The following is a 288,358-nucleotide window of genomic DNA, read 5'->3' as shown; positions in this document are numbered from 1 at the left end:
CAAAAACTAGTAAGCAGCATCCCATCTTAAAACCAACCTTTGAAAGTGACTGTCTTCCAAATTTCTCTTTCATCCCATTCATCTTCATTCATGAAAAAAAATCTCTTGAGGAACTCTGAGCACTTCAAAAGCACGCCACAGGCGAAGTTTCTCATCCACAAAGAAGGCATCCTCTCTGCACTTTGCAATCTAACACTACTGCAATATTTATTTGTCTTGTTTTTTATTGTTTGCAAACAAAACTTGTCTTCAAATCACCAGACTGCCAGAGATTCGCTCCGCGGATGTGAGAATAATCTTCCTTGGTGGGAAAATTGGAAGTTCACAGCCTGGCTAGGAAAGCACCACAGTTTTACTCGTGGGATTACAGTATTTTCCCTGTTCCTTTGAAAGGGAAATTGGGAGCTATTTTTGTCAATATGAAATAAGCTTTGTGCTGGAGGACCATCAGTCACAGGGCAGGAAATGTGACCCTGACCTCATTGGCACCCCTTTTACTCCAAACCACAAGAAAACATCCAGACACAGATGACCAAATGTCAAAATGTAACTGCTGCTGAAAACAGCTGTACTGTGGAGCGATGTCCTGAAAAATGAAATTTCATCTCCACTACTTGATTTTGATCTGATCACAGTGCATTTTGGTTATCCACATGTGTTCTCATATAGTGAAACACAAGCATAGGAATCCGAAATAGTTTTTCTTTAAAAAAAAAGCTCTGCATGTTCTGCGATTTTGCAATTTCAATGCTGAAACGATATTACAGGACAATGTTATAAAGCAAATATTTGTATCTATCCCCTAAAACAAGTTTTTTTTTTTCTTAAAACTCAATTATTATGAAAGTTGTTAAATGAAAGTGTTTCGCAATAGTTCAGCAGACCTCCACAAACACAAACACATACATACCACAGCACACAAGGGTCCTTTCAGCAGAATCTGTTCTCCTCTCGTAAACAGCACTGTTAAATGGGATTTTACCCCCAGCTCCTCACATATGGACTCCCCCACCGTCTTCCTCATACAGACAGAGTGTGAAAGAACTACAAGAGAGGGGGCGGTTTAAGAAAAACTTGGCTAGCAGATGCACAGAAAGAAAGGAAGAGCGACACAGAAGACAGAATTATTTAAGACGCCAGCCCAGGACAATAAAAGCGTGAGGCATATCTAAAAGACTGAAGGTTAAAGTTCAACTCAGCTTATTATATCCTGCTGCTGGGGAAAGAAAATATAAGGGTGCTGCACTCTTCCTCAACATCCCTCCTCTTAATATTTTAAATCTCTGTTCTTCATTAAGATTACATGCATTGGGTATGTCTCTACTGATGTATTTAACACCTACAATCCAACAGAAGTTATTTATATTTCCTCAGCTAACAACTTATTTGTTAACAACATCCCACCAAGGCAAAACATAGACTTCACAAAAGTAGAACAAACGTCTTTACATAAGATATGAGAGAGCTGAAATGACCCCATTGGACAGGCAAGCGAAAAACACTTATAAGCAGTCTGTGAATGTGTTTAAATATTCCACCCTAATTGTAAATCACCCCACTTTGTATTGTATGTGGCCTCAAAAAATAAAAACACACATGACTTGAGTCTCACTGAACAGCAAGAGACACACATCCGGAGAGAGGGGATTTCACTGACCATAGCTCAGTTCTGACAGAGGAGATCCCAAACACTCACAGTAGATCTGAGGAGGTGATGAAAACAGATTCCTCAACAGATGTGAAATAAAAAACTGGCTGCCGTCTGACATTTCTTAAGCAAGAGTTTCTTTTATCACATTCAGAGCAATTCAGATGTTACAGCAGGCACACAAGCACCGGCGCGAACAGAAATGGAGTACTTTACAGTGTTAAAATAAATAATACAACATAAAAAAAAATTATATAAAATATACTTTTATAAGTCTTAACATATTAGAGCAATTTTACTTTTTACGTTAATTTATTTCGTTTATTTAGTTTTTTACATGGGGCGAAGTGTTAAGTCGCGGCACTGCCGGTGCTCGCGGCAGAAGTTGATTATTTATTAACCTGTCAAGCGCCAGCACGTGCATCAGTCAATCAGATCATCTTATGCAAATAACCAAGTGCGAGCCAGCCAATTACATTTATGCAAGTCTGGAACATGTGTTGCGGCCACTGTGATTGGCTGTTGGCCACACAGAAGTATATATGAAAACCAACGCCGTTGCGGCTACGCCGTAGGACTTTCGCACAACTATAATGAGCCCTAAAGCCGCATTCACATTAGCCGCGACTAGCATTAGCAGAGCAAGGCGATCTCATTGATTTCAATGAAAGCTTGGCGACTTCTGACGACACTAGCGACTGTTTAACTTTATGCAGAAGTTTTACTTTATACGAAGCAGTGGAGTTCACGTCATGTCTCTTGTCAGTTACTGGAGTGGACGGTACTCATTTGTTTATGACAACCAGATTTAGAAATGTCTTTTTCGAAAGAGACGAGCGACACACAGCGACAAAGTTGCTTATAATGTGAATGTACCTTTAATGACACAGGGCATCAGCGTTAACGCTTGACGGAGGGCGTGTCTGAACCATGGCCCTGACGCGATCATCATAGTGACAACCGCCAATCACAGTGTACCACAACACAAAAAGGCAGCTTTTGTTTTGACAGCTAAAAGACGCCGGTTTGGTTGCGTTAGCGATTGCTGATGTAGCTAATGTTACCCACCGCAATGATTAATCTTTCCTCTTTTTTTATGCTCCTCTGTTATCTGGTCTTGCATAAATGTAACTGGCTAGCATCTGCACTAGGTTATTTGCATAAGGCAATCTGATTGACTGACGCTGGCGTTGGCACTTGAAAGAAATTCCTGCCGCAAGCAATGCCAGTGACGCAATGCCGACAGATCCACAATTCAGTTCGGAAATGCATGACATCACCCATTCAAAGTAAATATAAGATGCATTAACACTGACGCCCCGAGTGAATGTATCTTTAAGGCCCTACTTAAAATACCCAATTTTAGCAATATACAGTACTGTATCTTCCTGCTATCTTTTGAAACGCTAAACATACTTCACAAATTTATTGTGTCTGGCGGCCATAAAGACCAAACCAATAATACATGCCTTGCCTTAACACTAATGGGCTATACACACCAAACGCGAGGTCAACGATTTGCGCAAGTAGATTACACACAAAGTCATTGCAAAGACGTGTTCAATGCGAGGGGCGATGCGAATGACGCGAAATGGGTGGCGCGTTTACCGCAAAAACACGTGCTATTCGCCTCAAATGCGTGACGCCTCAAAAATTCGCATGACACAAAGATAAATCCCGCGAGTAATCTAGTGCGAGCAACGCGATGCCCCACGTTTGGTGTGTACGTAGCATTACTTGTCCGTACGAACAACAAGGTTCTATTCAGGCACTACTTTCACCGCCCAAGAATGAAGGAGCTTTTATGACCAAGATTAGGTGCATTTCGTGTATCTCCGTGATGCAGCTGCCAATTTCGTCTGCCCACCAAATAAGTCAAATGCAAGGCAAGAATGAGTATCATTTACAACCGGCTAGATTACAGAGAATCCTCTGTGACCTCCTCAGGGGAATCCAATACTTTAGATCTAAGAAGCGTCCTCATTACCAGTGATCCATGTCTGAATTAATAATATAAGAGCTAATAAATTAACATAAATGATGGATCATGAGAAACAATCTAATTAATGAGGCATGCTGTAAATATTGAGCTCAGGATCGCAACTCTTTCATGCAACTTTCTAAACTTTTTATAGTCCCTGACCAATGGAAGAGAATCTGACCTGTGAGCCACGACACATCACACACCTGTGCAGTAGTAAGAACCTGTGCTCGGGCTTTGAATGTTTTTGACAAACAAGCCGCAGGGTCTATGGATATTTCAGGGTGAAACAGGTCAAAGAAAGAGTCTGGGAGATGCTCAAAGCCTCAAGGGTGTTGGGTAGATATGATATTAAAGAGAAGAAATATATTTCACAGCTTTTAAAAATCCCAGCAGAACTCCGCATAAACAAGCAATGCAATTACAGCCTGCCAAGCTAATGAAGCCTGCACTCGCTGATATGTAGGCAGCCAATGATGCTTCATCTTGTGAGATCATTAGCATTTGTCAAAACATTCATGTCTAACACATCTCACACTATGAATTACTCACAGAGGTGACACTATTAAGGCTAAACCATGCATTGGTGCAATAACCATGTTTAAATTCAATATGAAGAGTTTCGTTGCAAAACGAGATAACCACCTTTTTTTTTTAAATGTTTAGAAATCGCGTTTTTTGGTTGTGCATTCCAATTAATTTCAATGCAACTGCAGTTGGTTTGTTTTGATTTAAAACCTTCATTACTTAAAAAATACAGCTAAGTAGCACCATAAAACAAAATAATAACATGATAACATAATAATAAAAATGTTTTGACAAAAATTTAAAAAAATGGATTTATCTCGTTTTGCAACGAAACTCTTCATATACAGTACTGTGCAAAAGGCCACCATGTCACCATTAGATTTGTTTATTTTTTGCAATGCTAAAGTGTACAATATTTAAATATTTCTTAGTCTCTTTATTAGAATACAACTAAAAAACTGGAAATTTGTATTCTGTATTTAAAAAACAGAATGAATTATAATATATAATGTCAAGTATTTAGTGTGAGCTCTTCTTACACTTAAACAATAGCAGGAACTGGCAGGCTCTCTTAAAGGATTAGTAAATTTTCTTTAAAAAATCCAGATAATTTACTCACCCCCATGTCATCCAAAATGTTGATGTCTTTCTTTGTTCAGTCGAGAATAAATTATGTTTTTGGAGGAAAACATTCCAGGATTTTTCTCATTTTAATGGACTTTAATAGACCCCAACACTTAACAGTTTTAATGCAGTTTAAAATTGTATTTTCAAATGACTCATAACGATCTCAAACGAGGCATAACGGTCTTAACTAACGAAACGATTGTGATTTTTTTTTGGCAAGAAAAATAAAAAATATGCACTTTTAGACCACAACTTCTCGTCTTCCTCTGGTCGTGTGATGCGCAAGCGGATGACGAATGCGAAACTACGCCCCAAGTGTGGAGAAAGAAGACCGTTCCGACGTTGTTGAATGTCAAATTATACCAATTAATGTTTTTATGTCAGTTTATTGTTTAAAATGGTCCGCAAATGTGCGTTTCATATACACTGAAGGAAATGATTCATTGAATTTGATGCATTTTTTTGAGGTAGGTGGTTGCAATCAGTTTGTTTGAGCTACATTTAAACAAAAGTTTTATATATTTTTTTATTTTACTAATCTTTTTTGTTTAAATGTAGCTTAAATAAATTGATTGCAACCACTTACCTTCAAAAAATTGATTAAATTCAATGAATCATTTTTTCAGTGTATGTAACTCGTGACCTTTCGACGTCATTACGCAAATGCGTGGGGTCGCGTTGGTGCGTCGCAGGACCGGGGGAGGACGGGAAGTTGTGGTTTAAAAGTGCATATTTTTTATTTTTTGCCAAAAATTACAATCGTTTCGCTAGACAAGACCCTTATGCCTCGTTTGGGATCATTTAGAGTCCTTTGAAACTGCAATTATAAACTGCGTTAAAACTGTTAAGTGTTGGGGTCCATTAAAGTCCATTAAAATGAGAAAAATTCTGGAATGTTTTCCTCAAAAAACATAATTTCTTCTAGAATGAACAAAGAAAGACATCAACATTTTGGATGACATGGTGGTGAGTAAATTATCTGGATTTTTTTTTAAGAACATGGAGTCATCCTTTAAACCTAAATGAAATAAGATGTATGGTCATTCAAACTCAAAGCTAGTGTTGGCCTAAGACTTTTGAACAATACTGCAAATGTACAGTATAAAGAAAAACTAACAAACTAGTCAACGTCACTTTTCAACTGGTCAATTGGATGACACATCAACCATTTCTCATGACAATACGCTCACTTTTACAAGAGAAAACAGCACATTGAGGGGTCTGTACCTCATCTTCAGAGACCACTGACAGCAGCGTCCGACTGCTAAAACACAGCACAGGATGTATACATAACTACCTAAATGACACATGACTTCCTCCAGCCAGTCAACAATCCACTGCTCTCCACACATGGCGTACGCTCCACCGCAACGTCTTCTCGGCGGGCTCAGCTGGAATATCATTTACACAGCAGCACCAGACACTAAAAAACCACCGCCTGGCTTTTTATCACCTGCCTACAGCCTCTGTATTTAATTTCACTTAGGATATATATTAAAAGAGCCGTCTTCTGAAAAAGTACTGTAGGTGCTGAACAACGCAAGCGTGCCAGCAAGGCAATAACTAAATGTTGAGATTTTAAAGCCTACACATGAGGGGTTAGAGTTGTACTACTGTCTTCATGGGAGCAACCTAGCAAGATTTCTGCATACATCTTATTCCTGTAACACGAGTGGACGTTTTCGTGTTTGTTTTGGACCTGTAAGCTGCTGACTAACCCTTTCCTAAACACTGAGCAAAACGGGTTCTGCAAAGACTCTTCTGCTCCAAGCTGTGGGTGGCTAGCAACCACATCTCTGTTACCATGGCAATGCTCGGAGAGTCAGTCTCCATGGCGACAAATAACAGCATTAGGAAAACCTTCAGAGAGATGGAAACAAGCCCGCTGGCTGTAGGAACTGCATACAAGGTTTTTCTTTCGGACTCTGGATGTTCATCCAAAGCCTTAATGTGATGCCATCTCCAAGGCTTGGAAGTACATTTACATGTATGCATTTGGAAGATGCTTTTATCCAAAGTGAATTACAGTGCATTAAAGCTATACATTTGACCAGTATTGTGTTCCCTGGGATGGAACCCATGACCTTTGCATTGCTATTGCTAATGCAATGATCTGCCAGGTGCGTCACATGATCGCCGTAGCCAAGCATGTAATGACTGTTCTGCTGTTAGTCAGACACCCATTGCTACTATACAAATCCTGTACAGTAAATCTGATTAAATTTTACATTCCACAGTGTTTTATGGGAACCATGACTGGCTTCGTCTAATGGAAATATTTCAGACAGACAGTTTAGACAAAACATATATGAGAAATTCAAAGGTTTGAGCTGCGTAGCGATATAACGTGTCCGATTTTAACCGCGTATGGGCATCTCTTGGTATTTGCTCTGAAATCCAAAGTATAGCAAAACTTCTCTGTTATTATTGAACAGCACAGTACATGAAAAATGTACAAAAGAGCATTACTGCTACCGCTTTGGTCCTTTGATCTAAAGTAATTTTCATTATGCATTTGGCAGATGCTTTAATCCAAAGTGATTTACAGTGCATTACAAGATATACATTTTTACTAGTACTGTATGTGTTTTCGGGGTTCAAACCTATGACCTTTTGGGTTGCTAATGCAATGATCTACCACTGATCTATACAGTGATTTTTATCAGTGGCGACCGGTGACTTCTTTTTTCGAGGGCGCACGATGCGAAGTTCGTCACAACACGTATGTAGCCCGTCATCTGTGTAGTTCATAATTTCAAAATATGTGTCTTGTCAAAATAAGTGCCTGCTGTAGACCCATCTGAAGGGTTTATGATAAAAGAGATGCTCGCGTTTGTCAGATACTTGCATAATCAGAGTTTACTGTTATGGGAGCATCTTGTGTGTATTTTGTGAAAGTGAGCGTCTCTTTTATAATAAACGGTTTTGACGCGTGTGCAGCAGGCACTTATGTTGTGATGTATGTATGACACGTGATGAACATGGTTCACATGACACAACAAACACATATTTTGAAAACATGAGCAACACACATGAAACTCCAAACACATATTTTGAATTTGCGCCCTTCGGAAAACCAATCACGAGCCGTCACTATTTTTTTATATCTTTGGTCATTAATTACATGTATTTACATTCTCTTAAGTAGATGTTAAATTTTAAACCCATTTCGATGGAGACCTTTTTCAATAGAGACACCACTATGAAGTGTTAAAAAAATCATTAGCATATTAAACATGCATAAATAATAATAGCAAAACAAGTATTCAGATCCACAAACTCAGTGGACCGGAAAAGGAGATTCGGGAGATTGCCCAACACTTCCTTTTGGAAATATGAGCCACATGTGCCCTCAGGTCATAGAGGTCATGGCTCCTGCTGACCCCAGCTCAGTTTAATGTGTGTTGATCCATTTTTTCCATGAGAGAGCCTATCATCGGTCAAACTCCAAACCTCTGGGATGCACGTGTCAATAACCACAGCCAGGAAACCAAGCAGAGCACAGAGCAGTGGTTTCAGCTGAACAATGTGAAATGTCTTTACCTGCACAAAAAAACTAAATGGGCTTGTTTTAAAGATTTTAAACAGGATGTCCAACATCAAGCGTAAGATTGAAAAAAAACTGTTTATATATGCTTGGCTGTTTAAAAAAAAACACAGTTCGGCTGAAAATCGAAATACTACCAATATTCGTTTACATGTTCTAAACTGCATAATAATTTGTTCAACACTACAAAAGTAATACTAGACATAGACAACCCTACATTCAGCAAATGAGTTGTGTTCCTATATCTCAATGGAAAAGCATTGCATTAGCAGTGCAAAAGCCTGCAGGTTCAATCCCAGGTAAAAAAAATATTCAGATTCACAAGGATCCATGCTGAAAAAATACATTGTAATGAACTGTACGTCGCTTTGGATAAAAGCGTCTGCCAAATGCACATATGTAAATGTATATGGGCAGCACCTGGTGGTACCCTTACAACCAAATTGGTTTCACGTTCATCTACCTTTACTATTCCATGCTGGTGGAACGATTATCCAAACTTTTAGCCGCATCATTCACGTTTTTTAAAAAACAGCTTAAAAAGCATAATTCTAAATTCTGTGCAATTAAACCTTAGAAAAATACTTACCAACAGCACTACATTGTATCATTTAAAGCTTGTTAAATTCAAATTCTAAGTTTGAGATTGCTTTATGTCATGAATTTTCTTTGGGGGGATGCCAAGGCATGCAGCCTTCACAAGGGGGGCAACAAAACAGGTTGAATACTCTTTAAAAAAAAAAAGGTAATACTTTACTTAAAGGGGTGTTCATAACACTGACATGACACCTTCACAACCATGACACGACATGTGTCATGAACATGAAGGAGACTTTATGCACGTATTTGACAACTGTCATCAAGTGTCATTCGTTCAGTTATGTCATTTTTAATGCAAAGATGACATTGTTTGAGATGTCTTTGTTATGATCTGTTAAAATTCACCTTAAATTAAATGAAAACAGTACAACGGTATGTAAGCCATGCAACGTTGGGTCGCTGGAAAACTAATTTCATTAAATATTTTGTTACTTTTTCTTATATGGCAGAAAATTTCTGTACCCTCTGTGTCTGTTAGTTGTCAGTTTTTTATTTTTTTGAACATACATAAAATTAAGTATAATCTTTTAACGTGTCTGTTGCATTTTGTTAAGGTATTTAAAATTATTTGACAGAGTATTAACACTTAATGACATTTAAATAACAAGTTCAATTTGTACCACTGTAGTTGAGGTCAAGAAAAATACTCATGATGCTGTTATAAATTTATTTGACGTATAGTATTAACACTTAATGACATTTAAATGACAATTTAATGTTATGTTAACCCATAAAGCTAGGTAGTTTCTTAAGTTTGATAATTATTCTTCTATGTCATGTTTATGACAGATTTATGAAGTTATGATGTATTGGTTTAAAAATGACATATTTGAACAAATGACACTTAATGACAGTTGTCATAAACGTGTTCATGACGTGTCATGTCATGATTATGAACACCCCTTCAAGTTTTACAAAAAAATATTTTCTCTCCCTTTCTTCCAACAGGTAAAGTCTCAAATGTTGAATTTCAGAACTCATAATTGCTCAAATTTAGTAACTTTTGTATAGTGACTGGTGAAATACACAAAAAGAGAAATTGATCAAATAAATATCTCAGTAGTATCTCAATACTGTAGAATGAATGCACTGTGGGTCGCTTTGGATAAAAGCGTCTGTCATAAATAGCGCTTCTTATATTTTTGCTTCCTTGTTTTACTCATTTTTGTAAGTCATAAAAGCATATATTAGATGCCTAAAAGTTAATGCAGACGTTTAAATAAAAATAGAAAGTCATATAGGTTGGGTGAGAAAAAGATAACATTGGTTTCAATACAGTATTAATAAGCATCACATCCCATCCCAGGATATACAAACCCGATTTGAAATGTATGCTTTTTGTGGAAACATGAAAATGGGATGAATTCACTCCATGGGCCATTTAAGCACCACTGAATAAACAAGATGACACCACAGACTTAAATCAAGTTGTACATTCATAAACAGACAGGAATGCAGATAATCTCTGCGGTAAACAAAATTTATCTCGCTCTGCCTTTGCCTCTGCTTGGAGTCACTTTCAGACACACTTGTCTTTTCTAAACAACTTTTTCATTCTTCAGACTTCCAGAAAAAAAAAATTCTGGGAATTTTCAAATTCATATCTCTTCTCTCTCTGGGCTTTAATGGAAGTTGTAGTAGTAATCCATAGAGACATCACCACCACAGCTCTGATTCAGTTACTGCTTTCCACTGAAACCATACAATCCAAATTACTAGTCAAAAGAAACTCTGGGCAGATTAAATAAATATTGAAGGGAAACACACACATACAAACAAGCTCCACCGATTCATTTGATCCTAAATCAACTTTAATTTCAAAGGCTCTCTGCCGTATGGCCTGTCAGCATCAGTTAAATATATGACATTGGACAGCACAAAGATGTTTTTCTCCGGGTTTTCCTTCTTTGGTGTTTGGACTGTCAGATAGAGATGCTTCAAGAAACATGTGCTTTGGGAAGCCACAACAGAGGACTTTTTAAAGCACTTGGCAGCTTCTATTTTCATACAGGAAGTTATGTGAAGCCAAAACTCAAGAGCACGAGTCATCAAGTTGAAAGTTTTATCGTCACATCTCATTAGACGTTTTTCCTCAAGAGGAACTATAACTGAATCATATAAATAAATGATTATAGGTCTAGCTCAGAGAAAGTTTGGACACTTTCTTCTGAACTATAGTTATCGGAATTACAATTAAGATTCTGGTTGGTCTCTTGCTCGAGTTCAAAGCAAGCAATTAAACCATGTGTTAAAGTGTTAGTTTACCCAAAAATTTACTCATCCTCATGCCGCTCCATACCCATAACAACTTTGTTCATCTTCAAAACACAAATAAAGATATTTTTTACGAAATCCGAGGGCTTTCTGAGCCCCCATAGACTGCAATGCAACTCACAACTTTCAATGCCCAGAAAAGGCAGTAAAGACATCGTTAAAATAGTCTATGTGACTACAGTGGTTCAATCTCCTTTTTATGAACTGACAAGAGGACTTTCTGTGCTCATAAAGTCAGTCTCCGAGGCGTATTCACGAAAGCATGCGTTAAACACAGGCGTTGTGCGTCAGCCATAGACATAATATACATAGATGCCTCATTCGACCACTCCATAAATGCGAGTCGTAAATATCGTTACACAAAAAATCACAAAATTATTTAGGACAAGTAAACTACTGTACTTAAGTACTAGAGATGACAGCATAATATTGACAGGTCTGATTATTGATTATCTGAACATTGACTGCGATCCAATATGAATTGTAACAAAACTTATCAAGAGTTTGGTTCCAAAACGCATTACCGGCAAAATCAGTATTGTATCTGGTCAGAATTAAAAAGTAAATTCTTAATTTTACGCAAAATACGATATCTGCCGTGTAATTCTGTCATCTTTTCTCCCTTTTTTCCCAAAACCGATAAACGCCACTCCTCCTTCTCTGCAGAATGCAATAAATCTGCTCAACAAATCACAGCGCAACATTACAACAATGTAAACAATAATGGCGGTGCTTTGAATACACGCAGAATCCTAGTTTTTCTTATCTACTTTGTACTTCGTGATCAACAAACAAACAAAAACAAAATAATACTTTGATGGCATTGATAAACCTGTGGTGGTTTTCTGTGGTGGGGAAGAAACGTAAGCCAGTAAAATCGAATAATTTACGCGAGAGCCACTCAGGAGACGGAAAATGGCCGGCTGTTGCTTGTTCTCACACGACAGCATCAAGCTTTTGTCATGCTAACACATTGACCCCAGAAGATCTTATGAAAAACGTTCCATTATTTTACTCGAAGCCAACGAAAATCGAGCAGAACCAAAACATTTACCAGCTGATCGCTGTCAAAAAAGTTCAGTGATGACATCCCAAGGATGACAGCAGCAATGACAGTGTTATTAAAATGAAATAAGTGTAATTTTTTTAATCAGTGTATACCACTAGTCAACTTAATGAATATAACATGGCAAAGATGAATGCACATTTATATATTGATTGAATAGATTTATAGCTTTTTGGAGAAAAAAAACTGGTCATGGATTTATTGCATTTTGCAGAAAAAATAATCAGTTTTTATAATAAATCTTTGAAAATCAAATAATGGATTTGAATTTTTAATGTTATTATAACCTAAATATGCTATGTGAAAGTTTGTAACAGAAAATAGTGGTTTTCATTTTGTCACTTTCTTAGTAGTAGAAAACACATTTTTACCGATATTAGTCAAAATGGATTTAAGCGTTTTGGAACCAAACTCTTCATATCTTCTTTTGTGTTTAACAGAATAAAGAAACTCATAGAAGAACATGAGGGTGAGTAAACAATGACACAATTTTCATTTTTAGTTGAAATATCTCTTTAACATGCCTAATTAAACCAAGTAGTTCACAATCTGGTCAGCAACCCTTAGCCACAAATAAGCTAAAAATATTTTCCAATACAAGCTCATAAAACTGCTGATTTTTACAGACTACCGTTTGCACTTTTCAGATGTTGTACATCGAAGCTACATAAACAAGTCAGTCACGATTTGCAGAAACACTGAGCCACCTTGAGCTAGTGGCGTGCTTCAGAGCCGTCCACCCCCGACAGATGATGGAGCATTATCTCACGGGCCTGGCTCTTTAACAATACACACTTACAGAGCGGCAGCCCACACAATCTGCCTACACATGGGCGTCACATCTCCCTACTCCCCTGCACAACCCTGACACCCTTCTGGCCACATTGTGCAAAAACAGAGAGGAAAGGATTTCTGGGTAATGGTAAAATGAATCACTGTGGTCACTTATTACCTCTTCGGCTCCTCCTACCTACCTGGACCTATTCACAACCCACATGCAGAAGACACGACGTGCACAACACACATGCAGTGTGTGTAAGATTATTGTGAACACCGCTCTTATCAGCCCACATATACCTGCCTTCACCCACACAGACAATCAACAGCACCTTAAGGATCGTCCTACGCCTGCCATTTCTGCTCCTCGTGGCCTTGTCATCTTTTAGATGTCTGTCACACTACACAGAAAATCATATCTTTGTAGGATGGCCAGATAAAACAACTGTCAAAATCGAAGACTCAGTTATATTTCCAAGTCTGAGAAGTTTTTGTGTTTCCGTACCTTAAAGGGCTCATTATAGCTCTGCGTAGGCTACGAGTCAGTTTTCATACTTCTGTGCTGTGCAATTACACATGCAGAACGCTAGTAGGCAGTATCCACGTGTGTAACCACAGTCGCAATGAAACCGCCAAAGAAGAAGCAACTTGTTGTGTATGATTTGAGAAGACCAGCAGTGATGGAGGTAAATAGACAGCCCATCTTTGTTGTCACCGTCGCAAACGGAAATGCAACGCAGTTTTTTTACCTGACTGGAGGGGTTCTATTTGACCAATCACAGCGCTTGCGGTCCCTGTAGAACGGACACTGTTAAAATTTTGTTGAGGTGCACGTCAGGCTACGCAGAGCTTTGCAGAGCCTATGGATAGCCTACGGCGTAGCTACGGCGTAGACCTTACACATGACTATAACTTGCACTTAACTGGTAGAGCATTGTGTTAAGGTGCGTAATACCAAAGTGTTTAAACATGGCTGAAATGCCAGGCGAACGCCGACTCTAGGGGCTTGCCAGTTTATTTTCAGCTGAGCACTTTGGTTGCTATTATACTTCTGATTTGTTTATCATTCTTTGAACGATGCACTGGTTGGTTGTTGGGGTATTTGCCCCGCTCCTCCTCCACTGTAATTGGACGGCAGAGTAAAAAGTGACATTGATGGGCTCAGCGTTTCACCCAAAGTTGAAAATTTTTCAAAACTCTCGGCACTCAGCGTGGACAAATTCCACCAAGCTGCTGGCATTTTGAAAAGCGTGGCACTTCCATGGGAAACAATTAAAAAACATATGCCGGCATAAATGCTTTGGTGTGCAAGCCCCCTTAAAGAGACATTCCACTTTTTTTTAAATATGCTCATTTTCCAGCTCCCCTAGAGATAAACATTTGATTCTTACCGTTTTGGAATCCATTCAGCTGTTAGCTTTTAGCGTGATGCTAATGGTCTAATCAGATTCAATGGATTGTGCTAAGCTATGCTAAAAGTGTTAGCGCCAGACCACTCCACTCCACTTTTTTTGAAAATATGGAACTATACTCTCATTCCGGCGTAGTAATCAAGGACTTTGCTGCCGTAACTTGGCTGCAGCAGGTGCAATGATATTACGCAGTGCCTGAAAATAGTCCCATTGGTAACTTTCAATAGCAGGGGACTATTTTTTGGCACTGCGTAATATTACTGCTCCTCCTGCAGCCATGTTACGGCAGCAAAGTCCTTGATTATTACGCCAGAATGAGAGTATAGTTCTTGGCCATATCTGATAGAAAATTACAACTTTTAATTTTCTGTCGGCCTTAGTACACGATGTAACTACAGAAGAGTCAAGTTTTAAATAGGAAAAATATTGAAACTCTATGCTAATGGTCTAATCAGATTCAATGGATTATGCTAAGCTATGCTAAAAATGGTACCGCTAGACCCAAAAATTAAATGTTTAACTTTAGGGGAGCTGGAAAATGAGCATATTTTCAAAAAAATTGGAGTGTCCTTTTAAGGCCCATTCCAGAGGACACATTTCGATCGTGGGCTACCATACCTGACAATCACAGCACTTTGTATCTGTCTTAATATTCCGTCTATTTGTATTCCTTACTTGGTTTGTCGTACTTTTTGCTGCGAGACGATGTGGATCAAGTTGTCATGCGCTATTCTTGACGGATATGTAAACGTGATTGACACAACATAAGATCGTATTTATTTTTTCAGACGAGTATTTCAGACCCAATGTGCAAAGATCTTAAGAGACATTTTTGTACAGACCAATTAATATGATTGTATTAAAACACCATCTGGAGATTTCTGCTTTTAAGCTCCAGAAAGTAACTCGAACAAAAGTTTTTTATAAGTCATCATCGACACCAGACCTCACTTCAGAGATTTAATCAGGCAGTTGTTACTCCGAGTCATAGGAAACTGCAATGCGTGTCGAAAGGGAACATAATTACGTCTCATGAAATTGAGTGCTTGTTGCCACATGACGATGTCTAGGCAGCCATGTTAAACCAGCCCTAAAGCCCTTTCTTATACTGCACAATTTCAACTTAATAACAGATCTGTATCTGTACGACATTTGTACAAGTCATGCATCTGTTGCCCCGCAATTTATATTCAGTGTTCATGCAGTGTATAAATTGCTTTTATTGCGTCTTAAATTTTTTTAAAGGCATAATCGTTTTAAAAATGCTTTTTATTTAAAGCTTACAAACATCTAAAGCTTCTTTTTCTATTGGGTGGGCAATGGTTTGACAACCCCCATAAAGTACCAAACTGCTGGAACACCCAAAAATCTGCCAAAAACAACTGGAGGCCACATTTCTTGTGAGTGTGACTATATTTTTGCAGTGAAGGATAACCAGCTACCATTTGTAAACCCTGTTAACTGAGGATTTAAGATTGATTTTAATGTTAACCTGACAGGTTGATGAATGGAAAACACTGCCATTAAATCAGTGTATATTTATTAAGCACAGTGGTCTTTACATTTCACCCTTTGAGGTGGTCATGTACTGTAACTTGATTAAAATCGAATATTAAAATGGATTATAGATGGTTGCTTTCTCTTACTGGGACACGACTGTCAGTTGTACTATCCCTTAACCCTAATTTCACTTAAGTAGCAGGGCTTCCCCATTGCCCTGCGGATACCAGCAGCAGCCACCCTGGCACTTAAACCTAAACTCCAAGCAGATTTTCTACAGGCAGCTAAAAGGGCCACTGTGCCCGACCCTCGTAGCTTACTTCCACATGGACAAACCTTTGTAGAGGCTCCTTTGTGTGCACCGGAGTCTTCATTACTCGGGAGTCACATGGCTACTGTTTCCATGGCGGTGGTTGCCATGGTAATAAAAGAGCTCACATTCAGGCCATTATGGGTTTGCACCATTAACCAACGATTTTAATGTGTATATGCTAAAGGGCTTCATTAAGGGAAGTGAAAGTTTTACGTTTCTTCAAATTCCATTTAAAGTTTGGTGCTTTTCATGCATCACAGCTGTTCAACAAGCCCAAGGCATTTCAGTATGACACTAAAAGACCTGACCAGCAGAAATAACGAATTGTTCTCAGACTGGTTGTTGTAGTATAAACAAAATGAAATGCATGAGGATGGACTACACTATGCAGACCCTCACCCTTGTAATTGGTGAATTATTTGACCAGAAATTATTGTCTGCCATTATAACAAAGCATCACAAATCTTTCATCTGCTTATAACAACATTTTTTAGAGAAAATGCAGAAAATTGTAGTCGGGTTGTTTTAGATGTCAACTGGATGTCTGTTTCTGATCTAACTGGGTGTTTATCTTTTACCATAAAGACATAATATCTAGAGAGTTTTTGTTTGTATTTACTTACCGTTTATAGCTTTTGCCTGCATAATAGTTTCATTAGCAATAACATTCTTGATGTGAACGCTGATGCTCCTAGCTAAGCAAACACAATTTCACGCAACGTTGTGCTTCAATTGTACCCGAGCGCAATTCATTATTCAAAGCAAGTTTGTGCATTCTGAGGCAACGCTGCTGGGGTATCAACATTAACTACCTGCCTCTACGGTCAGTTTTCTCTTTGGGTCATCTACTCTCATGATAGAGCAAAAGTTTGAAAACTTTGTGCTTAGGGTTGCTAATTGTTTTTAATCAGGACATCAACTGACCAATCGCAAAATCCAGTGTACTGGAATGTTCTTTCCCTAAAAATTGCTTTTTAGGCTTTGACTTGGAGACTTTGGTCTAATCTATTTTTTGTTTCTTATTCAATTCTCTTAAAGGCGGAGTGCACAATGTTTGAAAGCCAATGTTGACATTTGAAATCACCTAAACAAACACGCCCCTACCCCAATAATATCTGGACCTTCTTTTGATAGACCCGCCCCACACATACGCAGCCCTGGCAAGGATGTTGGTAAGTAAACACACCACTTACTGCTAATTGGCTACAAGTTTGTTTTGGTAGTCGGCCCGACTCCCTTTTCCAAAGCGTTTTTCAAACATTGTGCACTCCGCCTTTAATTGGTATAATTGATTTGGTGAAGGTGAAAGTTATATATTCCATAACTTATAAACTAAATATGTTTTCTGTCTATCTTAACACTGTACTAGAATGCTGTATTTTTTAATGAAACTGATTGAGTTGTTAATAACATCACATTATATAATTATTTAGTGCCAGAACAGAACTGTATAATGCATACAAATAAAATCATAATTTATAAGACCCGATTTGTATATATTCCTGTTTGTATATCCCTGTCTTGTATTGTTTTGTCAGTTTACAGATCTTTAAGTGTTTTATTATTATTTGTATTATTATTATTAATAAATAGTACTGTTTAAATATTGTACATAAGACTGTGTGCGATTTCTATTATACATTAGCTCATTTAAATGATTACATATAATCAAAGCTTATATTCAACACTTGAAACTAAAAATTTGAGTATCTGAAAAAACTAGCAAAGTGTCATTTAAATATCCTTATCAGTTTTATAAAATGTGAGTTAAATGTCATTTTTACGTCTTGTTCGCTAAGTTTCATTTTCTTTTGTGCTGTTATCATAAGACTGTGACAGTGAATAGTATGGGATCGCTGGTACAGTTACGCAAAAGAGAAGTGTGCGTTGGTGGCTGCGTAAACCGATCGTGACAGCGAAGTATCGCGAGATCCATTTGGAAGCTGTGCTTCGATGTCATAAGTTGTTCAGTCTACGCAGCGCTGCACACACCTAACATAATCAATTACATAAATCTGCGTACAGCCAGAGCTGCATAAGTAACACACAGCTGGAATCCATAAACACCCTTACATAAACAACCAAATAGCTTGCCAAAACTTGAGTAGTAATGTACATTCAGTGAAGCTCACCTTATTCTCATCTTTCCTCTGAGGTCGTCACGTATCTGTCAGTATCAATAGTGGCGGAATTATAATGACTTGATAGAATATTAAATATATATTGATATTAATCATTTTGTTAGCGGTATAAAATCAAGAAGCATAATTAATATCACAACGTATGTCGTGGGGAGAATCGTTCGGTCACGCTGAACATTTAATTCAGAGCGATATAAACAAACATAGCGTTAAACGCAACTCGATTGATCCAACGTTACTTCACGCTAACTCCTCCTCTATATCGCCTTATTTTATCCAATAGTAGTGCGAGGGGGAGGGGCTTACCGCAAAGCTTGCCTCGAGTCCCTCCTCCAAGCACAAGCATCACCATTAACTCATTATTATACTCAAAATATATGAGTGTCCTGTTATAAATGACATTAAATGTAAACATGTTTCAATGAATCTAACCTTATTTAACGATTCTTAAAAGCAGAAACCCCCACGTGGCTGCATGAATAGGCTACACAAAATACATGTAGGCAAATATTGCTGTTTCAATGTTTAGTAAGTGGGAAGTGTTGTGGGTAAATGTCTTTACTACTTTTTAATGATGGACACAAAGGAAGATATTTTGAGGATTGTTTGTAAACAAGCCCCATTCACGTTCATAGTAGTCTTATTCCTAGGGTGAACTATCAATTTAAGCATTAAACATTTTAAACCTCCAAACTTGATATTTTTTACAACTTACAGTGATATTCAACATGGCATAATATTATATCTAGATGACAGCTGATCAGAACCTCCAATCCCAGTACATTCCCTAAAAATCAAGTTCATTTAAATGACGCAAGAAATTTCAATTTAGGAAACCTGCTTGGTTTCATCCTTTAGATATAAACCACTAATTTACCTGCGTCATAGACATATGCATAAACATTGCATATGTGGCCAAATATATGTTCATAATAAAGCTGGCACAGCTTTAAAACCAGTGATGTGCATTGTCAGTCAGATCTGCCAAGCTTACTGATACATCTGCACAACTCAATACATTATTGAACTCTTTGACACATGCACACAGTAAACACTCCGAACAACACATTTATCAAGTAGATGAGCTTACAAAGAACATCTGCCTTTATGACAGTAGCACATTTATCATAACCCAACCCAAACTGATATCCGATTCTGCAAAGAAGTCCATTCTCTTTATCAGGAGTCAAACACATAAAATGATTATAAAGTGGGTGTGAAAGACCTTTATTTCTCACTCTGCCCTTGGAAATTATAAGGATATGGATCAGATGGGTGACGGTTGTCCTGCTGATAACTGGCCACCATATTATTTGCCTGCAGTACTAGTTCAAGCTATAGAGAAAGACGCCGGTCCTTTGTTCTGACACAGGCTTAGTGGGGGAAGGAATATGAGGTAGGAGTCCATGGACTGCTCAGAGTTAAACAGTAGCAGACAGATTAAAGCTCTAGACAGTTTAAGACAATCCTCAATGACAGCATCAATCTTGACAACATGGACATGCTTCCTTACAACACTATGTATATTGTATTATATTATATTAATGATGAACTGATACACTATAAAACAAATGTCATGAATGGTCCAAAGCTGTTACTGGGACAATAACTTTTAAAAATTACTAATATGTACCATTTAGGTACAAATGGGTGTACATTTGGTATCAATGTGTACCTTTGAGGTGATTATATGAACTTTAGGTGTGTACTTTTTGAAAAGCTACCTCCCCCATGACAACCACAGTGTATATTTGTCAGGCATGCCAATATATCATTTAATATCATTTAATATATATTTATATTTTCATATATATTCCTTTGCAACTAAAGGGTTGCAAAGGGGCTGACATTTTCAGGATCTTTCCATGAGAAATTATTCTGGGGCCTTTTGGAAATATCCAAAAATATAAAACTGAATCATATAGACCCCTTCAAGGTTTGTAAACATTGAATGACTATCGGGTGCGCGAGCATGGGGTCAAACTGTTCATACCATCGAGGCTTTATCATTTAATCTAACAGGGCTGAAAAATTATGACTTACCTCAAATGAAGTGAGCACTACAAACACAAGCCTCTTTGATATTTGCATTGTTCCAGTCTGCACGTTAATTGCTTGCCGCCGCAGATGTTGTATTTTTTGTTTTTGAGATTCTGCATGAATCGTGAAAACTTAATGGAAGACCTTGTGCGATTTTTCACAGCCCACGACGTGGCATTTTTAACGATACGAATAATACGCAACTCAATCTGCTGTAATGACTTTTCTGACCCCGACATGCGCAGTGGGAACCGCCTGTGACGTGAACCGTGAAGGGGTCTATACATAAACATTAGGGTGGTCCTTATAATGGGTCAATTGTTTTTTAAAATGTTCAACTCTTACCCCCTAAATGTTTAAGAAAATCAATAAAAACACACTGTGCAAAAAATTTAATTGTTCCTACAATATCTAGAGGTTGCTCAAAGCCTTTGACTATTTCCGAAATCACATTTTGCAAAAACATTTTAAACCCTTTAAAATGGCACAACACATAAATCCTGCTTCTTGGAGGGTAACTTTGTTCCAGTTATTTCAGTCTCTTCTGATCCGAGTAACCATATAGCGGACTTGCTTCGTGTTGCTTCAGCCATTGTCTCAGTGTATATTATCTATTGTGCTTCATTCACTTCAATGTTCTTTTCTTGCTTTAAAAGACATATCACAACTAAAACAGGAGTTTTAAGTGCATGGAGGATGGTCAAAGAAGTCCATTGCTGCCATAAGTATATTATTAAACAATTATACATGCTAGCACAAAGTATCACGTAATACACAAATGTGTTAAACTTCAAAGGTCTTGAGCAACCTCTTAATATTAATTAATATTGATTTTTATTTTATTTATTCAAACATATTGGTGGGGTGAGAGCATGAACTTTTAAAAGTTGAAAAATAAAGACCACCCTAATAAACATGTTGTTTGATCATAAGCAGACTAATAAAAATGTGATTTATTTGTGAAGAATAGTTCCTCAATTGAAATCCCCATAAATGAAACTATAAAGGCATCAGCTGAGCTAGCTAGAACTAAAATGTGAATAAAATGGTTTTAGCTACAGTATCTAGCTTACAATTAGCATACTTGATTTACCGGCTTGCTGGCTACTGTATAAATATTTTAACTGCGTGTTTGCAATTTAAACGTCAATACCATAGATCAACAGTATATTTACACTATATCATCAAAACATACTTCACTGGAATCCGGACTATTCAGATAGCCAACATGAGCATCATCCAGTCTCTGTAGTGAGAAGTCAGGTGCTGTGTGCATGCGCAAACTGAATTTTCATTTCATTAAATGTTTTAACCAAAAATATGATGCAAGATGTTTTTTTACAACCATTGTAACCCAATTTCAACAAAAACTGCAAAATGTAGAAACATTCATTTCAGATTTGTGGGATTTTGTGGAATGTGCATTATCTGGTGTTAGATGGTTAGAGTAACTGGGTCTAGAGGTAACCTGCTTTCAGGGAGTCCACAGGGAGAACAGTAAGATCATTGTTTTGGGGTCCACAAAACTGCAGCTCACTTTCCATGAACAGTTTACCAGTCAGAGACTACCAGTACACTCAAAAAACACTGATCCCAGTTAACACAAACCAAGCAGACTTACTGTTTTCACACACTAATTGTAGGCTACCTGGTAATTAAATCACCAAAGCAAAGCTCAATCAGGTACTAAATTTCAAAATGCTACTATTGAAAATCATTGCATATAGTATGCAAAACACTTTATGAACATACAAAATAGCATTTCCCCATTTCAAATAGTGAATTACGAAATTAACTAATTGAATATATATAAAGTAATCAATCACTTCAATTTCGAATTCAGTCCTCATTTCATTGCTTAGCCAACATTACAAGTAGTGGTTATGTGGTATGAGTTTTTAATGGACAATTCCTACAGATCCCAACCAGTGCAGATAACCAAATATAATGCAAATATGTATGTGACATAGATCAATTAATTCAATCAATTCAGATATACACTTTTTTGTTAAATATAAAAAATCATGTACTGTGCATGTACACATAATGCAAGAATGCAAGACTCAGAGCAATACAGATTCCTTTGAGTATCTCCAGGTCCCATTCAAGTAAAACTCCCTACGGACTTGTCATGTCAAAACCTGAACAGTACAGGGAATGTTTTAGACCCTACAGCATCATTGATACAGTCAGCATAAGGTGCTTAAGAAGGTGGCATGAAATGCCTTAAACCTGCTCAATACATTTCATTAAAATGCATTATGCATGCATGTTCACAGAGTTCATAGTCATTGCTCAATGGAAACAATGCACATCATACTGGGCAAATGTTTTTATGGGCACCTGTATGTGGCTCATGCAACTCTGCAATTTTTTTTGGTGGGAGCTCAAAGAACGACTGTAGGAGTAATGCACCACTATACAAAAGGTTTAGCAAAACAAGGCCACAACAACCACTTCACGCAGACAAGCTGTCATCCAAAGGTGCTCTCTGAGCCAGTATATGCAAAAACAGGACAGCACAAGGACGATACTCTTTAAAATGTAAATGTAATCACGACAATCACTAAAGTGACTGCGAACAAAGGTTATTATAATGCAATTGGATTCTTTTGTTTGCAGCGTGCACAATTAATTTTGCGCTCTGGATGTGGAGTGTATAATTATCTTTATAAAAAAGCAATAAAAGTGTATGATATGTGCTCATTAACTGTGTGTGAAAGTCTATGTGGCGGTGGTCCAACTTTTTGTCCCCTTTTTAACATCTGCTCTATTTGATGGAGAGGGCAGCGTGCTAACAGATGGTCATAGCGTCTGACCGACGGTGCAGCAACACAGTGCCACTCGGATGCCAATGGACTTTGTAAGATATATGCCACATGTTATTAAGAAAAGGGACTGCGCAAATATCAGTCATTCATGATGCATTAAATCTCTCAGCCCCATCTATTCATCTATTCGTGTCTATTCATGCATTCCTGCTTATCAGTGCAGGTATGCATAATCTATATAACACACAGAATAATCACTGACAATGTAGACAAGGTGTACATACTGAATGCAGTCTGTTTTAACATGACTTGTGGCAGGTGCATAAGGCTGAGAAAACTAGCCATCAGGTTATATATCTAAATAGCAGGAGGTAAACTTGAAACAAAAATTATATATATATTCAATAATTTAAAATCAAGAAATTATAAAGAAAAGAGTTACTATTGTAATGCCGGGTAGCTGCAGTTTCAGCACCATGGCTGCTGGACTGCATATCTCTTCTGCGACAAAAGCAAATCATAATGTCTTTTACCAGGTCTCCACCTTTTCATGTCTAGTTTCGTTTATGTTACATTAAAATAAATCCCACTCACAATCAATGGATTTCAGCACAAAGGAACATTTATACAGAGACATAAGAATTTAAGCAATCATTTTGGATTCATCTGAAAGGTGGCACACCCCTTTTAAAGCAAAATATTTTTCCTATTTCAAATAAAAAATTGTATTCCGATATCCAAGCACATTGAGCACACTATATCGTTGCATTCAGAACAATGCGTCCTTTCTCAAGCAACAGGGATTATCTATACCATTAGAGCCATTTTTCAATGCATGGATGAAAGGAAATTCAAAGTTAAGCGTGTCACATCACTTTAGTAGATGCAGATATACATATGCAAATCATGCTGACCGTTTTCCATCGATATTATGGCTTTTCTGCAAATAATGAAATATAGCGGTTTACCTGTTCGGCGTGTTGCGTCCGCTGCAGGCTTTCTCTCGGAGCGCAGTGAGCGCCGGTGGTAAAGGTCCGCCCACTGTAAACCCCGCCCACTGTCGTACATATCACGCCCATATATGAATAATTACCGTAGTTCACAGTATGAACGTGCAATGAGCACTGTTGATGTTAGATGTGATGTAAGATATTAGAAAAAACGCAAACAAGGTGACAGACATCACTATTTTGTTTATATATTGCTAGTTTAGTATTTTAATGATGATAAATTATGTTTAATTTAGAAATAAATGTTAATTAATATCAATGTTTGTTTGAATGAAACTCGACTTTATAATGATACATGCATAATACCTTTATATTGCCTTTACCAATCTGTGAATATTAATAAAACAAACAAGCCATGTGCAAACCCTGTGATCAAGGGGTTTGTAACACACCAATTATTAACTTAATTTTTCAAATGGCAACACAATCTCAAAGGCCTACTTACTTATGGAAATTAGAGATTCATAAATAATAAATGAACCTCAATAGAGGAGTTAAAAACAACTGACATGTTTCCCTGTTAAAGTGGATGCCACGTTGGATTTTCTTTTTCAGCTTAGTAAACAAACACTGCCCTTAAAACCTCAGATGCACAGCACTAGCTTATAAGAAATAGAGATTCTTATAATTTACTTAAATCTACATTTATGCACAATATTCAATATTTTTTACATCCTTGCTAAAGGTAGCCTACAAAAGCATGTATTGAAAAATGTTTTTTTCTTCTGTTTCTTTGCATTTTTTTTTAAATATGTAGGGGTGAGCGGGGCACAAACTAACGCAGGGTTAATAGTAACACGGCTACTTTACATATTTATACAGAACCGAGCAATCTGTGCTTTTGGTCTATTTTCCTACTGTCAGTGTTTATTTGTTCCAGATATGTGTGTGTTGATTGTGTAAAAATTATTAATCTTAAATGTTTTTTGAATGATAGACCAAAAGTCAAAAAGCGTTAGTTTATGCCCCACTCTCTCTACATAAATAAAAGGTAGGCTACACTTTTAGAAAGGATGTGCTAATTTTTTAATCATCTTTCTGCGTTAAGCTTTTTACAAATTATGTGTAATTTTGACACATTATGTGTAATTTTGTGTTAAAAATGTAACGCAAGTTGTGTTAAAAGTAACATAAAATGTGTTGTTTTAATAATAACACAGAGATGGGTGGATTCTGGGACAACGCATTTAGTGTGTTGTCCTAGAATCAAAACTAATGTGTTGTTTTTAACACATTCGTTCTAAGAGAGTACATTTGAGTTGTCATAGAAACAAAAATAAAGTAGATGTAGGGAAACCAATTAAAGGTTAAAGACCAATCCTCACCTCTTCTTTAAATTAGAATAACTAAAGATATAAGATAATAGAGTCAAATAGGACTGAGACCTGGCTGTTTAGCATATCAAGTCTGTCATCCCTGTATGTGGATGTCTCTACCAATAGCCAGGGATATGCTTATAATATAATATATATATATATATATATATATAATTGATATAAAAAAATCTCAAACATAAAATTTGAATAATTTTTTGGAGGTTTAATTACACAGAATTCATATGTATGATAAATGAATGTATTTTATAAAATGTCATATAACTGGGGCACCCCTGGCACCATCTCGTGCCCACCCCCCAGTTTGAGACCCACTGGCCATATTATATTAACCAACATGTACACAGAACCAATTTCAACAGATCAGTACAGAAATAATATTATAGCTCTCAGAAGAATCATTCAGCACTACCACTGCCATGGATACACGCACACACACGCCTATGCATGCATACATACCACCAGGGTCAGAAATGAACCAGCTTGGGGCAAAAATGCCACTGAACATGACAAGATGCCCCAGAGCTAAGATTTGAGTATATGGGGAATAGCATATGGACTCTTTATACTTTTGTTATCTAACATTTGCTACAGTATATATCATATTCTATCTATCTGTACTGGATTTAAATTCTGTACAATGATCATTTGTATTAGTTTACAATACAGCAAAACCCTTACTGTAATTTAAGCATGCAATCCATAAACTTTATTAGAGGAATGACCTTTACTAGTTTAATTTCAGTCCCTTTCTCATCCCATTCTTTTAGATTGAAGTCATATATTTGTTATGCAACCAAATGCGTGCATGTGTGAGGAACTGATTAATGATGTTTCATTACTGAACCCACACCAGCAGACATGCAGCATCATCTCACTGCAGCAAAGCCTCTGCGAAACTCCCCCTGCTGGTGGAAGTAAATCAAAGAGCCTCAGCGGAGTTATAAATAATGATCTCCATTCCCTCAGTGTTCATAACAAAAGGGAATGTGTGAGAAAGAGAGGCTTATTCAGCTCTCTGAACATGGAAAATCAATACTGCGACCATGCATCAAACACCAACTGTATTTCTGTAACATAGTTGTCGCATATATACCTGTACAGTGTTGCAACCTTATTAACCTTATTAGGGAACTAACTAGGCTAGGTTTTGGACCATACAGTTATTAACAGATCGACTAGTACCAGGGTAAAAGATAGGATATCCTGGCTTTCTATGTCACAGACAGAGTAACCTTGACCCCTACTTATAGCCAATAAGCCTTTCCCGGGTTTTGTCATGTGTACGGTCTGCTTGTCAGATGACTAATCAGCTTACTAAAGAGATCAAACACTACACGTCGACCCAGGTGCACACACAAACACACACACACTTGATATAAACGCAATAGGATTTTAAGCTGGCAAAGTCTGGCATAGAGAGTGGAAAAGATTTTGTGTGGTGTATTAGTCCACAGAATCTGAACATACAACTACTATGCACCAAATAAGAGCAATATAAGAGCAACATAAAACACTAATGTGGTTATTATTATTACATTTTTGCACATGAGTTGCAGTATAATTTTTTTATTAAAATCTAAAGCATGGCACAAATGCTGCACAGTAAGTTATTTAATCAAAAATATTCCTTTAAGCAAAGATTCAATTTTATGCACCAAAGAAATAATCATTTGACAAAGTGAAAAACTAAAATTTAGCTAACATCTACTCCGCGGAGGAAAATGTACAAACCTTTTACAAATCCATTTCTTACAGCCTAACATGTGGTCAAAAAAAGATCTATTATTTGTTCATTGTATCATTTAGAAAATGTGAAGCATATACAGTATGTACTTGCATCAAAAATATCATATAAAAATAAATCTCACATAGAGGAGTATATTTGAAGTAGTCAAACATCAGGTTACTGCACAGTGTCAAATCAGCTCAAATAAGAACTTTTTGGGAAGCTCCATGAGAGCTGATATTCTTCATTTCCTGGTCCCCAATTCCAGATGTTGTGCTTTGGTGCTCATGAAGTCTGAAAGCAGCACAGAATAAACAGTTAAGCTACAGACAACCAATGAAACTTCTTGCAAAGTCACAATTACTAACTGCATTTCAACTCAACTGTGATTTGCGTTTTTTTCTATTATTCTCTGTAGTTCATTGAGTCTGTGTATGAAATGTAATTCAGAATTTAGATTAACTGTTGGCGTCACTTTCTGTGCATGTATAAAAGGCTGTTTGTGATAAGAGACTGTGGGATTTGATTTGAAAATTGCAATTCCTGACCTTTCCTGCGGGAGGCGGTATAGTTCTAGTTCACTGCATGCTGTATCATAGTTTAAAGGGGTGGTTCAACGGTATTTCATGCATTCTGACTTATAAACACAGTTTAAGAGTTGGTTTCCTCATGCTAAACAAATGCAAAGTGTCAAAAAAGCAGTTGGATCTGTTACAGAGTATTTTGGTGCCAGATGCACATCGCCAGGGTTCGTACAAGTTTCGGAAAGCTTTTTCGATTACAGGTTTAGCTGACGTTTCAGGGGTACACTATACGTATGACTTGTTTTTATGGGCACTTCCCCAGGAAAACCACGCCCACCATCAATCAGCAGAAGAGCCGAGGATGCTATAAGTTACAGGTATCACTTCCCGCGACAGCTTTGTTTTATATCAAACTCAACAATGGCACGAAAGAAGAAGTGTGTTTTTGGATGTAAGGAGAAGAAAGCAAGCATTATGGAAACAATGGATATACAACCCCAAAACAGAAAAAGTTGGGACATAGTAGAAATTGTGAGTAAAAAAGGAATGGAATAATTTACAAATCTCATAAACTTATATTTTATTCACAGTAGAATATAGATAACATATCAAATGTTGAAAGTAAGATATTTTGAAATGTCATGCCAAATACCGGCACACCCTGGATCTCATGAGAGCCACACACCCCAAAAAAAGCTGGGACAGGCAGCAACAAGAGGCCAGAAAAGTTAAATGTACATATAAAGGAACAGCTGGAGGAGGACCAATGTTTAGGAATGGGAATGTTGCCCTATTCTTGTCTAATACAGACTTCTAGTTGCTCAACGGTCTTCGGTCTTCTTTGTCGCATCTTCCGCTTTATGATGCACCAAATCTTTTCTTTGGGTGAAAGATCTGGACTTCAGGCTGGCCATTTCAGTACCCCGATCTTTCTTCTACGCAGTCTTGACGTTGTAATTGATGCAGTATGTGGTCTGGCATTGTCATGTTGGAAAATGCAAGGTCTTCCCTGAAAGAGACGTCGTCTGAATGGGATCATATGTATCTAGAACTTGGATAAACCTTTCAGCATTGATGGTGCCTTTCCAGATGTGTAAGCTGGCCATGCCACACGTACTCATGCAACCCCAAACCATCAGAGATGCAGGCTTCTGAAAAGAGCGCTAATAACAACTTGGGTTGTCATTGTCCTCTTTAGTCCGGATGAAATGGCATCCCAGTTTTTCAAAAAGAACTTCAAATTTTGAATCGTTGGACCACAGAACAGTTTTCCACTTTGCCAAAGTCCATTTTAAATGAGCCTTGCCCAGTGAAAATGCCTGTGCTTCTGGATCATGTTTAGATAGAGCTTCTTTTTTGACCTATAGAGTTTTAGCCGGCAGTGGCGAATGACACGGTGGATTGTGTTCACTGACAATGTTTTCTGGAAGTATTCCTGAGCCCATGTTATGATTTCCATTACAGTAGCATTCCTGTATGTGATGCAGTGCTGTCTTAGGGCCCGAAGATCACGGGCATCCGGTATGGTTTTCCGGTCTTGACCCTTACGCACAGAGATTGTTCCAGATTCTCTGAATCTTTAGATGATATTATGCACTGTAGATGCTGATAACTTCAATTTCATTGCAATTTTTCTCTGAGAAGCTCAGAAAACTATTTTTCGCTGCAGCATTGGGGGAATTGGTGATTCTCTGCCCATCTTGCCCTCCGAGAGACACTGCCACTCTGAGAGGCTCTTTTTATACCCAATCATGTTGCCAATTGACCTAATAAGTTGCAAATTGGTCTTTCAACTGTTCCTTACATGTACATTTAAATTTTCTGGCCTCTTATTGCTACCTGTCCCAACTTTTTTTGGAATGTGTAGCTCTCATGAAATCCAAAATGAGCCAATATTTGGCATGACATTTCAAAATATCTTACTTTCAACATTTGATATGTTATCTATATACTCACAATTTCTACAGTGTCCCAACTTTTTCTGTTTTGGGGTTGTAGTTTATTATACGGGGTAGCAGCACAGTTTTGCGTGTGTGTTTGATGCGCTGGATTTCATTGAAAAGTCCCAACCGGGTCATGAGTTGCATGCGGTAAGTAAGACTTCTGTCTTATGTTGGAAATAGGCGTGTGCATATTATATAAATGACACAAACATGTAGTGAATCATAAGTTAAAACAGTGTTGTATAGTGTTGCATGACTTGTACTCGCTCCTCCCGCAGTAGTAACTCCTTCTTCATTTTTTCGTACATGATCAAAAAGATTCGGTAAAGCTAATCTTTCTTTTATGAATCTGATTAAACTAAAGACTCTTCAGAGATATAAAGGATGTTTTACTACTCTAGACTGTTAAGCGTCGCCGTCCCAAATACGGGACAGCTAAGTTTGCATTAATATTGTTGATGTAAATTTTAATCTATTACTACAAACTATATATCGTTGGAAAGGTCTAAGCCTCCAGAATAGACCTTTCAACAGTGTTTTATAAAATAAATTATGTAGGGAGAGTAATTGATTCATTTATGAAGAGAGTGTGCCTCAAAACATTTATTTTCTGCTAAATGTCACTGTCCCACCAGCAGGACGCCTACATTTACTTCAATGTTTGCATATGAATTCTTATCTAATCATGACAAACTGTATATTGTTTGAAAGCTCCAAGAGTGTAGATGTAACTCAATAGGGTGGGGTGACGCTTAAAAGGCTAGAGGTACTCCAGATTAACATCAGAAATACAGAAACATTGTGTGTTATATGAGCTTTAACGCTGGATTTCATTGAAAAGTCCCAACCGGGTCATGAGTCGTATGCGGTAAGACTTCTTTTTATGTTGGAAATAGGCACGTAAGTGCATATTATATAAACAACATGAACATGAAGTGAATCATAAGTTATCCAGTGAAGTGTTTACTTGTGACTCGCTCCTCCCGCAGTTCGTAACTCCTCCTTTAAATTTTTTTTCGTACGTTATCAAAAACAATCGGTAAATCTGTCTTTTATAAATCTGATAAAACTCTTCGGAGATATGAAGAATGTAATACTACTCTATAGGTACTCTAGATTAACATCAGATACACAGAAACAGCGTGTGTTATGGATGATTTAAAAATCACTTCAAAGTGTCCTTATGTCTGTGTTCGCCCATGGATTTAAAATCATTTAAGATGTAAAAATCTTCCAGGCATTATCATTATCTTCATCATACCTCAGAACTTCCTCATCTTCATCACTCAGTGGAAACATGCGTCTTTCCCATGGAAGCAGTGACTGCGTAACACAAGAGGGGAAACGAATCAGGAGATACCGAAAGGCGAAATTTTATTTAATATTCAAGATTGTAAAGAAATGTACTTCTCTGTCATCCACACTTGCTTCTGTCTGGTCTTCAGGTGGACTGGAGATCCTGGTGGAGGGGCCCGAAGAATCTACAGGTGGGTGACAGTGAGCAGAGTGGTCTTTCACTGATACAGCAAAGCAGCTTTTTCTGGAGGAAAATGTTAGGGAAAGGTTTAAATACTTTAAGTAAAACAAGCCTTATCGTAAACATCTACACACACAGACCTGATGCTATAACTCCTGCTCTGACTCGATGAGGACCAACGGAGCTTCTCTCTACGTTCATAACGTTTGTGTCTCTGGCTGAAATCCTCATCTGTTATTGGTTCTGACTGAGAAAGATACAGAGATCCATAACACTTCCAGAACATCCAGAAAACACAGGGGGTTTTTTCCAAAAATGCTGAACTTTACAGTAATTTCATGTAACGGTATTGTAAAGGTAATCCTAACCTTTCCTAGATGCTCATCTTTCTTTATGTTTGATAATGGAAAAATATCCACCTTTCGCCAGCTTAAAGGAAGGAGATTAGAAAGATTTTAAATATTCATCATTCAAATTTTCATGTGCCAGCACAATTTTGAAAGTGACTCACTGGCAGTCTGTCAAGCACCATAAGGGTGGAAGCATAACTAAAGTATTATAATAAAGCTGATCTGCACAATAACAGTATAGCAGGGAAGATTTATCTATCTATTTATCTATGTATAAACTGTATAACAACAAAACTTTTACTGTTAAAGAAGAGATAAGTCATAAAAAAATCCAACAAAACAAGATAGCTGATTTAAGACTTTCTATATATTATGTGTTTAATACCTGGGTGTCAAAATGTCCTTATACTGAGGTTTCTCCACTTTAATGGAGGAAACCAGAGACATAGGAATGACAATGTCATCAATAGTAAAAACATTCTCAGCACTTCTGCTACGACAGGAGAACTGTAAAACACAAGTTTTGATTATTTTCCATAAAACATGAATCTCTTAAACATCATATATTTATCAAGACGTTTGGTCCAACACCTGTGAGTTCCCCAGTGGTTTGGGTCTACAGTCAGTAAGATCTCCTGAACATTGCTCTGTAAGGTTTTCATCACTCTGATCAGACCACTGTGTCACATCTGAGACATAATAAATGTTATAAATAAATAAACTATTATATAAATAAATATTAGTCTATGACTAGTTGCTACAGCTTATTTTGTAGACCACTGCATTAGCAGCGCAAAGGTCATGGGTTTCATTCTCATTTGGAGACGTACTGTATACTGATAAAACATACAGTAGTAGAATGCACTGTATGCAAGAAATGTATTTTAAATAACTATAAGATTACAGAATAATTGTGTATGGGTGAATGAAACATATACCCATTGGCCACTGGGAGGAGCACTTCTTCCGCTTTCCCTCCCTATAGGCTTTACGGTGGTGGTTTCGATTACATGGCAATCGTATGGGGGTTCTCTCTCTCCTGTGACTCTTCAAATACCTGCTGTTTTTTGGTCGGTGGTTGCAATCTGTAACCGAGAATTACTGCATTAAAGACATCACTACAGAATATATTAATATAAAATAAACATAAATAACTTAACTAATTCATAAGACAATATCCCCAATATTAATTACTGTTATGTTTGTCTATATGAAAAAGACTGGTCAGTGCGTTTAGCATGTAGAGATGCATTGGCTATGTTTGCAAAGTGCAATCTGTGTTGATCTATGCTAATGGTATGAAAACTGCAGGACTGCTGATAGGGCACCTGAATCATAGAGATAAACAAAAAATACACAACATTATGACTAAATCCTTCTAGCAGTGTAAACACACCTTACAGCATTCCACATGCTGGCCATGACAAGAAGTGATATTAAAGGGAATAGTTAAAAGAAAAATTGTCATTCAAAACATGCAAGATGACTGCAGAATACACATTTTTGTAGCCAAACTGCAATGGCTCCCATTGACTTTTACTGTATGGGCACAAAACCACTGCAACATTTCTCAAAATATCTTCTTTTGTGTTACATAGAATAGAGTCATTTACAGGTTTTGAATAAAATGAGGGTAAATAAATGTTATCAGAATTGTCATTTTTGAGTGAGTTATCCCTTTAAAAGTTAACACACATTCAGCTGTGTGAAGAAAAGTGAAACAAAAATAGTGCCGTTACTTTTTCTTCTTTAGTCACTGACTGTAAGAGGCTAAAGTACTGACAGAAAATGAACTAAACAGCATGATGGGTGCTTTAAAGGTGCCAAAGAATGCACTGAAATAATATGTTAAATGGTTCTCTGATATCTACATAGAAGGTATGTGGATTTAATAAGTGTAAAAATTATCCAAAAATGTTTTGTCCATTTACAACTGTATGATTTGCCTTTACAATTGAATGGTCTATTATTATTACCTTATTCGAAAGGGTCATGAATAACAATGTTGAGCTCTGCCCTGATTGGCTGTTTCACAGAGCAGTTCAGACGAAAGATGAAGAGTTTTGTTGCAAAATGAGATAAATCCATTTTTGTCAAAACATGTTTATTATTATGTTATCATGTTATTATTTTGTTTTATGGTGCTACTTAGCTGTATTTTTTAAGTTATGAAGGTTTTAAATCAAAACAAACCAGCTGCAGTTGCATTGAAATGAATTGGAATGCACAACCAAAAAAACGTGATTTCTGAACAATTAAAAAAACGGTGGTTATCTCGTTTTGCAACGAAACTCTTCAGATACAGATTTTGAGGAATAATCAAATATTTAGAGTTTGGAAATGACGTTTCTGAGTGGTAAGTTTGCAGATTCTTTTAGCATGGACCTGCAAAACATAACTGTAACGGCAATAGTACAATGTCAGCATAAGCGCTAGCATATAGCATCAACTGGCATCTAGCGCAAGCTCAGCAGTCAGAGCACTGTTTTTAGCATTGTAACTACAAACATTTAGAAATCGATCTAAATTAAGTCACAACCTCGAACTCCGAATGAAATAATGGAATTGTCGATGCTGCCACGCCCCCATGTCACATCCGGTCGGCTTGCCAAGAGGGAAAAAAACACGTGTTGAATGCTGCAAGTCAACCTCCTCTAACTTAGCTACCTACAGCCAGTCAAAAGATAGCATGGCAGATGCAAGAGACACCACGCAAGCTGCATCTGCATCAAGAACACAAATCTACTCAACCTCTGAAGTTAGTTCCATTTATTTGTGTTTTCTGAGAAACCTGAAAAAATGACTTATCACTTATCAATGACTTATCATAATGGCGATATAATAAAGCAATAAGCCGCAAGAAGCAGTAGGTTTTATAACAGCTAAGGGGCTAAAACCCCCTTAGCTGTTATTAAATGCACTGTAACCCCACTGCTTCGCGGGACTTATTGCTTTTATAAAACGGTTACTTCATATAGGGGAGAGCGGGGTAAGTTGTCACACGGGTAAGTTGTCACACTGTTAATAACTCCAACACTAGAGGCTCTATCTCAAAAATCAAATAGCCACTTTATGTGACTTCTTCTTCTATAGTGAACTTCCTGTTCACATGTGGTCAAGATCACTGTAATCTGAGGTTAGCACAGTTTTCTTATTTTTCTGCTTAAAAAGTAAAAAAAAATCACTTTACATTTTATGCAATACAACTTTGTTAGGTGTGAATGTTTAAAATGATTATTTTGCACAAAATAGAGGAGACCGTAAAGTGTCTTTTGATACTTTAGCTAAAGTGATATGATGAGCTAAACTTTATATTTAGACAACATTAGCACACAAGTAAGTATGGGGCAAGTTGTCTCAATGACTTTGGGGCAAGTCGTCACATCTGACAACTTGCCCCTGTACAAACAAACACATCGAACATGCTCAGAAAACATGATATAGAAAAGAATAAGCCTCAATCTAGCAAAAAGCTGTTTCAAAAGAAAGGGAAGCAGAAATCTGGACCTATGAAAAACAAGGCAGCTAAAAGAAGAAAAATCATGCAAGAGTCATCATCAGATGATGAAGAGTGCTTCTGCCTCGTCTGTGTAGAGCCATTTTCAAAGAGTCGTCCAAAGGAGACCTGGGTAAAATGTGTAAAATGCAACAATTGGGCCCATGATGCTTGCACCTCAGGCCAGGCAATTTATGTGTGTCAGAATTGTGATTCTGGAGATGAGTCCTATTAGTCATACAGGGCATCTGTTTTGTTCAGAGGTTCAACATGTTAAGTTAAGCAAGTTATCTGCAGCGTTCCATTCAGTTATCTGGTTTTATGTGAAAGCCATAGAACATTTGAACCAAAGTTCAAAGTAAAGTGGTCTTGCCACTTAATTGAAATGTGCATTATTTGGATTGAAATAATTGTTTTTCCAGATTCTCCAGGCACGGATGTTTATATTTCCAGTTTGGTTTGAGTTTAAAAATTAAAATCAATATTCACAATTAAGTAGTTGTGTTCTTATTTTTAGATAATCTAGTGTGACAACTTACCCGCCCTAGTGTGACAACTTACCCTCCGATGGGGCAAATTGTCACAAGTGCACAGTCACTATTCAACAGTCTACAACTCTGTAATGAGATAAGATATAAAGATGTTATGAATACAACATATGTACCCAAGACTTCCTTCTTTCATTTGGTATGAGATTTATACCATTTTGATGTATGGTGCTCAGTAAATGTAAGACAGTGTGAAAAGTGTGACAACATACCCCGCTCTCCCCTACATAACAGGATTTCATAAAATAAAACACAAATAAGTTGTAATTATATTAGTACAAATATTAATCTTCCGCCAAACAAAGTAGTTCCTCAGAATCAAGTGTGGCTGCAACAGTTCCCAACCAACACAGACGCAGCAAAGACACAATGAAAATATGATTTAAGACTGTGGTGTTTATTTTATAAATCAACATTCATCTAACATTAATTTATACATTAACATTTATATTGTGCAACTGTTGAAGTGATGATCAAATATGCTTGGAAGCATGCTGAACTCTTTCCCCGTCAGCGGTTTTTAAGTTGCACCCAGTTTAAGTTTAATGCCTTACAGAAAAATTATCCTCTTTAAATATATAAAGTATTTTATCACGGCTTAGAGCGCGTTTTAACCAATCAGAATGAAGAACCAGAACTGCCCGTTTTATAATATTTCATAAAAGTCTAGTCTAATAATAACATAGCATTTTTTTGTGCTTACAAAAAATTATTGAATATTTTGCGACTGTTACATCACAGTTGGTGTCATGTTAAGATTGTCCTGTTGTCCAGCAGTCTTTTCCATGGTAAATGGACTGCATTTATATAGCGCTTTTAACAGACCTATGGCCATCCAAAACGCTTTACAAGTTGCCTCACATTCACCCATTCACTCACACATTCATACACCAACGGCGGTGTCAGCCATGCAAGGCGCCACCCAGCTCGTCGGGAGCATCTGGGGTTAGGTGTCTTGTTCAAGGATACCTCGACACTTGGTCAGGTGGAACCGGGGATTGAACCACCAACCTTCCGAGTTGTAGACAACCTACATGAACCACTGAACCACTGCCGCACCACCCCCAAGGTTTACATAATAAGGAGGGAACACCCCTAATAAATAGTAAACAGCAAAGCAAAGGAGAATATCAGACCATAATGATGTATGGGTATTTGAGTTTGTGTACGAGAGTCCAGTGCCATAATAACTCACTTCAATTCCAGCAATGCATTAAGACTATGAAGAGCCTACTGACTTTATCATGACCTTCAGCTCTATACTGTGGCTCAGCACTTTCACCAGCTCTTGTCAACCGCTCTTAGCTAGTGTGTTTATTGATACAGTATCTAAGCGATAAAAATGCAGTACTTATATATACTTAAAATATCATTCTTACGAAATAAAGATCTAGAGACTCTGCATCCAGAGCTGCGACAGTGCTGGGGTCTGAGGAGGTCAGTTTTCAAGGAGAGAGATTTCTGGAAAAAGTCCTCTGTGCACAGGGCATTTTGCAGATGGAAGGATAATGGGGTATCTAAAAGACAGAGAGAATGGACACAGTCAAAACTTGCTTAAAAGTCTGTCTCTTAAAGAAAAGAGTCTGTCTCTATCTCTTTCTCTCTACCTGAAGACAGCGAGAGGACAGGATGCATTTTGCCTGCTATTCTCTCTTTTCCACATTGGCATGTAGGATCTATGCATGAAGTTGTAGGATCACAGGATACACTGGGACAGAGAGACGGGAAAGAGTCCAGGACCTGTGGAAAGAAATGAAAGGATAAAGGATGCATTCAAATACATGGGCACGAGAGGTTATGGACACAGTAGATGAGTCTAGCTCAAATCCATGGAAATCATAATCCAACTTTTGCCTCTTGATGGTGCTAAAGACCTAAATGGCCTTCTGTTTGGTAAAACTGAGGACTAGAAAGACAAAAAACTGACCTGAGTGTTCCCGTGGCTCAATAAATAGAGCATTGTGTTAGCAATGCAAAGATTGTGTGTTTAAATTCAGGGAACATACTGATTAAACAATGCAATGTAAACAAAAATGTTCAAATATAAAGAAAAAGTATATTTAACCCGATCAGTAAAGCCAAATCTATGACATGCAGTGATACGGGAAAATGTTATGACATAAGAAATGTGCTGTATAAAGAGAATAACAGGGCATGCAAAATGTGTTTCATAAACAAGGCTAAAGGAAGTGTACCAGGCACCAGCTGGAAAGTGGCATAAATCGTGGTGCAATGTAAAGAGAGCTGGAACAAAAATGACCCAAATAGCTTTATTAAAGGAACAGTACACCTAAAAAAATATATATTACTGTCATTGTTTTTTGTTATTATCATACCATTATTGTTCAGAGACTCAGGCTTGTAACCCAAAGGTCACCGAAATATTGAGTATGGCTTGCTACATACTTGACAATCACGTCACTTTCACTAATGGAAAATGTTGGACCTACAGTGGATATAAAAAGTCTACACACCCCTGTTAAAATTGCAGGTTTTTGTGATTTAAAAGATGAAAAAAAGATGAATCACTCCGGAACCTGCTCCAACCCGACTCCGCACCCCCAGCCCATATACCAAAGTTAACAACAACAAGAAAACTTCTGTTGTGAAAAAATGGCAAGCAAAGCTGTACAACAACCAGGTTGCATAAGTGTGCACACCCTTAAACTAAAACTTAGTTTAAGCACCTTTAGATTTTATCACAGCATTCAATCTTAATGGGAATGTGTCAATCAATTTCACACTTTTTGAATTTGCAATATTTTGCCATTTCTCCTTGCAAAAGCATTTTAAATCTGTCAAATTGGTTGGTTGTCTCCTGTGCACAGCCCTCTTCAGATCACCCCATAGATTTTGGATGGGATTTAGATCCGGACTCTTGCTGGGCCATTCCAAAACCTTGCTCTTGTTTTGGTGAAGTAATTTCTTTGTTGATTAGATGTGTGCTTTCTGTCATTGTCATGCTGTGATGTGAAATGTCTCTTCATTTTAAGTGTTTTGGCAGAAGCCTTTAGGTTTTGGGCCAAAATTGACAGGTATTTGGAGCTATTCATTATTCTATCCACCCTGATTAAAACCCAAGTTCCAGCTGAAGAAAAGCAGCCACAAAGTATGATGCTGTCACCTTCATGCTTTACTCTGGGCATGGTGTTCATTTGGTGATGTGATGTGGGTTTTATTGCACCAAATATATATTTTGGTATAACGGCCCAAGTTCAACTTTGGTCTCAATGGACTATAATACATTATTCCACATGGATTTGGGATATAGAAATATTTGTTTTTACAAACTTTAGATGGACTTGATGATATTTTTGGTTAAATAATGCTAATAGCCCAAACATGAAGAATTCAGGAGATTTTTGTCACATGTAGGGAGCAAAAAGTACTTGCCAGATATTGTTACAATTCTTTTAATGTTGCTGTAGGCCTCTTGGCAGCCTTCCTTACCATTTTTTTCCCTGGTTTTCTCATATATTGTAGGTGTATGCCCTGGTCTTAGTAATGTCAATGTTGTGCCATATTTTCTCCACTTGTGGATTATTGTTTTTACAGTACTCCATGGTATATTCAGTGTCTTGGAAATGTTTTTAGCCCTCTGTTGATTGATATTTTTCAACAATGGGATCATGTACCTGCTGAGTAAGCTCTACACAGACAATGGCTTTTTCAGTGGGATGATACTCAGAAAAAATCCTTTAGGGCCAGGCACACTTCATTAATAGTTAAAAACTTATTTTAATTGATGAGAGGTATGTACTACTTCATATTTAACTTAAGTCTAAATGTGATTGGTTGCTTTTGAACACTGCCACAATCACTATTGTAAAAGGGTGTGCACACTTATGCAACCCGGCCACTGCACAACTTTACTTGCCATCCCCTCACCACAAAATCATTCTTAATGTTAATTACTTTAATATATAGGTTTGAAGTAGGGAATTAAGTTGGAACAGGTTCCAAAATTATTCATCTTGGTTTCATTTTATAAATCACAAAAACATGCAATTTAAACAGGGGTGTGTAGACTTTTTATATCCACTGTATGTCTCACTGTACATGACAATGAAGACATTAACATATTACTTTTTTACTTACACACATTAAACCCATTGTCACAAACACAAACTGTACAGCAATTTATGTGTACCGATCAGTAATTGAGAGCCACCAATAAGAATAAACCATAACCACAGACTAGGCCAACAACATGATGTTAATTCTTTTACAAAACTGAGTCTCACCTGTTCTTTATGAGACGACGGGTCCATGATAAAAAGGCAGGGTTTGTGATAGGTCAGAAGAGGCCGGGTGCGAGCTGACACACAGGTGGCACCCAAATGTGGCCATTGTCTTCGGTGGCACGCTTGCTTTCTCTTTCGTCCCGGTTTGCATTGAGTTCCATTGTGAAAACAGACAGCCTGGTACGCCTGTACCTGTCTGCAAAATTAGACAGAGAATTGCGATATAATTATAACAGAATTACATTTTATTCTTCTCCACTCAACTTATTTTCTCAAAAAAAACTCTATCTTAAGGAATGGTTCCCCCAAAAGTAAAAATAAAAAATGGCCATATTTTATTCACCATCAAGATATCTTACTGTATAGATATACAGTACTGTGCAAAAGCCTTAGGCCACCACCACCAGACTTGTTGTTTTAGAAGTTTTAATGTCCATCCATATTTATTTTTCAATTTATTTTATTACGATACAGACAGAAAATACAGGAAATATTTTCAGGACTAATGTCTTCTTTAGGCATCGTTGGTGTTTAGTGTGACCTCTCTTTGCACCAAACACATCTTGATCGTTTTTGAGCAGAATGAAGTAAAAAGACTAATCTCTTTAAAATGAGAAAATTATGATTTAATTTTATTTAGGTTTAAGAGATCCTGCCGTTTCCTGCTATTGTTAAAGTGTAAGGGGAGTTTACCTTAACTAGATACACATTTCCTCTATTTTCTAGTTGTATTCTAATAATGAGACTGAAAAACAATTATATATGATCACTATACAGTTGCAAAAACAACAAATCTAATGGTTGCATGGTGGCCTTAGACTTTTGCACAGTACCGTACCTTCGACTCTGTTTGGTTGAAAGAAGTGTCATACACACCCAGAATGGACTGAGGGTGAGTAAAATAAGGGCTAATGTTTTATTTGGGGTGAACTACTATTTCCGTCTTGCTCATTCACTTTCATTAACCTAAATTATTTACTCTAACATTTATACACTCACCTAAAGGATTATTAGGAACACCTGTTCAATTTCTCATTTATGCAATGGTATAATGGTGTGGGGGATGTTTTCTTGGCACACTTTAAGTCCCTTAGTGCCATTGGGCATCGTTTACATGCCACGCCCTATCTTAGCATTGTTTTTGACCATGTCCATCCCTTTATGACCACCATGTACGCATCCTCTGTTGGCTACTTCCAGCAGGATAATGCACCATGTCACATAGCTTGAATCATTTCAAATTGGTTTCTTGAACATGACAATGAGTTCACTGTACTAAAATGGCTCCCACAGTCACCAGATCTCAACCCAATAGAGCATCTTTGGGATGTGGTGGAACGGGAGCTTCGTGCCGTGGATCTGCATCCCACAAATTTCCATCAACTGCAAGATGCTATCCTATCAATATGGGCCAAAATTTCTAAAGAATGCTTTCAGCACCTTGTTGAATCAATGCCACGTAGAATTAAGGCAGTTCTGAAGGCGAAAGGGGGTCAAACACAGTATTAGTAAAGTGTTCCTAATAATCCTTTAGGTGAGTGTATAAAATTTACATTAATTAACACAAATATGTACTGACAATATGTCTTTTGACAGTTTCAAGAAAAACAAAGCACTATTTAAACTAAATCATCTCTGAGGTTATAAATATTTCACGAGTTAAACTGTACATATGATCCTTGAATAGTATACAACTAAACATGTTTGGCTTGGGGTATAAGATAGAGGGTTAGAGTTAGTTAAGGTATGTACAGTGACAGTCAGTCCTAAAATCAGTTTTGAAAAGTAAAACTAAGGTAGGTGTGATGTAAACAAAGCTTCAGGCGGTCCTGACCTGCTACAACTGATTTTCTGATGGTTTCTTCGGTGACTGCAGGGTTCTTTTGGCACTGGTGATGAAGAAGGTGAGGGGCACAAAGGTGGCATCAGACTGTTTACAATCTGAGTCAGCTGGGCACTCTGTACGCACATACATACAAACATGCAATGCATAACATTATCGAACAATAATTTATCCATCTATCCATCCATTCACATGAAAAAGGGCAGCTTTTACACAGCGAGTGAGTAGACTTCAGCGTAAACCACCAAGTTCTCACCTGTCTCTCTATGTTCCTCAGAAGACGTGTAGGGCTGCTTGGTTCCATGTCTAGATCAGATGGGAAATCTTGCAGGTTCCCAGCAGAAAACGACAGATCCAAAGTCTCCGTCCACAGTGTGTGCTGGATCTGCTTGTCTGTGAGTGGCTGAGACTTTGCCAAAATCACACGACCCTATAGGATGAGTTTATTTTTATTTAAATCAAAATCTGTTTGTACCTTTAAAACTAATATCTCGAGGGAAGCTGAGTTAGTGTTTTACCCTATTAGCAATTATCTGCTGGTGAAGCTCTCCAAGCTGCTGAATCTGAGAGTTCAGCTCAGTCAATCGCATCTCCAGCCACGTCCAGCGACTTCCCAATTCAGCTCTATCCTGCAACCACCTCCACTCACAGCTGTGACACCTGTCCTCCCATAAAGAAATTCAGTGTCACCCTGCTGCAGCAACTGGGTGATTCTTACGAAACCATTGAAACACCACGGCACTAATGATTTTAGCTTTAAAATGTGTAATATAGTAACATTAAAGAGCATCAGAATTAACAAAATACTGTGTTCTACCTTGCACAATGCGTGATTTCAACATAAGAATTTATAATTGGAAATTTTATCTCATTTTCTGCTGAAATTCTCATTACCGCAATGTGTCCGGCTGTGTTTGAACATGCGTTATGTTGTAATTTAATCAAATTAACACAAAAATATTAAGAAAAAAAATAAATGGATGTTTTGCTAGACTACTTTAGATGACAGAAAAAATATTTACTGAATATTCATGTATAATAATAATGAAGAAAAATTTGGAAAATGATGTGTCCATGCCTGATGTTCTCATCCTCCGCAACACTTTTTGAGAACAGTTTAAGCACACATACAGAATTTTAATAAAGTTTGATTTTGAGTGACCAAGCACATGGACCAGTTACTTCAAGATGGCTACCAGGTAAGATTATTTTTTTTACAGTTAATTTGAAATATTGTTTTGTCAGAATGCTTACACAACATTTTGATTATCATTACAGCAACAGATGCTTATTAAATGTTAATTTAATTAATAGAAGCATAATACTTTGATTTTAAATGCATGTGCAGAATCTCCAAATTATGTTGTTTCAGGTTTGTCATGTAATTTTGAAAATATGTCAGTGTTGATGTTTTCTGACTGCTGCGGTAATGAGATTTTTTAGGACTTATTTTTTAAATTATGTTACAAAAAGTGTTAAATGATAAGTAAAAGTTTTTAAATTAATGTTCCCATTTACTCCAGACTTTGTTTTTCAATGTCTGGTGGGAAAAAAAGTAAATTTAAGCAATTTTTACATTTTCATGCTTGACATTTTTAAAACCAAGTTTTCGTGAGAATCACCCAACTATGGGGACTTCTTGTTTGTCAAAACAATGGAAGACACATTTTACATTGCTTTTAGGGGTTGGGTTTAGAAAGATTCCAGGAATATCTACAGAGCAGTGAACTAACACAAATACAATGGGAAGCATGAGATCTCTTGCCAGGACAACAGCCCCTGCTCTCTGTTTAAACAAACACTTCAACTTCTAGTCAGTCTACCTTCTTTCCGTCTCAACAAACATTTAGAAGACCCTGTCCTGTTTTGATTTTTGGGTGAACTATAGAGGGTATGCATTGATGTCACTTTTCCACCTGACCACGCAACTCGTCCTGTTGAGTGGCAAACGTTCAACAAAATGGCTGGTTTTCATAGTGGCTGCTGCGAAAATGCCAGTAAAACTGACTATTATCAGCTTAAATTGAATTTAGTTGGATTTGATAGCAGAGGTGGACAATACTTAGTTACATTAGTTACATTTTTCAAGCATCTGTGCTTTATAAGGGTGTTTGTATTGGGAAAAATATTACTTCGCTACATTCTAAAGCATAGAATCATACTGTGTATTCTTTAATATTGCATATTAAAATGTATTTAATACCTAATTACATTAAAATTGTGTACTTTTACTTGAGTAAAAGTATGTTAATGTACTTAAAAATTAAATACTTGTATTTATGAAATGTAATAGAGTAAAAATTATGACAATATGCTTTGGAATGTATGTTCCAAAGAAAAACACTGATAAAATACAAATACTTGAAAAAATACTTTTAAATAGAAAGTAAAACCTCTACTTGATAGTGACCATAGCAACTTGTCAACGTCTGTGGACGTTGGCATGAACAATCAATTTATTCCTACTTTCTGTGTTTTGGGCAGTCTGTAAAACGATAGCTCAGAATTCTTGTTAATCTGTTAGTACAGTCTATCGCTCAACAGCTTTTTCCCATTTAGACGCATCTTCCCCGTGTTTTTGCTGACTTCACACTGTACACAAATTCTGCCGCTCTGTCTTTTGCCACTCAGTGGGCGTAACCGCAGTCACTTTCCCTGAAGGTGACATCACGTGCATACCCTCTATACCTTTAAGACCGCCTGAGTTGCTCCATTGGCCCAATTTCCAAAACCCATAAAACGCACATGTTTATTGGACCACCTGTGACTGTGTCCTTACAAAAAACAACACTGCTGCACATTTGAACAGCCCTTTATACCTTTTCTGCTTTCTACATTCCTAGCTAGTCTCTCGGGTAACCATCTTACTCAATGAAGGATGTTGAAGATGTTGGAAAAAATGCTACATTCAATTCATTCCCACATACTTTACCACCTAAAATGCTTCATTTGATATGAGATGTTTTCCCATCTGAGCTTATGCTGTGATCTTGCACCGTACGTGCAAAGTGGGTAAGAAAATTACAGAGAGATGTATGAAAGCTCTCTTTCTGCTTTGCATGTCTGGAAGGGCGGCCCGATCTCTATTTATTCCCCCATACCACGAAACAGGAAAGTGCAGCTGTCCATTTCACCAAGGCACAGGAACAGCCAGCTGCACATGAACACATTGAATAAATATGGTGACAATTTCTCAACAGCTGTGTACAGAACACTGCGCCTCTGTGTATGCGTGTGAGCAAAGCTCCTGAAGGAACATATGGCACAGCCAGTGCTAAACACTTCCTCTCTCCATCTTCTAACAGGGCTGTTTGTTTTTCTGACAATGTCGATCCCCTGCCTCATGCCTGCCAGGACTCATAACCACCCAGGCGTTAAAAGGCATCTCTCTTTTTTTCTCCAGCCTGGTAACTACTGTGTATGGAAGAGGAATCCATTCGAACACTTCAAGTCACCAACTTCAAGATCTCATCCAAAGTTATTGGATGCTGAGACGTTTTTATTTGTGTGTGCATATGTACATAATATCTGATCAGGAAGATAAGGATACAGGATACTCACTGTGATGCTGCTGATGTCCCTTTGGCATCTCCATGGTCCCACTCTTCATCTGAGCTGCTGCTCAATGTGGCATCAGAGTCCAGAGACTCCAGCACCTCATGCAGAACCGCACGACCACAGCGTGCCAAATTCTCCACATCTCGGGATTTTAGAGATCGCCTGTGTGTTTGGTATCTATGGGTTCTTCTAAAATCCTCTTCTCCATCTTGCATCCTCACATCATTAAAAATCACATTCCCTGTATATGTTAAAAGATCATCTGGTACCATGGTGGCCTTGGGGTAAGGGCTGATTTCAAGAAGTTTCTTCTTCAGGCCATCTATTTGCTGGATATAGTGCTGTGAAGCATGTTTACCAAGCATCGCAGACAGCCTCTTCTGTAAGCGACGGGCTTGATCTACCAATGCAGCATTTTGGGAGATGTTCCATAATGACTGAATCCTCAATCCTTCTTCTATACTGCCACCTGTATGGATTTAAAAGCGTGAGCAGGGGTTCTGGGCTTGACAGCAGAAAGGCTTTGTGTCCAGAGCCTTGAAATACAGGTGACAGCAGCATCTCTGGAAGTTGAGGGCAAGCTTTGGTGGACAGGAGATCCAGATGGATCAAGGATGGGTGGTTAAGCCAAACCTTCTGTGCAAAACTATTGTAAACATCCACAACAACACGACTGAAGTCAGTATTTCCACTCACAGCTGGATTAAATTTTGGTCTGATGTTTTAATAAGAGATGAAGTCCAGTGTGATGTTAGCCTATTTCATTAAAAAGTGTGGATTAAGAGAACAGATCTGTCAAAAGAAAATAGTGCGTTTAGTGATTTAAATACGCGATGATTGTTTAAAAGGTGAATAATTGAAAGATCTGTAACTTCATTTTCATCATTTAAAAGGTGATCGAGTGCGATCTGTGTATAAAACAGATAGTATAACACATATAACAATAATAACGGTTAAACAGTTAAAATCTATTTCGATCACGAGCAAACTATGATTAAAATAACGGCAGATTAAAAAAGTATAGGACAAATCTCACCTTCAGCAAAAAGCAAAATGACCAGAAACATTAGATCTCATATAAACGATGATCAGGTGACTGTTACAATCCTAAAACTGAAAATAATACTCATCGATCAGTTTTATGAGCATAAAACGACCGATCACGTCCGGTTACTTTTCTCACCGTTGAACAACTGCCGCCGCCGCTGGAGAATAAAACTCAACGAGGGGAGAGAGAGAGAGAGAGAGAGAGAGAGAGAGAGAGAGAGAGAGAGAGAGAGAGAGAGAGAGGTTTAAAATACTATCTATTGTAAGGATTTTATACTAGTATTATTTTGTATTGGTAACCTATATTTGCTATTTTGAACAGAACACATTTAAGCTGTATTATATAAGGCAAATGTTACCTATTAACAATTTAGTAAAAGAAAATGTCTGCAGGTAAGGGGTGTGTGTACAGTATACAGTGAAATAGGTTAAAAAAAACTTTAAAACTGCTCTGTCAGCAGGATAATGTGAAGGTTTAGCCATAGAAAAATATTAGTTTTGTTATGTTTGATGAAACGTATTGCAGCCTTTTATTCATCGTTAGAAAGACTTCTGATAGCTAAATGGTTTATTATGAGATTATATCGAGGAGCCCAGGCATGTCATGATATGTCTGGTGTATTTCTGGCAAACGTTTTTACATACAGGGGAGATATATTTTACACATATTTCATTTACTTATAAAGTAAATAACCAACAAATAGATTGGAGAGATTATGTTGTGAATCTGTGCTCTGTTTCCCCTAATAAAGTTGACCAAGGGGTTTTCATGTAAGTTGCTCTTGATGTTGGTTCCTGATTTTAGCTCAGTGCATGTACAGACCTGACACACAGCTACATATTTACATACCTAAACTACTACACTAAACATCAATTGTTTGTTATACTCATTTAGACCACAAGGTGGCACTGCAAGCATTTGGATTTTCTACAAATATTACAGTTTTTTACAATTGTTATGACCTTATGACAGATTTTTCAGTACTTTTAACAATCTTACAGTAACACAGTTAGCACTACAAGTAAAGGCATCACACAAGTGAAGGGCAATATATCCAACTTCTATATACTGTAGGGAAAAAATAATGTATTAAGTGTCTGACAAATGCAAATGTAAATATACTCGTACAATCCACATAAATAAAGGCATTGAATATGTTAAACAATTTTTAGCAGTAGGATATTTTGCTATATGCATGATATGAAAGAAATCCCACTAAACACAGTATCACCGCATCATTTAGTAAGAACTACCAGAAACACAAGCAAGCAATTAAGGAAAACATGATTTCTGCTGAATACATCTCCATATGTCAAAGATTTGTTAGAATTATTAAAGCAAACAACAATTCTACTGTAAATGCCAGAATTTAACCATTTTCTGTATTACTGTAACAACAATAACAAGTTTTTTCACGTTTTTTCAAAATCTCTACAGCTCGAACTCGAAATTTTGTCTGTGCAATACCTAGAATAATGGTTGTACCCAAAGAGTAAAAGGCCACAACAGAAAAAACAATGCAATGTGGGTTATCACGAAGTAGATTCATTCCAATAATGCATGCTTCATATACTATTAGGAAAAGTGAGTAGATAAAGAAAAGCACTGTTTGTATGATGCTCAATATAGTCACTCTCTTCTGCTTCTGGTAATAAAGGGCAGAGAAAGAACTGGAGTCCTCCATCCTCCTCACATGTCTCCATAGATAGAGAACAGTAGAAGTGTTTGATGCCACCATAATGACAAAACCAACCAAAGAATAGACAAACATAAGCGTAATCTCTGTAATTAACGCATAACGCTCTTCATGACAGTTTTGATAATGTGTGGAAGTGGACTCATGATAATAACCCTCTTGATAATCTGTGGTGTTGTTCCAGGAAGTGGATAAATTATAGTAAACTACAGAAGAATTACATTGACTTAAGAGAACTTTCCAAAGTAATCCAAATAAAGTGTAAATATTAGCAAAAAACAACATCAAGTACATCAAGAGTTTGATGTGCATCTTCACCCAGATCAAAAAAGGTCGCCGGGCAGGAACAATCTGAAAGTAATAAAATACATTCAGCCCAAGACAATCAGCAAAACTTGCCCTCACAGCATAGAACGCAGCTACTCTTAAAATAATGTATATCCATTCAGGCATAGGAACAGCATCCGCCATAAAAAAAAGGTTAACAATGTTAATAATGAGATTGCAGCCAATAAGCGATCCGAGTAAAACATTAAGAGGTGGCTTTTGCAAGCTTTCTGGTCGTTCTCTTGAAGAAAACATACAGCAGATAAAAAAGATGTTGATCAGGATAGTGACGAACGAAACAATCACGTTTACTATGACAAATGCCAAAAGACCCATTTCAGTAAAGGAAGAACTCATTTTGGCTTTGGCCACTAAGAGCAACACATTTTTATATGGATACGGTGTTAAGGCTCCACCTGTAATTTACATACGGCCTACATTTATAATAGACAAAGACTTTATTAAGACCTTCAGGAAACATGATGATGAAAAAATTATAAATGTAAGAAATATTATAGCTAAAAATTATAAATCATACATGACATATGGAAGAAAATCCAACTCTGGGTCATTTGGCTTTGAATGCTTTATTTTAAAGCTGTATTTACTCTTGTCAAGGCTCGTTGTAAAACGCTCTGAGCCATGATCCTTTTTTTTTACATAATGAAAGCTAAACTGAAGTTCTTTTGCATAAAGAGAGGAAAACAGTTCCTATGTAATGTATTAGCTGAACATGAAACAACACCCATATACACATTAGTATCATACATAAAAAACAAGCTTTTGCAGATGTATGAAAAAATAAAAAATAAATATCATATTTACATTATACATATTCAGACCCTTTGCAACAACATCTGCAAATTAGCTCAGTTGCCTCCAATTTTTTTGATGGTTGCTGAGATGTTTCTACACCTTAAAGGGTCCTGATAAACATGAAGATTATGTCTGTAACCAAACTGACCAGAAGCACCATTAGGAGAAAGAAATACTATGGTAGTGAATGATCTGATCGATTTGGTTACAAATGGTTTGAATACTGAATGCTTAAGTGATATCGACTATATTTTCAACACACACCCCCAAATGAGATGCTTAAAGCAAACATTGACTGGTTGATTTACATGTGGGTCTAACAATCTTTTGTGTAGTCCCTTATCAATGAAAGCTAAGATGGACTTCATAACCTCTGGACTGTCTGTGTGAGACTTCAAACTCACCCAAACCAGCAAGGCATCTTGTTAGCAGACATCCTGACCTGATCAAAAACTTTTGATTAGGAGATGCTCTAATCCTATTTTTACAGTTTTTTTCGATTGCTAAACGACAGTGAGCGCAACTGGAGCTACATGTGCAAAACTCTAACTACAGTCTGCCCTACCAAAAGTCACCTGAGCACAACTCTTAACACATGACTCAAAACAGCTCAGCGCAGCCAAACGCTATGCACAACCCTCACTGAGATAACACACACTGTCACTCACAACACACTGAGAGGAAAAACAATAACATCAAACACCAATACACAAAATACTGTAACTTTTATCTTTACAGTTTCAACAATTTCAGTGACTTCATACACAGTAATATTTTCTTCAAAGAATGATTTATTTATTGATTTATCACATGACTTATTATTTTATTTAGAACATCATAATTCTTTAAGGTAAATAAAAATTAGCAGTTTGCTTCAGTAGTCTGGAGTAATTTACGGAATTACAGTAATGAGAAAAAAGGTAGAAACTAAAAGTACATGAAAGGTAATATTTTATATATATGAAATATATATATGAAATTGGAATTGGAAATTGCAATCAGCAGTGTTTGAAAGGCACAAGACTAAAATCAATTGTGTTTTGAATGTGTGGTTTACAGTTTTGACAGCAGTGTGTTAGCATTTGAACAAAGTGCTGTAAATCCACAGTGTTGTGCAGGTTGTGGTTAAAGTCATGAGATAAGTGTGTAAAGTTTTGAAAATTGTGTTCAAGCAATGAAAAACGAACTAGAGTTTGGTCCACATGAACTGCTGCTGTGCAGACTGTAGTTAGAGTTTTGCACATGTGACTCCAGTTGTGCCCACTGTCGTTTAGCAATCGAAAAAAACTGTAATACGTTTTACAAACTAACCACAGGTGATCTGGCAAAGCAAAGACTTATGAAACTGCATCTTCCAAAATCTCCTCTTCAGGCTCATCTTGACAATCATTGCATTTGATAAAGTTCGGGAAAAGAAAAACATATTTCATTAGTATAGAAACATAAATGTAATGTTTTGGTTGGAAAACAAAAAACTGTGGCCCAAGTACAACTTTAAAAAAAAAGAAGAATGTTTCCATTTTTGTCATGACACTATTACTTCATTACCTTTTAAGGGGGAATGATTTTAGCATCTGAAAAGACACATGACTTCACCTCTGTGTATTTTACTTCTTCAAATTGCATGGTGATCTGTCTACAAAACACATAATAAAATAAAAAACAAGTCATAGCCCCTTTTAAAAAGAAAACATAAATTGTGAAATACAAAACACGGTATCTTTATTAGGATTAGCAGAATGTGATCTGATTACAAAACAAATATTAAATGCATTGTAAGGTTTTAGGGGAGATGCTTCACAAAAAGAAATGATTGATTTTTATTACAACATGCATGGTAGCTTGGTGGTGCATTACAAGGGTGGGTGGTAGCTCATGGACATAGCAATAATTAAAAAAAATATGATTAAAGGCATAATACATAAAGATAGGAAAAAATAAATGCTGTTTTGTACACCACCAAAAAGACCCATTTTTCTGTCAATATGAAGCCTCTTTAAAACTTGCATCAACATCCACTCTGAACTATGAATTACAGTTTTTTCCAATTGCTAACACACTAAAATGACATGAACAGCACAACTATTTAAACTGACACAGAGAGAGCAACACCTCTTCTCAAGTCTCCAAAAGTCTAAACACATTTTCTGCTTTACACATACAGTATTTTGCAATTCACAAGGGCACTTTTTAAATGCACTGAACACAGTTCTCTGCACAAGACACAACAATCTGACATAAAGTCACATGTTTGCCTTTTCAAAACACTACCATTCAAAATGACACTACACGAGCTAAATGGCCAATATATGTGCCACCTGCCCAAACACCTGAATGGTCAATTGTTAACACCTCAATCAGGATGTAAGCACTAGAAAAGACCACAGGAACGTCATTGGCCACAGAGCCATTATAGATCATTATAGACATCACAATGTGTGCTGCCATTTCCAATATGGATGGTGTCCTCCACCGTCATGCAAACCTTGGACCATACAACACAGCCCATATTCTCACATTTCTAGAAAGACTCCACAACATTCTCATACCATCAGAGTGTATGAATGATGCAGACCAAAGAAACCGGTATGTTGTAGTATGGCACAACGTGAGCTTTCATCGGGCAGCTCCATTCCAAAACTGGTTTGCTCACACATGCTGTTGAATTTTTTTAATTTTTCACCAAACAAGTCACAACGCCTCGTCCACATTACAGGCAATATATTCCCTTGCCAGACATCGATGGAAGAAGCACCTTGAGCGCTTTATCCATCCCTAAATCGCACCAACATCAATCTCATCACATGCCTCTTCCATAGCCTGCAAAAGAGGCATGCGCACAAAGGGCTGGTGGCCATATACCTTTCATATAACTCTTCTATGGGGTTAAAAAATGGCAAGTATGGGGGGAGGTATTGCACGATAAATGTTTGGTAGTCAGTGTGTATCTGCAAATATTTTTGTGCATGTGAACAATCTAATACATACAGTATTTTAGTATTATGGCAAAGCATACTAAAGAAACGTGCACTTTTCATTATGCCCATCTGTGTGTAGTTGGTTAGACAAAAATCTGGTAATATGAATGAAGTGTGTTCCAATTTGTGTCAAAGTTTGATTTTGATAATGTTATATGTTGTTTAGGTTGGAGTGCTTCATTTTGCAGGATATATGTGGTATTTTGCTATTTGGGTGTGTGGTTTTGTAAATTGTATTCAGTTTTTTGATAAAACCAGACTAGTTTGCAAAATTGTGTGTTAGCAATTGGAAAAAAATTTAACTTTTGTCTCTGTCTACTGAAAACAAAGGGTTTGAAATATGTAGGCCTACTATACATACTGTAGAAGGAATAGTGGCATACAAAAGAAATTAACAGTTACAGTACATTTATAATGGGCAATGCCTCATTAAAACCTTATGGGGAACATATTACAAAACTATGAGATGCATTTTCCCATCTTCTTTAGATGGTCAATTGGTGCTGTGAGACTTGTAGGCTAGACTTGTAGGCTATTTTCAGCCATTTTGTGTTTTATGATTATTATCGTTGTTTAGGCTATAGGCTTTGTAACTACAACAAAGCATTAAAGGTATAGTTCACCAATTTGAAAAAGTATCACCATACTCACAGTTGTTCCAAACCCTTTATACACACAAAAGGATATGTTTCTTTCATACAGGCTCCAAAAAGCATCATAAAAGTATGATGGAAAGAATTTAATTCTTATAAATTCAAATGATACCTCAATGTGAGGAACATCTCCTCCAAGGAGAATTGAATATCTTATAGTGTTTAACAGAAAAACAATCCGCAAATAAATGACAGAATTTTAAATTTTGAGTGAACTATTTCAGACTGGCAATTCAAATAACTCCTGGCTCACAAACCATTAAAACCAGTAGGATATTTATAAATATAATACATGTATTGCTTTCTGTGTACAGAACACTGAGCCTCTGTGCATGTGGGTGTGAAAAGAGCTCCTAAAGAAACACTTCCTCTCTCCATCTAACAGGGCTGTTTGTTTTCCCATTTTTCCCAGAAAATTTGATTATCATCATTCGTGTCTGCAAGCACCTTAAATATGTAAATATTATCTGATCAGGAAGATAAACATTCATTGAAGAGAGGGTACTCACTGTGATGCTGATGTCACTCCAGCACCTCATGCAGAACTGCACGACCACAGCGTGACAAATTCTCCACATCTCTGGATTTTAGACATCGTTTGTATGTTTGGTATTCATGGAGACTTCTTTTCTTCCTCTTGCATTTTACCATCACTAAAAATCACATTCCCTGTATATTTAAAAATATCACTGTGCACCTTCCTGAAAAAATAAAAGCTGGATTTACTTAAAAATATAGTGAGTGCATCATTTATGCAATTGCTTAAAATTTCAAGTAAACCTTACTTAAATGCAGCATATAATTTTTACAGTGAAAAAAATATTAAAGCTAGCAACCATATTTAATGGCACATACTGTTACTGAAAGAGCAATAAAAATAAAATAATAAAAATACAACTGAATATAAAACCCTGATACTGTAGACAGACAGATAAACAGAAACCCACACAGTAATCTGATAGCTCAAACACACACATATATATGGCAATATGAGTATAGAGAAAGAAGCATGCAATATTTTGTTAAGTGCCTGACAAAGGAAAAAAATGTAAATGTACTCATACAATCCACACAGATGAAAGCTTTGAAATGTTAAACAATTTTTAGCAGTAAAACATTTTTTCAATACACATGATAGTCTGACTAAAGAAATCATAATAATCATAGTAATCACCACATCACCACAGTATAAATTTAATAAGAACTATTAAACACAAGCAAACATTAAAGGAAAACATGATTTCTGTTAAACCCATATATGAAAGATTTGTAAAATGACTGAATCTCTTTGAGGTTTGCAAATGGCAGCAAATAATCTCAAAATACAACAATGTAGTAACATTTCTTAAAGTTCTCAGTTTTTACATCTGACCCTAAATTACATACATTTATTTTTGTTTGATATTCAAATGTGAACATTTAACCATTTGTATTACAAATTAACCACATTCAGGTTACTTTGTGAGATAGTCTGACCAGTTTTCCCCAATCTCTACAACTCGAACTCTGAATTTTGTCTGTCCAACACTTAGAATGATGGTTGTACCACAAGAGTAAAAGCCCACAATAGAAAAAAGTATATGACCACTTAGATCAAAATAATATACATTCAAACGAAAAATGATTTCATATGCCATTAGCCAAGCTGAGGAGATAAAGAAAAGCAGAGTTTGTATGATGCTCAATATAGCCACTCGCTTCTGCTTCTGGTAATGAAGAGCAGAGGAAGAACTTGAGTCCTCCATCCTCTTCACATGTCTCCATAGATAGAGAACAGTGGAGGTGTTTGATGCCACCATGATGCCAAGACAAACCAAAAAATAAACACATCTAAGGCCAAAGTCTGTCAGTATCAGATCATATTGGACTCTTAAGCCTTCACTGGTGTCGTTCAAGGCAACACTGGATGAATTTAAGTCCACTTCAGAAATGAAATTACTTTTTGGGAGAACACGCAAAATAAATCAGAATAAAAATTTCTCAAAATGGCTTACCTGAGGCCTATTTGTAGTGCTAAGGCTCAGCCCAACTGGTGTTTTGTTTTCTGTGCATTTTTTTAGGTGTGTACAGTATATAAGTGCTTACAATTGCCAGATAAGTTTTGCATTTTAAACATTAAGGGCCCTATTTTAACGATCTAAGCGCATTGTCTAAAGCGCACAGCGCAACGTCTAAATGGGCGTGTCCAAATCCACTTTTGCTAATTTAACAACGGGAAAAATGGTTTGTCCCCCGAGCGCATGGTCGAAAAGGGTAGGTCCTATTGTAATGGGAGTATTTTGGGCGTAAGGTGCAGTAAACCAATGAGAGTCACAGCTCTCACCCCCTTTAAAAGCAAGTTGCGCTGGCGCTATGTCTAATCCCTATTTAGATGACGGACTTTGTAAACTCAAAAACTAAGCGGAGGTAGAAGATCCCCAGTTTAAGATTAATGTTAAATAATTGTGTTGTTTTTCACTTGTATTGAAATTGTTATTTTTTTATTAAAACCTTTAAAACCCGTTTTCTTTTAGTCATGGAAGTAAAAAAGCAGGCTTGTAATTGCCTTAAATGTATGGCTATCCAATATCATCAAAACATAATTTACAAGTATATAAGACAAGGTTTTTACTCTAAAAATACTTTATTTGTAACAAACAGGAGATACAGAATTTACAAACGGCTCTCCGCAGGTTTCAGCACTTTGGACAGCAGGTTTTTTTTAGCAAAGAGTTTTTTTTAAGCATTACTTAAAATTGTTTCTCATCTCACCATATCCGCAGGTACAGAGTCATCATATACAATATATCCGTGAGGTAGCATTAAAAAAAAACATTTAAAAACAGATGCATTTGTTTAAAGCAAAGCATTTATTTACTTACCAGGTGAAGCAGCTCTTTGCGCCTTCTAACGTCTCATAATTAGTTCTCATTTATGTCCAAGAGACTCAATAATAATCTCTTAAATTCAATCCTTTAATCTTTCATATTTAAAAGCATTTTTGTGCTGCTGCGCATTCATGTACTTTGTGATAAGCAAACCCGCGTTGTCCTCCCGTTTATAGGCGCATATTATGCGCTCTTTAAATAACATAAAACATATTGCGCCATTGACTTTAGACTTTAGACCAGGTTTTTGTTAGTCAATGGCGTAGTCTATTTTAGTTGCCTCAAAATAGCAACGCGCCAACAATGCGCCTGAACACACCTCGTTTTCGAACCAGAACGCCCATGGGCGCAAAAGGGGGCGCAAATGCATTTGCTATTTAAACAATGCCGCGCTAAACGTGAAAATTAGAGTGGAAACTAGCGAAAGACACTTGCGTCGCGCATTGCGCTGCATTGCGCCGGGTGTAAGATAGAGCCCTAAGTGTTTTCCCAATAAACACAGGTGATTTCATTTTTGAACAAAGTGTCTAATGTAAGAAAACATGTAGTGTTTCGCAATAAGTGTGTTACAGAATTGCCAACAGAGTGCAAAGTTGAAAATGTGTTTAAGCTATGGTCAGTCTGTGTTTAAGGTATGCTACAAGAAATTTAGGTATTGAGACTTTGGTCTTAGCATTTGGTTTTAGCAATGGGCAAAAACTGTAATGTGCTACACAGCACAACTATAAAAAAAACATTATTCCCCCTCAACATCCCATCTTTGTTCTGGCTCAGGCCAGAGGATATCAGGGTATATTGGCCCTAGCCAAACAGCGAGTGGCATTCATCTACTGATATGTCGATCTGTATGCAAGGCAATTTAATGCATTTCTTTATTACAGTAGCATAGTCCAACAGTGTATGCACACTAAAGTTACTGTTCAGAACAGTTTTACTGTGTGTACATCTGTTTCCCCTTCCTGAAAGTTCTGAAGATGGAGGCGACAGTGAAGCGACTCAAATTTGGCTGTACTTGTTGCTCAGCCTCCCTCATATTCATATCATGGACAAGGACATGGTCAACTAGTGGCTCAAATGTCCTCCTCCTCCTCTCCCTCCTGCTTCACCATGTCCTTATCCTCCTCCACGCACACACACACACACACACACACACACACACACACACACACACACACACACACACACACACACACACACACACACTCACACACACACACATATATATATATATATATATATATATATATATATATATATATATATATATATATATATATATTTTGCATACTGAAAACTGAACTGCTGTTTTTTTTTAGGAAACAATTCATAAGAAATGCATTGGGACTGAATGTAAAAATATAATCAAACAAACAACAAAACATAATATTTACAAGTAAAGGGCAATATATCCAATTTCTATATAGGCTACTGTAGGAAAAAAACAATGTTTTAAGTGTCTGACAAATGTGTAAATATAAATGTACTCATACAATCCACAAAGATGAAGGCATTGAATATGTTAAACAATTTGTTGTAGTAGGAATTTTTGCTATATCCATGATATGAAAGAAATCCCACTAAACATAGTATTCACCGCATCATTTAGTAAGAACTACCAGAAAAACAAGCAAACAATTAAGGATAACATAACTTCTGCTAAATACATCCCCATATGTCAAAGATTTGTTAGAATTATTAAAGCAAATGGCAACAACAATTCTGTAAATGCCAGAATTTAACCATTTTCTGTATTACTGTAACAACAATTAAAACGTCCATTCCTGTCATCCACATTTAGGTTACTTCCTGAGATGGCTTGACCAATTGTTTTCAAAATATTTGCAGCTCGAACTCGAAATTTTGTCTCTGCAATACCTAGAATGATGGTTATACCAAAAGAGTAAAAGGCCACAACAGAAAAAACAATGTAAAATGGGTTAATAAAAAGTAGATTCGATGCAATAATGCATGCTTCATATGTTATTAGCCAAGCTGAGTAGATAAAGAAAAGCAGAGTTTGTATGATGCTCAATATAGTCACTCTCCTTTGCTTCTGGTAATAAAGGGCAGAGAAAGAACTTGAGTCCTCCATCCTCCTCACATGTCTCCGTAGATAGAGAACAGTGGAAATGTTTGATGCCACCATAATGCCAAAACCAACCAAAGAATAGACAAACATAAGTGTAATCTCTGTAATCAACGCAGAATCCTCTTCATGACATTTTTGATAATGTGTGGAAGTGGAGATACAAGTAGTTACTTTCCAAAGTAATCCAAATAAAATGTAAATGTTAGCAAAAAACAACATCAAGTAGATAAAGAGTTTGATGTGTGTCTTCACCCAGATCAAACAAGAGCGCCGGGCAGGAACAATCTGAAAGTAATTAAAAACATTCAGCCCAAGACAGTCAGCAAAACTTGCCCTCACAGCATAGAACGCAGCTACTCTTAAAATAATGTATATCCATTCAGGCATATGAACAGCTTCCGCCATAGCAAAAAAAATGTTAGCAATGTTAATAATGAGATTGCACCCAATAAGCGATCCGAGTAAAATGTTCAGAGGCGGCTTTTGCAAGCTTTCTGGTCGTTCCTGTGAAGAAAACATACAGCAGATAAAAAAGATGTTGATCAGGATAGTGACGACCGAAACGATCACATTCACTATGACAAATTCCAAAGGACCCGTTTCATTATAGGAAGAACTCATTTTGGCTTTGGCCACTAAGAGCAACACATTTTTGTATGCACACGATGTTAAGGCTCCACCTGTAATTTACATACGGCCTACATTTATAATAGACAAAGTCTTTGTTAAGACCTACAGGAAACATGATGATGAAAAAATTATAAATTTAAGAAATATTATAGCTATAAATCATACATGACATATAAAAGAAAATACAACTCTGGGTCATTTGGCTTTGAATGCTTTATTTTAAAGCTGTATTCTCTTGTCAAGGCTTATTGTAAAACGCTCAGCCATGATCCTTTTTTACATAATGAAAGCTGAACTAAAGTTCTTTTGCATGAAGAGAGGAAAACAGTAGTCCTATGTACTTTTTTCAAAACACTACACACAATTGTCTACCTAAAACACAAAGATCTATGAGGAAGTGACTTGCTTTCCTTTTCCAAACACAACCAATCAAAATGCTACACTTAGGTCACACAGACACACTCCTCACATGTTCAAACACTAATTGCTTACAGTTTTTTACGATTGCTTACACACAAAATCTTTTCGTGTCACACGATTTTTGAAACCTCTCACTCAAAGTGGAAAACTACATGCAAAATCTTCAAAACCATAAGCTATTTCTCAGCCTTTGACTCAGTTTTCAATTGCATAAAACACTTTTTTCAAAACACTACACACAATTCTCTACCTAAAACACAAAGATCTATTAGGAAGTGACTTCCCCACTGAAAAATCCAGCCAAAACCAGCACAAGCTGGTAGCTGGTTCCAGCTGGTTTAAGGTGGTTTACGCTGGTCCTCCCAGCCTGGTCATGCTGGTGGGCCAGCTGGTATTCCAGCATGACCAGCTAAGTCCAGCTAGACCAGCTTAAAATGTGACCATAACACAGCTAGACCAGCTTGCTACACCAGCAAAACCAGCTTCCTACACCAGAAAAACCAGCTAAAAACAAGCTGGGGACCAGCCAAAACCAGCTCACCAGCCCATGCTGGTTCTAGCTGGATCCCCCAGCAGGGTTGCTTTCCTTTTTTTCAAACACAACCAATCAAAATGCTACACTCATTCACCCGCTCACACAGACACACTCCTCACATGTGCACTAATTGGTTAACTGATCACTAACCAATCACTGCTTTACTTTACAGTAGTATAGATAGGCCTATAAAAAGGTCAAAGGTCACATTACCTGTTTTGGCAGTCAACTGCCAATTCCTGGGCCGGGACCCCACACACAATTTACTGTATTGTACTGTAAATAATATATTTTTTGGTTTACATGTTTATAGTTTTGTTGTATGCTAATGTATACAACAGTAATGTTCGGCCTAATAAATTTGTTTCTACATTGCATTGGCGTTTCTGTGTACTTGTTACCCCTCTCAGCAGATTACTTTCACTGTAGAACATTGTATTGAAATGTAGATATAAGCCCATGAAAGACAAAAGAGTTTTAGATTTAGAACAGCAGTGTTTATATGGTATATCCAAAAATGTATTATTATGTAAGAAGTGTTTGCCATTTGATGCAAATGCTTAATTTTGACATGTGTTTGTGGCATTTTGTGTGTGCAGTTTTGAGAATTGTGTGTAGAGTTTTGAAAAAAGGAGACTTAGTTTTGAAAACATGTGTAAGCAATTGGTAAAAACTGTAAAACTGCAAATATGAATTTTGTTGTTTAGTTGACAGTCTTCTTATGGCCACCACCACCCATCTACTGTGACCCATGCTGTACTCAATATGATGACAGCATCTGAGGGAATAAAACACAAGTTTTCATTTTCAAAAAGTGCTGCATTTTAGCCCATGTACAAAAAAATCTTGTTATTGCACATCAGGGCAAGATACGTTTTCTTTAATGGTCTTTCTTGAAACATTGCATAGCGATCTAATGAAGGAAGAAAGCTGTTGTGTTTACAAAGATGACAATGAGGTTCAATCATGATCATCTTCAGTGCATTCAGAAATTATTCATACCCCTTTCACTTTCAAATTTCATGTTGATCCATGATAATTGTTTAGATATTTTTACAAAGTAAAAACAGAATTTTAGAAACTTTTGCAAATGTATGAAAAAAAACTGAAATATCATATTTACATTACTGTATACATATTCTTAACAGAAAAACAATCTGCAAATAAATGATGACAGAATTTAAAATTTTGAGTGAACTATTTCAGACTGGCAATCCAAATAACTCCTGGCTCACAAACCCTTAAAACCAGTAGGATATTTATAAATATAATACATTTATTGCTTTCTGTGTACAGAACACTGAGCCTCTGTGCATGTGGGTGTGAACAGAGCTCCTAAAGAAACACTTCCTCTCTCCATCTAACAGGGCTGTTTGTTTTCCCATTTTTCAGAGAAAATTTGATTATCATCATTCGTGTCTGCAAGCACCTTAAATATGTAAATATTATCTGATCAGGAAGATAAACATTCATTGAAGAGAGGGTACTCACTGTGATGCTGATGTCACTCCAGCACCTCATGCAGAACTGCACGACCACAGCGTGACAAATTCTCCACATCTCTGGATTTTGGAGATCGTCTGTGTGTTTGGTATTCATGGATCCTTCTTTTCTTCCACTTGCATTTCTACATCACTACATTTTTTTAAAAATACATCAGTCTGTGCACCTTCCTGAAAAAATAAAAGCTTGTTTTACTTAAAAATATAGTGAGTGCATCATTTATGCAATTGCTTAAAATTTCAAGTAAAACTTACTTTAAAAAGTGGATGCAAAAAATGATGAACTATATTTTTAAGTAAATCCAGCATATAATTTTTACAGTGAAAAAATATTAATTAAAACTAGCAACTAGTAACTAGTAACTAGTAACTGAAAGAGCAATAATTAAATAAAATAATAAAAATACAACTGAATATAAAACCCTGATACTGTAGACAGACAGATAAACAGAAACCCACACAGTAATCTGACACACACATATATATATATATGGCAATATTTTTGAGTATAGAAAGAAACATGCAATATTTTGTTAAGTGTCTGGCAACGGAAAAAATGTAAATGTACTCATACAATCCACAGAGATGAAAGCTTTGAATGTTAACCAATTTTTAGCAGTAAAACATTTTTTCAATACACATGATAGTCTTAATAAAGAAATCATACTTATCATAGTAATCACCACATCACCACAGTATACATTTAATAAGAACGACAAAACACAAGCAAACATTAAAGGAAAACATGATTTCTGCTAAATGTGAAACTTGTAACATGACTGAATCGCTTTGACATATTGAGGTTTGCAAATGGCAGCAAATAATCTCAAAATACAACAATGTAGTAACATTTCTAAAAGTTCTTAGTTTTTACATCCCTAAATTACATAAATGTATTTTTAGTTTGATAATCAAATGTGAACATTTAACCATTTGTATTACAAATTAACCACATTCACGTTACTTTGTCCCCACAGCAAAGGAAAACAAAAATATGATTTGGTATATCAATAGTCCGGCTGCATAAATAAAGAATAGCACCGTTTGTATGATGCTCAATATAGCCACTCTCTTTTGCTGGAGAACGGCTAGAAACGGCCCAATTGCTTAAGGGATTTCATGTACAGTAAGTTGCTCTAAAGGTTTGTTCCTGGTTTTAGCTCAGTGGAGGTGTTTAATGTCACCATGATGCCAAGACAAACCAAAAAAATAAAAACATCTCATCAAAGTTTTTTCCAAGTAAGAAAGTTTGTTCTTAAAAGCAGGGTAAAGACGAATGTCCATGAATAACTATTTAGTGTTGATTTGGTATAACTTAAGCTAAATTTGTCTTGGCTTTTCAAATGTATTTCAAAACCTAATGTGGCCATTGAATCAAAAATATTTGCCTACACCTGGTCACATGGAAAGTTTGCATTTTCAGCACTCAACACCACCATTAGATCAAATGGTTTAAAGGTCAATTTAAAAATTGGTTCAGTAAAAAGCACACAAAGTTCTTTTTTCCTTATAAAACTTTAATAGACAATGAAAAAATGGTAAATCTTTAATTTAACTGTTTTGCTGAATTTATTGCATTTAAAATGTGTTACATGATCATATGATTTACATGATTTGTGTTTTTGTATGTAATATTGCATGTAAAATTATATGATCTTGTTTGGGGAGTGCCAATAGGGGTTTCACCAAGGCCGTCAAAATGGCTAGAAACGGCCCTTAAAGGGATTTCATGTACAGTAAGTTGCTCTAAAGGTTTGTTCCTGGTTTAAGCTCAGTGCATGACACACTACTAATAAACTACAATAAACATAAATTGCTTGTTATACTCATTTAGACCACAAGGTGGCACTGTAGCATTTAGATTTTCAACAAATAACAATGGGATTGATTGTAGTCTGTGTGGCTGCCTGCGGCTGTTATACTATGCAAAATTATTAATGTAAAATATTATCAACCATATTGAATGAATAACTTTAAGAAAAATAACTGAAAAATACAGCTAGAAAACAGATAGGCTACTGTAGACAGACAGATAAGCAGATATACACAATCCTATTACAGAAATCTGATTAATGAAATATATTTAAAACACAAGTTTATATAGGACAAAACATCCAATTTCTATACAGAAAGAAAAATGCATGTCTTACTGTTGTTGTACTCATGTACATCATATACTGTAACTCATACACTCTTCAGAGTTGAGGCCTTGAATATGTTAAAGGAAGAAATCCTACTAAAAATAGTATTCACCACATCATGTACATTGAGTAAACACTACCAGAAACACAAGCAAACATTTAAGGAAATCTTTATTTCTTCTAAATACATCTTCATACGTCAAATATTTGTAAACATTTACTGAATCCCTTTGACATATTTTTGTTTGCAAATGGCATCAAATAATCTCAAGAAAATACAGATTACAAGTTCTTCATTTTTTACATGTGACCCTAAATCTGTAAATTTACTTACAGCCATTTGATATTCAAATGTGAGCAATTATTAGCATTTCAACATTTTCTGTATTACTGTAACAAAAACAACAATTACAATATCCATTCCTGTCACTCACATTCAGATTACTTTGTGAGAAGGCTTGACCAATTTTTTTCCAAATCTCTACAGCGCACACTCTGAATTTTGTCTGCCCAACACCAATAATGATGGATGTTCCAAAAGAGTAAAAGGCTAAAACAAAAAAATAAATGTAAGAAATAGGCGTTTCAAAGTAAAACAAAAACTTGAATTCATATATCAGTAGTCCGGCTGAGTAGATAAAGAAAAGCACCGTTTGTATGATGCTCAATATAGCCACTCTTTTCTGATTCTGGTAATGAAGTGCAGAGAAAAAACTTGAGTCCTCCATCCTCCTCACATGTCTCCATAGATAGAGAACAGTGAAAGTGTTTGATGCCACCATAATGCCAAGACCAACTAAGAAATAGATACATCTAAGACAAACATCTGTCATTATCAGATAAAAACAGACTCCATAAACCCACCAACAATATTTGGTGTTCAAGGAAGCACTGGATGAATTCAAGGAAGCAGTGGAAGCACTGAATAAATTCAGGGAAGCACTGGATGAATTTAAGCACACTAAAGAGTAGAAACATTCATTTATAGGGACAAATGTCCAAAGTAATCTAAATATAATGAAGATATTCCCAAAAAACAAAAACAAGTAACTCAAGAGTTTGATGTGTGTCTTCACCCAGATCAAAAAAGGTCGCCGGGCAGGAACAATCTTAAAGTAATAAAATACATTCAGCCCAAGAGATGAAGTAAAACTTGTCATCAGGGCATAGAGCATAGCTACAAATAAAACAAGGTATATCCAATCAGGCACAGCAAAAGCTGGCAGCAAAAATAGAATAATACAAATGCTAAGTATGAGGTTGCACCAAATAAGCGATCCAAGTAAAAAATTAAGGGGTGGCTTTTGTAGGTTTTCTGGTCGTTCCTGTGAAGAAAACATGCAGCAGATAAAAAAGATGTTGATCAGGATAGTGACCACAGAAACAGTCACATTCACTATGTCTAATGCCAACAGACTCGTTGCAATGAAAGGATTCATTTTGACTAAGAGCACTTTAGAGCAACTTGTTTTCTTTATATCCACACGGTGTTGAGGCTCCACCTGGAATTTACATAAAAGTACATTCATAATGAACAAAGGAAATACTTTATTAAGACCTTCAGGAAACATGATGAAGAAAAATGTAAGCATTTAACACAAATTAGAGCTATTACACAGTACATAAGTCACAGTACATGATATCTAAAAACAAATAATGTACAACTATGGGTCATTTGGCTTTGAATGATTAATTTTAAAGCAATATTTCATCTTGTCAAGGCTCATTGTAAAACGCTCTGAGCCATGATCTTAATCTATTTTTATTTGCATATTTAAAATAGTTTTTTTTGAATAGATGTTTTCAACAAGAGGATAACAGTTCCTAAATGTATTAGGACTGAATGTAAAAAGATAATCAAACAAATAACAAGACAGAATATTTACACATTATGTCTTTCATTTTAAAATACCAGATTCAACTGACCATCCATAGAGAAGAGTCTCTGATATATGAAAGATCTTGCATTTCTATTGAAACATTCCATGTATGTAAAAAGATCATCTGTGCACCTGCCTGCAGCTTTTAAACTTTTTTTTTTTTAAATCTATCAGCCATATTCAATTGCACATAACTATATAACTGGAGAATACCACTGAATATAAATCCAAGATACTGTAGACCAGTGGTTATCAAACTGGGGGCCCATGGGGTTTAAGACATTTTTTAAAATACAATAATTTATCATAAATTCTATGTAATTAAACCTCAGAAAAAATAAAGCAACAGCTCTACATCCTCTTACACTCTGAGGCTATTTTGGGGATTTTCGCCTGGATTTGGCCTACCCAATTTCAAAAGCTTCTCATACCCACAAGCAGAGGTGCACATACAAAAGTTTGGTATCATTTTACAGGAAACCCTTTGAAATTACATAAAACGCTGTTAAAAGTGCTCAACATGGTTGTATGTGTTGTCAGTCCTCTAATAAACACAAAAATAAATAGGCGCTTTTTGATGTTTTTTTTCTAAAGTCTGTATTTAAAAGTGTATAACTCTGGCCCTGAGTGGGAACGAAACCTGCAGACAGTTTTGTTTGATTCCAGCAATTGCCAGCTTACAGAGGAAAAAGGAATTTTTTCTCTATCATAATAAATGCAAAAGTTATTTTACTCCAACTGATGGGAGGAATAATACGCTTATGGAGTACAATTTCTGCCAAAAAACATTTGAAGTGCTCCCATAACCACATACAGTGGAATAAATGCAATATCTTTATATCATTTTGCAGAAAACCCTTTGAAGTTACATAAAAAGCTGCTGTTTGTGACAAATAGTGTTATTTATGTGGTTTTTCATATGATAAAACACCAAATTTTCTTTTTTTATGTTGTAAATACTGTCTCTGATAGTGTATAACTCTGGTTCTGGGTGCTCTAGCAGACTGCAGACAGTTCTGGCTGTTAACAGCAGCAGACAGTTAACACCCAAAAAAAGAATGAACTCTTTAGCATGTCGCATTCAAAAGTTATTCTCATTTTACTGAAGTGTGCGAAAATACATTTTTCATATAAATATTAATTTTTTGTTTTGCACATATAATAAATAGCAAGGGATTATTCATGCACACAACCTAAGAAAATGCTGTGAATGGACTCATTTTTTAGAGTAGGACCTAATAGAAAAGATGGTGTATCATTTGTGGCTATCTGTGCTATCTGAGGCAGTCCACACTCAAGTTTCCTATATGTTAACAAAAGACGATTTTTTACATCATTATTCATTCGACGATTGTTGGATATGTGATAAAAATAGGACAAAAATAACACTGCAGCCTTATTCCTGAGAGTGAGAGCTTTCATTTGATATAAGACTTGCCCAAGTTTATCATACTTGAAAAATATGAAATATGTGAATATTAAATTATATTAAAAATTATGAGGGGGTGATAGTGTAAATTAAGTGTAACTAACTTTCTTACAGTGAAACATATCTCAAAGTGATGCATATCTGCAGAAAGTAGAGAGTCTAAGCTTTCAAACAGTATCTCAAATGTGGTACTGGGACCATGACAGACCATTAAAAATTAAAGGAATATTTTAAATTAAGTCAAAATAAGATAATTCTTGACCCGGTACAGGGTCCACAGAGTCAAACAAGATAATTTTATAAGTTTTGTTTTATTCAAATTATAAGTTTTAAAATGTTTTATGTCATAAATATTCTTTGGGGTGGGGCAGCACGAAGGGATGCATTGTACACAGGGAGGCCGCACACAGAAAAAGTTTGAGAGCTACTGCTGTAGACAGTCAGATAAGCAGAAACCCACATAGAAATCTGATCATTTAAATATATTTAAATCACACAAGTAAAGGGCAATATAATTTCTGTAAAATGTAATTTTACAGAAGATGAAGGCTTTAAATATGTTAAACAATTTCTAGCAGTAGGAGTTTTTGAAATATGCACAATATAGTCATGAAAGAAATCCTACTAAACATATTATTCACCACATCAGTTACATTTAGTAAGAAGCAAACATTGAATTTCATGATTTTCAGCAAACATGATTTCTGCTTAATACATGCTCATATGTCAAAGATCAAATTTAAAAAAGGAATTCCTTTCACATATTTAGGTTTGAAATTACAGTAAAAATCTCAAGATACAATGATGTAATACAACTTATACAAGTTCTCAGTTTTTTCACATCTGACCCTAAATTACGTGTAAAATGTATCACAATTTGCAAATAAGAGCTAGCATTTAATCATTTGCTGTAATGCTTTTTAAACAACAGCTTCGTCCTGAGATGGACTGACCAATTATTTCTCAATATCTGAATTTTGTCTGCACAACACCTTAAATTATGGTTGTACCAAAAGACTAAAAGTATTAAACAGAACAAAGTATATAACCACTTGGATCAAAGAAAATATGAAACTGTACTGAAAGTAAATTCAGGTGGTAAAACTCATAGAGCAACTACACATGAAAAACCAAAGAGCAAAAATGTTAAGAACGTGGTTGCACTATAGGGGATTCGAGTAAAACATTAACAGATGGCTTTTATAGGTTTTTGGTCCTTTCTGTGAAGAAATTCTACAGCAGATAAAAACATGTAGTGACGCTGCTACCCAGTCTCACAAAGTTTCGTGATATAGTCACGTATTTTTTTTATTCTTTTTTCGTGCTATTATCACGAAATTTCGTGTTTTTTCGTAGTCGTATAACGAATTCCTGTTTTCGTGTGATTATCACGTATTGGTTACTCGACTGTTTTTTCCTATTTTTAAACCATTGTCGCTTCGGTTTAGGGTTAGATTTGGTGCTTGCATTAGAATGTCACTTAATATATTGATCTATACTATTTTTCCTGATTTATTTTTTTATATGTCGCCTGGCGTTAGGGTTAGAGTTGGGTTTGGTTAGGGATGTCATTTTATGTAAATCTAACCCTAAACCGAAGCGACAATGGTAAGAAAATAGGACAAAACAGTCGAGTAACCAATACGTGATAATCACACGAAAACAGGAATTCGTTATACGACTACGAAAAACACGAAATTTCGTGATAATAGCACGAAAAAAGAATCAAAAAAATACGTGACTGTATAGCGAAATTTCGTGAGACTGGGCTGGACAACAATATAGACCATTTCAAAAGATGTACCCTGCAAGTAAGCCTACGATGGGCCTGTATGGGAATAGCCTAAGGGCCCTGCACAGGTTTGCCCACTGGCGAAACGTTGGCCCCTTAGCGCTGGCCCTGCATGGGCAGACCATTTCAAAAGATGTACCCTGCAAGTAAGCCTACGATGGGCCTGTATGGGAATAGCCTAAGGGCCCTGCACAGGTTTGCCCACTGGCGAAACGTTGGCCCCTTAGCGCTGGCCCTGCATGGGCAGCCCTTACTTAGCCCCCCAGAAGCCCTCACAAAGAAAAATCCCCAGAGTTAAATGAACACTGCTGGATGTTAAATGAACACTGCTGGATGTATATATTGTCCCATCTTACAGAGTGTTAAAAAGTAACACTGAAGCAGAATTAAAAACTGTTATCCTCTCTCTCACCATCTCTGTCTGAAACCTAAAATTGCATTTTACATCTTACTTGTAGAGTAATTTTCTTACTTTAGGTTGAGATTTTGTTTCATTTAAAGTCACCATTATTGTGATCAGTGTTTGATTTAGTTAAACTTGACTCTTGACTCTTGCCTTGTTCAATCGTTTGATTGCTATAACTTTGTGTTTAAGACATGTTTGTTATGGCAGAGTGCGATCCTTTGGTGGTGGTCAGTTCAGTAAATAAAGTCTTAACATCATCATATAAAAACTTATGTATTAATTTAATGTATGCACACTTATCAGAAGGATCTTTCTCTGACAATGTAATACTATAGTATGAGATCCAGCTCTCTTATAAAGCGGTTTGTCTTTCTGAAGAATTTTGAAACACTGACACTTAAAATTAACTGCTCTACAATGTAGACACACAAATATCAAGAATCAGAGTATGAATCACAACAATGGTGACAATAGAATGAAACGTTTTATGCTGCAATGCATGCTGGGTATCAACAAATTACAAATCTCATTCAGGACTCCCAGAATGCACCGCGGCATGAATAAATAATGACCTTTATTTGCCATTTTCTTTGTCACCATTGTTGAGATTCATACTCTGATTCTTGATGTCTGTGCATCTACATTGTGCAGTGGTTAATGTTTATGTGCACACTATCAAAATCCTTCAGAATGATAAACTGCTATGATAGTTATGGACCTTACACAGTAGTATTTCTTTGTTAACAGAAAAGACGCTTCTGATGAGGGGGGGGGGGGGGAACAAAATTAATAAATGTTCATTAAATGATTATGTTTGACAATGTTCATGTATGTATAACATGTTTTAAACACACTTAGATATAGCAGCCAGGAAACACTAACACGCTAACAGTCAAGAGTCAAAGTCCAACTAAAACAACCACTGGTCACAATAATGGTGACTTTAAATGAAACAGCCAACATCTAAACCTAAGTTAAGAAAATGACTCTACAAGTAAGATGTAAAATGCAATTTTAGCTTTCAGACAGAGATGTTGAGAAAGAGGATAACTGAGCTTTTAATTCGGCTTCAGTGTTACTTTTTAACACTCTGTAAGATTGGGACAATATATACATCCAACAGTGTTCATTTAACTCTGGGGATTCATTTAACTCCAGCAGGGCTTCCTGGGGGCTAAGGGCTGCCCGTGCAGAGCCAGCGCTAAAGGGCCAACGTTTTGCCAATGAGCAAACCTGAGCGGGGCCCTTAGACTATAGCCCTAAGTGGGCCCATAAAGGGCCATTGTAGGCTTACTTGCAGGGTAAACACTACTGGTCCAGAAACACTTCCTGTTTCAGTTTGTGACTGTTTTTTATTATTTTACATATATCATTATCTTTAAGATGTTTGTTTTACTTTTTTATTCAGTTCTATATGTTCTGTTGGTTGTATTTTCTCCCAACGTTTATCTAGTGTTAAAAAACTGAAACAGGAAGTGCTTCTGGACCATCTTTTGAAATGGTCTATATTGCAAACAGACTCAAAATATCAAAAGATCTCATTTTTGCTTTGACCAGTAACAGCAAAATATTTTTTTATCCATTGTGTTAAGACTGCACCTGTAATTTACATACTCCTACAGTACATTCATAATGCAAAAAACACTTCATTAAGACCTTCATGAAACATGTTACTAAATATAAATGTGTTTGCTTTTAACCTCAATTATAGCTTTTGACCAATAAATAAATCAAGACTTCTACAAACAAATAATGCAATTATGGGCCATTTGGCTTTAAAGCTGCAATATTTACTCTTGTCACGTCTCATTGTGAAACGCTCTAAGCCATGACCTTAATCTATTTTTATTTGCATATTTAAAACTGAAGTGTAGTTCTTTTGCATAGATATTTTTAACAAGAGGAAAACAGTTCCTATGAAATGTATTTGAATGTAAATACAAACAACAAACAAGACAGAATATTTAAACATTATGTATTTTTTTATTTTAAAATAGCCTACAAGTCTGACTACAGTCCAAATTCAAGTAACCATCCAAGGAAGATGGGAAAATGAGAAATATATTAAAATCTTCTGATATAAAAGATTTAGGGGCGGTTTCATGGACAGGGATTAGCTTAATCCAGGACTAGGCTTTAGTTTAATTAGGAAATATAATTAGTTTTAACAAAACATTACCTGTGTGCATTTTGAGGCAAAACAAAGGGCACTGGTGTATTTTAAGATATGTTAGTTCAAGTTGTTTTCAGTTTGGACAGCTCTTAAAAATGTTTTAGTCTAGGACTAGCCCCTAAATGTTTAGCTCATTTCTTAAACACGTTCAGTAGAATGGTGCTCATCCTCTTACACATTATTATAAACATCTATAAAAAAATTCACCAAGAGTTTATGGGAGGTCCTCAGGTAACAATACTATCTTAATTTTTCAGAAAATGAAATCTTAAATGGAATAAATAGGCAGCATTGTGTTTTTTGATTATTGCCGTCGTTCAGACTTGTGGCAATATGAGTTTTCTTGCTACATTTCTCATAAACAATGTATCCAGTAATATTGTGTATCAAAATCTGACCAGTTTTAACACAGGTTTGATCCTCCAGCATTAGTTCTCCAACTATTACAAAGCATTAAAGAGATCATCCAAAATTAGAAAAGGTATCCGTTTACTCACAATAATTTCACACCCTTTATGAACACAAAATGATATTTTTCTTTCATACATATAAAGAGGATGGTCACCAATGGATGCAAGGCTCCAAAAAGCAACATGAGAGAAGGAATTTAATTCTAATAAAGCTAAATGATAGCTCAATGTGAGGAACATCTCTTTAGTGTTTCACAAAAAAAAACAGCAAATAAATGACAGAATTTTCACTTTTGGTTGAACTATTCCAGACCAACAATCCAAATAACTCCTCACTCACAAAACCTTAAAACCAGTAGGATATTACCATATAGATATAATACATGTATTGCTTTATCAGCTGTGTACAGAAAACTGCCTCCTTTGTATGCGTGTGTGAACAAAGCTCCTAAAGAAACATATGACACAGTGGGTGCCAAACACTTCCTCTCAACATCTTCTAACAGGGCTGTTTGTTTTTCCGAGTAAATGTGACTATTATTATTTGTGTCTGCTAGCTCCAGTACCTTCCATATGTAAATATTATGTGATCAGGAAGATAAGCATTCATTGAACACAGGATACTCACTGTGATGGTGCTGATGTCCCTTCAGCATCTCCATGGTCACACTTTTCAGAGCTGCTGCTCAATGTGGCATCAGAGTCCAGAGACTCCAGCACCTCATACAGAACTGAACGACCACAGCGTTACAAATTCTCCAAATCTTTTGATTTTGGAGATCACCTGTGTGTTTTGTATCTATGAGCCCTTCTTAGAGCCTTTTCTCCCTCATGCCTCTCTACATCACTAAAAATCATATTCCCTGTGTATGTTAAAAGATCATCTGTAGTCTGTGCACCTGCCTGCAGCTTTAATACCATGAAAAATATTCATTGATATATCAACCATATTTAATGACATGAACTGTGTCAAGAACAATAACTAAAAATTCAACTGAATATAAAACCCAGCTTTAGACAGAAAGATAAGCAGAAATCCACACAGTAATCTGATTTAAATATAAATTAAATCAGTTCAAATATATTTAAAACAAACACGTATATATTATATGGCAAATTTGGCAATATTTTGAGTATAGAAAGAAAAATGCAAAATTTTGTTGTGTCTGACAACTGAAAAAATCTAAATGTACTCATACAATCCACAGAGATGAAAGCTTTGAATGTTAAACAATTTTTAGCAGTAAGATTTTTTGCAATACACAAGATATAGTCTTAATAAAGAAATTATACCAACCATAGTACGCATCACAGTATACTTAACGACCAAACACAAGCAAACATTAAAGGAAAACTTGATTTTTGCTAAATGTTCCCATATGTCAAAGATTTGTAAAAAACGACTTAAGCCCTTTGACATTATGTTTTCAGCAGGAGGATACCTGTTAGCTGTAGAGACACATCAGCAGTCTCATATAAAACACAACAGATTAAAAATGTTAAGAACAAGGTTGCATCTAAGAGATCAGAGTAAAAACGTTAATGGGTGGCTTTTGTAGGTTTTTGGTGCTTCTTGTGAAAAAACATACAACAAAAATACTGTATGTTGATCTCTAAACATAGTGGAAACAAAAACTGCCACATTCATTATTGCAAAATAATGGCAACAGCTCTTTATATCAAAAACTCGTTCATTAACATTTTTATATCCACACAGTGTTAAGTCTCCACATGTAAATGTAAATGGACAAAGGCAATACTGCATTAAGACCTCCAGGAAACATTTTACTAAATGATAAAATTTTTTACTTTTAACCCCAATTAGAGCATTTTACCAATACATGATTTCTATAAACAAATAATGTACAACTATGGGTAATTTGGCTTTGACCGCTTCATTTTAAAGCTGCAATATTTACTCTTGTCGAGGCTCACTGTGAAACTATGTTGAAATTAAAATTCTATTTTTAATAGACAATGAAACTTTAACTGCTTTGTTAAAATCTGAGTGTTACATGATCACATGATTTTTACATGATTTGTGCTGTTTGTATTACATGTAAAATTTATGATTTTGTTCAGAGGGTGCCAATAGGGGTTTTGTCAATTTGGGCTAGAAACGGCTCTGCCAAAGGGATTTCATGTACGGCAAGTTGCTTAAAAGTTTGTTTTTGTTTTAGCTTAGTGCGTATACAAACCTTACACAAAACTGCTTTACATACTTTACATACTTTACATGCTTTACTACTTAAGTACACTAAACATAAATAGTTTGTTATACTCATTTAGACCACAGGGTGGCACTGCAGCATTTTGGATTTTCTCCAAATATCAATGGGATAAATATCTCATAGCCTTATTTTAGGACAGAAAGAATTACCTAAAAAATATTTTAACTTGATTTTAGTCTGTGTGGCTGCCTGCGGCTTTTATTCTATGCAAAAGTATTAATTTAAAATATTATCAACCATATTCAATGACATATATAACTTTAAGAACAATAACTGAAAAATAAAATTACTGTAAAAAAAACAGATAGGCTAGCCAATTGTACACAGACAGATAAGCAGATATACACAAACCCTCAAAGAAATCTGATGAATGAAAAATATTTAAAACACTGAAAGAAAAATCTGGATGTAAATGTTATGTCATTTTACACTGTAATATTAAAAGAGCACCTTCTGTCTGATTCACGTTTTTACATTTCCTTTGAAGTGCAAGTGTGTATCTATGTTAACGGTATGCATAAGGTACATACTCCAAAGTAAAGGATTATGCAAGTTATCGTCTTCAACATAAATCTATTTTCTTGGACTACAACAAACACAGTTTACTTCCTGGGATTGGTGATGTAGACAAGACAGACATTATCATAATTCCTCCCGCTTGGACTCGCAGCCTGTAAGTAAGCATTGTTACCGAATCTTTCAAACATGGTAAGAAGCGTCACATTTCTGGCTGACATCAGTTATTCAGGCCAATCACAACATCAAGATTAGCTGCATGGCCAATCAGGGAAACGGAGCTTTTCAAATCTGTGCGTTTCAGGAAGAGAGTGAAATCTGGAGCTAAAAATGTACGGTGTGTGGAAAATAATGTGTTTTTTATAAACCACACAAACACATTATACCAAATACACAAAATAACATTGTTTTTAGCAATGAAATAGGTGCTCTTTAACAATAAAATGCTGTGTTTGCATCTTCACATGAATATCTACACTGTAAAAAACAACCTATAGAATTTACTCAAAAAAATTGTTGTAACAATTTGCACTCACTTTGTTTGAGTAAATTATATCCTATATATTTGATTAAAGAGTACCTAAATTTAATTACTATGATAAAGTAAAAAAAATTAGGTAAGGTCTACCTATTTTTTTCATAACTAATTACTTACAAAAAAATGAATAACATTAACCCTATTGGTATTAAGGCACAGATCTATTAAATTATTATTAATAATGATAAGCCATTAAGAAACATTACATATTACTTATTCAGAGAGGGTTGAATAAGAAAATAGTCATACACAAGATTGCATAATTGCTTGCTTTATTGACCAAATAACATTCTGTAAATTAAAACTAATTATTGGAAGTACAAAATAACCCCAATACATTTCAAGTGAAATACAACATATCATAGTTTTACATAAAGCTTCTTGAACATATTATTTCATAAAAAAAATAAACCAAAGTCTTCATCATGAGATGTTAAAAAACCATTAAAAGCAAGATTCCTAAATACTGTTCTTCACGTTATTATTAGAAAATTAAAGAAGGCAATAATACAAAAGGAAAAACTGATCTCATTTACCTCAGTAGACTAGCATGCTATATCGATACAAACAAACATTTCAACTTCATTTAAAACTTATTAAGTCCAAAAATACAACTTCATACTGTATTATGCTATAACTCACAGTTCACGTGCATAAAACATTGAACACTAACAAGAAGTACTTACATTCAATTTTAAGTGATTCAACTTCGTATACAAGTCACATATATAACATATGAACTCCGAAATACTTTTTTGAACAGACATTAAAAAGCGAAAGGCAACGTTAAGTATATCCGTAAATGATAATAATAATAATAATAATAATAATAATAATAATAAAATGGCTTCATAAATGGATCCCTTCTAAAACAAAACTCAATATATTAACAGATAAATGCAAGAAAACGTTTACAGTAATTATCTAGCATCGACAGCTTTACCGTTGTTTGTTTGTCTGCTCGACGCCCTCCCGTCTGTATCATACATCAACCGTCCGCTGCTCTCTCTCGTCACGTGGCTTGCTCAAGTTCAACCGCTGTTCACGAGATTCAGACATGTAAATAATAATAATGGAAGTTAATATTTTAATCATAAATATGGATTTTTATTCGCAGGTGCAAGAACTGGGCGATGTTTTCAAAGCTAACCTGACTGACATATTCTAACCTATCAATCTGTCAACAACAGAGACAGAGAAGCACGCAAATGACTAAACTTCTGGTAGATTTTACAGTTAACCAACTTAACATTTCCATTCATGATGATATCAACAAGTTAAATAAAAACTTACCTGTCAACAAACCGCAGTTCTCCCGCCGATATGATATGAAAAATGGTGACTCGAGTCCCGACTGGATATTGATTCATGCGCACTTTGCGGTGCTAAGGCCAATATTTTGGGGTATATGTTACTTATTTTTTTAGTATTGCAGTTATTACTGTTAAAAATTGGATAGTGAAGGTAGAATATACCCATTATTTTTTATTTTACTTGCTAGCTTATATATTTAATTAAATTATAACTAATTTTCATGGGTTAAATTTAACACCCTCCAGAGTAATTTTTTACAGTGTAGTTGTAATCTAATCAACATTTGTTCAAAACACAAGACAAAGTGAATTTTATTCTTGAAAAAATGTATCCAAGTAATTACAGCCAATCTTTCTAGGTACACACACAATTCCAATTCACTTAACCGAAACATGTAAATACATCATGACCCACTTAAATTTGTAAAAATGTACATTTTGTGTTGGTACTACGTGAATGATTTTTGTAGATATTACGAAATGGGCAGTGGATCTGTATTTCCCAGCATACTTTATATGCAATTGCATATGGAGAGTATTTTTTTAATTAATATATTTTTATTTGCATATTGAAAACTGAACTGCTGTTCTTTTGCATAAATGTTTTCAACAAGAGGAAAACGGTTTCTATGAAGTGCAATGCATAAGCACTGAATGTAAAACGGTAATCAAACAAACAACAAAATATTTAAAAAATACAAGTCTGACTACAGCACCAGAATCAAGTCACCATTCACAGAGGAGAGAAAATATTAAAGTCTCTGACATTAAACATCTTGCATCTCTTAAATGATCATCCATTACCGTCAGCCATGAAATATATTTAAAACACATATCCAATTTCTGTATAAAAATGCAATTTTTGTTGTGTCTGACAATTGCAAAAATGTCAATGTACTCATACAATGCACAAAAGGAAGGCCTCTAGCAGAATTTTTGCAATGCATGACATAGTCATAAAAGAAACCCACAGTAATCACCACATAATGTACATTTAGTAAGAACTACCTGAAACACAAGCAAATGTTCAAGTAAAACATAATTTCTGCTAAATAAATGCTGATGTGTCAAAGATTTGTAAAAAAACAAATTACGTCATTCCTTTGACATATTTTGATTTGCAAAAAAATCTCAAGATACAATAATGTAGTAAAATTTCTACAAGATCCTCAGGGCTTTTTTACATCTCACCCTGAATTACAAAAATGTATTTACTACAATTTGATATTCAGATGTGAGCAATTGTTAGCATTTCACCATTTTCTGTATTACTGTAACAAAAGCTTAAACAACAATTAAAATGTCCATTCCTGTCATCCACATCCAGTCTGAATTTTGTCTGTCCAACACCTACAGTAGAATAATTGTTGTACCAAAAGACCAAACTAGAAAAAAAGAATGTAAATGTCAAAGTAAACACTGAATTCGTATGTTAATAACCAGGCTGAGTGGATAAAGAAAAGCACTGTTTGTATGATGCTCATTATAGTCACTTTCTTCTGCTTCTGGTAATAAAGGGTAAAGGAAGAACTTAAGTTCTCCATCCTCTTCACATGTCTCCATAAACAGAGAACAGTGGAAGTGTTTGATGCCACCATAATGCCGAGACAAACCAAAAAATAAACACATATAAGGCCAAAGTCTGTCAGTATCAGATCATATGGGATTCTTAAGCCTCCACGGGTGACGTTCAAGGGAACACTGGATGAATTCAAGTCCACTTTACAAATGAAAAATGGGAGAGAACATAAAAGGTTAGAAATGTTAAGAATGAAGTTGCATGCAATAAGTGATCCGAGTAAAACATTAAGGGGTGGCTTATGTAGGTTTTCTGGTCCTTGCTTGTGAAGAAAACATACAGCAGATAAAAAAGATGTTGATCAGGATGGCGACAGAAATGGGCACAATCATATGCTGTAACTCATAATAACTCATATACTCTTCATAGCTGAATGCTTTGCATGTAGGCTATGTTCAACAATTTCTAGCAGAAGGAATTTCTGCAATATGCACAATATAGTCATGAAAGAAATTCTACTGAACAAGTATTCACCACATCAAGTGCATTCAGTGAGAACTAAGTGAAACAAAATCAAACAATTAAGGAAAACATGACTCGAAAATATGCACTTATGTACAGGCAGCAATTTGATACTTATTCAAATGTGAGCAAATGTTAGCATTTAACAATTTTCTGTAGTAACAAAAGTTAAAACAACAATGTAAAGTTAAAATGTCCATTCATGTCATCCATTCAGGTTACATCCTGAAATGGCTCGACCAAGTTTTTTCCAAATATCTGCAGCACGATGTCTGAATTTTGCTTGTCCAACACCTAGAATGATGGTTGTACCAAAAGAGTAAAATGCCAAACCAGAACAAAGAATGTGACCACTTGGATCAAAGTGAGATATAGGTGTATATTTATAAAAACGAAGTTCGAATTCATATGTTATTAGCCCAGCTGAGAAGAAAAAGAAAAGCACAGTTTGTGCGATGCTCAATATAGCCACTCTCTTCTGTGTCTGATATTGAAGGGCAGAGAAAGAACTTGAATCCTGCATCCTCTTCACATGTCTCCATAGATAGAGAACAGTGGAAGTATTTGATACCACCATAATGCCAAGACAAGCCAAAAAATAGAAACATCTAAGGCCAAAGTCTGTCCTTATCAGATAATATGGGACTTCATGCGGATAATATCCGGTGATGTTCACTGTAGGAATGACAACTCTTTCAGGAAAAAAAATCAAAATGAATCCAAATAAAAAGAAGATTCTGTCAAAAAACATCATCAAGTAGATGAAGAGTTTGATGTATTTCTTCACCCAGATCAAAAAAGGTTGCCGGGTAGGAACAATCTGAAAGTAATAAAATACATTCAGCCCAAGACAGTCAGCAAAACTGGCCTTTAAGGCATAGAGCATAACTAAAAATAAAACGATGTATATCAATACAGGCACATTAACAATGTCATTAAAAAACAAAAAAAGGGTGAAAATGCTAAGAACGAGGTTGCACCCAATAAGCGATCCGAGTAAAACATTAAGAGGTGGCTTTTGTAGGTTTTCTGGTCCTTCTTGTGAAGAAAACATACAGCAAATAAAAAAGATGTTGATCAGGATAGTGGTGACAGAAATGAGCACATTCACTATGGCATATGCCAATGGATTTATTTCAATATCGAAAGAACTCATTTTGACTTTGGCCACTAAGAGCAACACGTTTTCTTATATACACGCTGTGTTAAAGCTCCACCTGTAATTTACATAAAGTACATTCATAATAGACAAAGTCAACGCTTCATTGAGACCTTTAGTACATATATTACTACACAATAAAAAAAATTTACATTTTGAACAGTAAATAAATCATAAATGATTTCTATAAACAAATAATGTACAACTATGGGTCAATAGGCTTAATAAAGCTTCATTTTAAAGATGCAATATTTACTCTTCATTGTGAATCGCTCTGAGCCATGATCTTAATCTATTTTTATTTGCATATTGAAATCTGAACTGCTGTTCTTTTGCATAGATGTTTCCAACAAGATGAAAACAGTTCCTATTAAAATGCATAAGGACTGAATGTAAAACAGTAATCAAACAAACAACAAAATATTTAAAAAATACAAGTCTGACTACAGCACCAGAATAAAGTCACCATTCACAGAGGAGAGAAAATATTAAAGTCTCTGACATTATCTTGCATCTCTAAAAAGATCATCCATGTCACAGTCAGCCATGTGAAATATTATTTAAAACACAATTTCTGTATAAGAAAAAGCCATTTTTGTTGTGTCTGACAATTGCAAAAATGTCAAATACAATCCACAAAAGGAAGGCTTCTACACTGTAAAAAAAGTCTGTAGAAATTGCAGTCTGCAGCTGGTTGCTAGTAACTTACTGTATTTTACATTTATGTAATTTACCGGCAACAATTTGTTCAAAGTTAAATGAACATGAAACATTTTCAGTCTTTATCTTCTACAGTAAGTTAATTACAGCTTTTTTTACAGTGTACCAGTAGGATGTTTTGCAATATGCATGACATAGTCATAAAAGAAAGCCCACTAAACACAGTAATCACCACATAATGTAAATTAAACTCAATTGACTCTCACACTCTCTTCAAGACCTTCTCTATACTTCTTTGTCCCCCTGCTCCCCCCACCTTCATACGACTTAACAGCTGATGATTTTGGTTCCTTCTTTGTGAAGAAAACGAAAACTATCAGCAGACAGTTCTCCGAGCCGCCACTTCTTGCGCATGGTCAAACCTCTGAGACATGCTCCCTGCCCTCCTTCTCTCTCCTATCTGAAGTGGATGTTTCCAAGGTCTTTGCTTCTAACCATCCGACTACCTGCCCGCTAGATCCCATACCTAACCATCTCCTTCAGGCCATCTCCCTGTCAGTTATCCCTGCTCTCACCTACATTATCAATTCATCCCTTTCCACTGGCACCTTCCCCTTAGCTTGTAGCCTCTTATGGAACGGCTGAAATTCCACAAGGGGGCAAATTTGTTCCTCAGACGTTGCACAATAAACATGACATCCTAATATATTCATTATAAATCGTGAATGAAAAGTGAGATTCGAACGAATGTCCGGTAGTGAACTAATTGTATACAGTATTTATATCGTAATTCGGTTAGAAACATCAAGATTGTGAGTTGAACAAATCGTTTTGGATTAAAAGTCTTGTATATTCCATTTCCTTGGACTTTTGGGGATTTATGAATCAATCTATTTTGGACAATTTAACCGAAGTGGATAAAGGGAAGATTTTGAAGGTAAGTAAATACCCCAAATCGGCGCCGCCTGGTTTACGTAACTAACAACTAGATTACAGTTTTATGACTGCTATAAATCAAATGATGCTTTGTGTGTGCGCTTAATGGAATCCTGAAAGTCTAAGCTTTCAAACAATGTGCCGCATGACCGTATGTTTTGAAGATTTAATGCTTCAAAGTTTCAATGATGTTTATGCAGCCTCATGTGCAAGGGGGGGGGGTGTACCATGTTAGACACAGTGTTCCTCATCAGGTTAAAGAAGCTTGGATAAACCCACTGCTGAAGAAACCCACACTCAACTCCACTTGTCATTCCACCCTAATGATCCCACGGTTTCTGCCCGTGTCTCGGCATGCCTGAGGGACATCTCACTCTGGATAAAGGATCACCATCTCCAGCTTAACCTTGCGAAGAACATATTATCTGAACTAAAGATTCAGCACAACCTTTCCATTCAGCTAGGTTCCTCAACCATCACGCCTTCCAGGACGGCCAAAACCTGAGAGTGGTCATTGATGATCAGCTTAGCTTCATGGAGCGTGTTGCCATCAACACTCACTCTTGTAGATTCATCTCTACAATATTAGGAGAATTAGACCTTTCCTAAATGAGCACACTACGCAGGTCCTAGTCCAAGCTCTTGTCCTGTCCAGGCTGGACTATACTGCAATGCGCTATTGGCTGGAAGCCTGCACGACCAAACCCCTACAGATGATTCAGAACGCAGCGGCAAGAGTTAGGGTCTAACCCTAACCTAAACCTAACCCTCTGGATCCCTGCGCTCTGCCACCGAGCGACGGCTTGTGGTGCAATCTCAAAAAGGGAAATAAACATTAGCGCGTACCTTCCAAGAGCTGTTCCACAATTGTGGAATGATCTGCCGGTCGTGACACGATCTGCAGACTCTGTAGCTGTCTTTAAGACTCGGCTAAAAACCTATCTCTTCCATCATTACCTCACTTCTTAATATTTACTAACTTACTATCTTTCTCTATTGCTGTTCTTGTGTTGCTATAATTGCTTCTACACTGTAAAAAAATTCCGTAGAAATTGCAGCTGGGTTGCCGGTAACTTACCGTAGATTTAAATTTATGTTTTTTAATGGCAACATTTTGTTCAAAGTTAAATGAACGTTAAACATTTACAAGTCTTTGTCTTTACAGAGTAAAACTATAAAAACTGCATCAAGCAAAACATTCTGGGAAACAAAATCTGTAGCAAAAAAACAGAAAAAGGTTGATGATGATTTCTGGTTCCCAGAATGCTTTGCATGAGGCTGTTATTGTATAGTTTTATTCTATAAAGATAAAGACTTAATATTTAAAGTTTATTTAACTTTGAACAAACTCTTGCCAGTAAATAACATAAATGTAAATCTACGGTAAATTACCGGCAACCCAGCTGCAATAACATTCTAATTTCTATGGAATTTTTTTTACAGTGTATTGTTTACCTCATTTGTAAGTCACTTTGGACAAAAGCATCTGCTAAATGACTAAATGTAAATTTGACTATACCTGAAACACACGCAAATGCTTAAGTAAAACATAATTTCTTCTAAATAAATGCTGATGTGTCAAAGATATGTAAAAAACAAATTACGGAATTCCTTTGACATATTTTGATTTGCAAATAGCAGCAAAAAATCTCAAGATACAATAATGTAGTAAAATTTCTACAAGGTTCTCATGGCTTTTTTACATCTCACCCTAAATTACAAAAATGTATTTACTACAATTTGATATTCAAATGTGAGCAATTGTTAGCATTTCACCATTTTCTGTATTACTGTAACAAAAGCTTAAACAACAATTAAAAATGTCCATTCTTGTCATCCACAGTCAGATGACTTTGTGAGACAGCTTGACCTAATTTTTCCAAATCTCTACAGCGTGCAGTCTGAATTTTGTCTGTCCAACACCTACAGTAGAATAATTGCTGTACCAAAAGAGTAAAAGACCAAACCAGAAAAAAAGAATGTAAATAATTTGAAAATGTATTAGAATTTAATCAATTATGTCTTTCCACACCCTTTGAATACAAAAGGATGTTTCTTCCACACAAGTAAAGAGGGGATGTTAAGCTCCAAAAAGCATCTTTAGAGTATAAAGAACAGGTCCAAACAGCACATGCAAGAATTTATGCAAACAAATGTGTGCGAACAAAGCTCCTAAAGAAACATATGACACGGCCGGTGCCAAACACTTTCTCAGGGCTTTTTTTTATGTGATTATCATCATTCGTGTCTGCAATGTAGCTCCAGCACCTTACATATGTAAATATTTATCTGATCAGGGACATAAGCATTCATTGAACACAGGATACTCAATGTGATGCTACTGATGCCTCTTTGGCATCTATATGGTTGCAAACTTCATCTGTGCTGCCATGGAAAAATGAGCAAAAAATTTTGTGACTATCCCACAGAAATTCGTAAGATCAGGCTGAAAAATACAGTCATTTTTAATGGGCAATGTCTCATTAAAACCTTCATGAAACATATTACTAAATGATGCTTTTTTATTACATTTAACCCCAGTTAGGGCTATTAAGCAGTAAATAAATCATACACTATTTCTATAAACAAAAAATGTGCAACTATGGCTCATTTATCTTTAAACACTTCATTTTATAGATGCAATACTTCATTTTATAGATGCAATACTTCATTTTAAAGATGCAATATTTACTCTTGTCAAGGCTTATTGTGAAATGCCATGAACCATATTCTTAATCTATTTTTATTTGCATTTTGACCGCAACACAATGCCACAGATGTCTCAAGTTTTAAAGGAAGCGTGCAATTGGCATGCATACTGTGGGAATGTCCATCAGAGCTGTTGCCTGTGAATTTAATGTTCAGAGAATTTTCAGAGAATTTGGCAGTACATCCAACAGCAGACCACATCTAACCATACCAGGACCTCCACATTCACCATCTTCACCTCCAAGATCGTCAGAGATCATTCATCCATGACCGACCATCACCTCATGTTGCAGCATGGTAATGCACGGCCCCATGTTGTAAGGATTTGAACACAATTCCTGGAAGCTGAAAATATCCCAGTTCTTGCATGGCCAACTTCATCACCGGACCTGTTACCAATTGAGCATTGGGATGCTCTGGATCGGCGTATAAGACAGTGTGTTCCAGCTCCTGCCAATATTTAGCAACTGCGCACAGCCATTGAAGAGGAGTGGACCCACATTCCACAGCCCACAATCAACAACTTGATAAATTGCGTAAGGCAAATGGTGGTCACACCAGATACTGATTGCTTTTCGGACCTCTCCCCTGGACCCCCGAGTACAGTAAAACTGTACTGATTTAAAGGGGCCTTTTATTGAGGCCAGCCTAAGGCACACCTGTGCAGTAATCATACTGTCGAATCAGCATCTTGATATGCCACAACTGTAAGGTGGATAGATTATCCCAGCAAAAGAAAATTGCTCACTTACAAAAAAAATTTGTCAGATTTATGAAAAATATTTTAGAGAAATAGACCTTTTGTGTATATAGAAAAAGTTTTAGATCTTTGAGTTTAGCTCATGAGAAATGGGGGCAAAAACAAAAATGTTGCGTTAATAATTCTGTTCAGTGTATATTACTTTGAACTGTAAATATGGTATGTACAAAAGCAGTGGTAAAGTTTTTTCCTAATATAAAATTGTGTCCTTAAAAGCAGGGTAAAGACGAATGTCCACGTATAACTATATTTTGGGTTGATTTGGTATAACTAAAGCTAAATTTGTCTTGGCTTTTCAAATGTATTTTAAAACCTATGTGGCCATTGAATCAAAAAATTTGCCTACACCTGGTCCAATGGATAGCACAACCTGAGCCCACCCACCCTAAATGTGATTGCGGCCCCCACAGTTCCCCTAGCACCTCTGGAGTACTGTCAATCTGATGCCTATATGCCATTGGATCACAGTAACTGCCTGATCATTAATAATTACATGGAAAGTTTGCATTTTCAGCACTCAACACCACCATTAGATCAAAGGGTTTAAAGTTCAATTTAAAAATTGGTTCAGTAAAAAGCTCACAAAGTTCTTTATAAAACATTAATAGACAATAAAAAATGGTAAATCTTTAATTTAACTGCTTTGTTGAATTTATTGCATTTAAATGTGTTACATTATCATATGATTTTTACATGATTTTGTGTTTTTGTAATACTGCATGTAAAATTGTATGATCTTGTTTGGGGAGTGCCAATAGGGGTTTCACCAAGGACGTCAAAATGACTAGAAACGCCCCTTGCTAAAGGGATTTCATGTACAGTAAGGTGCTCTAAAGGTGTGTTTCTGGTTTAAGCTCAGTGCATGTAAAAACCTGACACACAACTACTTCACATACATAAACTACAATAAACAAAAATTGCTTGTTATACTCATTTACACCACAAGGTGGCCTTTTAGCATTTGGGTTTTCTACAAATAACAATGGGATTCATATCTCAGCTTTATTTTAGGACAGAAAAAATTACCTACAATTTTTTAAACTTGATTGTAGTCTGTGTGGCTGCCTGTGGCTTTTATACTATGCAATATTATTAATGTAAAGTATTATCAACCATATTCAATGACATATAACTTTAAGAAAAATAACTGAAAATAGAAATAAAAAACAGATAGGCTACTGTAGACAGACAGATAAGCAAATATACACAATTACAGAAATCTGATTAATAAAAATGATTTACAACAAAAAAGTTTATATAGGACAAAATATCCAATTTCTATACAGAAAGAAAAATGCATGTCTTACTGTTGTTATACTCATGTACATCATATACTGTAACTCATACACTCTTTAGAGTTGAAGGCCTTGAATATGTTAATAGAAGAAATCCTACTAAAAATAGTATTCACCACATCATGTACATTGAGTAAACACTACCAGAAACACAAGCAAACATTTAAGGAAAACATGATTTCTTCTAAATACATGTCCATAAGTCAGATATTTGTAAACATTTACTGAATCCCTCTGACATATTTGCAAATGGCAGCAAATAATCTCAAGACAATACAACTACAAATCTACAAGAAAATACAAATTACAAGTTTTTACATGTGACCCTAAATGTGTAAATTTACTTACAGCCATTTGATATTCAAATGTGAGCAATTGTTAGCATTTCAACATTTTCTGTATTACTGTAACAAAAACAACAATTACAATATCCATTCCTGTCACTCACATTCAGATTACTTTGTGAGACAGCTTGACACATTTTTTCCAAATCTCTACCGCGCACAGTCTGAATTTTGTCTGCCCAACACCAATAATGATGGATGTAAAAAAGCAGTAAAAGGATAAAACAGAAAAATACATGTGAAAATCGTGACCAGAGAAAAACAAAAACTTGAATTCATATATCAATAGTCCGACTAAGTAGACAAATAAAAGCAAAGTTTGTATGATGCTTAATGTAACCACTCTCTTATGCTTCTGGTAATGAGGAGCAGAGAAAAAACTGGAGTCCTCCATCCTTCTCACATGTCTCCATAGATAGAGAACAGTGGAAGTGTTTGATGCCACCATAATGCCAAGACCAACCAAAAAATAGATACATCTAAGACAAAAGTCTGCCATTAGATAATAATAGACATCATCATCCAACCAATATTCAAATGTGGTGTTCAAGAAAGCACTGGATGAATTCAAGGAAGCACTGGATGAATTCAAGGAAGCACTGGATGAATTCCAGTACACTTCAAAAATGAAACATTCATTTATACGGACAAATGTCCAAATTAATCCAGATATAATGAAGATATTCCCAAAAAACAAAAACAAGTAAATCAAGAGTTTGATGTGTGTCTTCACCCAGATCAAAAAAGGTTGCCGGGCAGGAACAATCTGAAAGTAGTAAAATACATTCAGCCCAAGAGAGGTAGTAAAACTTGACCTCAGGGCATAGAACACAGCTAAAAATAAAACAATGTATATCAAATCAGGCACAGCAAAAGCTGGCAGCAAAAATAGAATAATACAAATGCTAAGAAAGATGTTGCACCCAATAAGCAATCCAAGTAAAATGTTAAGGGGTGGCTTTTGTTGGTTTCCTGGTCCTTCCTGTGAAGAAAACATACAGCAGATAAAAAAGATGTTGATCAGGATAGTGACGACAGAAACAGCCACAATCACTATGTCTAATGCCAACAAACTCGTTGCAATGAAAGGATTCATTTTGACTAAGAGCACTTTAGAGCAACTTGTTTTCTTTATATCCACACGGTGTTGAGGCTCCACCTGGAATTTACATAAAAGTACATTCATAATGAACAAAGGCAATACTTCATTAAGACCTTCAGGAAACATGATGATGAAAAATGTAAGCATTTAACACAAATTAGAGCTATTACACAGTACATAAGTCACAGTACATGATATCTAAAAACAAATAATGTACAACTATGGGTCATTTGGCTTTGAATGATTCATTTTAAAGCAATATTTCATCTTGTCAAGGCTCATTGTAAAACGCTCTGAGCCATGATCTTAATCTATTTTTATTTGCATATTTAAAACAGTTCTTTTGAATAGATGTTTTCAACAAGAGGATAACAGTTTCTAAATGTATTAGGACTGAATGTAAAAAGATAATCAAACATACAAGACAACAGAATATTTACACATTATGTCTTTCATTTTAAAATACAAGTCTGACTGCAACGCCAGATTCAACTGACCATCCATAGAGAAGAGTCTCTGATATATGAACGATCTTGCATTTCTATTGAAACATTCCATGTATGTAAAAAGATCATCTGTAGTCTGTGCACCTGCCTGCAGCTTTTAAACTTTTTTTTTGTTTTTTAAATCTATCAGCCATATTCAATTGCACATAACTATATAACTGGAGAATACCACTGAATATAAATCCAAGATACTGTAGACCAGTGGTTATCAAACTGGGGGCCCCATGGGGTTTAAGACAGCTCTACATTGTATAATTTTATAAGTTTTGTTTTATTCAAATTATAAGTTTTAAAATGTTTTATGTCATAAATATTCTTTGGGGTGGGGCAGCACGAAGGGATGCATTGTGGCCGCACACAGAAAAAGTTTGAGAGCTACTGCTGTAGACAGTCAGATAAGCAGAAACCCACATAGAAATCTGATAACTTAAATATATTTAAATCACACAAGTTAAGGGCAATATAATTTATGTAAAATGTAATTTTACAGAAGATGAAGGCTTTAAATATGTTAAACAATTTCTAGCAGTAGGAGTTTTTGAAATATGCACAATATAGTCATGAAAGAAATCCTACTAAACATATTATTCACCACATCAGTTACATTTAGTAAGAACTGAAACAGGAGCAAACATTGAATTTCATGATTTCTGCTTAATACATGCTCATATGTCAAAGATCAAATTTAAAAAAGGAATTCCTTTCACATATTTAGGTTTGAAATGACAGTAAAAATCTCAAGATACAATGATGTAATACAACTTATACAAGTTCTCAGTTTTTTCACATCTGACCCTAAATTACGTGTAAAATGTATCACAATTTGCAAATAAGAGCTAGCATTTAATCATTTGCTGTAATGCTTTTTAAACAACAGCTTCGTCCTGAGATGGACTGACCAATTATTTCTCAATATCTGAATTTTGTCTGCACAACACCTTAAATTATAGTTGTACCAAAAGACTAAAAGTATTAAACAGAACAAAGTATATAACCACTTGGATCAAAGAAAAATATGAAACTGTACTGAAAGTAAATTCAGGTGGTAAAACTCATAGAGCATAACTACACATGAAAAACCAAAGAGCAAAAATGTTAAGAACATGGTTGCACTATAGGGGATTCGAGTAAAACATTAACAGATGGCTTTTATAGGTTTTTGGTCCTTTCTGTGAAGAAATCCTACAGCAGATAAAAACATGTAGTGACAACAGAAACATTCACAATGGCAATATAGACCATTTCAAAAGATGTACCCTGCAAGTAAGCCTACGATGGGCCTGTATGGGAATAGCCTAAGGGCCCCGCACAGGTTTGCTTACTGGCGAAACGTTGGCCCCTTAGCACTGGCCCTGCATGGGCAGCCCTTACTTAGCCCCCCAGAAGCCCTCACAAAGAAAAATCCCCAGAGTTAAATGAACACTGCTGGATGTATATATTGTCCCATCTTACAGAGTGTTAAAAAGTAACACTGAAGCAGAATTAAAAACTGTTATCCTCTCTCTCACCATCTCTGTCTGAAACCTAAAATTGCATTTTACATCTTACTTGTAGAGTAATTTTCTTACTTTAGGTTGAGATTTTGTTTCATTTAAAGTCACCATTATTGTGATCAGTGTTTGATTTAGTTGAACTTGACTCTTGACTCTTGCCTTGTTCAATCGTTTGCTTGCTATAACTTTGTGTTTAAGACATGTTTGTTATGGCAGAGTGCGATCCTTTGGTGGTGGTCGGTTCAGTAAATAAAGTCTAAACATCATCATATAAAAACATATGTATTAATTTAATGTTTGCACACTTATCAGAAGGATCTTTCTCTGACAATGTGATACTATAGTATGAGATCCAGCTCTCTTATAAAGCGGTTTGTCTTTCTGAAGAATTTTGAGTTTTATGCTGCAATGCATGCTGGGTATCAACAAATTACAAATCTCATTCAGGACTCCCAGAATGCACCGCGGCATGAATAAAAAATGACCTTTATTTACCATTTTCTTTGTCACCATTGTTGAGATTCATACTCTGATTCTTGATGTCTGTGCATCTACATTGTGCAGTGGTTAATGTTTATGTGCACACTATCAAAATCCTTCAGAATGATAAACTGCTATGAGAGTTATGGACCTTACACAGTAGTATTTCTTTGTTAACAGAAAAGACGCTTCTGATGAGGGGGGGGGACAAAATTAATAAATGTTCATTAAATGATTATGTTTGACAATGTTCATGTATGTATAACATGTTTTAAACACACTTAGATATAGCAGCCAGGAAACACTAACACGCTAACAGTCAAGAGTCAAAGTCCAACTAAAACAACCACTGGTCACAATAATGGTGACTTTAAATGAAACAGCCAACATCTAAACCTAAGTTAAGAAAATGACTCTACAAGTAAGATGTAAAATGCAATTTTATAAAACGGCCAGTTCTGGTTCTTCATTCTGATTGGTTGAAACGCGTTCTCAGCTGTGATAAAACTCACCGGTAAACCCACGGCTCAAACCGTATTACATAGCTTGTATCACTGCGCCACTGTTGTTGTGTACTGTAGAAAATAACTGTCAAAATGTCGGATTTTGTTGTCAATTTTGATTTATTGGGTGGGCTAATTATATTATATTGTATTAATTATAATCCTCAACAATTGAACAATTAATGGTGATATCCAGATAAGTGTCAATAAATATTGTTGAGTTTCCTTGTTAATGCTTCCGTGAGGAGTAGTTGTACCGTATATTATCCACTGGGTGGCGATCACTGATCAGTGGTGGCGATCTTACACAACATAAACACTGATGCTTTCACTCAACACTTTAAAACTCAAGTGTATTTTTTGATCAGCGATCTGAATCGGATCTCTAACAAAAGTCATTCACAGAAATGGAATTATCCCAACATTTTGCTCAAAATTTGAGAGGATAAAAGAACAATTGAAGGTAGGGTGAAACGTTTTTATTTTGTTGTTTGAAAGCAGAGGGTCTGTTCTTTCATTTGATATATTGTATGTTTATATATCTAAAGAAGAACATTTTTCTGGAAGGCATTAATGTTTAACTAAAGCTGGGTGGCAACTCTTTTAAAAAACGCTGGCAGGGAAAGTGTTAAGCATGCTTCCAAGCATATTTGATCCACACGTCAACAGTTGCCCGGTATAAATGTTAATGTATAAATTAGATGAATGTTGATTTATGAAAATAAACACCACAGTCTTAATGAATCATATTTTCATTGTGTCTTTGCTCCGTCTGTTTTGCTTGGGAACCGCTCTGTTGCAGACACACTTGAGTCTGAGGAACTACTTTGTTTGGCGGAAGACTAATATCTGTACTAATATAATTACAACTTATTTGCTGTGTTTTATTATATGAAATCCTGCTATACATAATTTGAAGCAACCGTTTTATAAACGCAATAAGCCCCGCGAAGCAGTGGGTTACCAGTGCATTTTATAACGGCTAAGGGGGTTTTAGGCACTCCGCTTCGCGTCGTGCCTAACAACGCCCCTTAGCCGTTATAAAATGCACTGGTAACCCACTGCTTCTTGGGGCTTATTGCTTTATTAGGTTTCAGACAGAGATGTTGAGAAAGAGGATAACTGAGCTTTTAATTCTGCTTCAGTGTTACTTTTTAACACTCTGTAAGATTGGGACAATATATACATCCAACAGTGTTCATTTAACTCTGGGGATTCATTTAACTCCAGCAGGGCTTCCTGGGGGCTGAGGGCTGCCCGTGCAGGGCCAGCGCTAAAGGGCCAACGTTTTGCCAATGAGCAAACCTGAGCGGGGAACTTAGACTAGCCCTAAGTGGGCCCATAAAGGGCCATTGTAGGCTTACTTGCAGGGTAAACACTACTGGTCCAGAAACACTTCCTGTTTCAGTTTGTGACTGTTTTTTTTATTATTTTACATATATCATTATCTTTAAGATGTTTGTTTTACTTTTTTATTCAGTTCTATATGTTCTGTTGGTTGTATTTTCTCCCAACGTTTATCTAGTGTTAAAAAACAGAAACAGGAAGTGCTTCTGGACCAGTGTTGTTTACATATTTTGAAATGGTCTATAATGCAAACAGACTCAAAATATCAAAAGATCTCATTTTTGCTTTGGCCAGTACACTAAATATGGCCAGTACACTAAGTACTAAATATGAATGTGTTTGCTTTTAACCTCAATTATAGCTTTTGACCAATAAATAAATCAAGGCTTCTACAAACAAATAATGCCATTATGGGCCATTTGGCTTTAAAGCTGCAATATTTACTCTTGTCACGTCTCATTGTGAAACGCTCTAAGCCATGACCTTAATCTATTTTTATTTGCATATTTAAAACTGAAGTGTAGTTCTTTTGCATAGATATTTTTAACAAGAGGAAAACAGTTCCTATGAAATGTATTTGAATGTAAATACAAACAACAAACAAGCGAGAATATTTAAACATTATGTATTTTTTTATTTTAAAATAGCCTACAAGTCTGACTACAATCCAAGATTCAAGTAACCATCCAAGGAAGATGGGAAAATGAGAAATATATTAAAATCTTCTGATATAAAAGATTTAGGGGCGGTTTCCTGGACAGGGATTAGCTTAATCCAGGACTAGGCTTTAGTTTAATTAGGAAATATAATTAATTTTAACAAACATGCCTTACTAAAAACATTACCTGTGTGCATTTTGAGGCAAAAAAAAAAAGGGCACTGGTGTATTTAAAGATATGTCAGTTCAAGTTGTTTTCAGTTTGGACAGCTCTTAAAAATTTTTTTGTCTAGGAGTAGTCTAATCCCTGTCCGGGAAACCGCCCCTAAATGTTTAGCTCATTTCTTAAACACATTCAGTAGAATGGTGCTCATCCTCTAAAACATTATTATAAACATCTATAAAAAAATTCACCAAGAGTTTATGGGAGGTTCTCAGGTAACAATACTATCTTAATTTTTCAGAAAATGAAATCTTAAATGGAATAAATAGGCAGCATTGTGTTTTTTTGATTATTGCCGTCGTTCAGACTTGTGGCAATATGAGTTTTCTTGCTACATTTCTCATAAACAATGCATCCAGTAATATTGTGTATCAAAATCTGACCAGTTTTAACACAGGTTTGATCCTCCAGCATTAGTTCTCCAACTATTACAAAGCATTAAAGAGATCATCCAAAATTAGAAAAGGTATCCGTTTACTCACAACAATTTCACACCCTTTATGAACACAAAATTATATTTTTCTTTCATACATATAAAGAGGATGGTCACCAGTGGATGCAAGGCTCCAAAAAGCAACATGAGAGAAGGAATTTAATTCTAATAAAGACAAATGATAGCTCAATGTGAGGAACATCTCTTTAGTGTTTCACAAAAAAAAAAACAGCAAATAAATGACAGAATTTTCACTTTTGGTTGAACTATTCCAGACCAACAATCCAAATAACTCCTCACTCACAAAACCTTAAAACCAGTAGGATATTACCATATAGATATGATACATGTATTGCTTTATCAGCTGTGTACAGAAAACTGCCTCTTTGTATGCGTGTGTGAACAAAGCTCCTAAAGAAACATATGACACAGCGGGTGCCAAACACTTCCTCTCAACATCTTCTAACAGGGCTGTTTGTTTTTCCGAGTAAATGTGACTATTATTATTCGTGTCTGCTAGCTCCAGTACCTTCCATATGTAAATATTATGTGATCAGGAAGATAAGCATTCATTGAACACAGCATACTCACTGTGATGGTGCTGATGTCCCTTCAGCATCTCCATGGTCACACTTTTCAGAGCTGCTGCTCAATGTGGCATCAGAGTCCAGAGACTCCAGCACCTCATACAGAACTGAACGACCACAGCGTTACAAATTCTCCAAATCTTTTGATTTTGGAGATCACCTGTGTGTTTTGTATCTACGAGCCCTTCTTAGAGCCTTTTCTCCCTCATGCCTCTCTACATCACTAAAAATCATATTCCCTGTGTATGTTAAAAGATCATCTGTAGTCTGTGCACCTGCCTGCAGCTTTAATACCATGAGAAATATTCATTGATATATCAACCATATTTAATGACACAAACTGTAACTGCAAGAACAATTCAATTCAGTTCAATTCAATTTTATTTATATAGCGCTTTTCACAAGTGTTAATTGTTGCAAAGCAGCTTTACATGAGTAGATGTAAAGGAGAACACAGAAAATCAATAGATAATATAAGCAGTAGATATAGTGGCTAAGGTTAAACTGAAGCAAGCGTTTTAATAATGTAACGCATACAGTAAAGTGCTAAGTTAAGCCAAAACTGAAAAATACAACTGAATATAAAACCCAGACACTTTAGACAGAAAGATAAGCAGAAACCCACATAATAACCTTATTTAAATATAATTTAAATCAGTTTAAATTTAAAACACATACACACACACACATATATATATATATATATATATATATGGCAATATTTTTGAGTATAGAAAGTGTCTGACAACTGAAAAGATCTACTCATACAATCCACAAAGATGAAAGCTTTGAATGTTAAACAATTTTTAGCAGTAGAATTTTTTGTAATACACAAGATATAGTCTTAATAAAGAAATTATACTAACCATAGTAATCACCACATCACAGTATACTTAACGACCAAACACTAGCAAACATTAAAGGAAAACATGATTTTTGCTAAATATACCCATATTTCAAAAATTTGTAAAAATGACTGAATCTCTTGACATATTGAGGTTTGCAAATGGCAGCAAATAATCTCAAAATACAACAATGTAGTAAAATTTCTAAAAGTTCTCGGTTTTTTATATCTGACAATAAATTACATACATTTATTTATAGCAGTTTGATATTCAAATGTTAGCATTTAACAATTTTCTGTTTTACCCATTCCTGTCACCCACATTCAGGGGACTCTGTGAGATAGTCTGACCAGTTTTTCCCCAATCTCTACAGCTCGAACTCTGAATTTTGTTTGTCCGACACCTAGAATGATGGTTATACCAAAACAATAAAAGCCCACAACAGAAACAACCATATGACCACTTAGATCAAAATAATATACAGTCAACTTATATATGACTTCATCTGCCATTAGCCAAGCTGAGGAGAAAAAGAAAAGCAGAGTTTGTATGATGCTCAATATAGCCACTCGCTTCTGCTTCTGGTATTGAAGAGCAGAGAAAGAACTTGAGTCCTCCATCCTCTTCACATGTCTCCATAGATAGAGAACAGTGGAAATGTTTGATGCCACCATGATGCCGAGACAAACCAAAAAATAAACACATCTAAGGCCAAAGTCTGTCAGTATCAGATCATATTGGACTCCACTGGTGAAGTTCAAGGCAACGCTGGATGATTTCAAGCCGTCTTCAGAATTGAAAACACTTTTTGGGATAACATGAATAATGAATTCGAGTAAAAAGAAGATTCTGTCAAAAAACAACGTCAAGTACACAAAGAGTTTGATGTGCGTCTTCACCCAGATCAAAAAAGGTTGGTGGGCAGGAACAATCTGAAAGTAATAAAATACATTCAGCCCAAGAGAGGCAGTAAAACTTGTCCTCATGGCATAAAATATAGATGCAGCTGAAATAATATATAGCCATAGAGGCACATCAACAGTGTCGTACATAACAATCAAAAGGTTTAAAATGTTAAGAATGACGTTGCACGCAATAAGCCATCCAAGTAAAACATTAAGGGGTGGCTTAAGTAGGTTATCCGGTCCTTCCTGTGAAGAAAACATACAGCAGATAAAAAACACGTTGATCAGGATATTGGCGACAGAAACCGGCACAATCACTATGGCAAATGCCAAAGGATCCATTTCAATATCGAAAGAACTCATTTTGGCTTTGGCCACTAAGAGCAGCACATTTTCTTTATATCCACACGGTGTTAAGGCTCCACCTGTAATTTACATACATTTATAATAGACAAAGTCAATGCATTAGGACTGGGAAACATGATGAAAAATGTATAGATTCAAAACATATTAGACTTATTAACCACTAAATAAATCATACATGTATCTAAAAACAAAATAAGACTACGGGTCTTTTGGCTTTGAATTATTTATTTTAAAGTTGCAATTTACTCATGTCGAGGTTCACTGAAAAACGCTCTGAGCGTTGATATTTTTTATTTGCATGTTGAGAGCTATACTGCTGTTTTTTGCATATATGTTTTCAGCAGGAGGATAACTGTATATTAGCTGTACAGGAAACAAAGTATACCCATAGAGACACATCAGCAGTCTCATATAAAACACAACAGATTCAAAATGTTAAGAACGAGGTTGCATCTAATAAGAGATCAGAGTAAAAACGTTAAGGGGTGGCTTTTGTAGATTTTTGGTGCTTCTTGTGAAGAAAACATACAACAAAAATATGTTGATCTCTAAACATAGTGGAAACAAAAACTGCCACATTCACTATTGCAAAATAATGGCAACAGCTCTTTATATCAAAAAACTCATTTTGGCCCTCGCTATTAACATTTTCATATCCACACGGTGTTAAGTCTCCACATGTAAATGTAAACAGTAAATTTATAATGGACAAAGGCAATACTGCATTAAGACTTCCAGGAAACATATTACTAAATGATAAAAATGTTTACTTTTAACCTCAATTAGAGCATTTGACCAATAAATACATGATTTCTATAAACAAATAATGTTCAACTATGGGTAATATGGCTTTGACTGCTTCATTTTAAAGCTGCAATATTTATTCTTTTCGAGGCTCGCTGTGAAACTGTGAGCCTTGATGTCATTCTATTTTTATTTGCATATTGAAAACTGAACTGCAGTTTTTTTGCATAGATGTTTTCAACATAAGGAAAATAGTTCCTATGAAATAGGGCCTAGGACTGAATGTAAAATAATCAAACAATCAACAAGATAAACATTTTAAACATTATTTCTTTTATTTTAAAATACAAGTCTAACTGCAACGTCAGATCCAAGTGAATTTGAGTTTATTATTTAAGGATATAGTGTCACGGTAGGAAATCCTCTGTTTCCTCCGTGTCATGTGTGTGTGTATGTTTGTTTGTTCACTCACCTCTGCCATGTGCTTGTTTGATTAAGTGTTGTCACCTGTGTTTGATTGCCTCGCTCCAGCTGATCCTCATCACCCATCAGCTACAAATACTCACCCTGTTCTCTCCCTGTTGTCAGATCCTCATTTCATGTTGCTGCATTACTTGGATTATCGTCTCTCATTGTCGTGTTGGATTTGTGTTCGTGTTGTCGTCTCCGTGTGAGTGTTTGGTTTGTTCCTGGTTCTATCCACTGGCCATCATCACACTCATCACCGACTTCACCATTCTACACTCTTCACACCACCGTAGACCTTCGTTCACCATTGCCAACATCCTGGAGTCAGTCATTCACTCTGTTGTTTCATTATATTTACCATCATTATTAATAAAACTGTGTTGATCGTCTGCGCTTGCCTCCTCCACTTTATTGTATCATTACATAAAGCCCCATGAGATGCACAATCTCTTTTTCAAAGGGGTCTTAAAGTGTCCAACCACAGAAGAGGGGAAATCACTTAGTTAAAAGTCTCTGATATAAAAGATTAAAAATTTAGTGCATCTCTGAATTTTTACAGTGAAAAAAATATTAAAACTATCAACCATATTTAATGGCACATACTGTAACTGAAAGATAAAACAAATGTAGTAACATTTCTATAAGTTCTCAGTTTTTTATAACTGACTCTAAATTACATAAATGTATTTTTAGTTTGATATTCAAATGTTTGCATTTAACCATTTGTATTACAAAGTAACCAAATTCAGGTTACTTTGTGAGATAGTCTGACAAATTTTTTTCCCAATCTCTACAACTCGAACTCTGAATTTTGTCTGTCCAACACCTAATGATGGTTGTACCAAAAGAGTAAAAGCCCAAAACAGAAAACTGATTTAATGTACAGTAAGTTCCTCTAAAGGTTTCCTTTCTGTTTTTAGCCCAGTGCATTCACACACCTGACACACAACTACTTTACATAGCTAAACTTCATTAAAAATAAATTATTTGTTTTACTCATTTAGACCACAAGGTGGCACTGCAGCATTTTAATTTTCTACAAAAATCATTGGGATTATTAATTAAAGTTTTTTACGATTGCTATGACAGATTTTTCAATACTTTTAACAAGTTTTCAAAACTCTTAACACAGTTAGCACTACATCCACCTATGTAAGCTATACTATTAACACATTTCTTGTTGGTTTAACACAAAATGCATACAATTAACACAAATTTAAAATGCTTTAACTTCTTTTACAGACAAGCTCAAACAAGACCAAAACAATAGATTTTTAATGTCAAATTTACAAATGCTTTCACACAGCATGTCAAAACAGATAAAATTATGTCCTAAACTTGACTAGTCAAAGTAAACAGCTGTTTATATGATGAATTGAAACATAAATATATCCCCTGTATTTTATTCCATTGGGATTGAAAAACAACTTATTGTACCAATGCAAATATATAAATCACAGCTGATTCCCACCTAGGAAACACACTCAGGTTCTTTCAATTACATGACTATATGGTATACAATAGAGTAAAGGAGTGCCTCTATAGGTTGATCTTGTGTGGAAAAGGAACAATATGAGCAACACAAAAAAATAAGATATATGTCTGCACAAGTCAACGGAAGACCACCAGGACAAGGGGGAGGTTTTCCTTCAGTCCCACCTGGATGTAATAGATGGTGCATTCGCAGACACCACACCTGAACACTGTCAGAGGTGGATAAGACATGGCAAAAGGTTCTTCACAAGATGCCTTGCCAGAGAAAAATCAGGTGTAATGTGAATGAGAACATGTGGCCAAATAGAAACGCAATAGATTAGATGATGAAATTTTATTTTTTGCTTTATTCTTTTTCTGTTTGTATTTGTTTATTTTTTACTTTTTTAATGTAAATGGAAGTAATATTGAATATGATTGTTATCTTGCAGTAATGTCCTGTTGTAAATACTGTAAAGTCTTTACTGCAACAATTCTACTTTTTTCATAAACTGTACTCTAAGATGAATGATTCATTTTTGTCTTGAATTGCTGCAGTAAAACAAACATGCATTTACTAAACCCAACTAAACAAAAATATAACAAAGTTTTCAAAAGAAACTGCAGTGCAAAACTCAGTCTATAATCATACAAACAACTGTTTGTTGTATAAGGACAGACTTACACATAAACTTATGCAGTTTTTGTTTTTCCATCTTATGTTTGTGTTTTTCATGACATTGTGTTATGATTGACTAAATGTTTCTGTTGGAAGAGAACATGTGTTGGTGATCTGGTATAACTAGTTGTTCCTGAGACATGTTTACAGTGTTTTTGTAAACAGTGTGAGAGTTTAGTTTACAATGTGTGATTTTGAGGATAAAATTAACTGTTTTGCCAGTTGTGTGTTTTATGTGTGCTGGTGCGTTAAGAGTTTAGAAAATTTGTTAAAAGTATTGAAAAAAGTGTCATAGCAATCGTAAAAAACTGTAATGGATCTCATAGCCTTATTTTTGAACAGAAAGAATTACCTAAAAATATTTAAACTTGATTGTAGTCTGTGTGGCTGTCCGTGGCTTTTATACTATGCAAAAGTATTAAAGGTAGGGTAAAAGATTTGATCCTGAAACATTTTTTGTTATGCTGGTTAAAAGTCTCCTCACATCCTGATAGCAATCACTGTGTTAAGTTGTTTAAATGTATTTGTAGAAATTTATGTCATCTGTGAAAGGCGTAGGACCTAAAAATGTTCAACAAATCATAGATTTCGGTCCGAACGGAAGTTTCCATTTTTGTCCCTCATACGTAAGCATAATTTGAATGCCCACCGCGCAGCGAGTCCACGCAGACACCATACGTCATCGGCGCGTTCACGTGCGCTCACCTCCTGCCTGTAAACAGTGAGAACAGCAAACTTTTCTGTTAAATTGACAACCTACACAGGAGGCACAAAACTAAAGGCATCTTTTATAACAACAGCAAAAACTGCCTGGATCAGCAAGAGCAAAAACCCAAATGAACATCGGTAACTTTAATGCTTTACCACGAGATGCAAACAGCTGCAGGACGCAAAGGGTCTGAAAGAGTCGTTGCACTGTTTATTTTGGTAAGGTAGGTACGCGATATGTTTGTATTGAGATGGATTCAGATATTCTACTTTGATGAAACATTGTGTTGCTTATGAAATTTGTGTTCGTTTACGGATTAGCGTAACGATATAGTTACTACGTCTACACAACCGAACGTGTGCTTAAACTAATTCTGATGTAAACCAGTTGTTTGGTTATTTTGGCAGTGTTATTCGACTTTGTACTGCAAAGTTGTCTCACTGCTGAATGAGACATGAGATGTGACCGTCTGATCTGTGCGTGTTCATGTGTTTTGGAAGAGGCGTGACTTTGGATGGCGGTTTGACTTGAGGGTGGGATCGGGATTTCATTGCTAGGCGGCTACCGTTAGCATTTTTCAAAATGTGTTACCCTACCTTTAATATAAACTATTATCAACCATATTCAATGACATACAAGAAAAACAACTGAAAAATACAACTAAAAACCGCTATAGACAGACAGATATCACAGAAATCTGAATAATGAAAAATATTTAAAACACACCATATAGGAGAAGTTCATATAGGACAACATATCCAATTTCTATACAAGAAAAAAAAATCATTTTTGTAAATTGTCATACACTCTTCAGAGTTGAATTTCTTGAATATGGTAATGAAAGAAATCCTACTAAAATTAGTATTCACCACACCATTTACAAGTTCTAAATTTTTTAACACTTGAGCCTAAATTAAGTACATTTATTTACAGCCATTTGATATTCAAATATGAGCAACTGATAGCATTTCAGTATTTTCTGTATTACGGTAACAAAAGTTTAAACAACAATTAAAATGTCCATTCCTGTCATCCACATTCAGGTTACTTTGTGAGAAGGCTTGACCAAGGTTTTTCCAAACATCTAAAGCGTGAAGTCTGAATTTTGTCTGTCCAACACCTAGAATGATGGATGTACCAAAGCAGTAAAAGGCCAAAAGAGATAAATAAATGGAAGATTGGTTACCAAAATATAGATGTAAAAATTTTTGAAATTCATATGTTATTATCCCGGCTGAGTAGAAAAAGAAAAGCAGAGTTTGTATGATGCTCATTATAGTCACTCTCTTCTGCATCTGGTAATGAAGAGCAGAGGAAGAACTTGAGTCCTCCATCCTCCTCACATGTCTCCATAGATAGAGAACAGTGGAAGTGTTTGATGCCACCATAATGCCAAAACCAACTAAAAAATAGATACATCTAAGACAAAAGTCTGTTTTTATCAGATAATAACAGATTCCATCAGTAATCATAACATATGCGCTGATGTTCAAGAAACCACTGGATGAATTCAAGTACACTGTTGAAGAAAGTAAACATCCTCCTGGGAGAACGTTCAAAATGAATCCAATTAAAATTAAGATTCTCTCAAAAAACAACATCAAGTAAATGAAGAGTTTGATGTGCGCCTTCACCCAGATCAAAAAGGGTTGCCGTGCAGGAACAATCTTAAAGTAATAAAATACATTCAGCCCAAGACAATCAGCAAAACTTGACCTCAGGGCATACAGCCCAGCTACAGCTAAAACAATGTATATCCAATCAGGAAATATTGGCATATCAGCAGCTTCCTGAATAACAGAGAAAGGGCAAACAATGCCAAGAACGAGGTTGCACCCAATAAGTGATCCGAGTAAAACATTAAGGGGTGGCTTTAGTAAGTTTTCTGGTCCTTCTTGTGAAGAAAACATACAGCAAATAAAAAACACGTTGATCAGAATAATGGTGACAAAAACGGGCACACTCACTATGAATGCCAACAGACCCACTGCATCGAAAGAACTCATTTTGGCACTAAGAGCATCTTGTTTTTTATATCCACGCTGGCTCCACCTGTAATTTACATACAGTACATTAATAATGGACAAAGTCAACACTTCATTAAGACCTTCAGGAAACATGATGATGAAAATGTATACATTTAACATACAGAGTTATTACAGTATTTTACGATGGCTATGACAGATTTTTCAATACTTTTAACAAGTTTTCAAAACTCTTAACACAGTTAGCACTACATCCACCTGTGTAAGCTATACTATTAACACATTTCTTGTTGGTTTAACGCAAAAGGCATATAATTAACACAAATTTAAAATGCTTGAACTTCTTTTACAAGCTCAAACAAGACCAAAACAATAGATTTTTAAAGTCAAATTTACAAATGCTTTCACACAGCATGTCAAAACAGATAACATCATGTGCTAAACCTCACTTATAGTCAAAGTAAACAGCTGTTTATATGATGAATTGAAACATAAATATATCCCCTGTATTTTATTCCATTGGGATTGAAAAACAACTTATTGTACCAATGCAAATATATAAATCACAGCTGATTCCCACCTAGGAAACACACTCAGGTTCTTTCAATTGCATGACTATATGGTATACAATAGTGTAAAGGAGGGCGTCTTTAGGTCGATCTTGTGTGGAAAAGGAACAATATGAGCAACACAAAAAATAAGATATATGGCTGCACAAGTCAACTGAAGACCACCAGGACAAGGGAGAGGTTTTCCTCCAGTCCCACCTGGATGCAATAGATGGTGCATTCCCATACATCACAACTGAACACTGTCAGAGGTGGATAAGACATGGCAAAATGTTCTTCACAAGATGCCTTGCCAGAGAAAAATCAGGTGTAATGTGAATGAGAACATGTGGCCAAATAAACGCAATAGATTAGATGATGAGATTCTCTTTTTTGCTTTATTCTTCAGTGGCTTTTTCTGTTTGTATTTGTTTATTTTTACTTTTTCACTGTAAATGGAAGTAATATTGAATTTCTTTCAGTAATGTCCTGTTAATACTGTAAGTTCTTTACTGCAGCAATTATGTCTACTTTTTTTATAAAACGTACTCTAAGATGGATGATTCATTTTTGTCTTGAATTGCTGCAGCAAAACAATCATAATACATGCATTTACTAAACCCAACTAAACAAAAATATAAAAAAGTTTTCAAAAAAACTCTATAGTCTATAATCTATAGTCTATAATCTACTACAGTCTATAAGGACAGACTTACACATAAACTTATGCAGTTTTTGTTTTTCCACCTTATGTTTGTGTTTTTCATGACATTGTGTTATGATTGACTAAATGTTTCTGTTGGAAGAGAACATGTGTTGGTGATCTGGTATAACTAGTTGATTCTGAAACATGTTTACAGTGTTTTTGTAAACAGTGTGAGAGTTTAGTTTACAATGTGATTTTGAGGATAAAATTAAGTTTGTTGTGTGTTTTAGGTGTGTTGGTGCGTTAAGAGTTTAGAAAATTTGTTAAAAGTATTGAAAAAAGTGTCATAGCAATTGTAAAAAACTGTATCCAGTAAATAAGTCATATATGATATCTAAAAACAACTAATATACAAATACAGGCCATTTGGCTTTGAATGCCTTATTTTAAAGCTGCAATATTTACTCTTGCTGAGGTTCATTGTAAACCGCTCTGAGCCATGATCTTAATATATATTTATTTGCATGTTGAAAACTGAACTGCAGTTCTTTTGCATAGATATTTTCAACAAGAGGAAAACAGTTCCTATGAAAAAAGATAGATATTCTAAAGACAGAATATCTAAAAATTATTGCTTTTATTTTGACTCTTGACTACAACGCCTGATTTAAGTGACCATCCACAGAGGAGCAAGCACAACAAACAAACGAGAACGGACACAGACTATGGGAACAGCAGGGTATATAAAAACAATGGAGTGATGAGGGTGATGACTGTCAGGTGGTGATGATTACAAACACAAATCAGGTGAGGGAGAGTGAGGGATTATGGGAAACAGAGTCTAAAGGGAGATGACTGGAAAACAAAGGGAAACATGCAGGCACAACAAACAGAACTGTAACAGTAGGCGTACTTCACCCTCCCGGGAAGTGCGTCTTCGAGCCTAAAATAGCAACAGAGTACTACTTGGGAGGGGGGTGGGTACCCTGAAGGCTGGAAGGATGGACAGGACAAGGTAGCCTCCAGGACGATGCACATGGCACCAGGAATCAAGGCAGTTCAGGTGGCTACGAAGGTGCAGCCTGCACCGTTACCCAGGGAGGTGCAAGCAGTTCAGGTGGCCATGGAAATCTGGGCATTTCAGGTGGCCACAGAGGTGCCGGTAGAGCAGGGGACCACTGCTGGCAGGGCAGGAGGTCTTGGAGGTGTCAGCAGGGTAGGAGACCACAGGGGTGCCGGCAAGGCAGGAGACCACGGAGGCACCGTCTTGGCGGCAATCCTGATGACCACAGTGATCCAGGAGACAATGGTGGAGAAGGAGCTCATGGCCACTGTGGCCATGGGGATATACCCCCCCAACCCCCCGGAGGGCAAGTGGCCACGGAGGTGCAGGCAGTTCAGGTGGCTGTGGAGGCGCTGGCAGGGCAGGAGACCACGGAGGCATCGGCTTGGCGGAAATCTTGACAACCACAGTGACCAAGGAGACAGTGGTGTAGAAGGAGCTCATGGCCACTGTGGCCATGGCCCTGAAAAAAGTTATTGGGAAAGCCTCGCGTGGTGTAAGTGGGCAATGTGGGTGAGGGATTATGGGAAATGGAGTCCAAAGGAAGAGATAACAATACAAGTACAAGTACAAGAACAATTACTAGAAAATACTGAATATAAAACCCAAAATAGTGAACATAAAACCCAGATACTATAGTAGTCAAGCGGTTCTCAAACTGGGGACCATGGCCCCCTGGGGTTTTATGACATTTTTATTAAATACAATAATTTATCATAAATTCTGTGTTATTAAACCTCAGACAAATACGGCTACTAACCAACACCACTACAATGTAGAATTTAATATGTTTTGTTTAATTCAAATTTTAAAATGTTACATGTCATATTTATGTCAATTTTACTTTATAGAAGTCATGAAGGGATGCATCGTACACAAGTATGTTGCTCATGCCAAAAACGTTTGAGAACCACTGCTGTAGAAAGACAGATAAGCAAAAACCTACAGATAAGTCTAATAAATAAAATATATTTAAAACATAGAAGGGCAATATATCCAATTTCTGTATATAAAGAAGTTAAGGTTAGGGCTAACGCTAAACGCTCTAAGCCATGATCTTAATATATTTTCATTTGCATATTTAAAACTGAACTGCAGTTCTTTTGCATAGATGTTTTTAACAAGAGAAAGCAGTTCCTATGAAATGTATTTAAATAAAAATAAACAAACAAAAAAACATGAATATTTAAACATTATTTATTTATTTTATTTTAAAATAGCCTAAAAGTCTGACTACAATCCAAGATTCAAGTGACCATCCAAGAGGGAAAATGCTTATGGGAAATATAATATTAAAATCTTCTGAAAAAAGATTAAATATAGCTCATCTAAACACGTTAAGTACACTGAAAAAAATGATTCATTGAATTTAATCAATTTTTTTAAGGTAAGTGGTTGCAATCAATTTATTTAAGCTACATTTAAACAAAAAGATTAGTAAAGTAAAATAAAATATAAAACTTTTGTTTAAATGTAGCTTAAATAAATTGATTGCAACCACTTACCTTAAAAAAATTATTAAATTCAATGAATCATTTTTTTCAGTGTAGAATGGACACCTGAAACCCGATGATGCTCATCCTCTTATGTATTATTATAAACATCTATAAAAAATCATCAAGGATAGGTCCTCGGGTAATATAATACAGTATCTTATCAGAAAAGGAAATCTTAATAGAATAAATTGGAAAAAACAAGGCAGCTTTGTGTTTTATGATTATTACAGTCAATTCAGACTTGTGGCAATATGAGTTGTCTTGCTACATTTTGATAAACAATGCATCCAATAATATTTTGTATCAAAATCTGACCAGTTTTAACACAGGTTTGATCCTCCAGCGTTACTACTCAAATACAACTGGTCCAAAGCTTAACTGCACCTTTTTCATTGCTAAAAAGCAATGTTATTTTGTACATTGTGATTGGCCTGAATACCTCTGATGTCAGCCAGAAATGTGACGCATTTGAAAGATTCGCTCATAATGCAATGCTGACAAGAGTTAACTTACAGGCTTTGAGTACAAGCGGGAGGAATTATGATAATGTCGGTCTTGTCTACATCAACAGGCCCAGGAAATAAACTGTTGCCTACAATCCGTGTTTTTGTTGTAGTCCAAGAAAAGAGATTTATGTTGGAAACAATAACTCGCATTATCATTTACATTGGAATTTGTACCTTTTGCATATTGTAAACATGTACTAATAATACACACTTACACACCAAAGGAAATCATAGTTGCCCTTTAAACAATTTCTAGCAGTAGGATATTTTTCAATAAGCATGATATAGTTATGAAAGAAATCCTACTAAACAAAGTCACCACATCATGTACATTTAGTAAGAACTACCTGAAACATGAGCAAACGTTAAAGGAAAACATGATTTCTGCTAAATACATGCTCATATGTCAAAGATTAAAAAAAACTGAATCCCTTTGACATATTTAGGTTTGCAAATAGCAATAAAATCTTAAGATATAATGATGTAATACAATTTATACAATCTGGGTTATTTTTGAACCATGATGGGTAAATATTGGGCAGAAAACATGCTGGGTTAAAAAAAAGTTTAATCAACAACTTACTATGTCCTGAGATGGTTTGACCAATTTGTTCCTAATATCTATAGTCTGAATTTTGTCTGTCCAACACTTAAAATTATGGTTGTACCAAAGAAGTGAAAATATCAAGCAGAACAAAGTATATAACTACTTGGATCAAGAAAAATATATAAAAATAAAACTGAAATCAAAGTAATAAAATAAATTAAGCCCAATACAGGCAGTAAAACTCATAGAGCATAGCTACACGTGAAACAACATATAGCTTACTTATAGAGACACATCAACAGTGTCACACATAAAAACCAAAGGGGAAAAATATTAACAACGAGGTTGCACCCAATAGGGGATCCAAGTAAAACAATGAGAGATGGCTTTTGTAGGTTTTTTGTTCATCCTGTGAAGAAATCATACAGCAGATAAAAACATGTTTATCTCTTAGGGTGAGAACAGAAACAGGCATATTCACTATGGCAGTATAATGCAAACAGACTCATAATATCAAATTATCTAATTTTTGCTTTCGCCAACAGCAAAACTCTTTTTATATCCACACTGTGTTAAGGCTGCACCTGTAATTTACATACAGTACATTCATAATGCACAAAAGCAACACTTTATTAAGACCCTTATATGTTACTAAATATGAATATGTTTGTTTTTAACACAATTATAGCTATTGACCAAGAAATAAATCAAGACTTCTACAAACAAATAATGCAACTATGGGCCCTTTGGCTCTGAATGCTTAATTTTAATGCTGCAATATTTACTGTTGTCATGTCTCATTGTGAAACGCTCTGAGCCATGATCTTAATATATTTTTATTTGCATATCTTGAACTGCAGTTCTTTTGCATAGATGTTTTCAACGATAGGAAAACAGTTCCTATGAAATTATTTGAATATAGATAATCCAACAAACAACAAGACAGAATATTTAAACATTATGTATTTATTTTATTTTAAAATAGCCTTCAAGTATTATGCAAGATTCAAGTGACCATCCAAGAGAGATGGGAAAATGTTAATGAAAAACATAATATTAAAAACCTCTGATATAAAAGATTAAATATATAACTCAAATCATAAACGCGTTCAAGAATGGAGACCTGAAACCTGATGACGCTCATCCTCTTTCGCATTATTATAAACATCTATAAAAAAATTCACCAAGGGTTTATAGGAGGTCCTAGGGTAACACTATAGTATCTTTATCAGAAAAGAAAATCTTGAATAGACCAGTTCAAAAGATGTAAACAACACTGGTCCAGAAGCACTTCCTGTTTCTGTTTTTTAACACTAGATAAACGTTGGGATAAAATAAACCAACAGAACATATAAACCTGAATTAACTGAAGTTAAACAAACATCTTAAAGATAATAATATATGTAAAATAAAAAAATAACTGTCACAAACTGTAACAGAAAGTGTTTCTGGACCAGTGTTGTTTACATCATTTGAACTGGTCTATAGAATAAATTAGAAAAAACAAGGCAGCATTGTGTTTTATGATTACATTTAGACTCGTGGCAATATGAGTTGTCTTGCTATGAACAATGCTTCCAATAATATTGTGTATTAAAATCTTACCAGTTTTAACACAGGATTGAAGTAATCCTCCAGCATTACTACTCCCACTACTACAAAGCATTAAAGGGATAGTTCACCCAAAATGTGAAAAAAACACATTTACCCACAGTCAAACCCTTTACGAACACAAAAGGATATTTGTCTTTTTTATATATAAAGAGGATGGTCACCAGTAGATGCCAGGCTCCAAAAAGCAACATGTATGACAGAAGGAATTTAAAGGGCGTTTTGCAGGTAAGATTTTTCAACGAATTTGTGCAATTTGCTTGTTGATAATAAACATTTAAACTGTTATCCATTGTATTTTATGTTGTTGGGTATCACAAAACCCGAAAAAGTATGAAAAAGTACAGCGGTTTGCAATGATTCTCCTTTCCCCCACAACGCACTGTATGACGTCACGCTGGGGAGAGAATTTACCAAAGCCGCCTTGAGAGCATTGAGAATGACTATAGAAAGACGAGTAAAGTACAGTTCTGATAGCGCAGATTATTTACATAGATAGATAGATAGATAGATAGATAGATAGATAGATAGATAGATAGATAGATAGATAGATAGATAGATAGATAGATAGACAGATAGACAGATAGACAGATGGATAGGCTAGTATAGAGAGATAGGCAGACAGCCAGATAGCATAACGTTAGCATATCTTCGTGTAGAAAGTAAACAAACAATTAACAAACTCGTGCATGCTGGCTTGAGGGGGTCCATGATCCTGCCTGAAATGGGTGTGACTTTATGCGATCTTCAGCACAAACGGTTTTGGCAGCATGTCTCTAATCCTTGAAGGTGAGTGAAGCACGTCACGTCTGTTCGCGGGTACCAGCGACCCAAACGCACTCACTTTCTTACAGCCAGTAGCGGAATGGCAATCGGGAGAGACGGGACTTTCCCGGTGGGCCGATCTGATAATAGTTAATTTCGAGTTATATTAGCAACATTAAATTAAAAAAATTAAATTAAAAATTAAATTAGTCTGGCGGCGTGATGTGCGGCCGGTGTTGTGTCGAACTCAGTTCCCCCTATGTTTCCCTTTAGTGTAGTGCTTTTATAGCGTTTTCATCACGTTACATTTAGAAAGATTAAAGATTTGAATTGGTTATACTAAAAAGACATAATATCATGTATTTTATAATACAATTTATTAAATATTTCATACATTTGACAGTTTTCTATTAGGGTATTTCTTTAAAATATAGCCTGTCTTTTTCTTTTTTTTCCCTTAACTGGTTGTTTTAAAAATGTAATGTTTGCATACATAATTAAATATGCAGACTCACCTCCGACTAGACACCAGTGGCTGGACACCAGTGGATAGACAGCGTACCTCACTTCCGTTTCGCCGCTAATTTCCTTTTTCGCCGCTGAATGAACAGCAATTTTATTTCATATTTTCATATCTGGATAGACAGCATATTTATTTTCGGTTTTTACCTCTGGATAGACAGCATATTTATTTTATATTTTCACCTATGGATAGACAGCATATTTATTTTCGGTTTTCACCTCTGGATAGACATTTTTTGCAGGCTTAATTGCACACGTCTTTTCCGTATTGTCATTTTACTTTAATGACTTAAAATATATAATATAAAATCTGTGTGCAAATTGAAATATGATCTTTATCATATCTCTTTACATAAAACAATTCTCAGTAATATGCTTAATATTATAACATCATAATTCATGCAAACTGCATTCACAAGAACCACCTTGAAAATATATATTGTTAAGATCATTACACTAACGTTATTTTTTTGTGACTTACATTCAGCCTAGATCAATGAACTATAACGTTTTGTCAATACAACAGACTTGTAACTTTACATGTTAATTGACCACAGGTTTTTTAATGTAACCACTTTAAAATATACGTAGATTCACATCATCAGAGAATTTACCAAACAATGCAAATCAAATTAACACTTCGTAGTTTTGCAATATTTATTGGAAATTACACACATCTTAGTTAAATTAGACAAATCTGATCATCAGAATGAAGATGCAACAGTCAGGCCCGTAAGGGTATCGTTGTGGGGGAAGTCCCGATTTCAAGAGAAAATAAAACATGAAAAGTTCCAAATAAACTATTGCACACTGTGCACACCACACACCATTCCTGCCCCCTAAAACTGTCTAGCTAGTTTGTGCATTTGAATTCTGACATGACCGATAAATCATCGACAGTTTATTATTTTTTCTTACCGCTGACATGATGTGCATGGCGCGTCAAATTTGAAAAGTGAATGACGATACGGAGGTGGCGTCGGCTGTCCGTCCGCTGGTGTCCAGCCACTGGTGTCCGGCGGGGGGTGGGTCTGCGGGGCTGCAGCTGGATGCCTCTCAAGTTCGTTGCAATAACAGGTAACTTTAGATTCATTACATTAACGTTACTTCAGTTGTCGATCCGCTGAATTAGTAATTTGGTAGTTTGTTTTTGTAATGATTTGCTCTCGTTCTTTTAAACGTGAAAACAAATTAACAACAATAAAAATCCACACTTAGAATTACAAAGCTTAATCCAATTAATGTACCCGATCACATCCCTACTGAAAAATCCAGCTAAGACCAGCATAAACTGATAGCTGGTTTTAGCTGGTTTAATGGGGCAGTAGCTGGTTTAAGCTGGTCCTGCCTGGCAAAACTGCTCAATCTGGAGGGTCAGCTGGTCTTCCAGCTAGACCAGCGTAAAAGTGAGCAAAACACAGCTTGCTACACCAGCAAATCCAGCTAAACCAAGCTGGGAGAACAGATAAAACCAGCTCACCAGCTTTTGCTGGTCTTAGCTGGATTTTTCAGTAGGGATGTAATTTAAATAACACCAAATTTGCTGTTGTTGGCACAGTTTGTAGATTCAACATTGCAACTGGATTCAAATATCCACCAAGCCAGCTGGTAAGTTGTATAATAGAATATTTAGCAGTTTGTCAAACTTTAATTCTTGTTATTAAGTATATTTATCTTAACCTCCTAAGACCCGGTGTCTCCACATACATGGACATCACATTTTTATGTTGTTTGCAGCATAATACTTAATTCTGTGTAACTGGAACCTGTTGTACACAAACGTGAAAAATTACACTGCTTCATGTTGAAAGAAAAATATTTGGTTATTATATTTATTGGTTCTTCCTTACCCTAAATAGCTGGAAGAAATCTAAAATGCAAGCCAAACCAAAGCTCTGGTATTAGGAGGTTAATAACATTTTAATCACTTATGCTAGTCATCTATAACACACTATAAACACGTTTTATTAAAAACATATTAGTAGTAGCACCCCCCTCTCTACATAATGTTAGCCTTTTTTTTTGGTTTGGGCCAATGTCCCTCAAACTGTCTGCGAACGGCCCTCAGTAAAGCTTGAAAGGGTGCCAAAAATGCATTAAAATAATTTAATAATTTTATGTTTTCTTTTCTCTTTAGAGTGTTAAAAGCTGTTTGTGAATATAGAAGGCCTGTACATTTGCAAATATTAAGTTTCAAACCCAAAAAGATATTTTAAAAAGTGAAGACGTTTGACGTCATACTGCAAGAAACATTTGCATAACACCGCCATAATGTATACACAAATAAAGAAGGTGTAGTATTGTTGCTGCTGCCCTGTCGTGGGGACGCTGTGGTTTTCCTTGCAAAGGGCAAACTACTTTGTTTGGCTTTTCAATAAAGGAAACAATAAGAAATCGGTTAAGTTTTATTTAAAAACACTGTTCCAAAACACACATTTTACTAGGACTGTTTCCTGAACATGGGAGAGTACTGGATGACTGGATGTGCACAAAGGCTTTGTATAAAAAGTGGAGCAATTCCAACTTTGCGAGTAAACTCTGGCTCTTCTGATTTACAGTCTGTAAGTACCCTATGTTTTCATATTTTAAAAAATTCCTACTGACATTTCAAACAAGAGTTTTGGGCAGTGTAGAGTAGCACTTGTTGGTTGTCGTTTCTACGATCACAAATGCAGACATGGCTTTATGTTTTAATATCCTTACCTTACGGATCTGTTACGTTCTGCTCTAGTCGCTCTGGTTAATCGATCAGCTTTGTCATCTGCATTTTCTGAATCAGATTCGTGCTTGTATTGATAAGGTAGTAAAGACAATATTATCTCCTTTCACCAGCGTTGCCATGTCTCGTTGCCAGGTCACTTCCAAACATGGTAAGGCGCATCACATTTCCGTTTGCACACTTGAGGTATTCGGCCAATCATAACGCACCGGATAGCTGACTAATCTGGTCACACATCGCTTTCTCAGAACGATGAGCTTTGAACAAATCATCGATTTTCAAAAAGGAGGGGCATAGAGAAATAACAATAATGTTACGGTATGTGGAAATAATGTGTGTTTGAACCATAAACCACACAAACACATTGCATTACATCAAATACACAAATAATGTGCTTTTTAGCAATGAAATATTGGCTCTTTAAATTGTTCTCTGATATCTACATAGAAGGTATATGACTTATCCAGAGACGATTATACATGTATATTTGCTACCCTAGGTTTTGCTTAGAATGAAATGTTATATGAAATAATGTTAAGCTCTGCTCTGATTGGCTTTTTTTAGAACACTTCAGTTTTAGTAGCTCTGTGTGTGTAAACAGACCTCATGTTTGAGCATGTATCAGAAAAAAATAAAGATTTTTAGGAATTTAAAATTTTTTGGAGATTGGAAATGGATGTTCCTGAGTGTTAAGTTGTATTTTTTTAGTACGGACCTGCAAAACGTAACTGTAACATCAATATTAGAACTTCAACCTAAACGCTAACTAAGCAGTCTTAACTTTCTTTTTAGCATTGTAACAGCATTGTAATTAATTACATTTTAAAACACATTTTAGACAGACTTGACAAAGGCGTGTTCACACGTTTGTCACTGACTTGACGGAGTCGTGCCAACGTGTTTGGCACTTGACTCGACGGAGTCGTGCCGACGCGTTTGGTACTTGACTCGACAGAGTCTCATCGGCAGCGTGACGTTGGAACGGACACGACGGAATCGTGCTGCCGCATTTGGCACTTGATTCAACGGAGTCGTGCCGAAGCTTTTGGCACTTGACTCAACGGAGTCTCGTTGGCAACGTGACGTTGGGACGGACTCGACGGAGTCGTGCCGACGCGTTTGGCACTTGACTTGACAGAGTCGTGCCGACGCGTTTGGCACTTGACTCGACAGAGTCTCGTCGGCAACGTGACGTTGGGACGGACTCGACGGAGTCGTGCCGATGCGCTTGGCACTTGATTCGACGGAGTCTCGTCGGCAACGTGACGTTGGGACGAACTCAACGGAGTCGTGCCGACGCGCTTGGCACTTGACTCGACGGAGTCTCGTCGACAACGTCACGTTGGGGCGGACTCGACGAAGTCGTGCCGACGCGCTTGGCACTTGACTTGACAGAGTCTCGTCGGCAATGTGACATTGGGACGGACTCGACGGAGTCGTGCCGACGCGTTTGGCACTTGACTCAACGGAGTCGTGCCGACGCGTTTGGCACTTGACTCGACGAAGTCTCGTCAGCAACGTGACGTTGGGACGGACTCAACGGAGTCGTGCCGACGCGCTTGGCACTTGACTCGACGGAGTCTCGTCGGCAACGTGACGTTGGGACGGATTCGACGGAGTTGTGCCGACGCGCTTGGCACTTGACTCGACGGACTCTCGTCGGCAACGTGACGTTGGGACGGACTCGACGGAGTCGTGCCGACGCGCTTGGCACTTGACTCGACGGAGTCTCTTCGGCAACGTGACGTTGGGACGGACTCGACGGAGTCGTGCCGACGCGTTTGGCACTTGACTCAACGGAGTCGTGCCGACGCGTTTGGCACTTGACTCGACAGAGTCTCGTCGGCAACGTGACGTTGGGACGGACTCAACGGAGTCGTGCCGACGCGCTTGGCACTTGACTCGACGGAGTCTTGTCGGCAATGTGACGTTGGGACGGACTCGACGGAGTCGTGCCGACGCGCTTGGCACTTGACTCGACGGAGTCGTGCCGACGCGTTTGGTACTTGACTCGACAGAGTCTCATCGGCAGCGTGACGTTGGAACGGACACGACGGAATCGTGCTGCCGCATTTGGCACTTGATTCAACGGAGTCGTGCCGAAGCTTTTGGCACTTGACTCAACGGAGTCTCGTTGGCAACGTGACGTTGGGACGGACTCGACGGAGTCATGCCGACGCGTTTGGCACTTGACTTGACAGAGTCGTGCCGACGCGTTTGGCACTTGACTCGACAGAGTCTCGTCGGCAACGTGACGTTGGGACGGACTCGACGGAGTCGTGCCGATGCGCTTGGCACTTGATTCGACGGAGTCTCGTCGGCAACGTGACGTTGGGACGAACTCAACGGAGTCGTGCCGACGCGCTTGGCACTTGACTCGACGGAGTCTCGTCGACAACGTCACGTTGGGGCGGACTCGACGAAGTCGTGCCGACGCGCTTGGCACTTGACTTGACATAGTCTCGTCGGCAATGTGACATTGGGACGGACTCGACGGAGTCGTGCCGACGCGTTTGGCACTTGACTCAACGGAGTCTCGTCGGCAACGTGACGTTGGGACGGACTCAACGGAGTCATGCCGACGCGCTTGGCACTTGACTCAACGGAGTCTCGTCGGCAACGTGACGTTGGGACGGACTCGACGGAGTCGTGCCGACGCGCTTGGCACTTGACTCGGAGTTTCGTCGGCAACGTGACGTTGGGACGGACTCGACGGAGTCGTGCCGACGCGCTTGGCACTTGACTCAATGGAGTCGTGCCGACACGATTGGCACTTGACTCGACGGAGTCTCGTCGGCAACGTGACGTTGGGACGGACTCGACGGAGTCGTGCCGACGCGTTTGGCACTTGACTCAACGGAGTCGTGCCGACACGATTGGCACTTGACTCGACGGAGTCTCGTCGGCAACGTGACGTTGGGACGGACTCGACGGAGTCGTGCCGACGCGCTTGGCACTTGACTCGACGGAGTCTCGTCGGCAACGTGACATTGGGACGGACTCGACGGAGTCGTGCCGACGCGTTTGGCACTTGACTCAACGGAGTCATGCCGCCGCGTTTGGCATTTGACTCGACAGAGTCTCGTCGGCAACGTGACGTTGGGACGGACTCGACGGAGTCGTGCCGACGCGCTTGGCACTTGACTCGACGGAGTCTCGTCGGCAACGTGACGTTAGGACGGACTCGACGGAGTCGTGCCGACGCGCTTGGCACTTGACTCAACGGAGTCGTGCCGACACGATTGGCACTTGACTTGACGGAGTCTCGGCGGCAACGTGACGTTGGGACGGACTCGACGGAGTCGTGTCGACGCGTTTGGCACTTGACTCAACGGAGTCGTGCCGACACGATTGGCACTTGACTCGACGGAGTCTCGTCGGCAACGTGACGTTGGGACGGACTCGACGGAGTCGTGCCGACGCGCTTGGCACTTGACTCGACGGAGTCTCGTCGGCAACGTGACATTGCGACGGACTCGAGGGAGTCGTGCCGACGCATTTGGCACTTGACTCAACGGAGTCGTGCCGACGCGTTTGGCACTTGACTCGACAGAGTCTCGTCGGCAACGTGACATTGGGACGGACTCGACAGAGTCGTGCCGACGCGATTGGCGCTTGACTCGACGGAGTCTCGCCGGCAACGTGACGTTGAGACAGACTCAACGGAGTCGTGCCGACGCGCTTGGCACTTGACTCGACGGAGTCTCGTCGACAACGTCACGTTGGGGCGGACTCGACGAAGTCGTGCCGACGCGCTTGGCACTTGACTTGACAGAGTCTCGTCGGCAACGTGACGTTGGGACGGACTCGACGGAGTCGTGCCGATGCGCTTGGCACTTGATTCGACGGAGTCTCGTCGGCAACGTGACGTTGGGACGAACTCAACGGAGTCGTGCCGACGCGCTTGGCACTTGACTCGACGGAGTCTCGTCGACAACGTCACGTTGGGGCGGACTCGACGAAGTCGTGCCGACGCGCTTGGCACTTGACTTGACAGAGTCTCGTCGGCAATGTGACATTGCGACGGACTCGACGGAGTCGTGCCGACGCGTTTGGCACTTGACTCAACGGAGTCTCGTCGGCAACGTGACGTTGGGACGGACTCAACGGAGTCATGCCGACGCGCTTGGCACTTGACTCAACGGAGTCTCGTCGGCAACGTGACGTTGGGACGGACTCGACGGAGTCGTGCCGACGCGCTTGGCACTTGACTCGGAGTTTCGTCGGCAACGTGACGTTGGGACGGACTCGACGGAGTCGTGCCGACGCGCTTGGCACTTGACTCAATGGAGTCGTGCCGACACGATTGGCACTTGACTCGACGGAGTCTTGTCGGCAACGTGACGTTGGGACGGACTCGACGGAGTCGTGCCGACGCGTTTGGCACTTGACTCAACGGAGTCGTGCCGACACGATTGGCACTTGACTCGACGGAGTCTCGTCGGCAACGTGACGTTGGGACGGACTCGACGGAGTCGTGCCGACGCGCTTGGCACTTGACTCGACGGAGTCTCGTCGGCAACGTGACATTGGGACGGACTCGACGGAGTCGTGCCGACGCGTTTGGCACTTGACTCAACGGAGTCATGCCGCCGCGTTTGGCATTTGACTCGACAGAGTCTTGTCGGCAACGTGACGTTGGGACGGACTCGACGGAGTCGTGCCGACGCGCTTGGCACTTGACTCGACGGAGTCTCGTCGGCAACGTGACGTTAGGACGGACTCGACGGAGTCGTGCCGACGCGCTTGGCACTTGACTCGACGCAGTCTCGTCGGCAACGTGACGTTGGGACAGACTCGACGGAGTCGTGCGACGCGCTTGGCACTTGACTCAACGGAGTCGTGCCGACACGATTGGCACTTGACTCGACGGAGTCTCGTCGGCAACGTGACGTTGGGACGGACTTGACTGAGTCGTGCCGACGCGCTTGGCACTTGACTCGACGGAGTCGTGCCGACACGATTGGCACTTGACTCGATGGAGTCTCGTCGGCAACGTGACGTTGGGACGGACTCGACAGAGTCGTGCCGACGCGATTGGCGCTTGACTCGACGGAGTCTCGCCGGCAACGTGACGTTGAGACAGACTCAACGGAGTCGTGCCGACGCGCTTGGCACTTGACTCGACGGAGTCTCGTTGGCAACGTGACGTTGAGACGGACTCGACGGAGTCGTGCCGACGCGCTTGGCACTTGACTCGAGGGAGTCTCGTCGGCAACGTGACGTTGGGACGGACTCGACGATGTCGTGCCGACGCGCTTGGCACTTGACTCGACGCAGTCTCGTCGGCAACATGACGTTGGGACAGACTCGACGGAGTCGTGCGACGCGCTTGGCACTTGACTCAACGGAGTCGTGCCGACACGATTGGCACTTGACTCGACGGAGTCTCGTCGGCAACGTGACGTTGGGACGGACTTGACGGAGTCGTGCCAACGCGCTTGGCACTTGACTCGACGGAGTCTCGTCGGCAACGTGACATTGGGATGGACTCGACGGAGTCGTGCCGACGCGTTTGGCACTTGACTCAATGGAGTCGTGCCGACGCGTTTGGCACTTGACTCGACGGAGTCTCGTCGGCAACGTGACGTTGGGACGGACTCGACGGAGTCGTGCCGACGCGCTTGGCACTTGACTCAACGGAGTCGTGCCGACACGATTGGCACTTGACTCGACGGAGTCTCGTCGGCAACGTGACGTTGGGACAGACTCGACGGAGTCGTGCCGACGCGTTTGGCACTTGACTCAACGGAGTCGTGCCGACGCGCTTGGCACTTGACTCGACGGAGTCTCGTCGGCAACGTGACGTTGGGACGGACTCGACGGAGTCGTGCCGACGCGCTTGGCACTTGACTCGACGGAGTCTCGTCGGCAACGTGACGTTGGGACGGACTCGACGGAGTCGTGCCGACGCGTTTGGCACTTGACTCAACGGAGTCGTGCCGACGCGTTTGGCACTTGACTCGACGGAGTCTCGTCGGCAACGTGACGTTGGGACGGACTCGACGGAGTCATGCCGACGCGCTTGGCACTTGACTCAACGGAGTCTCGCCGGCAACGTGACGTTGGGACGGACTCGACGGAGTCGTGCCGACGCGTTTGGCACTTGACTCGGAGTCTCGTCGGCAACGTGACGTTGGGACGGACTCGACGGAGTCGTGCCGACGCGCTTGGCACTTGACTCAATGGAGTCGTGCCGACACGATTGGCACTTGACTCGACGGAGTCTCGTCGGCAACGTGACGTTGGGACGGACTCGACGGAGTCGTGCCGACGCGTTTGGCACTTGACTCAACGGAGTCGTGCCGACACGATTGGCACTTGACTCGACGGAGTCTCGTCGGCAACGTGACGTTGGGACGGACTCGACGGAGTCGTGCCGACGCGCTTGGCACTTGACTCGACGGAGTCTCGTCGGCAACGTGACATTGGGACGGACTCGACGGAGTCGTGCCGACGCGCTTGGCACTTGACTCGACGGAGTCTCGTCGGCAACGTGACGTTGAGACGGACTCGACGGAGTCGTGCCGACGCGCTTGGCACTTGACTCGAGGGAGTCTCGTCGGCAACGTGACGTTGGGACGGACTCGACGATGTCGTGCCGACGCGCTTGGCACTTGACTCGACGCAGTCTCGTCGGCAACGTGACGTTGGGACAGACTCGACGGAGTCGTGCGACGCGCTTGGCACTTGACTCAACGGAGTCGTGCCGACACGATTGGCACTTGACTCGACGGAGTCTCGTCGGCAACGTGACGTTGGGACGGACTTGACGGAGTCGTGCCGACGCGCTTGGCACTTGACTCGACGGAGTCTCGTCGGCAACGTGACATTGGGATGGACTCGACGGAGTCGTGCCGACGCGTTTGGCACTTGACTCAACGGAGTCGTGCCGACGCGTTTGGCACTTGACTCGACAGAGTCTCGTCGGCAACGTGCGTTGGGACGGACTCGACGGAGTCGTGCCGACGCGCTTGGCACTTGACTCGACGGAGTCTCGTCGGCAACGTGACGTTGGGACGGACTCGACGGAGTCGTGCCGACGCGCTTGGCACTTGACTCAACGGAGTCGTGCCGACACGATTGGCACTTGACTTGACGGAGTCTCGTCGGCAACGTGACGTTGGGACAGACTCGACGGAGTCGTGCTGACGCGTTTGGCACTTGACTCAACGGAGTCGTGCCGACGCGCTTGGCACTTGACTCGACGGAGTCTCGTCGGCAACGTGACGTTGGGACGGACTCGACGGAGTCGTGCCGACACGCTTGGCACTTGACTCGACGGAGTCTCGTCGGCAACGTGACGTTGGGACGGACTCGACGGAGTCGTGCCGACGCGTTTGGCACTTGACTCAACGGAGTCGTGCCGACGCGTTTGGCACTTGACTCGACGGAGTCTCGTCGGCAACGTGACGTTGGGACGGACTCGACGGAGTCATGCCGACGCGCTTGGCACTTGACTCAACGGAGTCTCGCCGGCAACGTGACGTTGGGACGGACTCGACGGAGTCGTGCCGACGCGTTTGGCACTTGACTCGGAGTCTCGTCGGCAACGTGACGTTGGGACGGACTCGACAGAGTCGTGCCGACGCGCTTGGCACTTGACTCAATGGAGTCGTGCCGACACGATTGGCACTTGACTCGACGGAGTCTCGTCGGCAACGTGACGTTGGGACGGACTCGACGGAGTCGTGCCGACGCGTTTGGCACTTGACTCAACGGAGTCGTGCCGACACGATTGGCACTTGACTCGACGGAGTCTCGTCGGCAACGTGACGTTGGGACGGACTCGACGGAGTCGTGCCGACGCGCTTGGCACTTGACTCGACGGAGTCTCGTCGGCAACGTGACGTTGGGACGGACTCGACGGAGTCGTGCCGACGCGCTTGGCACTTGACTCGACGGAGTCTCGTCGGCAACGTGACGTTGGGACGGACTCGACGGAGTCGTGCCGACGCGCTTGGCACTTGACTCGACGGAGTCTCGTCGGCAACGTGACATTGGGACGGACTCGACGGAGTCGTGCCGACGCGTTTGGCACTTGACTCAACGGAGTCATGCCGCCGCGTTTGGCATTTGACTCGACAGAGTCTCGTCGGCAACGTGACGTTGGGACGGACTCGACGGAGTCGTGCCGACGCGCTTGGCACTTGACTCGACGGAGTCTCGTCGGCAACGTGACGTTAGGACGGACTCGACGGAGTCGTGCCGACGCGCTTGGCACTTGACTCAACGGAGTCGTGCTGACACGATTGGCACTTGACTTGACGGAGTCTCGGCGGCAACGTGACGTTGGGACGGACTCGACAGAGTCGTGCCGACGCGTTTGGCACTTGACTCAACGGAGTCGTGCCGACACGATTGGCACTTGACTCGACGGAGTCTCGTCGGCAACATGACGTTGGGACGGACTCGACGGAGTCGTGCCGACGCGCTTGGCACTTGACTCGACGGAGTCTCGTCGGCAACGTGACATTGCGACGGACTTGAGGGAGTCGTGCCGACGCATTTGGCACTTGACTCAACGGAGTCGTGCCGACGCGTTTGGCACTTGACTCGACAGAGTCTTGTCGGCAACGTGACGTTGGGACGGACTCGACAGAGTCGTGCCGACGCGATTGGCGCTTGACTCGACGGAGTCTCGCCGGCAACGTGACGTTGAGACAGACTCAACGGAGTCGTGCCGACGCACTTGGCACTTGACTCGACGGAGTCTCGTCGGCAACGTGACGTTGAGACGGACTCGACGGAGTCGTGCCGACGCGCTTGGCACTTGACTCGAGGGAGTCTCGTCGGCAACGTGACGTTGGGACGGACTCGACGATGTCGTGCCGACGCGCTTGGCACTTGACTCGACGGAGTCTCGTCGGCAACGTGACGTTGGGACGGACTCGACGGAGTCGTGCGACGCGCTTGGCACTTGACTCAACGGAGTCGTGCCGACACGATTGGCACTTGACTCGACGGAGTCTCGTCGGCAACGTGACGTTGGGACGGACTTGACGGAGTCGTGCCGACGCGCTTGGCACTTGACTCGACGGAGTCTCGTCGGCAACGTGACATTGGGATGGACTCTACGGAGTCGTGCCGACGCGTTTGGCACTTGACTCAACGGAGTCATGCCGACGCGTTTGGCACTTGACTCGACAGAGTCTCGTCGGCAACGTGACGTTGGGACGAACTCGACGGAGTCGTGCCGACGCGCTTGGCACTTGACTCGACGGAGTCTCGTCGGCAACGTGACGTTGAGACGGACTCGACGGAGTCGTGCCGACACGCTTGGCGCTTGACTCGACGGAGTCTCGTCGGCAACGTGACGTTGGGACGGACTCGACGGAGTCGTGCCGACGCGCTTGGCGCTTGACTCGACGGAGTCTCGTCAGCAACGTGACGTTGGGACGGACTCGACGGAGTCGTGCCGACGCGCTTGGCGCTTGACTCGACGGAGTCTCGTCGGCAACGTGACGTTGGGACGGACTCGACGGTGTCTTGCCGAAGCGATTGGCGCTTGACTCGACGGAGTCTCGTCGGCAACGTGACGCTGGTACGGACTCGACGGAGTCGTGCCAACGCGCTTGGCACTTGACTCGACGGAGTCTCGTCGGCAACGTGACGTTGGGACGGACTCGACGGAGTCGTGCCGACGCGCTTGGCACTTGACTCAACGGAGTCGTGCCGACACGATTGGCACTTGACTCGACGGAGTCTCGTCGGCAACGTGACGTTGGGACGGACTCGACGGAGTCGTGCCAACGCGTTTGGCACTTGACTCAACGGAGTCGTGCCGAAACGATTGGCACTTGACTCGACGGAGTCTCGTCGGCAACGTGATGTTGGGACGGACTCGACGGAGTCGTGCCGACGCGCTTGGCACTTGACTCAACGGAGTCGTGCCGACACGATTGGCACTTGACTCAACGGAGTCGTGCCGACACGATTGGCACTTGACTCGACGGAGTCTCGTCGGCAACGTGACGTTGGGGCGGACTCGACGGAGTCGTGCCGACGCGCTTGGCACTTGACTCGACGGAGTCTCGTCGGCAACGTGACGTTGGGACGGACTCGACGGAGTCGTGCCGACGCGCTTGGCACTTGACTCGACGGAGTCTCGTCGGCAACGTGACGTTGGGACGGACTCGACAGAGTCGTGCCGACGCGCTTGGCACTTGACTCGACAGAGTCTCGTCGGCAACGTGACGTTGGTACGGACTCGACGGAGTCGTGCCGACGCGCTTGGCACTTGACTCGACGGAGTCTCGTCGGCAACGCGGCGTTGGGACGGACTCGACGGAGTCGTGCCGACGCGTTTGGCACTTGACTTGACAGAGTCGTGCCGACAGAGTCTCGTCGGCAACGTGACGTTGGGGCGGACTCGACAAAGTCGTGCCGACGCGCTTGGCACTTGACTTGACAGAGTCTCGTCGGCAACGTGACATTGGGACGGACTCGACGGAGTCGTGCCGACGCGTTTGGCACTTGACTCAACGGAGTCGTGCCGACGCGCTTGGCACTGGACTCGACGGAGTCTCGTCGGGAACATGACGTTGGGACGGACTCGACGGAGTCGTGCCGACGCGCTTGGCACTTGACTCGACGGAGTCTCGTCGGCAACTTGACGTTGGTACGGATTCGACGGAGCCGTGCCGACGCGCTTGGCACTTGATTCGACGAAGTCTCGTTGGCAACGTGACATTGGGACTTGACTCGACGGAGTCGTGCCGACGCGCTTGGCACTTGACTCAACGGAGTCTCGTCGACAACGTCACTTTGGGACGGACTCGACGGAGTCTCGTCGGCAACGTGACGTTGGGTCGGACTCGACGGAGTCGTGCCGACGCGGTTGGCGCTTGACTCGACGGAGTCTCGTCGGCAACTTGACGTTGGTACGGATTCGACGGAGCCGTGCCGACGCGCTTGGCACTTGATTCGACGAAGTCTCGTTGGCAACGTGACATTGGGACTTGACTCGACGGAGTCGTGCCGACGCGCTTGGCACTTGACTCAACGGAGTCTCGTCGACAACGTCACTTTGGGACGGACTCGACGGAGTCTCGTCGGCAACGTGACGTTGGGACGGACTCGACGGAGTCGTGCCGACGCGATTGGCGCTTGACTCGACGGAGTCTCGCCGGCAACGTGACGTTGGGACAGACTCGACGGAGTCGTGCCGACACGATTGGCACTTGACTCGACGGAGTCTCGTCGGCAACGTGACGTTGGGACGGACTCGACGGAGTCGTGCCGACGCGCTTGGCACTTGACTCGACGGAGTCTCGTCGGCAACGTGACGTTGGGACGGACTCGGCGGAGTCGTGCCGACGCGCTTGGCACTTGACTCGACGGAGTCTCGTCGGCAACGCGCCGTTGGGACGGACTCGACGGAGTCGTGCCGACGCGTTTGGCACTTGACTTGACAGAGTCGTGCCGACGCGTTTGGCACTTAACTCGACAGAGTCTCGTCGGCAACGTGACATTGGGACGGACTCGACGGAGTCGTGCCGACGCGTTTGGCACTTGACTCAACGGAGTCGTGCCGACGCGTTTAGCACTTGACTCGACGGAGTCTCGTCGGCAACGTGACGTTGGGACGGACTCAACGGAGTCGTGCCGACGCGCTTGGCACTTGACTTGACGGAGTCTCGTCGGCAACGTGACGTTGGGACGGACTCGACGGAGTCGTGCCGATGCGCTTGGCACTTGACTCGACGGAGTCTCGTCGGCAACGTGACGTTGGGACGGACTCGACGGAGTCGTGCCGACGCGCTTGGCACTTGACTCGACGGAGTCTCGTCGGCAACGTGACGTTGGGACGGACTCGACGGAGTCGTGCCGACGCGCTTGGCACTTGACTCGACGGAGTCTCGTCGGCAACGCGCCGTTGGGACGGACTCGACGGAGTCGTGCCGACGCGTTTGGCACTTGACTTGACAGAGTCGTGCCGACGCGTTTGGCACTTAACTCGACAGAGTCTCGTCGGCAACGTGACATTGGGACGGACTCGACGGAGTCGTGCCGACGCGTTTGGCACTTGACTCAACGGAGTCGTGCCGACGCGTTTAGCACTTGACTCGACGGAGTCTCGTCGGCAACGTGACGTTGGGACGGACTCAACGGAGTCGTGCCGACGCGCTTGGCACTTGACTCGACGGAGTCTCGTCGGCAACGTGACGTTGGGACGGACTCGACGGAGTCGTGCCGACGCGCTTGGCACTTGACTCGACGGAGTCTCGTCGGCAACGTGACGTTGCTACGGATTCGACGGAGTCGTGCCGACGCGCTTGGCACTTGATTCGACGAAGTCTCGTTGGCAACGTGACATTGGGACGGACTCGTGCCGACGCGCTTGGCACTTGACTCAACGGAGTCGTGCCAACACGATTGGCACTTGACTCGACGGAGTCTCGTCGGCAACGTGACGTTGTGACGGACTCGACGGAGTCGTGCCGACGCGTTTGGCACTTGACTCAACGGAGTCGTGCCGACACGATTGGCACTTGACTCGACGGAGTCTCGTCGGCAACGTGACGTTGGGACAGACTCGACAGAGTCGTGCCGACGCGCTTGGCACTTGACTCGACGGAGTCTCGTCGGCAACGTGACGTTGGGACGGACTCGACGGAGTCGTGCCGACGCGATTGGCGCTTGACTCGACGGAGTCTCGTCGGCAACGTGACGTTGGTACGGACTCGACGGAGTCGTGCCAACGCGCTTGGCACTTGACTCGACGGAGTCTCGTCGGCAACGTGATGTTGGGACGGACTCGACGGAGTCGTGCCGACGCGCTTGACACTTGACTCAACGGAGTCGTGCCGACACGATTGGCACTTGACTCGACGGAGTCTCGTCGGCAACGTGACGTTGGGACGGACTCGACGGAGTCGTCCCGACGCATTTGGCACTTGACTCAACGGAGTCGTGCCGACACGATTGGCACTTGACTCGACGGAGTCTCGTCGGCAACGTGATGTTGGGACGGACTCGACGGAGTCGTGCCGACGCGCTTGGCACTTGACTCAACGGAGTCGTGCCGACACGATTGGCACTTGACTCGACGGAGTCTCGTCGGCAACGTGACGTTGGGACGGACTCGACGGAGTCGTGCCGACGCGATTGGCGCTTGACTCGACGGAGTCTCGCCGGCAACGTGACGTTGGGACAGACTCGACGGAGTCGTGCCGACACGATTGGCACTTGACTCGACGGAGTCTCGTCGGCAACGTGACGTTGGGACGGACTCGACGGAGTCGTGCCGACGCGCTTGGCACTTGACTCGACGGAGTCTCGTCGGCAACGTGACGTTGGGACGGACTCGACGGAGTCGTGCCGACGCGCTTGGCACTTGACTCGACGGAGTCTCGTCGGCAACGCGCCGTTGGGACGGACTCGACGGAGTCGTGCCGACGCGTTTGGCACTTGACTCGACGGAGTCTCGTCGGCAACGTGATGTTGGGACGGACTCGACGGAGTCGTGCCGACGCGCTTGACACTTGACTCAACGGAGTCGTGCCGACACGATTGGCACTTGACTCGACGGAGTCTCGTCGTCCTCGTTGGGACGGACTCTACGGAGTCGTGCCGACGCGTTTGGCACTTGACTCAACGGAGTCGTGCCGACACGATTGGCACTTGACTCGACGGAGTCTCGTCGGCAACGTGACGTTGGGACAGACTCGACGGAGTCGATACGACGCGCTTGGTACTTGACTCGACGGAGTCTCGTCGGCAACGTGACGTTGGGACGGACTCGACGGAGTCATGCCGACGCGCTTGGCACTTGACTCAACGGAGTCTCGCCGGCAACGTGACGTTGGGACGGACTCGACGGAGTCGTGCCGACGCGCTTGGCACTTGACTCGACGGAGTCTCGTCGGCAACGTGACGTTGGGACGGACTCGACGGAGTCGTGCCGACGCGCTTGGCACTTGACTCGACGGAGTCTCGTCGGCAACGTGACGTTGGGACGGACTCGACGGAGTCGTGCCGAAGCGATTGGCGCTTGACTCGACGGAGTCTCGTCGGCAACGTGACGTTGGTACGGACTCGACGGAGTCGTGCCAACGCGCTTGTGCCGACACGATTGGCACTTGACTCAACGGAGTCTCGTCGGCAACGTGACGTTGGGACGGACTCGACGGAGTCGTGCCGACGCGTTTGGCACTTGACTCAACGGAGTCGTGCCGAAACGATTGGCACTTGACTCGACGGAGTCTCGTCGGCAACGTGATGTTGGGACGGACTCGACGGAGTCGTGCCGACGCGCTTGGCACTTGACTCAACGGAGTCGTGCCGACACGATTGGCACTTGACTCAACGGAGTCGTGCCGACACGATTGGCACTTGACTCGACGGAGTCTCGTCGGCAACGTGACGTTGGGACGGACTCAACGGAGTCGTGCCGACGCGTTTGGCACTTGACTCAACGGAGTCGTGCCGGCACGATTGGCACTTGACTCGACGGAGTCTCGTCGGCAACGTGACGTTGGGACGGACTCGACGGAGTCGTGCCGACGCGCTTGGCACTTGACTCGACGGAGTCTCGTCGGCAACGCGGCGTTGGGACGGACTCGACGGAGTCGTGCCGACGCGTTTGGCACTTGACTTGACAGAGTCGTGCCGACAGAGTCTCGTCGGCAACGTGACGTTGGGGCGGACTCGACGAAGTCGTGCCGACGCGCTTGGCACTTGACTTGACAGAGTCTCGTCGGCAACGTGACATTGGGACGGACTCGACGGAGTCGTGCCGACGCGTTTGTCACTTGACTCAACGGAGTCGTGCCGACGCGCTTGGCACTTGACTCGACGGAGTCTCGTCGGGAACATGACGTTGGGACGGACTCGACGGAGTCGTGCCGACGCGTTTGGCACTTGACTTGACAGAGTCGTGCCGACGCGTTTGGCACTTAACTCGACAGAGTCTCGTCGGCAACGTGACATTGGGACGGACTCGACGGAGTCGTGCCGACGCGTTTGGCACTTGACTCGACGGAGTCTCGTCGGCAACGTGACGTTGGGACGGACTCGACGGAGTCGTGCCGACGCGCTTGGCACTTGACTCGACGGAGTCTCGTTGGCAACGTGACGTTGGTACGGATTCGACGGAGTCGTGCCGACGCGCTTGGCACTTGATTCGACGAAGTCTCGTTGGCAACGTGACATTGGGACGGACTCGACGGAGTCGTGCCGACGCGCTTGGCACTTGACTCAACGGAGTCGTGCCGACACGATTGGCACTTGACTCGACGGAGTCTCGTCGGCAACGTGACGTTGGGACGGACTCGACGGAGTCGTGCCGACGCGTTTGGCACTTGACTCAACGGAGTCGTGCCGACACGATTGGCACTTGACTCGACGGAGTCTCGTCGGCAATGTGACGTTGGGACAGACTCGACAGAGTCGTGCCGACGCGCTTGGCACTTGACTCGACGGAGTCTCGTCGGCAACGTGACGTTGAGACGGACTCGACGGAGTCGTGCCGACGCGATTGGCGCTTGACTCGACGGAGTCTCGTCGGCAACGTGACGTTGGTACGGACTCGACGGAGTCGTGCCAACGCGCTTGGCACTTGACTCGACGGAGTCTCGTCGGCAACGTGATGTTGGGACGGACTCGACGGAGTCGTGCCGACGCGCTTGACACTTGACTCAACGGAGTCGTGCCGACACGATTGGCACTTGACTCGACGGAGTCTCGTCGGCAACGTGACGTTGGGACGGACTCGACGGAGTCGTGCCGACGCGTTTGGCACTTGACTCAACGGAGTCGTGCCGACACGATTGGCACTTGACTCGACGGAGTCTCGTCGGCAACGTGATGTTGGGACGGACTCGACGGAGTTGTGCCGACGCGCTTGGCACTTGACTCAACGGAGTCGTGCCGACACGATTGGCACTTGACTCGACGGAGTCTCGTCGGCAACGTGACGTTGGGACGGACTCGACGGAGTCGTGCCGACGCGTTTGGCACTTGACTCAACGGAGTCGTGCCGACACGATTGGCACTTGACTTGACGGAGTCTCGTCGGCAACGTGACGTTGGGACAGACTCGACGGAGTCGATCCGACGCGCTTGGTACTTGACTCGACGGAGTCTCGTCGGCAACGTGACGTTGAGACGGACTCGACGGAGTCGTGCCGACGCGTTTGGCACTTGACTCGACGGAGTCTCGTCGGCAACGTGACGTTGGGACGGACTCGACGGAGTTGTGCCGACGCGCTTGGCACTTGACTCGACGGAGTCTCGTCGGCAACGTGACGTTGGGACGGACTCGACGGAGTCGTGCCGACGCGATTGGCACTTGACTCAACGGAGTTGTGCCGACACGATTGGCACTTGACTCGAAGGAGTCTCGTCGGCAACGTGACGTTGGGACGGACTCGACGGAGTCGTGCCGACGCGTTTGGCACTTGACTCAACGGAGTCGTGCCGACGCGCTTGGCACTTGACTCGACGGAGTCTCGTCGGCAACGTGACGTTGAGACGGACTCGACGGAGTTTTGCCGACGCGCTTGGCGCTTGACTCGACGGAGTCTCGTCGGCAACGTGACGTTGGGACGGACTCGACGGAGTCGTGCCGACGCGCTTGGCGCTTGACTCGACGGAGTCTCGTCGGCAACGTGACGTTGGGACGGACTCGACGGAGTCGTGCCGACGCGCTTGGCGCTTGACTCGACGGAGTCTCGTCGGCAACGTGACGTTGGGACGGACTCGACGGAGTCGTGCCAACGCGATTGGCGCTTGACTCGACGGAGTCTCGTCGGCAACGTGACATTAGTACGGACTCGACGGAGTCGTGCCAACGCGCTTGGCACTTGACTCGACGGAGTTGTGCCGACACGATTGGCACTTGACTCAACGGAGTCGTGCCGACACGATTGGCACTTGACTCGACGGAGTCTCGTCGGCAACGTGACGTTGGGACGGACTCGACGGAGTCGTGCCGACGCGTTTGGCACTTGACTCAACGGAGTCGTGCCGACACGATTGGCACTTGACTCGACAGAGTCTCGTCGGCAACGTGATGTTGGGACGGACTCGACGGAGTCGTGCCGACGCGCTTGGCACTTGACTCAACGGAGTCGTGCCGACACGATTGGCACTTGACTCGACGGAGTCTCGTCGGCAACCTGACGTTGGGACGGACTCAACGGAGTCGTGCCGACGCGTTTGGCACTTGACTCAACGGAGTCGTGCCGACACGATTGGCACTTGACTCGACGTAGTCTCGTCGGCAACGTGACGTTGGGACGGACTCGACGGAGTCGTGCCGACGCGCTTGGCACTTGAGTCGACGGAGTCTCGTCGGCAACGTGACGTTGGGACGGACTCGACGGAGTCGTGCCGACGCGCTTGGCGCTTGACTCGACGGAGTCTCGTCGGCAATGTGACGTTGGGACGGACTCGACGGAGTCGTGCCGACGCGCTTGGCACTTGACTCGACGGAGTCTCGTCGGCAACGTGACATTGGTACGGACTCGACGGAGTCGTGCCGACGCGCTCGGCACTTGACTCCACGGAGTCTCGTCGGCAACGCGGCGTTGGGACGGACTCGACGGAGTCGTGCCAACGCGTTTGGCACTTGACTCGACGGAGTCTCGTCGGCAACGTGACGTTGGGGCGGACTCGACGAAGTCGTGCCGACGCGCTTGGCACTTGACTTGACAGAGTCTCATCGGCAACGTGACATTGGGACGGATTCGACGGAGTTGTGCCGACGCGCTTGGCTCTTGACTCGACGGAGTCTCGTCGGCAACGTGACGTTGGTACGGACTCAACGGAGTCGTGCCGACGCGCTTGGCACTTGACTCGACGGAGTCTCGTCGGCAACGTGACGTTGGTAGGGACTCGACGGAGTCGTGCCGACGCGCTTGGCACTTGATTCGACGGAGTCTCGTCGGCAACGTGACATTGGGACGGACTCGACGGAGTCGTGCCGACGCGCTTGGCACTTGACTCAACGGAGTCTCGTCAACAACGTCACCTTGGGACGGACTCGACGGAGTCATGCAGACGCGTTTGGCACTTGACTCGACAGAGTCTCGTCGGCAACGTGACATTGGGACGGACTCGACGGAGTCGTGCCGACACGTTTGGCACTTGACTCAACGGAGTCGTGCAAACGCGTTTGGCACTTGACTCGACAGAGTCTCGTCGGCAACGTAACGTTGGGACGGACTCGACGGAGGCGTGCTGACGCGCTTGGCACTTGACTCGACGGAGTCTCGTCGGCAACGTGACGTTGGGACGGAGTCGTCGGAGTCGTGCCGACACGCTTGGCACTTGACTCGAGGGAGTCTCGTCAGCAACGTGACGTTGGGACGGACTCGACGGAGTCGTGCCGACGCGCTTGGCACTTGACTTGACAGAGTCTCATCGGCAACGTTGGGACGGATTCGACACTAGAAAATAACATGTTTACAGCCCTGTACAAAAAGTCATGTATGCGATATGGCCCAAATTGTCAGGGAACTACGGCTCTGTGCAGTTAATGTCGCGCCATCTGAAAACAGCTGATGGCGATTTAATACTAATCAAGGAACCGGCATTACTGACGTGATGCGCGTGGTATCGCATGCGATTTATCCTGCAGCCCTATTGTACAGCCACTGCTGTCACTAAAGTCGAGCTAGGGAGTGTGGTTTCAGCAACCAGACCCCTCAGCTTCACCCACATCCCGCCTCTTTACCCATTTTTGGATATCCGCAAGTGATGCGTGGTGACACACGGCCAAGATTGCGACGGCAGGAACCGCCTACTTTAGTGGGATAGTTCACTTTAAAATGAAAATTCTGTCATCATTTACTCATCCTCATGTTGTTCTAAACCTGTATGAATTTATTTTTTTTTATGTACACAAAAAAAGATATTTTGAGAAATGATGGTAAACACACAGCAGGTATTGACCATTGACTTCCATAGTAGGAATAAAAAAATATAATGGAATCATGGGTACGGTCAACTGTGTGCTTACCATCATTTATTAAAATATTTTCTTCATCATTTATCACAATACTTCCAAAATATTTTTTCCTACTATGGAAGTGAATGGTCACTCTTTGCTGTGTGTTTACCACCATTTCTCAAATTATCTTCTTTTGTGTTTATCAGAATAAAGAAATTCATACAGGTTTACAACAACATGAGGATGAGTAAATGATGACAGAATTTTAATTTTAAAGTGAACTATCCCTTTAAGCTTCAAAAACAATCTTCAGATACCTATGGGTGACATCACAGACACTACGTCTATTAATCTGTGGTTTAAACAAACCGCGCATCATGCAAATGAGCGGTAAAAACAAGATTATGCATTTCGTATTTTCACGGTGATTAAGAACAATAACAGAAAAATACAACTGAATATAAACCCAGATACTGTAGACAGACAGCTAAGCAGAAACCCACACAGAAATCTGATAGTTGAAATATATTTAAAACACACACACATGACAACTGAAAAAATGTAAATGTACTCATACAATCTACAAAGATCAAGGCTTTAAATGTTAAACAATTTCTATCAGTAGGATTTTTTTCAATACACAAGATATAGTCTTAATAAAGAAATCATACTAATTATAGTAATCACCACATCACAGTGTACATTTAGTAAGAACGACCAAACACAAGCAAACATTAAAGAAAAAACATGATTTCTGCTAAATATACCCATATGTGAAAGATTTGTAAAAATGACTGAAGCCCTTTGACATATTGGGGCTTGCAAATGGCAGCAAATAATCTCAAAATACAACAATGTAGTAACATTTCTATAAGTTCTCAGTTTTTACATCTTACCCTAAATGACATACATTTATTTTCACCAGTTAAAAATTCAAATGTTAGCATTTCACTATTTTCTGTTTTACTGTAACAGAAGTTGAAACAACTATTAAAATGTCCATTCCTGTCACCTACATTCAGGTTACTTTGTGAGATAGTCTGACCAATTTTTCCCCAATCTCTACAGCTCGAACTCTGAATTTTGTTTGTCCCACCCCTAGAATGATGGTTGTACCAAAAGAGTAAAAGCCCACAACAGAATACAGTATGTTACCACTTGGATCAAAATAAAATACATTAAAACGAAACATGATTTCATCTGACATTAGCCAAGCTGAGTAGAAAAAGAAAAGCAGAGTTTGTATGATGCTCATTATAGTCACTCTCTTCTGCATCTGGTAATGAAGAGCAGAGGAAGAACTTGAGTCCTCCATCCTCCTCACATGTCTCCATAGATAGAGAACAGTGGAAGTGTTTGATGCCACCATAATGCCAATACCCACAAAAGAATAGATACATCTAAGCCCAATGTCTGTCATTATCAGATAATGTCGGACTCTTAAGCCTTCACTGGTGACATTCAAGGCAACGCTGGATGAATTAAAGTCCACTTGAGGAATGAAAACTCTTCTTGGAAGAACACGCAAAATGAATCCGAATAAAAAGAAGATATTCTCAAAAAACAACATCAAGTACATCAAGAGTTTGATGTGCATCTTCACCCAGATCAAAAAAGGTCGCCGGGTAGGAACAATCTGAAAGTAATAAAATACATTCAGCCCAAGAGAGGCAGTAAAACTTGTCCTCATGGTATAAAGTGTAGCTGCAGATGAAACAACAAATACCCATAGAGACACATCAACAGTGTCATACATAACATACAAAAGGTTAACAATGTTAATAATGAGATTGCAGCCAATAAGCGATCCGAGTAAAACATTAAGAGGTGGCTTTTGTTGGTTTTCTGGTCGTTCCTGTGACGTAAACATGCAGCAGATAAAAAAAATGTTGATCAGGATAGTGGTGACAGAAATGAGCACATTCACTATGGCATATGCCAACGGACCCATTTCAATATCGTAAGAACTCATTTTGGCTTTGGCCACTAAGAGCAACACGTTTTCTTATATACACACCGTGTTAAAGCTCCACCTGTAATTTACATATAGTACATTTATAATGGGCAACGCCTCATTAAAACCTTCAGGAAACATATTACAAAACTATGAAAAATGTTTACATTTAACCCCAGTTAGAGCTATTAATCACTAAACAAATCATAAATGATTTCTATAAACAAATAATGTGCAACTATGGCTCATTTAGCTTTGAACGCTTCATTTTAAAACTGCAATATTTCCTCACGTCAAGGCATCTATTTTTATTTGCATTTTGAAAATGTTTTTAACAAAAGGAGAATGATTCATATAAAATGTATTACAGTCTTAAATGTCTGGGTTATTTTTACCCATAATGGGTAAATATTGGACATTCTGGGTTGTTTTAACTCAACTGCTGGGTTATTATACACCATGGCTGCATGACAACAACCCAACATTGGGTCATTTTTAACCCAGCATGTGTTCTGTCCAATATTTACCCATTATGAGTCAAAAATAACTCAGCCATTTTTAGAGTGTAGGATTGAATTCAAAAATATAATTAAAAACAACACAATACAAATTTTAAACATTATTTACTTTATTTAAAATACAAGTCTGACTACAACGCCAGATTCAAATGACCATCCACAGAGGAGGGGAAATACTAATGAGTTAAAATTCTCTTATATAAAAGTTAAAAATAAAGCGCATCTCATAAACACGTTAGGTAGAATGGACACCTGCCACCAGGTTATGCTTATCCTCTTATGAATCTATAAAAACATATTTTGAAAAAGGGTTTAATGGGGGGATCATTAGGTAACACTACCATATTTTTATCTGAAAAGGAAATCTTAAATAGAATAAATTAGAAAAAACAATGCAGCATTTTGTGTTTTATGATTATTACCGTCGTTCAGACTTGTGGGAATGGGAGTTGTCTTGCTACATTTCTCATGAACAATGCATCCAGAAATATTGTGTATCAAAATCGGACCAGTTTTACCACAGGATTGATCCTCCAGCGTTACTACATCAACTACTCGAAAGCATTAAAGGGACAGTTCACCCAAAATTAGAAAAAGTATCACAGTTTACTCACAGGTGTTTTATAATGCCATAGAAGAACCATTTTGGCTAAATTGTTAACATCTAAAGAACATTTACTATCAAATAATCACCTTTAGTGTTTCACAGAAAGAAATCTGCAAATAAATGACAGAATTTTCATTTTTGGGTGAACTATTCCAGACCAGATCTAATTAACTCACTCGCAAAACCATACCACCTTAAAAACCAGTAGGATAATTAACATATAAATATAATACATTTATGGCATACTCCATTTACATGTGTGAGGAGTTCATAGTGCAAACTTTTATCTTCATAAAAGTTAAAACTGTATCTCAGGCACTTTGTGTTGTTCTCCACCAATCGAGGCTCAATTCACAGACTTTCATTGAAGAAGAAATGCTTGATGGCGGTGAATGAGAACAAAACAATACTCATCAGCTCCACACCAGAAACTACATTGTGGTTCTGTATGGGCAATTGCTAAACTGACCTCGGAAGAGCTCTGTGGCTCTCATCCAGTCTCACACAGTTAATAGTTCTTTCCTGCCAGCTCATTTCACATTCAAAGGCCTTAAGTGGTCATTCTTCAAATCTGTGACGGGTCAAACCACGCTGACAGTTTATGCAGCATCAGCCCAGGTGAGGCCATTAAAAGTAATCTCTTCGTCGTGAATCATCACTTATGAAGGAAGGGTTCCACGAAGCCGGATAGATGCAGGAATGCCGTGAGCCAGGGAGACCGGAGAAAGGATACAGACCATTTCGCTCCAGGTCAGAGTTCCTTAATGCGGCCTGTGAGAGAAAGTAGCAATCACATATCAGCTTTTTATCTACAACAACTTTTGTGTTTATTCTGTCCTAATCTGAGAAAACAAACTGGAACTCTGTTGTCATTGTGACCCAATTTAAAATAAATCACACATCATGAGTTCTGATGCGTTTTTCTGCCCCTTTTGATTGCCAGGATATAATCTGCCCAGATCATTGGCTGTGTTTAAAGAATCAGCCAATGTCTGATAGTGGGGAAAAAATGCTTTTATCTGCCGATACCGATTATAGGTCGATATATTCATGCATCCCTATGTAATAGGTGTAAGATTAGATGTGGATTAGGATTAAAGGATTAGCCCATTTTCTTAAAATAAAATCCAGATAATTTACTCACCACCATGACATCCAAAATGCCGATGTCCCCCCCTGCCCAGCCGAGAAGAAATAATGTTTCTCGAGGAAAACATTCCAGGATTTCTCTCATTTTAAAGGACTCTAAACGATCCCAAACAAGGCACAAGGGTCCCATCCAGCGAAACGACCGTCACTCTTGGCAAGAAAAATCAAAAATTATGCACTTTTAAACCACAACTTCTCGTCTTCCTCCGGGTCTGTGACGCACTAGCTCGACCTCACGTAATTTGTCATCATGTCAAGAGGTCACGGAGGACGTATGCGAAACTACGCCTCAGTGTTTACAAGTGTGGAGAAAGAGGACCGTTCCGACGTTGTTGTATGTGGAATGATACTAATTAATTTCTTTGTGTCAGTTTATTGTTTAAAATGGTCCACACATTTCATATATGTAATACGTAACCTTTCAACGTCATTACGCAATTAAGTGAGGTCGCGCTGGCTCGTCATACAGCTGGAGGAAGAAGAGAAGTTGTTGTTGGAAAGTGCATATTTTTTATTTTTCTTGCCAAAATTGACAATCGTTTCGCCAGACAAGACCCCCATGCCTCGCCTGAGATCGCCCAGAGTCCTTTGAAACTGCAATTTTAAACTGCATTAAAACTTAAAGTGTTGGGGTCCATTAAAGTCCATTAAAATGAGAAAAATCCTGGAATGCTTTCCTCAAAAAACAATTTCTTCCCGACTGAACAAAGAAAGACATCAACACCCTGTATGACATAGTGGTGAGTAAACCATCCGGACCCTTTCCAAGAAAATGGACTAATCCTTTAACTTTGACTACATGTTCACGTGTAATGATGTACCGAATAATAGATGTCCGTCATTTGCAGGAGATTTTTGGTGCTGCCGTTCTCCTGCATCTCTATGGTTTCTCTTCCCCACTCCATGGACACACGGTTACTCTTAGGAAACTCTGCGTAGGGTGACATCTGAAGCTCGCCACTTTTAAAGATGATCTTATTGATGTCATTTTTGTCCTTTCTGTAAAGACAGTGAAGAAAAAGGATTTTAATTGTAATCATTTGTATCAAAAAAATGAAATGGAAGCATGTGTGCTTGATAACTTACTTGCAGCAGGTGACTATAAGAGCGATAATAACAATTAACAGCAGAGCTCCACTGGCAGGACAGACGACCACAGCTATCAGCTTATAGACTGCACATGAACAACATTACATCAACAATCATTTAACATGTGTTTTTACAAGCTTAATATATTAAAGCACACGAGAAAGGGTCCTATTATGTCCATTGACAAGGTCTTAATTTTCTTTTTGTGATGTACTAGAGTAGATTTTCAAGCTTTATTGTTGATTTTACATTATTGCAGCACGTCTCTCTCCAGTCTGTGTGATGCTGTTAACACTCCAGTTAGTTCCAGTCTCTATATTATACACTGTCAGAAAAAAAATGGGCCAAAATATGTACCCCAGCTCAGCTGTTACTGGGGCATTACCCTTTGCACCTAAAGAGTTCATATTAGTATCTCAAAGGTACATATTAGCAGGCACGTGCAGAGGGGGGTGGTGGGTGCCCAAGCACCTGCCCCTTTACCCCTGGATGACCAAAGTGCCCTTTTTGTCAAGGCATTTTTTTTTGCAATTAAATGCCCTTTTGTGAAGGCCTGCCCAATTTAACTATTAGTAAAATTAATAAAAAAATAATTTAGCCGCAAATAAAATTTGTCACATGATGACGTATTGACCTTTTATTGGACAATCTCTTTAGGGAAAGCTCACAGCGCAGCAGCGCCCACACGTGCACGACACGGTGTGCAGTACAGGGAGGATCCCCTTCGAGCCGGCATTGAACCGAAGCGGTATGCTCGTTATATTATTATTATTTTACAAGAACAACGTGAGGAGAGCATGCACAGCTTTTGTTTATTGCTGTCTGTGTGTATTAACATCTTTAGAATGTTAGATGCAAACAGGGCTCTCAAGTCTCACGCATTCGGCGGGAGACACGCATTTCAGGTAGTTCACACGACACACCTTGTATTTCTCACGCTGAAAATAAAACATTCTTCCCATATAAAAACAATGGATGAAGCAAAGGCAGGGACGTTCTCTGCCGGGAGTTCATACAGGTAGCTGTCTCGAGTTTTTAGGTGTGCTCAACTTCACGCAGCAATGCAAGAACAAAACGCACATGACATCAAAGTACCGCGAGAAATATTCGGGAAATCATACGGAGGAGTTTGATTTCAAATCGCTCTCGCGCTGTTCTAATGTCATCCACTTGTCACGCAGAGTTTGTTGGAAGAGCAAGATCCGATGAATACGGTAAAAAAACTCTTACTTTTTGTATCATATTGAATTTACGATTCCTGGACTCGCCTTTGATAAAAGACAATGGGAGCTGATGTTGGTTAATATAGCCATACTCGTGCTAAATTATTAACTCAATCAAAAACTCTCCAGCTTTGCAACCAGTTTTAGTTTACCTGAAAATAAATAAAGTAGTAGAGGCTTCATGAAATGAATGAAAGGAGAGATGAATGTCATTATTTTATTGCCCTGTCATCAAGGCATCAAAGTGTGCAAAAACACAACACAAACACGATTCAAAACTAAAATATGTAGGCTACTCTCTTTGTAAACAATTTTCGAACAGGATTAGAATAGAATAGAATTATATTTTAAATATGACAACAAAAACACAAGCCTGTAAACGTAATAATATCTTAATGTCACAATGCAATATATAATATCATATAATTTCAAAACTGCATATACTGTGTTGACACACACAAACACTAAATGAAATGCACTTTAAGTCGTTTTGGATAAAAGCTGCTGCCAAATGCATAAATATATAGATATAAAACTCAGTCTATATAGATTTTTCTGTCTCACTCTATTTGCAAGGAAAATAAAGAAAAACGTTAGACTTATCATCTTTCTATTCTGTATTACTTTATTATTTGTTTCAGTTGTGTGCTTGCGTGTCAGCGAGCAAAGTGCCCTTTTTATTCTTTGAGCACCTGTCCCTCCAATGGTCTCTGCACGCCCCTGCATATTAGTACCAAATGTATAGGACGTTTCACAATGGTGGGTTTTTATTATGTAATTGTCTGATTAATAATACTACAGAAATTCATTTCAGATGCAATGTGAAACACTTGTCAATCAACCAAATAGCTCTTACAGTGAATGATGAAGTCATTAAAGGGATTGCTACAGAATGAAACACTCAGCTATCTTTTCATATAACAGGTGCAGCCGAATCTTTATCACGTTTATCTTTATTTTAGAACTACGAGCAGTAAACATTAGCCTGTAAAAGTAAAAAATGTGAGCCTGCAGATAAAAAGTACATCAACATTTGCAAGTCTTTCGAAAACAGAACAAAGAAGGATTCGAATATTTGCCTTTGGGGCAAATTTTGTAACTTTGCAAGCCTTTTCACACACTAACTTTAGGTGCAAAATTTAAAAAAGCATAATAGGACCCCTTTAAATGTTTTATTCTTGGTGAAATTTTTATATAAATAAATAAAATTAAAATCTTACAATTACTGCAGTTGAAACCTCCAAATCCAAACATGCACCTGCAGGAATAAAAAAAAATGTTTCTTCAAAAACACATGATGCATAGACAAATACTTATTACATTACCAATCAAACATTTGACCACACTTAAGAAGGTTCACTGTGTAGATTTTAGCAACATCTAGCGGTGAGATTGTGCATTGAGTATTGTGTATAAGATTTTGTTTCTCTCTCCCTGTCTCGTCCTTGATCCCGAGGACAATGAGACAAACAGACCCAGTTTCGGAAAATGTGAAAGCCGGCACACCTGTGATCTACTGGCTGTTCTTCAACGTGATGCCCAGCTGATGCCTGACCAACGACCACCGGCAGAACGCGCTTAATCTCTGCTTAATCTCCTTATCCGTTTCAATGCATATATATATATATCTCCCAAGGGTTTTTCCCTCCTAGGACTTTTTTTACTTCCCCGGCTAAAAAGTCCGGGGGTTTATGATTCATAGCTGCAGCAAATTTTGCTGCCTGTGCTATCGTGTATTATGTTGTGCTATCTGTCGATTTTCTGTGCTTTTCACTGCTTCTATTAATGTAAAGCTGCTTTGATACAATAACCAAATTGTGAAAAGCGCTATATAAATAAAATTGAATTGAATATTGCAACCAATGGCTCCCTCAACAGTAGTGTCGCTTGATATGCCCCATAGTGAGATTGTCCTATTGTCAGCCTGTGAAAATGTATTGGGGGGGCCAATAGTTTACTCAATTATCTGTTCACTTTCTACTCATTTACTGAGTTCATGTCCGAGCACGAGTCCAAGACGCATGCATTACAGAGTTCAGGTGCGAGATGGAATCCGTGCGTGCATGTAAAGTCCAATTTATAGTTGTGCGTAAGGTCTACACCATAGGTTATCTGTAGCCGCTGCGTAGCATGACATGGGCCTCGTCAATTTTTTAACAGGGCGTCAGTTCTACGCGGATTTCAAGTGCTGTGATTGGTCCACTAGAACACCTCCCGTCAGGTAAAAAAAACTGCATAGGTATTTCTGTTTGCGATGGTGAGAACAAAAATGGACCAAGTTGAGGAGTCATTTAACTCAAACTGCAACATTAGTCGCCGTTTATTTACTTCCATCACTGCTGGTCATCTCAAAACATACACAACAAGCTGCTGTTTCTTCTTCGCTTGACCGTCTTTATTGACGGTCACGCTGCTTCTGTGGTTACATGTGTGGATACTGCCTACCAGTGGTCTGCATGTGTGTTTGCACGTCGACACGGACAATGATGCAAAAGTATAAATGAAAACCGCAGCTACGCACAACTATATTGAACCCTTTACAAGCTCTCTCATGCAAAGTGAAGCCCACAAACCATCTCAAGCGGGGAAAAGCATGCAATGCGCATGTTAATTTGAAACTATGATAATAATAAAAATCATAAAGTCGTCATAAAGGCCGGCTATCGGCCATATGTAGATAGTATAGTCTTAACGGCACAACCCTAGTCCATAACTCACTTTCAAAATGCATAGAGAAGCTACAGTAGCTGCCACAGGACAAACATGTCATTGTCTGAGACAACGTAGTGACAAAATGCTCTCTATAGGACAGTTTGTCCATTAAGGGCTACTGTAGAAACATAACGGCACAAAAAAGCGAACTTTAATGTAAGGGGACCCGCGATGTATATAGATAAAACGGCTAATTTTAAGGTAATAAAACAATACAGTTCATTACCCTACTGAAAAATCCAGCTACGACCAGCATAAGCTGGTGAGCTGCTTTTAGCTGGTCTCCAGCTTGGTTTTAGCTGGTTTTGCTGGTGTAGGAAGCTGGTTTTGCTGGTGTAGCAAGCTGGTCTAGCTGTGTTTTGATCACTTTTTAAGCTGGTCTAGCTGGATTTAGCTGGTCAGGCTGGAAGACCAGCTGGCCCACCAGCATGACCAGCTTTTTCATGCTGGGAGGACCAGCTTAGACCAGCTACTGCCACCTTATACCAGCTAAAACCAGCTACCAGCTTATGCTGGTCTTAGCTGGATTTTTCAGTAGGGTATGTAGGTTCTTTGTACACCACTAATAATATAGTATATTATATTGCATTTCTGTCAAGAGATCCTTCTAAAAGTTACACAATGCACCTTTAATTAAATTCATATTCACATTAATAGTTTTTTTAAATACATTTACAAATCAAATACTTACTCAACACAGTTTCCATTAACAAGCTGAAGTCCATCTCCACAGTCTAAAAAAACATCAGGAGAAATAATAAAATTGGCAATCTTTGCCACTGTTGAAGATATTAATGTGTACAGTAATTCGACACATATCCAGCCATGTAGAAGTAGTCAACTAGAAAAGTACAAATGAAAAAGGTGCATGCTGTACCTCTGCAGGTCATGTCTCCTGGGTTCTTTTTGAAGTACCCTGGATGGCACTGGCAGTACGGGATCCCGTTCACATCCGTGCACTCAGAGTGTTGGAGTTCACACTCGGTTTTTTGAGCCAAGCACAAACTCTCCGCTAAACACAGAGAAATTAATTGGACCAAATGGTTTCTCAGTGATAAGAATCAAGGTTTCCAAAATATTATTGAAGAAAAAACATGCCCTTCAAAGACAATGTTATCATGTCTCTGAAGTGCTGGACTAGACTCAAAGGAAGAAAGCAGGGTTTGGAGATAAGACAATGTGGGCGCTGACTGAGTGGTACCGTGATAGGACAGCTGGTGCTGAAGTTTTATGGTGCAGTGCGAGTACGTCCGGCTGCAGTTGTTCAAATACATCTGGATGCTGTTGTAGATGTCAGAGCTGGTCACATTGGTGGAGAGTAAAAACATGTTCACTGCTGACATCTGCACACCTTCACCATCTCTGCACAGGAAGGACACAATCATAAACATGAGGTGACAAAGAACAGATCCTCGATTCACATCCTAAAGTAGGATTCGTACTCACTTTTTACTCAAAGTCGTACGTCTGTAACCGTGGAAGATGGAGAGAGATGCGTTGAGCTGGAACAAAACCCACAAATGTCAAACAGTCTGTGGCAGATGAATACATCACTTTATCACGTTCAACCAATCGTATCTCCATTTCCCTAATGACTACTGCGAAGCACTCTGCATAAAGGGATTTGGCTATGTGTTTTAAAGATGGATAGGACAGGTGTCTACAGTAAGATTGAGCATACCAGCTGTAGGATCTCTCTTTGAAGGTCATGCGGATTTGAATTTTTAAGCTGCATCGAGTTGTTCACGGTGAAGGTGCCCAGGAAGGTCTTCACTGGAGGGTGAAGGCAAAACATAATCAGTAAGGACAGCTATAGAGCATTGGCATAATATCTTTATGTGCTGTCCACCTACCTTGTGTACAGCTTCGGCCATCCTCCAGATCAAAGCCAAGGGCACATTCACAGCTAAAAGACCCATTTGTGTTAATACACATTGAACCCTGAGGGCACGGACTGCTCACACACTCATCCACATCTGTAGAAAAACACACAATCCAATCAATCCATGAATCCATGTTTGCTTTACAATCTTGCTTTATGCTTTTAAACAGCTTGAATGTAACACTACACCTTTGCCTTATTTAATATGCAAAGATCTATGCATATGCATATTAGTCCCCACCTCTACTCAATTGCACAGCTCGAATCATATTCCCATAGACCCCCATGTTAAAATGCCCAAGTGTACAGTAGAAAACAATATACAGCCTGCTACAAAAAAATATTTTGAGTCTTTATAGCTAATGTTGCCCTTCATGACAACTGTGAAGAGGGTGAATTTTTTTGTTGTAACTCATCCGTTATATTAAATTATATTAAGCCTTAAAGTTCTGCATAATTAAGGACGTGGCCACTTGATTGAGGGGTGAACTGCCACTGCTGTCACTAGAGTCGAGCTAGGGGGGCATGGTTTCAGCAACCAGCCACCTCAGCTTCACCCACGTCCCGCCTCTTTACTCGTTTTCGGATATCTGCGACTGCGAGTAATGCGCGGTGACACACGGCCAAGATGGCAACGGCAGGCATTGCCTAGACGCCTACTTTAAAGGCGGAGTCCATGATGTTTGAAAGCCAATGTTGATATTTGAAATCATCACCTAAACAAACACGCCCCTACCCCAATAGAATCTGGACCTTCTGTTGATAGACCCACCCCACACATACGCAACCCGGCAGGGATGTCGGTTAGTAGACACGCTCCTTACTGCTGATTGGCTATAAGTGTGTTTTGGTAGTCAGCCCGTCTCCTTTTCCAAAGCGTTTTTCAAACATTGTGGACTCCGTCTTTAAGCTTCAAAAACGATCTTCAGAAACCTATGTTTCGGGTGACGTCACGGGCAGTACGTCCATCTTTTTTATAGTTTCAGACACATAACTGCTAATCCCCGTTTCACAATGCAAACATAAACTGCTGAATGTCACTTCAGTGCCACCGAGTCTATGCAATTTCCCATACATAATATCTATGGCTCGAACTACCGATCCAGTCATTCAGCTGTGATGAAGTGATTGGTTACATGTTTGTGATGTAGGAAATCAAGGCGATTTCAAACCGCGGTTTTGAGACTGTCTTTGGTAATCTCCAACTTTATAGAGAATATACTCAGCTATGGTATGCATGGTGGATGAATTTGCACATGGTTGGTCTTCACAACAACTTTAATTAAGAGTTACAGCACCCAAATTTGCTTACCCTTAGTACAGGAAGGTCCAGTCCATGCAGGCAGACACTGGCAGTGATTTCCCTCAGCCGTTTGAACACACTGGCCTCCATTAGCACAAGTTTCAGGGCTACAGACATTACCTTAAAATGCAAGAAAATGTTAATATTATTTAAAAATCTCAAATCTCAGACATAAAAACAGACTGACTAATAGCATATTTCTTTCCAATACGGTGCATAATTTGAGATATTATTCATGTTCATTGAATAAAAGGTGGGGGGAAGTAACGAATGGACCATTTACATTTAAGCACTTTGGCAGATACTTTTATCCAAAGCGACCTTTAATGTATTCAAGCTATACATTTTTATCTGTATGTGTTCCCTGGAATCGAACCCACAACTTTTTGCATTGCTAACACAATTCTCCACCAATTGAGCTACAGGAACACTTTGGCGTGGTTTCCTGGACAGGGTTTAGATTAATCCTGGACTAGGCCTTGGTTATATTAGGACATTGAAGTTTTTACAAACAAACCTTACAACAACAAAAAAACAATACTGGTGTACGTATGTACAGTTCAAGGTGTTTTTAAATGAAGGCAGCTCAAACATGCATTTTAGTCTGGGACTAGGATAAACCCTGTCCGGAAAACCTCCTTTTTAAGTTTAACATTTGTGACCCTGGCCCAAAAAAGCAGCCTTAAGCAGCACAGCTATATTTGTAGCAATAGCCAAACATACATTGTATGAGTTATCAAATTATTTTATGCCAAAAATCATTAGGATATTTAGTAAAGATCATGAAGATATTTTTTTTTAAATCCATTTAAGATAAATTTACTGTAGAAAATAAAGCAAAACTTTTATTTTTGTTGGTGGATGCAGTGCTAAGGGCTTTATTTGGACAACTTTAAAGGCGATTTTCTCAATAGTTAAAATTTTTGCACGCTTAGATTCCAGATTTTTTAAATAGTTGCATCTTGGCCAAATATCCTAACTAACCAAACATCATTGGAACGCTTATTTATTTAGCTTTTAGATGATGTATGAATCTCAATTTCAAAAATGTAACCTTATGAGTGGTTTTGTGGTCCAGGGTCACGTTTATTCATTTATCAGATAGCTTTATCAAAAATGAAGAATAACTGGAATAGAGAAGTCCTGAAATAAAAAATTCCATGATTCAGAAGTTTAAAACAGCACAGACTAGAAAGATGATGATAAGAGTACATTGTAAAACATACTGGGGTGTTTCATCCCCTTATTGGGTCAAACATGGACTTTTCTAGGGTGAATTAAGGAATTTGATTTTACAGTATCTCACGAAATTGAGTACACCCCTCACATTTTTATAGTATTGTCCCTTAAAAAAAATACTAAAATGGTTGCAGAAATGTGAGGGACTTACTCACTTTTGTGACATCCAGTATTTTACCCAACCACAACCCAGTATTTTGTGCCGTGTTAGATATCCTTAAAGGATTAGTCCATTTTCTTAAAAAGAAATGCAGATAATTTACTCACCACCATGTCATCAAAATGTTGATGTCTTTCTTTGTTTAGTCGAGAAGAAATTAAGTTTTTTGAGGAAAACATTCCAGGATTTTTCTTATTTTAATAGACTTTAATGGACCCCAACACTTAACACTTAACTTAACAGTTTTTTCAACTGAGTTTTAAAGGACTCTAAACGATCCCAAACGAGGCATAAGGGTCTTTTCTAGAGGAACGATTGTCATTTTTGGCAAGAAAAATAAAAAATATGCACTTTCCAACCACAACTTCTCGTCTATCTCCGGTCCTGTGACGCGCCAGCACAACTTCACGTAATACGTCATCACGCCAAGAGGTCACGGATGATGTATGCGAAACAACGCCCCAGTGTTTACAAGTGTGGAGAAAGAGGACCGTTCCGACGTTGTTGTATGTCGAATGATACTAATTAATGTCTTTGTGTCTGTTTATTGTTTAAAATGGTCCGCAAATGTACGTTTCATATATGTAACACGTGACCTTTCCACGTCATTACGCAATTACGTGAGGTCGCGCTGGCTCGTCACACAGCCGGAGGAAGACGAGAAGTTGTTGTTTAAAATAGCATATTTTTAATTTTTAAGTGTTGAGTTATGGGTTAGGTGTTGGGGTCCATTAAAATGAGAAAAATGCTGGAATGTTTTCCTCAAAAAACATAATTTCTTCTTGACTGAACAAAGAAAGACATCAACATTTTGATAACATGGAGGTAGTAAATTATTTGGATTTTTTTTAAGAACATTGACTAATCCTTTAATCTATAATGTTAAGTGTAGGGTCATCCGTAACCCTAAATACGTAAAAAAAAAATTGTGCACTTGACTTCGCGAACACAAACAGTCCCAATAAGAATGCAACACTGACTACTGGTGTTGCAAGCTGATATATATATATATATAGATATATATATATATATATATATATATATATATATATATATATATATATATATATATATATATATATATATATATATATATATATATATATATATATATATATATATATATATATATATATATATATAACAATATAAATATGTGACACTGTCTGTGTGCTAGTAAGTTTGATTTCTATCACATATTTCACATTTGACATAATCTTACTCATGCAATACTAAAGATATCAAGGTTATATGGTTCTTTACATTATGTAGGATGATTTTATAAAAAAAATAACTTCAGCTGGGTTATTATCACAGACTGGGTGACATAAAACAAATATAAATACCAAAAGACAAACACACCTGGTGAAGAAGGGGTTGTCCTTGAAGGCATCTGTGTGGTTGTCATTCCCATCTCTGTGGTACCTTTGTCTGTGTGACTCCTGGTAGTAAATACCACGGTACCCTTGATTGGAGTGTTCTTGCTGTAAGGTGTCGTGGCACGGCTGTCCTGCCCAGTGGTGTTCCCTGGTGTGGCCGTGCTTGTTTCTAAGTGCAAGGTGGTGGCATCAGCAGAATCAGATGTACTGGGTGCATGTGGTCTACTGGTAGGGGAAGTAGGCAGATGCTGGGTTGTGTAGGATGTCGTCTGCAACACCTGAACAGTGGTAGCGGGCGTAGTGTGCTTTGTTTCAGCTGGCGTGGGGGTGCTAGGCTGGAGCTGACGGGTGGTGACTGGAGCAGTCACGGTGATGGTGGCACTGTTCACAGTAGATGCTTCATAAGTGGTTTCTTCTGTAAGTTGTGGCTTTTGAGTTGTAGGGGCAGCAGATGTCGACAGGACCTCCGTGCTGGTCGGATCATCAGTTTTGGAAAAGAAAGGTGGTCGCTGAGTAAGGAACTTGGTAAACGAGTCATCAGTTGTGGTGGGTGCATCATTAAATGTTGGTGTCGCAGTGGTCAAGCCTTGAATTGTTGTGTCATCCATTGTATGGTCAGCATCGTCAGGCTGCTTTTGACTACTGGAGCTGACAGATCCAGTAGAGAACTCTGTAGAAGATTCAGTGTCCATAGTATCAGTCACTGTGGTTTCACGGTTATCCTGAGATGTACTGGAGACATTGTGTGTATAAGGGGGCATGGAAGACACAGACCCACTGGTTTCGGTATAAGATGTCTCACTACTCGTTGATATGACACCAGTCTCTGTTTTACCACCGTCGATTAATGTGAAAGGTAGTGTGGAATTTGGGCTGTCATCCTGCTCTGTGACAAAAGGTTGTCTTGTATGTGACTCGGTGCCTTGAGACACCTGTGGCTCCCCTGTCTCTAAAAACTGCCCATAAGTTGCATTGGTGGTATTATGACCTCCAGATGCTGTAAATTCACCTTGTACAGTTCTCGCCTGCCCATGAGTGGACCCCAATGTCCTCTCCTCCCAGCTGGACGTTAGAGACACATCCTCAGATGTACTGGAGTCATTTGTGTAAGAATATGTGCTGTTAGAAGTCACAGAGAGCAGTGTGCGTTCTCCAATGCGACTGGTGGTGGAGATGTAGGTGCTATCGGTGTGAGATACAGAATCAGTGCTGTCTGTGTCCACGTAATGCTTTCTTAGGTCCGTTACTGGAATGTCTCGCACAGTCCGTGTCTCCGTCACTAAATGACGTTCCTCTGTGAGCGATGGAAAAGAACTGCTGCCATAGGATGCTTCAGATGTACCTTCCCAACGTGTAGTGGCATTATGGGTGACCTCTTTTTTGGATAGTAAAGGTTTAGTGGATCCATCTTTAGTGGAGGTCATCTGAGTTGTCCAGTATGCTGTGGCATTATGGGTGACCTCTTTGTTGGATAGTAAAGTTTTAGTGGATCCATCTTTAGTGGAGGTCATCTGAGTTGTCCAGTCTGCTGTGGCATTATGGGTGACCTCTTTGTTGGATAGTAAAGGTTTAGTGGATCCATCTTTAGTGGAGGTCATCTGAGTTGTCCAGTCTGCTGTGGCATTATGGGTGACCTCTTTGTTGGATAGTAAAGGTTTAGTGGATCCATCTTTGGTGGAGGTCAGCTGAGTTGTCCAGTCTGCTGTGGCATTATGTGTGACCTCTTTGTTGGATAGTAAAGGTTTAGTCGATTCATCTTTAGTGGAGGTCATCCGAGTTGTCCAGTCTGCTGTGGCATTATGGGTGACCTCTTTGTTGGATAGTAGAGGTTTAGTGGATCCATCTTTAGTGGAGGTCAGCTGAGTTGTCCAGTCTGCTGTGGCATTATGGGTGACCTCTTTGTTGGATAGTAAAGGTTTAGTGGATCCATCTTTAGTGGAGGTCATCTGAGTTGTCCAATCTGCTGTATTTGTGGAAATGTGGGATGTTTTTTCTGTATATCCTAAAAATAAAACAAAAATTGTGTATTAGACACGATGTATTGCAAAAAATTATGATTATGATGAACTTATTGTAAATACAATGAGTCGCACCACCACTAGGGTGCGCTTCACATGGTATGAGCCTTGGGAAAGCTCAGGAACTGTGTGAGATGTTTTCAGAAGTGACTGCGGATGTAATGAGTTTGGGTGGAGAACAATTGGCAGCCATGCTCGTCTAACCTAACAAAAGCTTGGGCCCTAAAAATGGAGGGGGTTTGACCCATCGGGACCTGCTGTTTCCTTCCTTCAGCTGACCTAGCAAAGTCCATATTACAGCAATGCCACTGACTGCATGGAGTTCATACACAGGCAAAATTAAATGAAGTGGATCTCAGACTGCATAGGGAAATTTATTTTAAGAGGGTAGTACAAAAAAACCCTAATGGACAGAAATAACAGTATGGGGAACATAATAGCCCCCTTTAGAAATGATACGGTACGTTTAAAATTATGTAAATGATAAAACAAGAGTTTACCCCTTTACATATTTTGCAGCTTTGATCTAGTATTTTTACTTTCCAGATTTGGTTTCTTCGAAAAGTCCATTAGTTATGTACTGTAATGATTTGAGTAAGTCACACCCTCCTAGTCATTTTGTAATAGTGAAAACTACAAAATGGCAAAAAAGGTCATACATCTGTTTGTAGCTATCGCCCCAAACAAGTTTCCACAATTTTAAATCTGCTGATAATAAAAACTTATTCAAACTCAAAGTTGATTTATACTGTGGAAAGCTGTGATATGTTTTGGGATCATGTCAGAAATAAAATCATAAAAATAATGTAGCTTGCATTCCATGGTTCTTACAATGTTTCAAGTCACCCACACTGATGGTGTTAGAGAAAAAACTTTGCTTGTTTTTTGTCCAACACAATACAAGAATGCACCCACTCACATCTGCTTAAGTCTGAATATAATATTTGTATATTTGTATACAATTTATTTTCTATGATAAAAATCTAACAATTTACAATAAGGTGTCTTAGTGAACATTAGCAAATGCATTAACTAACATAAACAAACAATGAACAATATAGTTTTTAAACATGCATTAATTCTTGTTAATGTTAATACAGTTATTCATGTTAGTTCATAGTGCATTAATTAATGTTAACAATAACAATGCTTGATTGTATGAAATGTATTAGTAAATGCCGAAAAATAACATAAACTAGAAATAATGAATGCTTTGAAAGTATTGTTCATTGTTAGTAGGGCTGCTTGATTATGGGCAAAATCAGAATCACGGTTATTTTGGTAAAATGATTTTCAAGATTACTCAGTGACAGAACATGCATTTATTTATTTAACCTTTTTATTAAAGGGATAGTTAACCCAAAAAAAGAAAATTCTGTCACCATTTACCAAACCGTTCATGGACCCCATTTACTTCAATAGTATTCTTTTTCCTACTATGGAAGTGAATGGGGTCCACGAACGATTTGGTTAGAAACATTCCTCGAAATACCTTAATTCGAGTTCATCAGAACAAAGAAATGTATAAGTGTTTGCAACAACATGAGAGTGAGTAAATGATGACAGAATTTTCATTTTTGGGTGAACTAAGTGTTGCAATATAGGCTACACGTGTCAAAGCAGCGGTGCCTTCGAGGTGCCTTACAAATACATCAGTCCAGCAGCATGCAATTTATATTTTAATTGCACAATAACTGTTTTACCTCGATTATCCTGTTTTTGTTATAGTTTGATTCAAAAATTGAAATTGAAAATCAAAAACGAGTAATTGCACAACCCTAACTGTTAGTTCATGTTAGCTAATGCATTAACTAATTGTTAAAGGAATAGTCTACTCATTTTCAATATTAAAATATGTTATTACCTTAACTAAGAATTGTTGATACATCCCTCTATCATCTGTGTGCGTGCACGTAAGCGCTGGAGCGCGCTGCGACGCTTCGATAGCATTTAGCTTAGCCCCATTCATTCAATGGTACCATTTAGAGATAAAGTTAGAAGTGACCAAACACATCAACGTTTTTCCTATTTAAGACGAGTAGTTATACGAGCAAGTTTGGTGGTACAAAATAAAACGTAGCGCTTTTCTAAGCGGAACTATATTTTATGGCGTAATAGCACTTTTGGGAGTACTTCGACTCGGCGCAGTAACACCCTCCCTCTCCCATTATGAGAATGAGAAGGGGAGCGGACTTTTCAGGCGAGTCGAAGTACAACCTTCAAATACAACCTTATTTCAATGTGTTACCAACAAGATCCATATTTCTCAGATCACATTAATACCTATACTGTATGTGTTTTAAAAGGCTTTTTATCAAAGAACATCATGATATCCAAATCTAAGCTTGATCCTATGATACATACAGACTGGATAAAGACCAAAACCATCTCAAAATAAAGACAATTTAGAAGTAAAACTGTTACATTTGTAGTTTAAATTCATGTTTTAATCCATGTTATGACCTGGTTCAAATATTGGTCTCTCCGAAACATTAATGTGTGTTTTACTTCTAACCAAACATACATCCAAATTGCACCATAATAAAACATGAAAGCACATATTAGATGTGTAATCAGGTGCACTGCCAGTGGAGTACTTTATGGCCAGTTCCCAACATCTAAATTTCATCATTAAACCATACACTTAATGTCAAAATTTAATTAAATGGAGCTTGACTGAGCAAGGTAAGGTTTAAGACTGCCCCAAGATTTATAATGTGCTATGTTGTAGTTGCATAATTTATTCAAAGCCCAAAACAGTGACTAGAAAGACTGGAGAAAACTTGTTGGTTTAAAAAAGTCCAGGATTACACCCATGCTTGTGTTATTACAGCCTGGTACCCAATTCATGTGTCACCATTCGACGGTATAGTTATACTTATATCATCTTATTTTGTGATGGAGATAATGCAATAATGCTCCATTCATTAACAACAATAGATTAGCTAACATTAACTTATATTTATAAGTTATAGAGTAAACATATTTTTAAGCCAACTGTTCATTGTTGGTTATGTTAATTAATTGAGCATTAACTAATACTAACATATGGTAGGCTAATTATGTATTAGCAAATGTCTATTTAACTTTAAGATTAATGCTCGCAAGTAACTAATGTTGCTGTTACCAACATACAACACTGAAGTATACTGTCTTTAATATTATTATATTAAACTGTAGTATACTGTACTGTAACAGGATTTAATACACATTGATAATGTAGCTATACTTTAGTATAATTTTTGTTTACTATGGTGAGGTTTTAAAACTCAATAGTATCTAAACATTTTACCACAGTATTTCAAAAAGTAACCCATACAACATTACTGTAAATCTTATCTATACATTGAGTTCACCATCATGCAAATGCTTCAAGACAACACGTCTAAAAAACTGCAACGTGTTTATTTTAACACAACGTGAACTTCGCGGATGAAACTGCCGTAAACTTTAGTAACTTATTTGCTATAGTAAACTGTAGTAAAAGTCATAGATACTAGTGTTTTTAACCTTACCATAGCAAATATCAAAGTAACGTTATACTATAGTGTTTACTGCAGTATTCTAGTTAATACTACAGAATATTGCAGCGTACTTAAAATAACATACTGCATATGTACTACAGTACACTGTACTAAAGTAAACTACTGTATTTTCCCATAAAGATTTAAATGAACTGTGTCGCTGCACTGAGGGTGTGTTTCTAACCTCAAGTTGCCTACAGTATGTAAACAGCAGATTAGGGCATCACAGGAGCGTGCACCTCATGTCTTACCAGTTCGTGCTCCAGTTGTCGACACACTGGCGGGAATGTCCGTCATCTCCTCAGCGGTCGTCACTAACGTTACTGCATCTCCGTCCGGCCGAGAGGTCGTTTGTTTTAAGCTAACGTTAGCTGTATTAGAAAACGTTTCGGTACTCAACGGGATATCGGTGTCCGTTTCTGTTGTAAAACTTTTAACAGCTGCAGTACGGAGGACGAGCAAAAAGAGCGTGAACGCCACATGATGAGCGCGTCTCCGGGCACACGTTTCCATCGTAAATGCGACCGGGCGTGCTTCCTATGAAATGAAAGGCCGTCCGGGTCACCATCGGTAGTGATGGTCGCTTTCGAAGCACTGCTTTCATGAGGCTTCGAAACATTTACGAATCTTTTGTTTCGAATCAGTGGTTCGGAGCTTGTTTCAAACTGGCCCAAGTCACGTGATTTTAGCAAACGAGGCTTCATTACGTCATAACTGTTTCGAAACGTTTCGAAAATCCGATGGTTCACCACTAGGGGGAGTTGATCACATGACCAGTGTCTAATAAGTTTAGGTGAACTCGGGTCAGTTTTATTATGAAAGTTCATTAAACATTTATCCTTCTGACTAATAACACTGCCATGTTGTCTACTTTTGGTTTATAGACAGATTTAATGACAAAAATGTGCATAATTAAAAGGGTAGTTAGTTTTATTCAGTTGTTTGCCCTAAATTAAACTAAAAACACATAATAGACTTTTAACTATGTCTTAATTAAGTTAAATACTTTTTTTAACATATTTTAATAAAAATCTTGCTATTATTTTGTAAAAAAAAGTGTAAAATGTTTCGCCACATCTGCTTTTACACTATTTTGACCAGCAGGGGTCGCCAGCGTGTGTGGGTTTCGAACGGCTTCGAAAAACTGAATCAATTTTCGAAGCAATTGGTTCAATTGATTCGAAGCTTCGAAAAGCTTCGTTTCTCCCATCACTAACCATCGGAAAGTCGCTTTAACGGTTTGCCATTTAAAAAAGTGTCTTACGAGGGTTTAAAAGTTGGAGTTGACGGGGTGTAGCGGTTTTATTTCGGACATTGAGAGTGAGAAACAGGAGCAACTGGTGACTCCTCCCCTCGGGCAGACGATAGCGGTTTCCACCCCATTCCTCAGGAGGAGACAACTCACTTCACTCTTATCGCTGTCAGATCAGATGTTGCCACAACAGGTGGAAATCTAACTTGAAGTCTGAATCAAAACCAAATACTTGCAATAAATATGTACACTCTTTAAAAAAAAAAAGGGTATTTAAAAAATCCATAAACTTTATCCAACACAAGTAACTTTTTGTGCAATAAAATGGTTCTGTGGATGTTAAAGGTTCTTTATGGAACCATACAGCTGGACTTTGAAAAGTTTTGGGGTATTATTTTAAAGCATGGATCTACTATTTTCTGCTATTTATTAATTGTACAAATCTACACATATCTTTTTCATATTTAATTGCACTTGCCAATTTGCACAGTCCTACCATATACACTTCTGGTAAATGCTAAACGAAATTTTGTTGCTGTATAACTGTACTATGCAATGACAATAAAGTTAGATCTATCTATACAAAATTTGTTTTGGGAGAGGCTGCATAGTAAAATGTGGGGTGTGTAAAAAAATCCTTAAGTTACTGTTCATAGGTGTCACTCAATTTAGAGATCAAGCAAAAATAAAAGACAACATTTACTTCTTTGATACAATCTGATATACAAATATTAGCCTTCATACAAGCACTGTTTGTGAATATCCTTAAACATTAGAGGCTTTAACATCCAGTAGGAGACCACGACACATTGCATGACTCTGATTGCACATTCCCTGGTTTAGATAAACAGTAGTACTCTTCAAAATGTTCTGTCCCATGCTTCTACTACAACCTCAGAAATGTCTCAAAAGTGCTGCACATCAACTATTCAGGCATAACTTTATCAACAACATGTCCTTGAACGTCAAGCCGGACACCATTGTAAGATGCTCAGTTTGACTGAGGATGGACCATGGTGTCCGTAGTGGTGATAAAAGAGGAGTGATGGTAACGATCACGAAGTGCAAAATCTGCATTTTCCTCTGTCAGCTGCTTGGTCTCCATGCCAACAGCTGACAAAGACGGTGTCACCACAATCTGATCCTGAAGGGCCCCTTCTTGCCTAAAAATAGAGAGCGATCTTTGGTAAGGTTTTTTTTGTATCTACATGCAGTAATTAGAATCACATTATGTACACTGCACTTTGATAACATGTTAAAGGGGTCATATTATGAGATTTTTTTAAGATGTAAAATAAGTCTTTGGTGTCCCAAGAGTGCTTATGTGAAGTTTTAGCTTAAAATACCCCACAGATAATTTATTATAACATGTTAAAATTCCCATTTTGCCAGAGCAAAAATGGGTAGTTTTTGGGTGTGTACTTTAAAATGCAGATGAAATGCAAACACTTATCGCAATGATCGTGGTTTGTTGCAATTGAAACACAATTGTGCTGTCAATTCTTTTTGCTCTCTTTCTCTCTGCACTAAATGGCAGTGCCGTGGTTGGATAGTACAGATTAAGGGTGCACTCGCATTATCCAAACCAAACCATGCCCCAGCGCGATTGTCACCCCTCCCTACTCCCCCAGGTGCACGCACTCACACTGTACTTTTTATCGATCCGAGTCCGGGCGCGCTTTTGTCATTAAGATGCGATTGTTTTGAAAAAAAGCAGTAAGTAAAGCTCTCTCTTAACACTGGAACCCACCGTAATGGTAAGTCTGTGTTTTTTTATTCGGAGTCGCTTGGTGCGCAATTACTGACAGCCCTCTCACATGTCATCGTATTGCTTAGTTGATCTGTCACGTGCGCAGCTCGGACATTCACGTAACCCCGCTGCTCGCATCAAAAGGTTTTTACGGCAGCAGATGAACGTGAGTGGTCGCGCAACTGATGTCTTCACCTTTTGAATCGCGCTCAGGCGCGATTGCGCCCACACAACAGCCTTCCGCGCCTGAGCCTAAGTGAACCACGCTCCGGCCCACCTCTGCAACCCGGCCGCGACGCGATTAACCAATCCGCGCCCGGGCGCGTAACAGAGCGATCACACTTGTCAAACAAACCAGGTCAAACGCGCCTGAGCGTGGTTTGGTTTGGATAGTGTGAGTGCGCCCTAAGGGGCGGTATTATTGTAACTGGCTTGCTACCTACCTAACAAAACAGGTGAAATCTGAACGACCTAATTTTTCACACGTTTGCAAAAAACAAAGTTACTGGGTTCTTCTTTTTCACGTTTTCTAGGTTGATAGAAGCACTGGGAACCCAATTATAGCACTTAAACATAGAAAAAGTCAGATGTTCATGCTATGACCTCTTTATTTGTTAATTTCTAAAATGCAATCAGGTTGAAAGTGCTTTACTTTGCCAAATTTGCAAGAGGACATCTCCTAACAAGCCGTACCTGCACAAATTTCTCAGAGAGGTCTTGAACCACCTGAAGAAGCTGAAGCGAGCTGCTGTACCTGTGGTGAAGTAAATGAACTTGACTTTGTTCAAATCAATTGAACTTGTTAAAAATGAGGCAATAAAATAGCGATATTAAATCTTCCTGACTTTACTTATGAGATAGCTAGCCGTGTAATAAGCAGATAATGTACAGGCAGTCGGTCGTTATCACAAAATAAGCCCCTTCAGTGCGATACCCGCCGAGACTCATTTCTGCGATAACACCTGGCTGCCTATACATTATCTCTTACTTATAAGCCACATATAGAGTTATAAATATGCTGAATCAGGTAACACAAACAAACATACTGTAATGCGGATGTTAATTTCATTAAGGGTTACAATGATCACCCAAATTTCAGCAATGGAGTCAAAAAAGAAAAAATCAGTGGCGGGCGGCCGGTGACTTCTTTTTTCGAGATGCCTGATGTGAAGTTCGTCACAACATGTATGTAGCCCGTCATGCGTGTGGTTCCTTTTTTCAAAATATGCGTTATGCACGTTGAGAGATCCTGTGTGTATGATGTGTCTTGTCAAAATAAGTGCCTGCTGCAGATGCGTCTAAAGGGTTTATAATAAAAGAGACGCTCGCGTTTGTCAGATACTCGCATAATCTCATGCGTAATAAGAGTTTACTGTTAAGGGAGTGTCTTGCGTGTATTTTGTGAACGTGAGCATCTCTTTTTTCATAAAGGGTTTTGACGCATGTGCAGCAGGTACTTATTTTGACAAAACACATGATGCACACAGGATCTCTCGACACACAGAAGACATATTTTTTTAAAAAGGAACCACACACACGACACTCCAACCACTTATTTTGAATTAGCACCCCTCGGATGAGCAGTCACTGGTTAAAATGCTCAGGGCTGAAATTGGCTGTGCTATTTACTGTACCTTTACCTAAGAAAGGTACTCCAAAAGGTACAATAGTTCCAGTTTAGGACAATAACTGGTGTAGGCACATAGGTGGGCTATAACTTTACACTTTTCCATATGTGGAAAATAAAAAAAATATTCAATCAAGTTCGATTTGTTACAGTTACCTGGTGGCAAACCTGGGCTTGTTGTTCCAATGTAGATAAAGAGGATCAGGGCTGCTGTAATGTTAATCAAAGCGTACATCCACTGGATAACAAACATTATCATAAAAGAGCACACTGCCTGAAGTAAGAAAGAAATATAATGCATTTAATCTTTATACAGTAAATGTAATGAACTGATTAGATATAGATGTTGTTCCAATCTTACTCCAATTAACGAAACCCAGTGGTTACAAAATCTTGCATAGACTGAACCTTGGATTGATCTGATTTCTGATCCTTCAAGGCTTGGTCCTGACCCTGTGAATTAAGCTGTTTTAAAACACAAATTTAAATCGCTATATTGAGAAATTGGATCATGTTACAAATACTTACAATTTCTGTCTATATGCTCTCTTGGGAGCTGTTCAAGTTTAGCTGAGACAAAATTAGGCAAAACCTGTTTCCTCTTGACTTCACTTGTAAGGTCAGACACCATAAGTTCTCTTTGGCTGCTGGTATCATCATCAAATCCAATAGTTTGTTCTGGCTCCCTATCATCTTTTCCTTTATCTGATTGTGCATCGGTGTTTAAGTCCAACCCAAAACTGTTCATCAGTGTTTCTTTAGCTGGAATCTTTGACTTCCTGCCTCTGGCTTTGGAGACAGGATTAGATGCTCTCTTTTCTTCAACACTGTCTGTGCTGGGCAATGGAAATATCTGGTTCATGTCTTTGGTAAACTCCAGTAGTGAGCCGTTCATGGGGTCACTGATGCCTCCCTTGCTACCATAAGAGGGATGAGAGCTGGATACAAGCGTTTTCCTGGAGCTTGACCTCTTGATCGGCGTTCTTCTTTGTTGGACCTGAAGATCATAGCTCTTCACCACACAGAAGTAGCAATAGTCAATTATGCTGTAGGTAAGCATGAAGTTGATGGTGACGATGGGAGCCAGAACATTGACCTGGCCGACAAAGATGAAGGCCATGGAGATCAAGCTGGTCAGACAGATGGCAGCCACAGGGGTCTTATTGGCCCCATGCTGTTAATCAAAAAAGGAATGGGATGATGAGATCTATGGCTCTCAGTGTTGCCTTTTTGTCTACTGCCTACATAAAGCAATTATCGTACCTCGTAATGTAAGTGACTAATTGGGTGTGTGCTAAATGCATGACACACATACTGTAATGACTCTTTCTGTAAAGCACACACTTTCAAAAGAGCATGACGATAAATTCAGTTCTGCCTAAGAATTTGGCCTAGCTATTTTTTGTAGGGAACATGCTTCTTATGCTTCAAAATGTTGCCCGTGAAGTTAGCTTGCACAGGGTTCCCACACCTTAGTTAACTTTAAATTCAAGGACCTTTCAAGGACTTTCCTGGTCCAATAACCTCAAATTTAAGGACTAAATGTGGGGACACATTTCAAGTGAGAGCAAGATTACATTATGTTACTTTTAAAGATACATTGTTACAGTTTCCTTTCGAGGGAACTCGCGCTGCGTCACTGCGGTGACACTTTGGGGACGCCTTCAAGGGTAAGTGCGTTTGAATGTGTATATCAAATTCAACACATGGTGAAACTTAACGACAAAGACAGGGTGACGCGGGAGCCAGGAAGTATATCGCTATCTGAAATATTGCCAAAGACGGCATTACAGGGACGCAGGAAGTATGGCAAGGGAGACCCAGCGCTTCGTTCCCTTCTTAGGGAACAACAGTTACATACGTAACCCGAGACGTTTTCACGTGTCAAACTCAACTATGCAAAAAAGCATTTTGGTATGAATCAACTGTCGCACACAGAAGATATAAGCATTTAAAGTGAACAATTAAGCATACGTGCTTAAAACGTCTAGATTTTTATCCTACACTACACAGGAAATAATATGGATTTTTTTCCAGAAAACTTCTTGCATATAATAGATTCAAGCACTTTCAATGATCTGTATCTATGTATGTATATTTTCAAAAACTTCCCAGGGCCTTGAATTTTCCCCCCCGGATTCACAAACTTTTAAGGATTTCAAGGACCCATGGGAACTCTGCTAACAAGTTAGTTCACATAATTAAAAAGATTAATTATGGGCGCATTAGTTTGGTTACTTCAAGTTATGTAATAGTTATGAAATAAGTATAAACTTTCAGTTAATGCATTCTAAAAACAACATCATTTAAGTGCTCTCTTTCACCCAAGCATTATTCTCCAAGCTCGAGGCTGAGCTGGAGTGCCCGCACTACTGCTACTGGCTGGCATAGCTCCAAACCCACCTGGGTTGGTCTTTTCTGTGCTTCCTGCATTTGTTCTCAAACTTTGATTCAATGTGAGATGTCTCGGGCGAGTTTGTAGCCCGTAGCGAGAGGTCAGACAGAGCTCAGGCGAGGGAAAGGGTGTGCTGTGCTTACTGAAAGCCACAATTGTTACAGTTCATGTGTTTTGGAGTGCATTTGGGTGTACTATAATTAGGAACTAATCCTGTCCTTTGTGGAACATTGAGCTTCTTTGAGATTAATAAGTAAACTATTCATTTAATGGCATGAAAAAGAATGTTTACTTTTATCCATCAGAAAAACGCATTGTTTCGCGTGTGATCATCTATCATTATCCAAGTACCCATTATAAGAATGTTCATGCTATACAGTTAGTTTACATTTACAGAACATTGGCATTATGAATAAAGCCATTGTGTGGCACAATACCACCAGGGCTGAATAATATTAAAAGAGATATAAATGGTATTTTGTGCAACACATTTCATAAGAAAATTTATACTTTATAGCACCATTCGGACAGGATTCGTTTTCCAAACAACATTTGAGTTTCAACGTGTCCCCCACGACATCTGTGATTTTATGTTCCGATTCGGACGGGATTAAAATTCTCAAGCGATTCCAGAGATGGGAGTGTCTGTTTCATGCGTTTGGGCGTTGCACAAGATCACATGCTCTGGATACGCGTGTTTGAAATGTTTGAAATTTTGCTTTAAAATGTAAAATTATGTCATTTATTAATTTAATTTTAACAAATCAAAATAACTTATACAAATCCTACTAAAGTAGCCTACGTATTTTATATAACTGGCTGCTTATAATGAACCAAAACAAAGAAATAATGATTAATAACAATTTATTATCTTTATTAATTAACATTACCATTCCAGAGTTGAATAAAATAAGATTGAGTTCCTTACCATATACTGATATTACAGTGGCCAGTCTTAACAGTGTTTGATATTCAGCTCATTTAATTATTTTATTTCGCCGAATGGAAAAACATCCATATCTGAATCAATGGGACTCAGGAACTACAATATACGCGCATTAGTAAGACCTTGCGGCAGAACAAGTCGGCCAAAACACGAAAAGAGGCGCATTTTCAGACATGGCTGATTCGGATGGGATTAAAAACACAGAGGACCTCTGAGAAGCACGATTTTCTCAGACGTCCCCCTGTAAAACTAATCCCGTCCGAATAGGGCTTATGATTAATTATTATGATGAAAAAAAAAATTTAGCAGAAATTATCTATGCTAAAAATTCGTAAGGCTTTTACTAGAAATTACAAATGAAATAAGCTATGAATTTATACACCAACGCTTGCTGGAAAATAATGGCATATGGCCTCCTTATTGTTGAGCACATATATTACTAGTGTTTGAAAACAAACGCACAAATATACCAACCCCTTTCTCAAGAAACCAGAGAGCTGGGATGACTCTCTCCTGGGCGATACATTGAAGGATCCTGGGTGCTCCGTACAGGCCGCCCATACAGGAGGCCAGGGAGGAGATGTAAAGGCCCAGCAAAAACAGGAAGCCAACCAAGGAGACCTGGGGACAAAACAAACACAGAAGGGAAAAGAGTATAGAGGACTCCACCCAGCTCTGTTCCGCTTGGTCAGACGAAAATCTTAATATGTGTTGAATGTTAATCAAACGTAAAACATAGAAACGTAACCTGAGCCACGATCAAACACTGCGTGAGAGTGGGGAATTACAAATAATTACATAAATGATGGTTACATGTACAAAACACCAATTTTTGGACTGTTGCAAAATGCAAAATTGATAACATATCTGGTAACTCTCACGGCCAACATTTAGGAGTAAAGGCTACACATGCATAAGATGTCCAGCACAGTGTTCACTTCTCGCCATTGCAATATAGCCTACACTAAAAAACCAAGCTGTTTCAAACCCAACAATTGTGTTAAATAACCTAGAAAATGTCCATATTTTACCCAACCATGGGTTAAAATCTGTGCTTAGGCTATCTGTAGCATTGACAATGACTTCAAAAGGCCCTTTGAGATTTGTGCAGACACGAAATTACATTACCATGACAATACATGCTAATGTAACATTTTATGTGTAGATAACTGATATTGTCTCAAATCAAAGAAAGCCTTGTGAATTTTAATACGGGGAAAACCCATGTATCCTTTGAAGGCTGGAATAACATCAGATTACCTTTTCGGCTATTAAGAAATCATAGCGTAGTGCTTCTCTGGTGCAAATGGCTCCTAGCAAGAACACAAAGATGAGATACAGGAACCACCTGTGGATTCCCATGCAAGAATCAGGGTTTAATTTATTTTATTTATAGAAAATAATGCAACGAGAACTGTTTGACGACATAACATTAAATCTGAGATCAAATAAAGTAACTGTTTTATTTACTCAGGCAGATTTTAATTTCCTTCTATTTTAATTTTGGAGCCAACCATAAAGTATGTGTAGAGTCAACACAATAGAGGTTGAAGTTACACATAAAAAATAATGTTTATTTTAGGTCTGGACTGACAGATACATACGAGATACAAACCGCAGCAAGAGTTCCCACTGGGATGTTGTGTTCAGGTCTCTGGAGATCTGAGCTCATGTTGAATCCTGCCATCACACCTACACACAAAGAAAGGGTTACTGTGCAAACATAGCTTGAAACAAGGGTCCATTTAAAACCCGAAAAGCAGATTTATAATAACATCTCAGAGCTAAAAGGGATCTTAAAGGGATAGTTCACCCAAAAATAAAACTATCCCTTTCAAGTTGTTTCAAAACTGTATACTATCTTTGTTCTGCTAAACACAAAAGGTATTTTGAGGAATGTTTGTAATCATTGTTTTGTAGCACCATATAGACTTCCATAGTAAGACAAAAATACAATGGAAGTCAATAGTGCTCCAAAACTGTTTGGTTACAAACATTGCTCAAAATATCTTCCTTTGTGTTCAGCAGAAAAAATAAATTTATAAAGATTACAAACAGCTTGAAAGCCATAATTTCATTTTTGGGTGAACTATCCCTTACTGTGCGTTCACATAAGACGCGGTAGAGCCGGCAAAAACGTGCTATTCGCGCATAGTTGGACGCTTGAACATTTTGAGTTTACTCGCTTTATTCTAGTCATTAGATACATTAACACAGAAATTCGCGTCATGGGAGGAGCTTTTGCGACTCTGCTCGCTTCCTGTAATCATGTCACTACTAGAGCAAGCTCCTGATTGGTTAACGTGGCGCGATTATTCGCCAAAGTTTAAATTTTTCAACTTGAGCTTTCCCGTGACAACGCTCAATTCTCACATCCCGGCGCGGCAGGATGCCTACACAGCAAAATCTGGAACCTCACAATAACTCTATAAGAGTTAATTTCAACACTTTAAAAGTGTCTCATGGGGTCCACTCCCAATAGAGTTATTTTAACACTTTTGAAAGTGTTGGCACATTGACTCTTTTAAAGTGTTAGCAATTGACACTATACAGAGTTAAAAATCTAACTATAAATTGACACTAATCAGTGTTAAATATTTTTATTTGTTAAAAATGAACTCCCTCGGTGTAATTTGTTAACTCCAATGTAGTGTTATTTTTTATACTATGGTGTTAATATGGTAAATGTAAAGACAGAAACATATTACGGTACTTTTGGGACAAAAAACTTTATTTTTAAACAGTTTTTTTTAATGTAACAATACAGCAGTATAATCGATCATTATCATTATAAAACTGTTAAGGATTTTTTTAAATGTCATCTGATCAACATTTATTTATGACAGAAAAATTGTCCTCAATGTATCATGCATTTAAGTGTTCATTAAATTAACATATTAATATCCGAGACAACTAAAAGCACAATGTATAACAATAGTACAGATATTTATAAATACAGTTTATGGGATACTTCAGTTCATACAAACAAGTTTGACTTCATTTTAATCCAAAATCCATGTTGGTCTTCACATAATAACAGCAGAATATGATGAACCAGTAGCTGTAAGGAGGTGATATGATCCTCAGTCAGACCTTCAGACTGGATATTGAACGTTTCTGTTAATAAAACAAAATTTAAAGGGGAAAATGTATTATTAAAAAACAATATTTAAGTATAACATTGCAGAAACTAATATTTACAGAATGCATTACAGAATTTACATACAGAACACATTACAAAATACTTTGAAAATAGTTATACATTTATGTTTTGCACAAAATACTCACTTTGTTATAAAATTGCTCTTCATCTTAAGAAATTTTCATGTAGGCCAATTTCTGTGCTCCTCCAAAGTCCCCAAAGTGAATCTCCTGCACACATTAATGGATTTAAAATTTTTTTTTAAACTAAAACAGCATATAAAGCAAAAAACAACAAAAAACTCCCCAAAACATTATGAGTATGAATTGCTCCATCTGAGACTAAGACCTAAACTCAACTGCAGCATTCATATAATGACAATAACACATCACTCTTAATGTTAAACTTCATACTAACAGCAATATAAAACATAACACCTAAAAACTCTCAAATGTTATTGATCAAAATTGTATTTATTGAACATTTACTTACCATTTACAGTGAAAGAGATGACCTTCTGCCTGAACTGCATCATCCAAAAACACGGTTCAGTGTGTGCTGTAAAAAGTGGGAGGTCTTCTGTATTTAACACCCTAGGAGTTAACAAACTCCACTAACAAAACACTGTAGGAGTTGATTATTTTAAAAAGTGGTAACACTCTGTTTTGACACCAACTCTTAATTTTTATAGAGTTAAATAAAATAGTTTTAACTCAATCCAGTGTTAAATTAACTCTGAACTCTTTATATTTCCATTAACACCGTAATTTTAACTCTGCTAAATTTGCTGTGTATTCCCGTCTTTAATATTACTTTTAACATAATTTCATTTTTGGTTGAACTATCCCTTACTGTGCATTCACACCAGATGCGGAGGAGGCGGCAAAAACGCACTATTCGCACGTAGTTTGACATTGAACATTTTGAGTTTACTTGCTTCATTCGCGTCACACGTGAAATTCTAGTCATTCGATACATTCACGAGGAAATTCGCATCATGGGAGGGGCTTCTGCGACTCTGCTAGCTTCCTGTAATCACATCACTACTAGAGCAAGCTCCTGATTGGTTAAAGTGGTGCGATTATCCGCCAAAAGTTCACATTTTTTAACTTGCACATTTCCAGCGACAACGCTCAATTTGCACGTCCGCCCGGCAGGATGCCTATTCGCGTCTTTACATTGACTTAACATGCACTTGCCCCTTGCCGCCTCTTCCGCGTCTTTTGTGAACACACAGTTATTCTTTTTAGTAGAATTGGGCATGACTGAATTTATAAGAGTCATCTATCTGTTTAAAGTTAATTTATCCACACTATTCCTACGCCCCATGACGCTTTGCGCGAATTATGGGTGCGACTTCCGGCGCGTACTGTCACTGAACCAGAGCCGGCGATTTCCATGATGATTACGGTCATAGTTTCATGTATGAACCAGTGTGAGGATGAAATTAAGAAGTGTCCTGATACATCAAGATATATTCAATCGTTTCATGTTGTTCCTCGGGGGTGAAGGGTCTTCAATGGGCAAATATAAAAGCACAGAGACATACCGTATCAGTGGGACAGTCAGTCGACTCGAGTGTTTAATACATGGAATATATAGAGACTTATTGTTTCTAACCTTTTCAGTTGATGGTTTAAAATGTCACAACTGTCCCTGGTGTGAGTTTTTTTAAACGGCAATTTTTAATCGACTTATCGAGTTTTTATGGCTACACATCAAGCTTCACGCGATCCGACAGCAGCAGTAACTTGCTTCTCATTCAACACAATGTATGTTATTCAAACAAACCATAAGAAGCATATTAAACTACTATTACATGTTTTCAGTATTGTTTTCATTTTATGAAAATATTATACAGTAAATAAGACATGAGCTTATAAAATTATTTGCTTAAAAAATAAAACATAACAAAAGTAACAGTATGCGTAAACACATCACGAATAAACATTAACTAATAAGCAGTTAATGTCGTAGGCTATATATTATGTACTGTAATCTCATTTTGTAATAATATATAGTAGCAGAATACATAAATCAGCATATTTTTATCAGCATAATATGTTGTTTTTGAATAATTATTGTATTTATTGTTCACTGTCAGTTTCTATGAAAAAGTTTTACTGGATGGATGTGTGGATAATAGATGCACGTGCACCACATAAACATTCAGTTCTTGTGCGTGTATTATAGTTAAAACAACTGTTTTGCGTTTGTATCATCTATTATGGCAACCCCTAACTGCCGGTTTTCCTGGATTTCATAATAAGCATTAAAATGCCAGTCAAAATGGCAGACTCGTATCCCTCGCAATAGGACTACTATTAGCTGTAGTGGCTCACCGGAAGTCTTACCCATCTGAGCTCAAGATGGCGTCGCCCGCATTTACGTCAGGAATAGTGTGGATAAAAATTTTCTTATTTTCCAAAAAAACATATTTTTAAGTTTTGGACCCGCTGGTAGGTCTGCAGAGTTTAAGGAGTTAAATGAACACTCCAAATACAAGGCTCTAATCAATGTTTCAATCTTTTCCATTAAGCAAAGCCTGGTAATAAGCCTGGTTTTGTAAGTGGACAGGAGAATGAAATATTATTATTATACAACAGAAATGTGTGAGCGATGACGTGTGTTTTTCTAACAGGGGAAAGATTTCTGGGAGGCTGCATCCAAGACAAACCACAGCTTCTAAAGTAGAACTAAAACTATTTGAGGCTGCTTAAATAGTCAAGTAACATCATGAGCTTTCACTTTTCACTAATGGCAACAAATGTATTCTTGTATTAGTATTGTTTGTTATCCAAGGTTTTGTGTGCAGGCTGACCTGTTGCTGCAGGAAAGAAAACCCCAAACACAGTAAAGAAAGTCTCGCCAGTCGTGTAGTCTGGCAGCGTGTTCTTACGCAGCAGTTCCTCCGAATAGCCAACAAATCCATGCTCTGCAATAAACAGAATCAGTCCAAAACAATGTTAGGAAAGATATTTGTTTATTACAATGTCAGCAAGCTTGAACCATTACCGAGTGCTTTATGTGGAAAACCTGCACTGAGAATCTGATAACAATCAGACTGAATGTGTCATAGTCTTAAAGTATATGTAAAACAGACATTACGTACAATGTCTAACTTGTCTTTAAATTAAACCCGGCCTCGTTCTTAAAAAAATAAGCAGAAATCAGACAGATCTGTCTAAACATTTCATGTGTTGCAGATATTCGCAAGGAAACATTTCTTTGCCCGTGATCGCATACAGTAATGCTTTCCCTGACATGCAATATTGATCCCTCACACAATCATACAATAACCCCCTCCCACCCAAATCAAAGTGGGATCTCTAGGGTACTGAATGTCAGAGGTAATACTTCAATCTCTGGCGTGAAATACTACAGACTTGGTTTGGACTCAATAGTCATGCATTGACCGATCGCCACCGCCCCTTATGTAACAACCCGGGGGTACAGACGCCCCGCCAAGATGCGTGCGAACCCAGGACCGGCCTATTTCTTGGGAATACATGCCAAGTTCAATATTTCTATGGTGTGGACATGTGAAGGGAATGCAGGCTTAAGCTCTGGGTGTGTTCACAGGCAAACAAAACAAGCCAAGAACAGGCGCCGCAGAATATTTACACAAACAGATATCACAATTTTACCATACTTTCGGCAGAGAGTGGTATTTTTACTCTGGGTGGCAATTTGTTAACATTTGGATAACACTGATGGTATATTTAGGTGGATTTATTTCTCATATTTATTTTGTATCATGCAGTATAATGTTTGTAATTCTGCTTTTTTCTGTGATTTATGGTTTTCTACGTAAAATCACCATACATAATGTAAAGAACACTATATCAAAATTAATAAGTATTAGTAAGAACACGTCCAAATTGAAATCAATTTGAAATCAAACTTGAAGCTCCTAATCTTAGACGATAGCTTATATGATACTATTGTGGTGCGGTTTTCTTTTTTGGAGCTTGGCAGCAATTCCATTGCAGGAAAACCATGACTTTAACAGGCAGTGTTAGACAGGAGCATAACACAACATAAAGTGCACTAGTCTGAGTGCCTGATAACAATTACATTGTTTAAAAGGAATTTGGGATAGGGCATATGGTTTAGTTGCAGTAGTTAAAAATTTCCTTGATCCCCAGAGATAGCATGCAGAAGTTTACAATAAAGCATGCCAAAAAGAAAATGTGGATGGGCTGGGAAGGATCTCACCTATTCAAAGACAAGGCACTCATCCAGAGAGAGATCTACAGGACCTATGGGGTCAGAATTGTTTCGTATTTCTGAATAAATATACTATGATCCACAAATAAATATAGAGAGTTTCATAAATATTTTTTAAATCCACAAATGCACAATAAGCGAACCATAAATATATGTTAGACATTTCATAAAAAGGAAGGAAATTCACAAATAAATAAAATGGGATTTGCAAATGAATTTTTTTTATAAATATATATTTGTATTTTATTTGTATGTGAATGGCTTCCTGCGCATTTGTGGATTGCTTTCTGTGCATTTGTGAATCGCTGCACACATTTGTGGATCGCTTTCTGTGCATTTGTGAATTGCTGCACTCATTTGTGGATCGCGTTCTGTGCATTTGTGGATTTGAAACATTTCTAACGTCAAGACGTGCACAAGAATCCACAAATAGGTGGACTCCGCCCACCGTCTACTCCAGCCAATCAGACAACAAGCACACTGTGCTGACCAATCGTGGCACGATCTCCCTTCAACCAATCATAGAGTCTTTTCTAGAAACATTGTGCAAAAGACCCAGACGGAGGAGGACTTTTATTATGACAGCGAGTATCGCTCACTCAAAGCAATGGCGGAAAAGCGCTAGTTTTGTACAAGTGTCTCGCTGTGTGAGGCATGAATCGTGTTGTTGTGGAGACAATAGCACAAGATTGTTACGCGGTGTGTTCATGTGCGTCATTAGAGTAAGTACAGTTAGATTTGCATGTTTTTTTGTTGTTAAAATTTCCGTTATTAATAGCGCTAACATGTTATTAGCTAAACTGTGAATCTACTAGGCTGTAACGTTATATAAATCACTTTCTTTTGCTGTTCATCAATCTGTTTATCCTGTAATAATGTCAGTTATATTACATACGTTGTGTAAACACTGCTAATGGTGTAAAATTTGTCATTTGAGACACGTCTGTGTATTTTATTTTGATAACGTATGAGGGGAGAAGCTGTAGCTAATTTGTCAATGTAACGTTATGTTTATTAGCATTAGTGTTACTTTGGGAATCCTGTTGTAATCTGTTGCAGGAAACCACATCTCCACCTGCCTATGATCTGGCTAAGCTCTCAAATATAGCCAGGCACTCATGCATCTCCCTTCACATGCCATGCAACCAAGCTCATAAATACAGCTCTGGCCTATCTCTCTTAAAGGAGCATACCCTCATCCTGTGCAGAGCTTCATTAAAGGACTACTACCAATATTCACCATTACCTTCATCAACGACTGCTCTGCTATCCAAGTTGTGCCTCTCATTCAGAGTTCTGTGCGGTGTGTGCTACCTCATAAATACTGAATGCTGGCTCTCTCCTATCTGATGTATGTTCTCTTGTGTGCCTAATAAACAGCTCAAGTTGGTTCAACGCTCTATATTGTGTTCTGACAGACACCCTGGTACACTGCTATATTCATTCGTAACTAGCCCCCTACACTTCAGAGTAGTCTTCGCTACCATCATAGTTATGTAGTGACATTTGCTTACAGATAGTTTGTATCTAACGTGGTACATTTAATTATGACATGACAAAACAATGTGTTTTACCTCGTCTCCTACTACAGAACTGATCATTTAATTACACATTATGCATTATGGTATCTTAAATGAACAAGAAATTCCTGTGGTGTCTACATCTTAATGTTAAGAAGGTTTAATATGTCAAAGCTGTTAGATAGTCTTACAGTGTTGTTTTTATTTTCCCTTTTATGCTCTGAACAAGCTTATGCTCTTACTGTCATTAACAGTAAAATTCATAGACGTAAGATGGATTTTTACACAAGTATGCAATCAAACAACTGGTATGTTATTTGTTTTTTATTGTGTGTTTTTTAGGAGTGGGGGTGCATTCAGCTGATGTAGATGTTTGCCTAAAAGGGATATGACAGACGCTACATATCATTTCATGTGATTTTTATATGTTTTACGACTTGCATCTTTACTTGACCAGGTGTTACAGATGATCAACAAAATGCCCTCTGGAAGGTCCTGAGCGGGGAATTCTCTGAAGTAAAGGATGCATTTGTGTTCATATTTCAAGTTCAAGAGGATATTGAATTTTTTTGTCATACTGTGTTAATGAACAAGGCCTGAAGGTCAATGCCATGTTTCTCAATCAGCAATTGCAGTAGACAGGAGTGAATGAATGAAATGTGTAATGAACTCATTTATTTATGAATCAATAATTTGAAGGAATAAATAAGCTCATTCTTTGTGTAAGCTTAGATGCAGACATTTGTTAGAGTGTGCTGAAATAAGTAGTACATATTTATATAGAACACAATATATTAAGTAAATTAAATATTAAATGTAAACAAACACACACACACACATATGTAATTTCTAAATGGGGTGTACATTTAATTTTAAGTTAAGCCAAGCCAGATTTATTTATATAGTGTTTTTTTTACAAAGTTGCATTGCTTCAAAAACCAGGGAAATTACTAAATTAATAGTAAATATAATGGGTTATATAGTATTATTCCGAACTATAGATTATAATCTAATAAAACAGTATTTTGTTCTTCAACTATTGATAATTTAGTCAAATAATATAAATAATCAGGAACAGACCAAACTATACAAGCCTTTCCAATTTCCACCTCACATTAAAATGGAACCTTAAAAGGATTAAAATTACCTGAGAACAGGAGTTTGATATTACATAAGGGATTAGCAAAATTGAAACCAAGACGTCTTTAAGATTGTAGCCGAATTATTTCAAGAAAGGCTATATGCTATATTAACAGAATTTACAAAATGCTAAACTTAGTTACTATTAGCCAGGAAACAAACCAACACGGCAACAGAAGGAACCAAAATGCCACGTGTGAAGTAAACTACTGCTAAAAACCGGTTTTAATCAAATTAATTTGACAAATATTAACCTTGACATACCTTACCACAAAGTGTATTAAGAGAATCCCTAGTAAAGAATTATTGACAACTGTCAACAGTGCCCGTTCCTCAATCGGAAGGCTGCAGCCTCCGGAGGTTGCATATGCAGGCTGCATAAGTCATCACGTCTGGTTAATTTAAGTTAACTGAGCATTACATCCGCAAATCATAAGCATTTTACAACAATTAACGACTAACTAAGAATAATAGTCAACTTTATAATAGTTAATTTTCTAAAATGATGATGTATGCAGCATACAAAAGATTGCCTGATGAAATTCAACTGTGTTCCCGACCTAACAGTAAAACAAAATGTGATTGGTTGGAGGGAAATCCTGCCAGGACTGGCCAGCACAGTGTGCTTGTTGTCTGATTGGCTGTAGTAGACGGTGGGCGGAGTCCCCCTATTTGTGGATTCTTGTGCACGTCTTGACGTGAGAAATGTTTCAAATCCACAAATGCACAGAACGCGATCCACAAATGAGTGCAGCAATTCACAAATGCACAGAACGCGATCCACAAATGTGCGCAGCGACCCACAAACGCACAGAAAGCGATCCACAAATGCGCAGGAAGCCACTCACATACAAACAAAATAAAAATATATATTTATAAAAAAAAATCATTTGCAAATCCCATTTTATTTATTTGTGAATTTCCTTCCTTTTTATGAAATGTCTAACATATATTTATGGTTCACTTATTGTGCATTTGTGGATTTAAAAAATATTTATGAAACTCTCTATATTTATTTGTGGATCATAGTATATTTATTCAGAAATACGAAACAATTCTGACCCCATACAGGACCTGGCTATGCATAAGCATGATCCATTTCCCTCTTGGTTATCTTGTGATGGGAAAGAATGTGTTCTCTTGGATTAATGACATGTTTATCCGAAAGGAAGTCACCACCCTTTCAGAAGCCCTGCCTGTTCCTACACTTCCAAGTCACAGTTCTTAGCTAAAAAGGGAGAGTTAGAAAAAGAACAAGAAAGAGATCAGAAGGAAAGTTCAAGTAGACGTTCATTCAGGCAAAACAGAAGACAATGTATCGCAATATGGCATATATCTGCACATTGACAGGCTGTATTAAGACAGCAAATCGCAGCAAATGCGAATCTGCGGCCCACCCAGCCATCTTTTCAAGCATTTTGACTGCAGTTGGATATTTATAGTGGAAGTTCTTCTGATCTGACTATTTGCAAGAGGAAGTGATGATGTGGACATTGCTAGTAAGGAGTTCGAATCTGCTTCCTGCCTGCTCTTTTGTCTCAGGCCAAAAATGTGGGTGAGTCCGGTCAACACCCTTAACCCAAATCTATGAGCGCATGTCAGTTTCCTGTCCAATCCAATGGGTTTAAATAGAGTGGCTTTCGTATTTACTGTAAGTTGAGAGCTGAGGAACACAGCATACTATCAACCCAAAAGATAAAAGGCAACCTACACTGTAAAAAAATGCTGGGTTATTTTTAACCCAGCGTTGGGTCAAAAAAGAACGAGCCAGCCCCTTGGGTTGTAATTTAACTTATGTTGGGTTGTTTCAACCCAAAATGTTGGGGTGGTTTTAACCCATTGTTGGTCAAATAGAAAACTCTTCTAGGTTAATTTAACCCAACAGGTGGGCTCTTCTCTTTTTGACCGAATGCTGGGTTGAAAATAACACAGGATTTTTTTAGAGCGTACAAAAGTGTGTACATCACACCTTCATAAATTGGATTTTGAGTCAAAAACAAGTACACTGAGAAGGATAGAAAGTCAAATAATTCAGTTCTAGGTTGCAGACATTTACATTTCTCATCTATTTTTATCTATCTATCTATCTATCTATCTATCTATCTATCTATCTATCTATCCATCTATCCATCCATCTATCCATCCATCTATCCATCCATCCATCCATCCATCCATCCATCCATCTATATCCGTCTATCTATCATCTATCGGTCTGTCCATCCATCCATCTATCTATCTATCTATTTATGTCTGTCTATCTATCTATGTTTATCTATATCTATTCATCTATCCATCCATCCATCCATCTAGCTATCTATATCTATCTATCTATTTTGTCTGTCTATCTATTTTGTCTGTCTGTCTGTCTTGTCTGTCTATCTGTCTTGTCTGTCTATTTGTCTTGTCTGTCTATTTGTCTTGTCTGTCTGTCTGTCTTGTCTGTCTGTCTGTCTGTCTGTCTGTCTGTCTGTCTGTCTGTCTGTCTGTCTGTCTGTCTATCTATCTATCTATCTATCTATCTATCTATCCGTCTATCTGTATCTATGCCTATCTATATCTATGCCTATCTATATCTATCTATCTATCCATCTATCTATCTATCTATCTATCTATCTATCTATCTATCTATCTATCCATCTATCTATCCGTCTATCTGTATCTATGCCTATCTATATCTATGCCTATCTATATCTATGCCTATCTATATCTATGCCTATCTATATCTATGCCTATCTATATCTATCTATCTAATTATCTATCTATCTATATCTATCCATCTATCTATCCGTCTATCTGTATCTATGTTTATCTATATCTATGCCTATCTATATCTATGCCTATCTATATCTATGCCTATCTATATCTATGCCTATCTATCTATCTATCTATCTATCTATCTATCTATCTATCTATCTATCTATCTATCTATTTTTGTCTATCTTTATCTATCTTTCTATCTATCTATTTTTGTCTATCTATATCTATCTTTCTATCTATCTATCTGTCTATCCATCTATCTATCCATCAATCTGTCTATCTATCCATCAATCCGTCTGTCTATCCATCTTTCTATCTGTCTATCTATCTATTTATGTCTATCTATCTATGTCTATCTATATCTATCCATCTATCTATCCGTCTATCTATCCGTCCATCCATCCATCCGTCTATCTGTCCGTCCGTTCGTCCATCCATCTGTCTATCTGTCTGTCCGTCCGTCCGTCCATCCATCCATTTATCTATGTCTATCTATATCTATCCATCTATCCGTCTATCCATCTATCCATCCATCTATCCATCCATCTATCCGTCCGTCCATCCATCCATCTATCTATCTATCTGTCTGTCTGTATCTATGCCTATCTATAGCTATCTATCAATAGGTGTTTCTCAATGTCAAGGAAGGATCTTCGGAAGCCAGAATTTCGAGGATGCTACGTCATCGACTGTTCCAATGTCGAGGATCCTCGGAATTTCAACCAAGGACTGAGTCCTTCGTTTGAAAAATATCCCATATACAGGAAAGGAATGCATATGTGTATCCTTGCGCTCTTCGCTCTCTCAAATCACCCACAATCCTATGTGTGCAGCGCCGACTCAGAGAGCAAACCTTTTTACTGACCCAAATGCTAAAGAGAAGCTTCGCCTAGCCTCTGAAGGAAGTGACTTGGAAAGACCTGTCCTGCCAAGGAAGTATCCTTGACATTGAGAAACACCTTATATCTATCTATATCCACCCATCTATGTCTACCTATATCTACACCTATTTATATCTATCTATCTATCTATCTATCTATCTATCTATCTATCTATCTATCTATCTATCTATCTATTTATCTATCTATATATATCCATCCATCCATCTATCTTTGATATAGAGCCGATCAACACAATTTCAACTTGCAAGCTGAAAAGCAGAACATTCTTAAATCCTAAACTTGCACAACCATACACAGAATTTGAAACAAAAACAGAAAATTAAAAGTCTAAAGCAGTATTTAACCTCGCAGAAAGCTCAGAGCTCCTCTTTTGTGTGGTAACAGGCACGGGAAAGGGACCAAAAACTAGGAGGTGCTCTCAATTTTTAATCTAGCACTTGCAAAAGTATGAACACACTAGAGGGTTGTGCTTAAAGCATTTCCAGCAATAACATTTCCAAATGATTTAGCAAAGAACTAAAGTAGGTACCCGTATTATAAGTTCGTCACTCCACTCCTATTTTAGCCTCCTCTGGTTAGGAGCCAACAAGTGCCCTATGGTACAGTTTACATAACATGTAAAGCCTCAAGCATATCCTCTTTTGAAAATGATTTTACAACCAAGATATGACCTTTTCAGCATTTATAATGTCATGAGTTGATCTGAGTGGATGTGTTGAGATCAACCCATAGAAAGTGTGCAGTCACAGTTATGACAGTTTCCTTGCGGTGACCACCTTCCCTAGACTACGTGATTAACAGCGTTATCAAAGTGTAAACACATCTGCACAACAGCTCCTTTTCCTGCCACTGGCAGGTAACCCACCCATGTGGCGCCCGGCCTAAACTGCGAGTCCCTGGAGGCATGACAAAAGTGAGATCATACCACAACAACAAGGTTTAATTGGAACAACCTGGAGGAACCAGAACCGCCTTTTCTCCTGCCAGAACACACTGCTGCCTGGGTCCACTTCCTAAACCTGATAATCAGAGGAAGATGATAGCAGCAGTAGCAATTTAGGGGTAGCCTAAAGTCCTATATTCAATTCATAACATCTGACCTGTCTAGCTTTCTTTGCAAAAAGAGAGGACGGCATCTTGTCTCTTCTTTGTACAGGAAGCCAGTAATCAGGAGAACAGGAAGAGTTGGGATGGATTTCCTGTAAACCCAGTGTGAAAGTACAAACTGACCTCGTCTGAAGTGGGCAGCCACAAAGAAAACCCAAAAAACAAAATAAGAGTGCCGGCATGCTTGCTTTCTTTGATCCCATTGCAAATGAGCCTTCTTATTCTCATAAAAAAAAAACTCTTGTAATATTATTGGTTGCTTTGCTATACTTACATATGTACCCCTAAACCTTATACCTCTTTTACGATATTTTAATCTGCAATATGTATGGGATCACAGCTTGTTATGAATTCATAAAGGGAAAACAAATGCTCTCAGGGACAGTAACTGCAACAACAAATGCTTTGACCTTTCTGCTTCTTCAATTTCTATATGCACTTGTTTTGCTATTGTAATTTTTATTAGCAAGTGACCCTGGAAGGAGACATGGCGCCACGAGGGGGCACTGCCCTCTCATGTGATTTGTGCCCCCTCAGTTTATTTTTGGTATTTATAGCATTTCTATTTAATTTATATGCAACAGGGCTATGCGTCTCCGACTGGCAAGTATAGATGAATAATCGCACTAAAACCTTGCCCGTTGGCACTGTTAACTGTGGCGTGCAGGTCTGTTAACAACATATACTTTTAATAAGGTAGTCAAATAGTTTTACTTTACTTTTTTACTTTAAAGGGTAGATTTAAATAAAGAAAAACAAAATGTTTTGGGTAGTTTTTGACTCGTGACAAACTTCTCCGCCTTCTCTTTTCTCTTTGAGGCCCCACTTTTATGTTTATATTTGTCCATCCTTAATGTTCATGTAGATAGCTGCTATAGTAACCTCTCACAATGTGTTTTTTTTTCTTCTTTTTTTGCGCGGCGATGCGTCATGTACAAAAAATTATGATGTAGTAGTCTACGCAAACAAGAAATGACGGAGAAATTAGACGTTACTGAGAAATAAGACATCACTACACATGATATGCATACAAAATATACATGATACTACACATGATATGGATACAAAATATATTTATTGCTGCCACAAATAAAAATTAAATTGAAAAAAAAATTAATTAAAAGCTGGGGCGGGCCCAGGGCTGGGCCCCTTATTGCCCCGGGCCCATTTGCACATGCTGCATGCCCAGATGCTACGCCACTGATTTAACATAATTGTATGGCATTTAAAAATTAGAGATGGGTTCTGTTTTAATGTACCTAGTGTACCTAAAATAAAAGAGTTTAATACACAGGTTTGTGGCTATTATTTATTTGTATTAATTACCCACTTGTAAACTTATGTTTACTGTTCTTTTTTATAAATATAGTATTTGTATTAAATCTAAATTCATTGAGTTGAATCGAGAATCGAGTATAAAAATTGATCCGAGAATCGGAATCGAATCGATCTGGAACATCTTAATCGATACCCAGCCCTAGTATGGACGGGGTTTTATCCAGCATTTATCCATGCCATTATCTGCGCTATGACTTATGATATGCTTATGCTATTAGTTTAGCAAGTTTAGCGTGTTCAGAAATTCAATGCCAAATCAAAAAGATTACAGCTCTTCTAAAAAAAAGGTAAGATATTATTACAACTATGATTTTTTCCAAATTAAAATGCAAATGTATTAGCTTTGTCTGTTTGGTTAGCTGTGCAATATTCTTGTGCAAATATTGTGTTTAAGGGAACACTGCGTTCAAATATCTGCCAAAACAAAGTAATCTCTGTGTTTTTTTTTTTTTAAAGTTAAGCCCCCATAAAAACTTCACCTGCCCCCTGTCATTTCATTATGTACCCGGGCCTGCCTGAATGATGGGACCTATTAAAGGTCTTACTAACTTTCTTCCAGCTTATCTTCTGACCTGAAACTGGTATACAAAACTTTTTGTTTAATTTTTTGAGTCTAGTGTTTTTATGGAAACTAAAATGTAATAAATGCGAATTACCATAAGCACAAAATAAATGGCGTAATCAATTAGGTTTTTCAACACAATTTATGGCACTAATTGGAATGTCTCCCCGATTTGTGTTACCCTGACACCTACTGGACACTTGTTGTAAGTGTGTGTAAACTTGCTGCACTGATATAAAAAAAAGAAACCTCTGTATGATTTTACTTTGAACAACAAAGTACAGAGTTTAAATGAGTAAAAACTAACAGATGAAAACACAATAAGCAATATGTACCATCAGTATTTGAATAGCATTATATATATATAGTCACAATCAAGTTACTTGAACCACAAACAAAAATTACGTCATTTAATCAGAAAAGAGAACTATTCAAAGAAATGTCGATTGTTTGAAGAAACCCTTTAGCACATACAAATTGAATTAAAGATAAATTGACTTAGACTTGAATATCCTCGTTCAGCAGGTTTGCCAGGAAACGTGTTAAGAAAGAAATGTCAATATAAGGCAGACAAGCACTGTTTAGCAAGAACTGTGACTCCAGGGCATGATTCTCTGAAGTACTTCCTCAAAAAGTAACTTGTGGCTTGTGGTACAGTCACACGTCTGTTTTAAATATCCAATTTTAATGAATTTTTACAAATCCATGTGTTGGCAAACAGATTATCTCACACATTAATAATTTATTTTCTTATTCCCTATAAGGAATCATCTGGGGCCTGTAGTATTGGTTTAGCCAAAGACTTTGGCTACATCCGAAACCGCCTACTTCCATACTATATAGTAGGCAAAAAGCAGTAGGCAAGTAGTATGTTCGAATTCATAGTATTAGAAAAACTGTAGGCGAAAAGTACCAAGATGATCTACTGCTTCCGCCAAAATCCCGAAGTGTTCATTCGATGGACACTCTGCTATCCCGTGAGCCCTCAGATGAGGAGTTATCCAATGAAGAAGAAGATGGAGGGGTGTTGTTTTATTCAAATAAAAATCCTTATATTAAACAGCTGTCCCTTGTGTTTAAATTGCGCTTGTTTAATATCAATCCAGTTAATGACTAACTTGTTGTCTTGATGACGTATGCCATGTGATGTATCAACATGGCAAATGTAGTATTTCCAAATTCATTCATACTATCCCTATCCATTCTATATAGTACCTACTGTTTAAATGGTGATCTAATTCAGTACCTACTGTCACAGTATGCGATTTTGGACGCAGCATTTACATGTCAAAGTGGACATACAGATGAAAACTCACCTGGATCTAGATGACTAAATGTCCCAATTACAAAATCCAAAGTGGACAGAGCTAATATGGCAAGCAGAACCAGCTGAAGACGTATGATCCATTTCACCCCGGCCAGGTTAATCCCAAGCAGGCCCAACAGAACAGCCACAGAAATCCCTCTCACTGCCCACACGCTCTGCAAACCAAGCACCTGCGCAATGGACTCTGCGAAACCTGTGACATACAGCGCTCCCGCAACACACTGTAAACAGAATAAAGAGTTAAAATACATATAACAGGAATAAACTTCTTAAGGAAACAAGTATGCAAATAAACACCATGGGTCAAAACACAATACTGGTCCAAAATCACATGGCTGCCTTTTAGTTGCAATATTTCCTTTAAAAAATAACTGCAATTATATCATCATACAGTACATTACATTAGGAGAGGAACCAAGGAGATATTATCACCGATTTATGATGGTAACTGCACCACCGCTGTGTAAACAACAGTATGTTCCTTTGAAAAGAGTACCAAATTCAGCCATCATTTGTCCATGTTATCAACAAATTAGATACTGGTGATTCTCACGAAATTAGATTTGCGAGGTGTCATGAAACATTTTGATAATAAAAGTAAATGCTATCAAAATAATAATCATACAGTTATAAACATCTCTTCATGTACTATTTTGCACATGATTTCAAATGACATCATACAAACCAATTTTTTTGTTTTTTCCATATTTAAGGGGGAAATTTTCATCACCGCAACGTGTCCATGACTAGATTTAGGTTCTTTAACATGGAAATATTTATAATAAAAAATCTTATACTATAAACATTTACAGTAAGAAACATGTGGTATTTGGTGATCATTTGTAAATGTAGTGACAATAATAAGGAATATAAATGTGTCCAAGACCAATTTTCTCATCCTCCGCAACAATTATCAATCATTGTTTAAGCCCTCAAGGAACTAACATTTAAAAAATAATGTTGGAAGGGACATAATTGACTGTGACACTCAAGATGGCTACCGGGTAAGCAGTTCTTATTTTTTCTCTCCAGATAAAAGTTTAAATTTTGTTTGTCATAGTACCTAGACAACTTTTTAGTTCTCATTACCGAAACATGCGTTTGTAAATGCATATATTTAATGTAATATCATGTTGCGGTAATGATCAAATAAAAAATTTAAATAATTCTATAGGAAATATTTTTTTAATCCTCTAAAAATAACTATATGTAAGTTCATAAGAAATAATCTTATATGCGCAAAAAAATTGGCTTCAAGGGCTTTTCAAAAATTCTGTTGGTGGACACCTAAATCTGAATTTCGTGAAAATCACCCTTGATCATTTTATTCTCATTTTGACAGTAAACAAACAATTAATGACAATTCTTTAAAATAAAAAAGGTTTGACTTGAAGATAGTAGCCTACTATGTCTGCCATACTAATTAACTGCCCACATTACCAACAAGCCTAGACCAGTACTATGTTTTGACCCATAACTGATCATCAATGCAGTCAAGTCCTGCTCACCTGTCCAAATACATACAAAAGACCCACAGTTCCTCCGACCCTCCCTCCAAGAACAGTGGAGATCATGGAGTAAACTCCACCGTTGCCTGTGCTGCAACACTCACACACCCCTATTCCTGACATCACTGTAACCACGGCAACCAATACAACCAGTGATACCAGAAGCATGCCCAGCAACACACCTGTGTTACCCTGAAGATAAACAGTCACCCTATTATTTGATGCCCAACATTAAAACCTTAAAAATGTTGCATATTAATGAAATCAGGGACCTATGTTTAAACTATAAATCTGCCATAACTCACCACAAGCCAGCCAGTGCGCAGAAAGAGTACAACTCCAAAAATGTTGATCATACAGGTAGTAAAAACGCCATCCCAGGTGCCAAACAGTACTGGTTCCCAGACAAAAAGCTGCACCTTCCACCAAGGTTGAGCATTACTCTGAGAACCCTACACAAACCAGTGTAACTCAAATCTAGTCACCATTACTGTGCCTATGACCATTCAGATGATGTAATTACATTATTTGTAATGATAAGGCAGATTGCAAATTACCTGAGCATCTTCATGAAATATTTCTCGGACCTGTGGACACATACCTCCTCCTCCTGGGCAAGATTGTAATTAGATCTGAATGAAAAGAATGGTTTTCTATAAGTTAGAGATTAACCTATAGGTTTAAGATTTTAGAGCATATCACAATTTCTAAGTAACTTAGCGTTAGTAGGCTGCGTCGCGATTTGATACATTGTTGAGTCTGAATGACTCGACCAAAGCAGTCTGTTTAATAAGTGACAGCATGGTATATTTACTGTGAGTTACTAATATCTACCTTTAGCAAACATTTAAATACTTTAAAGTAAAGGACATGGCGCTAAATAAAACCTTTCGACGCTAACCGTAATCAAGTAAGTTCTGACTCGTGTTTACACTGCAACGGTTCATTTTAACAGTCTGTGCAATTTTAAACCAACAAAATTATTACAATTATTATAAGACAGTATACTTTTATGTTGTAAAAAACTGTAAGTTTCATATTTAAAAGACAAACACATACCTGAGGTGGTGTCGGGCTCCCGGATACGACCGCAGGTGAAGCGTGAACGCGAGGCTCGCGCGTGCGAGTGTTGTGTAAACTTCTGTCAGGCAGCAGCAAGATGGTTCAGAAATCCTTCTTTCTCTAATCTACTCTTTATGAGTACAAGGCATTCATATTGCAGTTTTGTGAAACTATTTGTTAAAACCAGTTAAAATTAATTTGTCAAATTATTTATATAACTTTGGTCTTTTATATCGTCTTTAAATTAAACAGTGATTTATATAAACGATAACAATTTCCGGTTGGTTGATTGAATAAACGATACATACACTTTAAACTATTTAATCTTACGTTATTTTGCCGTTATTTATTATACAGTAAGCCAGTAAACATGTAAAAGTCGACTAACAGCTGTCTAACTAACAATCCTGCTGATATCAATGAAAACGCTACGTGTACATGTGCAATAAACGTCATTAAACAAATATGTACCATGCAGCGCCACCTAATTTCCAGATCGTGAATTGCTAATGAAATACTTATTGCGTGTTATTGTTTCATACTTTATATAAAATGAATAAGTATAAAAAAAATGTGTAGTCTGCCTATCTTTCAATGATGCATCTACACATACATTTCTTGTGAAAATTTTATGAGTTTAAGTCTTTTAATTTTGCATGACATATGTTTTTCCTTCGTGATGTGAATCAGGACAAGAGACAACACTGAACTACGTTGTTGTTGTATTTGGAAATTCAGTATTACACAACAAACACACACAACCAAAACATCCAGTCAAAACATCTCCCCCATTTCCTAGGTGAAGTATTGCAATAAAGTATAGAGGCTACAATAAAATGGATACACTACATACAAAAATATAACCAGTGTACAAAGACTGTCAATGGACATGCACTCTCCGTTGAAATTGTTTATATATTCAGAACTACTAAGAAGAACTTTTTGACTAAATAAAACCATTTGTTTTTCAATCAATTTAACCTTAATCATTACACAATGATCCACCAATACCATGACTCGACTTTCTCAAATGCTCAAATATCAAATCAATCAAAAGTGATGTGTATAAATGGATATCACCTTTAACCAACAAACAAGCAAGCAAGCAAGCCTACAAAAACTTATCACATCATTTACTTAAAGAAAAAAGCATCATCTTAGGTTATCTTAAAAAGTATTTTTACCTTTATCAAATTCTGAGGCATCTTTAACAGTACAGGTTAGATGTTGAAATGATTAATGTCATACAACCGCATCCTTTAAGGTTGTGTGAATACCATGATGTCTTAAAATCAGATTGCAGTTTTTAAAACTTATAGCCGATTCATAGAGAGGACCACATCTGTATTTTTACAAACATGAACACAATTACGGTTTCTTGAATGACAGTTGTGCTTCAAAGGATCAGGAATCATAGCAATAAGTAAACCAAAACGGTAGCAAATTTTCCTAAATCACGTTGATCTATGTGTTCCACACTCAAAGAAAAAATGTGCACAGAAAAATGTGCTTAAATGTAAAATATACAACTTATTTACAACGCATGTTAAAAGAAAAAACAATAAAGGAATGTTGAGGCACACATTTAAAAAACCCAAAACTGTAAAAACATTAATGGGTAATGTCTTTAACACCCAAAACATGCTGACTATGCAAAAATACACCCAGGACTGCTCAAGAAACACCAGCAGAACAAACATACAGTATGTGTTGTGTATCATTTTTTGATATAACTACTCAACAATTTATGCAAGAATAGCTTTTATTAAGAATTTACACTGAAATTTATCCTGCTTGTGTTTCATAAATGACGAAAAGTGTACAGCTTGGCATGATACTTTATATATTTTGAATAAAACTAAGAATAATCAAGATATAGTAAGGGTAATAGCAGACAAATTTCCATAATCTGAGAAAAAAAGCTTTTATATTACATGATTAGTTATTACGCTAAGGAAAGAGAGATGTGCAATAAACAAATGCTATGTGTACATATATACTCATATAACTTTACTAAACATTAAACGGTACTTTTTCAGTTCTATTTTAAGTCGATAGGAAACAGCATGTGAATATAATGCACGGACAGACATGTATAGAAAAACAAAAGAAACACTTTTAGAAAAAGCATAAAAACATGATCTCAGACATTCATTCTTAAATCATCGTCCTTGATTTTACTAAACACAAGTTCTGACATAGTTCTTATATTTGAACTTATCTTTTATAGATTTGCATTATATGTCTAGATTTGGGAAATTGAAACAAAAGTGCTTTAGGATAACAGCAAAAAATGCCAATGAGCCCAAAGTGCTGTTTAATGGGTAATGTTTGACAGAAATCATGCTAAACAAATGAAAGAGCATCTCTTCAGGAAAACAAAGTGATAAAATGCTTTTTTAATACTTACATAGTGTAAGTATAAGGCTCAATGTTGTAAGTACACGTCTTTTAAAAATAAAGGTGCTTAAAAGGTTCCTCACATAGATGCCATAAAAACATTTTTGGTTCCTCAAAGAACCATTAAGGTTCTTTAATGAACTATTTCTTTCTTGCATTTTTATAATCTAAAGTACCTTTTTTCACTACAAAGAACCTGGTTCTTTTATGGCATCATGAAGCACCTTTATTTTTAAGAGTGTACTGCATATTCGTTTGCACCGTTTCTCTGAAACGTTACTAAAAACTGCATCTTCAAATGCATGGACCAATTACAGACGCCTTCTTTAGATAACCAAGCCCTATGTGTGAGGCACGACTTGGCAAAGACTATCAACCAATTTAAATGGTACTGATGTATCTTTTCTTAAGAACCTTCCAAGTATTGTGCAAAAATATTTCAGGATCACATGATTTCCTAATGAAATTATGGGTTAGGTCAGTATGAATTCAGTAGAGACACAAAATAGACTTTATCTTGAAGAAATTCATTATGATACGGGAGCACAAAATGCAAACCAAATAATGACAAGTAAATAAAAATAATAAATACCCATATGGGTAAGGAAATTGTTGCTTGTCACCAAGTGGACACTTTTAACTGAAGTGCCTAGTAAGTGCCTTACATGTGGGCAAATATGCTAAATAAATATTAGAATGCCAAGTCATCCTCAATGAATTGTTAATGAATTTCAATAAAACTGAACTAAAGTAAAAAGCAAAAGGAACTTGGTTTTTGAATGGATTCTGTTGGGGAAAGCCATTGTAGCCGATTTTAACTACTATAACAGTTAGCAGTTTGGCCAAGATGTCTGTGATTCAATTATTAAGAAAACACATGGGCTGCAACTAATACATTAACTAATTTGCCATGCCATCTTTCACTCATCTTGATCATTATATGCGGATTACACAAACAAGGCCACAACACAAAAAAACATCCCATAGTCTTCTTTAGAAGTGCTGAAAATAAAATCTTATGTGATGTACCACTTTGATTCCCACGCATGATTTGCTTGATTGATAGAGATGAAAACTCTGCACATAAACCACATTGCCTTCACTGATTGAATTCAAAGACCTTGAATATAAAGTGCCTTTTAAATGCTTTGAATCATTAAAAGCTTATGTTCATCCAAAGGTTTGGCTGCTTGAAGCATCTGGAGATGAGGTTAGTTGAGTTCTTGTTTCACTGACCAGAGAGAACTCTGGGAAATCTGTTCCTCCTCTCAGGTTAACTTGTCCACTGGCAATGCTGAACTGTGGAGATATTTCAGATCGTGAGCTTGTGAACTGAGATCGAAAGTTCTGCTCAAAAGAGGCCATCTGAAATGTCTGTGCGTCAGTCTTTTTAGGAGGTGTCACCTGGTCGAGAAAGTCGTCTGTTGGGGAAACTGAGGAAGGGTTAGTCTCGTCACCCGAAAAAGAGAAGGAGTGCTGGGAATCTACTAAAAGGCTAAAGTTGGGTTTATCCAAGGTAGATCTCAAGGGTGAGTTCATGCTCGGCCTAAACCTGGATGGGGATGCGAACTGTTTCTCGGTGGAAAACAAAGGCTGGCCAGCAAGACTGTTACTGTCGTTTACAAACGTAAGACTCTGGTTGTTTAGGTACGTGTCATTCTGACTGGTCCTTTCTAGTGCTTGCTGCAGAAATTTGGAGTACTCCTGCAAAAGGCTGGCCTTTTCTGTCGGGGGTGCTTGTGAACCCGTCCCTAAAGACTCTGCTGGGCTGCTCTCATCGGAAGAGTTGATGGAGATGCTGGATGTCACCTCTGCGTCTGCCACACTGAAGGTAATTTCCGCTTGCCCGTTGGCCTTATTCGAGTAGTGATCGAGAAGCGTCTGCAGAACCTCATCTGGAAGAACATTCTTCTCGTTGCTGGATTTGATCTCCACGTTCAGAGTTTGAGTCTCGGAGAGAATTGTGACGGGAACGGTCTCATCAATGACGCTCGCTACAGACACCTGAGTGACGGAGGGCTGCGATACAATGCTGCTCACGTTCAACGCGTAGTCCCGACTAGCATTCACCGTAGCTGCCTGGAGGTAACGCTTCTTCTTGAGAAACTGCATGGCATCATCGTAGTTTGTGCTGCTTCCGGTCGGTTTTACTTGTCCTGCTTGTAAGGCATCGACCGACTCCATGTCAGCATTGGTCTCGACCTGCAAGAGGCCTTTATTATCCACAATCTCAAATGTGTATCTTGTTACTTTGCTCTCCTCGAATGAGGACAAGGGGGAGAGACTTTGGGACGGTTCTAGAGGTTGCTGTTTTATACCCCTCCCTCTGGCGATTTTTTTCAGCACTAGTTTTGGCGGACTGATGCTCTCATCAATAGACTCCTCTTCTGCAAGATGCCTGGTACCAGGTGGGGAATCAGACATCTCAACAGAATAATCCGCCACAACGTACTCATCCTTTACTTTGGTGGCTATTGCGTAAAGAGGAAGACACTCGGTTTTAACAAGCGTGTCTTCCGTTTTCTCCTCGGTAGCATCTTCTTCTGTTTTTCCTGGGAGAGCAGAAGTTTCGAGCAAGACTCGATTTTTGTCAGAGGTCTTCTGGCGTTTCTTCTTGGGAAGGGTGCATTCTTTGTCAGGAAAAGAGAAGTCTAAACTCTCCGGGCTGTGAAGAGGTACGTCTTTGCCAGCAGCTTTCTGCGCCTTTCTGTCCTTGTTCTCGTGGCACATACGTCTGTGCTTTAGTACTCTGTCAGTTCTGGAGAAATACTGATGGGAAAAATATACATTCTTTTGTTAGACACCATAAAAACCGGAGTATAGTCTGTTTTTTACGCGTACGTCTACATCCGTGCACTTCAAATGCACAGCCTTAAAAGGATATTTTATTTGACTCTTACATGTACACAGACGTTCAACACATGCACATTACAAGAAAAGGCATTGCATCTCTTGGGCTACATACTACATTTTCCTGTAGGGGCATGTGTGACCTATGCATACAATGTATGCGGTTTCAAAAATCTAGCGGTGCACCCACAGTACACTCGCACGAAAATTGCGCCATGCACACTGTATGCTGACCCTCAGGTACACGTAAAAAATGGACTACACTATACTAAAGCAACAATGCTTTAGAGGCATAATAGTTCATGGGTTCGATTCAAAAGCAACATACCCATTGACAAAATGTACACTTTGTAGTGTACTGTAAGTTAATGCCAAATGCATAATGTAAATAAAGCATGCAGACTGGAATACAATTTTGTTTAAAAGCACAAACACAAACTTTCACGATTGAAACTCTTACAATATCATTGGATAATGAGAACTTATATAACCCCTGTAAGATAATTTTTTTGAAACCCTAATATTTCTGATTTGTGTTTTAAATGTAATAAGATTCCAGGTATATTTTTCCACTGTTTGTGGGAGTGTGAGGAGGTGCAGAGGATTTGGGTTGGGGTAATTCAATATGTATCACAGTTTACTTCCTCTCCAGTTCCCCTTTGTCCTGTGTTGTGTGTATTGAGTATGTACGAAGACAATTGTTCGTTGTCCACTAAAGAAAGAAAGTTGGTGGATTTGTGTTTATTACAAGCAAGACGCTATATTGCCCTCTGTTGGAAAAGTACAAATTGCCCTTCGCATGAACCACGGCTGAAAAACTTTGTTTGACTGTAGAAAAGCTAACATATGTAATACGAAAGAAACCCTCTGAATTTTTTTTTATATCTGGAGGATGTTCCTAGATTTTGTTAAAAATTTAGATATTAAGAAACATTGGGTGTGTGAAGCTATAGCATGTATGGTTTATTTTATTTTAATTTTATTTAATTATAAATTTGTATTTTAAATATTTATTTATTTTCTTTTTAAGTCCTGCCTGGGGTACGTGGTTGTGGAGTTTTTCTGTTTTTAATATTTTGTAAAATCTCAATAAATGCATATTCTACAATAAAGCATGCTAATCTGGTGTCAATAAATCAAAAGGATTTGACATAATTACGGTTGCATGGAGGTCTAAAACAGCCAAAGCATAATAACAAACTAATGTATATTTACAGTAGATATATTTACACGACTTTTTACAATTTTTTTTTTATTTCCCTAACCTGATGGCAATAGTCACACTGGTAGGGCTTCTCTCCGCTGTGTGTCCTCTTGTGTCTCTCCATGTGATATTTCTGGATAAATTTCATTCCACACTCATCACAGCGAAAAGGCTTTTCTCCTACAGGTGGGACATACAGAGGATTATGAATGGTATGAAGAACTGTTTAAGCAAATTAGGTACTTCTTTCATTGTCAAAGTGGTTACGGAATTAAGCATTGTCATGTTAGATTTCACTCGTCTCTGAACTTAAACTTTGCTTGTCTTTACAGACCTGATGCATCACAAAACAAGGACCTCGATTATTTATCAAGATTATCAAGTTTAAAATTCATTGCTTACCTGTGTGGATTTTCTCGTGTCTCTGAAGCAGGTACTTCTGAATAAAACGCATGTCACACTGGTTGCACTGGAATGGCTTTTCACCTGCCAAATAAAGGGTTTTTGTTTTAGGTGTTTAGTTGTTTTTTATTGTGTAAATTACTTTCTATAAGAACACATGTAGTTTCGTCTTACCAGTGTGAATAAAAACGTGTCTTTGTAAATGGTAGTTTGTCCGAAATGCAGCATTACAGTGCTCACAAATATGGGATTTCGGATTCTGGTGGCTAAGCGAGCCGTCTTCATTAATAGTCAGAATCTAACAGGATGATGGAGAAAAAACTGCTCAAAACTAAAATTTCAAAAAACAGGACTGAAGATTTTATAATATGTCATGTCTGTATGTCTTTGGATTGTTGTTATTACAGAGTGCACATAATAAGTCAATGCATAAACACAAAACATCTGCACTTTATGTTAGCTCTTTAACAAAATTTTAAATGATCTCATTTGTAAGTCAGACCTTGCAACCTATAAGTACACTTAAGAGGAAAATGGGCTAATGCACACTACATTAATTTCTGATGCATGATGATAAACCTTCGCAGGAGAGTGCTGCTTTCTTTTCTTTTTGTGACAGTCAGTTGGGTCCTTTCCTTGTTTCTTCTCTTTCTTATTCGGAATCAGTGAATCTGGCATTTTTATTTCTTGCTTTATATTTACCTAAAGAAAGCAAATATGAAAAATTAAATGTGTTTTTACAGAACATCTCAGTGTCTGAAAGTCTATAAAGTCACTACCATTTAGCATTAACAAAATACTTTCTTTAAGCCTTGTTAAAGCTCATTACTGGTATTTATTTTTCAAATAAATGTAATAATCAAAATGGCCAACAAAATGACAACAAGCCTTAAAATCACTACAAAACTACAAATTAAGTTTTAAAAAGCCTAGACGGCTATGGACTTACTGGCATACTGAGCGTATAGTGTAGTTTATTGGAGATTCGCTGTGGGAAAGCTGCTCCATCCTGTCCATCGTTTTCCACAGCATCCTCATGAACCATCAGATCATTCTGCGACATCAGATCATGTGAGGTCAGCCCTGCACCTGCCAGGTCGTCGTCGTCTTCATCATCGTCGTCATCATCCTCTGCCAAAAGGGGATGATTGGCCAAGCTTCTTTCCCCAAGAGTCATATCCAAACTGCCTCTCCTTCCTCTTCCATCCATCCTTGAGGGCCCCAGGCCTCTAGTAGGGTGGTGAAGCCCCACAGGGCCGCATTTCATCAGCATCCCCTCCAGTTTTTCATCAATGTTCATCGCTGAGCAGTTGAGCTAAAGCAACAGGAAGATAGTGTACCAGCATATGGATTCCCAACCACAAGATTGTGCTCACAGCACTTTCGCCTCGGTCGATCTTACTGGGAAAAAGACAGACTTAAGTTTTAACCTCTTTGAAAACAAACCTCATTGGTGTTAAGTATTATCTTAATTTTGGTGTTACTCATTTGTCAGTGCATTTACTCATCCTACTGGTTATATGCAGGGGATCCAAAGGTTTAGACCTTTAGGGAAAATGGCTTTTTTCCATTTTAACTGGTGCTCATATTGAGCATTAAGCTAGCATTGCAAAGGTGTTGGGTTTGTTTTTAGGGATCATGCATACTGATAAAATGTATACCGCATGAACCCTGTATAGCTCAGTGGTAGAGCGTTGCATTGGCAGCACAAAAGGTCATGGGTTCGAACTCAGGGAACACACACACACAGTTAAAATGTATACCTTTAAAATGTAATGCAAAACTATTTAAACAGGTTTTATGCAAATTTGTTTCAGATATTTGGACCCCATTGCAGATCTATATGTAGAACTGTGACTTCATTTTCAATGCATTAAATTACAATGCAAAAAAGTTGACCTGACGTGACCCGAAAGGTCCTTGACAGAATTGCCACTGTAGCAAGAATACATTTATTAAGAGAGCATTCAGCCTTGTAAGGTTCATGCTTCCAGAACAAACAGACACCTCATTATGGATGCGATGATGCAATTCTGTAATGATACATCATGTTTCACTTTTAACACTAATTTACACACATTAACACCTATATTTGTTAGTGACAAATAGAACATCTATTATTCATTTTAAACTTTGTACACAACAATGATCAAAAAACCTGAACCTCAAAACATTATTTCACAGAAACATGTGCTTAGTATATTGACTATAAAAAGAAACATATGAGGCCATTCTGCATATTTCAGAATCAGTCTTCTCTAAGCTCAATATAGTGCACATAAAAACTGTATCACTATGTAAAACGAAAGCACAAAAAGGCCAAATTTGAAGATATGTTTTAGATTCATAAAGATGTATTAATATTGATTTGCATAAACGAAGTGCACAACAGTATTTACAGTAACACTCTACCAATGCATTGGCTGCCTGTTGCCATTGTCAGCGTAAAGATAGCCCGGATATTTATCAAAGTATGTGCTCTATCTGTATACTATATTTTAATAATAAGTTTTATGCATTTTAACGTATTTATGTGTTTTCAATTTTGGCCTGAGCTCCATCATTCTGCTGCTATTTCTACATACACGGAGAAGGCAAAATGTTTAAATTTTCACGCTAGATTGTCGTGTAGACTCACGCAGATGAAGCATATACGTACCGCATGTGTTGTCAGTGCGGGGCTGGCGGCGGGTTCAAGCCGCTCATGACGTGTTTATCAAACTTTACTGCGATGTTGCGGCTAGCATTCGAGGCTAGCGAGCTACATTCCATCTGCAGCTGCGCAGCGGTGCATTATGGGAACGCGGCGGAGCCTCTCTTGTGTGTTCGACTGTAAAAAAGGTTCGACTACTAGTAGAACTGCGTAAACCGATAAGAGTATGATATCACAGTTCCGCGAGAGAAATTAGAAACCCACTATAGAAATCACGATCGGATTTGCTCTCGCGGTACTTTGATGTCATAAACCGACTTATCTGCGCAGATGTCCTGCAGTTGAACCCCAATTAAATATGTCTGTTAAAATGTTTTTAGGCGGTGTAAATGGCGGGGAACTAAATTTACCGAAAAATAAACTGTTTATTAAGCTACAGAGAGACCACGGGTTAGTAACGTTAGTGGTCATGATTTATCGGATTTATTTCCCCTTCTTATCGCTCAACTAGTTTAAAATCACTTGTAACAAATATGATTGACCTTGATTTTACGTTATAGGTAAGCTCACTGCTTATGTAGAATTTATTTTAAATAAATGTAAGGAAATTAAGGTAAATTTAAACACGGTCATTTTAATGGGAAAGTGTCCCAATTTACCTGAATTTACCCGAGTTCAATTAACCTATAATCTATAATGAAGTGTTGACACATTGTTTTATATGGCTAAAAATATGCCATCAGAAAGGTAACGTTACCAAAACACTTAAAGGGGACATTTCAAGATTTTTTTAAGATGTCAAATAAATATTTGGTGTCCCTATAGAGTACATATGTGAAGTTTAGCTCAAAATGCCATATAGATAATTTTTTTATAACATAAAAATTAAAATTGCCACGTTGTAGGTGTGAGCAAAAATGTGCAGTTTTGGGGTGTGTCCCTTTAAATGCAAATGAGCTGATCTCTGCACTAAATGGCAGGGCTGTGGTTGGATAGTGCAGATTAAGGGGTGGTATTATCCCCTTTTTGACATCACAAGGGGAGCCGAATTTTAATGACCTATTTTTTCCCACATGCTTGCAGAGAATAGTTTACCAAAACTAAATTACTGGGTTGATCTATTTCACATTTTTCAGGTTGATAGAAGCACTGGTGACCCAATTATAGCACGTAAATATGGAAAAAGTCAGATTTTCATGATACGTACCCTTTAAGGAGCAAATATAGTCGGATATTGGATAGTAAGACACACCAGAGAAAAACAATAATATTATAAAATATTATAAATAATAATAAAATATATGCATAGACGATACTATACAGGTTATTATATTATATTTGATTAATAAAGGAATTCTGGACTATACAGTTTATAACATTTCAAAACCAATAATCACATATATTATTATAAAAATTAATCAGCGATGGAACAAAAGCTATTTTGTAACATTTATTTTTGACTCACACAAAGCCAAACCTATCCATGTCACATTTTGTTATATGAAGTTGACATAAGTTTAAACCACCACTAGAGGGAAGCATTAGTCGTTCATTTTCACACAAAGATGTTTCTTTAGAAAATGGCTGAGAAGGGCAGTAGACATCATTTCAATTTGTCAAGTTGAATAAAGTCCTATATCAGCAGTTTTATATAAAGATAACTAGTGTTAAAGTTCATCTGTATTTTTTAGTTCCATATCAAAGTATGCTTCAAAGGTTTACTTCTCACCAAAAGTATCTTTGTCGCTACTTTCTTTTATAATCAAACTAGAAATAAAAATGGAAGACAATCCATACCATAGTTAATGGAACAAGTTTGAAAACTAAAATCAAAGAAAACACCCAGCCAAATGATGTAATTTTTTTAATCACCATTAGTGTTATACAAGAATGATTTTAACAGTATATACAAATATTTCTGCCCTGCTGAATATCACAAAATGAACCAAATGACCAAGGGTCAATCTGAGTTAAACACGCATGCAGTACTAAAATGAGGAAATTATTATATCCTGTCTTTCCCGTGTGACCTTCCAGTTCCTTCAGCTAGATTTATATCAAAACATTGACCCACCCGCTCGTCACAAGTGACAAATATGGCATTCATAGTGAAAGGCAATGGCAACAAAGAAAATATGTAGAGTTGGGTTTTGGATAAGGCATAAACAGGATATTTTAAAAAAAATTTCAGCTGAACTGAACCATATAAGGGGGGGGGGGGGGGTCAGTGGTTATAAACACCTCATGTTTTTTATACATGTTGTGCAGAAAAGAAACAAAGCACTATGTTATCATGAACACCAGTTATGAGATTTTGTTTGCGGTTCGAGTATTATCGCAAAATGACTATGTGAATAAGGTCAGTTACTTTCATGTCTCTTCTTGTCTTCTTTGCGGATGATAAAGATCATTTCACATGGTCCAAAGAAACTGGACACATTCCAGATGTGCAAGACCACTAGGGTAAGGGATCGTAGTATGATAAAAAGAAACTGCTGGGTACACTGTGAAATGTTTTTGTCTCTCACGTTTTGGCTTGATGTGTGAAGGACTAGTAAACCCAAGTAAAAAATTTAGTGACAGTATAAAAAGAAAAGGTTTTAGCACAAACATTGGCATCAACAGCATAAAAGAAATCGACTTTAAATTGTACAGAAATGATTCCATAGTATAAGAGTAACCACAATGAAGTCCTGCTTTTGTTTCTGTTAGAAGTGTCAAAAATTGTCCATTACGGTTTACAAACTTAAAATAATGCAGTCACAAACACAACCAAATCTTAGTCCGGCTGCAAAACGTAAATGGAAATAAATATAAAGCACCCCATTCATTCATTGTTTGGACATTGAATATAGTGTACATGAATATTACTGGATACCTTTTGACACCAGAACTTTTAGTTCAAGAGATTAAGAATGGATTTGAGAGGAAGACATTAGTCCTCCATGTCAGTCTCTGTGCTTCTTTAAATTGATGTGTCCAAAAAACCTCCTGTGCTATTGTGATTGGACCTTCACATCTTACTGAAGCACTCTTTAGCATTGTTCCATACTTGAATTCCCTAAAAACAAACATGCATATGTTTTAATGTTATTGTTAAGATGCCTTTTTATACATTCAGTGTATACATTTGACCAGTTTTATGTGTTCCCTGTGAACGCATGACCGTGACGCTGTTAAAAATCCCTGTTGGACTCTCTTTTTCAATCATTCAGATATTTTGTAATGTTGAAAATAGGAAACATGTTTTATTTTGATTGCAATGCCATTACTCCCTTTTTGCACATGCTGATCTGCATGATGGCGTAGCTGATGAGAGCCTCTCTGAGATCATGATCTTTCTGTTCTTTAAACCGGTCAATGTCCACCCATGCGCTCTTCACAAACTCTCTAGAAAAGGGCACAATGTTTTAAAACGTTAAGATGAAATAACTACATATTTATTGTAACAATGTAAAAATACAGTACAAGTCATGCTTACTCGCATTCTGTGTTTTTGTCTTTGACCAGGTCCTCTCCTTCTTCAATCTGTGTCTCCAGCATTTTCAGCTTGGCGTCTCTCTGCTCTGGGGTCTCCTGTCCAAACAGCTTGCTCGTCATCCCCTTCAGAGAAAAGGTTCGTACGGTCTGCAAAAAAAAAGAAAAGTCATTGACACCCATTCGCCAGAGTAAAACAACATTCTTCCTCCAATGTTTATTTGTGGTGGGCTGACAAGGTCAGAATTTCTTAAGCCGCTGTTTTTTTTTTTTTGATAATTCTCTGGGGACTCCATACACACAAACTGCAAGGTTCACAATTTTGAAAAGTTCAAGGGACAGTTCACCCCCCAAAAAAAGGAAATTCTGTCATATGTGTTTGGGATAACATGAGGGTGTGTAAATTATGGAATTGATATCATGTTTGGATAATCTATCCTGCTGGACGCCCTGCTGGAAAGTCCCCTATTGCAAAAGTATGAGGGGCGATGTGTGTTCTCTAATCTTTCAGTGATGTCATTTGCTTGTATGGACACTGACCCCGGTGACAAGTTCCTCCCGCTGTTGTTTCTTAGAGATCAAATCCTGGGCGGCCATCTCCATCTCATACTGTATCAGTTCATGCTTCCTACACACTGCCCTGGAAACCACACATAAAAATCATGCATACATTTCAGAGCATTTCTGATATTTCCTTCTTTTCTTCGGTTGATTATAAATGAATAATTAAAACACCATATAGAGAGGTCCCACTAAACACTGAATCTACCCAAAAGAAACCATTTTGTTCTGAAAATGTTTTCTGTATTTGCTGTTTGTACGTTAAAGCTGCGGTCGGCAACTTATTTGATCATATTTTTTGATCATATTCACTGAAACCAACACTATGCTCCGATAGAACAACATAAATTAGACTGTTTAAGAAAAAACCCCGCTTCTAGCTCCACCTGGAGCCTGTTATTTGTTTTGCAAAAATCCACCGCTCCCGGTTCATTTGGTCCAATCAGCGCAGGCTGGTTCATTTGGTCCAATCAGCGCAGGGCTGTGTAAAATCTGCCTGTCAATCACAGTACCTGCACGCGCCACAGATCCCCATCCCTCTCGCGCGCGTTACAATATCACGTGCATCCGCCTGAAGTTCATAGGTGTTTTGGTTTGAACAGCGTGATGGCGGAGAGAACTTTCAGTAACAAACTTCCGATTTCTCGGTTAACAACTAGAGCTGGAAAACAACCAATGAAAAGAAGGAAACAAAGATAGAAAGCGACTGTGACCGTAATAAAACTAGGATCAATATCGGACCGGCATTTGAAAGGAATCTACGAGATTTCAAGCTGGATGGAGCTTGCCACATTTCTTCTCAACAGGTAATTGTGCTTTATCAACCATTGATTGTATATTAAGTGTTATGTAAGTAATCTAAGTATTCTTGCTAAGTATGCGTTTACAATAATACTTTTGCACACGCGCTGACGAGAACGAGCTCTGAGGGAGGTTGCTCGGAGGTAGTGGGGGAGGGACATGAAATTGTAAACATTTGGAAACTGCTCAATCCTCCAGAGTTGCCGACGGCAGCTTTAATAAAGCGAGCGAACCATAAATATGAATGGTAATTAAAACTTTGTTAACAAAAACAAAGCAGGTCAACCTAAAGAGGTTGCATACTGCAGCGCCGCGTGTAGGACAACTCGCAGGTATCGCACACCAGACGTGCACATTTAATAGCACAAACTTAGTCAGACAGAATCTACTTTAATATGCAAAATATGCGTTAGCAGCCTATGTTAATCGTTAATTTGGGACAAATATTATGTTATTTAATGTTAAACTATGTGAGTGGCGCAGCAGGGATTTGAGCAGCATCCAGTGTTACAGCTGACAACCGCCTTCAGATGCCGCCGGTGTGTGTACATTCATAGAAAATAATGTGTTTTATTTTTTTAGATACATGGCACAGCGCTTCTCGCCCACTTTCTGACCATCTTAAGACTTTTGCATGGAAGTATACATCCTTCAGTGAAGTAATCCAAATTGTTCACAGAAGCAAATATATTTGAAAAATTTTTAGCGATCAATTTGCTGCATATCCATATAAACACATCAGAGCAATAAATTCAAATATGGCGGCATGTGACAGAATTTTCATATTTGTGACCCTGGACAACAAAACCACTCCTAAGGGTAAATTTTTTTTATTTATATGTCATCTGAAAGTTGATAAATAAGCTTATTATTGATGTAATGGTTTGTTGGGATAGGACAATATTTGGCCGAGATACAACTATTTGAAAATCTAGAATCGGAGGGTGCCAAAAAATTTAAATATTGAGAAAATAAAAAAATATATAAGTATATATTTACAGTAAGCAATTTACAAAACATCTTCATACAACTTGATCTTTACTTAATATCCTAATGATTTTTGGAATAAAAGAAAAATCTATAATTTTGACCCATAAAATGTATTTTTGGCTATGGCTTCAAATACACTGTACCCATGCTAACTAAAGGAAAACACAACAGTTTTTCAATATTTTACTATGTTCTTACCTCAACTGCCTTTTTTCAATGCGTGACTTCTGTCAATATTACTGCGCTCGAGGTCGAAGTGCTGCAAACCAAGTGCTCTTCCGCCATACAATATAGTTCTCATTTTTATCCGCTTAAAAAATCACGTTTTATTTTGTGCCACCATATTTACTCATGTAACTCCTCATGTAACAGTCCTCAAATAGAGAAAACATGTAAGTGTCTGGTGGCTCCTAAATTCATCCCTGTTTTGGATCCTAAAGAATGAATGGGGCTAAGCTAAATGCTAACACATTCACGACGAGCTGTACAAAGATTAAGTGCATGCATTGAAAAAATATAGTTATGTATTAATTTGTCTAAGCTGAGGTAAGAACATAGTAAAATCTTGAAAAACTGTGCTGTTTTCCTTTAAGACTGGTTTTGTGGTCCACATTTTGCATAATTGTTCTATTAATTACTACACATAAAACACCATTAAGAAGTTTCTCATAAAGTTTGGTGAACCAGGTACCCTGCACTGAGATTCTTTCCGAAACGCCAGTCAACAAAGGTTTTTTTAACAGTACATGTGCAACTCAATCGGACGGTGGGGGTTTTCATCTCCCAGGAGATCAGGGGATAGTGCAATGAGAACAGGAGCTGTGAGTGTTTCTAATCGGTCTCGCAAACATCACTGTTATAACAGCTTGTGTTTGGCATGCCTTGGTCCATTTAAAAAGACAGCATTCAGGCAACGCGACACAAATGCTGTACCTTAATGCATCGGCGTAGAACAGATACTCCTTCAGTTGGTCAGCATAATGCTCCTCTTCCTCTAAAATATCATCGACAGACGCAGCATACCTGTAACAAACAAAGCACCCGATTGAAAAAAATTAGCAAACATAAAGCAGAAGTTATATGAAAATTACTATATTGTTACATACAGAGTTAGTGACAAAAGATTTTGTATTTTGTAGTTTGCATGCTGAAATATATGTATTATTTACTCTAAACAGTGGGTAGAGTTTGTGGGACTTATGCCAAACCCACAGAAGTGTAGTTTGAGTAATTCTTAGGAATAGGTGAGCAACACGATCCAGAAAACCGCCCGACAGCTGCCAAATGGGTGCTGATGATAGACAGGCTGTTTCGTTCAATGTGTAGACAAGCAGCATTTGGGCTCTGACCTTTAACCTTTCCGCTGAGTACCGAAATCTGGAATCCATCAGTACAGACAGCAATATACACCGGTGAAAACAAAAGAGGCCGGTTGAAGGCCGCAATAAAACTACGGCAAAAGCGTCTCTCTCGCAACATCATCTTATCATTGAAAAGATGCTGCTAACCATTTTAGACATGGCTCCACCAGATTCACTGACTTGTCTGTCAGCCAATCCAAACCTGAGCCTCCCAGGGGTTCACTTTATTTGCTATGCGCTACAGGAGGACCCGAGAATGGAAATCAGAGAGGGATTGAGATGAATCTGGCAAATGTGTTTTACAGCTCACTAAGCAGAAGCTCACATACAGTATGAAGAAACACAACAGAGTCCTGATGTGGATCTACAGCACTTTAATATTTCAGATCTCTCAATGAGATCTCAGAGGGTAACAGGATCATCCCAGGTAGGAAAAATACAATAAAAAACAGATGCAATAAAATACTGCATTAATGCTATAGAGGTTGCATGAAAAGCATTATAAAAAGACTCTGTGTTTTGACGTGTGTTTGTGTGTGTGTGCACTGCAACTCACGCGTCCATGTGATGGCCGGCGCTCTGTAGTCCATCTCCCATCTCTTTCTCAATTGCACTCCACTCGCTGTCCAAAACAAACAAAGAATTACAGTGAGCTATTCCAGCTAAACAATCTCAAGCCTAAGGGGCTGATTTACCCCAAAATGCTGTTTACAGAACACCTTATAAAACATGCCTGGCTCCTGTGCAGATACATAATATACATAGATATACAGTTTATAGCTAAATACAGTAAATACATCTCGGCTACAGGAATAACTGTACGGTGCTTGCAACATCAAGGTTTAATTTCAGGGAACATGCAAGTAATCATATTTACACAAACATATTGCATATGTCGCTGGATATAGAAGAGTTGCAAAAACGGCAGAAATAGTAGTGCAGACAAAAATGTTGTTTTGCTACTAGTAATTATTTAAATAGATTACCTGAAGACTCTTCCATAATTTCCATGCACTTTGTAGACTCCATATAGGCGATCAGCTGCTCTCTGAAAGAAGCATGAAGTCTGTTAGTAACTAATCAGCCTACAACTTGATATGTTTAGTGAAGGGGATCAACATTTTAAACATTTGACCACTCAAATGAATTACTATTAATAGGGCATAATGCAATGCTCGATATGGCTGCTCTGGTGATGAAGTCTAGCCTTTCAGTTAAAAGAACCAATCATCAATCAAAAAAGACTGATGATTCTTTAGGGGACGGGCTTTATATAAAGTCGTGCGAGGTGCTTGCCATCATGTGCGCATGAGCTGTAGCCGAAACTACCTCAAAGAAAGGTCGTTTTAGTGCAATTTCAGCAAAAAAATTAAACTATGGTACAGTTGCTGTTAGGTTTAATTGTTGGTCTGAAATATGTTGTTAAATGTGATTTTAGCACATGATTTTCGAAATATCTTTCCCCATTAAAGTAGGACTTTATTCTTGCATGACTGAAATAAATGCCCAGAGGTGTAGCAAACCTAGTGGCATGACTTTCCTCAAGGGACTGTAACTCAATACTGTAATATTTAATACTGTATCAATCTACACGAGGAGGATTACAATTCAACTGAAACACTGAACCGAAACCGGTCAAAGAACAATTACTCCACAAAGTCAGAAAAGCTTAAAATATAACCGAATCACAACGCACACCTTTGCAATATGTGACCCTGGACCACAAAATCAGCCGTAAGTAGCTCGGGTATATTTGTAGCAATAGCCAACAATTGATTGTATTGGTGAAAATAATCTATTTTTCATGCCAAAAATCATTAGGGTATTAAGTAAAGATCCTGTTACATTAATATATTGGTAACACTTTACAATAAGGTTCATTATTAGTTAACTACATTAGTTAACATGAGCTCATACAGCATTTATTCATCTTTGTTAATGTTAATTTCAACAATAAGTAATACTTTATTAAAATCTTGTTAACGTTAGTTGATGCACTGTGAACTAACATGAACAAACAATTAAAAGCTTTATTTCTATTAACTAACATTAAAAAATATTAATAAATACTGTAAGAAATGTATTGCTGATGGTTTGTTCATGTTAGTTAATACATTAACTAATGAACCTTATTGTATATTTTATACATTTTCTACAAAAAATATATAAAAATGTATTCATCGTTAGTAATATATGATGCTAAGGACTTCATTTTGACAACTTTAAAAGGCGTTTTTCTCAATATTTATATTTTTTTGCACCCTCATTACAGATTTTCAAATAAACTAGCAAATATTGTTATATCACAACAAACCATACATCACTGTGGAAAGCTTATTTGTTCAGCTTACATATGATGTTTAATTCTAAATTTTTAAAACAAAATTGATCCTCATGACTGGTTTTATGACCCAGGGTCACATAAGTGAAGTCTGTCAAATCTAGGTTAAAGGTCACATTTTTCCTGATCCCATTTTTCAAACTTTAGCTGGTGTGTAAGGTAAGAGCAAAAACAATACCTGTAAAATGATAAAGCTCAAAGTTCAATGCCAAGCGATATATTTTCCTTAATAGAATTCCCCTTTCAAAGCCTAAAACAAACGGCCGGTATGGACTACAGCCCTCTTCTTCCCGGTTAAATGACGTCAATATTACAGTTTTTGACTAAACTCCGCCCACAGAAAACATCCGTCGCCAGCTAAGCTCAAACGGCTCTGGCTAAGCTAAGCTGCTGTCGAATCACAACACACTAAACACAATCAAAAGTCGTTAAGTATTTTTGAAGGAGGGACTTCATAGAACAAGGAAGACATCAACACGATTTTAGGAAAGTGAAAAAAGCGCTATAGAGATAAGTACATTTTGTGAAAAATACTGGGTTTTTTACACACAAAACATGAACAGATGTTATATTTCACACCGTAAACACAATCAAGGCTTTGAAAACACAGGAAAAGTAGGACCTTTAAACTCTCAAACTAATTATGAGATTAGGAGCAAGTTTTATTTCACTGATTGATTTCACTTTAATTTGAATCTTTGACATGGCTTTACTCCATCAATATTAAAGATATCAAGGTTATATTTTTATGGAATATTCTTTACATTATGTAAAGATGACTTTATATACAAAACATTCATTCACAAAAAAATTACTTTAGCTTGGATTTCAAAGGCAGTTTCACGTATGTCAATATTTGAAATGTAGAGAACAAAAAATTTCTTTTTTGAGAGATTGAGCTTGGTGGAGCTGGGTGTTTAAAGTCAGATATTAAATCAGTCCTTTCAGAAAAACATTTTTGTAATTGTTGCGGGCAAAAATCCTTGATCTTGCGGGACGTTTTCTTAAAAAATGCGATGGAATATGCGGGATATTTATGCAATTTTATGTGACGAAATTGCAGGAACTTGCAAAAACTGCGGGAACTTGCACAAAGCTGTTTGCAGCTTTTCAATGATGTTCACGTCACATAATCACGTCACTTCATAACGTTCCCATGGCAACAGGGGACATGGCTGCGCTTGTGTGAAGTAAATGCAACATTTTTAAACTTTCTGCTTACTGTAGATATATGTGATTTTTTGCTACGAAAATTCGGGGATTATAAAATTATGCAAGCCCCGCATATTTTGCGCATGGAAATATGCAATTTATGCTGCGAAAGTGCAGCCTATTTGAAAAATGCGGCCCCCGCATAAATATGCGGACTTTGGCTGATTATGCATTGAACCATGCGATCGCATAACCCTGTTTTTCTGGAGGGACTGTTAAATGTGTTCTCAGTTTGTAACACCACAGAAAAATGTGATATTAACCACCCAGCAATATTTGAACGTTGAAAAACCCCCAAGTAAATTAAAAAGTTATTAAAATCTCAGAAAAATACGCAGGGTTCTCTGCTGTTAAATGGTGGGGGTGTTTCCAGTGTCAGTGTTGAAACCACGCCCACTCGCAAGAAAGCTGCCATCTCTTTCAACTTTTAAATACTGCTACCATAGATATGTATAAAGGCTAGATGTCTCGCCCACGCGGCTGGCCAATTGAGTGAAACGTCCGCATTTGGCGGCCATCTTACCACAGGGCGCTCGCTTACCCGCAGCATTGTGTTTTAATGACGCAGGTACCCTCAAATGACCACAACTTGCTCCACTTTCTACCAATTATCAAACGGTTTGGTTTGTTATAAACGTCAAAGATGTACGTATGACACTGCATACTTAAACTAAAAAAATATATTTTTCATAAAACATGTTTATGCATCCAGAATTATAGCCACGTTAATGACGTTTGTAAGAAACCAAACCGTTTGAAAATTGGTAGAAAATTGAGCAAGTTATGGTCATTTAAAAATGCATGCATCATTAAAACTCAATGCTATGAGTGAGTGAGCTGCCTGTGGTAAGATGGCCGCCAGGTGAGGACGTTAGAGACTCCGCCGTAACACATCTAGCCTTTATACATATCTATTACTGCTACAACCTGAATAGATGCTCGCAATTGTGTTAGGGGCAATAATCCCAAACGCAAAATTTGTAGAAAAACAACCGTTAACAGTATAAACTCCACAGTTCAGTACTTTATAGTTCACAGTTTTAGTAATATGGTTCAGCAATACATTTCTAACATTTATAATATGTCTAATAGAAACAATTCTCTGATATGACTTTATAGGGACTTTAAATGTTTGCACTCACCGCCCGAACTCTCAGCAGCTGAGAAATAACAGACTGTAGCTCATCTCCATAGTGTTTCATTTCTGCAAATCGCCTGTGAAACACACGCAGGTCAAGGTCACAAACAGTATGACACATATCTTCAGCATTTCAAGATGACATTGTGCAGCATGGCTTGCAAAAAAAACATACTTGTCTGGGTTCTTCACTCTGAATATAGCGTTTAAAGCCTTTAATCTTGAATCGGCCTGTAAAAAGGACACAGGCCACATGTTGATAGACAGATTTATGTTTGGGTTTTGTTTGTTCAGATGGTGTAAAGCAGAATTAGAGCCCCTCCGTATAACAATCCATTCAAACAGCTGAGATAAACACTGCAATATGGCAATTATATATACAAACATAAAACATAACCACTCTTTCGGGTTCGATCCAGGCTGGTCCAACAGGCTTCCTCTGCTTGTTTATATAAACTAATGTGTACTGATAACAGAATCCTCACAGCAGTAGTTATTCAGCACTTTACACTATCTTTTTATTTGTATACAGTATTTAATCAGCTTCATATCAACAGAGCATATAAACGTATGGTGAGAAGAGACATAAGAACAGATTTGGTGAAAAGCCGTAATAAACTTAGACGTGCTGATGTACCTTTGCCTGAAATCCTGTTTCAAACACGGTTTCCTTCCAACCATTTTCCTGTGAAGTAAAGAAAGGACACAATATAAAATGTTTTTAATACAATTATTCAATAAAAAAAATCTCAGGCCTATACAGAAATTCTGCAGTAACAAATTTTAAATCAGCACCAAAAAAAATGTAAGAATAGTAAATTTTGCAAATATTGATGTAATTGTTTTCAATTTATTTTATTCATTATTCTGTGCATCATTTCTTATTTTATTAGTTAAATGGACCTACAGCCTAAAGGGCAAGTTATACTTCTGCATAGAAATTATAATGTAGCTACATCATAGTCTGTGTGTAGCCTGACGTGCACATCTCTAAATATGAAGAGTTTCGTTGCAAAACGAGATAACTCGTCTTTTTAAATTTCTCAGAAATATAGTTTTTTGTGTGTGCATTCCAATTAATATCAATTCAACTGCAGTTGGTTTGTTTTGATTTAAACCTTCATAACTTAAAAAATACAGCTAAGTAGCACCATAAAACAAAATAATAACATGATAACATAATAATAAACATGTTTTGACAAAACTTTTTAACATTTTATCTCGTTTTGCAACAAAACTCTTCATATGTAAAAATTGTCAATTCTACCAATCGGCAAACACTGTAACTGGTCTGCTATAACCCCTCCCACAGGTCCAAAAAATCTGCATTGCATTTCCTCATTTGCATTTCCGCATACGATGGTAAAAACAAAGATGGACAATGCCGCAGAAATATAAACGAATAAAAACTGACGCGTAACCTTTGGCGTAGAGGCTATGGTATAGGTCCTACGCAGAAGTATAAATCAACCTTTAGTCAAACTTTAGTTTACATAAAAGCAAATTTGAACCCAAGCGAGAACCCTCTACCTCAGTAAGGAATGAATAGAAGATCTTGTCATTAGACAGAACTGGATGCGAGGCCACTCGAAGCAGGAAGTTCTCCAGGCCGACTCTACGCCTTTCCACAAAATCCGGATCCATGTTGTCCGCTGATAGCTTGTGCCAAACAAATTCAGCCTGTGCCATAAACAACAAATCGGTTACAACGCATGCATGCATGCAAAACATATTTCAGAGTGACCGTATATGAATCATATTTGCATACCCGCTTCTCGGGCAAAGGCGGAACCACCACAAACGGATAGGTGACTAACAAATAGTTTCTTAGGAGCTCAAATTCACTGTAGCGCCTCCAAAGAGAATCTGGAACTGAATTGTTCCCCTCCGATGCAGCGTCAACTGGCCTAGAATAAAAGATCAAACCTTTATAAGTGGAACCAATTAAATTTGATGAGGTGGTGTTGATATAAACTTTGGTATACAAATCTCTGCAAGATATTACAAACACTTCAATGGTTAACAGTTTAAGCACCTTTCTAAATAAACTTACCTTAAAATATACACAGCAGTGATGTATAAGGTTTCAGGTTGCTTGGTTCTAGTTTATGAAAGCAGTCACTTTAAAGTCATTTCAAACACACACTAAAATTTTATTGTCGATGTGTGATCTTTATGAATTCTCAGAACACATAAGCACAAAGAAAATAAAGTAAAGCCTAAGCACAACTTCACTAAATCACACTAAAATGTTGAATTTTCCTGCATTAATTTAACTTTGTAAAGTCTTACACTTCGCTATAGTGAGCGTTTTTCCTGAATTATTTCTGTTCTTTCCAGATGTACATTTTTAATGTTGGACAGATGTGTAATTTTAATGACACCCAAACTAGAGAATGATGTGGTTGATGGCCAATATAATAATTATATTCTAATAATATGTGACCCTGGACCACAAAAGCAGTCATGAGGGTCAATTATTTTTAAATAGAGATGTATACATCATCTGGAAGTTGGATAAATACGTTTTCCATTGATGTATGGTTTGTTAGGAAAGGACAATATTTGGTCGAGATACAACTATTTAAAAATCTGAGGGGGCAAAAATATCTAAATATTGAGAAAATTGCTTTTAAAGTTGTCCAAATGAAGTCATAGCAACACATATTACTAATGATAAATATATTTTTTATATATTTACAGTAGAAAATTGACAAAATATCTTCATGGAACATGATCTTTACATAGTATCCTTATCATTTTGGGCACAATTTTTTTTATCATTTTGAGCCACACAATGGGTCTCATTCACTAAGCATGCATACGCACAAATTTGTTCGTAAAATGTGCGTACAGACGTTTTAACTTACAAATCATGATTCAACAAAAACCTTCGTACTAAAATTTATTTTCAATGTATGCAAAAACGTAAGAACAACTTACACAATATCATGAACAAGGACAAAATATATAAAATATATTACATATATATATATATATATATACTTTTTCTTTGTTCATGATTATTGCGCATTATCGTTTTTGCATACATTTTAAATAAATTTTAGTACGAAAGTTTTTGTGGAATCATGATTTGTATGTTAAAGCATCCGTACGCACATTTTACGAACAAATTTGTGCGTACCATGTTTAGTAAATGAGACCCAACCCAATGTATTGTAGGCTATTGCTTTAAATATATTGCGCACGCAACCTAAGACTGTTTTTTGTTGTCCAGGGTCACATAAATGTAGCACTATTAGGGCTGGGTATCTAGTATCTAGGTAGTTTTTTTATAAATGGCAATATACAAGATATATCTCTGTTTTCTATTTTCTAAGTGGAAAAAATGTGGAATAAATGTTTATATGCAAGTCAAAGTCTCATGTGAAATTTCACAATAACCTTTATTAAAACACTCTATGATAAAAATAAAATTCAAAGGCAGGGTTTTCCTCCCTGTTTAAAAATATACAGCTGCACAACATCTGACCTCGTTGTACATTTCTGGCAGAGCTTCTGTGTCAAGGAATGAGGGTCATATCAGACCATACTAATACAGACGGTATTGTCTCATCCCAAAAAATATGTACTGATGTGTTATTAAAACTCGACATACCACCCAGCCCTATAACGTATACAACATAAAACTTGACACACAGAGTAAAAATTAATTGCATCATTAATTACAAGATTTTTTTATTTTCCACTCCAGGAACCACACTTAAAAAATCCCTGTTATTCCCAAATCTACCATGTATGTAATATCCCTGAATAATACAAAAAAAAAAAAAAATGTGCAAGCTACTGAAGGCTATCGCACGAGAGGCAAAAACTGCACGAGAGGGGAGAGACTTTGAAATAAGAGCTGAATTTCCCGAGGTCTCCAGGGAAGAAAGGGGAGCACAAAATGTGCTACATGCTAATAATCCATGATAAAACCAAAGCAGAAGTACGGTGCCGATTGGCTGGTAGACATTCTCCACTAAGACCTATGACTTTACCCAAGAACAGTAACTAAACTGGAAAAAAATCCTTGTTGCACTTAAATTTTGAAGTTTAAACAACTTAAATTAACAAGTCATTTCAACTTTCTTGACTAGTGAGGAGTTTAACTTGCCAAAAAAATGTACTTAAGTTATTACAACTTTTTTTTATTTCATAACAACTTCTAACTATAGTCAAAAAAGTTTAAATGAATTTTAGTTGTTAATCTTAAACATTTAAGTGCAACAAGGATTTTTTATAGTGTGCTCTCTATAGCCTGCTGTACATAAATACAACAGGCTATAGAGTGCGTGTGCAGTACGCCTTCTATATGATCCTCATGAAAACATGTGTTTCCTTTTATGTGAACGAGTAACAATACACCACTGTATAGTTATCACTTAGCATAAAGATGTGATATAGGCTAGAATTCTTGTGGTGCATGCTATGGCACTATCACATTCAGAGTAAGAGATTTGGATGAAGTACTATAGTACACACATCATCATGTTTCTTCATCATGAGGTTTGCAAAGGAAAGCGGCATACTGTTGAAAATTATTCGGCAAATTGTTCTTTTTTGTTTAAAGTACAAAGCCCATTTTGATGTACTCTTCAAACACAAAAATAAAATATACTATATTACTTTTTAATATCCTTCACAACTTTGATGCTCAAATAGACAAAAATATACTGGTTAAAAAATTATATTTCTGCAGTAAAAAATATAACAAGGGCTTTTATGATAACATAAAGTCACCAAACAACACATACAGACACAGACAGTAAAGGCGGGCGTACACGGTGCGATTTTTGTTGTCGTAGGAGCTCGCATGCGATTTTTTTTTCTCGGGACCAAATCGTTCATGCTCGTATGGTCGCGGCTCGCACCGTGTGAGAAGAATTACGAGCCGAGCCGAGCAGGTTACGAGCACCTTACGACCTCCCGATAATTTTTAAACATGTCAAAAAAGTTCGGGAGCTGTCGGTATAAATTCGTAGTGTTGGTGCGAGTGAACGAGACGATCTGGCAAAGCACTTGAAGTTGACCAATCAGAATGTACAAAACACAGAAGAAGAAAGACAAATGTGGCACTGCTACCTCAAATCTGGACGACAACTCTATAGCTGGCTATATGTTTCGCGCACACACACACTCCGGTGACCGGACATCATGACAAATATGACAGGTCCTTTCAGTGACGACATCTTGATCAGCTTCTTTGCCTGAAAAACCTGTCATACGTGTTTTTGTGATGTCCGGTCACAGCTTTGGATGTGTGCGGAAACAGGAGAGAGTGTAGATTAAGCTATAAAACGAGGGCTACTTTTTGATATTAAAACTTTTTTGTTTTACTTTGTAATACTGTTGATTTTTCTTTACTTGTTGATATGTTTATCATTATTTACAATCTAAACATAAAATAAGTAGGGCCGGGACTCGATTAAAAAAATTAATCTAATTAATTAGAGGCTTTGTAATTAATTAATCTAAATTAATCGCATTTTAATCGCATATAAATATTTGACCTGAGAACATTAAGAAGTAATTTTTTACATGGATTTTAGTATACAAGCTGTAAGCTTTTAACACATTATGTGTAATTTTAACACATTATGAGTCATTTTGTCTTGATTTTGTGTTCAAGTATAACACATGTTGTGTTAAAAGTAACACAAAATGTGTTGTTTCAATAATAACACAGAGATGGGTGGATTCCAGGACGACGCAGTTAGTGTGTTGTCCCAGAATCAACACTAATGTGTTGTTTTAACACATTCGTTCTTAGAGTGTACCATGAATAATGACTGAATACATAAGCTTAAGCAACAAAACATTGTTTATTGAGCCCTATTCGGACGGGATTAGTTTTACAGGGGTAGATGGCGTAATGTAATTTTACCACAGGACGTCGATAATATTAATGGTCAATTCGGACGGGATTAGAAATCTCTGTAAAACATTCAGAAGTGGGAGGGGTAACTCGTTGGCGCAGCGCGTCACCTCTCGTCTTCACGTGCACGTTACCTTGCTTCCAGATATTAGATGTGCAAACAACATGACACAGACAAGGAAAACGCGAAACATTGTGTTTAATTTCAGTTTGGGGAGAACGTCAGTTTCATAAACAGTTCCATGCCTCTGAGAAGTAAAATTTACTTTTTTTTTTAAAGTTTGTGTCGTGTTTTATTCAGAAACTGACTTGTAACTGACTTGTTTCTCCGTCTAGAACGCAAGTAAATGCTTCTTTAAGCGCTTTTATATTTAAAAGAAACCCGCAAATTAAAAGGAAATGACGCGATTTACGTGTATATTTACAGCTGGTCTATTCGCACTGGATTTGCATTACCTGAGGTAATTTCTCCGGACCTTTTTACAGAAGGTAAAAGACGCCGTAATCTTTACTGACATTGTCCGTAATGATTACTGACATGGAGCATTCGGACTGGACTAAAATCACAGAGAAGCTCTGATAAAAACTTGCTTTACCCCACATCCCTATGTAAAACTAATCCCGTCCGAATCGTTGTGCCCGGAGTCGGGCTAATGTCCACGCTAGCTGCTGTGTTTTGCATTGAGATGCTCGATGTGCTGCGGTGATATGTGAATTCCTTGTTGCATAGCTTACACACAACCATGCTCTTATCGACGCTTACATCCGTTCGTTTTTTATAAAAAAAATTCCCATCCACGGGGCCAACCAAAGCGATCTCATCAGCCTCTTGGTTCATGTTCACTGTGGTTTGTTGTGAAGTCATGAACGCTAGTTGGTGCTCCAGTATAATCGGTCCGCCGAAACTCATGAGAAATGTTCCGCGGTGCAAAAATAAGTGCGATTAAAATGCGTTAAAAATGTTTAACGCGTTATTTTTGTGTAATTAATTAATCTTAATTAACGCGTTAAAGTCCCGGCCCTAAAAATAAGCCAACTAAAATATGTAATAAATAAATATAAAAATTATTAGACTCCGTGCAGAGACCACTGGTTTAAACAGATGGACAAAGAATGTCGCAATTTTGTGTGATCCAAGCTGTGCCAAAGTCGCTGTAGTACAGTTTCATAAATGAATGGATATTAAAAGGGCTGGCGTGACAGAGAATAAAAAGCAACGGAATCCATGTTTAATAGGCTATAAGATATGCATTTATTGTTTTACACTTTTTACTCATATAATAAATGCAAAATAAATTGTCAATGAACAAGAGACTATATTAAACATGATGATCATACGCGGAGACGACGTTTTCCAGATTATTATGGAGCTTCTGCTTTAACAAGAGCTTAAACGTTTTTGTTCGGTGTTTTTTACCCATATATATATTTTTTACGTATTTTCGACCAAAGGAACACATGATATAGCCCAATGTACGTTGTTATGGTAGCCTAAGCTTGTTCTGAAATGATGAGAATATTTAAATGACTAAAAATGTAGGCTATCTCTGAAACTTTATTTAAATAATGATTAATTTGTTTTCATACTATATTGGTATTGCTATGTATTAATTTACATAGGCCTACTGAAAAAATGGCATATATTAATATGCAATGCCTTCTGTATGGCATTTATTTTGTACATTTACATGATCACAAATGCTGCGTGCTCACTTTTACTTCAAGACCCCGCATTGACCGAGGGTCCGCGTACATTTGCACTAGACAATGCAAACAAGCCTAGACAATGTGCTTAATATTACATTAAATAATTTTCGTTTTACAAATTAATATTTGGCTGTAGATGTATTGTCTAAATAATTTAATCATAAAGTGAAAGACGTGTTACGTTATCTTACCTTGCGTTTTACCTCAATTGCTCCTCATTCTGCATTTTCCAATAAATAAATATGTCCACTGAATTTGTTTTTAAACGTCATATTTATAAAAAAGCAACAATATATGTAACATTAATAATACCAATATAGATATTTACTTGGCACTACAATCATGATATATTAAGAAGATAAAACCGCATATGCGCTAGCAAGAAAAAACACTGCCAGAGAAATTCCTTCACCGCCACAGCACTAGACCTATATTGCAATTTCGGAATGCATAAACAGAAATACAAAAAACAGAAACAGTTTTCTGCACAAAAGCCAATATCTTTGCCGTATTCTTCTTGTTTTATTTTTTGTACATTCTGCCACTCACAGGTGCGAAATTGCTTACGTCAGAATTCCTCAAGTCCTACAGTAAAATCTTGTCGTGTGTGACTGCGTACGAATTATTTTCGCATAATCTCACTCGTGTCGTGTGCGAGAGCTCACGACGTTCCGACCGTCAGAATTCGCACCGTGTACGCCCAGCTTAAGTTAATGATTTCAAGCACTGTTGTTTTGGAGTCATGTGACATGGACACAGCACTCTTGTCTGCTTGACTCTGCTGAAAGCACAGACAAATACATCTGCTGATTCATCACTTTCTCCAGAATGATACAACACAAACTTTCCAACACAAAGCTTCACAAAGCAATAAAAGTGACATTTCTGTAATACATGTCACTTCCGGTTCAGCGGGAGAGTTCTGATTTTGAGGTTTGTTAAACTGACAGGGCCAGTCACAGAACAGATTGTTCTAGTGTAAACATTAAAGTTCAGCTACTTCAAGTAGAAAGAAAAAATCTGACGTCTCTTACATTTCCAGCTGGTGTAGTGTGCTGTGCTTATGTGACTCTGTGACCAGGGTACATTCAGAAAGTCAATGTGTAATCCTGCTCTATTTAGATTAATCATATTGGCCATGTACAAACTATAAACGTTTATTAATGGGTTAGTTCCAGACCTTAATTCTGACCGCTGCACCCAATGATTCTGGGTATCACTGCCCAGCACCCTTAACAACGTAAACACATTTTAAACATTCTACTGCTGTTCATAGTACAGACTGTTTTTTTTTCGCGGAAGGAAGGCTTTTAGTGATTTTACTTCATGTTGCGTTAATACATATTTTTTGCTTTAATATTTGTACAGTGTGGTAACCGTTTAACATGGAAAACATGGAAGTGTTTGGTGGCTTCTAAATTAATTCCTGTTTGGATCCTAAGGAATGAATGGGGCTAGGTTAAATGCCAACACATTCACAATGCGCTGTACAAAGATTAAGTGCACGCATTGAATTAATTTGTCTAAGTTGAGGTAAGAACATAGTAAAATATTGAAAAACAGTGGTGATTTTCTTTAAAGTGGGCATGTGCGGGTTGGAATATTTTTTGGTTTTATTTTCAATATGACGCAAGTACATTTAATTCAGTTTATTGTGTGCTTGTTTTTGTTTACTGTTTTTCGGGCAAGATTTGGCAACACAAGTTACTAAATGCTTGTACTTCTTTTCCTGTGGTTTCCAGCACCGTACAAACAGAATCTTGAGTCCCTGATGCACACATAAAATGACATTGACAACTAGTTGTTTAGTTTGGTTAAGTACTTAAAGATGAAGTGACAACCAAATTTAGCTGCAGTCTGTATGGGACCATTCATAATAAAAAAGCCTTTTTTAATATATCAAACTTAAATGAAGAAACTGTCAAGTATTGTTTACCTGAATAAGCATGATTGGTTGTTATATAAATAGCTGAATGCAAATAAATAGCTTGAATGCTATGCTTTAAAAAGACATAGATCCATATTACGCAGATACATTGTGTAAGTCCCACTAGAGTGAAATTATGTAACATGCATGATGCATTCAGAACAGGGCAACTTGCCCTGTGCTGTGACTGATTCATACAAAATGAAACAAAGTATCTTACCTGGTCTCTATAAGATAAACTGTATAAGTCTCCTGCATGTTGACAGTATTTTTCCCTGTCCTCTTCTCTGCTTCAGCCACGCTGATCTCCATCTTCTTCAGAAGACTTGTGCCTTTCTCAACCATCTGTAAGTTTAAGTAGCATCAGAAAAATCCCAATGATCAATATGTCAGAGCAAGAGAATAAAAACATGACTGAAGTCTTAAATTATAAGACATTACGATGATTATTATGACATTAAGCATTATTATCCAGGGTTCTCCCTCCATGGACCAATCTATTTTACAATAATTTGTCTTTTATTATTACTTCATTATGGTTTTAATAAACAATTTTATAGATATTTGCCATTACCTATTTAAATCTTAACATTGTAGGGATGCATAACGATTAATCGTGATTAATCTTTAGCAAAATAAAAGTTTATGTTTACATCATATATGTGTGTGAACTGTGTATAATAACTTTGTATAGATAAATGCACACACATGCATGTATATATATTTAAGAAATGTTTACATGTGTATATACATTTATATATTTATGTATAATTTATATTGTATATAAATATTAATACTTAACAGATAAATATTTTTTTTTCTTAAAATTACACATGCATGTGTGCATATTTATATATACATAATTATTATACAGATATATCAGTTCACACAGATATATGATGTAAACAAAAACTTTTACTCTGCTATAGATTAATAGCGATTTATCGTTATGCATCCCTAATTCCCTGCCATTTCCAGGTTTTCCATGACACCTGCCAATTTTATACAGAACATGGCATGATGCCATTTTAATGAATCACAACACTTTTTGAATCATTCTTCTGTGTCTAAAAGCTATTTTGTGCTTTTTACCTAAAACTTAATTTTTGTAGTTGTTTCATTACATCCCACTACTAACAACTTAAACCAAAGTAAATCTTGAAGATCAACCATAAAGACATTCAACCAGCGAACAAGAGCCAAGGTTACAGGCTTGGGCATGACAAAGATTGATACATATATTAGTATACATTGTATGAGATAATGGGTGTTTACAAACTACGTGGCAATGGGCGTTCATTGATAAAGCATAAAGTAGCACGCACAACGTCTTACTTATATAACGTTATACAATAATTCTTTACATGACCATAAGCTTTTGAAAAAGCCCATATACGTGGTTTGTTTTGCCGACTCTACCAAAATATATTAGCAATACAGAGATATTCATTGATGACCCAAAACACCCTGAGCTGCTGTCGCGCACACATCACGAGCTCTCGATCCAGCGCGCGCGACTCCTACTAAACTGACACATCGTCGGTCCCACAAATATAGATGGTTGAGTTTCGGGCTTTACCGTGTTCCTCAGGTTGTTTTCCGACTCCGACGGAGTCATATCTGTGTTTTCAATCACCGCTAGATCTTCGCTTCCTGAATCCGCCATGGTTTCCAAGTCACGCGCCTGCGCTTTGGGCACTTTCACTGCTTCACGTGTGCACACATACATCAGCAGGTTTCACAAGATATTACAATGACGAAAATAACGAAATATTATAAACACTCTTTGACACAAAAAACATCAGTTAAAGTTGTATCGTTATTATTCCTATATTATTATTATTATTATTATTATTATTATTATTATATTATTGTTAATATTATTATTATTATTATACTTTTATAATTATTAAAATTATTTTTAGTAGTAGTAGTAGTAGTAGAATGATTATTATTATTATCAATGTCATTATCATTATAGGCCTACATATTTTTTATTAAACATTAATTATCGTTATCGGCATTATGGTTGTTACATTTTAGTGATATGTAATAAAGAAAGAAAAATAACAAAAATAGTAGGCTACTTTTACAACTACGCTTTTCACCATATTTACATTTGTTAATTTATATATGATTTTTCATTCACTTGATTATTGCTTAATCGTATCATACTTACATACTTTCATGCAAAACACACTATGTGCAGCACATTAGAAGCTGTATTACAGTTCATTGTTCATTGTGTAATGTATATGTGTGGTTTGTTGCATTGATAAATGTGAGATCTGGGCGGAGTCGCACTCAGTCACATCTGGATTAAAAACATCTGGATCCGCCTACACGGAACTCAACAACACAAGAGTCTTATTAAACTCTCTTACAGATGAGTTTATCAACGCCTTTCAAAACGAGCAGAGGAAGAAAATAACAACATTGCTTTAAGTTCGTGGAAGCGTTGAGATTGTGAAGATATGATGGGTCTCAAAGGCTGCTGGAGTTTGTGGGTTCAAGCATCTGCTCTTCTGTCTTTCTGGCGTGAGTAGAAAAAGTTTTTCTCCGCTTTCATTGTCTGGCGTCCAGCACGAATCGAAGCTTTGCTTTTGAGTTTGTTGTATGCTGGTTAAACTCGACACTAACACTCGGTAAACAATGAAATGTTTATAAAGGAAAGACATTCAAAACATTTTATGAAAAAGTTGTTATACTTCATGATTATCTTCGGCTTTTTTCAGACCGATATAAACCGTTATCCAGTTACTGAAGCAAAGACGTCTCTAAACCTTTTAATTTTATTGCAATTCATTGCAACTTTTAATAAGTGATGAAAATGCAGCACATCACGTTGACTGGTTTGAGATAAATTTCATATAATTTCATTTAACAGACGTTGAATGCCTATACATTGTCGTTTATTATTTAGCTGCTTTGCTCTCCTTCGTGGTGTTTGATTGAATTGTTGAATTAAAATGACCTCCACATACAAAGATTATTTTGTTTATTTTCTGCTGATGTTGATCTGATCAGTGTTTGCCCTTTACTGAGTGCACATTTATTATATTATTATCTTATAAAGGTTTTGATATAGGCTACATTAGTAATCTAATAACTCAAATAAACATTTGATTTTATGTGGGGAGTCATAGTATGAAATAGATTAATCTAGATTAATCTCATACAAAATAAAAGTATTTTTTCTATAATATAGGAGTTTGTGCTGTGTGTAAATATTATGTATATTTAACAACACACACACACACACACACACACACACACACACACACACACACACACACACACACACACACACACACACACACACACACACACATATATATATATATATATTTTTTTTTTTTAGAAATGTTTTATTTATATATCTTTTTTTTATATACAATATAGAATATATAAAAATATAAATAAATATATATATAGCATGTAAATGTTTCTTAAATACATACATGAATGTGTGTGTATTTATATATACATAATAATTACACACAGCACAAACTTAAATTTTATGCAAAAAAAAATTTTTATTTTGTATGAGATTAATCTAGATTAATCTATGCCCAACGCTAGTTTTAATTTTAATTTATCTTGTTAACGTATACTCTCTAAAAAAATGCTGGGTTATTTTCAACCCAGCTTTGGGTTAAAAAGGGACAAACCTAGCCGTTGGGTTAAATTAACCTTGAAACTTTTTATATATTTAACCCAACAATGGGTAAAAATAGCCCAGCATTTGGGTTAAACCAACAGGTTGGGGTTGTCCCTTTTTGACCCAGTGCTGGGTTGAAAATAAACCAGCATTTTTAGATGATATCTGTTAAAATAAAAATATCGATTAAAAATTAGATTTCATCTAGAACTTCAGGTCACACTGTTCCTAAAAAACGTCTAAAAATGTCCCACTCAAATAAGATTAAGATTATTTAAACTAGTAAAACAGATACAGTATGACATAACACCTAAATTGTTACTACAGTATGCTACACTGTTATGTATTGGTTCTGTTATCTGATAATATTCAGTAATAAGATGACTTTTTTCTTATTTAAGACTATGGTTTCTATTGTGATTAGTAGCTGTTTAGAAAAATCTGTCCTGTTGTTTTTAAAGACAACAAATTGTTTATTTAAGACCATGGTACAATATAAACAACAGTATCTGTTATTGTTCATGTAGTATACACTTTTGTATATATAGAACATTTAATGAATATAAACATTTTAATGTATAACATGTTTATATAAAATGTACAGAACTGTTTTGAAACTGCACACCAGACTTACTTAAATAGATATAATAAACACCTTAACTGCAATAAAATAGCAGCATATCATGGAAAATTCCATAGGGGAAACCAAATCTTATGAATCCATATGATCTTTGCAGAGCAGAGGCCCCTTTAAATGGTTGGGGTGTGTGTAGAGCAGTACCAGTTTAACAACAGTTATGAAATTTTACCATGTGGGAGGAGAGAAGAAAATCATCACCCCCCCCCCCCCCCACACTTATCATATTTCATTTGTTGCTCGAAATGGCCTTTTAAGCACACATTTCGGGGAATATGAAGAGGGAGCTATAGTGTCAGAGTGTGCAAATGTGTCCACACACAAAGACTATATATATACAATAATAAGACAAAGACATTTAGGATGCCTTGATGATTCTCAATTTTGTCATCATGATTGCCCACAATGGCAACATTGTAATGAGGTATGATGTTGACAGGGCCTAACTCTCATTTCTCCTTTGTTTTCTTGAGGAGAGTCCAAGAACTTGTTCTTAGTGGGCATGGGTTCGCTTGGTACTTGCGGAGGAGAGCTGGCTGTTTTTTGTTTGGCATGATATGACAGAACATTTTACTGGCATTGATGATGCTCCTCCTATTTCTTCTGAATAATAGGGAAGGGGGCACTAACCCTCCTCGACATTTAAACAGCACTCATCATGATGAGACTGTTTATGTGTCATGGTCAACTTTTGAAGACATCTGTTTATCATGAATGTGACAGTCGTGCTTTCGTTGTGCTGTTATTAATTTAATATCAGGAAATGCTTTCGGGGATCAAGCTGAGTTGAAAAGAAATTGGATGAACTTGGATATGTGCCACCCAGTGGGGTTGTTTGATTACTACATACGGAGGGCCCCAAAAATGTTTCAAGGCACATAAAGACATATGGAAAAAAACATAAAGACACATAGGTTTGTTTTCATGGAGGGATAAAAACAGTTTGTATGCGCTAAACCTAACCCTGTTGACTTATGAGTAAGGACCACTTTAATACCTTTACATTTTTAAAGCTTTTGACATGTTTAGGTTTGTTAGGACATTTTCCCAAATTTTGTCTTAAAAAAGCCAAACTTAAAGCCACACACACCCTTCAGCTTTTTGTTTTTATTTTAAACAGTTTACCTATTGTTTTATCATATGTTGTTTGTTTGTCTAATGACATTCATATACTGTATTTTATGACTTGTGTTTCCAAATACTTATTGGACCATTGTATTAACATCAAAGATCTTTTCAGCCAGTTCTCCAAAATATTTTCTTCGTTTTTCCAAAACAAAACGAACCGTGGTAGTAGAAGAAACCATACGACTTGGCATATGATTTTCATTATTATACCTAGCGCTCATGAATTACAAATAGGGAAACTTGCTTGAGCGCAAACCAAATAAATGCAGGCCAGCATCTCTTGGCGTCTGTAAGCAGCCATTGGATTTCCCATAAGCACGGAGGGGCTGTGCTTCAAACTTGGCCCGTGCGAGAGCTTCTGGCTTCAATTTATTTCTGGAGCGGTTGCTGCTGAGTTTAATTACTTTAAAGTTTGTGGTGGGGGGGGGGCTTTTGTGCTTAGCCTTTTAGTTTTCTTCTCTCTCTTTTTCCCTGCCTTCACGTCGCTGTCTCCTTTTACGCAAGAGCTGAGTGTTTTACTGTATATTTTGATGGCTTGCACGAGAGGACATCTGGAGGCCTGCGTCAAAAATCTCCTCTATTTCTTTCAATACAGTTTACCTTAAGGTTGCCGCACGCTTTCAGGGAAACGGATCCCGCCCCTCATCTGTTTTTAATGAACAATTAATATAGTTGTGATGTGGTAGCTTCAGCACAGAGACAGCGTACGTGGGAAGGAATTCAGGCTTGTCCCGCTTACCACAGGAACTCTTGAGACTCATGAACACACATGCACACGCATCTGTGCACCAAACCAAAAACTGCAGGCTGCATCACGGCACACACACACACACACACACACATCAGGCTATATATCGCGTTCATCCAAATCCAATTAGAGGTCTATAAACTCCAGATGGGTCACGTAGCTCAAAAACTGCTCTTAAATCTTGATTGCAGCTGTCATTACAGACTTCATTGTTATAGCTTTGTCATTGCAATCATTGTCCAATCATTTTCATTATTGGACAATTTTGACCGCATTTGTTGCGTGCCTCAATCAAGCACAGGTTTTTGTGATTTTAGGCTATTAAGTTTTGCCAGTTTATTTCAATTAAATTTTATTTCTGTAGCGCTTTCACAATTTGCATTGTTGCACAACAGCCGTTTACAGACATAAGGAAAACAGAAGTTTTTATAAAATATAAAATGTGAATTTTTGGCAAACCATAAATTGCAATCGTGCATTTTATGCATTTGGCAAATTTACAGTGCATTCAAAGTACACATTTTATCAGTAGGTGTGTACCTTGGGATCAAACCCACCACCTTTGGCGTTGTTCATGCAATGATCCACCAGTTGAGCTATAGGACATCTTAGTTTGCTTTTAAATCTTAAAGTGTTGTGTGTCTTATTTTGCACATAATAACCTATTTATAGTTATATAAGTCAAGCCAAATGTATTTATATAGTGATTTTTTTATAGTGTTGCATTGGTTCAAAGCATATTTACATGAAAGATGGACTTGAATATATATATATATATAGAATGCGTTAAGCACCTTGTTGAATCAATGCCACATAGAATTAAGGCAGTTCTGAAGGCGAAAGGGGGTCAAACACAGAATTAGAATGGTGTTCCTAATAATCCTTTAGGTGAGTATTTGCGGTTACATTTTGTAGCAGATGCAATGTGCGTCTTCCTCTCTATATGGTTCTATTTTACTAATACTGCTTATGGATCTGGTGATTTAGCTGCTTTCTTATTAAGGTTTTTAAAAATATTTTTTATGAAAATAAGGAAACAAAAATAAAGTAATTGAGAATATTACTCACCTAAAGGATTATTAGGAACACCATACTAATGCTGTGTTTGACCCCCTTTCGCCTTCAGAACTGCCTTAATTCTGTGTGGCATTGATTCAACAAGGTGCTAAAAGCATTCTTTAGAAATGTTGGCCCATATTGATAGAATAGCATCTTGCAGTTGATGGAGATTTGTGGGATGCACATCCAGGGCTCCCGTTCCACCACATCCCAAAGATGCTCTATTGGGTTGAGATCTGGTGACTGTGGGGGCCATTTTAGTACAGTGAACTCATTGTCATGTCAAGAAAACAATTTAAAATGATTCAAGCTTTGTGACAAGGTGCATTATCCTGCTGGAAGTAGCCATCAGAGGATGTGTACATGGTGCTCATAAAGGGATGGACATGGTCAGAAACAATGCTCAGGTAGGCCGTGGCATTTAAATGATGCCCAATTGGCACTAAGGGGCCTAAATTGTGCCAAGATAACATCCCCCACACCATTACACCACCACCACCACCAGCCTGCACAGTGGTAACAAGGCATGATGTTCTCATTCTGTTTATGCCAAAATCTGACTCTACCATCTGAATGTCTCAACAGAAATCAAGACTTATCAGAACAGGCAACATTTTTCCAGTCTTTAACTGTGCAATTTTGGTGAGCTCATGCAAATTGTAGCCTCTTTTTTTATTTGTAGTGTAGATGAGTGGTAATTGGTGGGGTCTTCTGCTGTGTTTGCCCATCCGCCTCAAGGTTGAGCGTGTTGTGACTTCACAAATGCTTTGCTGCATACCTCACTTGTAACGAGTAGTTATTCCATTTAAAGTTGCTCTTCTATCAGCTTGAATCAGTCGGCCCATTCTCCTCTGACCTCTAGCATCAACAAGGCATTTTCGCTCACAGGACTGCCGCATACTAGATGTTTTTTTCCTTTTCACACCATTCTTTGTAAACCCTAGAAATGGTTGTGAGTGAAAATCCCAGTAACTGAGCAGATTGTGAAAAACTCAGACCGGCCCGTCTGGCACCAACAGCTCACCTTTCTTTCCCAGTCTGACATTCAGTTTGAAGTTCAGGAGATTGTCTTGACCAGGACCACACCCCTAAATGCATTGAAGCAACTGCTATGTGATTGGTTGATTAGATAATTGCATTAATGAGAAATTGAACAGGTGTTCCTAATAATCCTTTAGGTGAGTGTGTATATAGCAAGAGTGTTATAAAACAAATGTTGATGTTGAAAAAGGTTTTTGATTTAACGTTTTATGTAAGATGTTTATTTGAAAAGTGTGCTTGTTGTTTAAGGTCTGGTTGTCTAATGCTACAACAGTAGACAATGCAAAAGTCTGAAAATGGTTATTTGTTCACTAGCCTATGACAAAATCTACCGTCATAGCTATTAGGGTCATCGAGTGATTTCTCTAAATGTATATTAATACAGTGCAATGTTTCATTTCAGTGATGGAAGCAAAGACTTTTACCATGTTAAAAACCAACCTGTGTAAGTGGTGCGACCACTCGAATCCCATATGCGAAGACAACGTCTGCACGAGCAACTGCAGTCTGACCTCTTACTGTACGCTGAATGAGGAAGTGTGTGTAGCCATATGGTGAGTCTAAGTCATGAATCAAATTTAAGTATGCATAAGTGATGTTGTGTACACAAATTGTGTGTAATGTTGCTAATATAAACGGTACATTTAAAACTCCTTGGCAACACCATAAGATAGATACTGATATGAAACAAATATAAAAAGTGGCAGCATATTTTATTATGGTTCCAATAATAAGGGTTTAGCTGCCATACAACCTTTATGACCTATGCAGTAATAAGATTGCTTTTCAACTTAAAAATTTCAAGAGAGCAGCTTTTGCGTCATTTCCAACAAGCTCAGTCTATGAGAGAGCTTGTCTGACAAAAATCAAACACATTTCTAACCTTCAGCAAAGTTTTAACTCTGGAATTAAATACAAAGTGCGCTAATGCTCAGGGATTCCCTGAATGCTTTTTACTCAAAATTTCATCATAAAAAAATCTTTTCAAGAGCGCATTTTAAAGCCCATGTTTGTCTTTCCGAGGGGTTCGGTTGTTGTTTTAACCAACTGAAGGGGATTTCTCTGTGCTCTCTAATATCGTGCTGTGCTTGACTTTGATCCTGTCATGTTTCTCGCAGGAAGAAGGACAATGTGAGTGTCAGCGTGAAGACGATGTGCTATAACCCGCAGCATCCACTGGAGAACATAATTCTGACAAATTACTCCACGACAGAGTGTTTGATGTCACCACTACCCTCTGATGATGGACTGCTCTTTATTTGCGCCTGTATCGGTGATCAGGAGTGCAACGACAAGCTCATCTTTGACAAAGGACCAAATGGTACTGTATGCATGTCAAATTTATCATAAATAAATCACAACTGTTAACCAATCAGAATCAATATAATAAATATATTTTTTTCCAGGATATTCAAAGGTGAAATCCATAGAGATCATTCCAATAGTAATCATAAGCCTTGTCACAACACTCATCCTGGGCGTCGTCATTGCCGGAATCAGCTTTTACCTCTACCGTACCCGTCAGCCCTGCAAACAACCCAAAGACTGGGCACCAAGACGTACCCACTACCAGTCCCTGGATCCAGCAGAGGTCTGCGCCGGCCAAGCGAATGGTAGCGATTACCACGACAAGATGACTCCACTCAGCGACGACGTCAGTTCGGAAATATCATCGACTTGTGCCAATAACCTAAACCACAACACAGAGCAGCTGCCCATCCAGCTGGAGACCCTGGTGGGTAAGGGGCGCTTCGCTGAAGTGTGGCAGGCACGACTCAGCCATAATGAGGGCGGACATTACGAAACCGTGGCTGTTAAGATCTTCCCGGCAGTAGAGTATACCTCGTGGTGTAATGAAAGAGCTATTTTCTCTGATGCCAACTTAAAACATGAGAACGTGGTGCAGTTCTTGACGGCCGAGGAGCGGGGTGGCACTTCTCAGAGGCAGTATTGGCTCATCATGGCTTATTACAGCCTGGGGAACCTTCAAGACTTTCTGGTTTCTCATGTTCTCACCTGGGCCGAACTGTGCGCGCTGGCAGGCTCTGTGGCGAGAGGCCTGGCACACCTGCACAGTGACATCGCACCCTGCGGCACGCCAAAGGTGCCAATCGCCCATCGAGATCTGAAGAGCAGCAACGTTGTGTTGAAGAGCCGCACCGAGTGTGCGCTCTGCGATTTCGGACTGGCTCTGCGACTCGACCTTTCCCTCACCGTAGATGATTTTGCCAACAGTGGACAGGTATGAAGGAGGAAAAAATATGGGGTTTGCTACAAAACCTGGTGAGCTTTTGCCATACACTTTCAGAAAAAAGGTACAAGAAAATACCTTTTTTTTAAAAGTTCACTTTTGTACCAAAAAGGTGCAAATTGGTACCTCAAAAGTACACATTGGTACCTTAGAGGTACATACTGGTACCCCAAAGTAAATATTTGTAGCAAAACGGTACGTACTAGGAATTAACTTTCTTTCACTTTGTCTGCCATCTTGGATGGATTTTAGGACTGAGCTTGATGCATTTTGAGATTGTATTTCACACATTTGGTGCCTTCATCCAAAAAAGGTATAAATCCTTTTGGACCACTATTGGTATCAAGTGCCTACCCAGACAGCTCACAAGGTTTTGGAACAGAGCTATGGTTTCCAAGTGTTTGTACATACACCAAAAAAATCATCTCTTAAAAAAGGTCAACGTGATCATTTGTGCAAGCAAAAAGCTCTGTGGTTGATGTGTTAAGGTCACAGATGTAATCGCGTACATCTTCATAACCATTTGTTATTCAATTTGGTGCAGTTGTCTTATTTGATTTACTCTGAGTCTCATAGGTGGGGACAGCACGCTACATGGCTCCTGAAGTCCTGGAGTCCAGGGTGAATCTTGAGGATTTGGAGTCTTTTAAACAGATGGATGTATACTCCATGGCCCTGGTGCTGTGGGAAATGGTCTCTAGGTGTGATGTCATAGGGGGCAAGTACTGTTGAGCTTTCTTGTGCACATACAGTATATAATTCTGTCTGTGAAATCCCACCAAAAGCTATTTTGTGAAAAATATATTTAACATTGATGGTTAAGACCATGTCAGTTTTGTCAGGTTGAAATGAAAGTAAAATCAAACTCCTGATGCTTCTTATCTATCTCTTAATTCGATTGAGACTTCAGACTGGATTTCACGGACAGTCTCACATAATGTGATGTCATGCTGAAGCGTGTAAGTACAAATAAGAGCTTTTATTCTCTTTTCAACAGAAGTTAAGAATTACGAGCCCCCATTTGGCTCCAAGGTGTGTGAGCAGCCGTGTATAGACAGCATGAGGGAACTGGTGTTAAGAGACAGAGGACGACCAGATATCCCAGAGAGCTGGACAACACATCCAGTGGGTACACAACTGGACATGCATGGAACTCAAAGACAAAATTTACTTTAATGCATCGACAATGTATTCATTATATTAATGTATGACATATATGTAGTATAAAAGAAATGACAATGGTGAAACTTAAAAGCAGAATGTATTAGGCATGTCAAAAACATTGGTAGAATTTTATGTACTTTGTACTTATTGTAGAACTCAAGGTATCAGGCTTGAACTTAACCCTTTGGGTTGTTCAAATTTACTACCATAGGGGGTTTTCGTGTACAAAAAGGCCACTAAATTAAACAGCTGGAAAAATTTATCAGATTAATTTTTCTTTTCTTTTTTTTCATAAATCTGTTAATCAATCTCAGTACTGATCAAAACTACCAAATGCTTACAAAATGTGCCAAGTTCATAGGTGGTGTCACTGATTTGGGGGGGACACACAAATTGACAGATTTTCAATATAAAAGTGATTGTGGACTGGATTTTTTTTACCTTTTTCACAGTCTTGGACTAGTCAGAGATTGGTAAAAAAATTGGCTTTGATGCATTTTTAGTTTTTGTACAGGATCAGTCTTTTCTCTCTCATTTACTGTTTTTGCCCCATTGACTTCTATTTTAACAACATTTTTTGATTGCAAAGCCATAACACCATATAATCATGCATTCTTAATTGTTGGCTGTTTCTCCTTTTGCTAAGAGGTTAAATTTGTCACTTTTACTGTTGATCACCATGTGGCACCATTAACCCTTTAGTAGGCCTGTGCAAAAAACAGAGCTTGATTTCTGTCTTGAACATTGAGTTATATTGAGTATAACAGCATATTAGAGAAAGAGAGACCAAGAATGCATGATAATATAAATATCGTTATAAGTCAGTGGGGCAAAAAAAAGCCACGAACAACTAATTAGGGAGAAAAAAATAAAAACTGATGCTCCACAAAAACTAAAAATGCATCAAAGTCAATGTTTTTACCAATCTTTGACAAGCCCAAGGCAGTGAAAAAGGGGGAAAAAATCCAGTCCACAATCACTTTATGGTTGAAAATCTGTAATTTTGTGTGTTTTCTGTCATCAAATTAGTGATACCCCTTTATGAACTTGGCAATTAAAGACGTAAAATCATCGAAATTTTGTGAGCATTTGGTGGTTTTGATCAGTGCTGAGCATGATTAACAGATTTATGGAAAAAAATGGAATATATTCCAATATAAATATTGGAAAATATTAATCTGATAAACTTTTACAGCCGTTTAATTTAGTGTTTTTTTTTAACACGAACAACCCGAAAGGGTAGTGAATTTGCCTACAGTATATTGTTGAGATTTTGAAAAATTTCAAAGCATTTTCTCAAAATATGTGTCAATATAAGATTTGTCATCAAAAATCATTCTATTTACTGAAACACAAAGAAAGTTGTGGCCAAATTAAGACATAAACAAAAATGGCCTCAACAACCCATAAGGATTAATCATGAGTCTAACCCATAGTAAGTACATGCCAGTGATTACTTAAAGGTGCAGTGTGTAAATTTAAGCGGCATCTAGTGGTGAGGTTGTGAATTGCAACCAACAGCTCAGTCCACTGCTTACCTCTTGCTTTTGAAACACATAGAGAAGCTACGGTAGCCGCCATCGGACAAACATGTCATCGTTGGAGACAACTTAGTAAAAATGTTTGTCCGTTAAGGGCTTATGTATAAACATTGATGCACAAAATGGCGTCTTCATGTAAGGGGACCCTAAGTGTATGTAGATAAAACGTCTCATTCTAAGGCAATAAACACATAACCGTTCATTATAAAAAGGTCTTTATACACCCCTAATAATATAGTTTTGTATATTATTTTGCAGTTCTGTCAAGAGATCCTTCTAAAATTTACACACTGCACCTTTAAAGGGACACTCCACTTTTTTTGAAAACAGGTTAATTTTCCAGCTCCTCTTGAGTTAAACAATTAAGTCGATCTCTGGGTCTAGCGATATCACTTTTAGCATAGCTTAGCATAATCCATTGAATCTGATTAGACCATTTAGCATCGCGCTCAAAAATGAGCAAAGAGTTGCTTTTGGCAGTCATTTTAGTCATGGAGGACTAAAGTCCTATCTATTTGAATGGGGAAAGACAAATATATCTCTAAAATCATCTGCCAAAAATCTATTTTGACAAATAACATGTTTTATTTCATGGTATTAGTCACAAAAATTTTTTTTTATTTATTCGTGTTCACGGACACAATTTTCCTCTTTTACGTGCTTGAGTACGAATTTCTATATATTGTTTTTTCGTGTCCCCGAGCACGACTTTCTTTTTTTGTGTTATTTTATGTACTTTTTCCCTATTGTCGCTTGGGGTTTGGACATTAAGCATAAAAAGTAAACATAACAAACATTTCTATTGTCTTACACAGGGAATGCAGCTTTTGTGTGCAACGATAACCGAGTGCTGGGACCACGACCCAGAAGCCCGTCTGACGGCTCATTGTGTAGTGGAGCGCTTTAATACTCTGGCACAGGAAGACCTGGAGAACTCCATCTCAACCCAAGCTCTCGTACTGACATCAACAGAGCAAACCTCATCCCTCCCCTGTCTTCCTCCATGCACGGACGACAGCGCTGACGTCCATCCTTCAGCTGCAGATGACACGCAGATCTCCGCTTCCTCCAGGCAACCAAGTCAAATGTGACCTGTCTGGAAAATCAGACTCTTTTTTGTAACGCATATTGGTTCATTATGTGGAGCTGGTCTCCGTTTTTAAAATGCTAAACCAAACCGGTGTTCTAGAGAGGGGTTTTTGTTCTGACGTTGTGGTTTTCTTGTTGTGGCGAACACAGAAACGGAAATTTTCTCCGCAAGGCGTCGTGCCATAACGCAACATACGCTGTTGCAGACGGGAGGGACGTTTAGGGGACTTTTGGCAGTAAGCTCTGCGCGAGCCTTAAAGTGTGGCATTCTTTGCTCTACAAATGTTTTCCCAAAATTGTTTACCACACATAATTTTCTCATCTGAAAATTTCCATCGCCCTCTGAGTCACTCGTTTTTAACATCCATGTGATCTTTCCATAAACTCGGCTTTTTGGGGACTTCAATTTGATTAACCACAGCACTGCAGCGTAAATACTCAAAAGGACGATACACCAACGACTGGAAATGACTGCTGTTTATAGACCAAAAGGCCAGATTTCGTTTTACTGCTCACAGAGAGCGGTATTATTTTCAACAGATTTAAGAGAGTCTAATGGGTTTCTTTCTTGTTTTTTCAGTTTCTTTGCACTGACCCTTTGTAACCACTGACCCGATTACTTAAGCGGCAACTAGATTAAGTGTTCCCATGAGCCAAAATGTCTGGGCTTATCAATGAGTAGCCTCAGATGTTGTGGAACATCCTGACTTTGATTATGTAATTCATTTATCCTAAGTAAGGGGGGAATTTTTCCTCTGATGGTTAACCAGATTTAAAGTCGATGTTAATTTCATGAACTTGTGTTATAAATACTCATTATGAAAAGCATGCCACTAAATTGTTTTCACTAGAAACACGTTTGCTTTCAGCAATCTTGAGTTTTTTAACAGAAAAAATCATACCAGATTGCAAACTGAAACTGATGGAGATCATTATTTTCTGTACAAACAGCAACATAAACATATGGCAGCCTGTTGTGCTTTTTCCATTACTGAAGCTAGAACAAAGATGTCAAGTCATTTGATCTATTCCTATTGTGAACTGGTTTCACAGTTGTACAGTAAGCGGTACAAACAATGTATGCAATCTTCCTGTTTATGTGAGTTTTGTCTTTGCCTCTTGACCAAATGACAAAGTGACACGGTCACCAGATATATTGTTCATGTTATGCAGCACCTTTTGAATGCTAACTTTAGAAACATGTTTTATTAGATAAATTAGTTTAATATTACTGGTTGTATTAGTTAAAGGGATACTGTGAAAGATCATTGATGTAAGTAAAAGTGTGGAAGGAGGTAAAACCTATAATATGATTACCAAATAAAACAACTATATATATTCTATAGAAAATAAAGTGTAGTGTTGTCAGAAACATTTCAATTAGTCAACAAATAAATAAATGAACAGTTTTTTAATGTATATAAGTTGATATGAAAAGTTAAGATGCAAAACGCTCTAAGTGCATCTGATATCTTTTTTGTAAATAAGCATTTTTATCAGGCTCTTATGTTTAGGTTCATTAATTTCACTTTAATAGCAGGTTATTAGCCTGTAATTGAAATGCATTTTTTAAAAGAAAGACACTTTAGTTTTTTCATTTGTATTTAGAATATTTGACTGGTGTTCCCTGCAAAAGTGCACGCAAACTTTTTTGGCAAAAAAAATCCACTTTTAAAAAACCCGCTTTTTTGTAAGACATATAAACAGTTGCAAAATCACTAAAGATGATGAAAGAAACATTATGAAAGTCAGAATGTAAATTAAGAAAATGACCCACACACTAGGAGGCACTGTGATCCATGTGGCTGCCACATTTGGGTTGCATTCAAGTCCAAGTACTCACAAAAGACCCAATTTTAAAATTTGATCCATGTTCTAGAGGGCTAGAGGGGATACAGCTAGGGCCAAATCTCGCTAGATGTTAGGTTTGGTGGTAAGATTAGGATGAAAAACAGCGGTTCTGGCTAGATAGGATACAGCTACAGCATAAATCCCATCAAATGTTGGGTTTAGGGTTAGGATTTAGAGTCAAATTAGGATGAAATCAGCAGTGTTGGCTAGATAGGATACAGCTACAACATAAATCCCATCAAATGTTGGGTTTAAGGGTTAAATTTGGGGGTCGGATTAGGATAAAACAGCGGTTCTGGCTAGATAGGATACATCTACAGCATAAATCCCATCAAATGTTGGATTTATGGGTTAGGTTTGGAGGTCGGATTAGAATGAAAAACAGCGGTTCTGGCTAGATAGGATACAGCTTCAGCATAAATCCCATCAAATGTTGGGTTTAAGGGTTAAGTTTGGAGGTCGGATTAGGATAAAACAGCGGTTATGGCTAGATGGGATTTATGATGAAGCTGTATCCTATCAAATGTTGGGGTTAAATGTTAAGTTTGGGGGTCGGATTAGGATAAAACAGCAGTTCTGGCTAGATAGGATACATCTACAGCATAAATCCCATCAAATGTTGGGTATAGGGTTAGGATTTAGAGTCGAGTTAGGATGAAATCAGCAGTGTTGGCTAGATAGGATACAGCTACAACATAAATCCCATCAAATGTTGGGTTTAAGGGTTAAATTTGGGGGTCGGATTAGGATAAAACAGCGGTTCTGGCTAGATAGGATACATCTACAGCATAAATCCCATCAAATGTTGGATTTATGGGTTAGGTTTGGAGGTCGGATTAGAATGAAAAACAGCGGTTCTGGCTAGATAGGATACAGCTTCAGCATAAATCCCATCAAATGTTGGGTTTAAGGGTTAAATTTGGGGGTCGGATTAGGATAAAACAGCGGTTATGGCTAGATAGGATACAGCTTCAGCATAAATCCCATCAAATGTTGGGGTTAAATGTTAAGTTTGGGGGTCGGATTAGGATAAAACAGCAGTTCTGGCTAGATAGGATACATCTACAGCATAAATCCCATCAAATGTTGGGTATAGGGTTAGGATTTAGAGTCGAGTTAGGATGAAAATCAGCAGTTTGGGCTAGATAGGATACAGCTACAGCATACATCGCATCAAATGTTGGGTTTCGGGTTAGGTTTGGGGGTCGGATTAGGATGAAAAACAGCGATTCTGTCTAGATAGGATACATCTACAGCCTACATCCCATCAAATGTTGGGTTTAGGGTTAGATTTGGGGATAGGATTCGAATGAAAAACAGCGGTTCTGGCTAGATAGGATACAGCTACAGCCTACATCCCATCAAATGTTGGGTTTAGGGTTAGGTTTGGGGGTCGGATTAGGATGAAAAACAGCAATTCTGGCTAGATAGGATACAGCAACAGCCTACATCCCATCAAATGTTGGGTTTAGGGTTAGGATTTAGAGTCGAGTTAGGATGAAATCAGCAGTTTTGGCTAGATAGGATACAGCTACAACATAAATCCCATCAAATGTTGGGTTTAAGGGTTAAATTTGGGGGTCGGATTAGGATAAAACAGCGGTTCTGGCTAGATAGGATACATCTACAGCATACATCCCATCAAATGTTGGGTTTCGGGTTAGGTTTGGAGGTCGGATTAGAATGAAAAACAGCGGTTCTTGCTAGAAAGGATACAGCTACAGCATAAATCCCATCAAATGTTGGGTTTAAGGGTTAAGTGTAGGGGAAAGATTAGGATTCAAATCAGCAGTTCTGGCTAGATAGGATACAGCTACAGCATAGATCCCATCAAATGTTGAGTTTAGGGTTAGGATTTAGAGTCGAGTTAAGGCCCGGGTATACTTTTTTTTCCGCGTCCGCGTCCGGCTCGCGCGCGCACGCGTCCGCGCAGCTTTCCGAGTATAGTCCCCGCGGCTACACGCGGATGGCCGCGTTCGACACTATACGCAATTCAAATGATTTCTTATTCAAATTATAAGTCTAACAGGCTGTCAGGGCAGCACTGATTTGGCGACATTTACAGTACATTAAAACATTAGGATAGGTGAAGAAAAGTAACTGATCCACCATTGCAAACACAGTTTAGAACAAACAATAAGACAACAAAGAACAAAAATCAAACAAACATGCTCCAGGGCTTTCTGTTCTTGGAAGAAGTAAAAGTTAAAGAAGAAAAACGATAGTGTGTGTGCAAATGCTGTCTATTTCCTTTGTATAATTGTTTATAGTGGAGTGCCCTGTCTAAATATGTTCACGCGCATGCGCTGTCGTACGCGGACTGTACGCGCACTGTCCGCGCGGTCTCAACTTTTGGGCTGCACGCGGACGGGCCGCGCGGCCGGCCGCGGACCCTCTTGATGACGAAAATGACGTCATGCGGACGGCGCGCATACGCGGACGTCCCTAGTATACTTTCGGCTTTAGGATGAAATCAGCAGTTCTGGCTAGATAGGATACAGCTACAGCCTACATACATCCCATCAAATGTTGGGTTTCGGGTTAGGTTTGGGGGTCGGATTAGGATGAAAAACAGCAATTCTGGCTAGATAGGATACAGCTACAGCCTACATCCCATCAAATGTTGGGTTTAGGGTTAGGTTTAGAGTCAAATTAGGATGAAATCAGCAGTGTTGGCTAGACAGGATACAGCAACAACATAAATCCCATCAAATGTTGGGTTTAGGGTTTAGTTTGGGGGTCGGATTAGGATAAAACAGCGGTTCTGGCTAGAAAGGATACAGCTTCAGCATAAATCCCATCAAATGTTGGGTTTAAGGGTTAAGTTTGGGGGTCGGATTAGGATAAAACAGCGGTTATGGCTAGATAGGATATACAGCTTCAGCATAAATCCCATTAAATGTTGGGTTTAGGGTTAGGATTTAGAGTCGAGTTAGGATGAAATCAGCAGTTTTGGCTAGATAGGAAACAGCTACAACATAAATCCCATCAAATGTTGAGTTTAAGGGTTAAATTTGGGGGTCGGATTAGGATGAAAAACAGCAATTCTGGCTAGATAGGATACAGCTACAGCCTACATCCCATCAAATGTTGGGTTTAGGGTTAGGTTTGGAGGTCGGATTAGAATGAAAAACAGTGGTTCTGCCTAGATAGGATACAGCTTCAGCATAAATCCCATCAAATGTTGGGTTTAAGGGTTAAATTTGGGGGTCGGATTAGGATAAAACAGCGGTTATGGCTAGATAGGATACAGCTTCAGCATAAATCCCATCAAATGTTGGGTTTAAGGGTTAAATTTGGGGGTCGGATTAGGATAAAACAGTGGTTCTGCCTAGATAGGATACAGCTTCAGCATAAATTCCATCAAATGTTGGGTTTAAGGGTTAAATTTGGGGCCTGGATTAAGATAAAACAGCGGTTATGGCTAGATAGGATACAGCTTCAGCATAAATCCCATCAAATGAGTTTAAGGGTTAAATTTGGGGGTCGGATTAGGATAAAACAGCGGTTATGGCTAGATAGGATACAGCTTCAGCATAAATCCCATCAAATGTTGGGTTTAAGGGTTAAGTTTGGGGGTCAGATTAGGATAAAACAGCGGTTCTGGCTAGATAGGATACAGCTTCAGCATAAATCCCATCAAATGAGTTTAAGGGTTAAATTTGGGGGTCGGATTAGGATAAAACAGCGGTTATGGCTAGATAGGATACAGCTTCAGCATAAATCCCATCAAATGTTGGGTTTAAGGGTTAAATTTGGGGGTCGGATTAGGATAAAACAGTGGTTCTGCCTAGATAGGATACAGCTTCAGCATAAATTCCATCAAATGTTGGGTTTAAGGGTTAAGTTTGGGGCCTGGATTAAGATAAAACAGCGGTTATGGCTAGATAGGATACAGCTTCAGCATAAATCCCATCAAATGAGTTTAAGGGTTAAATTTGGGGGTCGTATTACTAAAAAACAGCGGTTATGGCTAGATAGGATACAGCTTCAGCATAAATCCCATCAAATGTTGAGTTTAAGGGTTAAATTTGGGGGTTGGATTAGGATAAAACAGCGACTCTGGCTAGATAGGATACAGCTTCAGCATAAATCCCATCAAATGTTGGGTTTAAGGGTTAAGTTTGGGGGTCAGATTAGGATAAAACAGCGGTTCTGGCTAGATAGGAAACAGCTTCAGCATAAATCCCATCAAATGTTGGGTTTAGCGTTAGGTTTGGAGGTCGGATTAGAATGAAAAACAGCGGTTCTGGCTAGATAGGATACAGCTTCAGCATAAATCCCATCAAATTTTGGGTTTAGCGTTAGGTTTGGAGGTCGGATTAGAATGAAAAACCGCGGTTCTGGCTAGATAGGATACAGCTTCAACATAAATCCCATCAAATGTTAAGTTTAAGGGTAAATTTTGGGGTCGGATTAGTATGAAAACAGCAATCATTCGGCAAGATTTTACAAGATTATGTCCGTAGCTGTATCCCTTCTAGCCACAACCTGTGATCCACGGTCAATTAGTCTTTTATGCACTTTGATGAAAAATCGACGTGGCAGATTTTGCCAACAAACCAGTATTTCAAAACGGCCTGAGGCTGGGATTTGAAGTGGAGGTATTTAATGAACATTCTCTATACGTGCCAAGAGCAATCGGTTCATATAATGTCTCTTTTTATTTTTTTAGCGGCTGAAATTTGCATCTAAGCTTGTCACTTACTAGTTAAAAATTACCTTATAACGCCTAATATTATTTTAGTATTTTAAAACTGTCACATGTATGACAGGTGTACAAAAATGTACTGCATAGCAGGAATGACCCGAACAACAAGAAACCAGTCAAGTACACTAATAGTTGAAATCCTCCATATATTAACAATTTTATTTTTTCAATCATATTTTTTTCAATCTGAGGCTACAAGGAGTGTATTTAAAACATCAGTGCAGCTGATGGCTCAGCAAAACAACTTGAAAGTGGAAAGCACAGCAGATGGGACCCGTGTATTTTGCTGACATGAAATAAAAGAGGATGTGAACAACAGCTGTAGGTTCACTTACAATCCATTTTAATAAGAAATCTGATAGGTGAGTAGTGGAACGTGAGGAAGACTAACACCAATAAGGCACCACAAATTTCTCACCATGATCAATGAGACTTCATACGAAAGATGTAAAACTCTAATCAGTGCACGTTGGGTTACACTCCAACAAACCGGAAACCGGCAAATTAAGTGGTTAAACCAAAAATCATCAGAATTCTCTTACACTTGCAAAACAAAAAGGTTTTTTTATGATTTTTTTCTCATGGACTGGACCAGCTAATCTTCTTGAAGAACTTGAAGAATCTTCAACATACAGATCTTTTAATCCAAAAATGTAAATTCTGTCATTGTTTACTCACCCCTATGTCATTTCCTATATAAAGAGATGAGAATGTCAGCACTATGACTGATTGTATAGATAAGAGCTGTTTCACAAAATAAAGGAAAAAATTCAGGGTCGGTACGGGTGAATGAATGACAATTTCAGTTTTGGGGTGAACTTTCTCTCCAACATTTCCATCGAGGTAGAATCCAACTACGGTGTTGTCTTTGTTTGGTGTAATGTTTGAGCTAACTTCCAATAATACTGTCTGATCAGTTTGCATGTATACACAAAGACATTGACAAGAAGATAATAAGGCTGGTCCTTTTCTATGGTTTTAACTGTTAAGATGCTGTACGAAAGCATAAAAACATTTATCAGCAACTGAAGCAGATTGTTCATTGAACAACAAGAAGAGCAAGCAGGCCTCTACCTGAGCACTTAACTGATGTCAGCCCAGATATCAACAGATACATGTATAGTGTCTGCAAACTTCTTTCACCACAGTGAACAGAGAGATAAAACGACAGCATAATACAAAAAAATAAATCCAAGCTAATCACTTCTCCAGCAACACTGTTGATGCATCTGTCTCGCAAATGTCTGTCCTTTCGGACTTCATCCTCCTGCATTTCATGTGATATATTTATAAATCATGAAGTCACAAATTAAAATAATCAGAAAACCTTGACTTTACCGTGGTCAAATACAGTATACCACAGTAGGGTTAGATTAAGAAGTTCATGAATAAACCTCAAACACAATCCCACATTAAGAAACATCACTCACTTGGCCCTCATTACATACGATACTTGTTAAGGCAACATCAACAAATAATATCTGTTTGCCGATTGGATAAATCATTCATTGTGTACTACAAAACCTTACCATCAAGGGAAGCAAAATATGAACATCAGAGTGCACACTTGCAGTCCACAAACACTCGAATTGAAGTTAATCTTTAGGGATTATACAAAGGAGAGCTTATGTTTGTGACAGTGGGAAGCTGGACCAGAGGTTTGTTACAGCAGAAGGCTGTGCAGTGCTCGGGTTCAGCTTTAGGAAGGTCAGAGGTCACGGGTTGGGCTGAGGGGGGACCGGGGAAGAGCTACGAGCTGCCGTTTTCCACAGCGATTGGTGATACACCCAGCCATCACCCTGACAAGAGGCAAAAACAAAAATTTGAAGTTTAGGGTTAAAACGATGTTTGCAGGCCTTTATACAAACAGTGTTGGGTTTTTATAAGTAAGATAAATTAGCCAAAATGTTAAGACAAATTCTAAAGGGAACATAATATTCGTCTTCTTGGGTGTACCTACAATGTGTGAAGTTTCAGCATAAAATACTTCACGGATTATTTGTTATAGCATGCAAAAATATCCTTATTTGGGTGGGAGCTGTTTTCATGTGTGTACCTTTAAAGGGAAATGCCACTTTTTTTGAAAATAGGCTCATTTTCCAGCTCCTCTAGATTTAAACATTTGATTTTAATCATTTTGGAATCCATTCAGCCAATCTCCGGGTCTGGCGATACCACTTTTAGCATAGCGTAGCATAATCCATTGAATCTGATTAGACCATTAGCATTGCGCTCAAAAATAACCAAAGAGTTTTGCTATTTAGTTACAGCGTGTACTAAGACCGACGGAAAATTAAAAGTTGTGATTTTCTAGGCTGATATGGCTTAGACTTATACTCTCATTCCCGCGTAATAATCAAGAAATATTGCTGCCGTACCATGGCTGCAGCAGGCGCAAAGAAATTAGGAAGCGCCGAAAATAGTCCCCTTGGTAACTTTCATGTCGGCCTAGAGAATCGCAACTTTTAATTTTCTGTCGGCCTTAGCACACGATACACTAATAATGCGTGGCTGATAACTATTCTGAATCGCACAGCCGATAATATTCACAGCTATTTCATGTACTACGGCTTTTGTCAGTAGTACATGTACTGACAGTAAATCCTTATCGATCTGAAATCACGGTTAGTTTGAGTCATTCAAAACATGCGTTTGAAAAAGCAACACTCGTCAAGCATAATCATTATACATATTCTTTATTATCATGAAAATACCAAAAAAGACAGCAATATAAAATATCCCTAAGCCATTTCATAGAGCTGCGCGTGTATGGTTCTTCGTCTGCAGCATCTACTGAGTTTCTGCACGAGAGCGCCCTCTGGTTTTAAGATGTAGCGGCATTTCACCATAATTCATTGAGAAGCATAGTCCAATATATCGAAGCATCCCTAATTTATATCCCTAATTTATATAGAATTATGGAGAAAATAAAAATGTGAAGATGAAAAGTGTTTTGTTCTTACTTTGCTTTCAAAATATTTGGTCCTCCACGGTGTCTGCGTCTCTGCACGATGTCTCTCCTCTTTTCTTTGCCTTTCCTCCAGGAAGTGCTTGTGTTCTGTGGCTTTCTCCATGTCTCTTTCTTTTAGTGACTCTGTCACATGTTGCCACAACCGCCTGCAGACAGTCACAAGATTAAGACAGAGCATTAGTGTCAATATGTTTTCAGTAAACATGGCATGGCAATGCACAAATAACCAGATGGTTCTAAAATTATGAAGCTGACCTTAAAGGGGACAGAGAATGAAAAACCATTTTTACCTTGTCTTTGTTGAATAATGGTAGTCTACCCACATTCACAAACATACAAAAAGTGCTAAATATGCTAAAATCTCAGTCTCATAGAAATTCCTCTTTTAGAAATGTCAGCCAGAAAACAGCCCAATCTGAAAAACTGATGCTTATGACATCACAGGCATCTAACTGCCCCTCCACTTTAAAATAATTGGCTACATTTTTTGAGTGGCACCAAAGTCAGCCAATTAGTAATGAGATTGCAAGTTAAGCCAGTAGGGGGAGCCAAATAGGTGCAAAACCACTTGTTTAAAATCCCCCACCCTAATAGAGATCTGAGAGAGGTTTTAGGAAGCTTCTAAGGCATTAGAGACCCAAACAAAAAAAATTGTCTGCATGTCACATCACAGAACAAGGATAAATACTCCGTTCAACCATTCTATGTCACCTTTAAGGAATAGTTTACCCCAAAATCAAAAAATTCTGCGATGTACTTTCATGTCATTTTAAACACATATGTGACCCAGAAAGTAGCACATATATTTGTAGCAACAATCCACAGTAAGGCTGAAAAAAATAACTTTTTATGCAAAAAATTATTTATTAAGTATTTAGTAAAGATCATCTTCCATGAAAATATTTTGTAAATTTCTTACCATATATATATGGTATATATATATGGTATATATATATATATATATATATATATATATATATATATATATATATATATATATATATATATATATATATATATATATATATATATATATATATATATATATATATATATATATATATATATATATATAAATTTAGTGCTGGGAAAAGATTAATTGCATACAAAATAAAAGTGATTTTTTTGCATAACATATGAGTGCGCATTGTGTTTAATTATTATGTTTAGAAATAAATACACGCACATTTACATGTGTATATATATATATATATATATATATGTGTGTGTGTGTATGTATATATATATATATATAATATATTAACAATAAAAATGGATATATAAATAAAAATGTTCTGAAATGTATATATGAATGTGTGTGTTTAAATATACATAATAATTTGACACAGTACAGACACATATATTAGGTAAAAATGCACTTTTATTTTGCATGCAATTAATCACGATTAATCTTTACCCAGCACTAAAAAAATGACATTTTTACGTATTTATCATTAGTAATATGCGTTGCTAAGGACTTCATTTGGACAACTTTAAAGCCAATTATCTCAATATTTAGATTTTTTTTGCACCCACAGATTCCAGATTTTCAGATAGTTGTATCTCAGCCTTAAAGTTTATTTGTCCAGCTTTCATATGATGTATACATCTCAATTTAAAAAAATGTAATCTTATGACAAAAAAATCAGTTCATTTAAGATGTTACTTTATTAAATGTCATTCTTCTGTTGAAAGATTAAACATAACATTACAATATAACAAAAAATGAAATGCAACTTCGTTTTATCTGTCAGGTTGGCGTTACCTGGATTCATAGGGTCCCTGAAGCTCATTGGGCCGTACTCTTTTTCTGGTGACAGGAAGATTGGTAACATCTGTGACACGGGTCTCCCCGCTTGTGTAGGCAAACTCCAGTGTGCCGTTCCACTCACCCTGCACGCGACACACCACCGAATTGGTGGGGTTGTGTTTGACCTCTGCATTCACTCTGAGGAACACAGCACAGATCTCAATTTTATGGACATATAACACAAGAAATAAAACCTGTAGTGCTGTCTCTAATAAGTGCAGCAAAGTAAATTATCTCATTTCATATCTTTAGTGTAGTCTTAAGGCACAGCAGCAAATATAAGGAATCAGTGAGTGGAGACCTGGTAAACTATTTCACAAAATATGGATATTAAAATATATAAATTACAATACAATAAAATTCTTTAGGGCTGGTATAAAAATGTACAATAAACACAACACTGTTAAACAGAGGTGATAATTGGAGTCACGTAATGTAATCCAACACGCTCCTGACCTGTGCAGCTTGCCCCCATAGAATGGTTTTGTCTGAAAGGTGATGATGGCCGAGTAGCCTGTCTTGGCGCAGTTGACGTTGACCTTTCCTCCCAGTTCCACCCAGGGCACGGTGAGGATGGAGCGGGCGTACGCAGAGGGCAAACTGAAGGTGTACTCTTCACCATGCTCTAATAGGTGCAGGTTACCTGAAGGCACAGAACGTTTATCACCAATCATCAAAAACTGAATGTGTCCAGATCCAGAAATAATACGCAGGTGTGTTATGATTGGTTTGTGGTGGACAACAGAAAAAAATAACACTTAAAGGAGTAGTTCACCCAAAATTGAAAATTTCGTCAGTCTCGTGACTAGTCGTTATGTGCATTGCAACAAAACATACAGTTACGAGACACGTGAGAACCAATGATTGTCTTACCAATTGTGTATACACTCACATAGTTTTCAATTTACTATAAAAGACATTTATTATGTGTATGGATTACCTTTTGATGACGGATAGGCATTTAATGCATTTCAAAGTGAGGAAGACCCAGGATTTTTTAGTATAACTGTTATGCTACGTACACACCACACGCGTAGCATCGTGTTGCTCGCTCTAGATTACTTGTGAAATTTAAAGGAACAGTATGTAAGAAATTTATATCAATTAATCTTAAAATGGCCCTGATATGTCACTAGACATTAAGAAATCATGTTCATTTCAAAAACTTATATCACTGACAACAGCGGTCTGGCCAGGATATTGTCATTTAAAAAGTGGAGTTGCAGCCCTCAACTGATGTTTATGTTGTCATTTTGTGTATTGGCCACCCGTTGTGTGATTGCAGTACCAGTTTTAACCACAAAGTTTGTGATTGCAATACCAGTTTTGGCCACAATCCTACATACTGTTTCTTTAACTTTGTATCATGCAAATTTTTCGCTTGAGTTGAATATTTGCAATCGCACCGCCCAATTTGCGTCATTCGCATTGCCCCCTTCAAGGACGCGCCTGAACGCGTCTTTGCATTGACTTTGTATGTAATCTACTCTCGCAAATCGTTGAACTTGCGTTTGGTGTGTATGCCCCATTATACGCAAAGATATTTTATCAAAGATGCATCACTGCTATTGCTATGAATGGGGAGATCGCAATGGTCAATATGGCTGCTCTAGTCCCGCCTTCCAATAAAAAGAGCCAATCGTCAACCATTAGGACATTCTCTGGGGGAGGGACTTTGTGCATGCTTAGTATCTGACAGGTCTTGCTTTGGCGTTGCAAACATGGTGGCGCAGTGACGCGACTTTCTTAAAAAGTACTGCTTAAGAAACAACGTCATATGCTGTACACCCAGAATGGCATTAAGGCTTGTAAATTATTAACTTATTTCAGATTTGGGTGAACAATTTTTAAGTAAAAAATAGCAACAACAAAAAAAAAATTTGCAAAACTTTGCACATAAATCTTTGGCATTCACAAACAATTTGAAATTCGTAGAAACTGACCGTGAGGTAGACATTACCTTCTCCAATCATGGAGACACCAATGGACATGCCCATAAACTTGCTCTTGGTCCACACATGCGTGTTGACGCACATCTGCCTCTCCTGGCATTCTGCATAGAAGCCCGACACGGGTGGATGATGGGAAACCTGCTCAGCCACAAAGCGGACCTCGTAGCAGTCCGAAGTGCATGAAGTCCCCTCTTTCGAGACCCCTGTAGGAGGTGCCGTCGCTTTGGGTACTCTCCAAGAGCAGTGGAAGGTTTCTCCTATGATAGGGTTGTAGGGCTTCTTGGCAATGGCACCTTTGCGACCTTCGTGGAAAGAAGTGAGGTAATATTCCACAAACCGGACCATGCGTTCCAACGGGCTGGGACCATCGGTGATGGCCACGAAAAGGTCCGGATGTGACATGAAGTCTGCGTACATCTCCAGAAGGGACCGCTTTTCTAATATGAAGGTAGGGAGCACCACCTATGCAAGCAAGAGGAACGCCACGTTACATTGTTTTTTCTGCATAAATGATTTTAATTATAGATGTTACGGCCAACGGGAGGTTTGAGAAAGGCTGAAACTAAAGAGCCATTAATGAGATGGAGCTGATATACCCTGGTGAGGTCCATTCCCAGTTTGAGCTGAGAGAGGAGGTGCAGAATGACGCTGCGCTCCTCTTCGACAGCACCCAGCTCTTCCTCTTCATCCAGAGAGGAGTCATCCACCTCCTGTGAAAAATCAATCTCCTCCTGCTCCTGAAACACCCAACAAACTGAATCATTACATCCCACTTAACCAGTAAAACACAAATCTACTTTACAATTGGACTGCTTAAATAACTATGCTATACTAAGAATAACTATGCTATCTAAAATAGTGGACACCATGCTACTATTCAGCGATGTAAAACAATTTTGGGATATATAATAACTTATTAAACTTAAAGGAATTAAACTTAAAGGAATTTTACGCCATAAAATGTAGCTCCTCTTTTAAATCCGCTTAGAAAAGCGCTACGTTTTATTTTGTACCACCAAACTTGCTCGTATAACTACTCGTCTTCAATAGGAAAAACGTTGATGTGTTTGGTCACTTCTAACTTTATCTCTAAATGGTACCATTGAATGAATGGGGCTAAGCTAAATGCTATCGAAGCGTTGCAGCGCGCTCCAGCCCTTACATGCACGCACACAGATGATAGAGGAATGTATCAACAATTCTTAGTTAAGGTAATAACATATTTTAATATTGAAAATGAGTAGACTATTCCTTTAAGTTTACTCAGGTCCTGTCTACAGTGTAACAGTCAGGTAGGCTAGGTGTTGTTTACATCAAGGCAACTGAAGTGAAAGATTACTCTGAGACATGCAGACTAGATCCTAAGAGACGCTTCCAAAACGACAACATCGGTTAACACAACTGTCTTCAGCATTTCTTATTAATGTTATGAACGAAATCATGCAAGACTAAGTGACTGCTTTAAAAACACTTGACAACTAACATTGAGTGCCATGCCAAACATTTCTAGGCATTTAGTCTATACTTAAAATACTGAATATCATTGCATTAAGCCCTTTTCAGACACAGATTACAGAAAATAAATGAAAAATCTGTCTGGGATTTGTCTGGGAATTGTTTGATTTTTATTCATTTCACACTGATTATAATGATTTTCTTTTATATAGCGTCTACTTCGCCGCGCTAAACACCTCATTCGCACCGCGAGACCTCCAGACGCGCGTCAACGCGCCTCCACATTGACCCAACATTGAAATCACTCGCGCTTGACACGTCTAGTTCGCGCGAATGGCGCGAATTGAGCATCTGCTGCGGTACGCGCGAATGGTGCTTTTTGTGCATTTTGCGTTTGACGCAAATTTGCAGCTGACGTCCTTCCATACAAATACAACACGGAGATCGCCGGCCGCGCGCCACAGGTAACTTCCGCTTTCTCTCCGAGTTTACTGATATTTTGATACTAATGTGTGAATGATGTCCTACTGGTAAAAAGACGCAACTTCACTGCGTGTGTGTGAACAGCGCATTTTTTGTATTTACTGGTAAATTAATTCTGGTAAATTCATGGTAATATACTGAAATTACTGTGAGAAAGAGGCTATTAAGCCTTAAAGTTCTGTATAATTAAGGGTGTTGCCACTTGAGTGACAGGTGGATTGCAGCTGCTGTCACTACCATTGAGCTACGTGGGCGTATAAGTATAGGTCTTTGCGGAACAAAAAAGGGGCGTTTTCCCAATTTTGGGGCGTTTTCAGACTGGGATGGCATTTTTAACAATCCAATCATAAAAATACGGAAGCCCTGAAAAGCCATACATCATTATTTTTATGCTGCAGTTACACCAGCCGCGGTAGAGGCGTCAAGCGCGAGTGATTTCAATGTTAAGTCAATGTGAACGCGTTGATGCATGTCTGGAGGTCTCACAGCGCAAATGAGGCGGAATCGCATCTACCACTCCGCGCTAAACACCTCATTCGCGCCGCGAGACCTCCAGACACGCGTCAACGCGCCTTTACATTGACTTAACATTGAAATCACTCACGCTTGACACATCTAGTTTGCGCGAATTAAGCGAATTTGCGGCTGACGCCCGAGTTGAAGAATGTGAACTTTTCGCGCCGCATTAACCAATCAGAAGCCTGCTTGCTGCTGTGGCGGCACCCCCGCCCTGAGTCACTCATTCAACATGTCTGTGAGCAGTCACCCGGAGCTATACGACACAAGTTCTTATTTCTATAAAGACAGGAATAAAAAGGACCTCGCTTGGAAGAGTGTCAGTGAGGACATTGGGCAACCTGGTAAGTTGTAAATACACAATTTACTTTTGAGTCACGTGAAGTTTATCGACTATTAGAAGTTTATCCCCCTATAGTAAGGTGACCAAATACAAACCGGGAACTCTCTCGATAAATGCACAATCAACATCAGCCATCTTGCAAACAGACAACCGCATAGCACTTGCCCCTCCCACAAGCAGCGGATTTTGCCTCTGACGTTGGCGTTGGTTTTTCCGCGAGTCTACTTTGCTCTAGACAAGCGAATGCATTCAAACTGTTCAAGCGGCAAACTAGGCGCGATTTTGACGCCTCAAACGCGGCTGGTGTAAACACAGCATTAACACCCATTTCAGAAAATGCCCCAAAATTGGGAAACGCCTATTTTTGTTCTGCAGAGACCTCCCTCTCAGGTGGGCTCCAATTATGTCCTGCCGCATTGCCCATTTTTGGTTATTCGCAACTGACGCACACTCATCATGAATGTTGATCTGCATTTAAAACCCCTGTGTCAAAGAGCTGAACGATAAACTCTTGTTGCGATAACACTACGACAAACCCCCAACAGCATTGTTTCTGACTTTTGTTCACACAGGACACGTTCTGTAAACGTTACAAATGTTATTAAATGCCTTTACGGGAACAATCCCAGAATCAATTGCAGGACGTTCACGCAGAAGGCACACTGGCAATTTGGCAAAAATTGGACTTTTCTGGGATCAACGTGCTGTGTGAATGGGGCTTTAGATAACAAAATTTAAAACCAAGTGGCATTTAGCACAAGCACACTTTTCAAGCAAATCAATTAACAAAAAGGTTTTGCTTAAAAATAAACTTGATTTTTATTTTTTTATGTTAAAATACCAGTAAATGTAATTATTTTTATCCCAGATGCAACTGTAAGTAAGCCATTTGTAAAGTGTAAACACAAGATAGCGTTTGATAAATCATAAATATTTTTACAGTTATGCTCAGTGATACTGCTAATTTACAACTACTACACTTGTGGTTAATCTCCTAGCACACCTGTGTGATCCATGCAACCAGTTGGTTATAAGGAATGAAATAATTGCTAACAAAGGTAATGCTAGTTTAGACTAAATCTACTGCATAATGTGTGTGCAGATGTCACTGGGTTTATTCAATGACATTCATGCATTTTTAAATATGGCTTTCATGTTTAAACACCTCTTAGAGCCAGACCAATTTGACCAGACCAATCAAAACTGCCCATCACTTATTATAGAATTCAAACTAAGTACATTGCAAACACAGTCTGCATTTAGATGCAAAAGTTTAAATTGCATATCTTACCCCGACAATATCGCAAGAGTCCATTTCAAAATGTTCCAGAACCGCTCCTTCTGTTTTTCCATCGTCTTTGGTGAGGCTGGGTAATGTTCCTCCATTCTTTAGGATGTCTGGAAGTTTTGGTTCCAGCCACTCGATGGCGGGGCCTAGCGGAGAGACAAAACCCGGCTCAGAGGCACTCATATCGCTGGCCACACCACTAAGGCGACCACAAGCCAACAGCAACCTCTAACACCACGGGAATCAACTGACACGGAGCTCTGAATGGAAACCTGAACCCAGGGTCTCACGGGAGCCCGGCCCATCGGTAACTTGTTTGTTTATTGGTGCAGAGACTTGTCTGCTCGTGTTCATGTAATTAGAAAGTTCAGAAAGTTGACAGGTTGCCTTTGGACTACTTGAGGTCCTAGAGAAGTTTAGGATGCTTGTGTTTTTTCAAGGAGAGACCATCATAAGATATGTAGGCTTCCAGTCTAGGCTTTACTGAATCAAGTTAAATATTGTTCAAGTTTTGCAAAAGCAATATTTGGCAAAACATTTGCAAATCTTACAGATGTTTTCCTCTAGGAATTGACAGCGGTATGGCAACACAACTTGGGAAGTCTGTCAAGAACCGCGCTTGGCTGACGCCAGCAAAGGTCTGGTTACCTGCAGAAGTTTATCGGTAGCGGATACAGTTGCTCATTAATTATAAAACAATATTCCACTCCCTAAGCAGGGGCTCAGGTCATAAATTCTACAGGTACAAACATGACCTGAGATTACAGTATGTGCCATCATAAGCAATTGCTGTATTTCTTTCATATGAAATGGGAAATGAGCTGGCTTTTCCTGCCATTGGTTACTTTGGTGCACATTGACCAGAAGACGTGAGCAGTAAGGCTTATCATGTTGGGTATTTTGATCTTATCGCATCGGCCTGGATTGCACATACTGTAAAGTCCAATGAGTCACAGCGAAATGTGATTTAAGGTATTCAATAACTGTCTGATAGCGTATTGGATCCAAAAGAGATCATTATTAATTTTGGATTGCTTTCAATTGCACACATAGCGATAGAGATATGAAGGTAATGAACAAACAGACAGACTAAATGTACTGTGTTTACAATCATTACTAAATGACAGAAATATTTTGTTTATCTGTAGCTCAACTGGTAGAACATGATGCTAGCAATGCCACGACCTTGGGTTTGATTCCCAGGGAATGCGTTGACTGATATACACTTTCGACAAAAGTGGATAAATGTAACATCTTAAATTAAATACCTGCAGCAGAAGTTTATTTTTAACCAGGTCGCTTATCAGTTCAGTCTGATCTTAAGTCTGAGCTGCACATTCCTGTTTGGATTGTTTACTGTACCTGTCACAATGTACAGAAATGTTTGCAACACCAACAGGGCATTTACATAAGAGTTTTAAAGCAAAGCATCAAACATGGCACAGTTATTTTCAAAGGGTCTGAAAAACTGTAAAAAATGTTAATTAATTACTTAAAGGTGTAGCGGAGGATTTTCTCGAATTTTAGAAAAGAACCGCCTTCTCCACTTTAAAAAAAAATGCACACTGCTGATTGACAACTAGGAGGACCAATAGTCTTGATGATCCACCCGGAAAAAGAAAATCCTCCGCAATACCTTTAATATATGTTTTGAGGTCAAAAAAAATCTTCATATCTTCTAATATTTCATAAAAATCTTAGTTTAAAAAACAAAGGACTATATGACCACTTTAAAAATTAGCAAAAACAAACCAACAAACACTGCCAACTTCGAAATGAAATGTTTTTAAAGATGCACAGTGTAACTTTTAAATGATCTCTTGACAGAAATGCAATACAATATAATTAACTATATTATCAGTGCTGTTAAAAGACTTTACAAAATGAACAGTATTATTTTATTACCTTATAATGAGAAGTTTTTATCTACAAACACCGTGGGTCCCCTTACGTGGAAGTCGCCATTTCGTGCCGCCATATTTCTACAGTAGCCCCAAATGGAAAAACTCATCTGATCGCATTTTGTCACCATGTTGTCTCAGACCAAGCGTGCCGCACAAGCCTTGAAAAGTAAAGCCAAAACGTCTCGATCGCCCACCAGTGACTGGTCCTAGTACAGGTCATAAACCCTGCCTTCCCCATGTTATTCAATGGGACTTGAGACCAACTAAACAATTTAATTATACTTTAAATATCTTTTTTCCAAAGCTGGTTTCTGTCATTTACTGTAGTTTTTAGCACGCTGATTTAAATTCAAGTGTTTGTTTTTAAAATAAGTTTGTTTTTAGTTAGTTATTAAACAATGGTGTGACGTCATGATTGACAGCTGTTATATGCGCATTCCTCGAGGGCGGGGCCTTGATTTTGCGGCTTTACTTCCTGCTCACTACTGCGCAGGACTGGTCCCAAAATCGCTACTGCGCAGACTCCAGACCCATGTCAGCGCCATATCAGGACACTGGCAGCTTCACTTTTCACCAATGAAAGAGAGCGAACGGGCGTCGTCCATCTTTATTTACAGTCTATCCGTGTGTCTCAATTCGTTCCCTAGCTCCCGAGGTCGTGAATCAGTATATCGTGTACACAGGTTCGGGCACTGGTAAGGACCCTAGCTCACTTCACATTGGGACGATGTTCACTTATTTTTCTGTCACGGCTGCTTAAGCGCGTTGTAATCACTCACAGCTGTTACTCATCAACAACCGGCAAAACCAACATCTTTCTGACTTAATTTTAAAAACAGTACATTGTGAAAAATGCTGTCATTATTCTCTTACATATCTGTGCATAAAATTGGAGGCATATAATTACATTTTAAATGTAATAAATATATTTACAATTTTAAATAAATATTATTCTTTTAAATATTGAGTAGATTGTGGTCCCTTACTGTGTAGCAATGTGTGTTTATATTTACAACTAAAACAAACGTTTGTCTTTATAAAAGTTCTGTAACATTTCATAAAGTTTATTGAGTTGGATCACGTGATGTTCGGTTGGCGAGCTTCAGAAAAGGTCACGTGATTTCCGGTTAGGGAACATAGGGATCATCGATGCTCACTGGTTTTTGCGTTGCATTGTGGGAATTTTTAGGGAACGAACGTTTCAGTGCACTGGACGGATTTTGCCATTGAGACAGCCCTTCAAATGTCAGACTCCCTGATCAGTGCCCTGACTACTGAACAAGGGAGCTGATTGAGAAACACGGTATGTCTCAGACTATGACGTGTTTGTCCTGTGGCAGCTACCGCAGCTTCACTATGCATTTCGAAAGGGAGGGGTGAGCTGTGGACTGAGCCGTTTGTTGCAATACACAATCTTACCACTAGATGCCACTAAAAATCTACACAGTGGACCTAAGTGGAGGAGTAAAGCAGCGAGTACAAGAGGCTCTAATAAAAGCAAAAACCCAGGATCAGCACCAGTCCATATCTCCTGTGATGGAAGCAGTGTCTATAAATAACCTTATAATCTGGTTTACTGGCAGAGCAATGCTTTTATTTAATATTGAAGGACTGCAGGTGCATGAGCCAAACAATACGTCAAGGCCTACTGTACAGGTCTATGGTTATAAGAGTAAAACAGGGAAAGACTGACAGACATCTTGTATTGAAAATGTCTTGCTTTAAAATGACCTGCACGAATAGAAACCAAATCTGTATACAGATACATGCGAGTATTGGGATATCGGAAATGCAATATCATTAGTTTTATAATAAAGATGATTCACGGCACTTATCTCTAAACTTAAACAGTGACAAGAAGAACTACCATAAGGGGCGTGCCACAATTTTTTTGCTACCGATTGCATATAGTGATGTGTTCTCAATGACAATTTTCCTAAAATGATATCCTATCATATTAAAGTAAAAAGGAAATATGCCAATATATCGTCACGCTTTACACCAACGCAAAGTATCGCAACAAGTGCATTGTGAGACGTATCGTATTGCAAGATTCTTGCCGATACGCAACCCTATTCTGTATACTGTTTTTCTCTACATACAATGACACAAAAGTCATTAATTTTCCACCCTTTGTCTGACCACTTTTTTTGCTGCTTCGCCTTTAAGACATCTTTATAAATATTCTTTTGCATGATAAATGAAGAGTGGCCCTTTGCTGTGCTTAAACACCAGCATCGGCTTGGCTGACTCTGCACTAACATAGTTGGCGCCATCCCATCCTTCAACAACAGCTTTTGTAAATCATTTAGTACACTGTGAAAGCACAAAACAATCCACTCTGAAATGTACGGTACAGCACAAACTGTTCCAAAAGATCAGTACGAAATGATTTGGGATTGTGTTGATGAACTTCTGATGTGGTGATCCCGACAAGAAATAAGGCAGCAAGCAAAAGGTTTGGCGAATGTAGAATATTAAACTCGTTACAGTAAAAACACAGATCAACACAGACAAATACAATCTCTCACCACCAAGAGGAAATTTCTGGCGAGCCATTTGCTGGAGATGCAGAATTTGCAGGCAGTCACTGAGGCAGGTCATGGTGGCCAATGATGTGGCTTTCAACAGCAACAGGTCTTGGTCCAATGGAGATGGACCCTGGGAGGGCGGCAGACCCTCAATGCTCTGAATCAGGTCTCTGTGCTGGCCCTGGACCTGATTCATCATCTGAAACAAGACATGAACGGTCATTTTAAACAGATGATTTTCCTTTGTCAAAACATAAAGAATAGGCAGTTAAAGTGACCCAGTCTCACCTCTCTAGCCTCCATTAGGTGATCAGGTAGCGTGGACTTCCGGTTCGAATACAGAGACGAACTGCGCTGTAGCTGGGACAAACCCAGCATGGAGTTTGTGTTCTGGCTGACCTTGTGCTGTGATCCTGGAGAGCTGCCCTGAGACATCATGGAGACGCTACGAGTCTGCAGAGGGGGATTTGTCTGTGGGATTATGGGTAATAAATGTATAAAGTGATAGCTGACCCAAAAAATTGACATTATCTACTTTTTGTATTCCGTGGTAGAAAGAAAATTTATGATTTCTTGAAAGGGGACATATCATGAAAATCTGACTTTTTCTATGTTAAAGTGCTATAAATGGGTCCCCAGCGCTTGTATTAAACTAGAATATGTGAAAATGACCAACCCAGTAACTTAGTTTTGGTAAACTATTCTCTGCAAGCATGTGAAAAAATAGATCAATAAAATCTATCTCCCCTTGTGATGTCAGAAAGGGATAATACCGCCCATTAATCTGCACTATCCAACCACGGCACTACCATTCAGTGCAGAGATCAGCCCATTTGCATTTAAAAGGACACACCCAAAAACCGGCACATTTTTGCTCACACCTACAAAGTGGTCATTTTAACATATGTAATAAACTATCTATATGGTATTTTGAGCATACGTACTCTGGGGACATCAAATATTTATTTGACATCTTATAAAAAGTCTTGTGAAATGGGTTATGAATTAACAAATTGCCAAGGACTGTATTAGATCCTGTTACTGGCTGTAAGCCTCACCTTGCCCATCGCCTCTGTATGGTGCTGGGCACAGACCTGCAGCCGGCTGACCCAGTGTTGGCGCTCCTTTGCATCCGAGGCTGAAAAACAAACATTAAACAACTTTTCAGAACAATAGTCTTACATTATGTAAATTATCAGGCTATTATTTTAGATCTGATTCCTAAACTTATATTAGTAGGAGGTTACTTTTAACAAAGAGCTTGTGGTCTGGTTTAGAAAGTACAAGGTGTCATTTATACAATCTATTCAGGAAGTAAGACATGCGGTAACCTCTGAGTTTGTATTGCTCTCCACTGATGGCATTGACGGTGAAGGTGTGCGAGTCTTCATCGCTCGGTGAAATCACAGCACCGGCTAGCGGCAATGAACCCCGTGGTTTCTGATTCCTGGACTGCTCATTCACAAAGTATTCAAGCAGCCCTGCCTCATTGTTGAGATCGAAATATCTACAATAGGAAAATATTTTGGTTTGGTATAAAGGGGAGAAAGTTCATATAAAACATATAAAGTGGATCATGTGCAGATTCAGATAGCTTATAAGATGCAGAATTCTAAGATGTTTACTCACCGATACTGCCATCCAGTCACAAGATTGGTGTACTTCATCAAATATCCATCGACTTTTTCCATCAGATCACTTAAGTAATGGAAAATAAAAGTTCACAGGTTACTGGGATAGTGATGTGATATCGATACTGCTGACTGAGCCAGATCGGGGACGTCACTATTATTTTTATCTGAACTTGTGTTAAACAGCAGCTATTTGCTAAAAAAAATTATTTTGTGTATTTGGTATTTTACAATGTGTTTGCATGGTTTATGGATAAATAAACTCATTATTTTCCACAAACAGTAAATTTTTGTAGCTCCAGATTTCACTCTCTTCCTGAAACGCACAGATTTGAAAAGATCTGTTTCCCTGATTGGCCAGATAATCTGTACGTTGTGATAGGTCTGAATTAGTGATAGACCGATATATCAGCCTCGCAACGATTTTTGCGAGTTTTATGTGTATTGGCATCGGCCGATACATGGCTGCTGTGTTCGCCGTTTTTTCCAGCATTATTTACAGACAGAGTGCTGGAAGCCGCAAGCGATTGCAGGTTATGTGACTAAAAACAACCAACCTTTCCATGACAACATCGAAAGCTCGGCCCAACAGCTGATCATAGCTGGACAAAGCAGGTTTTTATTTCTCATCTCTATATATATGTGTAGTAGTAAAGTGCTAGGAATCAATATCCTTTTCTGATAGTTCCTCGTCATTGTGGAGAGTGCAGTTCATGGTTCCATAGCACCCTCACCTGTTTTTACTATTTGTTAAATATAGTTTTTTAAATTCAATAAATGTTACTTTTTTAAATTGAGACGTGTAACATTTGGCATCATCGTGTCATTTTTATGATATAAATTGAGTGAGCAAAAGCAGTATCGGCTATATCAAGATTGTATTGATCATCGGCACTAAAAAAAATCCATATCGGTCGACCCCTAGTCTGAATACCTCTGATGTTAGCCGGAAATGTGACGCTCCTTACCATGTTTGAAAGATTCGGTCACAATGCAATGCTAACAGGAGTTAACTTAGGGGCTGGACACACCAAAACTTTTAAACGCGGCTGAAAACGCCTTGAGGACGCCGAATGCCAGCTGTTTTTCAGCTGAGTGCCAGCTTTCTTCAGCTGAGCGCTTTGGTAGCTGTGATACTTCAGCTGCGAGCCGGTTGGTTGCTGTGGTAATGTCCCGCCCCTCCTCCACTGTGATTGGGCGGCCGTGTGAGAACTGACATTGACGAGCGGAGCTTTTCTCCCAAAGTTGAATCTCTTTCAACTCTCGACGCTCAGCGCCGAGCGCGGAAAAACCGCCGAGCGCCGGTTTTCAGCGCGGAAAAAACCCGCTAGCTGCTGGCTTATTTGAAAAACGCTAAGCTTCCATTGAAAACAATTGAAAACATGCGCCGGCCGCGGGCGTAAAAGCGTTGGTGTGCATGCCCCCTTACAGGCCTTAGCGGGAGGAATTAATGTCAGTCTTGTCTAGGTCAACAGGTCCAGGAAGTAAATTGTTGCCTACAATCCGTGTGTTTGTTGTAGTCCAAGAAAAGAAATTTAAGTTGGAGACGACAACTTGCATGATCGTTTACTTTAGGGTTAGTTTTGCATTTCGTTAACATGTACTAATACACACCAAAGGAAATGTAAAAACGTGAATCGGATAATTGGTGCTCTTTACACTTATAATATAAACACAGAAGTCAAAATGAGTGAGAAATGCACTGTATAGTCATTCTGACTAGAGAAAAACAACCGATTTGCCCTTACTTACTGTTGGTATATAGCACTGTGTGAATGGCAATGTATGACAAAAACAGATCAAGCTTCATTATGCAAATCTAAAAGGAAATAGTTTCTGTCGTCAATCACACACCCATATGTCATTCCAACCCTGAAGCATTTCATTTCTTCTGTCCATCACCTTTTACGGTAAAAAACATCCTAACATATCCTGTACCCACTGAAAGAAATAGGTAACATCACAGAAAATCTAATGGATTTTATGGTTATATGGGAATTGTGGACTAACATTAGTTGTTTCTCCGGGTCTCTACTGGTAATGTGTTGGTGGGATGATACCAGGTGGATGGGAATCAATAGCATACTAATACATCCTACTGGAAAATAAGCCAAAATGTAAGGAATTCTGTGGTTTGGTTTTAATAGCGGGTGGGCCATTATGGCATTTTAAGTAAAACCACAGGAGTTTGTATTATTTTCTTAACATGTGTGTTTTACAGTCGAAAGAAAATAATACCTGTTTTGAACAACTTGAGGGTAAGTAAACGATAGCAATTTGACAGAAATCATAGGTTTGCGGGTAAAATGATTACTCTGGGTCTGTTGGAAAGTGTGTGAAGTTGAATAGAAAGAAAATATAAGGGATTTGAGTAAAATAAAACACGCAAAAACTTACAGATGTTATGATAACATTAGAGTAGTATATAATGTCTACAGTACCTGTACTGCCAGGATTTGGAGCCCGTCTTGCAGGAACTCTGTAAGCCGCTATGATGCTCAACTACAGCTTCGGTCTGCATGATCAACTACAAAACAGTTTTACCTGTCGTATAAAACACTGACCAGCTGATTTCATACAGTCAAACACACATGTAAATAATGGATTATAGTTGCCGTTTTAATCATCGCAGTAGTCTAATGGTGTGAATTACAGAACCGCTGGCATGTTTATGTCTCTCGCGCAGCCATGACAGACCGTGAAGTCATCTTGAGCTGCATCATGTGACAAGCTGGTGCGCTAAAAAAAATTGTATTAAACCACACGAATTTATTTCATCGAATACTTTGGCTGTAATTATTTTGTTAAACGCGTGGTGATTAGATCACTGTGGTTTATTCAGATATATATTATCATTTTAATTATATTTTTACTTTCGAAAATCCACATCATCTACTCTTCAAATTAAAAGTCCTGGGTGGAGGCCAGTGTGTGGAGGCGCAGAGTCCTCGCGCTAGTTCCGCTGTTTCTGATTGGTCAGATGTGATAATAGCACTACTGACGTTCAAATGTAATTCATGGTTTAAAACAATTATTATAAACGATTAAACTGTATTTTTATTCATTAAGCGAATTAATTAAATAAATAAATAAATAAATAAAATAACTGCACTGCTAAAAAGACCAGCTAAAACAAGACTAAACTTGTTTAAGCTGGATAAGAATTAAAAATAAGAATTTCATTGCACCCAGTACAGGTGGCAATAATGATTCTGAAAAAAATGTCTGTCTTTGTTCTCATAAACAATATTTTTTTATTCAGAAAAAAACAACATTTAACAATTCAATTTATAACTCAAAAGGGAGATGACTGATTGTTAACATTTCTTTCAGTCGTGTACCATTAAAAGACGGCGCATGTACAATATACAATACAAAACAAAGAAAACAAGTAATGATAGATGATCTTAGTTAGTTCTGCATAGACTTGTCTTTGACCTTGCATGTCTCATGGCTTAGCATTATTTTCACCTATTTTCTGTTTTTTTCTGTCTCTGTATCTTATACTTTTGTATGCTCATCAAGAACCTTTTTGTGTAGCTGAATGCAAATTTGTACTTTTTTTGTAAGTAAAATGGTTCATTAGCATTTGGCTATTTAAAAAAATTTTCATACATAAATTGCGTATAAAATTAATCAGTTTGAGACTAAACTTAAGAATATACAACATTTAGAGGAAGAATAAAATCAAAATACACTCTTAAAATTAAGATTCTACACCATGCAATAGAACAACCATTTTTGGCTGTATATGGTTCCTTTACAAACCTTCAACATCTGAAAAATGTTTCTGTTTCACAAAAGATTTCTTGTAGTGGAAAAGGTTGGTTAGATTATAAAAATGTAAGAAATGATTATTATTATTTTAACTTTTGAATGAATGATTATTTGGGGCCAATGCTGTTGTTGCAACTTTATTTTTAAGAGTGTAAATAAATAAACACAATATTTCTTCTGAAAAAAAAAAAATTAATGAATCTAAAATTACTACTACTATGTGTAGCAATCATTAAAAAAAATCTGAACAGAAATTAGTCGTTTTAAAAGACGTTTAATCCTTCATAAAAAATAAAAATACTAAATTAAATTTTCTCTAAAAAAAACTACTGTGTTATTTTCAACACAGCGTTTGGGCAAACAGGGCCGAACCCAACAAGAAGATGTTTATATTTAAACCAACAATGGGTTTAAACAACCCATCATAGGTTAAATTACCACCCAACGGTTTTGGGTTTGTCCTTTTTTAAGTGTGTGGATATGACAATAACAGTTCATCTTCAAATTCCAAAAACAAAATCTAAAAAAAAATCAGATATATTTATCTGCACAGTTAAAACTAATATTACAGTATTTTTGTGTAAATCCCCATAATAGAAAGGCATTTTACTTGAGGTTGATTGAGAGTACAAAATTCATTCAGTAAAACAATGAGCTTTTACAAAGATAAAGCTCATCCAGTCCAGTATAACAAAATCTATACATAAAGTAAATAGCAATTCACAACATAATCGCACCATTTTTGGTGGGGAAAATCATTCTTATAATCAGATCACATGTCGTCTTATGTATTTACATTTTGAAATCCCTCTGAAAACTGAAATTCTATTTGCTTAATATGTCACATAGTGTTTAAATAACACTCAAGAAATAAAATATTGTACATATATAATATATTTTTAAAAATTATATCATAATTTAATTATATCATAAAGAAAACATAGCTACAGTCATATCCAAAAGGCTCTTAAATTGAGTTTAAGTTCGCTAAAGCTGCCATGTTTTTGGAACACAGTCAAAATAGGTAACCTGCAATTGAATTAATACTGTATGTATTCATCCTGAAATTAAAACATTTTCTAATGTTACAACTCTAAAACTGTTTAATAGTCAAATAAATTATGGTATTACAGCAGCACCCTTATTTAAAGATAAAAAGAACAAATAAAATAGGGAATTACATGACATAAATTATTACTAGTCCTCTAATACCTAAACTATCTATTTTTCTAAATATCTAAATCATATAAACTGTGTCTCAGTTTGTTCCCAGATTATTACGATTTTTACTCAATTAAAAAATGTAAGATATTGGGGCGGTTTCCCGGACAGGGTTTAGATTAATCCACGATTGGACTTTAGTTATATTAGGACATTGAAGTAGTTTTTACAAACAAACCTTACAAAACGATGCTGGTGTGCATCTTGAGACAAAACAATGTTACTTATATGTCAGTACATGGTGTTTTTAAATTAAGGCAGCTTAAACATGCATTTTAGTCTGGGACTAGGGCAAGCCCTGTCTGGGAAACAGCCCCATAGTATTTATCTATATAAAAAGTGTTTTCTATATTTTTGTTCCTGGTGCTCCTGCAGAAAAACAATTAATACGTGCTTCCCAATAACATGTACAGTGACTCAGTCAAAATGTTTTTGAGAAATCTTAAGACTCAGAACTAATATATGCACTTTTACAATTATTATAAATAACTGAAACAGTGCCATTTCGATACAAAAATAAAACACTTAAATAAATAAAATAAATACAAATCCTAAATAAATTAAACAAAATGCACTACAGCAAAAAAATCAAATAGTGTTCTATAAGGTTTGCAAAACTGAATGGCAGATATTGTATGAAACAATACTAATTAAATGGTACCTTGATAGCAAATCGATAATGTTAAATGTTTTACTGTAAATTCATGAAAAAACTATATTTCAGCTCATCTCCTGCAGACTGAGATATGCACAACTAGTTGTTAGAAGACAATATGTAAAATCTGTAACCCTTGTTAGCACAGCCCTTTACAACACAAACCTGGCAACACATTACAAGATAAATAGAGAATCAGACTTAAACAAGACTGAGTTTTGTTAAATAACCATTTGTAAGAATTGTCTAGAAATAACTACACATATACAAAGGGGTCCAAATGTCTGATAATTTCATAATTTACAAAAACACATGTGTAAAATTATAATATTATTAGCATAAAAAGTTAAATTTAAAATTTGACACTTTAATAACAGCATATAAGCTAGTATGAACTCCATGGGGCGGTTATGATTTAAAGGGTACGCCGACTATAAACACATGTATGGCATAATAGATTAACACTGGGATTAGCTTTATGAATGAATTTGTTGTAAAATTATGTAAAACAGAAGATAAGAGTTGGATGCCATTAAAAATATAAATATTAACGTCTTGTGCAGCCCTTTCAATATAAACCATTGATGAAGAGTAACATAAGTGATGAAGAATATAGAAAACATACAAATGAAAGATGATCAAAATAAAGACAATCTGGGAGCTAAAAGTGGGAAGTAAAACATTCTTACATAAAAAAAACTATAGTGGATACCATAGTATTTACTATAGTAAACTTTAGTAATACTATATTTGCGACAATTATTATACATCATCGAACCAGAATGCACTATGCGCAAAACATAATGGCGGCCTCCATAGGTTAAAATAAGTATTACATTTAATGCTACAAATTTTATGTGTTCTATCATTGGATTTTAGTAGTTAAAGGCAAATATAAAGTATTAAAGCATACAAGTCTTTATAGTTAAAGTACCCTTTAACGGTACATTCACATGGGGCGTAAGCACTAACGCTTCCCATTCACTTTTAATGGGTAACGTCATGCGTTGCCGAACTGAACTGTGGATTCGTTGGCGCCGCATCACTGCCGTTGCTCGCGGTAGCAGTTGAACATTTCTCAACTTTTCAAGCGGCAATGCGTGCGTCTGCCAATCAGATTGCCTTATCCAAATAACCTAGGCAGAGCCAGCCAATTATGTTTATGAAAGACCGGAGCATGTGTAGCTGCCACTGTGATTGGCTGTTGGCCACGCTTCAGACAAGTCTTCCTTCAAGCGTTAACGCTTATGCCCGGTGTGAATGTATCGTAAGAATTTTCCAAAAGTAAGTCTGACCTACTGTGCAAAAAAAAAAAATCACAAATGTGTTTTAGTTCATTGAAGACCTTGGAATAGTGCAGAATATAAAATATTTCTTGTTTCATAACTTTGTTTAACATTTTAACCTCCGGTTTCACAAACAAGGCTTCAGGCTAGTCATAGACTAAAACAAATGTTTGAGCTGTCTCTCTCAACTGAAAATAACTTGCACTACCAGTGCCATAGATATGTCTCAAGATACACAACAGTAACGTCTTTATCTAAGGAATGTTTAAACATCTTTATCTGACTAAGGCCTAGTCCTGGCTTTAGCTAAGCCTTGTCTGTGAAACCAGGCCTAAAAGTCCTAAATCTTTTTTGTAAGTAATAGACTTTTGGGCCCCACTGCATATAAAATGTTTTAAAACCTCTTCAAAAACTACTTAACTTAGACATTATACCCACATTCAAAACTTCTACAAACGAAAAAGAAAGCATCAATAAATGGATGTTTCACGCAGACTTCTCCATGCAAATTCACAAACACCATCATTCACATGACCTACAGTAATCGAAACTGATCGTAACGTCACCAGGAACTATTTTCACAGGTCAACAGAGAAGCACCACGGCAGGACACCAGAGAAAAAAATCAGATTCACAGCCAAATGCTTACTTCATGATCCAAAATGCTACCAGCGAGACAAGGAAACATTAATTAGCACCTGCATAACAGGGCTGCTAAATGCAGCCTGCATGACTATGGCTTCTCGTTGCATCTGCGGTTCACTGGCACATGACAAAACATGCTGAGGTGAGCAATCGATGGCTTTTCAATCCCTTCTACACCTGCACATACAGAGAAGAGTTCTCGGATCACAGCAGCTATACCTCAAGGGAAGTCTATGGCAGCGAGGCGCCTGTATCCACCTGTCAGAATCAGTACCGAATTTAATCTCTGACACAAAGGAGGAAGCCAGCCATTAGTGGAATAAGATTAAACAGGAGCATCCATAAGTTCACCATCAAACAGGAAGAGCTGGAACAAGGATCTGAGAGAAGCAGACAATTATATTATGATATGAAATACAGACTGTGCTGCGATAAATGTCGGTAAGACTGAATCTCACCTAAGCGAGCACTTTTGGTGATGTTTACAGGAGGGATCTCGTGAGGGAGGGGGCAATCGCTGCAGAAGTCGGCGCAGGCGGGGCAAATGAGCTGCCCACTGTAGACCCACCCGTTCATCCGCACACTCACACTGACCACGTGACCAGCACGAACACATGGATAGGACTCATTCTGCACCCAAACAAACAGACCCTGGGGTGTACAAGACACCTGCAACACAAATCAGAAAAGCTCAGTAAACAAAATCATTTTCTATGATGGGGTGTGCCATGTAGTGCCTCAGTTAAACATTCGTGAAGAGTACAGAAACCAAATTTGACATTTTCAGGTCCTGTGAGTGTTTTTAAGCATTATATATTTAAGCATTTTTTAGGGCAACCTTCCGATCTCTTTGATAAAACCAATACGAAAGTGACTTAAACTGCAATTCATCGACTGGCCACTAGAGGCTTGCTCCAAAAGGGAGTCAATTCCCATAGACCTCCATGTTAAAATGGCCAACTTTACAGTTGAAAATAATATGTTTACAACCTGGTACAAAAATTGTTTTTGTTTTCAGAAACCAGTCACCTTAGCTTCACCCAAGTCCCGCCTTTTTACCCATTTTCGGATATACGTGAGCGATGCGCGGTGACGCGTGGCCAAGATGGCGACGGCAGGCACCGCCTACTTTAAGCTTCAAAAACGATCTTCAGAAACCTATGAGTGACGTCACAGACACTGCGTCCATCTTTATTTACAATCTATGATACACGCACACACGCACAAGTAATATTATATAAAGAAAATAAAATTTTCATAAGTTACCTTATAGCATCCACTGCCCCAGTCTGGGGAAGTCATACGGTTGGTGCACTGCTCCATCACAAACGCTGTCTTCTGGTACAGACAAACCGATCCTGGGCCGTACTGTTCTGCCCCATAGTTTCTCCAAGAAGCTGTTAAGTAAAAGCAAAATCTTAACCCTGGCCGCCATGAGAAGATCTTTCTATTCTGATTGTAAATGAGACAAGGGTATGGGGTGTTGGAGAATGACATCCCACCTGGTTGGTTCTCCTGTATTCTGCAGTAAGAACTGCGCTGGTACTTCCCATCTACATGCCAGCTGAACTCCTGGCTGAAGGGGCAGTAGTCTGCGATCTCCACCGCCCCTCCATATGATGATAAATCCTCCTCAGCAACACCAGGGATACGATCAAAGTACTACAGCACACAGGGGTTTTGTCATCAATCAGCATTTTAAACAGAATTCATTACATTTATGTATTTGGCATACGCTGAATGCATTGCCTGGAATTCAAACCTATGACCGTGGTCCAAACTGCAAACAAGAAAACAGTACCAATACTTCAATAACACCAATACCTGGTATTCTGGAGGAAGTGCATAAGAAAACTTCTGCAGGTTGCAGAAGGCCACTGCCAGCTGGTCCTGCCTGCAGGTGAGCTGCAAAGATGCCATCCTTACAGAGTCACAGAACGGGCTAAGCGCCGGCCTCCTGTTTTAAAAACAGGCCTCCTCATTTTATTTCTATAGCTCTTTACCAAGTGGCCATTGTTTTAAACACAAATATGTAAATATGAAATATAACACATACTGTATGAGAGTGAACACACTATGCATTTCAAAGCTTACCTATTTTGATGTTGGTCTATCCAGAATTTGCAGCTTTTCATCACAAAGTCACAGCCTAAACCTTTTCCCCATTTCAGATTTTCTGCCATGCTGTAATTGGCCCTATACCACCTGTCTCAGACAAAAAGCGAAGTCATTGTGGTTCATGTTTATTTAAGTAGTTTATTTATTACAGACATATTTTAATCATTCAGACGTGAATAAACTGCACTACTTCACTTACCCTGTATCCTCCATTATAGCCAAAGTTATTCTGGAAAATACTCTGTTTTGTGTGTGAGATCCGGTCATAGCCTCGTTCTGTTAAAACAAAACACTTTAAAATAAAAGCAATATTAACAAAATATCTAATGTCCTTTAATGCCAAAACAGAAAATTTGATCTCGGTACCTCTAAAAGACGCTTTTCCCAGTGGTTGAACTCTGTGCCAGCGCCTCCTTGGTTCTCCAGTTCCATGCCCTCAAGAATGGGGCAATTAAAATGGTTTCTGGCCTCCTCCTAATAAAATATTATCAACAAATCACTTAGCTACAATAGTTTTTCATAAGCACTGATTAATATCAGTAATTTCCTGTGTAGCTCAGTAGTAGAGCACTGCATTAGCAACACAAAAAGTCATGGGTTCGAATACATACAGATAAAATGCATATCTTGTAATGCACTGTAAGTCGCTTTGGATAAACGTGTCTGCCAAATGCATAAATGTAAATGAAATTAAAAGAAAAACTCACCACTACACGTGGAGTAACCAGAATATGGACGTTGTGCCGGACCATGTGGCCACCTCGGACATCCCACAGCCGCGTGGCTTTTTTAATGACTTTATCACTCCACTGATATAACCCTAAACTGTGACAGAAACAAATAGAGATTGCAGATTTATGTATTTATTTATTAGTTTATTTATTTATTTATTAGGGCTGTCAAAAAAGTAATCGCAATTAATCGTATACAAAATAAGTTTATGTTTGCATAATATATTTTTGTGTTTATTATGTGTAATTATTATGTATATATAAATACACGCATACATGTATATATTTTTTTTTAATTGTCTGTGTGTCTTTTTATTTATATAATATAAATTATATAAAAAATATATACATGTAAATGTTTCTTAAGTACGTATTTGTATTTATATATGCAAAATAATTATACGCAGTGCACACACATATATTAATCTTTTGACAGCCCTAATATATATTTAAGAACGATGTTTTGACAGTTCACATGAGTTAATAAATTTAAGCAACACATAAAACAGACTTTTTTTATTCAAAATATTTATGTACACAAATTCTTTCAACAACTAATATTTCAAACAGTGTAATGTATATACAGTACAACCATATCTGTCATTCACCTTTCATCGTATGCCGGCAGACCGCTTGCAGACCGTGGCGTCAAAGGATTCCCATCATCATCGTGATAAAAGGCAAAGAGGCCTGCAGAAAAACCCTGAGAAACAAGAGTTAACAATTATAAGGTGGTTTATAACAAGTACCATCAAATCCAGACCAGTAACCAGTTGAGTTTATGTAGGTTTAATGTTGCTACCAGGGCATGTATGATCTCATGCTTGACTGTGGACAGCATCCCTTCAAACTCCTGAGCTTGAGTAGATATCATATTTGGACACAGATTGGCATATCCAGCAATGGGCCTATATATTAATAAAAATCTGCTGTTAGCATCAGCAACACCCATTACATAAAATGTAAAATCAAAAATTGTGGAAATGTTATTATTTCATGAAGTACTGTTCTTGTTACCTGTCTAGTTCAGATTCCAGTTGGCAGTATGCTGCATATGCGACAATGTTCTCTTGCCCACAACGCTCTGTGGTCATCGCACTTACGTACAGCACAAAGTCCGCCCTCTCCACCCCCTCACCATCAGGAGGACCGACAGGGCCACAGGACTTGCCTGACTCACTACACACTCTGCATTGCTAAAAAGCATTTAATTCAGTCAAACATTTTCATAACTGAGGTGGACAAAATTCCTTCAGAAATTTACATGATACTTATTGAAAAAAATGGCGCATTTAAAGGCACAATATGTGATTTATGCCGCTAGAGGTCGCTAAACAACAACGGCCACAGCTTGATGTAAGCTTCACTAGCTCCGTTTCCATTGCAGATTTGCACAAAACTTTAGCGTTATTTTCTGGCAACAAAAGACTATTGCGAAATGACAGCAATGTGAAAAGCAACTTTCTATTTCACCTGAAATGGAGTTTTTCCTCTCGTGATAAGTCATTCCAAACATCACGTCGCCACGTCGCTGCTTCCATTGCAGTTTTGCGAGTAAAAAATTCATTGCGATATATGGGAGTTTAACACGTTTTCCTTATTTAAAGACTGTTACATGAGTAGTCACACAAGTAAGTATGGTGGCACAAAATAAAACTTTTGATTGGAGCCATAGGAATGAATGGGGCTAGGCTAAATGCTAACACATTCAAGAAGCGCTGTACAAAGATTAAAAGTGCATGCATTGGATAAAGATATGTATGTATTAATTAATTTAAGTTGAGGTAAAAACACAGTAAAATATTGAAAAACAGTGGTGTTTTCCTTTAAAGCAAACATCTTACATTTTGTGCCTTTAGGTAACACTCTTTATACAGCATTATTAATTTACGTTTGTGTTTGCTTAATAAATCTTAGATTTAATAGACACAACCAAAATTTTACTATCTTACATTTTCACAATGGGACTCACCTGCAAATGTCGTTCAGGCACAATAACCGGACCACACTTGGTGATGTTTGCACATGGTCCCTGACAGTACCGGTGCGGATCATCTCTTTTCCTAAGGTACTGATTCGTTGCGCATTGTCTGCTCATTAAAAATAGACAATAAAATAAAACAACAGACAATAAGGAGATTAGGGACAAAGAAAGAAGCCTTCCGAAGGAACAAGTAGAAAAATAAAAGGATTTGCTGTCAGATGATAGAGGCTCAGAAGAGAATTACCTGCTCAATAACACTGGACCAGACTGCCTACGAACACTAAAGGCCTTCTGAAGATAATCAATGGCCTGTGGGAGGAGCTTGTCCTTGAGACAAAGCATAAGAAAATCAATCATGGATGCAGTTGTATTTAGATGAAGGTAAAAAATTAAAATAATTTTAATACCTTCACAAGACTGCTTTTGTCTTCATCTAACCTGTGTGGGTAGAACACAGTCATGTAAATTCAATTTATAATCATGAAAATGTAGTTGCTCAAGATTATATGGTTTTACAGTTACTAACCAATCCAAGCTGGAGTCATACTCGATCTGGATCCTTAACTGCTGGTCAGTGCTTCTTTTGGTCAATCTATCTGGCTTCAGAAACACTTGATGTACAACCTGAAAGTACATTACATTGAGACTTACAGTGTTTTTTTTACAGATTTACAAAAGTGTATTGCTTTTAATGCATGCAAACTATAATGGTCCCTAATGCAGCTGATGGTGGTATTTGTAAAGAAAATCATTTATTTATCAAATAAACGCAAAATAATAATAAATAGAAGCAGATGACATGACTGACCTCTGTGTGCAGGGGCACTTTATGGTTACAGGTGTGCGCTCGTGCGCCGATGCTGATGATGATTATGATGCTTAAGAGTAAAGCAGCTCTAACTGATCCGGTCTGCTGCCATCCTGAAGCCATCCTTCAACGCTTTATCATTCATATCTCCCTCCTGTCATCCTGCATGATTTCCCTCGATATCACACAAAATTCAAAATGTTCCGAGAGGAAACTAAATCAGCTGTTCAATAAACCGGCTTTACCCATAAACCCAGAACGATGTGAACGCAGATACAAAGCGTCAACATGTCAAAATAAAAGCGCGCGTATCTTAATTTTATTAATAATATAAATAACACAATTAATATCAAATACATGTCAAAAATTAATACCAAAAAGTGTAATAAAATGGTAATTTTAAACAAGTCATTGGAAAAATATTTTGTAATTTAAGTTTACGATTAGCCAATGTCTTTTATTTTGAAAAATTAAAATAAAATATGACAAAAATAATAAATCTCGAAAATAATATAGCCACGGATTTATTTGATTATTAAATCATTGCGAAATAAATAAAACCAATTATTATTATTATTATTATTATTATTATTAACCAATTAAATATTTTTGAGTACTTTGGCCTCCGTATAATAATAATAATGATATAATAATGTTATACATAAATATGAATATTAATCTAATAAAATTATATTTTATGTGTTTACAGAAATGTACAAACAACAGATAACCTTATACGCAGAACATCTATAATAACAGTATAATACTCAATGTATTGCATGGTACCCATGCAGTCTATGTTTTGTTATTATTCTTTTCTAAGGTTAGCCTAATTAAGTGTAAATTTCAGAATTGTTATGTCCATAATGGAGAAAAGATACGTCCATAACATTGTTTCTTCCTTAGTTGTGCATACACAAAGTAAAATAAAACAAATATTTGATGATCTTTAAAGAGCTATCCCTTCTTTATTTGCTGGGTATTCTGGTTCATGCCTTTTATATGTTGTATGTTGTCTCCCAAGAATTTTTGAGAGATTTCTCTCTCTCAAAGTTGTTTTTTCTAGACGGTAAACTTACCCATTCATGAAAGTGTGACCCATACATGCCAATGCCTCCACAGCAAACCAGACACCACATGTGAAACAGACTCCCCAAGATCTTCAAACAATGACATTATCCAATGTCCAGAGACAGACTAGAAAGAACTTTCTTTTAATATGTATTTAAAAACCAGTGCCATTCCCTTTATTCCAACCTATTTATTAAAGTGAATAACAATAAAAATCATTTTCTGGTGAAAAAATTACACACAAAAATTTTACAACAACCAGGTTGTATAAGTCTGCACATCCCTAAGCTAAAGCACCTTTATATTTTATCCCAGCATTCAATCTTAATGAGTAAGCCTCACTCACTTTCACACATCTTGACATTTTTCTTTGCAAAAGCATTCTGTGTCAAATTGGTTGGGTGTTTCCTGTGCACAGCCCTCTTCAGATCACCGATGCAATTTAGGTATCTTGTTTTGGTAAAGCCATTCCTTTGTTGATTGGAGATGTGCTTTGTGTCGTTGTCATGTTGAAAGATGAAATCCCTCTCATCCTAAGTGTATTTTGGCAGAAGCCTTAAGGTTTTGGGCCAAAAGTAATTAGTAGATATTGCAACATCCAGTTCACGGGGACTGAAAAATAACTCCTGAGTCGTGATTTTTGCTCACATTCTCTTTGATTGTGGGAAATTAAACTTGAAAGATAAAGATATTGGCAAAAGTTTTTTTCCAATGTACAATTTTCATTTAATCGTGTCACTTCCACAATGAATTTCTTATTATGCTTTTATGATTAGTAAACATAACATACATCATTGATGCAAACATTACTCTGTGCTCTAAAATAGACATACAGAGAAACAATGAAAAAAGAACAAAAAAAACAACAACTTCAAAAAACATATTTTAAAATGCATCATCTGAAAGTCAAAATATTGAGAAAATCTTCTTCGAATGTGTCCAAATGAAGTCCTTAGCACTGCATCCACTCACAAAAATAAGTTTTGTTTTTACAAATTTACAAAATACTCTCATGTAACATGTTATTTGGCATAACAAAAATCTATAATTTTGACCCATACAATGTATTTTTGGCAATTGCTTATTTAAAACTTTAGGTTACCCCAGGCAATGCAAAACACAGAAATTAATCAATATAAATCCATAAAACATACTTCACAGCATTGTTTAACATTTAAAGCAATAAAAAAACTCATACAAAAGTGAAATAAAACTCACTTTTATTGTTGTCCAAAAATATACGTTTTAATTCAGCAAAATATTTTTGAACTTTGATCACATCTTTAAAGACAAACGCGATGATTCTAACAATGTTTAAATAAAGATTTACATGCAAAGATCATGGTTTTGAAAATGGATGACCAACAGTTGGTCAAATTACTTATTCATCTTTATTGTGATGACCTGAAACAGCTTCAAGTCTCAACCATGTCTACAAGACACTTCAGTTTAAAACCACACACACGATCCTCCTCTTGTTGACTTGATATTTCTCGTTTCAAGTCCTGCAGACGTTGTAACAAAGACACTGGCCTGCCTTTCTCCCAAGGAGATGACTTCTCAGCTGGTTCATTCATTTCCATTTCCTTAAAATAACACAAATTAATAAATTTACAGCATTTGCAATAAAAACTACTTTTTAAAGGAAACATTTCACAAGACTTTTTTCAGATGTAAAATAATTCATAAAAATATGTAGAAGTAATTTTTAATGCTTGCAGAGAATTGTTTACAAAAACTTAGTTACAGGGTTATTCTTTTTTATATTTTCTAGGTTGATAGAAGCACTGGGGACCCAATTATAACACTTAAACATGGAAAAAGCCAGATTTTCATGATATGTCCCCTTTAACTTTACTTTAATTGTAGTTATGTTCAAGGGTCTGTTATAGATGTACCTGTTTGTGGACATCATCAGCAGCAGCAGGATGCTTTCGAGATGGGGTTATGTTCAAAGGAGGTGAAGAGAGAAGGGTGGAGGGAAGGAAATAAGGAAAAGTGGCAGAGCACAAAGGATCGGCTTCAATCCGATGTTGAATCTGCTCTCCAATCCTACAGATAAAAGTAGATATCACCATTTTTGTATTGCCTTGTCATACATTTTTGAAACAAAAAAATCTTCCAATGCATCATATCATCATATTCTGTGCATATTGTTCCACATTTAAATAAGTTATGTCTGTCAAATGGGGGAATTTAAATATATATGATATTGTACTGCTCATAGCAGCTCTATGTTTTTGTCCTACTGCTGTACCTACCCCAACATTGGGCTTGGGAAAGCAATTTCGTTTTGCTGTGTACACGTTGTATAGTTTGAATGACATTAATAAAGTACATTTTGACTTTGACCAGTAAGGAAAATTAATTTGCATAAAAAACATAAAATCTTGGATGTCAGTATGATGTAATATAATGACTGCAGCAGAAACCATTCCTGGTTCTGTAGTCGCGGTATAAACGAAAGTCAAACCCAAGTGTAGTATGCTTTTCTAGATTTTAAAAGGACTGTAATTTTGACCACAAACCAGAATATTTAGTACTATGTTACATTTTTATTATTTTTAAAAGACTTCATTTTCATACTACTTAATTATTGTAATGCAATAGAAGTCTCAAACCCACTGGAATAGCCAAAAAATTTTCAGCTAACCTCTGACCCTCGATGTTCATCTTTTGAACAACAGAGAGAGTATGTTGAAGTTGCTCTACTACAGAAGTATGTGTGGTGTCTGGAGTAAACGGTGTGCTCTTTAGGAAAGGAGATGATTGCTTCTCAACAGGCTCATCTGATCCCATTTCCTTCAAATAACATACAGATAAAATGCATTTATAATAAATGCTACATAACATTTAACTAGTTACATTTAACTAGTTAATGTAATGCTCAGGGCTTTGGTATAACTGTACCTGTATATGGACTGTGCGAGAGCCAGGGCGCTTGTGGGAGGAGTTTGTGATAAAAGGAGTGGTTGAGAGGAGGGCAGTGGACAGATCAAGATTAAAAGAGGCGGGGTGATCTCCTTCAATCCGACGCTGAATCTGATCTCCAATCCTACAGACACGTTAAAATATAGTCTGTGTTATGTACAAACATTAAGCAAACTCTGGTTAATCATAATATTAAAACTGAAAAAGCAAACCTCTTCCCCTCAACGTTCATCTTGCGGACAGAAGAGAGAATACGTTCAAGGCGCTGCGCTATGGGGACATCTGTGGTGTCTGGAACGGAAGGTCGGTCCTCCACGTCTATCTGGCTTTGAAAAAGTTGCTGCTTTAGAAGTCTGCGTCTGGATGCAGTTGAAGGCACTCTGACCTTTAAGCTATAAAAAAAAGAAATTCAGTTTAAGCCTGTTTTTAAACCGTAATTGTCAGACAACTCTGTGAAATATGTGATTGTTATATTAGATTATAATGCAAAAAATACAAATACAAGATGTACATTTCGGATGCCCGTTGCTTCTCATGGTATGTCTGTTTCACAGCCTCAATCCAGATGTCGGGGGGCTGGAAACCCTCCAAGCTGTCTTTGTTAAAGTACACGAGAATTTCGCCATTATCAGTGAGGGCATCTGTGACAGCAAAAGGAAAAAATACAAACACAGACAGTTTTATAACAAAGAAAAAGATCTGAAATTCAGATGGAATTAATGGTAATACGTGTTAGACGCATGAAAAAGAAAACCCGGAGTGAAGTTGGAGTGTATTTCCTTAAAGTGATAGTTCACCCCCCAAAAAGTCTGTAGTTTACTCACCCTCATGTTGTTATAAACCTGTTCTTTGTTCTGCTGAACACAAAGGAAGATACCATATTTTTAGGACTATAAGTCGCTCCAGAGTATAAGTCGCAGCAGTCAAAAATGCGTTTTGAAGAGGAAAAATATATATACACTCACCTAAAGGATTATTAGGAACACCATACTTATACTGTGTTTGACCCCCTTTCACCTTCAGAACTGCCTTAATTCTAAGTGGCATTGATTCAACAAGGTGCTGAAAGCATTCTTTAGAAATGTTTGCCCTTATTAATAGTATAGCATCTTGCGGTTGATGGAGATTTGTGGGATGCACATCCAGGGCATGAAGCTCCCGTTCCACCACATCCCAAAGATGCTCTATTGGGTTGAGATCTGGTGACTGTGGGGGCCATTTTAGAACAGTAAACTCATTGACATGTTCAAGAAACCAATTTGAAATGATTCGAGCTTTGTGACATGGTGCATTATCCTGCTGGAAGTAACCACCAGAGGATGAGTACATGGTGGTCATAAAGGGTCAGAAACAATGCTCAGGTAGGCCGTGGTTTTAAACGATGCCCAATTGGCAGTAAGGGGCCTAAAGTGTGCCAAGAAGACATCCCCCACACCATTACACCACCACCACCAGCCTGCACAGTGGTAACAAGGCATGATGGATCCATGTTCTTATTCTGTTACACCAAATTCTGACACCATCTGAATGTCTCAACAGAAATCGAGGCTCATCAGACCAGGCAACATTTTTTTTCATTCTTCAACTGTACAATTTTGGTGAGCTTGTGCAAATTGTAGCCTCTTTTTCATATTTGTAGTGGAGATGAGTGGTACCTGGTGGAGTCTTCTGCTGTTGTAGCCCATCTGCCTCAAGGTTGTGCGTGTTGTGGCTTCACAAATGCTTTGCTGCATACCTCGGTTGTAACGAGTGGTTATTTCAGTCAAAGTTGGTCTTCTATCAGCTTGAATCAGTCGGCCCATTCTCCTCTGACCTCTAGCATCAACAAGGCATTGTCGCTCACAGGACTGCCGCATACTGAATATTTTTCCCTTTTCACACCATTTTTTGTAAACCCTAGAAATGGTTGTGCTGGAAAATCCCAGTAACTGAGCAGATTGTGAAATACTCAGACCAGCCCGTCTGGCACCAACAACCATCCAACGCTCAAAATTACTTAAACATTGCTTTTCCCATTCACTCACTCATTCATACACCGACGGCGGTGTCAAGCTTTCCCATTCTGACATTCAGTTTGGAGTTCAGGAGATTGTATTGACCAGGACCACACTCCTAAATGCCTTGAAGCAACTGCCATTTAATTGGTTGATTAGATAACTGCATTAATGAGCAATTGAACAGGTGTAATCCTTTAGGTGAGTGTTAGTCGCACTGGACTATACATCACTTTATTTAGAAAATTATTTCACAAAATCCAAGCCGGAGAACAGACATTTAATCTGGAAAGGCAAGTTATTCAACTAAACAATAGCACAGAACAGCAGAATGAATAGGTGTCTGTATATGTAAACGTAACATTATCATTTATTCACTAAACACAATACCATATCAAACATACCTGGGAGTCTGAATACGCTAAATTAACACAACAAGCCAAATCAAGTTAAAAAATGTCCTGAAGTCATTCCACATCGCTGAATCCATTGATTTACATAAATAAAGGAGCAGCATAGAGCTGACTCTCGCTGCTGTAGACGGTAATGGTTTCTCTTGGTTCATATGAAATAATTTTGACGTACAAGTCATCCCTGACTGTAAGTTCCAGTACCCACCAAACTATGAAAAAAGTGCGACTTGTAGTCTGGAAAACCTGAAAAATAAAGCAGCTCTATTGACTTCCATAATAGGAAAAAAGAAAAAAATTACTACTATGGAAGTCAATGGTGCTCAAAAACTATTACAAACCTTGCTCAAAATATCTTCCTTTGTGTTCAGCAAAACAAAGAAATTCATACAGGTTTGTAAACAACATGGTGGTGAGTAAATGACAGAATTTTCATTTTTGGGTGAACTATCCCTTTAAGTCTGCGACTCTTACCTTCGGCCATAAGCGGCTGTAAATTCCAGTCCTTCATACGATGCTCTACACACAGACATATGATCTCATCCCAGGGAATATCGTAAAAAGACGGTCTATTCTCCACAGGGTCATCTTCATCTGCACTGTTCATATTTAAGCACTGGAAGTTCACCCTTCTCAGCAGGTTCTCTAGGCGGGACATTAGGATGGGTTGGCTTAAGGGTGAGGTTGGTATCTGGGATACATACTTCAGTATAGATGCACACAAGTGTGGCCATGTAGCTGAGAAAAGGAGGTTAGGTTTTAGTTTCACAGGATACTACAGTATACACATTGATAATACAAACACACAAACCAATTCAATGCTTTATCAAAATGACACCCAAGTTATTTTCAAAAACAGAACCTACCACTTATAGGAGGCAGATCCCATTCAGGAAGCTGACGGCTAAGAATGGCCCTCCTCAGCCAGTTCAGGTGCTCCGGAGAGTTCCAGGCCTGATGAGGAATCATCTCAATGTTCTCAGGGTATAAAAACTCTGGAGGTGGCCAGCAGAGACTGGTCAGGTGGTCGGATGAGACGACATCTGCCAGGAATTTCAACACGCTGTTACAGAGGTGCACTATGGGTTCTGGGTGCTGAGACGGAAGACCTGCATGTTTTCTGTCCTCCTGGTCTCTCTGTAGCCTGGAGTGGAACTCATGGCACAGGCCTAATTCAACAACCTGGAGCAGTGTCTGAGAGGAGAGGACCGGGCCAGCAGAGGAGCGGGACGCAAGCCATCTCACTATGTCACTCATCTAAGGTGGAATATTAACAAAAAAAAAAAATACTTTTGATAAACTAAAATCACTGCTCAGCTTCAACTGCCTTTTTCAAAAGTATTTTATATAGTATAAAATATTTTACATGTTAAAGGGACACTCCACTTTTTTTGAAAATATGCTAATTTTCCAGCTCCCATAAAGTTAAACATTTGATTTTTACAGTTTTGGAATCTGATCTTGGGGTCTGGCAGTACCACTTTTAGCATAGCTTAGCACAATCTATTGCATCTGATTAAACCATTTAGCATCATGCTCAAAAATAAACAAAGAGTTTTGATATTTTTCCTATTTAAAATTTGACTCTTCTGTAGTTACATCGTGTACTAAGGCCAACGGAAAATTAAAAGTTGCGATTTTCTAGACAGATATGGCAGGGAACTAAAGTCTCATTCTGGCGTAATAATCAAGGACTTTGCTGCTGTGACATGGCTGCAGGGGGCGCAATGATATTACGTAGTGCCCGAAAATAGTCCTCTCCTATTGAAAGTTACCAAGGGGACTATTTTCAGGCGCTGCGTAAAATCAATAAATGGTCTAATCAGATTCAATAGACTATGCTAAGCTATGCTAAAAGTGGTAGCGCCAGACCCAGAGATCGGCTGAATGGATTCCAAAACGGTACAAATCTAATGTTTAACTCTTGGGAAGCTGGAAAATTTGCATATTTTCTAAAAAGTGGAGTGTCCCTTTAACATTACATTTATATCATTAATAATATCTAAAATTGAAAAACATAGCTTGTAGACTATGCTTATTGTTGGTAACTTTTACAAAATGTTAGAAGTCATTCATATCAGGGCACATCAGTTGAGAAGAAATTACAGAAAGAAAATCAGTCCAGGATTTTTCTCATTTTAATGGCCTTTAATGGACCCCAACACTTAACAGTTTTAATGCAGTTTAAAATTTCAGTTTCAAAGGACTCTAAACGATCTCAAACAAGGCATAAGGGTCTTATCTAACAAAACGATTGTCATTTTTTGCAAGAAAAAAAATTATGCACTTTTAAACCGCAACTTCTCTTCTTCCTTCAGCTGTGTGACGAGACAGCGCGACCTCAAGTAATTGCATAATGAAGTCGAAATGTCACATGTTACATATATGAAACGAACATTTGCGGATAATTTTAAACAATAAACTGACACGAAGACATTTATTAGTATTATTCGATATACAACAACGCCGGATGGTCCTCCTTCTCCACACTTGTAAACACTGGGGCGTAGTTGCGCATACGTCATCCGTGACCTCTTGACGTGACGACGTATTACTCAAGATCACGCTGGCATGTCACACGAATGGGGGAAGACGAGAAGTTGAGGTTTAAAAGTGCTTTTTTTTCTTGCCAAAAATGACAATCGTGTCGTTAGATAAGACCCTTATGCCTCGTTTGAGATCGTTTGGAGTCCTTTTAAACTGCAATTTTGAACTGCATTAAAACAGTTAAGTGTTGTGGTCCATTAAAATGAGAAAAATCCTGGAATGTTTTCTTCAAAAAACATAATTTCGTCTCGACTGAACAAAGAAAGACATCAACATTTTGGATGACATGGTGGTGAGTAAATTAAAAGAAAATTGACTAATCCTTTAACACACACAGAAAGGATGTGTTAATTTTTTACACATCTTTTTGTGTTAAGCTTTTAACACGTGAAATTTTAACACATTATCTGTCATTTTGTGTTGATTTTGTGTTAAAAGTAACACAAAATGTGTCGTTTCAATAATGAAACAGAGATGGGTGGTGGGTGTGTTGTCCCAGATTCAAAACTAATGTGTTGTTTTTAACCATTCTAAGAGTGTACCTATAAATAGTATTTAGAAAAACTGAAAATAATCTTGAAGTGGTCTTTTAATTTTTTATATAATAAACTGCAGATTCTAATTAATGTGTTTCAGACTAACCTGCGCTGAGCCTTGCAGGTCACTGAGGGCTGCTGGTATGTGGATAAAGATGTATTCTGAGATAAGACCATCTTTGACCAATGTTTTCAACTTGAGGGCTGTGAAAGTGTGACAAATACAAAAAGCAGACCGCAGATTTAAATGTACTTTCTTATCAAACTAAGTCATAACATCAATATTGTCATTGAAATTACCTTCTTCCAAACCCTGGTCACTGATAACATCCTCTTCATTATCAGTAACCACTACAGCCAGGGGTAAAGGAGAGTGCCAGCAGCTGGCTTGCTGCACCTGTCTCAGCTGGAGAAATGCTGAGAGCAGAGTCACATCTTCCTCCTCTTGCAGTACAGGGGGCAGTAGCAAAAGCAGTGCATTGGTCCCATGAAGCGCCTTTCGTTTCTCTAACAAGCACTGATCTTCCTCACACAATGGCCCATGACATGCCTGTACACACAAACACACTGTTTAATCATCTAGTCAATATATGTGGTATTAAGTGGCTTAACCTCGAAAGCTCACCTTTATAGCGATGTGAACTTCATGAGTGTTTTCTCTAACGTTTCTCAAACTGTGACTAACACAGAGCGTTTTCAGGGGTCCTTGTTGTTCTTTCTCAAATTCATCACTTGTATTTTCTCCGCCCAATTTCACCTCAAGCCAATCTGTCATAATCCTGCATGGATGAACTAGAGGTCATGCACAATTTCACATGGTTTAAAAAAAACTCACAGATTTCCCATCACACATTTGGTTACCTGCTGGCAAAGCTTGTGTCACTATCACAGTCGCTGGGCAATAAAAGACTGGCTTTCCAGAAGATCCTGTTAGGTGCATCAGGAATGCTTTCTGCCACAAGGGTGGGCAGGTCAAGAGGCATCCATACACGCTCACTAGAAAAAATTATATTTTAGCATATAGACAATATATGAGAATCTTCAAAAAATTAGCATATTTTTAAAAGTTGCACTCACCTCAGTAAAAGATTATAATAGTAAGAAACTTTCATTTGATGAACTGCTTCCTGTCTCATTTTAAGCAACCTATAATTTTTAAAACGGATCATTGAGGTTTCTTAGGAAGCACATCAAAAATATCCACAAAGTGTAGCCATCTTAATTTGTATGCTCACCTTGTGCAAGACACAGCCATGTTCCCAGAGTTGCCCAGGTTAACCATCCCCTGGGCCAGGAGGTCCAGAGAGGGGCTTGAAGGGGCACTGGGGACAAAGGCCTTTAATTTGAACCGTGGATCGACACAGCCTGGGGCTGCAGGGAAGCCACGCATCTGTCTCTTCAGCTGACGACGCACAGCTACCACATCAAGCCACCTGCAGTACATACATTGAATTGTTCTTTAATGGTTTTTAAAGAAGAAAAGACTTCCTTTGCTATTCAGGTACTCACTATCTGCATGGACAATCATTTAAAGGTGCAGTGTGTAATTTTTAGAAGTATCTCTTGACGGAAATGCAAAATAATATACAAAACTATATTATCAGGGGTGGATAAAGACCTTTTTATAATGAACCGTTATGTGTTTATTGCCTTAGAATGAGACGTTTTATCTACATACACAGAGGGTCCCCTTACATGGAAGCCGCCATTTTGTGCAGCCATGTTTATACAGAAGCCCTTAACAGACCATCTTTTTTACTAAGTTGTCTCCAACGATGACATATTTGTCTGGCGGCAACCGTAGCTTCTCTATGTGTTTCAAAAGCAAGAAGTGAGCAGTGGACTGAGACGTTGGTTGCAATTCACAACCTCACCACTAGATGCCGCTAAAATTTACACATTGCACCTTTAAGACTAGAGCTGGGCGATATCAACCTTAATTCATATCTCGGTAATTTTTTGGTGAATGGTGATACACAATAAATAAATTTGGCGGTATTTTCTACAAAGTGGAATAAATGTTTACATGCAAGTCAAAGGCTTATTTGAAATGTCACAATCACCTTTATTAAAACAACGTATGATGAAAATAAAATTCAAAGACAAGGTTTTCCTCCCTGGTTGGAAAGCTTACATCTGACCTTAGTCTTTATTGCTGGTAGTACTTCTGTGGAAAAGAAGGAAGGTCATATCTGACCATACTAGGGATGGGCACGAGTACTCGATTGCTCGAGTAATCGAATGTGGCATCGATGATCGATCACGAAAACGATGATCATGTGGGTTTATTAATTTATTCTGGATATGGTGGCATTTGGATGTCTGGTTAGCATTACAAGTGCTTGTGGTATTAAAAACTGGGTGCGTCACGTGTTTGACGTTGTGTTGAGCTACGCAAACCGGCGTATGACATCAGTAACTTTAACATGCATGATTCAAAAACAAACAGATGAAGTATGCCACCCGCACTGCCGCAACCACAGATCCGCGCAATTCTGTGAAGCCGAACACACTTCACATCACTGATGCACTATGGTTTAAAAGGATGCCGTGATTTTGGGATTCACTTCGGCAGGATGAAAATACAGTCAGTCAGATGCAAAATGTACAGCACCGTCACAAGTTTCCTCATATCATCTCATATTTAAACATCAAACGTCAAGAGATACCACATACCGATACGAGCACATCTTGACTGAGAACAGGTGAGAGCATAACACAACATAGCTATTCGCTAAAATGATAGCAAAAGATTTAAAGCTGCTTAATATTATGAAGCTTATGCCTTGGATGTGTTTAAAAGTGCACAGTTATGGTGCACATCCACAACAGGAGTTAAACTTTACTAGTACATAACTTAGTTTAGGTCTTCCATGTTGTATAATACATTTAGGTTGTATATAAGGCTTAGTATTATGTAGAGTGTGTCATATAGAAAGCGCATCAGTTTGTGTTTATTAACCCTTTAGTTTCACTTCATCACGCAGCTTTTCTTGTTAGAGGTTTCTGTTAAAACCAGTTAATTCATTAATAATCTAGTATGTGTTCATTTTTCTGTCATAGTTTCTTAAAAATTATTTCAAATTAAAAATTAAGCCCTATTTAAGAAACCCATAGTATTCCCAAAAACACACACAAAAAAAAAGAGATAGCTGCACAAACCTCTTGATGAACTTGCGGATGCGTCTCAACTCATAATCCAGGACCTCCTGTGCCATTGCCGTCACCTCTTCAGCAAGCATCTCCTCCACTATCCTGTCACTCTCCTCCTTTGAGCACTGAGCAATAAAAGCCTCTTTCTCCTCTAATGCAAACCTGAAAGAACAACATCATGTGCCGTCAAAAACATGTTTTATCATCTTTAAAAAAAATTATATAAAGGTGTATGCTTAGAGCTATTAAAAAAATGAACATGAAACATAGTAGCGCGAAATGGCGACTTTCATGTAAGGGGACCCGCGGTGTATGTAGATAAAACGGCTTATTCTAAGGTAACAAAAACAATACAGTTCATTTTGTAAGATCTTTATACACCATTGATAATATAGTTATGTATATTTTATTGCATTTTTGTCAAGAGATCCTTCTAATGGGGTGTACACACAAAACACAAATATTAAAGGGGTCATATTATGAGATATTTTTAAGATGTAAAATAAATCTTTGGTGTCCCCAGAGTTTGTATGTGAAGTTTTAGCTCAAAATACCATATAGATAATTTATTATAGCATGTTAAAAATGCTAATTTGTAGGCCTGAACAAAAGTGTGCCGTTTTGGGTGTGTTGTGAGCAGATGAAATGCAAACACTGATCACAATGATGGTGGTTTGTTGTTATTCAAACTCAACTGTGCTGTCAAGTCCTTCTTTTCTCCCTCTTTCTATCTGCACTAAATGGCAGTGCTGTGGTTGAATAGTGCAAATAAAGGGGGCGGTATTATTGTAATTCGCCTTACCTACCTCACAAAAAAGGCGAAATCTAAACGACCTTTCACATGCATGCAGAAAATGGCTTACTCAATTAAAGTTACTGGGTTGATCTTTTTCACATTTTCTAGTTTGATAGAAGCACTGGGGACGCAATTATAGCACTTAAACATGAAAAAAGTCTAATTTTCACGCTATGACGCCTTTAACGATTTGCATAGTAAATTACATACAAAGTCAATGCAAAGATACAAAGAGACACGGGATTGATGCAAATTACTCGAATTGGGAGGCGCAATTGCCGCGAAAACACACGCTATTCACCTCAAAAGTGTCTCTGCCCAAGTTGAAAATATAAATGAAATCCCAGGAGTAATCTAGAGCGCGGAACGTGATGCTTTTAGAATGATTTGTATATTTATTGCAATTGTCCAAACTGTGGAAGGCTCTTATCATTTGTGTTATTCCATAGTTAGATGGGTTAACTATTATTCAAAAAATAAATATAAAAAAAAAGATTAAGTCTTCCAAAAACTTTTGAAGGACAGTGTATTATTTTGGCCAGTTTGGTTTGGATGAATTTCATGAAATCAGTCATAACAATTCAATTCCATTTTATTTGCACAGCACTTTCTACAATAGATAGTAAAATGTGCTTGACTCCCCATGATGTTTAGTTAGGGTAAGGCTGGTACCTGAATTCAGCCTCAGCAGTTTCACAGATGGTCTCAGTTAGCACCTCCTCACTGATCTTAGATGACAGCTCAACACTGAACTGCTCAAGGAAGACCTCTTTTCGTCTGACATCAAACACAATCAAGGAAAGTTTGAATAATTTTATACAAATCAAACACTCCTATTGTACTAAATTAAGATGAAGTGTCTCTCACATACCTGATTTCTTCCATCCTGCGTTTCTCTTCTGCAATTCTGTCCTTCTCAGCTTTGATCTCTGATGTGGATATTTCCTCCAGCATCTGTTTATTGACTTCACTCACTATCGTTTCCAGCTCGTTGTCAGCCACACTGTAGGACGAACGCAGTACTAGATTCAATACTAGTTTAAAATGGACCAGGATAACTAAAGCATGCAAGTAAATCTGAATTGGAAAGTTCCATGAATAAAGCTTTTGCGTTAATGCTGCTCAGAAACTTGCTTTCGTCAAAACCACCTTTTATGATCATTGAATTTAAGAAGTTGCAGATTACACCAACATTGGATGTTCTGAAAACCAATTTTCAGTAGAGAGAAAATATACTGTATTTTAAAGCAGTTATATAACAATGAAATGTGTACCTAATAGCAGCGGACACATAATCAGCAGCTGCACGAGTTACATTAGAGACTTCTACGTCCAGGACATCATTGAGCACCGAGTCCACCACAGCCATGATATCCTGCCAAAGATCACATTGATGAGGATGCATACAACTCAGAAAACAGGACTGCTGTACACAGTTTTTAAAACTGAAATGTTTTTCTTTAAACTTATGTATAGATACAAACCACCTAAATGATTCAAAGTTATTGCACAAAAAGTTATTGGAAAAAAATACCGGACGATATCTCAATGTCTTACTTTTTTATTTACTCCCTAATATTGGTTGATTTAATAGACTTTATTGGACCCCAACAGTTTAAAACCTCTTAATTGTCACCACAACCCTTTGAGTGGGGGGGTGAAAAGTTGATGTGCACCTTCAAATGAATATAACTCTGGCATTTTCTAGTCTAGAAGCTGAATCTTGGTCTTGTTTTAAAGAGGACAATTTAAAGTTTTTCACTCAAGTGAAAAGGTGAAAGTGGAGGTGAAAATATTAAACAGAAAAATTGTTATAGCAGTTTAAATTTATTTTAATAATTAAAAATAATGCAATAACATTAATTTGATAAAATCTAAATGTTTCACAAATACTGAAAGAAATAATGTAAACATGAAGCCATAAGTCTCAAGTAGTTAAAAGTTAAAAATTAAAAAAAAAATTGGTTTGTGACACTTTTTAAGTGGTTTTACCAACAAAGGCCACTAGGTGTCAACGGTTTGCTGCATACTCTTGTCACAAATTATTAAAATACTGTCACTGAATTGTTAAAACTGCTCAAATGAAAACTAAATTCTTAGAGCTTTCCAATGATATTTAGTTTGTCAACATTTATGTAGATTTATACTAGGATATAATGTTATGAATATCTAAAATTAATATGCATTCCTATGGGGAAGGGTAATGTAACAAAAAACTGTCACTACATTATTTTTATCACCCGACCAAAATGATGATTATATATGAAAACTAAAATCTTAGAGCTTTCCAGTGATATATACTTTGTCAATGTTTTTTAGGTTTACAACAGGGTATTAGTGTTCCAAATATGTAAAGAGAAATTGGGCCCATCTGTGTCCCATGACATTTTAGAAACTGACTCTCACTACGTCATACTTTTACAGACATTGTGATGTAATATAAAAACTACACTCTTAGAGCTTTCCAAAGATACATAGTTGGTCAAGATCTTTAGGTTTAGGATAGGGTATTAGTGTTATAAATATGTAAAAACCAGTGGGTCGCTTGGGGGGGCCCGTGACCTTTTAGAAAATGACTCGCATTATGTCGATCTTTTCCCAAAATGATGACAAATGAAAACTACACTCTCAGAGCTTTCAAAACTAAGAGGTTAAAATTCATGTCTTTGTGTCAGTTTATTGTTTAAAATGGTCTGCAAATGTGCATTTCAAATATGTGAAGTGTGACCTTTTGACATGATGACGCATTACGTAAGGTTGTGCTGGCACGTCACACATTGGTTCAAAACGAGAAGTTGTGGTTTGAGGCTATGTCCACACGAAGCCGGTGCATTCCCTATCCGATCATTTTTTTTCCTTGCTCTAAAAAAATAATCCGTAAACACGAAACCACTGAAACCGACTGAAAGCGGTGTAGTATATATGCCGGACCAGTATGGGGCGCTGTAATTCTGCCACAGATATACACTATACACGGAGAAGAAGACTTTGAGCATGCGCATAACCAACGTATGGTGTTGTCCATTATCGCTTGTTGGTCATGGTTGGTCACCGCAATTGCATAGAAGCAATAGATTTTGCTGTAATAAAGCTAGTAGGCTTTAGTAGCTTCTGTAGCACGAACACAATCACGTAGTCCGGCGTTATTGTTGTTGCTGTTACGTGTGACGCTTCCGACACGTGATGTGATGATGCTTTCGCTTCACAAAATATACGGATTGGCTGTACAGACGAAACCGCAAGGGTGTCGGTTTCAGATTTATCCACTTTAGGACCCGGTTTCAAAAACGCCGGATCCGTGTGGATGAAACGCCAATACGATAACAAATTTTACGTATACATTGATACGCGTCTCCGTGTGGACAGCCCCTAAAAGTCCTTTTATTTTTTTCTTGCTGAAAATGACAATCGTTTTGCTGGATAAGACATTTATGACTCATTTGAGATCGTTTAGAGCCCTTTGAAGCTGCGTTGAACTGCAATTTTAAACTGCATTGAAACAGTAAACTGTTGAGGTCCAATAAAGTCTATAAATTAAGAAAAATCCTGGAACGTTTTTCTTAAAAACTGAATTTCTTCTCGACTGAACAAAGAAAGACATCAACATTTTGGATGACATGGGGGTGAATAAATTACAGAAAATGCTTGCAAACAATCCTAACAGCATATAAGGTATGGAAGAAGTAATCTTTAAACCCCAGATCGTCTTGACACAAGTCTCTCACCTGATCCGTGTATGCTGGTTTTGGTGGAGGAGGTGGGGGCTGGGCTGGCTGTAAGGTGGTTATGGGTTGGAAGATCAGCTGGGAATTCGGCAGAGTGGATTCTGCCGTCTGAGTTTTCTCTCCAGTTTCCTCTGTGATTTTGGGTTTCAAAGGTTCGGCTGTGGCAGAGGTTTCTCCAAACAGCCGTGGTTCAGGCATGTCCTGCCTCTGTGAATACCCTGCAAAAATGGCAAACCTGTTTAAGTAAAAATGCATTTTACAGGGGCATACTTCATACAAATGCTCACTAGATTTATACCTTTCAGGTCGGCTGGTGGAGGATCTATGGACAGACGATCTCCAGTATACTTGTTGCTAGAGTCAAAGCTGCAAACCGGGGTGTGCTGGGGTGGATTAGGCAGCGGCCCACTGTTGACCACCTCTCCAATCAGCACAGTTCTCTTCCTCTCGATAGCAACCGACTTCTTCTGCGGCAGGGAGCAATCTGGTTCCTGATAGGCCGTCCGGCTAAGTTCTACCAGGCTGGGTGAACGGTCACAAAATCTTATCAGTTTAACAGCCTTAAAGAATTTTGCATCTGCAAAATGATACTACTGCATGTAAGAATAAACCCATTCCCAAATGATACGGCTTAAACAAGACATACCCATCACTGACACTGAGGCCAAACTGCTGAATGAAGTCTGCTGCTTCAGTAGCATTACGAAACATAAGCATTCTGACAAAGTCGTCGATTGGGAAAATAGTAGATCTCTGTGACCCGACAGTAAAGGCCACATTGAGGATTTTCAGGGCCTTGCTCCTCACCTAAGCAAACGGGGAAAGACAGACATACATTGTAATAATTATTTACACGCTAAATCAGAACCATACTGGATTGAGTTAGTATTTGTTTTCTCACTCCACTATATCTGTAAATCCCTTGAAAGGCTCTTTAGTAATACACTAACCTTCCTATTTAGCAACTAGTATATAATTCTTCATAGAGATGCACTTACCTGATTGAAGTATCTGTGAAGCATGCAGCTGCTCAGATAAGAAGCCGCATTTACAAGTTTGAAGAAACGGACAAAGTTATTACTGTTGAGCGCTGCAAAGGCCTGCACAGCGAAATCCACCTCCGGAGACTCTCGCACTTCTTTACGAAATTGCTGCACCTCACTGCGTTCACACAAAAACACATGCATCAATTAAGGAATGTCTGTGAACACTTCCTGCTGATATAAAAAGCTTCATGTACTTCAAAGAGCAACATCAGAGTTCACAGGACTAAAAGAAAACAAAATTATAATTATTTTAGCTTAATGGCTTTTTTCACATCCATACCGAAGAATATCTCCATCATTGAGCTTTAGCAACACGTTGTACTGGCGGAACTCCGCCTCATTGGGGCAGTACACCTCTTTGGTCGCAAGGTCTTGATACATCTCCTTCAAACTCTGCAGGCATTTTGTCATATTCTCATTGTTGATCTTCGAGTCGAAAGACATCATGGGTTCCTGACAGAGGTGATGGGCGCAGTGAATGTGGAAACGGGTACATTTCTCGATGAGCGACACCGTGATCGGATCACATAAATGCTGCTGGGTAATGTCCTGAAACGACAGATGACTTTTAGTTGGCAGTTTTGAAACAAATAAGACAAACCGTAGAGGTTAACATACACATGTAATATGTTCATGAATGATGGAGAACGTCATTCATCAGAAAAAACAAGGTCTTAATTATAAGGGTTCCAACACCTTAGTTAACTTCAAATTCAAGGACCTTTCAAGGACTTTCCAGGTCCAATACCCTCAAATTTAAGGACTAAACGTGGGAACACATTTCAAGTGAGAGCAAGGTTACATCGTATTACCTTTAAAGATACATTGGTACAGTTTCCTTTCGAGGGAACTCGCGCTGCGTCGCTGCGGTGACACTTTGGGGACGCCTCCAGGGGGGAGTGCGTCTGAATGTGTATATCAAATTCAACCAATGGTGAGGCTTAACGACAAAGACAGGGTGACGCGGGAGTCGGGATGTATATAGCTATCTGAAATATGGCCAAAGACGGCGTTACAGGAATGCAGGAAGTATGAAAGGGAGACGCAGCGTCTCGTTCCCTTCTCAGGAAACAACAGTTACATACGTAACCCTAGACGTTTTCATGTGTCAAACACAAGTATGCAAAAAAGCAAAAAAGTCTAGAATTTTTATTTCGTTATCCTACACTACACAGGGAATAATGTGGATTTTTTTCCCCCAGAAAACTTCTTGCACAAAATAGATTCAAGCACTTTCAATGGCCTATATCTATGCATGTTTATTTTTAAAAACTTCCCAGGGCCTTGAATTTTTTTCCCAGATTCACAAACTTTCAAAGATTTTAAGGACCTGTTGGAACCCTGAATTATGAAAGTTGCTCACCTTGCGAATTCCTCTGGTTCTGTTCCAGACAAAATCATACCAGTCACGATAATTTCCCTCGCCATGGTCCATAACCTGAGTCACCAGATAGTCCATAGTCATGCTCAGCACAGGAAGTGGCCTAAGTTCATGAGGGAGAGGTTCTTCCTGATCTGCTGAAGATCTACTGTATTCTTTGATGGCAGCAAAATGGTCCACCTGAAATATGTCAAAAAATATTTTAAAGCAAGGACTGGCTGCTACTTCTGAGCTTTAATTAACTGCATTCTTTTGTCACAAACCTTCTCTGTATCTGGAACGACCTCAAAGACGCTTAGCTGATTACGGGTCTCCCTCATGTACCTCTCTTTTTCCGGGCACATATCTGGGCATGTTCCCACGAAAACCTTTGACATGTCTAGGTCCGTTCTTTTGGGCCGAGCTTAAGGGAGAAAAAGACAATATTTCACTATTACTAATGTGGTTTTATGCAAGTTGTCAAAACAATTACAGTACCAAAGTGCATATAGCTTTACCCTGCCGTAAGAGCTTGTCCCTCTGCTCTAGGAGGCGGTACCTCTCCTCTGCCGTTTCAGCCACCTGCCCAATCAGAGGCTGGAGAACTGAGGGCAGGTTGATAACAGGTCGTTCTACACTTCGCTCCTCTGAGACTGATTCCAGCGGCGATTCACTTTCGAACTGAAGAGTTTTAGCAATTGAAGACTTCTTGATTGGAGAGCTGCAATAATACATGCAACAATAAATAATCCTGAGCTAAGTAACCAGCATGCAAATGGCTGCTCATTAGCAGAGTTAAATATTTATGGGTGATTATTTAATTGCAGGTACATTTGGTCATAATTTTTTAATAATTTGGTATTCATTGTCATGGATCACAAGATGTTACATGCCATTATAACAATCATATTTTCTGTAAAACTGTCTAATATAGCTGAAAATCATGATTTTCTGTTGTTCGAAGTCCGTCAGTGTAAAACTCTGTTACCGAAAGAGTAACAGTGTTGACAGTATCGTATGTCTGTAGCTGGGTTTCCATCACAGTGATTTTATGCGCATTTTGAAATAGCGCAGAAACGAGTGATGAAAACGCCAAATTTCAAATAAAAATCCCTTAATTCATAAAAAAGTTTATATGCTCGCTTGAGGTGGTTTTTGACTCATGCAAAAAAAAGAGTTCATACAAATTATGGGAGAGCGAACATTAAACCCATGTGACTAATCGTCTAGCTGTATCAGCTGAGGTTGGGGCTCGACGACCCCAAAATGCCCTTCCTGCTAAAAATTCTGTATCTCTTCTTCTGTGCACAGAATTCAGTTTGGCAATTATAAGCTGCACTGCTAGTAAATTTATAACTTGCCCAATTGTAACTAAATGCAGTCCTCTCTCCATTTTCTAAGCGCGGCCTTTTTTAATTTACTAATGGTCAATATCACCGTCATTCTTTCAAACAACTTGATGGAAACGCACCTAATTCACATTTGTTTGTTTTTATTTTGCGATGTACATCTTATAAAATATAACCATGTACCTGCAATTATATAATCATTTAATACATTACCCTTTAGTGAAAGCACTAGTGGCGCAGAAGTCCATTAATTTAGGCAGAGGTTTGCGATTACGTGAAGGCTGCAACAATTCAGACGCTTTCTCCATCTCTCCGCTCTCGTGATCTTTGACCTCTGTAGGTTTTGCCCCTATTTCACTTGGACCTGTAAATGATAAGCACTTGTGAGCATAATGTGAAAAGATTGGCACAGTTCTTGTAAACAGTCAATATAATTTCATAGCACACAACAGGCCTAACATACTCACTTGGCTTTTTTCTTTGATAAAATATATGAATTTCATTTCTCTGAAATACCTTCCCCCTCTTTTTGGCTTTGGCAGCAGACGCCTAAGAGGTAAAAAAGATGTAACAATCACATTAAATGTATTTCATTTTCTGACATTAAGCACTGATTATTATACAGTGAACTAGACATGCTCACATGATCTTGAAAATGCACAATGGCTAGATTCTTCTGAGGCCTGCAGTACACCTTCAGCACCTTCCCAAATTGCCCAAAATGCTGTGCAACAATATCCTTCCTGTTGAGGTTGGATGGTATGTCCTTACACTGAATGACAGTGGCATCAGATGGGGAAAGGCCACCTAAACTGTCTGTGCTCTCCTTTCGAACAGCACGTCTACCTGGAGTGGGTGTCTGAGAGTCAGCCTCAGGTGCTATAAGATGAGCAAAGAAAACAATGTTAGCACAGATTTTTATTCCTGGCACATTATAAAAATGCATTGCTATGAATAAAAATTACTTGAAAATGACTGAAATGTTTCCCATGATCCTAAAAAACGTTTAATTTGAAAATATAAATTTAAATGTGCGAAATTACTTGTAGACAAAATTATAGTTGTGCCAAACATTAGTTTATTTTTATTTTTTTTAGAAAACTTACTTTTCATTTATAAAATTATTTTTAAATGAATGACTTAGACTGATTATTCAAGAAAAAGCAGCCTTAAAAAGAGCCAAGAATAGATGTAAGCTCCTTTAATATTGTCTAAAATCCATCTCAGGTCGAGACCACGACTATGAATTTGCAACCTCTAGGCAAAGCATGTAATAATATAAATAATAATAATAAAAAATAAAACAAAATAAGATGAATAAATAAATATATTATAATAAATTATACATTTATTTCAACTTACAAATTTCATCTGCTTTTCTCAAAACTGTCGGATCCTGACACCTTAGTGTTGTCGTAGATGATGCATCACCAGCTGGACCAGGAGGATTAGGTCTTTCTGGAGGAGGACCTTCTCTCTTTACAGGGCTGACTTTGGACTTCATTAAATCAGACATTGCACTACGGAAGAGCCCTCCAACAGGGCCCCGGGGCCTCATTAGTGCTCGTTTGGCTGGTTGTCTTGGGCCATCTGCGCCCGCTTCAGCATTTTCACTTTTATCTGTTTTTCCTTGAGCAGTACTTGGATCCAGCATCTCCTCTTTACGCTTTGTGCCACAACTCCCAAAAACCGTGTCTCCTCTGCTGCTCTGCCCATCACCGGCTCTCTCCTCTGTTTTTTGTGTGGTTTCGGTTTTTGAGGCCCCAAATCCATATGATCCTATGGTAGGAGCACCAAACGCAGGCACTTTGGTCTCTATTTGAGGCTGGAGGGTCTTTGTTGTGAAGCTGAAGGTGGATGGAGTGGTAGGCTGAGAAGCAGGTGCAGCGCTACTTGAAGGATTGGCAGGTTGAGAGAAAGTGAACTTTATGTTGCTGCCACCACCGAGTGTCTCCTGTGAAAAATTCGAACTTGGGATCGAAACAGATGGGGCTGCCGCCGGCTGGGAAAAGCTAAAGCCCAGATTGCTTGGCTTTACACATGAGAAGAGAGAACCACCAGAAGTACCGCTGTCCACAGTCTTGGATGTCCCGAAAAGTTCTGAAGCTGAAGACGCCTTTAGGCTAGGAGGCTCTGGACTGACACTGAAAATGGGTTTGAAAACAGCTTCACTGGGAGGCTTGAAACTAAATTGGGTCCCAATGCCACCGGTAGGATTATCAGGTCTGCCTCCTCCAGAGGAGCTTGATGTTACTGTAGGTACAGGCAGAGAAGAAAACTGACTAAAACTGGTCTGGCTGGAAGAACTGTTGCTGAAGTTGGTGGACGGTGTAGTGACGGCAGAGGAAAGACCAAATCCAGACGGTTGTCCGAATGCAGAAACCTGACCGAACGCAGGCACTTGGTTTTGACTCGTGGCTTGTGCGTATGAAGGAGGTGGTGCCCCAAATCCCAGTGTCCCTTGACCTAAACTAGACCCCTGTCCAAAGGCTGGAGTTGATGCCAAAGATGAAAAAGATGATGGTTGCCCCAGTCCTTGAGTTAATCCAGCACTCTGACCGAAAGCAGGTGTCTGCCCAAAAGTAGGGGCTTGGCCAAAGCCAGAAGGCTGCCCTGTTAGCTGACCAAAAGTTGGCTGACTAAATGCAGATGTCTGCCCGAAGCCAACACCCTGCGTTGTGTTCTGCTGTGCGATAGACTGGAACAGGTTACCAGACTGATTACTGTTGCTTGTGGGCTGAAAGGCAGTTTGGGGTCTACCAAAAATATTTGAGGGATTCATTATGAATAAAGGGGGAATAGTAAGAGTTAAGATATTGTAATGTTTTCCAGATCAAATCCTCCGCAGTAATTTACATGACCGGAGTCCTGTAAAACAAAAGCATCCGATAAAAACAAACACCAATTTGCCAACTTAAGTTACCTAAAACAAACCGAAAAGATAGTAAACCGATTTCTGTTTATACTTTCACAGCATTAACATCTCAAAAAACAATACTACAACGCAATGCTGTTGTTGCGATAAGTAAGGAACAGTAATTAACGTTATCTATTTCGCGAACCAACCGAAACAATTGTAGTATTTCATTACTATCTCTGTATGATATGTGCAAAAAGTAAGCACAACAAAACGGACAAAGAGAATAAAAATTGTAAATACTTTGTTGCTGCTCTCGTCACGCTCTGGTCGGATGTTGATTTCTCTTCTTCTTGAATTGGCGCGTTGATCCAATGCGATCGTTACGGGAGAGTGCCCCCTGCCGGCAGATAAGAGCACGACACAACATCAGATGACCAAGACACTACTGGTGAGAAAACCAACATGTTTTCTTCTGAGACAACTTTCACATAAGAAATCACATATTATTTACCAAAATTACCCATTCAGGTATTAAAATACACGCATGGGCATTGTCATATTATATGCACAAATGTGTAGCAGACACACTGTAGTAAAGTCTTAATAAATCACTTTATGCATTTCAGCAAATATGTTTATTGCTTTTTACCGCATATTATATTATTATTTACAAAGCATAATCAGGAATAAGCAAAACATTTTTTTTTATCTTTTTCAGTGCGAGGGTTACGAGACAGTGCCCCCTGCCGGCAGATAAGAGCATGACACAACATCAAGCGTAGAGAGACATCAAATATAATTTACCAAAAATAACCATTTAGGTATTAAAATATATATGTTACATATTCTGAATTTCTCAACAAATGTATGAGGCCAAAATATTATGCTATTATCTTTGATGCAATCCCTGATAAAGTTGCATTACTATTACGAAATCCTGGATTAACGTTGATCGTCAAACCAGTTTTTGTAGTGATACGATATTTATTGGGGATAATAATATAGGAAAAGATAAATGCAATAATAAACATATTAGCATTTAGCAATGCTTTAAAAATAACTATTTGCCTTGTTCAACAGTGTTTTGGTCTACTAAATATGAAAATATTAACTGGAAAAAAGTATGGTAACAAATAAGTTTTTTATTAATAATAAAATTAAAGAAGTATCCTATAACATTTCACACAGAATTTACGCTGTCAAAGAGGTGCTTGAATGTTTCGATGTGAATATTGACAACTTATGTGAATTCTGATTGAACGCAGTGAGGTCGGAGATAAGACCTTTAAACTAGATATTGCGTAGAGTAAAATAATATTATCACCTGTTGCAAAATAAAAGTCCGCGTAGAGTAAAATAATATTAATATTTTATAAAGTCCTCTGTTATTATAAAAAAAACACTTTATGGATGTTTGACGTCGAAATACATGTTTTAATAGTCATTTAAAAATGTAGCCATTATTATAAAAAAATTATAAGATTTTTTTTTGGAATACGAAAAACTAATAGAAAATTGTTTTTAATGATTAAATTATTTTAAATAAATTGCTATCTTTATTCCTGGTTTGATTAATTAATAATTTAATTATTTCATGTTGAGTACTTTGTTCATCCACATAATAATAAATATTACATGTTATTAATTAAAAATTATATTTTAGACATGTTTACAGTACAGCAATGTACACACAATATGTAACCTTCTACACAGGTATGTTCAGCATTACACAAAACTTTTATTAATTTGTATGGTATGCAGAATATATACAAAGCACTAGGGCTGGGTATTGTTAGCAATTTCACAATTCGATTCGATTTCGATTCTTGAGGTTTCGATTCAATTCGATTCGATTCAATTCAATATTGATTTACTTCCTTCGATATCGATTCAATAATAAGTAAATACACAAGCAATTAAGTACCCGAGTATATTTTTAAATAATGTGTTTAGTATTACTAATGTTCAGAGGTGGAAAAAGTACTAAATATTTTACTTAAGTAAAAGTAAAGTTACTGGTCTAAAAATCTACTCAAGTAAAAGTAAATCATTAAAAAGTTACTTTTTTACAGGTAGAGGTGGAGGATTTTAGTATAGTTCAAAAACGACAAGGGAATATAAATCTCAAACTAGTTATTTTTAATTGTAGGAACATCTTTACAATTAAAGTGCAATAACAAAAAGTGAATAAAATAAAAAGCTTTTTTAAACTAAGAAACATTTATGGAATTATTTAATGATTTTACATGTGAGTTATGCACTTTTGAAGGTGGTCAGCAGCTTGTAAATACAATCACTATAGTAAGGTTGTAATTGATGTATTGCTGGTAACATAAATTATTTTATTAAACTATATATCTAGTTTAAATGAGCATATAATTAGATGAGTGCCATGTCATACTTTTGACACGTTTATTGTCTTCTAGCGTCCCTGACCTGGGTACCTGATGTCAGACCTCTCTCTCTCTTTCTCTCTCTCTTTCTCTCTCTCTCTCTCTCTCTCTCTGCAATGTCTAATGACCTGTGCATTTTCGAGGACGTTCTGAAGTTGTGTTTGACTTGACGCGAAGCTGCTAGACTGCGATGGATAATGCGCATTGTATTAAAAACGCGTCGTGCAAATGAGCGTTAAAACCCGGTCTGCAATTTCGTACTCGAGAGCATGAATCCTACCTTTCATAGGAATTAAACACTCGCTTCGCGTCAGAAAGTGGTCGCTTAAATATGACCAGGGGTTTCTTTCATAAGATTTGAACTGAGGCGGGTCTGCATTAGCGCGCGCCTGTCTCGTCCGTCTCCATGGTTCCTTTTGCGCGTTCCCCCGCCCATCAATCATCCGTTGCGCGTCTTTATCACCTTGCTTTAAAAAAAAATACTCTGTAACGGATATGATTTAAAATGTAGCGAAGTACAATACTTCAAACAAAACATACTTAAGTAAAAGTAAAAGTACAGATTTTA

The 288,358-nt window shown here is 38.3% G+C and overlaps 14 protein-coding genes and 3 long non-coding RNA genes across 30 annotated transcripts in view; 3 read left to right on the top strand and 14 right to left on the bottom strand.

Moving 5' to 3' along the window:
* The window catches only part of map2 (microtubule-associated protein 2), a 137,310-nt gene extending 113,042 nt beyond the window's left edge, over positions 1–24,268 (bottom strand). Inside the window, exon 1 of one of the 5 annotated variants that reach the window (XM_055214523.2) lies at positions 24,194–24,268. The gene's annotated coding sequence lies outside the window, so the exon portion shown is untranslated. Of the gene's footprint in view, positions 1–37; positions 57–910; positions 979–18,405; positions 18,595–24,193 lie in introns of those variants that run through there. The other 4 variants (XM_055214526.2, XM_055214525.2, XM_055214524.2 and 1 more) reach the window with 4 other exon arrangements.
* Positions 24,269–27,165: 2,897 nt separating this feature from the next.
* On the bottom strand, positions 27,166–45,756 carry kansl1l (KAT8 regulatory NSL complex subunit 1-like). The gene is made up of 15 exons (XM_073855355.1): positions 45,285–45,756; positions 42,242–42,383; positions 41,980–42,153; positions 41,715–41,839; positions 39,881–40,076; positions 37,244–37,376; positions 37,016–37,153; positions 32,531–32,677; positions 32,184–32,281; positions 31,978–32,099; positions 31,611–31,671; positions 31,383–31,489; positions 31,173–31,305; positions 31,027–31,088; positions 27,166–27,592 (listed from the first exon to the last, which is right to left on the bottom strand). Exons 1-15 carry the CDS (start codon positions 45,644–45,646, stop codon positions 27,499–27,501), a joined length of 2,094 nt encoding a protein of 697 aa, XP_073711456.1. The 5' UTR covers positions 45,647–45,756; the 3' UTR covers positions 27,166–27,498.
* A 1,942-nt stretch (positions 45,757–47,698) lies between these two features.
* LOC141350175 (uncharacterized) lies at positions 47,699–54,824 on the bottom strand. Its single transcript, XM_073854793.1, has 2 exons — positions 54,258–54,824; positions 47,699–48,593 (listed from the first exon to the last, which is right to left on the bottom strand). Exons 1-2 carry the CDS (start codon positions 54,596–54,598, stop codon positions 47,699–47,701), a joined length of 1,236 nt encoding a protein of 411 aa, XP_073710894.1. The 5' UTR covers positions 54,599–54,824.
* A 22,178-nt stretch (positions 54,825–77,002) lies between these two features.
* On the bottom strand, positions 77,003–78,857 carry LOC129452097 (uncharacterized). Its single transcript, XM_055215773.2, has one exon. The coding sequence runs from the start codon at positions 78,764–78,766 to the stop codon at positions 77,918–77,920; it is 849 nt and encodes a 282-aa protein (XP_055071748.2). The 5' UTR covers positions 78,767–78,857; the 3' UTR covers positions 77,003–77,917.
* Positions 78,858–93,971: 15,114 nt separating this feature from the next.
* Positions 93,972–100,518, bottom strand: LOC129452096 (uncharacterized). Its single transcript, XM_073854811.1, has 2 exons — positions 100,207–100,518; positions 93,972–94,778 (listed from the first exon to the last, which is right to left on the bottom strand). The coding sequence occupies exons 1-2, from the start codon at positions 100,482–100,484 to the stop codon at positions 94,076–94,078; spliced, it is 981 nt and encodes a 326-aa protein (XP_073710912.1). The 5' UTR covers positions 100,485–100,518; the 3' UTR covers positions 93,972–94,075.
* A 9,325-nt stretch (positions 100,519–109,843) lies between these two features.
* On the top strand, positions 109,844–112,537 carry LOC141350281 (uncharacterized). Its single transcript, XR_012358391.1, has 3 exons — positions 109,844–109,862; positions 111,230–111,346; positions 111,618–112,537. It is a non-coding gene; the product is annotated as an uncharacterized lncRNA (long non-coding RNA).
* An 18,408-nt stretch (positions 112,538–130,945) lies between these two features.
* Positions 130,946–132,744, bottom strand: tas2r201.1 (taste receptor, type 2, member 201, tandem duplicate 1). Its single transcript, XM_073854810.1, has one exon. The coding sequence runs from the start codon at positions 132,372–132,374 to the stop codon at positions 131,421–131,423; it is 954 nt and encodes a 317-aa protein (XP_073710911.1). The 5' UTR covers positions 132,375–132,744; the 3' UTR covers positions 130,946–131,420.
* A 222-nt stretch (positions 132,745–132,966) lies between these two features.
* Positions 132,967–152,511, bottom strand: heg1 (heart development protein with EGF-like domains 1). Its single transcript, XM_055216365.2, has 14 exons — positions 152,383–152,511; positions 151,411–151,730; positions 145,601–147,619; positions 142,849–142,959; positions 141,508–141,630; positions 141,336–141,427; positions 141,101–141,156; positions 140,856–141,016; positions 140,532–140,666; positions 140,346–140,388; positions 138,163–138,200; positions 135,717–135,804; positions 135,452–135,629; positions 132,967–134,252 (listed from the first exon to the last, which is right to left on the bottom strand). Exons 2-14 carry the CDS (start codon positions 151,670–151,672, stop codon positions 134,109–134,111), a joined length of 3,450 nt encoding a protein of 1,149 aa, XP_055072340.2. The 5' UTR covers positions 151,673–151,730; positions 152,383–152,511; the 3' UTR covers positions 132,967–134,108.
* A 586-nt stretch (positions 152,512–153,097) lies between these two features.
* Positions 153,098–180,155, bottom strand: slc12a8 (solute carrier family 12 member 8). Of its 5 annotated transcripts, none has more exons than XM_073855350.1 (15): positions 180,033–180,145; positions 179,722–179,849; positions 179,220–179,294; positions 178,968–179,114; positions 178,663–178,854; positions 177,144–177,375; positions 165,093–165,206; positions 160,734–160,821; positions 160,390–160,477; positions 159,604–159,750; positions 156,317–156,962; positions 156,150–156,241; positions 155,945–156,062; positions 154,855–154,915; positions 153,098–153,574 (listed from the first exon to the last, which is right to left on the bottom strand). In XM_073855350.1, the coding sequence occupies exons 3-15, from the start codon at positions 179,259–179,261 to the stop codon at positions 153,403–153,405; spliced, it is 2,139 nt and encodes a 712-aa protein (XP_073711451.1). In that variant the 5' UTR covers positions 179,262–179,294; positions 179,722–179,849; positions 180,033–180,145; the 3' UTR covers positions 153,098–153,402. The 5 variants fall into 5 exon arrangements, with proteins under 5 accessions (XP_073711451.1, XP_073711450.1, XP_073711453.1 ...); XM_073855349.1 differs by having other exon boundaries at positions 179,722–179,854; positions 180,033–180,143; XM_073855352.1 differs by having other exon boundaries at positions 154,814–154,915; positions 179,722–180,155.
* On the bottom strand, positions 161,522–163,067 carry LOC129450134 (uncharacterized). Its single transcript, XR_012358390.1, has 3 exons — positions 162,764–163,067; positions 162,418–162,501; positions 161,522–162,246 (listed from the first exon to the last, which is right to left on the bottom strand). It is a non-coding gene; the product is annotated as an uncharacterized lncRNA (long non-coding RNA).
* On the top strand, positions 166,538–168,744 carry LOC129441859 (uncharacterized). 3 transcript variants are annotated; one of them, XR_012358389.1, is made up of 3 exons: positions 166,538–167,223; positions 167,561–167,804; positions 168,479–168,744. It is a non-coding gene; the product is annotated as an uncharacterized lncRNA (long non-coding RNA). The 3 variants fall into 3 exon arrangements; XR_012358387.1 differs by having other exon boundaries at positions 168,364–168,743; XR_012358388.1 differs by lacking the exon at positions 168,479–168,744 and having other exon boundaries at positions 167,561–167,891.
* Positions 180,156–180,429: 274 nt separating the features above from the next.
* Positions 180,430–189,398, bottom strand: znf148 (zinc finger protein 148). Of its 3 annotated transcripts, none has more exons than XM_055216367.2 (7): positions 189,240–189,398; positions 187,530–187,981; positions 187,133–187,282; positions 186,755–186,878; positions 186,581–186,664; positions 186,240–186,358; positions 180,430–184,893 (listed from the first exon to the last, which is right to left on the bottom strand). In XM_055216367.2, the coding sequence occupies exons 2-7, from the start codon at positions 187,878–187,880 to the stop codon at positions 183,295–183,297; spliced, it is 2,427 nt and encodes an 808-aa protein (XP_055072342.2). In that variant the 5' UTR covers positions 187,881–187,981; positions 189,240–189,398; the 3' UTR covers positions 180,430–183,294. The 3 variants fall into 3 exon arrangements, with proteins under 3 accessions (XP_055072342.2, XP_055072344.2, XP_055072343.2); XM_055216369.2 differs by having other exon boundaries at positions 187,160–187,282; XM_055216368.2 differs by having other exon boundaries at positions 187,530–187,977; positions 189,240–189,397.
* Positions 189,399–191,082: 1,684 nt separating this feature from the next.
* Positions 191,083–212,369, bottom strand: snx4 (sorting nexin 4). The gene is made up of 14 exons (XM_073855348.1): positions 212,209–212,369; positions 210,850–210,974; positions 202,883–203,021; positions 202,645–202,794; positions 201,752–201,799; positions 201,290–201,345; positions 201,119–201,191; positions 197,410–197,471; positions 196,980–197,045; positions 195,996–196,085; positions 193,251–193,350; positions 192,715–192,860; positions 192,511–192,623; positions 191,083–192,296 (listed from the first exon to the last, which is right to left on the bottom strand). Exons 1-14 carry the CDS (start codon positions 212,356–212,358, stop codon positions 192,247–192,249), a joined length of 1,368 nt encoding a protein of 455 aa, XP_073711449.1. The 5' UTR covers positions 212,359–212,369; the 3' UTR covers positions 191,083–192,246.
* A 593-nt stretch (positions 212,370–212,962) lies between these two features.
* tgfbr2l (transforming growth factor beta receptor-like) lies at positions 212,963–226,286 on the top strand. The gene is made up of 7 exons (XM_055215080.2): positions 212,963–213,167; positions 219,307–219,457; positions 220,022–220,224; positions 220,310–221,145; positions 221,731–221,872; positions 222,152–222,279; positions 224,675–226,286. The coding sequence occupies exons 1-7, from the start codon at positions 213,104–213,106 to the stop codon at positions 224,948–224,950; spliced, it is 1,800 nt and encodes a 599-aa protein (XP_055071055.2). The 5' UTR covers positions 212,963–213,103; the 3' UTR covers positions 224,951–226,286.
* Positions 226,287–231,642: 5,356 nt separating this feature from the next.
* On the bottom strand, positions 231,643–251,269 carry osbpl11 (oxysterol binding protein-like 11). Of its 2 annotated transcripts, none has more exons than XM_055215374.2 (13): positions 250,836–251,269; positions 248,393–248,461; positions 248,095–248,270; positions 247,822–247,901; positions 247,052–247,216; positions 246,764–246,962; positions 242,332–242,474; positions 238,840–238,980; positions 238,252–238,705; positions 236,748–236,934; positions 236,247–236,429; positions 234,474–234,627; positions 231,643–233,309 (listed from the first exon to the last, which is right to left on the bottom strand). In XM_055215374.2, exons 1-13 carry the CDS (start codon positions 250,913–250,915, stop codon positions 233,226–233,228), a joined length of 2,115 nt encoding a protein of 704 aa, XP_055071349.2. In that variant the 5' UTR covers positions 250,916–251,269; the 3' UTR covers positions 231,643–233,225. The 2 variants fall into 2 exon arrangements, with proteins under 2 accessions (XP_055071349.2, XP_055071348.2); XM_055215373.2 differs by having other exon boundaries at positions 247,052–247,234; positions 250,836–251,267.
* A 2,800-nt stretch (positions 251,270–254,069) lies between these two features.
* lmln (leishmanolysin-like (metallopeptidase M8 family)) lies at positions 254,070–261,888 on the bottom strand. Its single transcript, XM_055215808.2, has 17 exons — positions 261,620–261,888; positions 261,338–261,435; positions 261,219–261,249; positions 261,056–261,138; positions 260,800–260,917; positions 259,845–260,023; positions 259,630–259,735; positions 259,436–259,530; positions 258,804–258,921; positions 258,463–258,570; positions 258,296–258,372; positions 258,073–258,183; positions 257,803–257,935; positions 257,481–257,640; positions 257,245–257,375; positions 256,437–256,647; positions 254,070–256,358 (listed from the first exon to the last, which is right to left on the bottom strand). Exons 1-17 carry the CDS (start codon positions 261,740–261,742, stop codon positions 256,258–256,260), a joined length of 1,983 nt encoding a protein of 660 aa, XP_055071783.2. The 5' UTR covers positions 261,743–261,888; the 3' UTR covers positions 254,070–256,257.
* Positions 261,889–263,893: 2,005 nt separating this feature from the next.
* Positions 263,894–285,823, bottom strand: mcm3ap (minichromosome maintenance complex component 3 associated protein). The gene is made up of 31 exons (XM_055215253.2): positions 285,698–285,823; positions 283,900–285,405; positions 283,181–283,416; positions 283,005–283,086; positions 282,751–282,901; positions 281,707–281,909; positions 281,473–281,612; positions 281,192–281,389; positions 280,109–280,377; positions 279,781–279,943; positions 279,429–279,589; positions 279,081–279,304; positions 278,783–279,000; positions 276,332–276,432; positions 275,929–276,060; positions 275,730–275,834; positions 274,271–274,423; positions 272,344–272,541; positions 272,186–272,254; positions 271,970–272,104; positions 271,734–271,887; positions 271,409–271,658; positions 271,215–271,312; positions 268,892–269,282; positions 268,500–268,763; positions 266,133–266,262; positions 265,834–266,013; positions 265,601–265,745; positions 265,344–265,492; positions 264,589–264,742; positions 263,894–264,276 (listed from the first exon to the last, which is right to left on the bottom strand). Exons 2-31 carry the CDS (start codon positions 285,317–285,319, stop codon positions 264,106–264,108), a joined length of 6,444 nt encoding a protein of 2,147 aa, XP_055071228.2. The 5' UTR covers positions 285,320–285,405; positions 285,698–285,823; the 3' UTR covers positions 263,894–264,105.
* Between the last annotated feature and the right edge of the window lie 2,535 nt (positions 285,824–288,358).

The sequence above is a fragment of the Misgurnus anguillicaudatus genome, chromosome 17 (genome assembly GCF_027580225.2).
Source record: "Misgurnus anguillicaudatus chromosome 17, ASM2758022v2, whole genome shotgun sequence".
In the NCBI taxonomy this organism is placed as follows: Eukaryota; Metazoa; Chordata; class Actinopteri; order Cypriniformes; family Cobitidae; genus Misgurnus; species Misgurnus anguillicaudatus.
Note: the sequence above shows the minus strand (reverse complement) of the source record. Positions and strands in the feature narration are given on the sequence as shown.

Excerpts from the sequence above, each read along its gene's own strand:
- osbpl11 (XM_055215373.2), bottom strand. The coding sequence starts at position 250,915 with ATGCAGACCGAAGCTGTAGTTGAGCATCATAGCGGCTTACAGAGTTCC. Across the intron at positions 238,706-238,839 it reads TGGGAATGGACCTCACCAGG|GTGGTGCTCCCTACCTTCAT; the intron begins GTATATCAGCTC and ends TTGCTTGCATAG. Across the intron at positions 236,935-238,251 it reads TGTCTCCATGATTGGAGAAG|GTAACCTGCACCTATTAGAG; the intron begins GTAATGTCTACC and ends CTGTGCCTTCAG.
- slc12a8 (XM_073855350.1), bottom strand. The coding sequence starts at position 179,261 with ATGTGTCCACAGGTCCGAGAAATATTTCATGAAGATGCTCAG. Across the intron at positions 160,478-160,733 it reads CTTGCTGCGGTTTGTATCTC|GTGGTTCCTGTATCTCATCT; the intron begins GTATGTATCTGT and ends GGGAATCCACAG. Across the intron at positions 154,916-155,944 it reads AAGCCCAGGTTTGCCACCAG|GTACAGCAGCTCGCTTCAGC; the intron begins GTAACTGTAACA and ends ACTTCACCACAG.
- snx4 (XM_073855348.1), bottom strand. The coding sequence starts at position 212,358 with ATGTATGTGTGCACACGTGAAGCAGTGAAAGTGCCCAAAGCGCAGGCG. Across the intron at positions 197,046-197,409 it reads AATTATGGAAGAGTCTTCAG|CGAGTGGAGTGCAATTGAGA; the intron begins GTAATCTATTTA and ends TGTTTTGGACAG. Across the intron at positions 193,351-195,995 it reads TTCTACGCCGATGCATTAAG|GGCAGTGTGTAGGAAGCATG; the intron begins GTACAGCATTTG and ends TGTGGTTTCCAG.
- znf148 (XM_055216367.2), bottom strand. The coding sequence starts at position 187,880 with ATGAACATTGATGAAAAACTGGAGGGGATGCTGATGAAATGCGGCCCT. Across the intron at positions 186,879-187,132 it reads ATCATGCATCAGAAATTAAT|ATTCTGACTATTAATGAAGA; the intron begins GTAGTGTGCATT and ends TCATCCTGTTAG. Across the intron at positions 184,894-186,239 it reads AGTGTGACTATTGCCATCAG|TATTTCTCCAGAACTGACAG; the intron begins GTTAGGGAAATA and ends TTTTCCCATCAG.
- kansl1l (XM_073855355.1), bottom strand. The coding sequence starts at position 45,646 with ATGCTTGGTAAACATGCTTCACAGCACTATATCCAGCAAATAGATGGC. Across the intron at positions 31,490-31,610 it reads AAGATGAGCATCTAGGAAAG|TCAGAACCAATAACAGATGA; the intron begins GTTAGGATTACC and ends TATCTTTCTCAG. Across the intron at positions 31,306-31,382 it reads AGCAGGAGTTATAGCATCAG|AAAAAGCTGCTTTGCTGTAT; the intron begins GTCTGTGTGTGT and ends ATTTTCCTCCAG.
- lmln (XM_055215808.2), bottom strand. The coding sequence starts at position 261,742 with ATGGCTTCAGGATGGCAGCAGACCGGATCAGTTAGAGCTGCTTTACTC. Across the intron at positions 260,918-261,055 it reads GGTCCAGTGTTATTGAGCAG|ACAATGCGCAACGAATCAGT; the intron begins GTAATTCTCTTC and ends TTTAATGAGCAG. Across the intron at positions 259,736-259,844 it reads CTGGAATCTGAACTAGACAG|GCCCATTGCTGGATATGCCA; the intron begins GTAACAAGAACA and ends ATTAATATATAG.
- LOC141350175 (XM_073854793.1), bottom strand. The coding sequence starts at position 54,598 with ATGGTGGCATCAAACACCTCCACTGTTCTCTATCTATGGAGACATGTG. Across the intron at positions 48,594-54,257 it reads TGGTCAGACTATCTCACAAA|AGAACGACCAGAAAGCTTGC; the intron begins GTAACCTGAATG and ends GTTTTCTTCAAG.
- LOC129452096 (XM_073854811.1), bottom strand. The coding sequence starts at position 100,484 with ATGGTGGCATCAAACACTTCCACTGTTCTCTATCTATGGAGACATGTG. Across the intron at positions 94,779-100,206 it reads ATCATTCTAGGTGTTGGACA|ATGGCTATATATTATTTCAG; the intron begins GACAAAATTCAG and ends TGATGTGCCTCT.
- heg1 (XM_055216365.2), bottom strand. The coding sequence starts at position 151,672 with ATGGAAACGTGTGCCCGGAGACGCGCTCATCATGTGGCGTTCACGCTC. Across the intron at positions 141,631-142,848 it reads TGGACCTTCCTGTACTAAGG|ATGTGGATGAGTGTGTGAGC; the intron begins GTAAGCAAATTT and ends GTTTTTCTACAG. Across the intron at positions 141,157-141,335 it reads AAAGAGAGATCCTACAGCTG|CTCAACGCATCTCTCTCCAT; the intron begins GTATGCTCAATC and ends GTTTTGTTCCAG.
- LOC129452097 (XM_055215773.2), bottom strand. The coding sequence starts at position 78,766 with ATGTTTTCTTCACAAGAAGGACCAGAAAACCTACAAAAGCCACCTCTT.
- tas2r201.1 (XM_073854810.1), bottom strand. The coding sequence starts at position 132,374 with ATGAGTTCTTACGATATTGAAATGGGTCCGTTGGCATATGCCATAGTG.
- mcm3ap (XM_055215253.2), bottom strand. The coding sequence starts at position 285,319 with ATGAATCCCTCAAATATTTTTGGTAGACCCCAAACTGCCTTTCAGCCC. Across the intron at positions 283,417-283,899 it reads GAGAAAAGCAGATGAAATTT|CACCTGAGGCTGACTCTCAG; the intron begins GTAAGTTGAAAT and ends CTCATCTTATAG. Across the intron at positions 281,910-282,750 it reads ACTAGTGCTTTCACTAAAGG|CTCTCCAATCAAGAAGTCTT; the intron begins GTAATGTATTAA and ends GTATTATTGCAG.
- tgfbr2l (XM_055215080.2), top strand. The coding sequence starts at position 213,104 with ATGATGGGTCTCAAAGGCTGCTGGAGTTTGTGGGTTCAAGCATCTGCT. Across the intron at positions 219,458-220,021 it reads GAAGTGTGTGTAGCCATATG|GAAGAAGGACAATGTGAGTG; the intron begins GTGAGTCTAAGT and ends TGTTTCTCGCAG. Across the intron at positions 222,280-224,674 it reads AGAGCTGGACAACACATCCA|GGAATGCAGCTTTTGTGTGC; the intron begins GTGGGTACACAA and ends TGTCTTACACAG.